The 286,146-nt window shown below is 44.4% G+C and overlaps 5 protein-coding genes, 1 non-coding gene and 1 pseudogene across 8 annotated transcripts; 5 read left to right on the top strand and 2 right to left on the bottom strand.

Annotated features, from left to right (window-relative positions):
* The first annotated feature begins 5,028 nt into the window (after positions 1-5,028).
* Positions 5,029-14,624, top strand: Fcrla (Fc receptor like A). Of its 2 annotated transcripts, XM_032915164.1 has the most exons (6): positions 5,029-5,129; positions 9,449-9,622; positions 10,081-10,347; positions 10,844-11,128; positions 13,606-13,838; positions 14,429-14,624. In XM_032915164.1, exons 1-6 carry the CDS (start codon positions 5,051-5,053, stop codon positions 14,432-14,434), a joined length of 1,044 nt encoding a protein of 347 aa, XP_032771055.1. In that variant the 5' UTR covers positions 5,029-5,050; the 3' UTR covers positions 14,435-14,624. The 2 variants fall into 2 exon arrangements, with proteins under 2 accessions (XP_032771055.1, XP_032771054.1); XM_032915163.1 differs by lacking the exon at positions 14,429-14,624 and having other exon boundaries at positions 5,047-5,129; positions 13,606-13,853.
* Positions 14,625-19,675: 5,051 nt separating this feature from the next.
* Positions 19,676-26,317, top strand: Fcrlb (Fc receptor like B). The gene is made up of 6 exons (XM_032915695.1): positions 19,676-19,706; positions 19,973-19,993; positions 20,338-20,592; positions 24,551-24,817; positions 25,330-25,608; positions 25,761-26,317. Exons 1-6 carry the CDS (start codon positions 19,676-19,678, stop codon positions 26,186-26,188), a joined length of 1,281 nt encoding a protein of 426 aa, XP_032771586.1. The 3' UTR covers positions 26,189-26,317.
* An 18,688-nt stretch (positions 26,318-45,005) lies between these two features.
* On the top strand, positions 45,006-55,039 carry Dusp12 (dual specificity phosphatase 12). 2 transcript variants are annotated; one of them, XM_032915264.1, is made up of 6 exons: positions 45,006-45,809; positions 48,915-49,028; positions 49,364-49,482; positions 49,822-49,918; positions 50,181-50,367; positions 54,614-55,039. In XM_032915264.1, the coding sequence occupies exons 1-6, from the start codon at positions 45,469-45,471 to the stop codon at positions 54,773-54,775; spliced, it is 1,020 nt and encodes a 339-aa protein (XP_032771155.1). In that variant the 5' UTR covers positions 45,006-45,468; the 3' UTR covers positions 54,776-55,039. The 2 variants fall into 2 exon arrangements, with proteins under 2 accessions (XP_032771155.1, XP_032771156.1); XM_032915265.1 differs by lacking the exon at positions 50,181-50,367 and having other exon boundaries at positions 54,614-54,692.
* A 9,516-nt stretch (positions 55,040-64,555) lies between these two features.
* On the top strand, positions 64,556-218,990 carry Atf6 (activating transcription factor 6). Its single transcript, XM_032914594.1, is given in 17 exon segments — positions 64,556-64,730; positions 76,675-76,751; positions 77,988-78,075; positions 81,169-81,269; positions 87,441-87,567; positions 88,305-88,420; positions 88,422-88,509; positions 95,677-95,897; positions 108,205-108,390; positions 111,011-111,102; positions 128,840-128,971; positions 134,214-134,327; positions 134,902-135,001; positions 140,004-140,071; positions 141,164-141,278; positions 175,867-175,951; positions 218,753-218,990. Coding segments are annotated over 17 exon segments (1,971 nt in total). The 5' UTR covers positions 64,556-64,678; the 3' UTR covers positions 218,962-218,990.
* On the bottom strand, positions 88,875-89,124 carry LOC116910845 (annotated as a pseudogene).
* LOC116911894 lies at positions 97,777-97,882 on the top strand. Its single transcript, XR_004389403.1, has one exon. It is a non-coding gene; the product is annotated as a U6 spliceosomal RNA (small nuclear RNA).
* A 25,788-nt stretch (positions 218,991-244,778) lies between the features above and the next one.
* Olfml2b (olfactomedin like 2B) lies at positions 244,779-281,953 on the bottom strand. The gene is made up of 8 exons (XM_032915480.1): positions 281,432-281,953; positions 278,612-278,875; positions 276,846-276,953; positions 263,898-264,074; positions 259,715-259,940; positions 257,628-258,140; positions 246,366-246,542; positions 244,779-245,852 (listed from the first exon to the last, which is right to left on the bottom strand). Exons 1-8 carry the CDS (start codon positions 281,603-281,605, stop codon positions 245,251-245,253), a joined length of 2,241 nt encoding a protein of 746 aa, XP_032771371.1. The 5' UTR covers positions 281,606-281,953; the 3' UTR covers positions 244,779-245,250.
* Between the last annotated feature and the right edge of the window lie 4,193 nt (positions 281,954-286,146).

Here is a 286,146-nt window from a genome sequence, read left to right as displayed (position 1 = left end):
GGTTAACACATGCCAACATGACTGGGCTAAGGGATGCCCAGGGTGGGGTAAGACATTATTTCAGGCTGTGTTCGTGAGGGAATCATGGAAGAAATTACCATTTGGGTCAGTAGTTCAAGGAAAGAGGATCTGCCTCATCCACTGAAGAGGGCCCACACCCATTCCTTTCAGGATCTGAAGAGAATCAGAGGCAGAGCGAGGGGAACCTGATTTCTCCTTTTGAGCTGGGCCATCCTTTATCATCACTCTTGCTTCTCACTTCTCCTTCAGATTCAGCTTGAGAAACCACAGACTTCCCTGATAGCCAGGCACTTGGACTTGAAGTCTACAGTCGGTCTTCCTGGTTCTCCTGCTTGCACAGAGCAGGTGGGACTTGCTTGTCTCCATAAGCTCATGGGCAAAAAAATCTGGAATAAGTTAGTTTTATTTTTATGGGGAGCCCTGACTAATGCAATCTGGAAAGCTGTGTAGCATTTTCCCTAAGTTTAAAAGCAAAGCCAGATGTGGTGGTTCCTGCCTGTAGAGCACTCAAGAGGCTGAGGCAGGAGGATTGTTGTGAATTCAAAGTCAGCCTGGGCTAGCTAGGAGTCCTAGGCAAGTGTGATCTACAGTTAAGTGTTATGAAATATAATGGGGTGAGGGGTACCTATTGGGTACCACGACAAGGTGTGCCCCTGAGTAACTACAGTATGTGATAGATCTGGTATAAAGGGGACTTATTGGGGAATGGAGAGGAGTGGGGACCTGGAAATGGAATAGAGAGAGAGAGAGAGAGAGAGAGAGAGAGAGAGAGCGCTGGGCTGGCAGATAGTTCTTTTTTATTTTAAAGATTTATTCATTTATTATATATAAGTACACTGTAGCTGTCTTCAGACAACATCAGAAGAGGGCATTGGATCTCTTTACAGATTGTTGTGAGCCACCATGTGGTTGCTGGAATTGAACTCAGGACCTCTGGAGGAGCAGTCGGGGCTCTTAACCGCTGAGCCATCTCTCCAGCCCCCAAGATAGTCCTTTAATGTGCAGCCCCCACCTGGGGCACCTGGCAGCAGATAATGGTCCCTGAGATGCTAAGTCCCTGAGAGGAGCCTAGTAGACTCTCCCATAAGCTAACAATAAGACCCTGTATCAAACTATTAAAAGAAAAAAGGAAAGGGGGCTGGAGAGATGGCTCAGCAGTTAAGAGCACAGGCTGCTCTTCCAAAGGACATGGATTCAATTCCCAGCAGCCACATGATGGCTCGCAACCATCTGTAGCTCCAGTTTCAGGGGACCTGATGCCCTCTTTCTGACACAGCCAGACACGCAGTGAAAACACCATACTCATAAAATATTTAAAACCAGCACTTGGGAAGCAGAAGCAGACTGGTTTCTGTGAATTTGAGGCCACCTTGCTCTACACAGTGAATTCAGTGACAGCCCGGGGTACGGTAGAGAGATCCTGTCTCAAAAAAGCAAAAGCAAATGTCTGAACTAAAAATAAAAATATGAAAAGGTAATATCCATACCTAAAAACATTCTGTATGGGCCCAGCCAGTCCACTCTTGGCTACCCAAGAGCACACAAAATAGCTTTGTTTGTCAAAGCCGTACATAGAAACAATCCAGTGGTGAGCCAGCATTCCCGTGGATAAGTGGTGTGTGGTATAGCCACATGTCAAATGAAACGAGCTACTGACAGATGCAATGAAAGTGTGCCTGGAAGCCGGTATACGCGTGAGAGAAGCCAAGCAAAAAGGATTCACTGTGCAACCTAATGTGTACAGACTTAGAGATGTGCTGCAAGTCATAGCGATAGTAAAGAAATCGGTGGTGGCTTGGAGAAGGTAAGCGTGAAGAATCCACGGAGGGACATGTACTGGCTGGTTTTGTGTGTCAATTTGACACAAGCTGGAGTTATCACAGAAAAAGGAGCCTCAGTTGTGGAAATGCCTTCATGAGACCCAGCTGTAAGGCATTTTCTCAATTAGTGATCAAGCGGGGAGGGCCCAGCCCATTATGGGTGGGTAGTCTTGGGCTGGTAGTCTTGGGTTCTGTAAGAGAGCAAGCTGAGCAAGCCAGGGGAAGCAAGCCAGTAAGTAACATCCCTCCGTGGCCTCTGCATCAGCTCCTGCTTCCGGACCTGCTTGAGTTCCAGTCCTGACTTCCTTTGGTGATGAACAGCAATGTGGAAGTGTAAGCTGAATAAACCCTTTCCTCCCCAACGTGCTTCTTGGTCATGATGGTTGTGCAGGAATAGGATCCCTGACTAAGACAGGGTGTAAGAAACGTTTCAGGAACTGCTCATTTGTTTACCTAATAGAGGCAACAGTTTCACGTGTACATACTTTGTCCAAATCCATCAAAGCCTGCTCTTTAAACATGTGCGCTGTGTACATGCCTTTCTGTCTCAATAAAATGGCCTTGAAACAGACAAAGCCAGACTGGGGACCTTGGGGGGAGATTGTCTGTATGTCCTGCAAGCACAAAGACCTGAGTTTGACCTCCAGCACCCACACTAAAAATCCAGGCAGTGCCACTGCTAGGGAAATGAAGACAGGCAGTTGCTGACCAGTCAGAGCAGTTTAACTGGTTAAGGCCCAGGTCCCAGGGAGAGACCCTGTCTTAAAAAGCTAAGTTAACGCCTCCTGAAGAATGACAGCCAAAGTTGACATCTGGTATGTGTGAGTACCTGCTAATACATCAGCACACATGCCCCTCCATGTGCCCCCAAAATAAAAAATAATATATAAAGTGAAGGGGCAAGTCACAAACTGAAAAGCGTTCATAGCAATACAATTTATAAATAAGCCATATTTAAAACATCTATAGATTCCTGGGCTGATGAGATGGCTCAGAGGGGAAGGGAGCCTGATGCCAGGCATGGGAACCTGAGTTCAATCCACAGTACGTGGTAGAAGGAGAGAAGCAACTCCCTACAGGTTGTCCACACGTGCCATGGTCTTATGCGCACACACACACACACACACACACACACACACTCACACACACACACACACGGGTTAAAGATATGTTGGAGCAGTGAGAACCTCTTAATCTTGCAGAAGACAGGATGTAATTTTCAGCACTCAGCCTGCCCACAAACACATTTAACTTCAGTTCTAGAAGATCCGGTGTTCATTTCTTCAAGGGCACCTGCATGTACTTGGCACACACACAGACAAACAGGTACACACGCATATACATAAATAAAAGTAGATAAAAGAATCTTGTTAAAGTGGGTACATTGGCCCACTAGTGACAAGCCAAGCATAACCGAGGATGGCCTCAAAGGACTAACTGGCCTTGGGATGATAGATGAGGGCCGGATTTGTCCCATTTGTGAGTAGTCTGAGGTAATCTGGATCTACCTCCATGACTAGCAGATCTAACTCCATGACTGATTTTTTTTTTCCCAGCACTTGGTCATCCTAACACTGCTCCTTTGAGTTTCTTTGGTGTTGGGATTTCACACGTATTCAGTGGAGTTCATCGATCAAGCCTCAGATGTATGAATTTTCCACAAGGCTAAGTGGATAATCTACTGTGAAGAACAGATCTGCAAGTAACGCCTTCAGAGACCTTCCTGCTTTCTGCACTGAGGTTGGGTTCTGTAAAGACCGGTGCACAGAGGACGGGGAGAGTATTTATCCAAGGATTGTAAGGAAGGGGAAAATTGTTAGTTTCTCAAAAGCCTTTTTGTCCTGTCTAATGAGAAGGTCTGTTGTGCCATTTGAGGGGCGAAAGTCTTATCTAAACACAATTCGTTTATTTAACTTGTCTTACAGGTGGCTCAATTACTCTTCCTCTTCTGAAGCTGTCGGGTCTTTCTCCCAGATCAGCTGCAAGACTTACTGCCTCACTTCACTGCCTTCCTTCCCCCACACCCACATTCAACCAGCTCTGGACTCCCTGGGGCCGTCTGCGCAAAAACATACACTTCTTACATAATGGAAAAGTTATTCTAACTGCTTCTACTAGGTGCAGAAAACGGTACTCTCCCACGCCCACATGGCCGACCTGCCGGTCCCGATCTGTTTTGTCATAACTGACTGACCATGCAGTCCCACCCTCTCTCTGCCTTCCTTTGAGACCCACATTTCTGATGACACTCCTCTCCTTCAAATATACCTGGGACCTGGGTGTGTGTGGTGTGACAAGGGGAAGGAGAAGAATGGGATCTCCATGCAAAGAGGCACAGGGCCTGCGACTGAGGAAACAGCTGGAGTTAGGGGCAGTGGTTCCCATAGGGCCACACAGAGGTGAAGAGAGATGACATGGCTTCCACACTGCCCATGTTCCCTAGTCCCTTCCAGCTGTTCGAGGACTGGATACTTCTGTCTCCACGTCCCGGAACCTGAATCTTGGGCTTCTTGCCAACGATCTCTGGGAATGGATTTTATTTTATTTTATTTTATTTTTTTACTTTTTGCTCTTTCCCATGGCTCTACCTCTGCCTTGTATGTAGATTTCCACCGAGGCTGAACAGCCTGTATCGTGCTGCGGAAACAAAGCTAAGACACAGGTCAGGAGAAACTTGAATACAAGTTCAAGTGGACTTTGCGTGGGCAGAGTCAGTAGAGACCAATTTGACAGCTGCCCTTATCAATCTGTCCTGCCCTCTCTCCTGCTGTATTTTAATCACTGGACACAGGTAAAGCTCGGAGCAGGAGGAGCAGGACGCTTCCACAACCCATCGCTCACACCCCAGTGGTTTTCCTCCATTAACTTCCTGCCTCCTGCCTCCTGCTTCCAGTGAGCTGGATTGTGGTCAGGTTGACCTCTCCCAGAGGTAGTCTGAAGACCAATTGATCACTAATCATAACGTTTTGAAAAGTCCCTGAGCGCAAATGAACGATCGAGAGCCCTAGCATTTCATCTACAACCTGAAGGATGAAGGCCGGCGTCAGAAGCAACCTGGCCAAAAATGAATGCCAAGAGCCAATCACAGACTCGGCCACAGGTGTGGGGAGACAAGACAGTTAGATTTATTTCCTCTTTTCTAATTTGAGAGGTTTCATGTTGAAGAAAGTCAGTATGTTGGGGTTGCAGGAGGTATAAACACAGTCACTATGAAGCTGAGCTGTATGCTCATAGAATGGGCTCTTTATGTCTGTCCCGCTGTGCTCCTGGCAACCCAGATGTCCCTGGGTAAGTAAGACGTGTGAATGTTGGTGTGGAAATGAGATGCGCCTAATCCCCAGAAAAACCTCAAAGGTAAGAAACATGGACTGACTTTGCCTTGAAGAGAATTACTGTTCAGACAGGACAAGGACAGATAGAAGACAAGTCTGGTGTGAGGGACTGAATGGCTCTTTCTAAATATAAAAATTCAGATATTTTCCATCCTAAAAGTCCCTTCTGACTATGAAGCCTTTGCCAACTGCAAATCTTAGCTCTTACTTTTCGGATCCAACTTTCTTGGAAGAGCAGTGCTGGCTCCACCTCCCGCCTTCTCGCCCTTCCGCTTCCCCTGGAGGCTGGTTTCAGTCTAGGATACAGTGACCTCTGCACTCACCAGGTCACTGTACACTTTTCCCGTCTTATGATGGGTTTCTTTGTTTCCTGTAGCTCTGTTGGCTGCTGCTTCTCTCTTGCAGCCTCTGTTTTCCTGACTGCCACTTACTCTGTGTATTGCTTGGATGTCTTTTGGTCCTTCGGTCGCTTTTCTTTGCCTTCCGTACACTCTAGTGTCCTCTATTAAATCCCCCCCTCTCTTCCTCTCCCTCTTCCTCTCCCTCCCTACCTCTCCCTGTCTGTCTCTCCCCCCCTCCTGTCTGTCTCTTTTCTCTCCCCCACTCCCTTGTCTTTGTTTCTGTCTCTCCCAGTCTCTCTCCCTCTCTCTCTCCCTCTCTCTGTCTTTCCCTCTCCTTCCCCTTCCCCTCAGTCTCTTAGTAAGCCAGTATAAGTGTATGTGTATGTTTTCTCTTTAGCAGTTGTACAGTTTAGAGCCTCGAGCACTTTTCCAGCTCTACTCATGCTTTGACTTTCACATTGAATAGTAACCTTTATACAGACATTTTGACCTGTGTGTGTCCCCCAGTACCAACACAATATGACCAGAGATGAGTTCACACATCCTCTGGATCCTCCCTTCTTTAAATTTACTTTTTATCTGATCTCAGGTCATTAGACTAGCCCTTGGCTGGAAACCTGAGAGGCATTCTGAACTCTTCCTTTGTCATTCTCTGAATCATCAACGGTGGCAAATTTCACCTCTTAAATTGCTTTCCCAACCAGTGTCTTCCCTGAACCACTACAAATGCTTCCTTAGGACGAGTCTTCATCACGTGTGACTGCACTATGCAATGGCTTCCTGGCCCACCCTGTCTCAGCCTCATCTTGCAGAATGAATTCTTTCTATATCCAGAGTGACTTCTAAAACTCAAGTTCTTGTCTTGGTACATGAAACCCCAAACCTGGTACCTACTAAACCTTCTCAGCCTCTTCTTCAGCACCCCAAAGCCTTCCCACTCCCACTCTAACAAAATCTCCACCAGCCCACATTTCCATTCACAGCCCAGATTCCTGTCTGCCTCCGAGGTTTGCTCTGAGATTGTTAGCTCCATCTGAAGTGAACTCTGCTTCGAAGCCACAGTCCTCTCCCCCACTACAGGCATCTAAGTATCCTTAAAGACTCCATCTTGGTCTTCCAAAAGAAGTCTTGTTGAATCCCCAGCAGCTGCTGCTGACACTTTGCTGCTATTGCTTCTATCCAAACACTACAATAATCCTTTCATGTTCGTGGTCTTCCACCAAACCCACAGCTATTTTTGGTTTTGTAGCAAGAACTGTGGTCTTGGTATCACATACTCTGACTTCAAGCCCCTCTCCCAGTTACTATTTCTGTATCACTTTGAAAAATTCCCTTTCAGTTGAGCTTAAGACTCAGGACTAAGAAGCTTGAGGCAGGAGGATTGCCTCAAGTTCAAAGTCAGCTTAAGTTTCATTGCAAGTACCAGACCATCCAGGGATGCATCACAAAATCCTATTTTTTTTAAATCACTTTTAATACATCTGAATTCACTTTTCTCTGTTGTAAAAATGAGAAATAATACCTTCCATAGAACCATGTAAGATTTATCAAATAGAAATGCCAGCTAAGCCAACAAGGCTTTAACTTTAATTAATTAACTCATTATCTGATTTACTAACTTTACATGTGACTGCTTTGGCTGAGGGTTTGTCTGGCAGCACGTGCATGCCTGATGCCTTCAGAGGTCAGAAGAGAATATCACATCCCTGCAACTAGGGTTCTATCTAGATGGTTGGGAGCCACCATGTGGATGCCAGGAACCAAACTTAGATACTCTGCAAGACCAAGAAGTATTTTTTTTTCTTTTTTTTCGGAACTGGGGACCGAACCCAGGGCCTTGCGCTTGCTAGGCAAACGCTCTACCACTGAGCTAAATCCCCAACCTCCCAAGAAGTATTTTTAACAGCTAACCCTACGCCCCAGCCCCGAGGCTTTACTTTATTATTATTATTATTTTTTTTTTTTAAGAAACAAAACAAAAGGACACTGAGTGCAGTCGTCTGATGGTGAAGGAACTGAAAAGAGGTAGAGAGAAGAGGGCAGAACTAAAGAAAACACTGGTACCAAGACAGTGCGAACCAGGAAGTAGACTTAATAAGGAAGTTAAAAAGTCTGAGAGTCCGGGGCACTGACGGTGGATGAGAACAAAGGTTCCCAGGACCGGAGGGAGTGGAGTGGACAAGTAAACATATATGAATATGAGGAGAGGAACTAAGCAGGGCAAGGAGCATCCAGAGCTGAGAGAAATGTCGTTTACCTATCCTGGGTCAGCCATGGACCTAAGAGAGAGATTGTAGAGATGTGGGGAGAGCTCACTAAGTTTCAACCCGGAGGCAGACTTGTTCCCCGGTTACCAGTGCAGTAAAGGATCGCAGTGGGGGAAGGATGGAGACAGAGCTTTGCCATTGCTACAGGGAAGTTCAAGGGCAGAGGTCATCAAAGTAAGGGATAATTGAAAAGTGAAGGATTGACTGGCTGGTGGCTGCATGCATGTGTCTTTAATGCCAGCTCTCAGGAGGCAGAGGCAGGCAGATCCCAGAGTTCAAGGACAGCCTGCTCTACACAGCAAGTTCCAGGACAGTAAGAGCTACACACAGAAATGCTGTCTCTAAAACGCAAGAAAAAGAGAAAAGAGAAAAATGAACACTTGAAAGGGGGAAAGGAGGGGGAAGAGGGGCAAAGCTACCTCTTTTGTAGACAACATATTCTTTTTTAAAAAATTGATTATTTTATTTATTTACATTTCAAATGTTGTCCGCCTTCCTGGTCTCCCCTCTGCAACCCCCCATCCCATCCCCCTCCTCTTTGCCTCTAAGAGGGTGATCCCTCAAACACACACCTACTCCCGTCTCACCCCTCTAGCATCCTCCTTCTCTGGGGCATCAAGCCTCCACAGAACCAAGGGCCTCCCCTCCCATTGATGCCAGACAAGGCCATCCTCTGCTACATATGTAGCAGGAGCCATGGACTCACCCATGGTGTGCTCTTTGTTGGTCTCTGTGGAGCTCTGAGGGGTCCGGTTAGTTGACACTGTTGTCCTTCCTGTGGGGTTGCAATCCTCTTCAGCTCCTTCAGTCCTTCCCTAACTTATCCATTGGGATCCCCGGGCTCAGCCCAATGGTTAGACAACATATTCTATCCTAAAGAGCCAAGTAGTTTTGGGAAAATGAAAGTCGGGACAGGATGTCACCAAGGAGGATCAGAGGAGTGAATTAAAACTCCGTTTGGGCAGTGAAGTAAAACGATCACTGCATTTGAACTTACACCTGACATTCTTGCTCAGCGAATCCCCAAGTCTTTCTTTCTTGACGTTTACATTTGATTTCGTAGAACTGCTTCTTTAAAACTTATAGGAGGGACAACCTGGCATTGTAGCTTACACCTGTGGCTGAGGCAGGAGGATGGTTGCAAGTTCAAGGTCAGCCTGGGTTACATAGTAAGTTCCAGCCTGACTTGGACTGCAGAGCCTGACCTTGCTCATAAAACGTCCTCAACAACAAAGCTTACCAAATGCTGGTGGACACACATATCTGAAAGGCTTGTGGAGATTAAACAGCGCACGGATGTGCCAGCAGTGTGTGGCACTAGTGGATCCTCCTCCTGCTGTGGTGTCATGGCTGTCACCATCCTTTGGTTTCCTGACCCAACAGCTGGATGTCATGCTGGTGAATTTACTGTTCCTTCATTCCCCCACCCCACCCCCACTCTAAATCATAGTCTTTTCACTGAGAGGCCTGAATGCCAGTGAGCCAAGGTCAAAGCCATCCCGCTGAAGACCCACAGGAGTCTCTTAGAGAGGTTTGGCGTTTTCCTCTTCTCTCCTGAGAAGATATTCCCTAGGGCATTAGAGGAGCCCGTGTGGAGGGCCATTCTTATCCCCTTTCCCTAAGTTGCTGTATCAGTTTCTGTTTCTCCCCCGGCCATCCCTCCTCAGCTGCCAGTTTGGAGACTCTGAAGTGTGAAGGACCGGTCAGCACTGAGCACAGCAGCTGCCTTGCTGCTACTGAGGAGGATGAGGGTGATGACGACATGGCCCGCTCCGGTGAAGCTGACTTCGAGTTCAAGGGCTACACATTCAGTAAACCCTTCCACCTCATCGTTTCCTATGGTGAGGTTCCAATGTCTCAAACCACTCCTGAGAGCCCCAGGTCACTCAGGAAACCCGCATAGGTAGAAGTTCTTAGTTCCCCCATCCTCAGCTCCCAGGAGACAACATGGCCTTAGTCCTGGGCCCTAGAGTTGTTCTCTCGACACTGGGTCAATCATGAAGGCACAAGACAGGGTGAGGAAATGTGGTAAGCAATCCATAACACTAATTCAGTCTCTAAGTAAAAACTGTTCCCCAGTTACCAGTATACTTTGGAACTAGAGGGCAGGAGTAGAGTGGGGGGGCAGAGGGGAAAAAAGGTCTTTGCCATTGTTATGTGAGTTCTAAGGGGCAGAGAGCGGTAAGATGGGATAGTAAGAGTTGAAAGTGACCTGGAAAGTTTAGGGCACCTGCTATGGGCATTGCTTGGGACCCCCTAAGGGATGTGAACGCTACTGAGCTCTTACTCTGGGCCACAGACTGGCTGATCCTCCAAGGTCCAGCTACATCGATATTTGAAGGAGACGCACTGGTTCTGCACTGCCGTGCCTGGCAAGACTGGCCACTGACTCAGGTCATTTTCTACCGAGAGGGCTCAGCTCTGGGTCCTCCTGGATCTAAAAGTGAATTCTCTATCGCCGTGGCGCAAAAGTCAGACAGCGGGCACTACCACTGCAGCGGCATCTTCAGAAGCCCTGGTCCTGGGAGCCGAGAGACTGCATCCCCTGTGGCCATCACTGTCCAAGGTGAGAGTCTGAGGGAGTGTTGCTGAGGTAGATTTGGGTGAGAAGAACAGAGAGGCCAGGACCATCCAGGCCTATGCTTTCTGATGTTCACAGATCTGGAGCCTGGATTATTGTCAGATTTGCTCATCTGTGGATCTTTTCTAGTCCCTGCCTAGAAGGGAAAGAAGCAAGAAGAGAAGGGAGGAGGGAGGGAAAGAGGAAGAAAGGGAAGAAATAAAAGGGGAAGGAAAAAAAAGGAAGACAGGAAGGAAGGGAGAAGGGGAAGGAGGAAGGAGGAGAAGGAAAGAGGAAGAGGGAAAAGAAGAGGAAGAGGGGAAGGGGGATGAGGAGAAAGAGGAAGAGGGGAGGAGGAGAAAGAAGTTGAAAGTTTCAGATGGGACCTTCCTAAACAGAACCCAAACCTAATAGAACCAGAGGAGAGGACGGGCAGGGGAAGCTATGGGTCTGTTGAGTACAGAATGGTTGAACTCTTCTTCACTGCTTGTTTTTTTCCTAGAGTTGTTCGCAGCCCCAGTTCTCAAAGCCTTACCTTCTAGTGGACCCCAAGAGGGAGGCTCAGTGACCCTGAGCTGTGAGACAAAGCTGTCCCCGCAGAGGTCAGCTTCCCGCCTCCTCTTCTCATTCTACAAGGATGGAAGGTCACTGAGTAGCAGAGGAATCTCTTCAGAACTCCGGATCCCCAAAGCCTCAGAAGAACACTCTGGCTCCTACTGGTGTGAGGTAGCAACTGAGGATAGACAAATTTCGAAGCAGAGCCCACAGCTGGAGATCCGGGTACAGGGTGAGTTAATGTGTACGTGTGCCTGTAGGGTGTGCATGAGACAAGACTGAGTTTGTCAAGCAAACTCTGGAGGAAGGAGATGAAGAGTGGATGCAGGAGAGACAGGGCAATAATCCAAAGTCCTTGAAGGTGGAAGAGAGTTCAGAACGAGACTGTCTTCCTTGGACTGTGGAATCTACCACACCAAGACCTAAGCTGACCCCTCTTGTATCTCCCTATAAAATAGAGGATTCCTATGTGATCTGAACATTTATGGAAGCGTCATACCTAGAATGCATATAATATCTAGAAAAGGCCAGCCAGGACTGCACAGTGAAACCTCATCTCAAACAAACAAACGGCCTCTAGAAAGAGTAAAATGTATGTCAGATTCTAGAAGTTACCACCAGTAAGGCTGCATTGCTACTTGACACACACCTACGAGTCTCCTAGGCTGACGAGAAAGCTTGAAGGCATGTTGTATGGAAAACAGTGGAAGAGAATCGTGATAGTCACCCTGAGGAAAGGATGCCTCGAGTGACCCATGCAGAGGGTCACTCGACTGAAGCAAAGACGAACAACTAGACTAGTGTAACATACAGGAAAAGGTTGAGCCCAGAGTATACCTCCGAAATTAAATTCTGCCTCGAAAGAGAACAAATTGGGTTGACTAAACGATAAGGTGTCCATACAAAAGATTCTCAAGCACAGAGAGTCAAGCTTCAGACTAAGATTTGCTTTCGGAAGGACGTAAGAGTCAGTGGCAGAACCTTCCCCCAATGAATAAAGATTTTAAGGGACCAATCACTGGGCGAGTAGGCAGGACTTCCGGGCAGGAAGAGGAAGAGGGGAGGCAGGAGAAAGTAACTTCCTTTTGGACGAGCGCGAACATGGAGGAGAAATGTAAGTAGCAGAGGTCCTCTGGTTCAGGTGGTGGATCCATCGGAATCTGCTACCGGAGGATTTATAACTTAGAATAGCTTACAAAATTAGGGTATTAGTTTCTGCGCCCAGCGATTGTGTTACCTGTTGATTCTAAACTAAGTTTGTGGGGTGTTTTCCTTCACACGGTGACTCAGCTGGGTTCCAGAGAGAAAGGTATGGCAGCAGAGCGTGGGTTTGTGAGAAGTGGAAATTTGGGAGTGTTGGTCGGGCTTCGCGGCAGCCAGCTGCTAGGAGGAGAGAGCGTTTTCAGAGCTCTGAATCGGAGTCTGCCGAACTGTGAACAGGCCGGCCTGTCCGCCCGCGCCAGCAGTAGCGTGGATTACTAATTATTCTTTCACACAACAAGAGCCCTCATGCCCTGGCTGTCATTGAGTGCCACAGCCACTTTCAGAAAAGAGGAAAGATTGATTCTGTAACCAAACACAGTGTGGGTTCACATGTTGAGTTCAATACCAAAATAAGCAGAGCCAAGGAAGGGTCAGGTGGCTGTGAAGAGACACCATGACTAAGGCAACTCTTACAAAGGCACATATTGTATTGGGACTGGCTTACAGTTCAGAGCCCATAACCGTCACGCGGGAAACATGGCAGTGTGCATAGCAGACATAACACTGAGAAGAACCTGAACGTTCTACATCTGGATCGGCAGGCACCGGGAAGAAAACAGGCTTGAGCTTCTGTGAGACCGCAGAACCTGTCCCTACAGAGACATACTTCCCCTAGGAAGGTCACATCTCCTAGCAGGGCCACTTCCTATGGGTCTAAGGGAGCTATTAATACTTAAACCACACCCCACAAAGGTATACAAGAGTGAAGAAAGATTTATTTTTTTATGTCAGGCAAGAAGAGGACAGGTGTTATTTACAAAGCAAGACCCTCAGAGCTTGGGAAGTTTATATATTCATGTAAGGGTTGGTCCATTCTTAAACCTCAGTTAAGCAGTGCATTCCGAGCATGCTCTGTTTAAACTCCTGAGTTAAGATGGTTGACATGGGGGTTGGGGATTTAGCTCAGCGGTAGAGCACTTGCCTAGCAAGCGCAAGGCCCTGGGTTCGGTCCCCAGCTCCGAAAAAACAAAAACTGAAAAAAAAAGATGGTTGACATGTTTTGGGGTGTGCTTAGATGAAATGGAGGATGTGCTTGAAACATTAAACTGGTAGGCGGGAATACCTCTGGGTGTACTGAGTTGGCATTCTAGAGTTTTAGCTGAAATAAAAGAAGGAAGACTTTGAAGAAACATTCATAGAGGAGCTTGCTCTGAAGTTGCCTGCCTCACTTTGTAGCTAACAGTATGAGGGCAGGGCCAGAGTCAAGCATCATTTTTTTTCTTTCAGTTTTTAAGATAAGGTCTTACTTCGTGTCTTTGGCTGACCTTCGGTTTACTCTGTAGACCAAGCTGGGCTTGAACTTGCAATGCTCCTTCTGCCTGCGCTTCCCGAGCACAGGGATTGCAGGTGTACACCACCGTGACCAGACAGGTTTGACTTGCCTGTGCTTCCTGCCCGTAGTTAAAGGTCCCTTAAATTCTGCTTTTTCCTCCATCTTGAATACAGCTCTTCAGAAACCAGCTACTCCAGAAACCCCTCCTCCTGCAAAAACTCCTGGTCCTCTGCCTTTACTACCCACTCCTTCTGATGAGCAGCCAGTATTCTCCTTCTCAGACCCCTACCTTACTTACCGGATAAACCGCCTTCTCAGACAAATGCAAGATGTAAGAATTCTCCTTGGTCATCTGGTCATGGAACTGAGGAACTTGTCTGCCCACCGGAAGCCTGCCACCACAAAGGTTGCTGACAAATGAAAGCTTTTCATTCATCCGTGATATTTAACCACCAGAATCATTCCAGCTCTTTCTGTACCACACATATTCAGTTATCGTTTTGCAAGCTGGTTTGATACTTTGTTAGAATAATGAAACTGGGGGTTGGGGATTTAACTCAGTGGTAGAGCGCTTGCCTAGGAAGCACAAGGCCCTGGGTTCGGTCCCCAGCTCCGAAAAAAAGAACCAAAAAAAAAGCACGTAGAATAATGAAACTGAGTGTGAATAAATGTGTACAGGGTTACACCCAGAATTTGCCTATTTTCTTTAGCCCTGACAAGGTCATTGTGCATCCTAGACCAGGAATTTCTTTCTGTTGCCCAGAACAGAATTTAAAGAGAAGCAAAAAAAAAAAAAAAAAGGTTTTGTACTGCAATATCAACTTGGGGTGGGGGAACAATTTCTCTTACCTATATTCCCACAGGGAACATTTAACAATGTTTCCCAGAATTTGGGGTTTCACACAGGGTGGGAAGAATGTATATACTACTAGAATTTAATAAGTTAAGGCATTTATAAGCCAAAGAGGCTGATGACCATCTTTTTTTTTTTTCCAGAGTTGAGGACCAAACCCAGGACCTTGCGCTTGCTAGGCAAGTGCTCTACCACTGAACTAAATCCCCAGCCCGGCTGATGACCATCTTATAGTGCATAAGACAACCCTTTTCCCCAATAAAAAATTTTTCTCGTCCCCAAATTTTCTAGTGTTAAAGTTATGAAATGTGATGCTAATAAATGCTAGGGGTTAATTTAGGACTTCATTTCTTTTAATTATTCTCCCTCAACAACTATTACTTGCATGGTAGTGCTTAGTCCTCTGGTTTAAGTTTCTATAGGCCTCCTTTTACCTATGTTGAAATTAGTTTGTGTATGTGTATGTGTGTACGTCCTGTGGAGGTCAGAAGAGGGCATCAGATCCCCTGGAGCTGGAGTTCTGAGCTGCACAGTATGGGTATTGGGAATTGACCTATTCTCTGGAAGAATAGCGAGCACTCCTAGTCCCTGAGCTATCTCTCAGCAGCACCACCTCGAGGGTTGAAATATTAATCCCTAAGATGATGGCGTGAGCAGCAGGAGCCTTGGGGGGGTGTTTTGGTAATAAGAACAGAGTTCTCAGGATTAGGGTTGATACCTGTATTTAAAAAGCCCCAAAGCTAGTGAGGCCATTGCTTTCACACATTCTGACTAAAATGAATGGCAGAAACAACTTAGAGAGGAATGGAAGCTATCTCGGTTTCAGAGGGTTTCTGTCCGTGTGGGGGAGCACAGCAGCATGACTTAGCCCCAGTGATAAGAGTGTGTTCACATTGTGGTAGGCTAGAAAGAGCCGTGGCCAGCACCAGGGGCAGGTATAGCCTCGAAGGCCTGCTTTCAGTAATTTAATTTGCCTGCTGGGCTCTTCCTAAAGGCTCCACAGCCATCAAAATTGTGTTGAATCTAAGCACCAAATATTCAAAACATAAATCCTGACATTCCATCCCTTAGCCCAAAGGTCATCTCCTAGGGTAAGGAGCATTCATCCCAACTCAAAAGCCACTGCAATTTTAACAGACCCAACATTATTAAGAACTTCTCATATCTCTTTCCTTCTGCTGTGATACTATACCGTGACCAAGGCAACTTCAGAAGTGTGGTGGTTTGAATAGAAATGGCCCTTGCAGACTCATGTGCTTGACTCATGCTTGGCTTATAAATGGTACTATTAGGTATGGCCTTGTTGGAGGAGTATGTCACTATGGGAGCGGGCTTTGAGGGCTCATATATGCTCAAGCTATGCCCAGTGTGGGACACGATCTCCTGCTTCCTGGAAATCAAGCTGTAGAACTTCCAGCTCCTTCTCCAGCACCGTGCCAGCCAGACACTGCCATGTCTCCTACCCTGATGATAATGGACTAAACCTTTGAAACCATAAGCCCGCCCCAATTAAATGTTGCTCTGGTCATGTCTCTTCCCAGCAATAAAACTCTAAAACAAGAAGGAAGAGTTGGTTTGGGCTTATGGTTCTAGGGGAGTTCGTGCTTGCCATTACCGCGGCAGGGAAACATGGCAACATGCGCCAAGCATCATTGTAGGAAGAGCTGAGAGCTCACACAGGAAACAGAGACCATGAGCTCAAACTGTCAGGATTCTTTTGAGCCGCAAACCTGCCCCTGTGACGTACTTCCTCTATCAAGGCCACACTTCTTAAGCCTCCCCCAAACAATCACTAACTGGGGACCCATTGTTAAGATGCCCAGACTGAGCGGGGAACATCTCATTTAAACCACCACACTCTGGGTCCAGCATCCAGGGCACAGAGTTGTGATGTGAGCCTCAGATGGCTTGGGCAGCCCTGCCCCTATGTCCCCAGCGTGCGTGTCTCACTCCACTTGGTGTTTGCAGCTTTTCTTGCCTGATTTATCTCCAACTACGAAGTCTCCATTACAATACTCTGCTCGGGGCTGTGTGCGGAGTCTGACCGTGCGTGGTACGCATGAATTGCCTTGCTTCACAGACCTCTATCTGGAAACTCAGTGCAAGCCGTCATGATCCCTGTAACTGCATGCCTGCAAAACCAGCACCATGTAGACAACAACAAGACTCTGCTGACAGCTGGAAGGTAGCCAGGCTTCCTTTTAAGACGTTTGCAGTGGGCAACTCAACCCTGTGTGATCCTTTTCCAGCAGGGTCCTGAAGAACTCTCTTTTGGGTCCCTTTTCTTCAGGCACTGGGAGAAATTTCTCCCTACAGCATCTTCTGTTACCTCAGTGCATTTTGTTTGGCTTCCCTTTAGTGATGCTAATATCTGTAGGACCTAGAGCTGCTCCCCCACTTACTTTCCTACAGCTTTAATCATATTCACTCCCCCACTTACTTTCCTACAGCTTTAATCATATTCACTCCTTTGCTCTGTACTTGGATTGCTATTGTCCGTTCTCAACTGACGAGAGCTCGCTAGCTGAAAAATTAAGACTTAATGTAACCGCTGGCTGGTGACTTAGCACACCGTGTTGTTCTGTCCTTCCTGACTGAAGAATACTCACGTCATCCTGAATTACGTAGAGCTGAGTTCCCACCGTGGCCTCTCATTGTGTTATTTATTCTGAATGCTGTAGCCTGAAGTAATTTGCAAATGTATACATGATTTTAGATATACCAAGAAGAAACAAAGGAGTAAGATCACACTGATGGTAGTAAAGCTTAGCATCTTCAAGGATGTGATGATTGGTCTTAACTGTCAATTTGATTGGATCTCGAATCAACTACCCTGCTTCTGGGTGGATCTGTGAGGAGATTTCCAGGAAGGATCTGAGGGTAGAAGACATAAGAACTATGTGCCAGTTTATTTTCAAAGGTCGAACCCGTAGGAGATGGAGAAATGGTTCAGTGGTTAAGAGCACTGGCTGCTCTTCCAGGGGACCTAGGTTCAATTCCCAGCACCCACATGGTGGCTCACAACCACCTGTAACTCGAGTTCCAAGGGATCTGATACCCTCTTTTAGCCTCTGCAAGTGCTAGGCATGAGCATGGTACACAGCCATACATGTGGACAATACACACATACACACAGAAAAATAGAATAAATACACACATGCACGTATAGAGGAACATACATTAAACATTATATGATGGGTGCTAATGTCTCCGGGAGAAGAGCGATGGTGTGGATAATAGGAAAATAAGGAAATAATAGAGGAGACTTACGAAGAGTCTTCCTGAGCAGCAGCGTCATGAAGCCCTAATGAGCAATGGGCTTGACAGACTTGTGACAATGAGAACAGACTTGGAGTGAGGTTCCTCCTCAAGCATCCCTGGTGTTTCTGTGACCTCGGTTTCCTCACATGTAAAACACAACTAGTGATAATCCCTTCCCAGAGGCCCCCTGTGAGGAATGATGTAATTGTCCCTGTCTGTGCCGCATTGACAGGGACCTGCCACACGCTGGTGCGCTCGCTGTAAGTGGACTCGTCTCATTATCCCACGCTGTCCCTGAGAACACCCCTCTTACCACAGTCTTTATCAGATGCCCTCACATCTTGCCAGGGCGTACTGTTGGCACAGATTTCAAAGAATGACTCAAACCCACTGTGGTGATGCGTGCCTGTTGTCCCAGCATGTAGAGGGCTAAGGAGAAGAGAAACACCTTAGCCCACTCTAGAGTTTGAGACTAGGCTGCGCAGGACAGCACACCCTTAAGAAGGAAAAACAAAACCTTAAGTTACCTAGATAATCTCCAGACTTTGCACACTAAAGGTGTCGGCAATGTGTAAAGGAGCGAAGAATTAAAGTCCTAGGGAAGGGTCCTGTGTAGAGAAAAAGGCCACTTGGGAAAAGTTCAGAGGAAAGTGTGGAATGAGCAGGTGTGGGGTAGGATGCTTTTCAGGCCTAATTCCAAGTGTGGCTAATGAGCTCCGAGGCCGATTCCTATACGTTCAAGAAAGACTACACAGCTCGTGAATTTTTAATGCGGTCAGGTCTCTTCTGGAATCCAGTAAAGGGACTGAGATCTTTCTCCTGACTTATGAGAAGCCAAATTAGTCTGCTTGTGTAGACTCTGCGAACTTTGACTGTAGAGGAAGCGGGCTGTGCAGACATCAGATCATGGGGACAGGTTATGGTTGTTGTGAGGAATCCCACACTGGTCCCAAGATGAGGAGGCAGGCAGGGCTGGAGGGAAGCATAGGAGTGTCGCCTAAATGGGGCATTCATCTCTGCTCTATCCGGTCCCCTCCCTCCCCCACTCTTGCTCACCTTATCGGATACTTTCCTACTTTTCAGACCTACCTAATAACTCACTCTCTCTCCGTCCCCCTCCCCCTCCCTTCACTCCATCAAGCCATGCTCCCAAAGCAAGATCCAAAAAGGTCAGCATAATTTAAAAGGCTGGTCATATTTTCCTCAGAGGCATTTGTATTTTAACAGGGAAAATGAAATGTGAGGGAATTCTCAGAGGAAAACGTGGTGCATCAGCAAAGCTTGGAGGATTGCGATCTCGGAGAACTGACCGTATCTGGTCACTGATCTCCTTCCTGCTAGAGTTCCAAGGAAAGCAGGCGTCCTGGTTCTAAAGAGCCACCAGCGCAGACAGGGTAGAGCTCAGGGAGACATCCTATCGGGTTGGAAACTTCATGAAACATTTACCTGAAATTCAGGCTCTCCATTGCTCAGGTGTGGTCACATGGCTCCGAGTGCAGGAGGGGCGGAGCAGAGAGGTCGGATTTGAGAAGCCTCGGAGGGGCTCATGCAGTCAGCGACCTCTCTCCCAGGCCACGAGCCCTGGGGACAAGGACGTGGCTGGGGGAGGGTAGTAGGGTCTGGAGGAAGGAAAGAAGAAAAAGCAAGCGAGTGGAGGTACCACAGCGTGAGATCACTGTGGGCAGGGGGTGGGGGGGGGAAGTGTTTCAGATTCAAGGAAGGGAGTAGAGGAAAATACTTGACATTTCTGTTTGTGACTTGAGGAACAACAAGTCAACAGGAGCATGGTAGGATGGATGAACCACACCTTTCTGTCCACCAATTTGTGGGAGGATGTGAGGTCTGCTTCAAGAACACACAATGACCTCTCTAGGCCTTGCACCAAGAATACCTGTCGTCAGGGATTAAGCAGAAAGAAGATGGGCTAGAACATCAGTGGGACTGGCTGGTGGGGCGGGATGGAGTTGGGATGGGATGTCAATGGCACCTACTGGGGATCTATGTGGCTCTTGTGAGCTGTAGAAGGCACAGCTCTATAGGGTCTCTCCTAGTTCTCACCCTCAGCTACTGCCTTTCTTCATTCTGCCTCCATGCCTCCAGCGTCTACAAAGCCTGCAGGCAGATTCATCATGTGGACACTTACGGCCCTCCTGCTTCTGGGTGAGTTAGTAATGAGGGAGCATTGGCAGGATTTGGGGACCGGGAGCATAAGACAAGGCAGGGTATGTGGGATAAGAGAGCGTCAGGTTTCACACGGTTCTCTGCCTGCCTTGGAATGACGAAATGGGCTAACTTTCTCAAAGCTGGGTTAACTTAGTATGGGCATAGGAAAACGGGCTCTGAGACTCTCAGGCTTTCCTGGGACCGAGAGTCTTTCCCGGCACAGAGGACCTCCCTCACCTTCTTCCTTCCTTTTTGCTTTGCAGTTCCAGGCAGTGGGAAAGCTGGTAAGCTTTAACATCTCTCATCCAAGCTTTGATGAGTTCCGGGAGCATAGACGCCCCAGTTCCTGGCTGTTCTGAGATGGTATTCTCCCCCTCCCCCGGTCTTGCTCAATCTTGATGACTAAGTGTTCTTGAGCTTAGACACGGTCATAAACGGCGTATGATTAATAGACTCCTTGTTTGGAGGCCCGTGTCTGTGGTCTCCCTCATTGCCAGGGTCTGTTCCTCTGTGGGCTGGGACCCAGACACTGGTGTTTTCCAACAGTCGCAATCCTGGGCCTTTACTTTTGGGTGGGCATGTCATCTTACCTTACTTCCTCACACGGTCCCATCCCCCACGTCCCCAGCTACTCTGGAGAAGCCCGTACTGTCTCTACACCCACCTTGGACCACTATCTTCAAGGGGGAGCGAGTAACCCTGAGATGTGATGGGTACCACCCTCTGCTGTTGGAACTCCGGGCCATTAGCACTCTCTGGTACTTGGGCCATGTCCTTCTGCCTTCCCACAAGAAGAGCATTGAGGTGCAAGCACCAGGGGTGTACCGATGTCAGACACGAGGAGCACCAGTCAGTGATCCCATCCACCTCTCTGTGTCTAATGGTGAGTGCTGGCCCTGCTGGCAGGGTAGACACCAGGCTATTCCCAAGGGACAATTAAAAAAAAAAAAAAAAAGGCCACACAGTACCACCTTGCATCTTTGGAGTAGGTAGAAGTCTGAAGTAAAGATTTCCTAAAAAAGAGAAAAAAAGAAAAAAAAAAGATTTCCTACAAAAGCCCCCCCCCGTCTTCCTGATGGAGCATGAAGCAAATTAATATTATGACCCAGTTTCAGAAAGTCAAAATATTGCATTCTTTCCACACTACTGGAATCTAGAATCCTAAGTTTTCTTTTCTCCCTCTCTCTTTCTCTGTCTCTTTCTGTCTATCTGCCTCTGTCTCTCTCTCTGTCTCTCTGTCTCTGTCTCTCTGTCTCTGTCTCTCTCTGTCTCTCTCTCTCCAGGATCCCTGGCTGGCCTGGAACTCATATGTTGGCCTTGAACTACAAAGATGTCTTTGTATCTACCTCTTAAATTCTGAGGTAAAGGCACGCACCATAACATCCAAACAGCGTCCTTTTTGTTTGTTTGTTTGTTTGTTTTGGTTGTTTTTTATTGTTTCTCTTAATTTTTTTTTTTTGAGACAGAGTCTCACTTCACAGCCTAGGCTGGCTGGCCTCGAACTCACAGAGATCTACCTGCCTCTCCCTTCCAAGGGCTAAGATTGAAGTTGTGCTCCATCAGGTCCAGCCAGGATTCTAATTTTTAATGTCTATGTGAATGTAAAAAAGGGATTGAGAATGGGGTATGTTTCATGCCGCTAGGTAGGAGCCCAAGGGAGGAGAACAAGAAATGGAGAGATGGTGTGTCAAAATGTCAGTGCAAGTCTCCATGGCAAGAGGGCCTGCCAGAGGCAGCAGCCCACGAGGAAGAGAGGAAGATGGCTGTACCCTCTCTCAAAAGTCTTTTTATGGGGTTGGGGATTTAGCTCAGTGGTAGAGCGCTTGCCTAGGAAGCGCAAGGCCCTGGGTTCGGTCCCCAGCTCCGAAAAAAAAAAAAAAAAAAAAAAAAACTTTTTATAAGAATGAAATAAGAGAGAGATGGGGCAGGGGAAGAGGAGGAGGGAGGGAGGAAGGAAGGAAGAAAGGAAGGCAGGGTGATTGAATGAAGACCTTAATAAGGCTTACTGTTGGCACATAGGGGTCCTAGAGCACCTAGGGGTTGATCAAGAAACAACTCTCTCAAATATTTGAAGGGTTTCAAAATAAGGATGAGAACACTGGGTGCGATGGTGCGTGCCTGCCATCCCCACACCCAGGAAGCAGAGGCAGGAGGATGAGTGCAAATCTGCAGCCCAGGAAGGGATACACAGTGAATAACAGCCTGTGTTAAATAAACAAACAAAACCACCACCAAATCAAAATAAATAAATAAATAAAGGGGGGCTAGGAAACATAGTAATGACGTACCCATTAAAGCACAGGATTAGCTGATTCCTATGGAGGATTAATGATCCTATCTGGGCAGATGGTCATTTTTATTAAGCATTTAGAGAACTCCAGGCAATGTTTCAATTATCATTTTATACTTCTAGAGGTTTCCTGTTGGAGGTCATTAAAGCGGGAGCAGGGATGGCCATGGCCGACAGACGGTGGCACAGAAACTGCGACTATGCTTTGCAAAGGTTCTTGGAGACCGGGTCTCCTCCTATGCAGCCCAGGCACGCCTTGATCTTCAACCCTCCTGCTCCAGCTTTCCAAGAGCTGGGGTTGCAGGCACGCACCAGCATTCCTGGCCAGAGGAATCCTTTTTTATTTTTAGGATATAAGATCCAAAATGGGGGCTGGAGAGATAGCTCAGTGGTTAAGAATGAACCATGCTCTTGGAGAGGACTGGAGTTGAGTTCCCAGCACCCACATCAGGCCGTGACTCCAGGTTTGGAGGATGCGGCACCCTCTTCTGGCCTCCTCTGATGCACCAGCACTCACGAGGACACGCCCACCTAGACATGCATACACACCTAATTCCAAATGAATGAATGAGTAAATAAATAAACAATTTAAGGTTTTATGACACCAAAAATGGTGTCTAGGATGTACTAAGACTAGTGTCGGCTGCAGTGACGATGGCGATGATGATGATGGAGGTGGTGGTAGTGATGATGATGGTGGTTGTACATTCAGGCTGCTCTCAAAGAACTTTCCTTCGGGAGATAAGGCCTAAACCCAAGCATGCAGGGCAAGTAGGCCTGAATTTAAGCTGAGAAGAAGGGTCTTTTGGGTTGAGAAAATGGCTTTCACGAGGGCCCTGGACTCTAGACAGAACCTTTTTTTTTTTTTCCTGAGCAGTTCAGTGTGGTTGGGCACATACTTGTGTTGAGTGAAAAGTTCGGGCAAGTTAAAAAGAATTGGTCAGGGAAGAGGTGATCAGGGACTGTCAGGAAGACCTTGGAGTCATACTGTGTGGGGAGGGTGTCTATGGGTGGAATCTTTGGGGCAGGATCCAAGTCTGAGGCTTCTTTGCCTCAAGGGTACCATTTTTTTCCTCCTGTTCAGTCAGGATCCCAGGTGCTAGTCACCAGACCAGAAGATAGGAAAAGTTTCGGTGGCCAGGGGAGTGAAAACAGCAACAGGGATTGCAGGAGGTGGACAGGGGAGGGAGGGAAACCTGAAGAGATGGCATTTCTTGGGTTGGGTTGGGCTTTTTTTTTTTTTTTAATTAACTTGAGTATTTCTTATTTACATTTCCAGTGTTATTCCCTTTCCCGGTTTCCGGCAAACATCCCCCCCTCCCCCCTTCTTTATGGGTGTTCCCCTCCCCATCCTCCCCCCATTGCCGCCCTCCCCCCAACAATCACGTTCACTGGGGGTTCAGTCTTAGCAGGACCCAGGGCTTCCCCTTCCACTGGTGCTCTTACTAGGATATTCAATGCTACCTATGAGGTCAGAGTCCAGGGTCAGTCCATGTATAGTCTTTAGGTAGTGGCTTAGTCCCTGGAAGCTCTGGTTGCTTGGCATTGTTGTACACATGGGGTCTCGAGCCCCTTCAAGCTCTTCCAGTTCTTTCTCTGATTCCTTCAACGGGGGTCCTATTCTCAGTTCAGTGGTTTGCTGCTGGCATTCGCCTCTGTATTTGCTGTATTCTGGCTGTGTCTCTCAGGAGCGATCTACATCCGGCTCCTGTCGGCCTGCACTTCTTTGCTTCATCCATCTTGTCTAATTGGATGGCTGTATATGTATGGGCCACATGTGGGGCAGGCTCTGAATGGGTGTTCCTTCTGTGTCTGTTTTAATCTTTTGCCTCTCTATTCCCTGCCAAGGGTATTCTTGTTCCCCTTTTAAAGAAGGAGTGAAGTATTCACATTTTGATCATCCATCTTGAGTTTCATTTGTTCTAGGCATCTAGGGTAATTCAAGCATTTGGGCTAATAGCCACTTATCAATGAGTGCATACCATGTGTGTTTTTCTGTGATTGGGTTACCTCACTCAGGATGATATTTTCCAGTTCCGACCATTTGCCTATGAATTTCATAAAAAGTCATTGTTTTTGATAGCTGAGTAATATTCCATTGTGTAGATGTACCACATTTTCTGTATCCATTCCTCTGTTGAAGGGCATCTGGGTTCTTTCCAGCTTCTGGCTATTATAAATAAGGCTGCTATGAACATAGTGGAGCACGTGTCTTTTTTTATATGTTGGGGCATCTTTTGGGTATATACCCAAGAGAGGTATAGCTGAATCCTCAGGCAGTTCAATGTCCAATTTTCTGAGGAACCTCCAGACTGATTTCCAGAATGGTTGTACCAGTCTGCAATCGGGTTGGGTTAGTTTTATTGAGACAATTCCTCTGTTTTACCGCTCTGACTGCCTTTGAACTTGCTTTGTAGACCAGCCTGGCCTCGAACTCACAAGGATCCTCCTGCCTCTGCTTCCCAACTGCTGGGATTAAAAGCATGCGCCATCATGCCCGGCAGAGATGGATTTTCTGAAGAGTAAATACTGTCTGTGGGGTCCATTGCAGACTGGCTAATTCTGCAAGTGCCGTATGCTGCGGTGTTCGAGGGAGAACCCCTGGTGATGCGATGCCGTGGCTGGTACGACAAAGTCGTCTACAAGCTTCACTACTACCACGATGGCCAGGCTGTGAGATACTTCCATTCCAGCACCAACTACACGGTGTTGCAGGCGCGAGCCAGTGACAGCGGTCACTACCAGTGCTCAGGCACCATGCGCATCCCAGTGGAGAGTGCGCCCATGTTCTCCTCCAAGGTGGCCGTGACCGTGCAAGGTGGGGGGAGACGATCACGGGGAAATTCTAGGGCTGGAATCGGAAAGGGGAAAGGGGAGATTGAGCTCTGAGGCTGCTCTGTAGGTGTCCCTTCCCTATGACGCGCATCCAAGTTTCTTGTTCTAGCTAGGGATCCCACTTAGGAGCGATGAGTTCTTGCCCCGTCTGAAGGGCGTGCTACGTCACCATGAAGGGGAACCGTAGCTGTCCCCTTCAAATCTAGAGAATGCCAACTTATTGACAGCTAAGATGTAACTTGTAGCACCTGTCAGGACTCCGCCTTCCTTCATTCCCAACCTCCCCCGCATCCCCAGCCTCCACGAGGCCTCAGTCTCCCCGACCCACTTCTTCTCTTACTCCTTCTATCCCTTCTTGTTCACCGGGGCAGGGAGGAGCCGTCTCCGGATAAGGGAAAGAGGGATCCGGGGCGGTGGACAGGTTGGTCCTGGTGGGGTACCGTTCCTCGTGCGGACCCTACGAGCACCATGGCCTCGGGGCCACCCTCCCCGCAGAGCTGTTCCAGACGCCGGTGCTGAGAACGCTGAGCCCGCAGGAGGCGCGGGGCCGCGTGGTGCTGCGCTGCGAGACGCGCCTGCACCCGCAGAAGCGCGACACGCCGCTGCAGTTCGCCTTCTACAAGTACAGCCGGCCTGTGCGCCGCTTCGACTGGGGCGCCGAGTACACAGTCCCCGAGCCCGAGGTCGAGGAGCTCGAATCCTATTGGTGTGAGGCTGCCACCACCACCCGGAGTGTCCGGAAACGCAGCCCCTGGCTGCAGCTCCCGGGAAGGGGTGAGTGACAGTTCAGCATAGCGAGTACCCTGGCCGCTGCATCCCGTGGGTCCTCCCGCAGTCTTCCCGCCTCCCCATCTCCGTCCTCCACCTCCTGTTAGCTCCCACCCCGCGTGGCTCAGTCACGGGTGACCAGGCTTGTTGCCTTGCAGGATCTGTCCTGGATCTGGCGTCCACCACCGCACCAGCCCCACAGGCTGCAGCCTTGGCGCCCGGGGACAAGCCACTTTCCTTCCGGAAGACCCCAGTGTCGAGATCCGTCCCATCAGTCACTTCCGTCCCAAACAGCACGTTTACAGGGCTGCAGTTCCCCGAGGGCCACGCCCCCACCGCCGGGCCACATGCCTGCGTGCCTCTGCCCACGTCCGCGGATCTGTCGCGCGAAGCTCTGCAGCCCAAAGTGGACCTTCTGCTTCGCGAGATGCAGCTGCTCAAAGGCCTTCTCAGCCGCGTGGTCCTGGGATTAAAGGACCCACAGGCCCTCCGCGAGCTTACAGAGACCCCTGAGACACCCAATTCTCTTACTGTGAACCCCGCAACCCCAGAGACCACAGTCGTGGAGAGCCAAGAGGACAGCTAGGCTAGTGTCTTCTCTTCAGGATGGTTCCTCCCGATCCTTCCCTGCGCTATCTAGCTTGTTTGCAAATCTGAGCCGAGGCCGTTAGTGTTTCCTTGCGTTGCTGTGTTTTTGGTTGGTTTGCTGTTTTTTGTTTTTTTGTTTTGTTTTGTTTTGTTTTTAAGAAACAACCCTGAAGTGTGTTGCTGTGGATTTCCACTTTACTAGAGTGGCGAGTCTGACCTTGTACAATAGTTTGTAAGTACGAGCATACTTTGCGTGTGTGCTCCTTCTATAGTCCAGAAGTAGGCAGCTGTTGTTTACTAGTCTAGTGTAGGTGACTTTTTTTTTTTTTTTGTAATTGAATTCATTGAGGTTATTGAGCACTTTAGAACATTTTTGGATCACGTTGTCATTATTCGCAATGAATTTACTATCATATTAAAACGACTCTCAAAATCCTATTAACTAGTGAGTTTATATCTTCAAATATCCCGAGTATGATTCCAATTGTAGGGAAGATTCTAGCGTGGGCTTCTCCCTTCCGACTTTAAGGGTCAGATCCTGTGCCAGACTCACCCCAAAGGCACCCTTTATCCTTATGTGACCAGAGAGAGCCACTCCGGAGCAGCTGAGAAGCTGCCATACGGACCTGAGAGAGGAACTAACCTGACTCTGTCTCAACCTCCTCACAGTAAAGGTTGAGAACCAGTAGCAGCTTTGTCCTTCCATTCTTCAATCTGCTTGGTAGTTAGATATTCAGCAACGTGTGAGTTCCCGTTTCCCTCTGAGCAATTAACCACAACTGACATGCTCTTACAGTTTCATTGATCATTATTTAGTGTATGTGTGTGGGGGTGTGTGCTTGCCCAAGAGTACCCACTTCCCTTGTGGAGGTCAGAGAACACTTAGCTAATTCTGAGGAGGGACATCCAGATCACCGGGTTAGTTACCTGATCTACGGTGTCCTTGAGGTTCCAATTCCCAACTCTAATGCAGGCTCTTCCGGGGCAGACTTCCCAGTGTCCAGGCTCTTTTTTCCTTCTGACTTTGTTCCCCTAAGTTGTTTGCCATCCCTGATCTAGATAGGAAGCAGCTACCATCAGTGCCAAGATACTTAATAATCAAAATATCCATGCAATTCCATTTAATAATAATAATAATAATAATAATAATAATAATAATAATAATAATAACAACGACGGATGACAATGATGATGTTGAAGACAATGATATATAATTTGTAATGTTCTGGGCATGGGGGTACATGCCTTACATCCCAGGGAGGCAGAGGCAGGCAGATCTCTGAGTTCAAGCCCAGCCTAGTCAACACAGTGAGACTGTGTCTCAAACCAAACCAAACCAAACCAAACAAGAAAGAAGGAGAGAGAGAGAGAGAGAGAGAGAGAGAGAGAGAGAGAGAGAGAGAGAGAGAAGAAGAAGAAGAAGAAGAAGAAGAAGAAGAAGAAGAAGAAGAAGAAGAAGAAGAAGAAGAAGAGGAAGAAGAAGAGGAAGAAGAAGAAGAAGAAGAAGAAGAAGAAGAAGAGGAAGAAGAAGAAGAAGAAGAAGAAGAAGAGGAAGAAGAAGAAGAAGAAGAAGAAGAAGAAAGAAAGAAAGAAAGAAAGAAGGAAAGAAAGAAAGAAAAAAATCACCACCACAACAGATTAAATGAGTAGCTCAGAGGCCAGTATACCAGCCTTCCCTTCAGTACACTATGTTGGCATCCTCAACACTCATTTTCCCCTCTTACCATCCGCCTCCATTCAGAGTCAGTGATAGAGGCAGGCAGTAAAGAGGATGGAGAACTATTTTGGCAAAATTTAATCACAGCCCAACTTACCCTGTGTGGAAGAGGGAAACTGTATGCCATGTTCAAGACGTGGCCTCTGAGTCTCTCCCCGAAGTCTCACATGGGAGGGAAGGACAAAGATCACCCTTCTAGTGTCTGTTAGGATCTCTCAGAAGATCCTGCACCAAGGAAATCCAACTTCTGTTTCCACTCTAGCACACGTTCCAAGAAAAGGCCAGCTACCCCGGGGCATCTTGGAGCCCATTCCCAAAATGTAGCGATGATAGATTGCTGCTGATACCTAGGGAGGAAGCTGCTTTCTCTCTGGTCCTCTGATCAGTTCTGCATCTTAAATTCAGGCCTCATACTCTAAATCTACCACTTTACAAATCAGACAGTAGTAGGCATGGGCCTAAATGTGTCCAGTTAGATGACAAAAAGGATTCTGTCACAGCATCTCAGCCTTACTTGTTTCTGTCTTTGCTGAATGTTTCCCACCTTTACGGAGATCCATTATTCCACACCACACTCTACATTTCTGTTGTCGTGAGAATTTAAACAATCCTCTAGGTTAAAGTACACACTTGAAGCATTGACCTACCCTCAGCTGCGCTCACCTCTGCTCTTTTCCCAGCACATTGTTATACAGGACGGTATTCCAGAAATCACTTTCTAGAGAGACAACTTCTGTCAGTTCTTATAGGTGGACTGGTAAGACTGTTTCTAAACTTTTGCTATTTTAAATTGTGCTGAAGTGAATGTCTTAATGCCCCTAAGGGACACACACACACACACACACACACACACACACACACACACACACACACACACTCACGTACACTTTGTTTCTGTTTGGTTTGAGAGAGTATTTCTCTTTGGAACCCAATGGGCCAGGTACTCAGTATGATGTTCAGAAATTCCCTCCAATCCCTGGTCCTCTTGTCCCTGCCTCCTCAGTGCTGAGATTACAAGCATACACCACCAAGCCTGCTTATTACCTATGTCAGTTCTTATCATAAAGAATTGTCTACAGGCCTTCTATGTTTCTGGAATTTGAAACAAGCTTGGGAGGGGGATGACCCAAAGAGAGAGAATAGGCTAAGACAACGGAATAGTCCGTTAAGACAATGACTGGTTCTCCATCCTTCCGAAGGGCTCAGAGGAACAGGGAAACCACAAGGACAGTTTCAAAGAAAAACCCCAGATATAGCAGCACTTAGGCTCATGACTGGGTTCCCTTAAAGAAAGGTTTTCCTTTTCTTTTCTTTCTTATTTTTCCCCCTTATTAGGAGTTGTGAATCTCTTCTCCACCCAGTCTTTCCTGAACACCCCAGTTGGTCTACGTTATACAGAGGATATGACAGCCACAACTGGCCACAGTTTATCAGATGAGGTGAGTCTGAGGCAAAAAGAGCCTGAGACCAAAGATCTATTTTTAGTTTTTACAATTAAGCAACTCGACTTGTGACGGGATGTAAACAGCGATATTGCACTGAAGCTAACTCATCGTTTGCAGAATCTCCAAAGGAAATGGTTGAAATCACAAGGATACAGAGCAGGGGTGGGGGTGGGGATGTGGAAGGAGAGAAGATTTGTGAAGAGATTTTTGTTTTGTTTTGGCCACAACTCTTCCTCACGTACAGGAAGTAGAGGAGATGGGCTGCTTCCTCTTGGGAGCCTGATGAAAAAGGAACTATGGAGTCAGCAGACAGGTCTGAAATGTGAAGTCGGGAGTTGCAACAGAGACTGAATCTGATTTAGGCTCAAGGAGGCTAAAGTAAGTGACTTTAGGATCGAAAGACCTCTTTGGGGTTCAGCCACACCACAGAATGTTGAAGTTGGGTGGTCTTTTCTCCCCAGCCCCATGCTCCCAGACTCAAAATATATTTACAAATACCTTGACCTTATAGCTAGGTTCTTCTCTGACTAGACCATAACTTAAAATAACCCATGTATTCTAATATACATTCTGCCATGTGGCTGTGCTCAGGGACAGTGTCTGTCTTCTCACATCTTCCCAGGAGAATCTCTCTCACCTAGCACTCTCCCAGAATCCTTTCTGACTACTGGATGTACCACCTCCCATTTCCTGTTTAAGCCATAGGCCATCAAATTCATTACTGACAGGTGCCAAATCCATACAGACACATGATATTTTCTCTACAACATCCTGGAACTCTGTGATGACTGCAGAGAGAAAATATGTCTTGATTCTATGTGCAGTGAGTCCTCAGGGCAGGCAGAAAGGGCACTAAAACCTTGGACTTACATCTTGATTCTTAGAGGCTGAGGGAAGATGTGCGAACGAACATCTGGAAGAGAGATGCATCCTCCTTAGGTCCTTAAGAATATTTACCAGAAGTAAAAGTTGACAAAACGCCCACAGATGTGTCCGTAGGAACTGTTGTGGTAAATCTCCAACCCCTACAAGCCCGTGCAAAGAACACACAAGCCAGTTACAATATTTAGAAGCTGCACCCCTAGGTTGGGCGGATTCACCACTGCACTGCTCTGTTCCCCAGCTGTGAGATCCCTTGGTACTTTCAGCTCCTCTGGCCACGTGGTTCTGCTCCATCTTCCTCCCACCTCCTCTTCCTCTCTCTCCCCCTCTAAAATCTCCAGTCCCACCTCTCCCTTCCACTGCTCAGTCAACAGGCTCTAGTCTTTATTTGACCAGTTAAAATGGGGAGAAGGTTCATAGGAAATCACCTGAGTGGGTGATCCACTCCTCTTAGGGGCAGCCTCTCTTGAGGAAGCGGAATTCCCACCCATCCAAACAGAATCCCAGAATCCTGCTATTTACCAACTCTGTCCTTTACCTCCCTCCCTCCTTGGGGGGAGGGGAGAAGCAAAGGAAATAGAAACAGATGCAAACAGGAGGAAAGTTGGCGAAGTGTGGGGGTGGGGTGAATAAGGGTGAGATGTCTGTTAACACCTAAGACCGGGATTCTAATTTATGACTGAAACTGTGACTGTGGCCTAAGCACATTGCAGGGCTGTCCCTTACTGACAGAAGCAGAGACACCATTGATCTTCTCAGGCCTTATGCATGTGTCACTCTGGACTCTTCTATAAAGAGAGGTTGGGATTCAGTGGGTCTGGGTGGAGGCTGAGTCTGCTTCTGTCTGTGATGCCCAGTCCTGGAGCCATGCTTTGAGAAAGGCTACATGAAAAGGGAAATAAACTGAATGAATATGAGATGAGTTATAAAAAGCCTTAATCATACCATGAATTGTTCTTTCAACATACAAGTCATTCACTGCACTTCGGCTGGCCTAGAATCCACCATGAATTGTTCTTTCAACATACACTATACAGACCAGGCTGGTCTCAGGCTCTGCCTCCTGAGTCCTGGGATTACTCAAGGCATGTGCCATCATGTCTGGCTGTGATTACAGTTTTTATTTTTATTTTTTTTTTTAAAGATTTATCTCTTCATTATATATAAGTACACTGTCGCTGTCTTCAGACACACCAGAAGAGGGCATCGGATCCCATTACAGATGGTTGTGAGCCACCATGTGGTGGTTGCTGGGAATTGAGCTGACTGAAAGAGCAGTCAGTGCTCTTCAGTGCTAAGGCATCTCTCCAGTCCCCCAGCATTTTTAAAAAATGACTTATTACCTAGTAGAATCTTTATTTTAAAAACTCATGTCATGTAGGAAAAAAGTTTAATTCTACTTTTCATTACCACTTTCCCACCGACTGCCTGGGTAATTATGGACATAAGTGCATTTAACAATTTGGTGTGCACTTTTAGCCTTTTTAAAAAAAGAGATTCCTTTTTCTCCCTCCCTCCCTCCCTTCCTCTTCCTCCTCCTCCTTTTCTTCCAAGGCAAGGTATATTAGTGACTTTTCTGTTGCAATGAGAAAGCACCACAGCCAAGGCAGCTTAAGAAAGAGTTCTGATGGAAGAATTTACTGTTGCCCAGGACTAGAGTCCAAGATGGCTGGGCCAACATGGCAGCAGGCAGCGGACATGGCAACTGCAGCAGCAAGCTGAGCTCTCAAATTTTGAACCTCAAACACCAAGTAGAAAGTGAAATAGAGATGGCGGGAATCTATGGAGGTCAAAACCTGCTTCCAGCGAGGCCTTTCCTCCAACGAGGATAAACTCGGTAACAGCGTCACCTGCTGGGCATCTGGGGGATATTCTCATTCAAACCGTTGCATAAGGTCCCGCTCCAGTCCTTGGTAGCCTAGAATTCACTATACAGAGCCAAAGCTATCCTGAGACACCTCTTCTCTCCAAAGAAAAGACATTTGAGTGGGACTCTGTTTCACAAGAAAGTCATTGGTTGATTACCACTGAGCCACATCTTGCCTTTCAGATACAATTGCTTAGTGAATTACCAACCTACCTCAGAGTTCTATTATGCAGTTCATAATTCTCTCTTGCCCTTGTCCACAGATCTGTTGAAAAGCACAGGGAGGGGCTGGAGAGATGGCTCAGCAGCTAAGAGGACTGGATCTTCCACAAGACCATCCCCTCCTGTTCAGCACCCACACAGCAGCTTACACCAGTCTGTAACTCCAGTTCCAGGGCTTCTGATGCCCTCACAGAGACATATAGCATAAAAACCAGATTAACATAAAACAATACCTGTGTATATATGGAAGTACCCAGTGTGTGAGCATTTCTCTATTTTGCCTATCAGGAAACTTAAAACAAAACAACAACAAAAACCCACCAAAACCAGGCAGTTAAGGTAAAAAAGCAATCTTAGTAAGCTGATAGGCGGATGCTGCCACCTAGTGGACACTGCTCTTTTCGTTACTTTGTTAACCAGACTACAAAACAATGGCTTGTTCCTTTTAGACAGGGTTTCTCTATGTAACAGCCCTGGCTGTCCTGAAACTCACTTTGTAGACCAGGTTGGCCTCCAACTCTCAGAGATCTACCTGCCTTTGCCTCCAGAATGCTGGGACTAATGGCATGTGCCACCATGCCTGGGCAAAATACTGGATTTTATTATAACATCTTCATATATGTTTATCATTGTACTTTGCTTAAATTCATAGCCCATCATTCTCTCTTGACATCTTTCCCCTCCCTGTGACTCTCTCCGAACAGTCCCTCTTCTGCTTCCATGATGGGTGTGTGTATACATATATGTATCTGTACACATAAGTGTACATATATGCACATATATGTATGCACATATGTATACTTTTTTTTCCATTGCTGAAACAAAATATCTGGCAGAAGTGACTTAAGAGAGGAAGAATTTTCATTTCCTGAGACAGGGTTTCACTATGTAGCCCTGGCTAGTCTAGAACTTGTTATGTAGCCCAGGCTGGCCTCAAATTTACACAGATGTATTCGCCTTTTTCTTCCAAAGCCATTACAGGCTTGCATCACCACAGCCCACAGGACCAGTGGTGCTGTCACTCAGGGTTCCTGAGAGTAGAGACCATTGTGCTGGTGCTGGGTGGCCGAAGCCACACAGGCAGCAGTGCGTGTCATAGGCTCTCACTTGGCAACTGCACCAGGAAGCAGAACTCAGGTCAGAACCAGAGATCCGTATAACCTTCAAGACTCACTCCCTACTGACCCACTGCCATCATCCAGAGTCTACGTCCTAAAGACTCCACAACCTTCAAAACGAGCACAGCAGCTGGGAGTCAAGTGCTCAAACACAGACACTTCATGTTTAAACTGTAACTATGCGTATGAGTGCATATACATTCCCATGCACATGAGAAAAAACATGGAACATTTCTTTCTTCTCACTGCCTTCTCTTGTTCCCCCCTCTGTCTCCCTTTGGACTTTTCATCCCCACACATAGACCTCTCTGTGCTCTCATGCCGTATATATGTGTGTGTGTGTGTGTGTGTGTGTGTGTGTGTGTGTGTGTGTGTGCATTTCTGTCTGTCTATATATATATATATGTATATGCAAATATATTACATATGTATATGTATGTATATATTCACATATGTAAATATGTATATATTTAATCTAAATTCTGTATATGAGGGAAATATGTGACATGTCTTTCAGTGACTAGCTTCTTTTCTTAACACAATGATCTGGTCTAGCTTAAATCCATTTCTATTTACTTTCCTGAAAATGACATAACTTTACTTTTCCTGTAACTGACTACGACTCCACTGTGTACACATCTTACCTTTGTTCACTCACTCACCTACCAATGGGCACTAGGCTGGTCCTATGTCTTGGCTTGGTCACACTCAGAGGACCAAGAGGAATATATTTAGTGCTGTGCTTGAAATTCTCTTAGCAGTTTATGAAGAATGAAATAGAAAAGGGTTTGGAACCAAGTAGAGGATGGACCCATAGTTGATAGGCTTCCTGGGTTTTATCATTTAAAATCCTCAGAGACTGGGAGTATAGGCGTAGATCGTCTTGGTTTTCTTGTTTGGTTGGTTTTGATAAGGACACTGAAGTGCACAAGGCTTACCTGGTCTCACTTAAATCACTCAAGCAATAGATGACAGAATCAAACGGAAGGGCACATGGCAGCGGGAAAGAAGGACCACAGCCAGTCCCCTGCCTTCTGTTTGTCTTGGGGAAGACTGGGGAAGAGTGGCTATGCAAACCACATTCGGCAAACCAAGACATGGAACAGAAAATATCTGTGGTGTCCCTTGTCCCGTTCATCTCGTGCTGTTTACCAGTTTCTTCTGGAGCTAAAACAGGAAGCGAGAGCATGACCTAAGGGTCACTGACAAATTTCTGCCTCAGTACTTCCCAGAAGGACGGCAACACCCTGTGCTATTTGCAAATGTTGGGTAGTGATGGAAAGAGTTGGAAGATTTGGTCAAACGTCTGAGTTGTTTCTATACAGTGGGGCGTTCGACTCCCGTCCGTCACTTTCAGCCCTCAGGTTCTGGGGAGCTCAAATTTTTCCTTAAAATACTGACAATGATTAGACCTCAAGGAAAAGATTGAAATGCCTTTCTGAAAAACCAAAAACCAAGAACCAAAAAACCCCTAAAGAAATTGCTTGAGACACATCTTGCTATGTGTGCGGTCAAGTCTTATCTTAAGATTGTGATGCGCCTGTTAGGCTGAGATTACAGGGACACGATACCATCAGAGTTTGAATTAATAGGTGGACTCCAGGTGTGGTTGCAGCAAGATAGGTGTAGATCCACGTACCCCTCTCGTGACCTCTGAATGTTTGGTTTGCTTGGCTATAGTGATTCTTCATTCAAGAGCCTCATTACTAAGTCTCTGGCTGTCCTTTCTCCCAGTCACTCCTGGTCTGGAGACCTGCTGTCTAGTGTAACCTGGAATTTCTTTCCTCACTAAAAAGACGTGGATGGGTGAGGTAAACCTTATTGCAATCCTGTGATCAAGACAGACTTACTCAGGAGGGACGGAGAGTTAGAAAAGCCTAGTGCCTTTTTAAGAGCATCCAATCACACATTGCTAGATAGCAGGGCAGACAGTCCAAGATCCAAGACTGAGGTTTCCACCAGCTTCAAACCACACTCATCCAAGGCAGCCCACCAGTTCCCAGGTGCCCGTCTTCCACCTTTAGACTATATCTCATGTGTATCTTTATGGCTGTTCTAGGTCTTTTTTCTTTTTTTATAATGGTTCATTTTTACTTATGTGTGTATGTGTTTATGTGTTTATGTGAGTGTGTGCTACATCTGTGTAGGTGCCTGGAGATGTTAGAAGAGGGGATTGGATGCCGTGGAGTTGAAGGACAGGCAATTACCGGCCACCCAGTGTGGATGCTGTACACTGAACTCCAGTCCTCCGGAAAAGCAGTAAACACTGAGAACTCTCGAGCCATCTCTCCAGCCCCTGTCCTGGATCAAAAGTCCCACTAGGGACATAATTACAGATATGGTGGCTCACACCTGAATTCTCAGCACTTGGGAAGTCTCAGGCAGGAGGACTACCACAAGTGAGAGGCCAGCATAGGCTACATAGTGGGTTTTGAAGTTACAGAATAAGCCATGTTGTCAAAACAAAAACAAAAACCAAACACACAAAAAACACAAAGCGAAAAGGAAAGAAAGAAAGAACAGAACAGAACAGAACAGAACAGAACAGAACAGCAGAACTTGACATTTACTGGTACCGAACTCGACACCAGAGCACCAACAATTTGCTGAAAATAGAAAGAGGAACTTCAGTCTGTGATGGAGAGGTGTAGGGACAAAAGAGGGGAAATTTCTTTGCTAATTGCTCAGCAGAGAGGCACATTTGCAGCAAGTTAGTACTTACTGTTAAAGATGAAAACGAAGCCTTTTTTATTATTTATTTAAAGAAACAACCAAAATGTGGGAGTGTTGGGCGATGCATGTTCGCGTGACTGGCCGCACTGGGTAAAATGGCACTTTCGAAATAGTCAAGCCACCTCACACTGGATGACTCGATCTCTTGGCAAGATTGTTGTTCAGTGCTCATCAACGGCTGGCTGCAGCGTCTCCATCCCTGTAACCCTAGCGTTTGGGAGGCTGAGGCAGAAGGATCATGACTTGGAGATCAGTTTGATCGCAGTTTAACACAGCCTGTTAGTTCCCAGACAGCTGGTGTAGACCTGAGCAAGCTCTGTCTCAAAACAAACGAAGGGAAGGAGACAGAGGGGAGGAAGGGAGAGAAAAATATCATCAACAATGGTGGTTTAACAATGATGCAATGAACAGATACATAGTGGCTTTGTTTTGTGCATGTGCGTGTGTGCGTGTGTGTGTGTGTGTGTGTGTGCATGTGTGTGTATGTGTGTGTGTGTAAGTTCCAAGAGTGTCTTCCCTTCCCTTAGCCCTTAGCTTCTTTTTGGGGGAGGTATCAGGTGGGGGTGGGGCAGGTGTTATTTAGCACTGTTTTCTTTTTTGGTTTTTCTGAGACAGAGTTTCTCTGTGTAGCCTTGGCTGTCCTGGGACTCACTTCTTAGACCAGGCTGGCCTTGAACTCAAGAGATCTGCCTGCCTCTGCCTCCTGAATGCTAGAGTTAACGCCCTACGCCACCACCACCACCTGACATTATCTAGCATTTTAACGGAAGAATATTGGACCAAAGTCATTGTTAAAGTTGGATAAAAGAGAAGCTGCGGTTCAGCTCTGCACCATTACTTAACATGAGTACCCATCGTATGTTGGAACATTATTATTAGGATGTCATTTTCAGATACACCTTTTAATTACCTATCTATGGTAGAGAATAAGAGTGATTCCTTTTTATAGTCTTTATTATTTAAAACAGCTTTGATATTATTATATTAAATTATTAAATTATTTTGATCATATTCTTCCCCTCCCCTAAGTCCTTCCAGATTCCGTCCCCCTCCCTACCCACCCAACTTTAAATTCTTTCTTAAAAAGAAAAAAACCAATACCACCCCCAACCAAGAAAACAAGATTACCCTCCCCAAGCAAAACAAAAGACCCCCCAATCAGTGACTAAGTAAAACGTACACAAGAAACCTGGAATCCATTATTGGTTGGTCAACATGAGACCAATCCTGGAGTGGTTGATATATCCAGTGTCACTCCATTAGAGAAAGCTGATTTTTTTTCTCTTCAAGCAGTTCTGTTATTAACCTTTAACTAGTGGGTAGGTTTTCATTCATTTGAAAACTGTATAACAAAATTAAATACAGTAAGATAAAAAAAAATAGCTATCACATCCAACTTGCAGAAAAGTGGTCTTGTATAAAGGCTAATGGCGCCATCTAGTGTCCAAATGTACAAAGAGCGACACTATTAAAATCAGCTTCAAGAAGTCCATGCTCTGTGGGAATTCAACCTAAATTTGTATCCTATCTCCATTCTTGAAGGACCTTATGTTAGGTCGCACAAGCAGTCCAAATATCCAGAAATGAATCAAACTCTAGGAGGTTTCTGGTGGGCAGATAAAAGCCAGTATCCCTCAGGAACTTGGCAAGCTGGTTCCCGTCTGCCAAAAGGAGTCATTTCCCTTACCTCTGTCAGAGGGGACAGATGTGGTTGCATATGAAAGCCCATGCTGGACTCCAGGATCCCTCAGTTCCTACCCACAAGTACTTACTATTCATTTCAAGGTCCAGCTAGCATTCTGGCCTTTCTCTCATTTCTGCTCTTTGTACCTTGTCCCCTGCTAGACTCATAATTCTCTCTCTCTCTCTCTCTCTCTCTCTCTCTCTCTCTCTCTCTGTCCTTGACTCTGTCTGACTGACTGTCTGTCTGTCTGTCTGTCTCTGCACTCTTGTCCCCTGCTATCTTCTCTTCTCTTGCAGTTGCTGGATATTTTCTCTCTCTTGTGCACAACATGTCCTTCTCCTTCACTATATGACAGGGCAGTCACATCACCAGTGTCTTTACTGTGCCCCCTCACAAATGACTTACAGTTATTTAAGGAGTTGAGAAAAGAAATTATGCTTTCAGCTGGATATGGTGACAGACATCTGAATGCCATGTCATTGACTTCAACATAGTGAGTTGGAGACCAGAGAACAGCCTTATGAAACTGTCTTAAACAAATAGGGTGGGGGGAGACAGAGAGGCCCTGTAATCATGTCTGCACAAACTAGAAAATACTAAACATGCTCCCTAGCTAAAACAATTACCACTTTTTAAAAAAGTTATTTTAAAAACCTACACACGGTCTGGAAAGATGGCTCAGTGTTGATTGGTTTTTGCTCTTCTAGAATCCCCAAATTTGGTTCCTAGCACCCACATTAGGCAGCTCACCATGGCCTGCAACCCCAGCTGTAGGGAAGCTGACTCCCTTTTCTGTGAGAACACACTTGCGTGTGCGCGCGCGCGCGCGCGCACACACACACACACACACACACACACACACACACACACACGAACTTGCACATACACATGTACACATACATAAATATTTTTAAAACCCATATAATAGAAAACATTCTCTTTCGATGACGTTTAAGTGTAAAGCTCAGATTTTTAGAGCATTCTCGTTTTGTAAATCTGAAATTCTCTCTATAGCATTCAAATAACAACTCCCAATTTTCTCCTAGCCTCGACTCTCATGCTCTCTCTTACCCAGATTGGCTCAAATTCACTGTGATCCTGCTGCCTCAGCTTCCTGGGTTAAGGATTGCCGGCTTGCACCATCAGACTCATTGGCACTGGCTTGTTCCAATTGTCCTTTTCAGCAAAGTAATGATTTTAGTGCTCATTGCAGTCTAATATATGCCAGGGTTTCCCCTTTTCTATATCAGAGTAATTGTGTACATGTGACTGTCTGTCTGTCTGTCTGCCTGTTGAATTATCCATTCATTTGCTAGTGGCCATTGCTTCTATTTCTTGTCAATTGTGAATGATTTAAATAATGTGAGCATTCAAGTATTTCTTGTTTCAGACCCTCGCTGGCCCTCACCATTAGGCCACATGGCATCTCCGGGTATCTTCACCTCAATCAGTAGAGCATCTCACCCACTAAGCTCCATCCCATCTCATACTGCCGAAAGCTACTCTCGGAGCCCAGCAGCAATCTCTCCATGCATCTAGTTCCCAAGGTGGGTTTTTGCTGCCATGCCAGTTTCATATGGAGACTGCGTATCTCTCAGCTCTCTTACTGGAAACTACTCACACTCCCAGCAATCGTGTCACACACACCCCCCACACTCCCCACACCCCCCGTCCCAGCAGCAGCTACCCTCTTGCAGCTCTCTCAGGTCTCTGCTCTGTATATGTTCCCAACATCCGCTCCCTAATGGTTATAATATCAACTCCCAGCAAGCCGCTAAAATCAAAACTCTGGATGCTTGTAATTTTGCCATCAGATTTATATGTTAAATTCTTAACCCACAATACATCCATACAATAAACTCACAACCAACTGATAATGATATATTCTGCCCACCTAGATAAGATAAATTGACCTATAGAAATCCATCCCTTAAGAAATATTCATAACTACCTGTGGCCATTTATGGCCACACGGATCTGGGTCGTCCTTCTCTGCCTCCATCTTGATTCTCTCTTTTTTCCTCTCTCTCCCTTTTACCAAAACTCTGTCCCCGCCCCCTTTCTCACTGTCCAATCACAGGCCTCGCCTTAACTTGGGCCAGCCCTCACCTGCGTATGGACATCAGCCGTACATTTCTTTGAGGCTCTACCTTCAATTCTGGACTGGATTCCAATTTCATTTTTAATTTTGTTCCATTTCCCACAGAGGCTTCTCATTTTACACTTCCTGCAGCAATGCAGAATGCCCGACCTGCAGGGCAGTCGACCAGGGTCTGGGGTCCACCCAGGAGAGAATGGGGGACAAGAGATGCAAAGACGGCAAGTCAACAAGTCAACAAGATTTTCATTTTTCTCAGGCAGAAGATATACTGGTAGAAGCAAGATGTGGGGAGGGGTTAGGTAACCACCAAAGAATGGGCCTGGCTCAATGACCAGGATATTGGCTGGGTAAATTGGCAAGCAGGGGGAACATTAGGGTGGGTTGCTTAGTGACCTGACCACCAGTGCTAAGCGACCTGACAACCAGATTTATTCTATCTATTGAATTCAAGCAGAACTGCAGGTGCAGGCTTAGGTATGGCTGCTTTCCTCTGTCCCCACCCCCCACCCCCCACCCCCCACCCCCGGAGCTGGGGACCGAACCCAGGGCCTTGAGGTTGCTAGGCAAGCGCTCTACCATTGAGCTAAATTCCCCAACCCCGGTATGGCTGCTTTCATCTCACCTAAGGCTATTGCTTTTGATCTAACATAAGACTAAAATAACATGAAGGCTGCTTCCACCATCTTGAGGCTGCTCCCAACAGCAGAAGAGTCCAGTTTCTTCATGCCCTCATTATTTATGTCTTTTATGGTAGCTGATCTCATGCATGGAATCCTGTCTCGGCACGGTGGGTGGCTCTCCTAGTGACTAGCAGCGCTGAGCATCTTCCACAGCCTTTACGGCCTTCAGTGTATTTTCTTTGGAGGAATATCTATTCATGTCCTCCCTCGAATCTTGAACTTCTGATCCTCCTGCCTCCAAGTGCTAGGATTGCAGGTGTGGCACCACACGGAGCTGAAAGCATACATTTTCCCCTTCACTCCTTAAAGTAACTTAAGGCGCACGTGAGGGGGCACAGTAAAGACACTGGTGATGTGAGTTGTATGGAGGTGGGGTTGAAGGGATGGAGCGGAACGTGATAACACGGAACGTGATAACACGGAGGAGAGCAAAAAAAGGGAAGGAGTGGGACAGACGGAGGGAGGGAGAGAAGAAGGAAGGGGAGGGGAGAGGGAGAGGGGAGGGAGGGAGAGGAGAGGGAGAGGGAGAGGGAGGGAGGAGGGGAGAGGAGAGGGAGAGGGAGGGAGAGGGGGAGAGGGAGAGGGAGAGGGAGAGGAGGAGGGACCAAAAGAGCAAGGTTATAAGGAGAAAGAGCAGCTAGGGAAAGGCAAGCCCTTGAGTTTGGGATGTTTAGGGTTGGGGAGGAGGTGAGAAGGGTTAGGATGATTACACAGACTCTGGGATGTGTGACAGGTACCTGTGGGGAGCCTAGAGGCCAGCATGCCCTTTGGTATGCTAATAGGCACCACCGCTAGTCTTTTGTCCCTTCCTCCTTTTGGAATTTAGGGAAGTAGAGTTTCTTTTGGAGCTGACAGTTATCAGTTTGAGACCTCTTCTGGGTAAGGGATGGGCATGTTTCCACTTCTCTTTTCAGCTCTAGGATCCTATCTGGTGCAGACCTGTGCATGCCTGTGCACACTGCCTGGGTTCCTGTGAGTTCATATGTGCGTTGATCCTGCCATCTTTAGAAGGACTTTTTCTTGCTGTCCTAAATCCCCTTGAAAGGAAAATTATACAGATTTAAGGTTTAAAAATATGAAGTTAAAAGAGTAAGTTTCAAAATTCACAAACTCAGGGCTAAACACTGTGAAAAGCAAGTCCAGGCAGCCCCGCCCTGCCGCTAGAACTAACAGACCATAAAAGGAAAGGAATGCAGAACAGACCAGGAGTACCGGATCTGACTCACAGGCCACCTGGCAGGAAGAGATAAGCCCCCAGCCCCCAACATCCAGGACGCCCCAAACCTGCCAATGTGTGTAGCTATACCTTATTACCTCATCATGTGAAATAGCCAATCATATGTGAACAAGTCTATGTGCCTCGTTTGAATCCACCAATCCCCGTAACTATGCATCTGCTTCTGTACACCCGCTTCTGCTTCCCCAATCCCTATAAAAGCCCCATGCTGGAGCTGCTGGGCGCGCAAGTCCTCCGAAGAGACTGTGTGCCCGCAGGTACCTGTGTTTTCCAATAAACCCTCTTGCTGATTGCATCCGAGTGGACTCGGCTCGGTCATTGGGCGCTTGGGTCTCCTCCTGAGGGAAAGGTCCTCTCCGGAGGTCTTTCACCCTCTAGTTCTTACATTCTTCCTGCCTCCTCTTCTGCGGGGTCCTGGAGCCCTGAGGGAAGGGATTTGATGAAGACATCCTACTTAGGGCTGAGTGTTCTGAGGTCTCTCACTCTCTGCATAATGTCTAGCTTGTGGGTCTCTGTATTTGTTCCCATCTGCTGCAGGAGGAAGCTTCTCTGAGGATGACTGGACAAGGCACTGGTGTATGAGTATAGCAGAATGTCATTATGTCTCTCTCTCTCTCTCTCTCTCTCTCTCTCTCTCTCTCTCTCTCTCTCTCAAGTATTTTGTTTTACCTTAGGTCCCTGGGCTATTGTCTTAGTTAGGGTTTTATTGCTGTAAAGAGATACCGTGACTAAGGCAACTTATAATGAAGGACCCTAGTTCTTACTGAAGTATAAGAGCTATTAAGAGAATTGGCCTGGTAGAAAGTTATGGGGTTCATGTGAAGGAACCTAGGGGCTTTCGCCAGCCTTACACCCACTGCCTCAGGACAAGATTAGGCCAAGTACCAGCTTCCTGACTTGGGTAAGGCTAGGCCAAGTTCCATTCTCCACCTGAAGTTCTCAGGAGGAGCAGGGACATTCTTGAAAAGCCGCAGGATGTACTGACTGATAGTCACCTGACCCTCTGATCCCAGATAGAGTTTGAATGCATGTCATATGCTTGCTAGCCAATGGATTCAAAGGTCAATATGCTTAGCCAATAAATTTAAACTATAACCTTGCTGATGTAACCTGTGAAAGATCCCCGAAGCAGGGAGACCCTCACTCAAGTCTTGGTATGATGCGACCCCCCAAGAACTCACGTAAGACCGTCCTTGCTGTAAAAACACGAGATTTATTGATAGGAACCAGTGCACTGGGGTCGAGACTTGTATCCTACACAGAGACAGAGGAGTTTGACCCAGAGTGGCTGGGAGAAAAGGTATTTAAAGGAAGAAACCACAACCCAAGGGGGTAGGGAGGGTGTCATTGAAAAATGTTGAGAATGCAGTGAAAAATCACAAGGAGAAGCTTCCTGTTTCTCAAGATTTTTTAACTTTATGGTCCACCAGTTCCTGGGAGAAGCTTCCTGTTTCTCAAGATTGTTCCTTTTTTTTTTTTTTTTTTCTTTTCTTTTTTTTCGGGGCTGGGGGCTGAACCCAGGGCCTTATGCTTGCTAGGCAAGCGCTCTACCACTGAGCTAAATCCCCAACCCCAAGATTGTTCTTTAAGATTTTAATTTAACTTTATGGTCAGCTAGTTCCTGGGAGAGAGTTGCCGAACCGGCTGGTGTAATTGCAGTTTCAAGGCCCGACCAGTTTCTTTCTTCTGCTCTAAACTTTTGTCTAGGGGGGCAACCTTAAAACTTCTACTTTTCACTTGTACCCCTAAAAGTATGAAACTGCTTGTTATAGCCATTCGGGGTCACCTTCTAGTCACTGGCCATAAGGGGCTGATTGAAGGTCGACCCCAACACGCCAAAAAAATAAACCTCTTGTGTTTGCATCTAACTCTGTTCTCCTGTCTCACTTGAGGGGTCTCGCGGAAGTGAAGACTCACTTTGAGCCTTACAATATAAAGGCAAACATTTAATTGGGGGATGGCTTACAGTTTCAGAGGTTCAGTCTGTTATCATGTCTGGAAGCATGGCAGCTTCCAGGCAGACGTGCTGGAGGAACCTAGAGGAGCAGCAGCTATTTTTCACAGGCATCCTGAAGGAGCGTCTCTTCTGCATGGGCAGAGCTTGAACACTAGGGGCTCTCAAAGCCCACCTCCACAGTGACACACTTCCTCCAACAAGGCCACAGCTCCTAATAGTGTCACTTCCCATGGGCTAAGCATATTCAAACCAGTACAGCGATCTAGGATCATGGTTCTTGGTACCCAAGCAAAGTTCAGTATGGGTTCTATCTCGTGTAGTGGGTTTTAAATCAGATCAGATACTGGCTGGTTCCTGCCACCATTGCACTAGCATATCTTGCAGGCAGGACACCATTGTAGATCAAAGGGTTTGAGGCTGGGCTGGTGTTCAGATTTCTCCTTTGGTAGCGTGTGGAATACCGTCCTGCACCAAAGACACGCGTATATGTGGGTGAAGGCTCTCTGAAGGAAGAAGTTCAGCTTCTCCATGTCTAGTGAGTTATGTAGGTGTTGTCTTCAGGATTGGGGTCTTGCCATCAGTTGGTGGAGAGCAGCCTAAGGTCTTGGCAACAGTTTGAGTGGGTTTGGGGTGGGGTGGGGGTGGGTTCCATGAGACTCCATTGACCAACAACTCAATTAGATGTCGCCCAATCCTGACACTGGAAGCTTCATTTGGTGACAAGAGATGTCCAGTTGGGGAGTCTGTCTCCCCCATTATTTGGACATTTCATTTAGATTGCCTTCATATACGTTTATTTTAGGAAGCTCTACCATATTAGGTTTTCATGCCCCCCACCCACCCTTAATTTTAGCTGTCTGTCCCTGCTTTTCTCTTCCCTTTCCCATTGGATCCTTCTGTTCTAGCCGCCCCTCAATCCAGCATAACTATCTATTATTCTATTTACCTTTCCTAGGGAGATCTATCTTTCCTCCCTGGTCCTTTGCTCTGTACTTAAGCTCTGAGGTTCTATAGATTGCAGCTTGGTTATCATTGACCTAACAGCTAATATCCACATATAAACTTATACATACCAGATTTGTCTTTCTGGGTCTGGGTTGCCTCACTCAGAATGATTTTTCCCCCCTACCTTTATCCATTTACCTGTGAATTTCATTTAAAAAAAAAATGGTTGAGTAATACCTTATGGTGTAAAACGCACCACATTTTCTTTATCCAATCTTCTGTTGTGACACATCTAGGTTTCCGATTTCTGGCTATTAGGAAGCATCAATGGACAACATGGTTGGGCAAGTGTCTATCTTGAGGTAGATTCCCATCCTCCTGAGGAACTTCCGAGCTGATTTCCATAGTGACTGTACAAGTTTGCGAACCCACCAGTAATGGATGAATGGAGACTTCATTTTCTGCCTTGGACTTTAGAGGCTTGGGTGGAAAGGCTGCTCTAAAAGGAGCTTACTTAGCACACAGTCCCAGCAAGCCTCACATCACCTTCCCCAGAATCAGTCATTTTCCCTATTGCCGTGGTCCTCCCATGGCGCTACCGAGCGGCTGGAGTTAGTCCGACACCGGAGCTGGTTACTCTAGCCGGTGACTTGGTGGCGGGCAGAGGCTGCCTGGCTTCCTGGCGCCGCCATGTTGGAAGTACAGAGCTCTAACCATGGCTGCGGGCGTCAGGCTCCGACTACCAGCCCCGCCAGCTCGGCTGGGCACGCGGTGGAAGTGCGGCCCGGGCTGTATCTGGGTGGGGCGGCGGCAGTGGCTGGACCGGACTACCTGAGGGAGGCGGGCATCACCGCCGTGCTGACCGTGGACTCGGAACCGGCTTTCCCGGCCGGGGCTGGTTTCGAAGGTCTCCAGAGCCTCTTCGTGCCCGCGCTGGACAAACCCGAGACCGACCTGCTCAGTCACTTGGATCGGTGCGTGGCTTTCATCGGCCAGGCTCGCTCCGAAGGCCGTGCGGTGTTGGTGCACTGGTGAGTGCCCCAGGCTGGGGGGCGGTGCCTTACCCCGTGTCTAGCCTCTCTGCAGAGGCGCCCAGAAGTGGAGGGCGGTGCTGTCATAGCCCAAACCCCTCTTTCCTCATCTTCCCTTGGGGTTTGTGGCTCAAAGGAGAGTTCGTAATCCCGCCCTTGGTTAGGGTTTTGTTTGATTTCATTTTTCAGCAACTATTGTCTGTGCATCATCCATCCGTCCATCGGTCTATCTGCCTATCTGTGTTTTTGGAGTTGGGGTTCATCAGATTAGTTCATTAATCACTAACCATTACAATTATTTCATCAAGTTTAGCAGCTTTGTAAGAGAAGTCAGAATCATGCCGGTGAATGGAGTACAGGGGTGAAAGTACGTGATACTTTTCTTCCTCGTCCTAAAGCTCACTATGGTTAACAAGAGACAAACATGGGGCTTTTTGTTTTTTGAGGCAGGGTCTAACGGTACAGATCTGGCAGGCCCGGAACTCGCTATATCGAGCAGGTTGGCTTCAAAAAGCACAGATATCCGCCTGCCTCTGCATCCAGAGCGCTGCACACCTTTAGTGAGCCACCATGCTCGGGCAGTTTTAATCAAAGATTTACGTGACTCGCAGGTTTAGAGAAGCATGCACGGACCAAAGGAAAACCGTTCGTTCACATTCTGGGACTAATTAAGACTGGACAGTCGTATAGAAAAGGGATTGGACAAGAGGAGTGTGACATAATGCTAAGGAAATGAGCCAGGAAACTCAGCCTGTCCTGAATTGATCGTCCTCCTCGGGTGTATAGGCAAAGCCCTTTCTGGAATTGTGGTCTTAGGATGTATCGGACTAAATCGATCGGAGAATTAATTTGTCCTGCTTGTAGCACGTTAGGCAAACATACTGCTACTGTGATGACACAGCCCCGATCTTAAGAAGCAGCCTTTGGGGGCAGGCTCTTAGAAAGGTGGAGGAAAGGGGTTGGGGATTTAGCTCAGTGGTAGAGCGCTTGCCTAGGAAGCGCAAGGCCCTGGGTTCGATCCCCAGCTCCGAAAAAAAAACCAACAAAAAAAAAAAAAAAAAAAGGTGGAGGAAAGTTAGAGTGATGTTTCTCTCCATATTTGTGTTGTTTTGCTTTTGGGATGTAAGTTTTGCTGTGCGGTCTAGACAGTCCTTGAACTTGGGACCCTCCCGCAACCACTCCCAGTGCTGGTATTCTACGCACGTGCTACTTACTGCTTTGGCTTTAATTCTGGTTTTTGTGCTTAGGGTTGAAGAAGAGTGCTTCTAGCCTCTCCGTCCTGCCCTAGGGTGCGTGGGGAGAAAGAGAAGCAAAAGCAGTGATAAACGGGTCCGGAGAGACTCCAACGTTAAGAGCAAAGGGCCTTGGACCGTGGATTTGTTCTGTAGCCTTACAATTTTTTTTTTTTTTTTTTTTTTTTATGTACCCAGAGCGGTCACAAAGTGTGATTTGCTACTAAGCCCAAACTGTTAGATCACAGTCTCTGATTCTTTCTCCCAGAAATTAAGTCATCCCCCAGCGCCTTGTGGCTCTCTGGGACAGGAAGTTGACAGAGTGTCCATTGGGATCTTATTCTCTCCCACTAGCACCTGTGAGCATGTCTAGGTCCTCACCAACCCAATCTCCAGATAACTTCAGATTATAATGTCTAGGTCCTCACCACCCCCACTCCCCCAATCTCCAGATTACCTCAGATTAGAACTTTGCTTTTACATAGTGTGCTTCTGCCCTATGACTCTTGACTTGGAGGTCAGCCCAGATAGGTCACACATGGAGCTTGCCTCCCTCCACAAAAATTATTAAATATATTAATGTATATTATATATTAGTTATGTTATATTCATACAAATGTTTATATAACATACCTATATTATATAATTATATATTAACTATAAATGTATAAAATCTAATTATAATTATAATGTATAATATAACATATATGACTATAATATATATGTATATATACATACACGCACGCCACACCTCACCAGAATGCAAGAGGGCGTCCCTGAGCTAGAATACATTCCCAGAAAGAGGGGCAAGAACCCCATGAAAGCTGTGGGACTAGCCTGGGCCATCGGCTTCCCCTGTGGTATCCTCTTCTTCATCCTCACCAAGCAGGAAGTGGACAAGGACTGTTTGAAGCAGTGAAGGTTCGTCAGAACATCAGGTGTCCAATACGGTCGAGTATGAGAGTTAGAGGTGCAGGGCTTCGCCCCAAGAAGCCCAGGTACCCAGCCCAAGTTGGGTCTGGGGTACAGACCTGAGTGAGGATCACTACAACCCTGTGTTCGACTATTAATTGACGCCCTGTGTGGCCAACTGTGTTCATTGCCCCTGAGGGCCACCAGAGGGCGCACGATGGCCAAACTGCTGCCTGCACCCATCTCTTCCACAAGGTGGAAGGAGCCAATGCAAATAGTTATTAAGTACTGGCGTGGGGGAAAAAAAGAAGGAAAATCTTAGTTGGTGTTTGGGGATCCCAGGGCAGTCCTGTTGGAGTCCGTCTGAACTGCTTCGTTGGACACTTCCTGTGTACCAGTAGTTGTAAAGATTTACACAAGGACAGAAGGTAGTGATGAGAAGTATGGAATCAGATCTGGAACAACTTGAAGTCAAGAGCCGAGGAGCCATGGCAACAGTTAAAACATTGAAGGCAGGCATTGTAGAATAGTTAATGCATCCAACTGTTCGGAATGTTGTGTGTTGACAGTATTTAAGGGGCAGTGGGTTAATTTGAATGGAAATAGAAATGAGCTGGGTACAGGGCGCCGCACCTGGAATTCCAGCACCGAGGAGGCTGAGGTGGGAGATCGTCGTGACTCAGAAAGGAGTGAGGTGGACCTAAACGTTACCACTAACAGTCGCTGGGCTTTGTCTTTTAGTTTATTTGTTGGTTGGTTGATTGATTGAGACAGGGTTTCTCTGTGTATCCCTGGCCATCCTGGACTCAACTCTGTAAACCAGGCTGGCCTTGAACTCACAGAGATCTGCCTGCCTTTGCCTCCCGAGTGCTGGGATTAGAGGCGTGTGCCACCGTGCCCAGCCTGGCTTGCTTTTTAACTGCTGCTATCTGCTATTTTATTTCGAAGGTCTCTTTTTCAGTCATGCAGGAGTCAGCCGCAGTGTTGCTGTAGTGACGGCTTTCATAATGAAGACCGAACAGCTTACCTTTGAAAAAGCCTATGAAAACCTCCAGACCATCAAGCCAGAGGCTAAGTGAGTCCTCTGGAGTCCCACTCCCGCGGGTGCGTGCGTGCGTGCGTGCGTGCGTGCGTGTGTTATTTTGTGTGTGTATGGTGTGTGTCTATGTGCATGTATGTATACTGTGTGTGTGTTTGTGTATGGTATGTGTGTATGGTGTGTGCGCACATACACGTATGTGCACGCTCGTGTATGTGTGTGGTGTATGTGCATGTGTGTGGTAGGTGCGTCTCTCTGCACTTCCATAGGCCAGAGGCAAACAGGGTCTTCCTTCTTGGCTGCAAGCAGTTCTCTTGTTTTCATGTCTCCTTAATCAGAGACTCTGAACGTCATACTCGTTACCACTGCAGGATGAATGAGGGGTTCGAGTGGCAACTGAGGCTCTATGAGGCCATGGGACAGGAAGTCCAGACCTCCAGTGCCGTTTACAAGCAGTACCGTTTGCAAAAGGTGACTGAGAAGTATCCAGGTGAGCAAACACGGGTACTGGGTTGACTGGATTCTTCTGGGCTGTCTTTTTCTTGGACACTGAATGCATTCTGTCACTTTCCAGGAAATCCTAGGAGGCAGAGACTGTCGGTTCCTTTAGTTTAGCAGAAAGTCACGTGGTTTAAAAATGGCGGGATTGAAGTCAGGCTCCCCATTCACAGCGAGGGCTTGCTCGATTTGCTTTCCTACCTCGCTTCTCAACATGGAGATCTTTGCCTTTAGTTTCTGAGTTTAGCATGGATCACCTCAGTTCGGCATTGGGATTTTATCTGAAAATCTAGAAGGTTCGTCTTGACAGTTGGATGCATTTATCTTGTAGAACTTCGGAATTTGCCTCGAGAACTCTTTGCTGTCGACCCAACTACCGTTTCACAAGGATTAAAAGATGACATCCTCTACAAATGTAGAAAGTGCAGGTAAAATATCTTGTGTCCCCTGGAAATTTTAATCATCGTGGTAATTGGAAAAGCACTTGAAGCTTTTATTTCTGCAAGAAGAATTTGTTTACTTGAATATTACGAAAATTTCAAGTCCAAACCTGCCTCACAATTTAGTAATCGGATTGTAGGGCAACTGAAGTGTCGAGTAGCGTACTCAATGGCGTATATTGACCTGTAAGACGTATTATACGTCTCATCTGGGCTTTCGTTAATGCTTTTGTCTTTGGTGGTTTCACAGGCGATCTTTATTTAGACGTTCCAGCATTTTGGATCATAGTGAAGGAAGTGGGCCAATAGCCTTTGCTCACAAGAGAACGGCACTGTCTTCCGTACTTACCACAGGGAATCAGGCTCAGTGTACATCCTACTTCATCGAACCTGTGCAGTGGATGGAGTCTGCTTTGTTGGGGGTTATGGATGGACAGGTGAGAACAGGGCTTTCTACGGTTTCGTCGTATCATCTAAATTCTGTTCCTTTTTATGCCTTAAACTCAGTGTTAGAGCCGGGGACGTAGCTCGGTTGACAGAGTACTTGCCTAGGGTTGTGCACGGGGCTCTGGATTCCATCTCCGGCATCATGTAAGCTGGGCATCCCCAGCACTCGGGAGGTTGAGGCAGGAGGTCAGTCGTTAACGTCACATTCATGAGACGCTATCCCAAGACAGTACAGCAAACACATTTTTATTTACTTTTGTTTTGTTTTGTTTGTATTACATTTTCTTCACTTTCTATTTGGTGTATGTACCTGTGGGGAGTGGGAGGTTTGAGTAACACACACTCACCTACGTGGAAGCCAGAGGAACTTGTGGAAGTTGATTCTGTCTGTTCACCATGAGTTTCAGAATCAAGCTCAGGTCATCAGACTTGGCCAGAGGACCTTGGCCTCCGGTGCCAGCTTACTGTCTGGACAAAAGCCAAAACAAATCAACACCATGTTTAACATTTCCTTCCCGAAGAGTCTGAGGATTATACCATTTTAGTATATGGGTAAGGCTATCAAAAATAAATGACTTCTTTTTAAATTAAATTCAAGGTCTTATCCATGTAAGCACGCACTCTACCATGAAACCATGCCTCCAGTATTCAAGTCAAATGTTTTTAAAAATTAGCTGATTCAAATTCATTAGCCACATTTGATGGAGAACCACATCCAAGTTAGGTTTATTTCAAACTCTTATTTTATGTTTTCAAATGTAAGACTAACATTTTAAGGATAATTCGATAGATCACAAAATTAAATAGGGGGATAAATCAAGGCAAAATTAGGTTTAAAATTTATTTTTCTCATTTGGCTTTATGACGCATATTTTCTATTTTTCTGGTCTTTGAACTTAATTCATTTGCTATGGGATGCTTTTCATTCTCTGTTAAAGATTGGAGCTCAGAATCATATTCCTGAGGCCCTCACAATTTCCCTTCTGCATACTTGCTATTCATCTGAGGTATTCTATAACAATTTTTTTTTTTTTTTTCGGGGCTAGGGACCGAACCCAGGGCCTTGTGCTTGCTAGGCAAGTGCTCTACCACTGAACTAAATCCCCAACCCTTTTTTTTTTTTTTTTTTAATGCTGGGGATTTGATCCAGGGCACTCACATGCCCTGTGTATTCTCCATGAGCTACAACTCAACCGTGTGTAGTAACAATCTTAATGAGTTGGAAAGGACGTATGGGCGTATGAAGGTCTATACAATAGATTCTTTATGAAACCTTTTATATATTATCTCACTTGCGAATATACTCAGCTATGATTTAGAATCTTTTATGAGCGCTCATTCCGTAGGCTAAATTAAGGCGGCAGTCTGTCCATGTACTTGCAATCTAGTGTTGAGGAAACAATTTGTATTAGTTACTCTGTTGTCTGGAGAGGGTTATCCACATGTTCAGATTGAACTGCTCTCAGTTATTTATGTGTGATTCACCATTTTATAGTGTTTTATTATAGCTGCAGGGGTTGGTTGGTTTGTTTTTGTGTTTGGTGATCACCCCACTCAGTACACTCGTCGGGAGTCACTCCGAGTTTTTGCTGCTGTTACTTTCACTGTGGTTTTGCTCTGTGGCCTAGGTTGGGCTTGAACTCCTCCTTCGTCCTCAGCCTTCTGAGCGGTGGCATTAGATATGCATTACGAAGCCTGGCCCCTGCCCAGTGTTGATTTTTGAGACAGGATCTCATGGAGCCCAGGCTTGCTCCACTCCTGGTCCTCCTGCGTCTACCTCGCAGGTGCTGGAATTGTAAGACTGCACAGCTGGACCTGGCTCTCTTCCCATCCCTAGGATTAGGGTTTGTCAGAGAGCTTTCGACCTCAGAGAAATCCAGTTTTGGCTGTTGTGCTTTTGGCTTGCTGCCTTAATTTAGCCTGTAATATGAGTGCATACAGACACAGTAAAGCCATTTTTTGTAAAAAGACTCTAAATCACGGGTGGGTGTAGTGGATGGTACATACCTTTTATCCCAGCCTTCAGGAGGCAGAGTCAGATGGATCTCTGTGAGTTTAAGGTGAGTGGTGAGTCTTGTGTACATAGAGATCCAGGCTAGCCAGAGCTGCCTAGCAAGATATTTTAATCAGTCAATCAATCAACCAACCAACCAATCAATCAGTATCTAAGTCACATCTGTGTTTGTTTCTTTGTACATGTATTTACGATTTCCGCAGAAGAGCTACTTAGAAATGGAACTCGTGGCTCAACAACTCCATTAAGGCTAACATTCATAAATCCCTTATAGAATTTCTTCTCACTAAGAGAATGTGTGTACATGTTTCTTTGTCTTCCTCATCATACTAAATGTTTGTGGAATAAAATCATTGTTAATTCTAAAATGCCCCTGACTTTTCATGTTTCCTACTTCAGATTAGTGTATTTCCCTATTTACCAGCTGATAGGTTTCTGTTGCTGTGGAAAACACCATGACCAACACCAACCTGGGACGGAAAGGGTTAGTTCATGTTGTAGCTTTCAGTTCATCTTCTAGGAAGCCAGAGGAGGGACCTGGAGGCAGGAACTGAAGCAGAGACCATGGACAAACTCTGCCTTCTTACTGGCTTGGTCTTTATGGCCCACTCAGCCTGCTTTCTTATATAGACCAGACCTAATCCAGGGGTGGCACCATCCATTAGTGGGCTAGCTTCCCCCTTCTCCCCAGCAATCATTAATCAAGAGAATGCCCTGTAACCCTTTGGGCTTTTTAAAATCTGCCCCAGTTCCTGAATAATGACACGAAGACTTACTTATGTATTATGCCTTGGCCGTAAGCTAGGCTTGTTTCCTGATTAGTTTGCAACTTACATGAACTCATTTATACTATTCTATGTCTGCCATGTGGCTGGTTACCTCTCCTCAGATTCATAAGTCTGACTTCTCTGAGACCAGGTGGGAATCTCCTCACACCTGACTCTTTCTCAGAACTTTTGCCTTCTACTTCCTGCCTTTGCTAATGGGCCGTAGGCTTTTTATCTAATCCAGTCAGAGGATGCCTTAGATGGGCAAGGAAGGACAGACACGTATGTCTTCACACAGTGCTTATAAACATTATGCCTAAATCGCCCCCAGAGGCCAGTCTGATGGAGACCATTCCCCAGTCAAGACTTCTTCCCAGGTGACTAGCTTGTGTCAAGGTGACAAAACTGGCTCATCAGCATTGGCCATTTATAGTTTCTTTTTCTGTAAAGTGTTTTATAGCTTTGTTTTTTCTTGATATGAATATTATAGATATTTGAATATTATAGATAAGCTTCATCAAATAGTTTTTTCCTATCTCAAACTTATAGTATATTTTGTCACATTAAAGTTTAAGAAAGTAGAGAAATATGTGTGTGTGAGAAGAGACAGAGAGAGAGAGAGAGAGAGAGAGAGAGAGAGAGAGAGAGAGAGAGAGAGACTGACTGACTGACTGACTGACTGACTAGGCTGTCTTTATATGTCCTATGTAGCTGAGGTTATCCTCAAACTCTTCATGGTCCCACTCCCTGGTTTTTGTTTTTCCACTCGTGTTTCTGAGTTTTATGTACAGACGTAAATAAAACTCATGTGTGCCATGGTGCATGTGTGGAGATCATGACGGTTTTGTGCTTTCTACCTTTGCTTGAGTTCCAGGAATCAAACCCAGGTTTTACACACTCATCCATCTTGCTGGCCCTATGTCCAGACTTTTTGTAGCTCAATATTTAAAAGAAAAAGCCCTACTCAGACCATGTATACTAAACACAAATGGTAATGCTATCATTAACATTAGAGAACTTGGTGAATACTTTGGATTTCTCTCGTGCTGGAACGTCAGCGTCTCTGACCTACACGCCACTGACAGCGGGCAGTAATAGAGGATGAAGTCTGAGCGTGCATTTCTGCCCTTTACCCTGATGTTCCAGCTTGGAGTCCTGGAATAGAAACCAAGTGTTGGTTACCCTGATAAAAACATTCCTAGTGGCTGTGAGCTTTGCTTTTCCCCTTCAGCCTGGATTCCTGTTCCCCCTCTTCAGTATAAAGTACGACATCTTCTGTAGTATTTGTAGTTAACGATCAGATAAGTAAGTGTATCTTATGTATGTGGGAACATTATAATTTCCTTGATGACAGAAACTGCGCCTTAGCTGTTTTATATTCTGTTTTGTCAAAGACGGTTGCCGAGTGTGTATAAAAGTGGACATAGTAACATGTTTTTTGTTTTTTTTTTTCAGCTTCTTTGCCCAAAATGCAGTGCCAAGTTGGGTTCCTTTAACTGGTATGGTGAACAGTGCTCGTGTGGCCGATGGATAACCCCTGCTTTCCAAATCCACAAGAACAGAGTGGATGAAGTGAAAACGTTGCCAGCGCTGGGATCACAGACAAAGAAACCATGAACTTAGGACTCAGCTTGGGATGGACCCTGGGAAAGGTGCTTCTCCATTGGCATCTTTCATGGCGGATGTCAAGTTTCAGTTGGACGTCCCAGGATAATTACTGACTGTAACAGCTGTGGGGTGGTGGCTTGTTATGTCACACACACACACACACACACACACACACACACACACACACACACACACGGTACTCTGCTTGGCCATCCAGACAGTTAGTCATGTAAACTGGATTTGGATTTGATATTAAAATCTTTTGGGGCTGGAGAGATGGCTCAGTGGTTAAGAGCACTGACTGCTCTTCCAGAGGTCCTGAGTTCAAATCCCAGCAACCACATGGTGGCTCACAACAACTGTAATGGGGTCTGATGCCCTCTTCTGGTGTGTCTGAAGACAGCTACAGTGTACTTATATATAATAAATAAATCCTTAAAAAAAATCTTTTATAATCCAGATACTGTGTTACATGTTTTAAAGCTTTTGTGCTGTTTGATCGAGCCCGTGCTATAAACATGCCAGGCAAGTGGGCTACCTCTCAGCTACCTCTGGGGCTGCTGCTGCTGCTGCTTCTTTTTTTTTTTTTTTTTGTAGAGAAATACAATTTTACATTTTTTTTTTCTTCCGGAGCTGGGGACCGAACCCAGGGCCTTGCACTTGCTAGACAAGCACTCTACCACTGAGCTAAATCCCCAACCGAGAAATACAATTTTAATCAACCAGACAGGTAAACTCTGGGCATTTGTCATCTTTGCACCTAAAAATGAGAAACTGGAGGGGACAAACTGTTGAAACAAGGTAGTCTCCCCACACTCATGACACCACTCCAGTTACAAAACATGTTAAACATGAAAATAGAAATTTGAGAGTCACAGAAAGTGTAAAAAGCCCAAATGCCGTCCACCTATAAAATAGCACCTGTGATTAGAGCAAAAGGTGTTTAAAAACCATTATGATGGCATTTCTGAAATGTAGCTTTTCCCATCTCTGGTGATGCCCCTAAAAAAGAATATCCCTTAAAAATGCAATGTATCTATCAGGGTAAAAAGGATTTAAAAACCTCCAGAAGATCCAAGTTTCTCTTTGTAGTTTCCCCAACCATCACTTATAAAGGAAAACAATATGCTTCTGGTCCTGGCTTCTCAGGAGGAGGAATTAGGGGGTCTTACTCATCTGGTGACCTGAGCTGTTGGGGTCAGGGCCCATCATTTGGCGAGAGGGAGTGGGGAAAGTTTTCCCTAAGCTCCCTCCTTTGTGTCCCTCACACCTGGAAGAGGGCCACTCCACCCACCCTTCCTGAGCTCAAAACATTCTACTCCAGTCTTCTAGAGGACTAGCTGCTGACATCATCATACTGGAAAATGCTACAGGACTGCAGCCCTTTTACCAAAGCAAGGGGAAGGTGCCAGGAAGGCCTAACCCATAGACACCGTCTTCAACTATTCCTAGGGAAAAAAACAAAACCAAAAAACGTTTGGTCCCTTGAGCTTGTTCATCTGAGGCCACATTCACAATAGCATCCTCCTGCAAACGCGGAGTCGGATTACTTAAAAGCAAATTCTCAAGTGATTTGCAGCACGAACCTGAGTACTTAGAGAGAGCTGTTGTTTTGGTATCTTAGCCATCACTTCTGAGTGATAAACTGAGGAGGGAAAAAGAGAGTCATTTTACTATACCTACTTCAAGTTTCGGGATGAGAAGTCATGGGCACCGTGCCAGGCTGCTCTAAGCAGCCAGGTCTGAGCTGTGCACAGAGGGAGCACCTGGGGCTCCCCTGCAGGGGCCAGGAGGCTCTGCTCCCACTGAGCAGGAGAAAGCTGAGGTACAGTGATGTGAGGCCCCACACAGGTGAGCTAAGGAAGGGGACAGATGATATGCCTTCAGGGAGGGGTGACTGGCTCTGACTAAGAGCACCCCAGTTCTGGGTAGAACTATTCCCATGCAAAGTAGTCCTTCAAGGGGGCAAACAGGTGTCTGATGACTGGCACACTCCAGGACTTTCCCATTAGCTTTTGGCGGGCGCCCCGGCCCCTGTTGGCCGCGTCTGTGGAATGCGTAGGAAAGCCGAAGATCCTTTCGAGCTCAGGGCACCACAAAACAGCATCTTTGCCATTCATGACTACAGGGAAAAGCTGGTTTTCCCGTCTGATGGGAGGGGAACTGAGTTCAACTTGGTGGTTATTGTCTGCATTTTCTTTACCTTGGCTGTCCTACTGAACTCCAAGCAGTCCTGCAGCTCGAGGTTATCACTGTTTGAAGCTATCACGGGCCTGTTCATCCCAGGTAGGTTACCCCAGAAGTACCGGGCCCTGTGAGCAGCAGAAACCTTGATGGCATTGATCGTCTCTGAGTTACATGCCAGGAATCGGGAGGTGTCTTTCTTGTCATTCACTTTCATGGCCACAACATTCTCAAACGCCCAGAAGAATGGACGGTTGTCTCCATCCTTGGAGCGCGTGTTATTCAGCAAATGGTAAACCTCGAAGAAGAGCCTTCCTGTGCCCTCATATAGGCCTTTCCTGGCAGGATTGACATTAGAGAGATCATTGCATGGGCTTCCTTCCGCCAATCACCAAGTCAAATGGGCACCCCCCCCTTCAATATTTTTCTTGGTGATTTTCCAGACATCATTGACATACTTGATTTGGCCTTCATGTTTAACGGTTCCTACAGCAATGGCCCCTGCACTGACTTCAGAAGCAATGTACCTCTCCACTTTAATACCCCACTCCTTGAGCACCAAGTACCCTGTTGCAATTCCATCAGAGACAGGGCTCTAATGGGCCTCCTTTTGGCTGCAGGAACTGCTGGGTACAACCTGGGCTGCTCAAATTCTTCTAGGTCAGGATCAGGAGTCATCTGCAGCTTCTTATGTTCGTAAAAGTTATGCCTTGTATGTTGGTTATGTGATACTAAAGCCTAGATGGCTAAAATTATATGTAGAAACTCGGAACTGTCAGTATCTGAGATACTTTTAGATTTTCAAAAATAAAAGGAAGTTTTGGTTGTATTTTGAAAAGTTATTTCTGTGTTTCATTTAAGGGCCATTAGTAAACCTACATATGCCGTTTGGTGACTCCTCCTAGGGAGACGTGAATAAATCTATTCATCCTACATAGGGCACTGATGACAGACCAGAGATGGTTCCACTGAAGTCCCACCTGGTGAAATGAGTTTAGCCGTTCACCTACAGGAGCCTGGGCAACTCCATGCAGTTGCATTAGCAGAAAGGCAGCATGGGTAACCACTCAGGAAACCTGCAATCCTAGAGCTTCCTGCTCAGTTTGCAGGCAGCTCACTGCAGGGGAACATCTCTCAGTGATCACCACAGCGTCTATTGTCTTTGGGGAGGGCCTTGTGAATCTTTAACCATCTTGAGCCTTGTGAATCTCTCTCTTCCCTCCTGGGTGGGAGGGTGCGGTCGGGGTACAGGTGAATGAATATAAATGAGAGTGTGTGTGTGTGTGTGTGTATGTGAGTGTGTGTGTGTGTGTGTTTGTGAGAGAGACAGGGTTTCTCAATGTAGCGTAGCGCTAGCTGTCCTGTAACTCACTCTGTAGACCAAGCTGTCCTGATAAAGAGATCCAACTGCCTCTGCCAGGATTAAAGGCGTGTGTCACTACGCGTCGCCAGATCAGCTTTTTAGTCTTATCTATGGTCACTAGAACTTATTTTACTTGTTTACTGTTAGAATTAGACTTAGATATTTGAACATTTACATGAAATCAGAATTAGCTAAAGGAGGGACAGTCTATGACCTTAAGACATTTTTACTTCTTTGTGTCTACAGGACACTGACATTGAGCTGGGTTGTGGTGGAGCACGCCTTTAATCCTATCACTGGGGAGACAGAGACAGGCAGATCTCTGGAGTTCGAGGCCAGCCTGATCTACAGAGCAAGTTCTAGGGCAGCCAGGGCTGCACAGAGAAACCCTGTCTCAAAAACAAACAAACAAGGTAGTGACACAGAAATAGTTTTTACATAATGTGAACAATAATTCTCTTTAAATATGTCTATGGGGCTGGGACGGTTAAGACCACTGACTGCTCTTCCAGAGCTCCTGAGTTCAATTCCAAGGATCCACATGGTGGCTCACAACCATCTGTAATGGGATCCGATGCCCTCTTCTAGTGTGTCTGAAGATAGCGACAGTGTACTCAAATGAAAAACAAATTTAAAAAAACCTGGTGAGTTTGGGAGGGGTGTTACTACTGACGATTCTTAAGACCTCAGTGTATGCCCTGAAGCGTCTGAATACTTGCATATAATAGTATTTCTTAAGGGCTGGAGAGATGGCTCAGGGGTTAAGAGCACTGACTGCTCTTCCAGAGCTCCTGAGTTCAATTCCCAGCAACCACATGGTGGCTCACAACCATCTGTAATGGGATCTGATGCCCTCTTCTGGTGCGTCTGAAGACAGCTACAGTTACTTATATGCATAAAATAAATAAATAAATCTTTAGAAAAAATAGTATTTCTTAAACAAGGAATTCTTTCATTTGGGTCTTTGATAAAATCTGTTATCCTTTTTCTCCTTCATTATCTTCTCAAAGCTTTTCAAAACCTGGTTGACCCATAAGAGTGCCTCCTGGTAGGTGCAATTTCATATGACTTGGCTTACCATTTATTAATCCTACACCGTAGGACGTAGCACTTGCATCTGCAACTTCCAGTCTAACGTGTGATGCACGCCGAGGAATGTGTGCATTGCTGTAGGCCATCCTGTGAACAAACCAGACACACGCCTGCTTTCTGGCTCTGTACATTCCAGCGGCAAGGGACAATACCTTTTAGAAAGCTAATTGTATTTGCCAAGGGGAGGGGTGGGAAGCCTAACTCTTTCAGTAAAGCCCCACCTGGGTGGTGGTGCATGCCTGCCATTCCAGGACTCTGGAGGCGGGACAGGAGGATCAGGAGGATCAGGAGGATCTGGAGGGAAAGATCATCCTGAGGTTTGTAGGGAGTTGAGTAGCGGCTATCCTGGCTACCAGAATCCCAGTGAAAGCAACAGAAAAACAAACCAAGGTGTGTTTACACTGCTTCCCGGCCATTGGACAGCATGACCTGAGTGTGTCTGCCTGAGTGTGTCAGGTTGGTGCTACCAGGAACCAGACAAGATTTTGGTTCTCCTGGGCACCATGTTAGGCTTGGTCAGGTTGGTGTAGGCAGCTAACTGGTGTGTGGTCCTGGACTAAGTGCCCTACAACAAATGGCATCCAACCTCTGGGCCTCTCCAGTCTTTTAAAAAAATATTCTTGGCCAATTTCACTCATGTATATAATGCATTCTGACCCCACATCTTCTTATTCCCTTCCCACCCTCAAAGCCCCTCCAGCTTTCATGGCGTTTTGTTTGTTTTGTGACCTGCTGAGGTTAACTAGCACTATCTCTCTATGAGCATAGATGTGGTTGAATCCAAATTAGATCCAAGACTGACAGCAAAATCTTAACTTTAATCTCCATATCCCAATGTTTGGTTTCACTATTCAGGGTATATACCATTTATATCACAATGCTGATCTGATTATTAAATCTAATAGTCTCATCAGACGCAATAAAACTAAGATGTAATTTCATTAGTCAGTTTTTTTTCCAAGCCAGTAGTGATTGGTAGGTTACTACTAGAGTATAAACTAAGGTCCACAAATATCTCTAGGTTACATATCCATGACCAATAAATGGTCTTATTCTTTATTTTTTTCTTTTTTTCGGAGCTGGGGACCGAACCCAGGGCCTTGCACTTGCTAGGCAAGCGCTCTACCGCTGAGCTAAATCCCCAACCCCAGTCTTATTCTTTTAATGAACATACTTTCATAGTAAACTTGGAGGTCAGTAAATCTCCCCAGTGTAGCCTCTATGTAAAACTGGTAGCTTTAGGAGCAAATTAAAAAACATTATGAAGATAGCAGACTCACAAAGTATGCAGTTCTACAGACAAGACTTGAATCTCTTCAACATCCGGTACCAAGGGAAGTGGGGAAAAGGAATTGCCGTATGAATTAAACACAGTGTTGATCTAACTTGAATCTTCATGTTCACAAGCCAATTCTAGATGGACATTATAATTTATTTTTAATTTTTTATGTGTATGTGTGTGGCGGCGCCTGCACCGACACGGTACCAAGAATCGGGCGAAAGCCTGTGGGATTAAAGAAACACACACACACACACACACACACACACACACACACACACACACATAGGTTATCGTGTCAAGCCAGGAGAAGAAGAAGAAGAAGAAAGAAGAAGAAAAGAAGAAGAAGAAGAAGAAGAGGAGGAGGAGGAGGAGGAGGAGGAGGAGGAGAAGAAGAAGAAGAAGAAGAAGAACAAGAACAAGAACAAGAAGAACAAGAACAAGAAGAAGAAGAAGAAGAAGAAGAAGAAGAAGAAGAAGAAGAAGAAGAAGAAGAAGAAGAAGAGAGGAGGAGAGGAGGAGTCTCCTGTAGCTTAATTCACCACTTATATACCCAAGTTCTCCAGGTAGAAAATACCTGGGAAGCACAGTGGGAAACCCTGGCTCGTGACTACCTGGCTTGGAACTTCGGTAACAAAAGACCGACTACTTTGAGACCTGAATAAATTAGAGAGAAATCCGAGAAGACCAGTCTAAATCTCAAGGATAAAAGCTGAGAAAGCAAAAGGGAGAAGTAAATTTATCACCGCCCAGGTGTGGCCCAGGTGTGTCGGTTCCACATGCAGCAGCCGGGCTCAGCAGGGGTCTTGCAGTGGAGACACCGGGTGTTTACTCAGGAGATACTTGGTATTTTCTTCCTGTGCCGTAAATTCACTGGAGAGGCTTTTGTCCAACAATCTCAAGAGTTTACGGCAGTAATCTTAACTGTGGCCATACAATCACAAGGCGGCCAGGCCCAAATCCAATACGGCTCCCTACATGTGTGTACACTTGTTTGAGTTTATGTGCCCGCCCCCCCCACCCCCATGTGTGCAGGATACCTTGGAGCAGAAGAGAGCATCCCGTCCCCTGGAACTAGAGTTCCAGATGGTTGTGAGCTGTCATGTGGGTGCTGGGAACTGAATCCAGGTCCTCTGCAAGGAGCAAGTGCTCTTAATCGCTGGGCCAGCTCTCATTCCGAGGTTGGCATTTTTAAGACTAAAAATTGAATGTGGAATAGACATGTATTCAGGAACTCTGTTAAGTATACATGGTATTTTCAAAATAAAGGCCCTTGTTTAGAGATTTTTTAATGAAATATCATTCATGTTGGAGATTTACTGCAAGATATTCCTGGGAAAACGTAAAAGGTTCTGGGAGGGAGGGTAGGTGGAACAGGAATGACAGTGAAACTGGGATGACAGTAACATGGGAATCCACCACATTTGACTCTTATATTTGTAAAAATAAGGGTTAAAGTATTATTGTCTGCACAATGTAAAGCTTTTAAGTGGGAAATCCTAAGAAGTGCATGGACCAAGCCCAGTAACGGAATTCAGCAAGGGTTTTGAGCACAAGACTGGTACAAAAGTCAAGAGTATCGCTATATCCAAGACACCACACAGCAGAGAAAGAATGGTAACCAAAGTGTAAACTATGAAGAGGAAATCCTTAATGGCCTCAGGACAGGCAAGGATTTCTTAAAATACAAGTGGCAGACGCGTAACAAAAAGTTGACAAATTCACCACACTCGACAGCTAGAGAGCAAGACCCCGATAAATTAAGACAAATGCTAATCTAGGAGAAGATATTTGCAACCTATACATCACTGAAATGAGTAAAGCAGGCTATCTGAAGATGTGCCCATCGCTAAGAGAAAGGGAACCGAGTAGTGCACTTTATAAAAGAGTGGATGGTTCACAACAGGGTACAGTCTAGTGAAGAGGAAGGAATACAGCATCCCTGAACCGCCAGAGAAATGTGAACTAGAGTCCCAACAATTCATAGTGACACACATTGTAAAAGTCTGATCATATCTAGTGCTGGCGAATGTGTTGATATTTTATGTACTGATCAACAATTCAAAGACCCAAATGTCCATCTCAGTTAAAGAACTATGATTATATGTATTCAAGGAAACCAGGGGCAGTTAAAACCGGGAGAGAGGGGGTTGGGGATTTAGCTCAGTGATAGAGCGCAAGGCCCTGGGTTCCGTCCCCAGCTCTGGAAAAAAAGAACCAAAAAAAAAAAAAAAAAAAAAAAAAGCCCGGGAGAGAGCCTCAACGAATAATGCCTAATGACAATAATTTGGAGACCATTACCATGTTATACATTTATGTGAATTGAAAAGAAAAATCTCCCAATACTCAATACCATATTTACAAACGGGTTTAAATACGGTAAGAGTAAATATTAAAATGGACTAAAATTTTCCCATAAAATTAATGGTAGGAATTGTCTATTTCGGAAATTAAGTTGGCTGTGTAGTGATATAGTAAGGAGACAGTAACTTACCAGTAACTGAAACTTTCTTATACTTTGAGAAAAGTTTATACTTTAAGTGAAAAATGTTAACATTTGTTTACGTTTGATGATACATATTCAAACGGTGTTTGAATCGTAATTACCTAAATTTTTTGAATAAAAAGAACTTGATAAAAATTAAATTTTATAAAAATATAAAACCGAGAGGTTGAAGCTCCAGAATGAAAATGTTATACATTTCACCCTTAATAAAAATGTATCATTACAACGATGGAAGGAACGTCATTTGTCGTAGGGGGACTTCAGAATAGTGTGTGTGTGTGTGTGTGTGTGTGTGTGTGACTTCAGAATAGTGTGTGTGTGTGTGTGTGTGTGTGTGTGTGTGTGTGTGTGTGTGTGTGTGTGTGCGTGCGCGCGCGTGTGGCGCATTGCACGTGTATATGCGGATGCGGTCCCAGCCCGACTTCGTGAATTCTGACGCGGCTTTCCTCCCAGCCTGGCTGCATTCCGCAATCCGTAGTAACATCAGCCACGAGGAGCTCGGAGGATTCTGGGAAGCATTTCTGTTTGTTTGTAACCATGGGAAAAGTTTCACTCGGTCCTAAAGGGATCCGCGTTCACTCACCGTTTCGTTATGGATGTAGTCCCTGGCCACTGACTGAGTAAAAGCGGAAAGTAAACAACACTAAGTACATTCTCGAAACTGTCCTTTCAATTTGTCTACATTTTTGAGTTGGAATCCGTGATGGATATGATTTTTTTCTCTAAAAATATTTAGAATCTTGAATTTTAGTAATAAAAAGATTAACAACTTATTGCGAGTTTTAAAAACTCTTTTTTAGGGCTAAGTGTGGACGTGGAGAATTTATCTCATATATTTTCTTTGTTTAAATTTGTTTGAGTGGGGGTTTTCTACAAGTATGATTTGTGAGAAAAATTTCCTCGGAATCTGTGCCAGTAAGGAAGCAGTTCTAACACACGCGGGAAATTCCTTGTGTTTTTTTCTTTATTTACTGTGTTCGTGGGAAATTTTTACAGTGATTGAAAAGTATTAATAAATACCGAATCAGGTTTACTGTAAATTTCTAATTTCATTCTGAGATGTCTATATCGTAATATTAAGCACAAAGAACAAACCACTATGATCAAGAGATTTTTTTTCAATTTTAGTATTAGCAAATTTTAACGAAGCGGTTAAATCTTTGTGCTCTCCGCCCAACTTAAAAAAAAAAGAGAGAGAAAGAGAAACAAATAAGAACAACCACAAAAACCCACAAAGGGACAGAAAGTGCTGAAATCCTCCTAGGGAAATATTTACTCATAAGTCTATTTGGCTTATCTGCTGACGTCTCCTTAGCTTTTTGCTCCAAGTTCCCGTGCGCGATGAGATAGTTTGCCTCCGCTCGGCCACCGTCCGTCAGCGTTCAGCATATTTTGTCCTCCGGCCGCTGCCGTTTCGGATTACTCACCGATCCGAGTTGCGAGGGAGAGGTGTCTGTTTCGGGGAAGCCGGCTTCTGTTGCCGGCGCCATGGAGTCGCCTTTTAGTCCGGTTCTTCCTCATGGACCAGGTGAAGACTGGGGTGAGTGGATCTGCGATTGTACTCGAGCTAGATCGCGCGCGTCTGTGGGGGTTTTCCCCTCCTGATTACCGCCCGGTGGCGGTGACAGGTGTGGACGAACCGTGTCACGGGAGCGAGGCCACGGGTTGCGGGTCGTGAAAGAGACTGGAAGAACCGCTGGGCTTCTGTCCTGGCCGCAGCGACAGTAAAATGATGTTCTAATTGAAATTGCTATAGTTTTCCAGCGTGTGTTCCTTGTGGAAATACCAGGTGATCTTGAGGGACCAGAACTCAGTAGGATGACTGTAGCTGCCCCAAAGGCTCCAAGCTATTTTTTCAGACTGTGGGCGTGTGGGTGGGGAGTGGTGTGTGTGTGTGTGTGTGTGTGTGTGTGTGTGTGTGTGTGTGTGTACGCTCACACGCGCGCACTACACGTGTACAAGGTATGTTGAGAAAACCTGTATTGGTTGAAATACAGAAGAAAGTCCTTGCCTCCCAGCTCTAACTATTGGTCTAAGACATATATCCAAATTGGCAAAGAAGAAACTCTCCCAAGCACCTGACCTCGTGTCCCTGATTACTAGATCTAACACAAACTGATGTAATCCTGACTGCTGTCCCGACACAGCTCTGAAATCTCTCGTTAAGTCTATTTTCTTTGATTTTGGTGTTCAGGAGGGTTGGAATAGAGAATGACAAGGGACAAGCTTTGGCAGCTAAATCCTTAGAGAAAGCTAATATTCCCTTCTTGATTAAAAAGACAGAAAGTTAGCAGGATTATGTATGTTAATATTTGAGTTTGAAGTTCTGTAGTTGCCTCAGTGGATCTTGTAGTGAGACTACACTGCCCTTCAGCTTTGGGGACACTTTTCTTCCTCGGACCAACATTCCACTATAAACATGAGTGGACTCTCAGCTAGGAAGTATTGAGCATCCTAGTTTAATTTAACAGTGGCAGGTGTTCTCTACAATTAGAATCTATGAAAGGTTTATTTTAATCCCTGGGCAGACAACTTTCTGGAAGAAAAAAAAAAAACCAACAAACTTTAAATGTCCATTCTCCAGTGCATTTTCCCAGCTAAATACTTTTTACAGTGGCAGCAGTCACTTGCTTAGGACTTTATTTTTGTCAGCCATTCTGCTAAGCGCACTATATGCGTTGTTTATGCTATGTTCATAACAGTCTGATGAGGTCCTGCCGTCCTATAGATGTTGAGACCCAGGCTGACAGAACCTGTTCTCTGAGTCTTAGACTAGTATGTGGTAAAGTAGGATCGGAAACAGGCTTATCTTTGTGCCTCTGGCTTTTCTACCCTGTAACACTTTCCTAATTCTTGTCTAGCGCTTCTGTTCTTAGCACGTCTACTTCAGTGTGTTGGGTGATTGTTTTCTCTACCATTTGACCGTTATGTCTGTGGCATTTCTTAAACTATAACGAGGCACTTCCTGACAGTATTATTTTGTCCTAGATTCTGATTCTCAGCTGCGTTTCACTAACTCCTAATCTTGATTCTAGAACAACATTGAGTTCTTTGTAGTCAGCGGACTGACTCCTTTCTCTGGTATCCTGCCCGGTTCCCTCTTGAGTATGTCCTTTTCTCACTGGTTTTCTCTTTTCAGAACCGTCAACAATTGTCTCTTGGCTCAATACTTTTATCCCTCAGGTGTTCAGTAGGTAGGGTAGATTTTGCAGGTGTTGGAGTTGAACACACTAGGGTTCCTCAATAAAATAATGGGTTCTTTGGTAGTTGCCGTTTGGCATGTTTGGTTATTTTACTGATGTATTTAAAAGGATTTTCAACAGATGTCCTTTAAATCTTAAAACTTGGATTTTATAATTGGTATTTCTTAGGAAGAACAACTTGTACAGTTTGAAGGAAGTTATCTCAGCACAGGGTATGGTGGGACATGCTTCTGGGTATTTATTTTCTAAATGTGATTAATGACATGTAGAGCTGACATCTGCAGTTTGTTTTGGAAAAGGTTCAGATAGTGGATATTTTAGGCATCGCTATCCTGTGGTCTCTGTCGATGCTGCTCTGCCACAGGGAGAAAGCAGCCATAGCACAAGGTACAGAGGAACGAGAATGGCTGTGTTCCCTCCCATAAAGCCTTATGGAGACTGACGTTTGGGTTTCACACAGGTGCATTTGGTTATTTCTTTTACTTTTTATTTTACTTAGGATCTTTTAAAGACAGTTGTGTGCCCAGGCTGGCCTCGAACTTCTGCTATCTCTGCCTTAAGCCTTCTGAATGCTGGGATTACAGGCATACTTATTGTTACTGGTGTTAGGTCTTCTGAGACAAGGCCTCACTATGTAGCGTAGGCTGGCCTACAACTTTCATAAGTTTCCTGCCTCTGGCTCCCCAATCATATTTAATGCATCATTTGATGATCCCTTTAAAAGTACAGCTTTAGAATTTTAGAGTAGTTTTACAGATAGTACATGCAGTTCCATGTACTTCCTCTCTGCTCTCTACTGTTCCTTCTTCTGGTGACTACTATGCTGATTAGGTTTTTTGTTTTAATTTGACACAAGCTAGAAACATCAGGAAAGAGGGAACCTCTATTGAGAAAATTCCTCTATCAGATTGTCATGTAGGCAAGTCTACAGGTCATTCTTTTTTTTTTTTTTTTTTAAATTAATGATTGATGTGGGAGGGCCCAGCCCACTGTGGGTGGTGCCAACCCTGGGCAGGTGGTTCTGGGTGTATAAGAAAGCAGACTGAGCAAGCCATGAGGAGTAGCATTCTGACATGGCTTCTGCTTCAGTTCCTGTTTCTAGGTTCCTGTCCAGATTCTCCTTCATGTAGACACTGAGTAATACATGTAAGCCAAGTAATCCCTTTCCTCCCCAAGTTACTTTTGGTCATGGTGTTTTATTACAGCAACGAAAGGCAAACTAAAGCAATTAGTATTGTACTGTTAAGACGGATGAACTAATGTTGATCGACTTTTTCTTTTCTAATTTTTTTTTTTTTGACGGAGGGTCGTTTTATGTAGTCCAACTTGTCCTGGAATATTTGATGTCACCAGGCTTGCCCTGGATTCTTAATGCTCTTGCCTCAGCTTCCCAAATACTAGAATTAAAGGCATGAGCCACCACGCCTGGCTCGATACATTAGTATTAAGTAAAGGGTGAGCCTTAATATAGGGGTTTTGACAAATATAATACAACAAACAGGTCCATCATTACAGTGTAGTGTAGAGTAGTCAGAGCGTCTCTCTTAAGCATTCCCCAAGCTCCACCTGCTCATCCCGTACCCAGATCAGATCTTTTCACTGTCTCCGCCATTTTGCTTTTGTTGTGTGGTTAGAACCGAGTAGTATGTAACTTTTTCCAAACTGGCTTCTTTACTTAGTAGGATGCATTTGAAGTTCCTGTGTGTGTCTGTGGCTTGATTTCTTTATGATGACAAATGTATACTGAGAGGGATCTGTCCTTACAGTCATCTACAAGGTATGGAGGATGCTAGCTAGCATGCCCGGGTTTTGATGTTAGCCCTCTTCTTCACTTGAGATGACTGCCCTCTTGCTTGTCCTCCATGGTATTGACGGGAGCTACTCTTCCCACAGCACCACTTAGCCTTAGTAATCCCCTCAAGATTCTATGTCAGATAGAGCCATATTGGGGATTAGGGTTTCAATATGAGTTTTCGGGGGACATAATTCAGTTTATGTATATATATTTGTTTGTTTATATATCTGTTTGCATATATATATATGTATATCTGTAGTTTGTGCATCAGTTTACATGTTGATATCTTGGTGCTTCCAGTTTTTAGCAGTTATACATGTAGCTGCTCTAAACATCTGTGTGCAGGTTTTTGTGTTGATGTGATGTAAAATTTCAAGTCAGTTGGTTTGGTACCACAGTTACTGGATCGTATTCTAAGACTATGTTTGGTTTATAGTAAACTGCCAGACTTGCACTGTTCCGCGTCTCCAGCAGCCGTGAGTGGATGTTTCTGTTTGCTGGTATTTGCTGTTGCCAGTACTTCGGAGTTTAGCTGTTTTTAGCGGGCATGCGGTGGTGCCTTGTTTTAACTTGCAGTTTTCTAACATCACATGGTGTTGGTCATCTTTCTTTGGCTTGTTTGCAATCTTGCCTTTCCCTCTTCTTTCTTCTCCTCTTCCTTTCACTCAAATTCTTCAAAAGCCACTTTTTCTTTTTTTTCTTTTTAAAGCCACGTAAGAGCTCTGTGCCAAGATGAGAAGCTTCCTGCCCCTGTGGTTCCTCTCTTGTCTTTAGCATCTCCTTTGAAGCTTCTCTTCCTTTTCTTGCACTAACCAAACACTAACCTGACTCTCCCCTGATGACACAGCTTTCCCCGAAGTCCTGGTGAAAGCCCTCTCTGTACACAGCAACCTAGAACGTAGTAGGTGTTTTCTTACCCTTCTCTGCCGTCTGCGGAACATACTCCTCTCCTCCACACTAAGCATTTAGGTGCAAATCTTACTTGGTCACAGTATGCAGTCTTCCACCTCGGTTCTATCGCTGATTCTTCAGTCACTTTCAGTCCCTTCTCAGAAAATGTAGCTGCTGGCTTCCTGTTCCCTCTCTTCAACATGCTGCTGTTAGGAGTCCTGGATATTTCAGTAGGCGTGGCCAGTCTATTCTTGGGTCTTGTTACTCTCTCACTGATGATTGTTCCCTACAGCTTTCCTTCTCAGCCTCCTATCACCCCCTCTTTCATGCTCTGAGTTAGAACTTGCAGGCTCTCTCTGTCTCATCTCACCAGCATGCTTGCCTCCCCCCAGTAATGCTGAGGATGGCCTCTTGTTACTAGATAGGCCAGTTTTTCTGTGTTTCAGCTCCCTCATGCTTTATTAAAAATGCCACCTGAGCCCTTTTTCCTATAGTATTTCTCCCATCTCTGTCAGAGAACAAACACATAGTTAACGTCCCCTATTTGGAGGGGAAAATGCCAACCTTCCCTTAATGCCACTTCCTCTCTTGCTGTGACCACATTTCTCCTCCTCCTCTCCCCTTGCCTTTTTTCTTACAAGTCCATGTTTAATGGTGACGCCAATGTTTCTTCTTTTAGCTTTCCTTTTTGTTATATTGATTTCTGTATTTGTGCATGGAGGGTGGTGGTGGGGTGTGCCTGCCAAGGCACATAGGCGATTGTCTCCAGGACTGATTTTTTTTTTTTTCCTTTCATCACGTGGGTCCTGGAGAGCAAACGTGGAACATCAGACTCAGCAGAGAACACTTTCCTTACTGAGCTGCCTTGTGGCTCCCATTTGTCATCTTGCTGAGAATACTAGGACTCGATCATGCTGAGATAGAGAGAAAGCCAGGTCACTGTGGAGGCGTGAACAAATAAGCGGTCAGGGCAGAGGGGGCGAGGTGAGGTGGAAAGGCTAAGAAAGCTGAGACTCACAACTGCTGTCATTGAGGGACAGCTCAGTGGTGGAGGTGTGGACTTGGTGGAGCGGACGCAGGGATAGGCAGTAGAAATAATACCTCAGAACGATACTTTGTGCTATTAGCTTCTCGTGGGTTCTTCTGAAATACTCTATACATACAGTGAATTTACCCACCTTCAAGTTTTTTAAAACCACAGAAAATGAGAGATCAGTACACGGCATCTGTATTTCCCGGATGCACCGACTGAAAGTCCTGCCCCACTTACTTTGTGTTTCTTTCTTAATACTCACAGTTCCCCTCTTCCACCACCGGAAGCACAAGCATGCAGAATGAAACACCTAAATATTTTACTAGGTATTTCTTAAGAACAAGCGGTGTTTATTTAAAAACAATAACATGACTGCGTGACAATATTTATAGTTCTAAGCCACACCACAGGGTTCCTTCTTATCTCGGCATCAACTATGGTCATCCATCACTCACGACAGGAACAAGTTTTGAGAAGTATGCTTGCTGTGTGGCATCCGCTTACAAAACCTAAAGTGTAAGGTCTGCTGTACACTTAAATTATATCACACACACACACGCACACACACACACACGCACACACACACACACACAAAATATACACATAATACGCTATTGCTTATGACTCCTATGCACAACGAACAAAACAATCTGAGGCTAGCTAAACACAGAGGCAATGATGCAGTCCAGACACAGCAGATGTAAGATGTATGACCCATCTGCCCGTGCAACATGGCTCACTATTTTACTGCAAAACGTTTTTATAAGAAGAGGGGACACCCTATTATTATTTTTTTTGTTCTTTTTTTTTTTTTTTTAGAGCTGGGGACCGAACCCAGGGCCTTGCGCTTCCTGGAGGTAAGCGCTCTACCACTGAGCTAAATCCCCAGCCCCCTGGACACCCTATTATTAAATGGAGTAGTGCACTGTGGCAAGTCCTGAACTACTAACATAGTTGTCGGTTGTCATCATCAAGAATTGTGTGTATCCTACACATATTGTATACTTTATGAGCTTCTCACTGGTTGTTTACACATCTTTACCACAAGTTCCTGAGTATCCATCCTCATAAGAGACCATGACCGCCCTGATGTCGCTAGGTTTTTCAGCTCTGTTACAGTTTTTTGGGACCTTTATATTGCTGACCATTTTGTTTTCAACATGTCTTTTAAAAAACGTTTTTGTTATGTTTTGTTTTGACAGAGTCCTATAGCCTAGGCTAGTTTCCAGCTTGCTTTGTAGCTGGAGGATGAGCTCTCTCTCCCTGCTGGCATTACAGGACTTGTGCACACCTCACTCTCCTGATGGAGCTGGTCTCTAACCCTTTAATACGTTTAACAGGATCTTGTTATGTAGCCATATTGGCTTCAAACTTTTGATTCTCCTGTGTCTGCCTCCTGACTGCTAAACTTATAAGCACGCGCCACCATGTCTGCCTGCCTTTTATTTGTTTTCATTTTTTGGAGAGGATCTCATGTAGCCCTGTCTGGTTTCCAGTTCACCGTATAGCTAAGGATGACCTTGAGATTATTTTATTTTATGTGTATGGGTGTTTTGCCCATGTATGTATGTGCAACCACGTGCTTGTGGAGGTCAGAAAAGGGTGTCAGATCCCTTGGAACTGTAGTTGTGGATAGCTGTGAGCCAACCTGTGGATGCTGGGACTTGAACTCAGGTCTTCCAGAAGAGCAGCCAGGGTCCTTAACTGCTAAGCCATCTCTCTAGCTCCAATTTATCTTAATTTAATATAAGTAAGTTATTTATTTTTGAGTTACTGTTGTGTTTATATTTATAACACATGTGTAAAGGTAAGAGGACAACTTTGTGGAGTTGGTTTTCTCCATCCCCTTTATGTGGGTGCCGAGAGTGGAACTCAGGTCATCAAGCTTGCTTGGCAGGTTGGCCAGTGAGCCTCCCCCCTTGGATTTCTTTATTATCACTCCGCTTCTCCCTTCTGAGTAGGACTGCAGGCATGTGCCATGCTTGGTTTGTGTGGACCGGGGACTGACTGCATGTTGTTTCATGGATGCTGCATTATACCAACTGAACTACATTCCCATCCCAATCTATAGCTTTGTCTTAGCTGCTGTATTGAACAGAGCCTGCCTGTGGGCTATGGCAGAAGTCGGAAGACTATTTGGAGCCTTCTATAGGGGATCCTCAGAGTTAACTGATAACAGTGAATGTGTGTACATACACATGCATGGTTTTGGATCAATAGTTGCCTATGTTGCTCTGGCTGGTCTTGATCCGGTGGACTTCAGCTATCCTGTTTCTTCAGCTTCACAAGTAGTTGAGACTAGCGGTCTGTGCCATACTGTCCATCTAGACACATATTTTAAAATTCTGAAGTGATTTTAAATCTATAAGAACACTGCTGTAAGAACACCATAAAGAACACTGTAAAGAACTCTGGCATACTCTTCTGCAGTTTTAAAATTAGGTCACAATTGCCCTGTTTTCTCCTTCCACCTTTCATCCTTAAATACAGTATCTGTCATCCCCCACCAGCAGATAACAAGCCACAGCCTGCTCCAGGCTTTCCTATGTTACCACTGTGTGTTTCTTCCATTCGGAAAATAAACGGGGACACAACACTGGTGTTCATTTTACAGAGACAGTTTACATTTTGCTATCTGTCTTAGTGGTCAGGAATTCTTCCTGCAAACACACATTGGTTTGTTTGTTGTTGTTGTTTGTTTTTTTGCATTTCTCTTTGATGTCCTTCATTCTGGAATAGCACTTTAGAGTCTTTTCTTTTCCTGTCTATCATGCCCTTAACAGTCCTTATGCAAGAACTTCATCATAATCTGGGTCTATACACTGTGTCCTTGTGACCAGTCTCAGGTCATCAGTGGCAGGGAGGCCTGAGGCCTGATGCTGTGCCTGATTCTCCGACTCACGTGGTGCTGGGGAGCTAAGGTGCTTGGTCACATGATTACAGATGAGTTGCTGTCTGTCAGGTTTCTCCACTGTCAAGTCAGTTATATCTTTTGTGTTTTTATTTATATTTGGGAGAGATAATGTCCTGTTATTATGGACGTCCTCACATCCCTGTCCTCCCTGAGTCTGCCAGCCTAAACCAACCACTTCTCAAATGGTTGCCACATGCAAATTATCTGTATCCTGTCTTACATTTATTGAAGCAATGCTTACACTATTAGAAACTGTAATTCTCTTCCCTTCCTTCCCTTTCCCTTTTCCATATGAATTCACTGAAAAAAAATTTTTTTTATGTTAGTGTCTTGTAAACTTTTGCTGTGTTTTAATGTTTCGATTTCTCAGATTTGATCAGTGGAGTTCATTCATGTTAGCGCCTTTGATCTTTCAGCATCGTCCTGTCATTTTCGTTTGTGTGTACAGGAAGTGGCAAGGACTCTATTAGGGCTTGCACATACTGGGCATGGCGTGGCTCTTCCCATCGTTCATGACTTTTACTGAGAATTTCCTTGTTTTCTTTTCTTTTCTTAAACAAATAAAGATTTCTTAGGCTTAATTTGTACGTCCTCTGCTCTGAATCAGCCATTTCTCCAAAGAGCCCCTTCATGATTTCCATTTAGTGGAGGATGGTCCTCAGGGTCTACTATCTGAGCACAGTAGGTCTACTGGTGTGTCACTGTGCACAAACCTCTCAACAGGCAGAACCAGGAAACGAGTGTATGTCTCTGTGTGCGCACACAAACATCTTTAATGATCTCTTTCTCTCTGTTTCATATTTGTTTTGAATCAGCTGTCATTCTATAGCCCAGGCTTGCTTGGAACTAGTAATATAGCACAGGATATCCTGGAACTTGCATATTCTTTCACCACTGCCTTACCAATGCTGGTATGATAGGCATGTGCACCATTCATGGGTCTATATGAATGCATTCAAAAATTAGTTCCTTTACTAATTATTTCAGTCTAACGCCTTATAGTTCTTTTCGCCTTACCCTCTCCATATGTCAGAATCCTCCCTCTGACAGGCACTTCACTCCAGTTCCTTTAGATACAATTTATTGTTTTGCTTCATTCATTAACAGATTGCTAACTGGGACCACTGCTAGCTATTCGGGCTTCTCTCCCATCTGTCATGCTCTTCTCCCTCCCACCAGCTCCATGTCATTGCCACCGACACCAGGCAGCCTGCTCTTCCCCACCATTTCTGCGGGTAGCAGACACTTTGCTGCAGACGACTAGGCACAAACCCAGCCTCATTGCTCTGCTGTCTTAGATGCTGCCATCTTTGCGTTGGGGAGGCTAGGGAAGAAAAAGACAGGTAGGAAGAGGAGGAAAAGTGGGGTGAAAGGTAGGAAGCAGCCAGGTTATGATCTATAAATATATGTTTAGAGTAGAAAGCTGATAGGATTTGGAAGTAAATCTAATATAGAGAGAGCATGGGGAGGGAGTAAACATTGGTTCTAAGGTTTTAGGGTTGAGCCACCAGGAGAATTGAATGTCATTAAGTGACAATTAGAAGCAGTAGAAGGTGAGATAGAAGGACCAAGAGCTCCAGTGCAGGGTGCCAAGTTAGAGGTGCCTTTTAAACAATGACAAGATGTAAACGCAGTGTGTTTGTTATCTGTGCTTCTTGTCATTACAGCTGGAGATACTTATGTGGGAGTGCTTGACATAGAGATGCTGTTAAACGCCACGAGTTCAGTGGAGCTTCAGAGAGAAAACATTTGATAGAGAGCTTTATGCTGAGCCCAGGGGCAGTTTCATGTTAAAGGGACAGGGAACCATTAAGGTAGGGTCAACCAGTGAGGTGGGAGGGAAATCAGGGGAGTGAATGCAGTGTTTGGAAGCAAAGGGAAGAAAATGTTTTAGTTAACAGGAAAGGATCAGGCTGTCAGATGCTCTAGATTGGTCGGTAGAGGCAAGGACCGTGCGCTCAGTAGTGTGGAGGTTGCTGGTGACACTAATGACTGTTGTGTACAGAGTCGGGTCCTTGACTGGAGTAGGTTCAAGAAGGACAGGAAGAAACAAGAAACAGCAAATGCAGAAAACGTGGACGAGGGCTAGCCTGTTCTCAAGGCACATCGTCACAGTCATCTTCATGACTTTTGGCTCTGGAGCTGAGTTGAAAGTAGGCCTTTCTGACAAGTGCGTGTGGCCTGGCATTCTTACTATCTATCCAGTGTTGCTGTGCTTTATTTTAGTTGGGGGAAGGTTCTTGTTGCTGCTCTGTGTCCTCCTTACTGTTCTGTTGTTGTTTTATGACACCATGACCAAGGCAACTTATGAAAGTTGGGGGCTTGCTTACAGTTTCAGAGACGTAGTCCATGGCCATCATGGTCGGAGTATAGCATAGCAGCAGGCAGGGATAGTGCTGGGGCAGTAGTTAAGAGCTTATGTCCTGATCACCAGAGCCTTGAGACTGCCTCTGGTGTGGACTTTTAAAATCTCAAGCCCACCACCCATGACACACCTCCTTTAACAAGGCCATACCTCTTTCTTTTTTTTTCCGGACCAGGGCCTTGCGCTTGCTAGGCAAGCGCTCTACCACTGAGCTAAATCCCCAACCCCAAGGCCATACCTCTTAATCCTTCATAAACAGTTCACTAGCTGGCGTCTAAGCTTTCAGATGAATGAGCGTTTTGGGGATTATTCTCACTCAAACCACCACAGCCAGAGAAGTGAACCGGCAGTGCCGCTGAGGAAGCTGAGGAACGCGTGCGTCAGAAATCACTGCGGGAGTTTAGTACAGAGGAGGATCTGGAGGGTCTGGGGCTGGGGACTTTGAAGAGTTCTGGTCGTGTTGGGGAAGGGAAGCTTTACAGAGTGGATGGAAGTATTGGGCCGTGTCCGCACCTTGACCTTCTAAAAAGTTTTTAAATGTAGCTTATGGAAGAATCTTTTTCTGGCCCATATTTTTCTTGTTTGATAAGGAAACTTCACTAGAAATTAGAATATGCTTCAAATTGCTGAAATTTAGGCAAGTCTTTTATTATTTATGTAAACATTTTTGTGTGTACATGTATGTGAGTGCCTGTACATATGTGTGTGCATGTAGAGGCCAGAGGTCGATGCTACGTGTCTTCCTCAATCAATTTTACCTTTTTTTTAAACTGAATTTTATCGTATCTGTGTTGGGGTGAGGGTGGGCCTGCCACAGTGTGTGCAGAGGTCAGAGGACAACTCTGTGTGTGTGTGTGTGTGTGTGTGTGTGTGTGTGTCTCCTTCTACCCTCATATGGCTTCTGGGGTCAGAACTCAGGTTAGCAGGCTTGTGCAGCAAATGCCTTTCCCCGCTATCTTGCCAAGCTTCCACTTTTTGTTTTTGTTTCTAAGGCAGAGTCTGTTACTGGAACTGAAGTTCACTGATTGGGCTAGCGAGCCCTAGGGAACCCATCTTTCTCTGCCTCCCCAGTGCCGAGGTTCCAGGTATATGTAGCTGTACCCAGTTTTTTGCACGTGATATGGGGAGCCAAGCCCATGTACTCAGGATGTTCACATTGCGTGAGCTTGTCAGCAGCAGCAGTGCCTAAAGGAAAACTAATAGATCCACCGAGGGGCACGGAGCTTGTTCCACTCTCGGACTCCTGAGTGACGGAAGCGTTGCTCTTTCCTTCTTTATTCTAGAGTCCACGTTGTTTGCTGAGCTTGGCTATTTCACAGACACGGATGATGTCCAGTTCGATGCAGCACATGAGACTTACGTAAGTACTTCCTGGCGGAGAAATAGTGAATAGCTTGGTGTTTCATCTGTACTATGATTAATGCATGAGGGTTTCAGAATAGTAGGCTTAGGCTAGTAGCTAAGTGACACCGTGAACTACAAATGTTAGTAGCTCCTTTGTAGTCAGTAAGTACAGAACTATAACATTGTCTAGGTCCTGGTTTGAGAAGCCTTGTTTACTTTGCATATGTTTGTCTTAGGGGTGAGTGACCTTGGAAAAGTCATTTGACATCCTATTAGTTTGTTTTGGACTCAAGGCTTCACTCTGTAGTCTTGGATGGTCTCGAACTTACTACATAGCTCAGGCTGGCCTGCAGTTGCTAGTGGTCCTCTTGCCTCAGCCTTCTGAGTGCTGAAAGTACAGGTATGAGCCATTAGCTGAGTCCTAGTCTTGACTTTTACAGATCCTTTGCTGCTTGTGGGAATAGTGGGATTAAGAGGCATGCGTGAGTCATTCATCTAGTCAAGAGGAACTTACCAACTTCCTCTTCAAGAGCTCTGAAAATTAGTCACATCCTTATTTTTATCTTTGATTGGTTAGAGAACTATGTAAAAACTGTTATTGTAATACTTTGAGCCATCAAAACGGCTTAGATTTTTTTGATTAGTGTATGTGTAGGTGGTTAGCTTATGGAATTCTGAACTTGGCTTCATTCTTCAATGCCTTTTCTTTACCTGCTGAGTTTTCTTATTGTCTCTAAAATTGTGGTTTTTGTTTTGTTTGTTGAATTTATAAACATTTTAAAAGTTTGGAAACCACAGAATGGTAAAGGGAAAAGCACGTCCTTCTGCAGCACTCACCCTCTTTATGACTCCTGCGTGCGTTGTTTCTGGCTGTGACTGCGTTCTTTCTTCTATAGAGAGATGACATGAATAGCTTGTTTTTCTCAATAGCAAAGGGAAAATCTGTCTTGTTGGATCTGGATCTCTCTGATGGCAGAAGACTTATTTTGTGAATTTTTATTGGTTTGTTTCCACATAAAAAAGAATAAATCTCGCAAATTTTTAGTTATTGAACCTATTTCCTTTTCTGGTTGTTCTTATCCTTTGTTGAACCAGACTTACTGTATCCCTGGGTTCTCTAAGATGTGTCTGCAGTGTGGAGCAGGTGGCTTGGGTAGCTGCCGTTATGTTATCCATGGCTAACGGTGCCTGATGGTTTTGTTTCACAGTATGTGTATTTCATTTTAATCATTTGCTGATTTGACACCTACAGGAAAATAATTTTGATCATCTTAATTTTGATTTGGATTTGATGCCTTGGGAGTCAGACATATGGAGCCCCAGCAGCCACTTCTGCTCAGGTAATGATGTGCTTTACCCATAAACGCTCTAGCCAGACTCACGCTACAGTTTGGCTAATACTCGGGATCAAGTGGGTCAGAAAATCCTGGCCAACAGGATGAGACTAGAGTTACCGGCAATTAGGAGCCTCATAGCTGGGGCCCTGACCTTGACGTACATCCTTTTGAGGAGTGGCACAGCTTGCCTAATGCTATTTTTTTTTTAAAGTGATCAGAGTTTTATAATGACAATAAAGAGAACAGGAAATTGGATAAAAATGTCATTTGTCCTGTGTTGGTTTCTTAAGGTATAATCATGAACCTTTCACAGGCTGTTACTCAGGGCAGATCAATACACCATAAAAATCCTTGTTATTTGGACAGAGAGTTTATCTACAGTTTACAACAGTTTACTTTGGATTTTAATGTTCAATTTAAAAATGTAAATTTAAAATTTATGTGTGTGTTTTGCCTGCATGTATGTCTGTGCACTGCTTGTGTGCTTGGTGCCCAGGGAGACCAGAAGAGGGTGTCTGGTCCCTGGAACTGGAGATACATAATTGTGAACTTTGTGGGTTCTGGGAATTGAACCTTGGTCGCTTGGAATATTAGTCAGCTCTTAACTGCTGAGCCATCTCTCTAGCCTTAATGCTCATGTTTTTTGAATAAAACTTATAATTCTCTTTAAGCCTTGGCTAATGTGACTTCGTGAGAATCAATTCAGATTTCCATAACTTTATGCAGCTTCTCAGCCACTCTGGCTTTGTTCTACGGTTTTGTTGTTTAAAACCAATGAGCCATCCTACTGTAGGATAAAAATTAGACTTTTTTTTTCTTCGAAAGAAAATAATGTTATCATAACTTATACCTTTTTCTTACCAATACATCTTACTTTCTTTGTTAACTAGATATAAAAGTTAATATTCTCTTTAATTTTTATTAATTTTTTTTCTGGTATGTGTATGGGTGGAGTGTGTGTGTGTGTGTGTGTGTGTGTGTGTGTGTGTGTGTGTGTGTATAGAGGCTAGAGGACTTTTTCTAGAAACATTTATTTTTAGATTTATTTTTTATATTCATGTTTGAATGCTTTGCTCACATGTATGTTTGTGTGCCATGCGTGTGCCTAGTGCTTTCAGAGGTCAGAAGAGGCCCCTGAGTAGTTGGTTTCTTTAAAAACAGAAATATTGTAAGAATGTGGTTTTGTTTTAATACGAGGTGTGAGACATGGGGCTGCTTCAGCTTGCCCACAGCAGCAGACTATGATTTGCCGAGTGCTCTAGCAGGGGCGTGATTTTTCCAGCTGCAGCTAGTTTCTGCAAGTGTCTGACATTTGGAATCCTGGGGATTCTTCAGAGGGAATGTAAATGCTAGGGTGCCAAGAGTTGGGGTGGATTGTTGGTTGGTGGTTAGTTGTTGTTGGTTGTGGTTTGTAAGTAGTCATGTGCAAAGAAAAATATCCTGACAGTGAAAGTCAAACCGGCCTCAAGGAACTTGACACCCCTAACTAGCAGGAAGTAGTCTAATGATTGTCACCCCTTTCCCCTCTATCCTTTTTCCTCTCCTATCTAGTGTTACGGGGTTGAAAGAGGGGAAAAAGGGGGTAGAAGAAAAGAGAACCCACAAAGTAGCCAAAGTCTGGCTACACCCTAGAACTGGAGTTATGGACCGTTGTGATCTGCCATGTGGGTGCTGGGAATCAAACTCATGTCCTCTGTAAGAGCAGGTGCTCATCACCGCTGTCTCAGAACTCTGGTCCCCTCTGTCCCTTCCTGAGTTATTTCTTTGTGGCAGGGGCTCTTTCTGAACCCTGAGTCTATGTTCTTTGACTAGGCTGGCAGCTAGTAGTGCTGATATTTTTTAGGGAGCTTGAGGAGGTTGGGCTTGAGTGTGCTGAAGACCCTGGAGCAGGCAGAGCTGACAGGGCAGAGCTGACAGGAGACACTGAGGGAGAATTGTCTTCTCCTGTCTTCTAGTGTGCTTCCTTCTCCAGCCCTGCCTGCACTGCCTAAAAGGAAGTGGGCGTAGAGATCATTAGTGTCACAGTTATAGGAGTTGAGAGGAAGTGGACATAGAACCAGCACACTTCCCAGTAAATCCCTTTTTATCTCTACCCCTTTTTTTTTTTTTAAAGATTTTTAAAGATTTTTTATTTATTCATTTTATATATGACGAGTATACTGTCACTGTTTTCAGACACACCAGAAGAGTGCATCAGATCTTGTTACAGATGATCATGAGCCACCATGTGGTTGCTGGGAATTGAACTCAGAACCTCTGGAAGAGCAGCCAGTGCTCTTAACCGCTGAGCCATCTCTCCAACCCTATCTCTACCCTTCTATGCTCCTTCATTTTATGTTCTTATTTTGCTCAATTCCTGTCTTCCCTCATAGAATGTGAGTTACATGAGTGTTCTCCAGTCCAAATTCCTGACCCGTAGATTCTGGGAAGTTAATAAAATGGTTGTTTCAGCAAAGATTTAGTTACACAGTAGTAATAGAAAACTGGGGGGTGGGGTGGGGGCGCTATGTGTGTCTCAGCAATAGTGTTTACCCAGCATGCACAAAGCCTGGGGTTTGATGTTCAGCTCCTCAAACAACAACAACAACAACAACAACAACAACAACAATCAACCAAAGAGCCAAAAATAAAACAAAAAGCCAGAAATCTAGAGAGAACATTGACCTTGTGTTTTTGTGTTCTGTGATGGGAGGCGGGAATTGGTGAAGGTGAATAGGTAGATACGATTTAAATGGGAGAGTGCTGCTTACCATGTTTCCGTTCTGGCTGTGGGCAGTTGGCTTTAGTATGTGGCATAATACTGAGAACACAGAAGAGTTGATAGAGTAGAATCTTTCACCTGCTCTTGTTCCTCAACCAAGAAAGCCAGTGCAACGAGTTTCTTCTTCTTCTCCAGAGAATTAGTGCAGATGCCACTTCCTGCAGTAGAAGTGTAAGCGGCTTCTCATCCAGAGTTTTTCATTGAAATGATACATTTTTGTAACCTTCCCCTCACTACTAATTGAGTTTTCAAAGGCCATTTTACCTTTTTACCCATCTTATTCTGGCTTTGTATGTGCTGTGCTGTAAACCATTCTCTGGGTCTCTCCGTGACAGACATTAAGGCAGAGCCCCAGCCTCTTTCTCCGGCTTCCTCCAGCTGTTCCGTCTCTTCTCCTCGGTCCACAGACTCCTGTTCTTCAACTCAGCACGTTCCTGTAAGTGGCAGTCTTCTGTGATGAACTGGTTATAATGCCTCTGGAAAATGGGGGTGAGGTGGGGAAGGCAGTTGACATTAGTGTTTTGAGTAACCATATTCTTCTGAGGAAAATGAGACTTGATAGGGCCTTGTGGGAGTGAGAAATCTGTTAGTCTCTTGGGTTTGGCTTCCTCCCCTTTGTTCTTGCTTCCTTAAAGGCTAGTAGTCTTTTCGTACATTTTTTTTCTTACTGGACCTCTCTTTCCTCTCTCTTAGAATATACATTCTTTTAGGACTTGGAAAAATGTAAGATTTATAATTCCTGGGTCATAGAGTTCATGAGTTCAGGAACTCTACCATTAGCTTTTGAATGAGCTAAGATCTTTACAGAAGTCTGATAGCTCCTTTGGAGTGCATCTCTCTCTCACAACAAAAGCTTTGAGGTCAAGAAAATGGTCCTTCTGGTCTAAACCTGTGCCCTGAGCAGATCTTGGGCCCTGGCTCCACACCCAGTCCTATAAAACCTAGAGGAAGCTTAACTCCCAGGTGCTCTAACACGCCAGGTGAGGAGGCCACAACATCTGTCCCAACACCCGGAGTAACTGGGTGCTCCAGGATCCAAGTACACAGGAATGCCCGCCCAGCAAGTGGCACTGGTTCCTTCTGGTCTGAACCTGTGCTCTGGGCAGACCTTGGGCGCTGGCTCCGCACCCAGTCCCACAACACCCAGAGGAAGCCAGACTCCCAGGTGCTCTCTAACACGCCCAGGATCACAGGATCACAGAGGAAGCTCTACTCCCAGGAAATTGGCCACACCCAGGAGCACTGGAGCTCAGACACGCTTAAGATCACAGTTGAGGTCACAACTTCTTTCCCAACGCCTAGCATAACTGGACTGGGACCCCCACAGGAACCAGGGAAACCCAACCCACGCCCAGCGAGAGGCACAGTTTCCTTCCAGCTTGCACCTGTGTCCAGAGAAAATCCAGGGCTCTGGCTCCCCACCCACTCCTGCAACACCCAGAGAAAACTTGACTCCTAGGGGCTCTGACACACCTAGGGCCTCAGGATCACAGGATTCCAGAATCACAGGATCAAAGAGACATGTGAACTCTGAGGAGTTCTGACAACCAGAATCACAAGAGGGACAGGCTCCAGTCAGAGACGGCAAGGGCAGGTAGCACTAAAGATAACCAGATAGCCAGAGGCAAGCACAAGAACATAAGCAGCAGAAACCAAGGCTACTTGGCATCATCAGAGCCCAGTTCTCCCACCAAAGCAAATGCTGGATATCCCATCATACCAGAAAAGCAAGATTTAGATTTAAAATCATATCTCATGATGATGATAGAGGACTTTAGGAAGGACATAAATAACTCCCTTAAAGAAATACAGGAGAACACAAGTAAACAGGTAGAAGCCCTTAAAGAGGAAACACAAAAATCCCTTAAAGAATTATAGGAAAACACAACCAAACAGGTAAAGGAGTCGAGCAAAACCATCCAGGATCTAAAAATGGAAATAGAAACAATAAAGAAATCACAAAGGGAGACAACCCTGGAGATAGAAAACCTAGGAAAGAGATCAGGAGTCATAGACACAAGCATTATCAACAGAATATGAGAGAGAAGAGAGAATCTCAGGGGCAGAAGATATCATAGAAAACATTGACACAACAGTCATAGAAAATGCAAAACGCAAAAAGCTCCTAACCCAAAACATCCAGTAATTCAGGACACAATGAGAAGATCAAACCTAAGGATAATAGGTATAGAAGAGAGTGAAGACTCCCAACTTAAAGGACCAGTAAATATATTCAACAAAATTATGTTAGAAAACTTTCCTAACCTAAAGAAGGAAATGCCAATGAACATATAAGAAGCCTACCAAACTTCAAATAGACTGGACCAGAAAATAAATTCCCGTCACATAATACTCAAAACATCAAATGCACAAAACAAAGAAAGAATATTAAAAGCAGTAAGGGAAAAAGGTCAAGTAACATATAAAGGCAGACCTATCAGAATTATATCAGACTTCTTACCAGAGACTCTAAAAGCCAGAAGATCATGGGCAGATGTCATACAGACCCTAAGAGAACACAAATGCCAGCCCAGGTTACTGTATCCAGCAAAACTCTCATTTAACATAGATGGAGAAACCAAGATATTCCATCACAAAACCAAATTTACACAATATCTTTCCACAAATCCAGTCCTATAAAGGATAATAGATGGAAAACTCAAACACAAGGAGAGAAACTACACCCTAGAAAAAGCAAGAAAGTAATCTTTCTTCAACAAACCCAAAAGAAGAGAGCCACACAAAAATAAATAATTTCACCTCTAACAACAAAACTAACAGGAAGCAACAATCACTTTTCTTTAATATCTCTTAACATCAATGGACTCGATTCCCCAATAAAAAGACATAGACTAACTGGATATGGGAAGAGGACCCAGCATTTTGTTGCATACAGGAAATGCAGCTCAGTAACAAAGACAGACACTACCTCAGAGTAAAAGGCTGGAAAAGAGTTTTCCAGCAAATGGTCCCAAGAAACAAACTGGAGTAACCACTCTATTATTGAATGAAATCAACTTTCAACCAAAAGTCATCCAAAAAGGTAAGGAAGGACACTTCATATTCATCAAAGGTAAAATTCACCAAGATGAACTCTTCAATTCTGAACAAAGAAAGAGAACTTCAGACCAATTTGCCTTCTGAATATCGATGAAAAATACTCAATTAAAATTCTCGAAAACCGAATCCAAGAACACATCAAAACGATAATCCATCATGATCAAGTAGACTTCATCCCAGGGATGCAGGGATGGTTTAATATACGGAAAACCATCAACGTAATCCACTACATAAACAAATTGAAAGATAAAAACCACATGATCATCTCATTAGATGCTGAGAAAGCATTTGACAAAATTCAACACCCCTTCATATTAAAAGTCTTGGAAAGATCAGGAATTCAAGGCCCATACCTAATCATAGTAAAAGCAATACACATTAAACCAGTAGCCAATATCAAACTAAATGGAGAGAAACTTGAAGCAATCCCACTAAAATCAGGGACTAGACAAGGCTGCCCACTCTCTCCCTACTTATTCAATATAGTACTCAAAGTCCTTGCCAGAACAATTAGACAACAAAAAGAGGTCAAAGGGATACAAGTTGGAAAGGAAGAAGTCAAATTTGCAGATGATATGATAGTATACTTAAGTGACCCCAAAAGTTCCACCAAAGAACTGCTAAGCCTGATAAACAACTTCACCAAACTGGCTGAGGATAAAATTAACTCAAATAAATCAGTAGTCTTCCTCTACTCAAAGGATAAACATGCTGAGAAAGAAATTAGGGAAAGGACACCCTTCACAGTAGTCACAAATAACATAAAATACCTTGGTGTGACTTAAACCAAGCAAGTGAAAGATCTGTGTGACAAGAACTTCAAGTCTCTGTAGAAAGAAATTGAAGAAGATCTCAGAAGGTGGAAAGATCTCCCATGCTCATGGATTGGTAGGATTAATATAGTAAAAATGGCCATTTTGCCAAAAGCATTCTACAGATTCAATGCAATCCCCATCAAAATTCTAACTCAATTCTTCACAGAGTTAGAAAGAGCAATTTGCAAATTCATTTGGAATAACAAAAAACCAGGATAGCAAAAACTGTTCTCAGCTGTAAAAGAACTTCTGGAGGAAATCACCATCCCTGACCTCAAGCTGTATTACAGAGCAATCGTGATAAAAATTGCATGGTATTGGTACAGAGACAGGCAGGTAGATCAGTGGAACAGAATTGAAGACCCAGAAATGAACCCACATACCTTTGATCTTTGACAAAGGAACTAAAACCATCCAGTAGAAATGGTGCTGGTTCAACTGGAGGTCAGCATATAGAAGAATGCAAATTGATCCATTCTTATCTCCTTGTACAAAGTTCAAGTCCAAGTGGATCAAGGACCTTCATATAAAACCAGATATGCTGAAACTAATAGAAGAAAAAGTGGGGAAGAGCTTCTGACATATAGGTACGGGGGAAATTTCCTGAACAGAACTCCAGTGGCTTATGCTCTAAGATCAAGAATTGACAAATGGGTCTTCATAAAATCACAAAGCTTCTGTAAGGCAAAGGACACTGTAAATAGGAGAAAATGGCAGCCAACAGATTGGAAAAAGATCTTTACCAATTCTATATCCAATAGAGGGCTAATATCTCCTTTTTTTTTTTTTTTTTTCGGAGCTGGGGACCGAACCCAGGGCCTTGTGCTTCCTAGGCAAGCGCTCAACCACTGAGCTAAATCCCCAACCCCGCTAATATCTCATATATACAAAAAACTCAGGAAGTTAGACTCCAGAGAACCAAATAATCCTATTAAAAAAATGGGGAACAGAGCTAAACAAAGAATTCTCAACTGAGGAATATCAAGTGGCTGAGAAACACTACAGAAATGTTAACATCCTTAGTCACCAGGAAAATGCAAATTAAAACAACCCTGAGATTCCACCTCACACCAGTCAGAATGGCTAAGATAAAAAACTCAGGTGACAACAGATGCTGTCGAGGATGTGGAGAAAGAGAAACACTCCTCCAATGTTGGTGGAATTGCAAGCTGTTATAACCACTCTGGAAATCAGTCTGGAGGTTCCTCAGAAAATTGTACTACCTGAGGACCCAGCTATATCACTCCTGGGCATATACCCAAAAGATGCCCCAACATATAACAAGGACACATGCTCCACTATGTTCATAGCAGCCTTATTTATAATAGCCAGAAACTGGAAAGAACCCAGATGCCCTTCAACAGAGGAATGGATACAGTAAATGTGGTACATCTACACAATGGAGTACTACTCAGGTATCAAAAACAATGACTTCATGAAATTCTTAGGCAAATGGATAGAACTGGAAAATATCATCCTGAGTGAGATAACCCAGTCACAAAAGAACACACATGGTATATATACTCACTGATAAGTGGATATTAGCCCAAATCTCAGAATACCTAAGAAAAAAAATTCCCAGATCATATGAAGCTCAAGAAGAAGGAAGACCAAAATGTGGATGCTTCATTCCTTCTTAGAAAGGAGAATAAAATACTCATGGGAGGAAATACAAAGTATGGAGCAGAGACTGGAGGAAAGGCCATCCAGAGACTGCCCCACCTGGGGTTCCATCCCATATGCAGCCACCAAACCCAGTCACTGTTTCTAGTGCCAGAAGTGCTTGCCGATATGAGTCTGATATGGATGTCTTCTGAGAGGCTCTGCCAGAGTCTTACTGATGAGGATGCTTGCAGCTAAGCATCAGACTGAACATGGGGACCCCAATGGAGGAGTTAGAGAAAGGCCTGAGGAGCTGAAGGGGTTTGCAACCTCATAGGAAGAACAACAATATCAACCAACCAGATACTCCAGAGCTCCCAGGGACTAAACCACCAACCAAAAAGTATACATGGAGGGACCCATGGCTTCAGCTGCATATGTAGCAGAGGATGGCATTGTCTGGCATCAATAGGAGGGGAAGCCCTTGGTTCTGTGAAGGCTCGTTTCCTCAGTGTAGGGGAATGCCAGGGTGTTGAGGTGGAAGTGGATAGGTGGGAGTGGTAGCATCTTCATAGAAGCAAGGAGAGGGTGTAAAGGAGAGGGGGGAAAGGGGATAACATTTGAAATGTAAATATATAAAATATCCAATATAAAAAGAAAAAACTGGGTCTTTTTCCATATGACAGGAGAAAAAAGCATAAAAGATTATTTTTGTTTATTTGTGATAATGTTTCTGTAAGACATTGGCATTTGGAACAACAAACAGGAAGCAAGATTTACCCTCAGTATGGATAGAGTAAACAGAGATAGAAAAGAAAAAAATATTACCTCTTCTAGAGCTACGACATCCATATTCTCTAACCTCTGGACACCAGAACCCCAGGCTTTCAGACCTTTGACCTTGACTGAAAGTCATTGTTGGCTCCAATGGTTCCCAAGGCTTTGGATTTAGACTGAGTCAAAGTGCAGGTGGGCTAGCATGGGACTGCTCAGCTTCTGTCACATGAATTTATTCCCCCACATAGCCTATTGCTTCACTTTTCTGTTTATGTAAGATCTTGTTCTCTTTGTAAGTAATTTGTTCTCAAAGATTGCACCCTTGCTCATGAGTTGTTTGTGTTTTCCTGCAGGAGGAGTTGGACTTGTTGTCTAGTTCTCAGTCTCCCCTTTCCTTGTATGGCGACAGCTGTCACAGCCCCTCCTCAGCAGAGCCACTGAAGGAAGAGAAGCCCGTCACTGGTCCTGGACACAAAACGGGTGGGTATCTGTCGCTCGCCCGACGTCTATTATTTCTATTTTAGACAGCTTAGGTTCCATATTTAAAAGGCAAATCTTGGATTAAGCTTATATGTATTAAACTGACCTGTGTTTATTATGTGTATGGGTGTTTTATGGGGATACATATATATATGTATGTATCTGTGATCCAAGTGGGTGCCTCTTGTCCCCAGAGGCCAAAAGAGGGCTTCGAATCCCCTGGAACTGGGATTGCAGATAGTCAGATAGTTGTGACCTGTTCCAGAATCCAGGTCCACTTGTGTAACAACCAGTACTCTTAAAACCCTAAATTACATCTTTTTTTTGTTGTTGTTGTTTTGAATGACAACTGCGAAGAGGACAAGGGGAGAAATTTTCCTGTGATGGTCTTTGTCATCATAGGTGAGAAATATTAAAGTAGACTTGGGTTCCGTTGTCTGCAGGAGAGGCTGTAAAGGTCCAGTTACAGACACTGAGTGTGAGCGTCTCAGCTCATTAAGCGCAGGCTTCATTCAGTACTGTTAGCCTTTACCAGTTCATGTTCCCCCTTCTAGAACTGCACAGAGGATGATCTCAGGGTGGGGAGTTCTTTTCAGTCCACTCTGTTACAGAGAAGCTGTGCGTATGCCCCTTGGTGACTGTTACTTGAAGTCAGGCTAATACATAGAGGAGCGCATGTAACGTGATGTTTTCTTAACTTTCTTCAGATTGATTTGAATTTTGTTTTTTTACTCCAGAACATGGACTGACTCCAAAGAAAAAAATCCAGATGAGTTCAAAACCTTCAGTTCAGCCCAAGCCTTTGTTACTTCCAGCAGCACCCAAGACTCCAGCAAATGCCAGTGTCCCAGCAAAAGACCATCATCATTCAGACACTGCCAACCCTGATGCCACTGGCAAAGCAGCAGTCGATTATCAGTATACAGCCTGCACCCACCAAAGGTACCCGTGAGACTGATGCTCTGCCTTTATCGGAAGAAACGAGGCTTATATTGCACAGTTTAATATGTGTTCAGTTTTTTGAGCGTGTGCCATCACATCAGAAAATGTCCTTGTCTAAAGATTTTTGCAGAGAAAACTAAAGTGATGTGGTTCATGTCCTTCGAGAGACAGTACATTACAGATCATAACTCTTTCTTTCTTTCTTTCTTTCTTTCTTTCTTTCTTTCTTTCTTTCTTTCTTTCTTTCTTTCTTTCTCTTTCTTCCTTCCTTCCTTCCTTCCTTCCTTCCTTCCTTCTTTTTTTTAAAAATATATATCCAAAATGTATTTATTGGGAAGGTTCCACTCATTTTGAATCAGGGGCTTTCAGTGCTGCTTCTTCCTGAAGGAGCATCCTTCTGTCAGCCTTGCTTTCCCACCTGTGGGCTGACAGAGGACCGTGGAGCAGCCAACACACAAGATGACCGTTTGTGCATGGCTAAAGCCCGTGGTGATTTTATAGCATCCTGGGCATGTCACATCCATAAAGTAGCAATAGGGGCTCGCACCAGGCGCTTTTTCTTGTGCTTCCTCTTCTCTTCTGGAGAGGGTGAAGGAGATCCTTTGTGAGAGGCATGTTCTCGTGGGGAGGTCATCACCCCGGGAAAGCTGCTGCTTTTTTCTTATAGCTTTTATTGTGATAATATCTGGATTCAAGGTGCTGCTGCTGTTCTTGTGGTGGTGGTGGTGGTGGTTTTCCTCCTCTTTCTCCTCCTCTTCTCCCTCCTCTTCCTCTTCTTTCTCCTCTTCTTCCTCCTCCTCCTCCTCCTGATTTCTCTTTTTCTTGCTTTTTTTTGAGGCAGAGTCTCATGTATCCTTAACTGGCCTGGAACTCTGTAAGTAGACCCAGCTGGCTTCAAAGCAGCAGAGATCTGCTTGCTCCTGCCTCCTGAGTGCTGGCACTAAAGGTGTGGGCCACAACTGCCTGAGGCTTTTGATAGGAAACCACTTAGAATGAGGAAGAAACTTTGGAAGATGTTTTATTGCTATTTTATTCTGAAATTATTCTGGCTGTGGCCTTTTGTTTTGATTTTTTTAAGGGGTGATTAGGATTTAAAATAATGACAATTTCAAATCAGGGATGTGTTGAGCAATAAACATGGCTCTTAATTTCTGAGGAGACTGTAGCAGGGCATTGAACTAGATTTTAGAAGACCTCATTTGCCAATTAGCTCAGCATTGGTGTTTTTCTCTATTTTCTCCACCAGATGGCATCGTGTGCTTGCGATTCTACCAGAAAGGCAAATGGATGTTCATACACTAGTGACAGAAATTCAGGCTTGAGGAATGATAATCTTGAGATATGTGCATCTCTTAGGCAGCTTAGTCATCTCTGTACTTATATTGAGCCGGGTATACAGGGCTATGAGAAAATGCATGCAGCATTCATTTCTCAGGATTGCCTTTGTTGACACTAATTAGCACTAGGAGTTAATCGGGCATGTGTAAATAAACATCAGTGTCACATGTGCTTTAATGGCCATCTTTGCATTTAAGATTGGTTAGTGTATCTCCCTGGAGCATGCTTCCGATGGAGAAGGCTTCATAAATTTGATCTCAACCACAGGCAATAGAACGTTGATAAAAAGAACTAAACTAAGGGGGTTGGGGATTTAGCTCAGTTAGCAAGCGCAAGGCCCTGGTTCGGTCCCCAGCTCCGGAAAAAAAAAAAAAAGAACTAAACTAAGACTGGATGTATGGGTAAAAACCTATTCCTAATAAAAATGACAAAAGAAAGAGAAACAATTTGCAATGCCTGCCTTCATTCAGGAGCAACATTCCTATTTGTTTTGTTAAGTAGGGAAAATAGCAGCCTAGGAATAAGTGTCCTTGTGATTTGCAAATGGATGTTAAGGATTTGTAAACTCTTTGAAATGAAGTATAAGATTTAGTGTATATTCATAAATGGAGTTTTAGGACTAGTACCTAAATAAAGTATTACCAAGACCTCAAAATGATTTGTGTTTTTCCAAAGGCTCAGAGTTTAAGTTCATGAAGAACCTCATTATAGTTTCACAGCTATTCAAACACACATATAAAAAGTCATAGGAGGACACTAACATGGCAGTGTATTAACAAGGAAGTATACTCAAGGGTTGCTCTCAGCTCTTGGCTATGTGGAGTGATAGGAGATCTTTTTTGGTTTTGCTTTTTTTCTTTTCTTTTCTTTCTTTTTTTTTTTTTCAAACAGGGTTTCTCTGTGTAGCTCTGGCTGTCCTGAACTCGCTCTGTAGACCAGGCTGGCCTGAAGATAGATCTATATGCATCTGCCTCCTGAGTGCTGGGATAAAAGGTGTGCACCACCACTGCCAGCCCGAGAGGTATAGCGAGACACAGATTGATCTATCTCTGAGCAGTTCCAGAGATTAAAAATCATACCTTTTGAATTTCAAATGATCTGAAAACTATGATGAGCATGTGCCAATAAAATTGTTTTTATAGTATAATCCTTGGTATTTCTATTATAAGCTGAATATTAAATATGTGCCTTTCATACTTCTTTTTTAAATTTGAAAGTGGAATGAGGGGAGTTGGCTCAGTCAATAAAGTGCTTGCCACATAAGCCTGAGGATCTGAGTTCAGATCCCAGTGCCCACACAGGAAGCTGGGTGCTCTAGGGCTTTCTGGAAGTAGGCAGGTCCCTGACCAGCCTGTCTAGCTAGTTGATAAGCTCCAATCTCAGGGAGAGACCTGTCTCAGAAAAGAAGGTGGAGGGCCACTGAAGAAGTACCCAACAGCAGCCTCCGGCCTCCACACACATGTGCATGCACGTGAGAATATATACATACATGTACCACGTGGACAAAAAGGAAACGTGGAACAGATGTGACTCCTACAGGTTTAAGTTCTGATTCACCTTCAGACTTCTTTGATGATATACAAATTACTAGAATTAGGGGATACTTAGAGAGTAACATTTAGTAACAAGGGACGCCAGAGTGAAGCCAAGTGGTCTAGCTGGCCAAATCTTGGTAATTATAATATTTCTTCTAAAAAGTGATGAAGTGTAGTCGGTTTTATTCTCAGAATTTTACCTTTTAATTTGAGGTTTAAATTTGTATAGTTACATAACAATTATGAGAACTAATGAGTTAATAATACATGAAAGCTTCTTATTAAGCAGAACAAGTGTTAATAATGCCACACTGTTATTGTGTGCCGTTCTTCTCAGTGCTTAAATACATTATCTTACTTAATAGTTATGCGTCTCTTGGGATAGGTATAAATATTTTCATTTTATAGATGAGAAAAACTGATGCAAAGAGATATTTGAACACATTGACACAAGTGTGCTATTTTAGAGAAAGTAGCTATTCCAGAAATGTTGGATATATAGTTTGAAATTTTTGAAGAACATTAAAAAGAAAAATCTGACCATCAAAATTAGTGGTCATACATAGAAGTATTTAGTATTGAATCCAGCTGTCTTCCATTGAGGGGATTTGCATATAAAGTTACAGAGGAATTTTGAGCATGTTCTGGTTTATGTGTTTCCACACCAGGAGCAGTAGTCACTATGTTCAGCCTGCTAACTACTGAAGGCCCAAACAGTCCTGTGCATATAATCTGTGGTGTGGTCAGCGCTTAGCAAGTAACTGTGAGAATCTTCTCTCTTTGAACACATTGTAATCAAGTTCTGTAGATCCTGCCATTCTCTCTTGAACTTGAACATGCCTAAAATATTTAAAAGGTCCTTGACTTAAATAAAGTGAAGACGGTGGGGAACTGTAGGGTGCAAAAGCTTGAAATACAGTGTGGAATAAAGGAGGGAGCAGTGGCCTGGTGGGTAAAGGCTGCCTTGGTAAGCCTCTGTTTCCCCAAGATGCAGTTCTGTTGGCTGGGAAGTAGGGATGGTGAGACCGAGGACAGCAAAGTTCAGATTGTTATTCTTTCTCTTTTCTTTTTTCTTTTCTTCTCCCTCCTTCCCTCCCTCCCTCCCTTCTATCCTTCCTTCCTTTTTTCTAGTAATGGGAATTGAACTTAAGGCCTTGGTCATACTTGGCAAGTGCTCTATCACCAGAGTGTACATGGGCACCCTTCTTGTAACTTTTGATTTTGAGACAGAGTCTCATTATGTTGCTTAGACTAGGCTTTGTGACCCTAGCTGGCCTTGAACTTGTGATCTGTTTTCCCTAGCCTTCTTAGTAACTAGGATTATAGGCCGGTACCATCAGGCCCAGTTTTGGATTATTTTTTGAAGCTAATTTAAAGGCATAGTACAGCTGTTCACGAGTGTTAGTCACCAGTACTGTAACTCTAGCAGGCCTGATTGTTTAAAAAGTAATTCTTTGTGTTTATCATAGCCTTCCTTCCTTGGAATAGACCTAGAGTTTTGAACAATGCTTAGAGAGGGAGGGAGATTTTTGTTTTGTTTTTAAATCATAATTTTAAACATAGATTGCGTGGAACACTGTTTCTCAGAATGTTGTTCTGTTCTCTAGGTATTGGTTTATGTCAGCGTTTCTGTAGACCATGGACCCTGGACTGATGTGGTCGATGATGGGGTTAGAACAGAACAGAGAGCCTAGGCCTTTTGGCACCTTGCAAGCCCTCCTCTCAGATCTCTGTTGTGAACTGTTACTGCAGATCAAATTGTCACTTTTACTTATCTTTGTACAGTTATTTTAAAAAAGAACTGTGGCTATATTTTTGGTTAATAAACTACAAATTTATTTTATTTTTTTGATTGTCTTGGTTTTGAGGTGCTGTCTTAATACATAACCCAAGGCTAGCCTTGAACTTAAAAATCCTATCTTAGTCTCTCCAGTGCTTGGATTTATAGCCATATACTATTTTCTGTCCAATACAAATTCATTTGAAACCATAGCTAAATTCTTAATAGCCTTTTCTCATTATGTATTTTCTCAGTCCATAGAAACTGACAACACAACCATGATTACCTTGCATGGCTGAGCTGTTGTTGTTTTTTTTTCTGTTAAAAGAAGAGTACTTTGGGGGATGGTGGTGTACCTGTAATCCCAACACTTGAGAAGCTGAAGTTAGAAGATTGTGAGTTGAGGCTAGCCTGGGGTCCATAGCAGATTCCAGGCCAGCTTTGAGCTACATAGTGAGATCTGTCTCAACACCCCCTCCCCACACTGCCACCCAGGGGTTAGTGGTAGAAGGTCTGCCTAGCATGTGCAGGACCCTGGGTTCAGGCTCCAGTGCCCTGAGAAGTAAGGATACTCAGAGTTAGGAATCCCTGGCTTCAATTTTACATTACAGTGAGCATGTCTTTTTAATGCCAGCTTAACTTAATGTCTCATTCAGTGTTGTTAAAAACCCAATATTCATATATTAAATATATATATTAAATATATGAATATTTAACCTATTTCTCCATTTTATATGAATTTATTTTATAACAGAAGGTCAGTTTAGGGGAAAACAAGAGGATTAAACATGTTTGGCAATGTTGTGTTCCAGTTAATTATATCTATTTCAAATTTAAGAAATTAATTTTATATTTTCTTACAAACTTACTACTTATAAGTACTAATAAATAAATTGGGAAACATTGGTAACATTTGAGTTCTATTTCTGGTCTACTTTTTGAGGTTACCAAAACAAAGAATTTTATTTTATGAATGTGATCTTTTTTTAGCCAAGACAGATGTTCTTAACAAACAGGTGTTCTGAAAGTATTATTTTGATTTTCAGTGTTTCCTGATCCTTTGAAATATGAAACTGAACTTCACAAGTCATCTTAAACTGTCTAAATGCAAAATGCCCGATTTTCCTTGAAGAAAAATAAATTTTTATTCAAGTTTATTTCTGGTTATAATAGTACCTTTATTTAGCTAGATAAAACCAAACTACTACAGATATTAGGCAAAGCTTTTAATTCCTTATAAAATTGACAAAGGAAAGGAGACAAGCAGGTACAGTTTTAATAGGCTAGTGTTATGAGCTGTGCTTTTCTGAGGTAGTGACGTGAGTTCTTGGATAAGCACAAGTTTTAAGATAATGGCAACTGCGAAGACTAGGAAACAATGGGGAGATCATTGGTTAGGCGGGGATCAGAAAGGCACTTACTGTGCCTCTCAACTAAACGTTTATCTCATATTGTCTTATAATTTTTGGCATTTGTAGTCACTTGACTCTTTCCTATTTGTATATGTATATATTTGTAAATCTTAATTTAAAGGATTTGTTTAAAATAAGGAAAATTCATATAGTACTAATAAAATCCAGAGGCTAGTAACTGAAGAATGGAGATAAGACAACAGCCTGGTTATGTCTTGTTATTGAAAAAGATAAAGGGGTTGGGGATTTAGCTCAGTGGTAGAGCGCCTGCTCAGCAAGCGCAAGGCCTGGGTTCGGGTCCCCAGCCCGAAAAAAAAAAAAAAAAAAAAAAAAAGCCTGCTTCTGCTAGGAAAAAGATAAAAATGAACGGCCTGGTTTGTTCATGCCTCTAGCAAGTATTTTTGCCTGACCTCCCCCACCCCTTCAGTACTGAGGATTAAACTCAGGGCCCTGTGCATCCTAGGCGAGCCTCTGCACCGGGCTGCATCCCTAGTCCACTTTTTATGTACTTTGTGAGATGAGAGTCAGGCCTGGTTGTAAAAAGTGTTTAAAGTGTGTGTGTGTGTGTGTGTGTTCCCATGCACACACACTTTCTCGAGGAGGCTGGCAGATGGTACCCACAACCCTGGAGTTGGAGTTATATGCAGTATCTGAGCGGCTCAGTGTAGGCACTGGAAATCAAATTCAGTCTCTTGAAGACCACCAAGCACTTTTAATCACTGAGCCATCTCTCCTGCCATTTGTTTGGTTTTGTTGTTGTTGGTTTTTTATTTTATTTTATTTTTTAAATTTTTTATTCTTTTCAATTGGGTCTTGCTGTGTTCAGTGCTCAGGTTTCTGGGCTTGAGTGGTTCCTCTGCCTCAGTCTCTCTGCTACTTGGACTTGTACCACCATAGTTGCCTGGAAAATAGATTGTTAATGATAGCCCAAAGAGGATGAGCTTAATTGGTCCTATTAAAAATGCAACATCAGAGTCCCCCTGGATGTTGTCTCTGGTGTCTTATCTATTGGTGTGAAGCTCTCTGTCAAACAGAGCTGCATGTTTGGCTGCTCCGTTACAGAGCTACGGACTCACGGATCCCTTCTCTCTTTCTAACCCAGGTCAGACTGTTTTGCTCTCTCAGCCTACTGTGGTTCAACTTCAGACCCCTGGAGTTCTGCCCTCTGCTCAGCCAGTACTTGCTGTCACTGGAGGAGCCACACAGCTACCTAACCATGTGGTGAATGTGGTGCCAGCCCCGGTGGTGAACAGCCCGGTGAACGGAAAACTGTGTGTGACTAAACCTGTTCTACAAAGCAGCACCAGAAGCACAGGTTCAGATGTACGTACGTACTTTTAAAATCCCGATTCTAAAAAGGAACAAACAAACTCTTCTTGCTTTTGCTGTTTGCTGTTTTGAAGTTTGTTTTATTGAATGTTTTATTTATTGCACATTTGGTGTTTGGTGGAGAAGGTTTTAATGGAGCATGGAGTAGGCACATCTTTGTATTCTTACTTGTTATTAGGACACTTCATCCTGGTCTTCAAGTCCCAACCGAGCCATTCACTGATCTTTCATAGGTTCTTTCATAATTCCTGACTGCAATTGTTTTTAGCAATTTCCTAGATGAGAGTCTGTAGACTTCTTTTTAGGCAGGATTTATACTTATCTCTCTCTTGTTCTTTTACATTTATTTATTTTCATTTTGTGTGTGTGTGTGTGTGTGTGTGTGTGTGTGTGTGTGTGTGTGTGTGTGTGTGTATGTACATGTGAAACTCAGAGAACAACTTGGCGAAGCGAGTTTCCTCCTTCTACCTTGTGGTTCCCAGGAATTAACCTCAGGTCTCTAGGCTTGGTGGGAAGTGCCTTTACCTGCTGAGCCACACTGCCCTTCCTGTTCAGTATTCTGAGGCACTTCTTGACTCCTATGAATTCTCCTTGTGGTTATTTGGACCGTCTTTATAAACTTTAAAAGTTTCTTATAAGCAACACTTTGCTAAGATTTGTCACTTGTTAAAGCCAGCTAAAGCACTTGCTGGCCAAGTCTTGTTATCTTTTAATGTTGCAAAAATATCTCTTCAGTGAAGTCAGAGGAATTGAGCACCAAAGTCTTATATTTTTGTCTTGTCTTGTTTTTTTGAGAGGGTCTTACAGTGTAGCCCTGGCTGTCCTCGAGCTCACAGAGATCTGTGAGTCTCTGCCTCCCTCCTGGGTGCTTTATGATTTGTCTACTAGCTTTTATTTAAGCATCATAGCAGTGACGGGCCATGAACTTGCAAATGTGCTTTTCCCCTCCATAAATATCACTGTAATCTCAGCTGACAATATTGTGAAAACTTGTAGCAAAGCATATCTAGTGAGTAGATTATCCTTGTTTAGAACAAGAGTCCCCTGGTTTGTACTGATATGGAGAACAGTGCATATCAACATATGGAGAAGGAAAAGTAGTTTTGTATGGAGAGAGAGAGAATGGCTCTTTTTTGTGGCATCTCCTTGGCGGTTGGCTGTGTCAAGGTGAAGTTGAATATTTCCTTCCTAGCTTCTGGCTGTCAGAACTCATTGAAATGGATGAGGAAAACAAGTTTGTGCTTTCTGTGAGAAGAACGTGGGCACAGAAGTAGCTGCAGATAGTCTGGATAAAGAGTGGAAGGGCTCTGTGGTCCAAATCAGTGGTGAGAAGGACAAGGTTTTACCGTGAAGCAAGGTGTCTTGGCACAGCCAGAGCACATGGTGAGAAAGGAGTGTTCTCATTATAGACCAAGGAGAAGTAGAGAAGTGTGAGTCTGTTCGTAGATGCACTGTGGATGTCAGTCTGAGTGTTCTCACCTTGATCACTGTGAAAAAAGGGGAGAAGGCTGTTCTGGGTGGACCCAACTGTGCTGTGGTGTTTGGGGCCCAGGAGAGTTAGCAGGATCTGCAGGCTTTTAAATCTCTCTAAAGAAGGTGATGTCTGCCAGTAAGCTCTCAGAAAGGTAAGAGCCCCTGGAGGGGAGCACTCAGGACTCAGCGTCTCGTTACTCCACCTGCCCTGCAACAGACACTGATGTGCTGCCCTGAAAAGGCAACACCCTAGGAAAGATGGAGGTGCAGAAAATATGGAAGTTTTGGCCAAAAGAATGCAGGACACCCAAGAAAAGCACAGGGTCAGAGATGCAGCTCTTGCTGAGAAATTCTACTACATCTGAGTCCAACGATAATTAGTCTTTAAGAGTAACAAATGGTGCTTGCTTCAGCAGCACAGGTGCTGACTTGGAACGGCACTGGGAACATTAGCATGGCCCCTGTGCAATGATGACACGCAGATCCATAAAGCGATCTACAGAGCGAGTTCCAGGACAGTCAGGGCTGCACAGAAGAGAAACCCTGTCTCGAAATACTAAAAGAGCCTGCTCTTCACAGAACCAGAAGGTTTTAAAGTGGTGGAGACTTTTCCCTTTTTTTTTTTAAAGACATGGATATATTTTATTATCATGGAGACTAACAAGAACAGGGAGATGCAACCCCCAGTGCATATCTGAATATTCCCCAAACTGCCTAGGGCTTCCCACCTTGGGGAATGAGATCAAGTTTATCCCAGGCCAGTCTTGCTCCATGGCAGGGGACAGACCTCTTTCTAATGCCAGAGCTTTTCAGTTTCCTCCCTTTTGGGGGGCCCCTTAGCAGATTCAGAGGAACCATTTTGTCGAGAACTGAAGGGGTGTGAGACTGGGGCTGGCAGGGACAAGGGCTCAGGGATCCGACCCCTTATTTGCAGGGTAAAAGTGGGGTTTTAACTTCCTGACTGGCTTTCTGGAGTCCCTGAAGTGGGTAAGGAAGCGGATTGGGTGGCTGCTGTGTACAGGGGGCTTGGGTTTCATAAGAAAGGGAAGGCATCGAAGAGGGCACACAGGATTTAACCTAAGACCAAGATCAGGAAGCAGAGCTTTCTCCTCCAGTAGGGTTCCCTGTCCCAGCCTCCAGCTGTGGGCCTTGCTTCCCTAGGGTCAATGGGGACTTTTTCACCAATTCAAAGATCCCTTCGAAAATCTGAGTATTTTTGAAATTAGGAGCTTGGGATTTTCTTGTGTAATATTTCCAAATGAAACTAACACTAGAAAACATTTGACATTACCTTAGAACTTTAAGTAGAGCGATAGTATGATGTAGTTGTTAAATATTAACATAGTTTCATATTTTTTTTTTTTTTTGCTTCTTTTTTTTCGGAGCTGGGGACCAAACCCAGGGCCTTGTGCTTCCTAGGCAAGCGCTCTACCACTGAGCTAAATCCCCAACCCCAGTTTCATATTTTTTTAAACCATTTTAACATCTCAAGTGTTTAGAATTCTAGAGGAACAAAATATGTGAAAGGTTTCTAAACACTGAGGGCTGGAGGTGTGGTCTGTAGCAGTGCTCGCTTCCCATGCACAGGCCCGAGGTTCAGCCTTTAGTACCCACTGGACGGGCCAGCCTCATCCCCAAGAAACCGTGCCATAGAAGACTGCTTGAGGGTATAGTGATTGAGTGCACTAAAGGGGAAGTCTGCAGGTGATGTAGGAGCTGTCTTTTAGGAAAGGTATGGTGTCATGTGGGCAACAGAATTCTTCTGAGTTACTCCAGTGGGTTATCTGGAACAGGTGCAGGTAAGTGATAGAAAGATCTTTTCCAATCCTAAGCTTTTATAAACAGACATTGTGTTTAGAGACTGGAGGCCATTTTTTTTCTTTTTAGACTGTGATGAATGGGCAGCTGAACGTTGAGAATTATGGATTCACTGACCCATTTGTAATCTCCAAACAAACTCAGCTAATTATATGTTGGTCTGCTAGCCAGACATCTTTCATTGGTTGTTTGATGTGAAAGAACATATGTTCTGCTTTTGCAGTCTTTAGAGAACTCTGGGAAGTTTTGAGTAACTTGGGAAACACCTTAGGATGTTTGAGATGGGAATGTATTTGTACTGATGAGTGTTATCGTTTATTGTTAGCAGGATTGGCTCCGAGTCGTAAATTAGAACTGACAGAATTATAAAAGAGATAATAGGTGATTTTCTAGTTAAGCAGCATTGAGGTTTCTGAGCTGTTTGAGTTTACAGCACAGTAGGTATCTTAGTGACTGTTCTATTGCTGTGAAGAGACACCACGACAAGGCAGCGCCTATAAGAGAAAGCATTCAAGTGGGGGCTTGCTTACAGTTTCAGAGCTTTAGTCCAGTCTCTTCATGGCAAGGAACATGGTGGCCTGTTGGCGTGTGCTGAAGAAGAAGCTGAGAGCTACATCCTAAGAGAGAGAGAGATGGGTCTAGAATGGGCTTTTGAGACCCTGAGCCCACCAGCAGTGACACATGTCCTCTAATGAGGCCGCACCACTTAATCCTTCTCAGAGACGACTACGCATTCAAATACAGAAGCCTGTGAGGGGCGGGGGAGCTGTTATTCAAACTACCACACAGGAACTGAGCCAAGACTTTTCAGTGTGAGCTTTTCATATTTATTTGAGGTAGAGAAGCATTACTCTGTCCTATCAGCTGACTAATCTTCACAAGGAACCCAAAGTAGAACCTGTTTTTAGAAGGAGCTGTAGAGCAGACTGATGCACGGGGACAGCCTCTGTGGCAGGAACATGCATATATATACATATACATATGTCTCCTTAAATGTGAATTGGTGTAGATACAGTCTTAATTCAAAATGTACCCCTCAATTTTTCATATCCTGTCATTTTTGTGCTTTTAAACCTTATGGTGGAAAAGTTGTAATTCGGAAAAGTATAATATCAACCTTTTGTGCCTTTGTAATGCTGACATGGCTACTCCTTCCCTACCTGTTTTGAATTCTTTTGTTGGCAAGCTTCATCCTCCAGGGCCTGCTTCTGCCATAAGTAACGTTTCTAGCATACCATACTCTGCAGACTGTGTTAAGTGCCACATTTTCTGTTATGAAACAGTTTGCCTGCTTCAGATTATAATTTCAGGCTTCCTGCCTTTACTGGTAAATCGGTTATGTTTAACTCTTGGAAACCTTACCACGTTTTCATGAAGTACAATTTGGTTTTAGCTCTGATCCTGATGGAAAAGAATAGACATTTTATTTCAGTGTAGACGTTCTCTACGTAGTCTGTTAATAAATGAAATTATGGAATTATACAGTTGGCCTGGGAGAGAGTAGGCCTGTCTTTCTTTCTTTTTCAAGAGCTGTTGAATGTTGCCAGGTGTGGAGTTGGGAGCCTGCGCGTTCTGTTTAAATCTCTACACTGTTCGCATCTCTTCTCATCTTCTTTCAACAGTTCATGAGCCCTAACCGCCCTGGTTAAGGAGTTTAGAATTATGTTATTTGAGTTATTGGGATAAAGGACCAAGAGAAATGTGGTGAAATTATATTCTGTATATTTTATAGTGGACCAACAGAGCTGGGAGTTTTACTGAAATTCATAGGCTGGAACAATGGAAAGGAAAAAAATCATGAATTAGTACAGAGCTAGAAAGAACCTAAGAGGCGACGGTAATTGACACTGTGTTGCTAGGAGACCCCAGCCATTTCTCTTTGCCTACCCATTTACTCTATGGAACATCTATTAAACCTTTTCCACTTTGCACACTTCCCAATCTTTAATGATTGGAGACCTTGACACATAAATATGAGCATGCACATGCATGCATGTGTGTGTGTGCATGTACACACACACACACACACACACACACACACACACACACACACACACGGACCATTCCAAGAGGACCTCTTTTGGAACTCCTATGTCAGGCCCACAGAGTCATCAGGGAAAGAAGAGTTCTAAGATAGGGGAGGGTTCTTTCCCACATGCCTGCAGGCATTAGAGATACTGAAAAGGGCATTATCCGATTCCAAATTGGATGTTGCATTTTTTTCTTTTTAAAATTTTAAAAGAACTATTTATTTATTTTACGTATATGAGTACATTGTAGCTGTCTTCAGATTCACTGGGAGAGGGCATTGGATCCCATTAGAGATGGTTGTGAACCACCATATGGTTGCTGGGAATTGAACTCAGGACCTCTGGAAGAGCAGCCAGTGCTCTTAGTGCTGAGCTATCTCTCCAGCCTAGATTATGATTTGTTTTTTCTAGAAATGGTATTAAGAAGTTAGAGATTTCAGGTGTTGGGTTGAAGTGCTGTGGATGTGACCCCATATGGATGCTCTTGAATGTGCCATTCCTTTCATCCAGCGGACAAATAGGAACTTGGAAAATCTTCCATTCTTACAGTGAGTTGGAAGCAACCCTTCTCCTTCACCAGAGGGACTCTGTACCTTTTCTTTCAAAGTTGCATGCTGGGAACAGAATGCCAAGAAATGACTTTGATTAATCCCTACCATAGGTGGTTATAATTTTGCATTCTTAACTTGTCCAGTAAGGTATAAAACTCACGAGAGACCCCCTCACAGGATCTCTCTCTCGAAGGATATGATTCTACAGTCTATTTGCAATGTAACTGGCACTCTACTTGTGCTCTTTTTCAGAAAGCAAAACAAAAGAAAACTCTAAACACTAAACACCCGGGGTCCTTTTTTAGGACTAAATGTGAATTGGCTCTCCTTTTATCCTATGGCTGTCTTAAATCCATCAAGAGAGAGAATGAGTAGACAATTTTTAGTAACTGAATGATTTTTTAAAAAAGCATTTTGTTAAAGCTCTTGTTAAGAGCATCAAGACCATGATATTTCTTTGGGCTACAGAGTCAAGGAATCTGTCAGAACAATTTCAGTAGGAAAGATTTGGTGCTCTTAGAAGCTATCCAGATTTTAGGAGGAAAAAGTCACTTTTATGCTGACTAGCTTTTGGCTTTGCTACTACCAATGACTACAAATAAAAGAAAAATATGTTAAATATGCAGTTTCTTTTAAATGGAGTTTGGGGATGTCTAAAAATTTATCTTGAATAAAGATTTTATAAATTAAAATTAGTGGTTGCAGTGGCTCTGGGAAGGGAAGCCAACAGTTCCCCTCCCCCTCTTCATCTACTGAACTGTGATGGACTCATGTTGTGTCAACATCGGTGGCATTTTTGAGACAGGGTTTCTCTGTATGTCTCTTGTGGGCCCAGAACTTGCTATATAGACTGATTTGTCCTTGAATTCACACATCTGCCTGCTTCTTTTTCCCTAGTGTAAAGGTGTGCACCACTATGCCTGGCCAAGTTTAGGTGTTCATTGTGTCTTTCAGTTTGCTATCTTGATAAAGCTCTAGTAAGTAATTATTTGAAAGCATGTTGACTTATGTCCTCTCTTCTCTGCTAGTCTGTCCTACAGTCTCACCTTGGGGCTCACTCCAGGGAGAAAGTGCTCTGCTGATCAGTTCCCCTGCTGAGAAGCAGTCCCCTCCACTAGTTTTCTGTCCGTCTGTCCTGAGATGGTTCTTTATTAGAAGAAGAAAAAGTTCTTGCAACTTCTTTTCTTAATATATATTGGAGATTGTTCCACATCAGGACTTAAAGCTGAAGATGGAGATGGCTCAGTGATTAAGAGCTCCGGCTGCTCTTCGAGAAGACTTGGTTTGACTCATTACCAACATGGTGGCTCATAGCTTGCTGCCTGTAACTTGAGTTCCAGGGGGTGGAATGCCCTTTTCTGGCCTCCGTGGGCACTGCATGTATATGGCACATGGATAATCATAAAAACAAAATAGCCTCGCACATGAAATAGAAATAAGTAAATCTTAGAAGAAGAGAAGGAGGAGGAGGAGGAGGAGGAGGAGGAAGAGGAGGAGGAGGAGGTGGTAGTGGTAGAAGTAGTAGTAGACTTTAAGAAAAGCTAAATGGGAGGCTGAAGAGCACAGCTCTTCTAGAGGTCCTGAGTTCAATTCCTAGCAACTGCATAGTGGCTCACAACCATCTATAATGGGGTCAGATGCCCTCTTTTGGTGTGTCTGAAGAGAACGGCAGTGTACTCATACACATAAAATAAATTTAATAAAAAAGAAGAAAAGCTAAATGGGATTCTAGTTCATAGAGATTCCATAATTCGTATTTTGTGGTCTTTTTGTTTGTGAACATTTTCATTTTGAATACCTTTGTGCATACTTCATTTTGTTCCTATACAAGTGTACCTGAGGAATTCCTAAAATTGGAATTGTAGGTTCAGAAGATAGGCGATGTCTCAGCTCTAATAGACTTTACTGTTATGAAGAATAATGCGGTGAGGGGGCACCTAGTGGGCCCATGACAAGGTGTCCCCTGAGAAATCATGCTACACAGCAGACCTGGTACAAGGTGGTTTACTTGGGGGAAAGGGAGGGAGGACTGGAGAAGGGGTAGAGGCAGATGAGTAGGCTTGTAGACAGCTAGCAGTGTCACAAGGTTGGAGAAGGGCAGAGGAGGGGGCAGAGAAAGACAGAAAGGGGGAGGAGGGAGAAAGGGAGGGAGAGGGAGAGGGAGATCATGAGAAGAAAAGGTGAGGTAACAGGAATCAGAGACAACCTACTATAATGGCGTTTGTTCTACTAGGTTCCTCTCAAGGACCTAGCAACTGCTTATGTCATCACCTGCTACCATTAGGTGCTTTAGATAGGCTGTCTATGAAAGGATTGCCCACTACTCCAGCTCTCTCTCTGGTCCCACATGCTCCTGCCTGATCTCTGTCTCTGTCTGTCTCTCTTTCTCTCTTTTTTTGAGACAAGGTCTCATGTAGCCCAGGCTGTCTGAGAATATTGAACTGAGAACAGGGTCCCCAATGGAGAAGTTAGAGAAAGGACTGAAGTAACTGAAGGGGCTTGCAACCCCAGAAGAAGAACAACAATATCAACCAACCAGACCCTCTAGAGCTCCCAGGGACTAAACCACCATCCCAAGAATACATAGGGATGGACCTATGGCTCCAGCCGCATATGTAGCAGAGTATGGCCTTCTTAGGCATCAATGGGAGGAGAAGTCCTTGGTCCTGGTAAGGGAATGTTAGGGTGGGAAGGTAGGAGAGAATAGGTGGGTGGGAGATGGAACAAGGGGGAGGAAGGATGGGATAGGGTATTTCTGGAGGGGAAACTGGGAAAGGAGATAACACTTAAAATGTAAATTAAAAAATATCCAATGAAAGAAAAAAAAGAAAAGGTCAAATTGCAAAGTGATTACCATAAAAAGGAAGGAGAAATACTTTATCTAAGTCACTAAATATAAACAAACAAACAAACAAACAAACAAACAGTAAAAAGAGAACTTACTCTATAGCCAAGGTTGGCTCTGAATTCTTGAATCTGTCTCTACCTCCTGAGTGCCAGGATTTCCTCAGATAATTCTTTGTAGTTCCTTGTTGATGTGTCTATTAGTTTGAGGAATGATTTTATATTTTTAAACAACTCCATTGAGATAATTCATATACCATAGTTTTTTTTTTTCCTTCTGTATTGAACCCAGAGCTTTACACATGCTAGGGAAGTACTCTACCTTTGAGCTAATCTCTTGGTTGTTTTGTTTTGTTTTGAGGTGTACAGTTTAGTGGTTTCATATGTTTACTGAGTTATAAGAACAATGTTATCTAATTAAAAAAAAAGTACAGGGCTGGAGAGATGGCTCAGTGGTTAAGAGCACTGACTGTTCTTCCAAAGGTCCCAGCAACCACATGGTGGCTCACAACCATCTGTAATGATGTCCTCTTCTGAAGACAGCTACAGTGTATTTATATAATAAATAAATAAATAAATAAATAAATAAATAAATAAATAAATAAATAAATATTTAAAAAAAAAAAAGTACAGTCTGGGCCAGTGAGTTCACTCAGTGGGTAAAGCACTTGCACAAGCCTGGTGACCTGAGTCCTGAGAATGGTCCCTGGAACCCCTGAAGGTAGGAGGAGAAGCCACTCCACACGGTGTCCTCGGATCGCATGCTGTTCTCGCTCTGAACTGAGCTCACCCGATTGTTGGGATGTATGTGCAGACACAAAAGAACTGCACATGCTTTCGTACTGTCTTAGTTTCTAGTGTTTGTAGCTCATTTCCAGCAGCAGCTTAGATTCAAGGCTCTAAACATCATTTTGTTTGTAAAAGGGGTTTTTTAATAAAGTGTTTATCAGTTGGTAAAGCTTTTAAAATTAAAAAGAAAACATGGGCAATTTTGAAACTTTGCCTTTTAAACTGACTCAAGCCTCAAAAGGAACTTAGCCATTTGTGAAAGTTTTCCTTCTCCATAAGTCTCTCTTCTGTGCAAACAAATGTTTGTTTTATAAGGAAAACAGCACACTTTATAGTGCAGTGGCACTAAGGGACAAATCCTTTGCAGCTGTGGATGTTTTCCTTTGGTTCTTTTATTCTTTTTCCAAGGCATGGTGCTGGGTGGGAGAGATCTCTGAAAGCAGGATGATCTGAAGCAGGAGTGGGCCAGCCGTTGGCCCATTTCGGTCTGTTAAGCCCTCTGAAGTGCCTAGATGGGAGTGTGTCAGAGAACTAGTGGGCCAGCCTTTGATTTCATTCCGGTACATGGGGCTAGCAGTGGTGAGCTAGCTTCCAGATATAGGCAGGTCCATACATTTCCATTTCTAGACCACACATAATTAGAGTAGGCAAACGGCACACCCTCCATGCTGTGGTTCCAGCTCTGTGTGGTCTGTGAAAGCCTAGTGGGGCTACTGAGTAGGATCCAAGACGTTTGAGGTCAGCTGACCTCGATTTATGCCTTGACTTGTCTATTCCCTCAGTAGATTCAAATGAGGCTTATTTTATTTATTAATTGTTATTGTTTTGTTTTGTGTTTGAGAGAGTCTCACTGTGTAGCTCTGACTGGCTTGGAACCTACTCTGTAGATGAGGCTGGCCCTGAACTCACCACAGTTCTCTGGCTTCTGCCTCCCAAGTGCTGGAATTACAGATGTATGCCATGATGCCTGGCTTTAATCTTGAAAACTATAGTAATTTCAACAAATAGAGATTATATTATGCTGCCATTCTTACTGCCTGGGGAATGATTCTAATACATTGTATTTGCAAAAGTCAGTATACCCAACAGGGTTTAACCCTCCTCAAGAACACTGGACAACGTGTATGTATGCTTAGTCAAAAAAAAAAAATCATCTTTTTGGTCTAGGAAGTGTAATTTAATATTATATATTCAGGTAGCTAAAGACAGCTTGCTTTGATATAGTGGCAGCCCTGTCCTTTTGACTCCTAAGTATTTCATTTATTTATACAGTTTTTACCCTGCTTTTATTGGTGATGCTGAATATTTTCAGACCTATTACAATGGATCTTTTTCTATGAGAAAAGGAGACTATTTGGCCACAGGTGGTTTTCATTTTTTTTTCCCTTTTTGGTCTGAGGCATGTGGGTTGTCAGCCTTTGAAATCTTAATGCTGTGTATAATGTGCAGGTGATTTTTTTTTTTGTTTATAGAAATGCCTAATCCTTGTTTGAGATTTATTAAATGGTGTACCATCTGTAAGCCTCCTTAAACCCCATAGATTAATTAGCCTCTAAAGTTGCCTTTTATCTAACTTTTAGTATAAATTCTTCCATCTGGAAGCCTTCCCTTTTATGTGTCTGCTCGGTGTTCCATGTGCTTCAGCACTCTAGTGTTAAGTGTTAGTTGTGAGCCCCGACTTTCCCAGGAACAGTGATACTCACTGACTACAACCAACCATCAGCAGAACAAAGTAGCATTGTCCTGAGAATGTTTGGATACCACCCACAACAGGCTGAGCCCCATAGATCCCCACAGATGGGGTTGGGGATTTAGCTCAGTGGTAGGGCGCTTGCCTAGCACGCGCAAGGCTCTGGGTTCGGTCCTCAGCTCAAAAAAAAAAAAAAAAAAAAAAAAAAGAGTTACAGCTTTCCAAGGGGAAGCCAAAGCAAGGTGGCAGGTAGTGAGTTGCAGATGGCAGCTAGGGGCCAAGATCAGGGCCACCGAGCAGGAAGTGGCTGCTGTCAGGCTGTTGCAGCCGGCTTATTGGGCCAGGTCAAAGTCCAGGAACAAAAGCTTTGGGAGAGAAAACTTTTCCCGGAAGTGTTACAGCTCAGTAAGACAGGTGCTCTCAGGCGTCTTTGGCGAAATAACTCGGGCATTTTATTCCTTGTGGATAGGACCTTATAAAAATTTGGGGTGGGGCGGGGTCTAGAGGCAGAGGCTTTCTATTGGCTTGGTCTGAATGCTAGGGATGCCTCATCTGCATGTGGAAGGAAGTAAGGTCTTGTCCTATGGAGCTGCTTGTTACAGTCCTCTCATCACATACATACAGGAACCTGGTCAGGAGTAGATTTAAACACCCACTGTTGGCAATTATGAGAATTGCTGGGGTTCCTGAATCTGTTGAACCTTACCAGTTTTCTGTCTGGTGGCACGGTCCACTGCCCCACAGTGTGACTGACCTCACACTTGAGGCAGTCCTCCTGCTATAACCTCCCGGAGTCCTAGGATTTTCAGAGTGAGCTACCTCACATAGCTCCTTTGGGGTACTTTCTGAGGGACTTTATAAAGGACCAGTTAGATGCTTAACAGTGTACTTCAGAGAGCACCAGTGGTTAGGATTTTTTTTTTTTACTCAATCGACTTGAGCTTTCTTAATTTGAGTAGTGTATCTAAGACTTGTTTAAAAATAATCATCAACCTATATTTTGACCAAAGTTGTTCAGAAATCATTTGAGAAACCAGTAGGTGTTGATACTTGATGTGGTTACAAAGCCAGCACCATGATTCTGTGTGTCATATAACTTTCCCTAGATTGCCGTACTGAGGAGACAGCAGCGTATGATCAAGAACCGAGAATCTGCTTGTCAGTCACGCAAGAAGAAGAAAGAGTATATGCTAGGCCTGGAGGCCAGGTTGAAGGCCGCCCTCTCCGAGAATGAGCAGCTGAAGAAGGAGAATGGGTCCCTGAAGCGACAGCTGGACCAGGTGGTGTCAGAGGTGGGTGCTAACAGTCATCTGGTTGAGGTGGTGTAAACTGGTTTCCTTTTTGATAAGTAACTTGATAATCACTTCTTAAATCATATAATAGTAGTGCTAAGAAAATGGGGATGCAAGAGGAAGCACAAAATCATTTACAGTAGGGAAAAGTCTTTTTTTTTTTTTCCCAAGTATCAATTCTGTTTTGTTTGTCAACTGGAAAACTAGACAATCCTCCAGTGCAACAAGGTATTAATTAATTAATCCTCTTCCTCATCATCACCAGCTCCAGCACCACCCTGGCCTTTAGAAGCACATTGACTTCTCCCTCTGTTTTCCTTATGGTGGTGGCCGCCCAGGCAGAGTGAAGAGGAAGAATGCCAAGAAAGGCCAGAGTAGGGAAAAGTCTTAACAGCGACCTTTGGAGATGTTTTCCCCAGCATGTAGGCAAGCCTTCTGGTGCTGAGCCACACCCCCAGCCTGAACGGTCACCTTTTGAGCTGTGTGTCTCCACGTACCTGCAACATCATCTGCTTTTCTTGGGTTTCTTCTAACTTATTACGTTAGATATTTTTTCTTTCTTCATTTTTCTTCTTAATTTTTGGACTAGGCCTCTGTACTTGCCAAGATCCCCCTGCCTCTGCCTTCTCAGTGCTGGGATTAAAGGTGTGAGCTACAATGCCAGCTTTTTTTTTTTTTTTTTTCAGTGAATCATGGTGAGGCCCCTGAGCAGTCCTGTTATCTCTTCCATTTTATTATTATTCTTTCAATTAAATTTAAAATTTATTTTGTTAATTTTGAGACAGGGATTCAATGTGTCGCCCTGGTTGGTTTGGGAGTTACATGTGCACTGGACTGAACTCGAAGTTGTGTAGGAATTATGGGGATGCATCACCACACTGAGCCTGCCTTTCCCTTTTAAAAACTGTTTGATTTTATCTTTATTTTTTGAGAATGTCACATGGTGTGCTCTGATCATAATCAGCCCTCCCCACCTCCAGCTCTCCAGGTCGGCCTGCCTTCCCCACCTATCCAGTTTTGTGTCTTCTTTTTTCAACCTGTAAGAACCACTTTGTGCTACCTAGATATTCTTACTCAAGTGGCCTTCCACTGGGCATGGTAGAAGTACCAGGGGCTACGCACAACTTACTTACCCACAACTCACTCTCCTCTCACAGCAACTCACAATTACTATTAGCTCCTGAGCAGAGAGTAGGGCTTCCTGCCTGGCTTCCCTGACCACGCAGGGATTTCATTTGTCTTGGGTCTGCACAGGTCTTGCACATGCTGTCGCAGTCACTGTGAGTGCGCATGTGCAGTGCCCTCTGGTTTCCTTGTAGACATCTACCATATTTATATTCTGTCTGCCCCATATTCCACAATGATGCCGAACCCTGGGAAGGGGTAGTAGGGTGGTCTATATGTCCCGTTTAGGGCTATACATTCTGAAGTCTCATATTGTCTCCACTGGCTAGTCGTGGGTCTGTGTTAATCACCATCTGCCACAATTAGAAGCTTCTCTCATGAGGGTTGAGAGCCGTATCAATCTATGTATAATGATAAGTCATTAGGGGTTGGGTTAATACTATGTCCATTTAGCAGAATAATAGGTGTAGGTTTTCCATTAGGGCTATGACCTGTGTAGTCACAGGTTTTTGGACCAATAGCGGTGCCAGGTATGGGTTTCTCTTGTGGAGCAGTACTAAATCCAACTGGAAAGTAGTTGGTTACCCTGTTGATCTCTGTGCCACTGTGGCCGCACTGGGCATGTGTGGTGCACAAGGTTTGCAACTAGGTAAGGTTGCCTGCTTTTCTCCTCCAGTGGTCTGCATAGCACCTTACAAAAGCTAGCAGGTCAGGATGAAACTTCCAGGTCAGCACCAGCTTGCATGTTGTATGACTCAAGTATGTGGTTTTTTCAGCATCTTCAGGGTCTCACTGTAACATTCTGGAGAGAAACCTGAAAGATCGATAATAGCCTGTAGTGTTCTGGGCTCTCTGGGACCAAACTGGTCAGTAATTCCAAAAGTAACCCACTCCTGGCACTGGGCTTTTTGGTGCCTTGTGGTGTCCATTAAGGACATTGTTGCCTCATTATGGGGTAACACCATTTAACTCTTTGTTTTCCCCTTTAAAAAAGGAAATGATATAAAATGAAATGGGTTTCAGATCTTTGTCTGCTTGACCCGTTACACTCCTCTGCTTTCTGTTGCTGTGCTGGCCTCTTCTGCTTTGTTCATGAAGCCCACAGCAGTGTGTCCTGAACCAGTGGATGGCTGTCCAGTGTTGCTTCTTCTTGTTTTTTTGTCTTGCCCTTGAGTATATGAGCGTGCTCTAGGTGCTCTAGTGTGTTGCTGAAGACAGCATCTTAAAAGACAGGGAGACGGGCAACAGAAGTGTCTCAGAATTCTTGAGGATCCACAGAAATACAAAACTAAAACTTTGTTTTTAATTTTTTCTTTTACTTATTCACTTTACATCTTGCTCACTGCCCCTCTCCCAGTCACCCCCTCCCACAATCCTTTTCCCCTCCTCTTATGAGAAGAAGGTATTCATTCATACAGTTTGTACAAAGGAGGGTTCTTAGTTCCTGCTCTTTGCGGTGTTGACCTGTAATTTCATCCTATTTCATTTCCTGTAGAACCAGAGGCTCAAAGTCCCAAGTCCAAAGCGCAGAGCTGTCTGTGTGATGATAGTATTAGCATTTATCATGCTAAACTATGGGCCCATGAGGTAAGTACAGACACTAACATTTAAATGTCAGCCGTTGGTTATTGCTTTGCTCTACTCAAAGGGAGAGGAACACTCATTTGTTTTGAAAAAGAAAATCAGCATTGCAGATGTGTAAAGATAATTGGAGAGGTGATAAGTGCTTTCACAGATCTCAGAGAGCATCTGGGAAGAGAACTTCGTTGAGGGATGGACATGATGGGTGTGACAGACATAGTGATCAGACTGGCCGGGCATGTGACTTCCTTGCCACAGGGACGCAGATTATTTTCTACGATGACTGGGATACTGGAGAATCCCAGGGAGGAAGCTGAACCTTGAATTGTGGTACTAGTTTGCCAAGTGGAATTATGGGAAAAGCACACTAAGCCAGGGATACAGCATGGTAAAAAACATGCTTACAAAATAACATGGCATTCTTTTAAAAAGTGAAAAGTTCAGTTTGCATATATATGTATATACACACACATGATTTTGTCTTTGTGTTTATGTATATATAATTTATTAAATTATGTTTGCATATGGACAATATATGCATTATTCAAAGTGATGTCTTATTTTTAATTATGTTAGCACATCATTCTCTTTTAGTAACTTCATTTCATTTTGAAGTATAGATATATACTATTACTTGACATATTTCAGACATTTTATGCCTTAGGAACCAGATTATACTATTAAAGATAAAAGTTACTCAGAATTATAAAGAACTTACATCTATTAATATTTACCGTGTAATAGATTAAATAAATAGATTTTAAATGTTTATTTACAAATCATTACATGTTAAATAATAAACTGTCTCCAAATATTTAATGACACAAAAGAGAGGACCATTGTTTGTTTGTTTCTAAACAAATATTTGGTATCTGACTTACTACTACGACCTTATTTATGTCTCTGTCTATGCAGTGTGTTGTGTTGTGTTGTGTTGTGTTGTGTTGCTAGGCACCAGGATCCCATGTCTCTGTGTCTATGTAGTCTATTATGGTGTATTGCTAGGCTTGAATGGACAGAAATCGATCAGATTTTCATGTGAGAGAAGTTTACTGAGGTGCCGCCGAGTCTGGGAGTCCTTAGGGATCCCCAGACTTCTTAGACTGCACTTTTAAAGCATGTGCTGTGCTTCACCCTTCTCCTGTTCATATCATTCCAGGTCTTTATAGGTGTCCACATGTGTGTCTGCATGTCTAGTGTGTGTATAAAGTCATCTCATATAGAAGAGAGTACACCAGTTTCCTCTCCTACTAGCGGGTGGAAAGGGTCATTTGTCGTGTAGTTCCTAATGCTGGATATTAGGAACGCTTTTGTTTGCTTTTATTATTTTTCCATCTTCTGGGTCAAAAGTGTTATCTTTATTTACTTCTGTCACACTGCCTTCCTTGCCCAGTCTGAGAAACACTAGGTGGGCTCTGTGTCAGGTCTTCACATGAGCTGTCCATGGCTTCAGTGCTCTTTCTTCAGAGGGTCTTTGTTAAGTGTTGCTCAGCCGCTACCTGCCGAGGATTTCCTGGAATCCTCTCCTGGGTTTGCTCCACCGTCCTCTTCACTCTCCCTTCAGTCTTCTCATCAGCTCCCTCTGCCCCTTGGCCCTGTGCCTTTTGTAAGTTATACTTCGCTTCTTTCCCCAAAGGGATTGGCTCTCTTGTTCTCTGTGCCTTGAGTGATGCCTGGCGTGTAGTCGTCCCTCACTAGATACTGCAGAATGAATAAATGAGTACCCTCCTCTCAACCAGATAGAACTGCTGGTGGGGCAGTCCAGCCACACAGTGCTTGACTGCTGTGCGGGTCTCAGGCACAATTCCTGACAGTGGGGAAATTTCTTTACCTCCTTGTTAGCTGTATTCCCCTTTAAAGATTACTTGCAGCCTTGATTAAAATTTCTGTCTTCTTGTATGAGTTGTGTAAACCACTTGCATGTATGAAGACAGTATTGATTCACAGCCTGCTTGTCATGTTCTCCACATGTTTACTTACTACTGTTTTTGTGCCTGTGTACACACCAGTCTTAAGCTGAAGATCCCCCTTTTGTCTTTCAGCTTACTCTGTTAATTTAGCTGTGATTCTGAGAAGCTGACATTGGTATCCTTGGTGGTGTTTGTATTCAGCCCTTTTCACTAGTTACATAATTCATGTAGACAGTTTTTCCACCTGCTGACATCTTGCTTTGTGCTGTTATTACATTTCTTTATGTTAAGGTCTCAAGTCCTATCTAACTCTTCTTTTGTAGAGACAATTCAATGTTCATCCCAGAGCACAGACACGTTTAAATGTGTTCATTCACTGTTTCTGAGAAAACGTGTGTGCTTTCAGCCCCTCACGTCTTACAGGTCTGTTCAGTAGATGCTCATCTGCTAGGCTGGACATACATATTATAGGGCACTTACTGTTTGCAGGTGCTGAGCAGGGAATAAGGGGTGCAGGCAGAATAGAAGGACAGTCAAGTAGGAGAAGCAGAAATGTAAACACTGTAGCATGAGGAGGAATGATAATGGGCATTTAAAAAAGAAATAAACCCTCACTTTTCTTTACACTCCTTTCTCTCATCAAGCGTATGGATTTTCTTAACTCTCTGGCCACCAGCTGGCATGCCGGTAGTTGAGCTCAGTTCAGACGACTAAGCATTTGCACAGGCTCCACAGGCTAAGGGCAGTGTCTTGGACAGCCATTTCAGTCATCAACCACAGTTTAGGTTTGTGACTTATTTATGCAGACCAACTGTACATTGTGCATTCTCTTAGTAATTTGTTAGAGCGACTTAGAAAACTCATACTGTTATTTAAAAGCGAATCTCATGAGTTTTGTGGGGTAAACCAAATATAAGGGCTGCATAAGCTAAGCCCTAGTGGAGGCACGAGAACTTCCAGGCCTCCAGATGTTGGTTCTCCTCCTCCCAGCATCTTGTGCCTGCCAACCAAGAGACCTATTGTTTGGAATTTTATGGAGGCTTCAATAGATTTGTATGATGATTAGACATCCAACCTTTGGTGATCTAAATCAGTGTCAGCCTCTTTCCAGTCCTTGGAGGTAGGGGATGACACTGGGAATTCCAACTCACTACTCAGGGATTAGGTTTCCTTCCTTACAGTTGGCTTCCTTCCTTCATAATTTACCTTATTTCCGTATGCTCAGGCATGGCTTGCTAGAAGGGATATGTTTTTTATAAAGGTATTTGCTCATCTTCATCACTCAGAAGATGAGTTTTAAGATTTCTATGCTGACAACTCAGGAAGACACCAAATATATTTCTTATAAAATCACATTCATATTCTTGAATGAACAAACAACGAATCAATTCTGGGAGGCCTTATGCGTAACATTCAGTGCACAAGTGAAGGTTAGGCTGTGTGGTAAGAAGTAAGGATGGGGTTGGAGGAAGCATTCTGAGTGTCCGTGTGAGACAACAGAAATGTGGGACAAAGGTTTCAAGTGAGTCAGGGATCTTCAGAGCCCTCAGGTGAGCCTCATTTCCACTGCAGAGGGATCCATGACAAAGGGAAGACAGTGACCCCATCTTACCAAGAGTAGATTTGTGTTCGGAAAAGAATTAAATGGCCAAGATGAAAAGGGGAATGTAAGAATGGGAGAGAGTTAAGATGTTGAGAATCCTGAAGGGCAACCAGTTAAGATCTGTCTTTCTCTGTGAGCTTAAGGAACAGAACACCAGGTTGTGGGAATATTAAGAACTTTTAAAGTTTTGAAATAGGTTTAAAAGCTTAAATTGAAGAGCGGTAAAAGAAAGAAAAGCTGGAAGATTTGAGGAAACAGAAGATTCTTAACAACTTGGGATGTTACCAAGAAGGAGAGAAGACAAAACTGGCTGCAAAACTCATAAAAGCAGAGAACTGTTTCTTCTGACAAGGTTGGCATCCGCAGTACACATCAAAGCCCAGAGAACAACAGGGATTCCAAGTCTGAAAGCTGTCGCATAGCCAGATGTTGAGAATCAGGATTTGTATTATTCCAGAGAGTCTTTTGATTGGCCCCATGGTTTGTATATCTTCACCTGCCGGATGGAGTCTGCCGGAGGAGAGGAAAGTTCCCAGATGTCTCTTATCAGTTCTACATGCAGGATAGATATTGAACAACCCAGTAAAACAGGCTCATATTCATATTCTCTCTCTCTCTCTCTATCTCTGTCTGTCTGTCTCTCTCTCTGTCTGTCTCTCTGTCTCTGTCTGTCTGTCTCTCTCTCTTTCTCTCTCTCTCTGTCTGTCTCTGTCTCTGTCTCTCTCTCTCATGGCTCAGTGATTAAGAGGACCTGTTCCTGTAGAGGACCTGGGCTTGACTCCCAGTGTTCTTGCCAGCTCACCTCTGTCCATAACTGCAGTTCCAGGGGATCCTCCATAGGTGTGAGGCACACACATGGTGCACAGTCATACTTGGCAGCAAGACATTCATACACATAAAATAAAATACATCTGTAAAGAGTAGATAAGAATTCCCCATTAAAACAATAATGAGAAGCCTTAAATAATTGCTATTACGTTTTAATTGGTGCAGATTGTGAGCTCTATCTGAATTTTCTTTAATACCACTGAATTAAAATTGACCAAACAAATGGATAGTTTAATCAGAGTTTTCTAAAGGATTTTAAATATAGGAACTTAAACTACTTTTGACGAGTTAATTATAATGTTTCAGATGTGCAGTGTAGAAATTATTTTGTGACTTACTGTTATGGGCCCATGTGGAGACAAGAACAGTTTGCCACACAGACCTTAAGAAATAGTCCCTGAGAGCTTTGGTGATAAAATATAAATATACTTTACATCTAAAGTAAGAGAATGTGTGAAAGGTGATGCGTAACAAAACAGACTTTGTTGAAGAGTTTTAGGTTACTATAGGGTCATCACACAGAAAAAAAATAAACAAATTAAACTGAATTAATTTTTCTAACCTTACTGATATTTTATGGATGGTGAAGAAGAGATCTAGCTATTTCTGGCATGACATTCAAGGAGTTGGCCCACTCTTGGTGGTCTAGAAAAAGACCCTAGGCTGCAGGAAATGGCTAGCCTGTTTGAGCCAGGCCTGGTGGTGTAAGACTGTATCTTATACTCAGGAAGGTGAGGCAGGAAGATTATAAATCCCAGCCTGTTTGTGCTCTACAGAGTGAATTCAAGGGCAGCCCTGACATCTTAGCAAAACTGTGAATGAAAATAAGAACGATCAGACTAGGCAGACAGCTCAGTTGGTCAGGGTTTACCTGGCATACCCACAGCCTTCCTGCTTAAACCACACTCCTATAGTCCTGCATTTGGGAGATAGAGACAGGAGGATTAGAAGTCCAAAGTCGTCCTTACCTGTACAACAAGTTTGAGAGTAGCATGGGCTACGTGAAACCCTGTCTCAAAAAACAACTTACAGAATCAGACTTTGGTATTGTGGCTATTTGGACTGTCAATTACAAAAGATAAAATGTGTTAGATAAAAGAAGAAATTCAAATACTCAAAAGTAATGAAAGATAAAGTTGTTTAGAACATTTTGGAGCAAACTAGACATATGCTAAAATAAACAAAACATCAATTAACTTAAACCAACTACATCAGCTGGAAAGATGGCTCAGTGGCTAGATTTCACAGTAACTACTTTTGGACCTGAGTTTGGGTCCTCAGCACTATTTAATAGCCAGTTTAGGCAGTAGGCAGAGATAAGCAGATCTAGTGGATTCCAGGGGTTTGCTGGCTAGCCAGTCTAGATTCACTGAGAGACCCTGTCTCAAAAAATAAGGTAGAGATTTAGTAGAGGAAGACTCTTGGTGTTGACCTCTAGCCTTCATACACCCAGGCAAGGATGAGTCTAAGTATAGATGCACGCACACATATGTACACACACACACACCACAAATACAAAGAAAAATAAGCCAAATATAACAGATTAAGAGGTGACATGAGAGGTGTTAAAAGACATGAGTTTATACCACCGTAACCACATAATCAGAACAACATTACCAGGTTATACCATCATAACCACATTACATCTGGCATCTGATAACTGTACCAAAAAGAACACAATGACCACTTCTGTGAAATAGTTGCCTTTAAATGCATTTCTCTGAAGCTAATCATAAACAAAAAAGATCAAGCCCAAATAAGGGACACTGTATAAAAATAACCTGAATCTTTAAAAATATCAAGGTCATGAAAGCCAAGGAAAGGCAGGATCGTTCTGAGAATGAGAGAGAGAAAGCAGAGTGGGCAAGCGCAGAAGGTGGAGCTGGAGCAGAAAATGGAATTAGCAGGACAGTGTGGGGACAGGGACTGCAGGGCAGGCACAAGGGTAACATCTGTGACTTCAAGCTAGTGAGTTATGTCTGCTGTGCATACTCCCATTGCTTAAGCAATGGCATTGAGGAAACACTGGAGAAATATAAGAAACTCTTTATAAGTCTGAAATTACTTCCAAAGAGAAGTTTCCATTTTGAAGTATATCATGTGCTTCGATCATGTACTCCCCCTTCTCACCCCCACTAGTCGTCTTCCGTCCCCTGGTGTCCTTTCCAGCATGTGTATAACTGAGATTTTAATTTGAACAAAGTGAGTGATATTCAAGGAGCGAAGGCAACAGAGCAAAGGATAGCATAAAAAGAGAAGCTCCCGGGTTGTGGATTTGGCTCAGTGGTAGAGCGCTTGCCTAGGAAGCGCAAGGTCCTGGGTTCGGTCCCCAGCCCCGAAATAATGCTCTCCTTCAGGCTTGTCTGCTATTAATAAGGCAACAGGAGGTTTCTTTAGGCTGCTGTCTGCTTTTTCCCTCTGTGGCTGTGAATTTGTCTGTAGCCATCACAGTGGAACCCAAAAGGACTAAGGAAAAATGGGGAAAGGCAACATTTGAAGACAATAAACTAGAAACATCCCAGACTTGATGGACGACAACAATACTCGGGCTTAACAGGCGTAGGATAATAAGTTCAGGGGAAAGAAATGAACCAGATAAAAAGATACTCATGCATAGAACTTCCCAGCAGACTGTAGAGCATCGAGGCAAACAAGCAGAAGATTTTTTTACAACAGCCAAGACACAAGCAAGATAGCTTACTCACAAGATCATGTTAATCATCCTAATAGCTGACTTAACAGTATCAAGGCACTATCAGTATCAGTAGAACGCTATCCTGAAAGTGTAAGAGAAAGAATTCAACCCAGTGCCTCTCCTGACAAAAACACTGTTTAAATATGGCAGTAGTACAGGGCTATCTGAAGACACACAGCTGATGATGGCTTCCTATTGGCAGACCCTCATTAAAATCACCAAAGATGTATTTCCAGAAGAAAGAAAATGGCCTCAGTAAGGTTTAGACTCAGAAATGGTTAGCGAACAACCAAAGATACAAGTTGAGTGAAGTTTTTTTTTTTTTTTTAAATCTGGCAAAATGAACTTGTAAGAATGCCTAGTTTGTTAGATTAAAGCAAATCAAGATGGAAATAATTACTGATACATTGGAAGTGATAGGATGAAACTAAAAGTTCTCTGTTTATTTTGGTTTGGGGAGATAGGTGGAGACACCATATCTAGATTTGTTAAGTTAAACTTTTAAAGTTTTGGGATAAGAAGCCAGAAATTACAATATGACTATTTCATTTCAAAAGGTATTAAAGGGAAAGAAACTAGACAATAAAAATCACATTCTCTGATGGAGATGGACTTGTAAAATGGCAAGACTGTGTGTGTGTGTGTGTGTGTGTGTGTGTGTGTGTGTGTGTGTGTGTGTGTGTGTGTGTGTGTGTGGCGCCACAGCTCATGTATCGTAGTCAGAGGACAACGTCAGGTGTGGGCCTCAACTTCTGCCTTGTTTGAGGCAGAGTCGCTTTGCTCTCTTGGCTGCTGTGTGCACCAGGCAAGGCGACTCAGGAGCTCTGAGATTGGCCTGTCTCTGCTGCTCATTTTGCCTTACAAGCACAGACACTACAGATATGTGCTACCATAGTTGGCTTTACGTGGCTTCTGGGGACTTGAACTCATGTCCTCACAATTGCACTTTAGCCACTAAGCCATCTTCCTTGCTCCTGGACTGGAGTTTTGTCTTCAAGAGGCAAATTTTGTTAAACTAGAGTAAAGAAAACACAAATTCAACCTTACGATGTTAAAAGGAACTGTGAGGCTATAGACAAATTCACAGCTACAGAGGGAAAAAGCAGACAGCGGCCTAAAGAAACCTCCTGTTGCCTTATTAATAGCAGACAAGCCTGAAGGAGAGCATTATTACATGTAGTAAATCTTTAGACATCTCCCTATTTATAAGCTTGCCTTATACACTCAGGAAATTCATAAGCCCCTGCTCTGAGCAAGAGAGTCAGGTCATATCCCTGGGGAAGCAGCTTCTTCCTGGCAGGCTGGGCTGCAGTTTATCAATTTCTGTATGGTGTTTCCCCTTTGATTTTAAAAGCCAATAAGTCACTGTTCTGCAAGTGGTAAATTCCTATCTCAAGGACATTGTAAACGCTACATTGTTTAAAAGAATCAACAAGTGTTGGGGGGAGAGGGTTCTTTTTCCTCTCTTGTTCTGGATTTGGTGATAGGCCCTTGCTAGATCTGAAATCTGGAGTTTGAGACATCAGGCATGAAGGAGGGAGACGAGCATGCATGAAAGGCCCAGCTGGCTACTCTGTGCTTTTGCATGAGACAGCATTTTAAGGGAGAGGCGACCATAGCATGTGCGTCAAGTGTGAGTCAGGAATTGGTTACAGGCAAAGGTCTTTACTCCAGCATTCTGAGATTGTTAGCTTTTCTTTGTTTTGCAGAAAGAATTCTAGCTTCCCATCCTGAGATGAGCTTGTCCCCAAATCTGGTTCTAATTGTGCCCCCCTGTTTGATTGTTAAGCACATTTTGCTGTATGATATCACCATTTGGCCGAATGTTAAAAGACACTGTGAACTTAGATGTCAGAATTCAAACCACCAAGTATAGATGGGTTTGTTCAGCCAGATTCTTAAATGTAATCTAATTCAAGCTCTTGGCTAAAACTGTGTTCCACATTTATCAAAATGACACATAAGCATCTCAAGTACATATAAAAATATATCTAAGGACCAGGTGTTACTGAGTCCGGAGTACAGAGCCAGCAGCACTAGACTCTCTTCTAGATAGTTTAATTTATTCATGATTGTCAAAATGTCTGTGCAAGGTAATGGGTTGGTTCTGTTTTCTTACAGCCTGTGTAGATGTCAGTCCTTGTTTTAGATGGCTCCACGTCTGCCTTGTGCGGTGCTGGATTTTGGAGGCATGGACAATCCTGCTGATGGTTGTGTCGGGTCTGTGCTTTCTCAGGAACTGTGTAGACAGTGCTTCCAAGGAGCTCGCCGGTGGCTTTATCACACATCACTTGGACACCTTCTTCCTTAGAGTTATAGTGAAACAAAGGCTAATTCTGTATCCCCACCTAACTTTCTTCTTCACCTGGAGTAGATAGATCTCTGGGAGGGAGTCACTTTTCAAGCTGAAAGTTGGTAACTTGTGTCATATCAGTGGGAAGCTAGGCCACGTGAGAAAACTGTCCGTGTGTAAGCTCGGTTCATTGCTATTTTCTCCAAATTCCAATGTTCTTAATAAATGTAAAGTAAGGAGCAGTGAATGGTTTGTCCAAAGGAGCTATAATTAATGTTGCGTTACTTAGCATGTGCAGATAGTATCATGCTTTGTCGACTGCAGACCAGAATAGTAAAGGCTCACCTTTGTACTGAGTACAGAACTAGGAATCATGGGAAAGTTGGTCTGTGAGCATACAAATGTAATTACATTACCTATCACTTAGGCTTCTAGGAAGTTTATCACCAATGCCAGTTTTTGTCTTCAGATTTGAATTATTTTGTCATTTCAGTCAATATTTCAGGGGTCATCCTGCAGATTATTCTTAATTGCTAAAGCCTACATGAATTATGGACGTGTGTTACACACTCAGACTTTGATAGCCAGTTTTCCAAGTATCAGCAGCATTTATGTTCTTTCCACAGTCCCTTTATCACAGTGTGACCGAGTGAGCTACACTGACCGAATATCCATTCATATGTATTCCACAGAGTCATGTGGCTTTCTGTTTCAGCCCCTTTACCAGAACTCTCATTATGCAGTCTCCTCCTCTCCCTTCCCTCTATCCCTACCTCTTTTCTCCTTTTAAATAAGAAATAGAAATAGGGCAATAGGAAGAAAAGAAAATACATGAGGGTGCAGACAAAGGTCTTGGAAGAGGCTAGGTGGGCTGTATGTTGATATTATTGATGCTTTGTTTGTAAAAGTAGCTAGTTTTGTTTTTTTGTGTGCTATCAGTTCTCAAACCCAGTGCACCAAACAGAAATCTGATTTCCTTATGAGTTAGTTTTTCCTCCTCTTGCCATAGGCAGATGTTATTGCGATTGATTTACAGATGAGGAGACTGAAATCACAGTTGTTGGCAAGCTGGAACTTTGTCTTCACCACTAACAAAGCAAAGGCCTACAGGCAGGCGAGCCCTTACGGTGGGGCAGTGCGTACTCCATTCAGCAGCTCTGCCCATTCTCCGGAAGCTTAGACTCGCTCTGCTGTGCAACAAGAAAGTGTCCGTCTCATGAATCGATTGGTGTGATGTGAGCGTGACAGCAAAGTGAAGACGTGAAATATCCATGAAGTTCACTTAGTTCTTATTTCACATAAGAACAAAATCCAGAAGTGCCCCCTATATGCCAGCCACTGATCCACAACAGCACAGAGGTTTTTGTGCCTTTCAGTTTGTGCTACATTAAGAGATAATACATTTAACAAGTAAAACGGCCAAGTTGTAAAGTCTTTGAACAGAGTAAAGTACAGCGTAAGTGGGTTTCCCAGTGTCTGGGCTGTTGGCTGTCGCTCTGAGTAGGGATTGCTCTTTAACAGAGGCTCAGCTAAGGTTTGCAGGAGATGGGTGAGCTGACTGGATGTCTGGGGAAGAGCATGGCAAAGGCCTGGGCCATTGCAGGAGCCCTTGTGTGGGAAGTGTGCCGTTCATTTTATTTTCAAGGCTAAGTAAGGAGTGGCTAAACTTAAGTGAACAAGACAGGAGAACTAAGAGAAGATATCATGGCAGCAAAATGCAAGGGAAGGTCAGGTAAATATTTGGGCTTTTTCTCATGCTAGAAAAGGGGAGCCCTCTAAAGGATTTGAGTCATGGAGAGGCACAGTAGTCTGACCTAGATTTTTACAAACTGCAGCTGTTATATTATGAACACTTGAACTGGGCAAGCAGGAAGACACTGTCATTAAGTGCTCCGTGGCATCCTCAGGCTTTATAAAAAGTATGTCCACATCTGCTGTCTCATGTGACTCTCGGAAGAGCTCTGTGACAAATTTGCTATTTTTTCATAAATGTACTGTGAGGAATTCAGGCTTAAGGAACTTAAGTAAGGCAGGCGCTTGAGTCACATCTTGAATCCAGATCATCTGCCCTCAGTTTCTGTGCTCTTCCCACTTTCCTACGTTAGACCCCAGAGGTCTCCACGATCTTCCTCAGCTGAAAGTAATTCAGCTTTTCATGCATGGGTCTCAGAGCAGCAGCAGCTGGTTCTGGTGATGAGAAACAGTGCTATTCTTACCTGTGGAGATGGTTTCAATTCCAAAGTGGTCTGCTTGTACCTTAAGCAGGCGTGCCCAGGGCACACTTGGGTCTGTGCCATTTTATGTTCAGCCACTTGCTGAGAAGATTTTATATCTGAAGTATGGAGGATTAAGTGGCCTCACGAATAATCTAAAACAGTTGTTGGCGTTTACAACTTTACAGAGGAAAGAGGAAAGTAACAAAAGTAATGTGTCTTTCAAACTTTGGGGGAAATTGAAACCATGCATGGTCTATTAATCTATGCTTTTCAGGATCATTGACCCATAACATGAACAAGACTTTGTGTGTAATGATTATCCTGTGGATTAGAGCTATTGTGACTCTCCTGGATACTATGTTGATTGTAGAGTCATAGATCACAGAGACGGACTATGGACAGAACCTGTCCTAACTGAATTATAAAAAGTTTAGTTAGGGGCCTGGAGAATTGGTCAGGGGTTAAGAGCACCTTCTGCTCTTGCAGAGAACCCAGATTTGCTTCCTGGCACCCACATGGCAGCTAACAACTATCTGTAAGTCCAGTTCCATAGTATTCCTCCTCCTCTTCTGGCTTCTGAGGTCCCTGTATGCACATGGTATGTGCAAAGACATACATGTAAGCGAGACATAAAAACAGATAAAACAAAAGTAGATTTTTAAAGTTTAGTTAACTATTTTATCAATATTCAGAGATAGAAAGTCGGCAGATGTCCATTCACTCACCTAAGTTAGGAAGTCAGCACTCACTCACTCACCTAAGTTAGGAAGTCAGCAGACACTCACTCACCTAAGTTAGGAAGTCAGCACTCACTCACTCACCTAAGTTAGGAAGTCAGCGGACACTCACTCACCTAAGTTAGGAAGTCAGCGGACACTCACTCACCTAAGTTAGGAAGTCAGCGGACACTCACTCACCTAAGTTAGGAAGTCAGCACACTCACTCACCTAAGGTAGGAAGTCAGCACTCACTCACCTAAGGTAGGAAGTCACTCACCTAAGTTAGGAAGTCAGCGGACACTCACTCACCTAAGTTAGGTAGTCAGCGGACACACACTCACCTAAGTTAGGAAGTCAGCGGACACTCACTCACCTAAGTTAGGAAGTCAGCGGACACTCACTCACTCCCACCTAAGGTAGGAAGTCAGCGGACACTCACTCACCCTAAGTTAGGAAGTCAGCACTCACTCACCTAAGTTAGGAAGTCAGCGGACTCACTCACTCACCTAAGTTAGGAAGTCAGCGACACTCACTCACCTAAGTTAGGAAGTCAGAGGACACTCACTCACTCACCTAAGTTAGGAAGTAGGGGACACTCACTCACTCACCTAAGTTAGGGAGTCAGCGGACACTCACTCACCTAAGGTAGGAAGTCAGCACTCACTCACTCACCTAAGTTAGGAAGTCAGCACACTCACTCACCTAAGGTAGGAAGTCAGCACTCACTCACTCACCTAAGTTAGGAAGTCAGCGGACACTCACTCACCTAAGTTAGGAAGTCAGCGGACACTCACTCACCTAAGTTAGGAAGTCAGCGGACACTCACTCACCTAAGTTAGGAAGTCAGCGGACACTCACTCACCTAAGTTAGGAAGTCAGCGGACACTCACTCACCTAAGTTAGGAAGTCAGCGGACACTCACTCACCTAAGTAGGAAGTCAGCGGACACTCACTCACCTAAGTTAGGGAGTCAGCACTCACTCACTCACCTAAGGTAGGAAGTCAGCGGACACTCACTCACCTAAGTTAGGAAGTCAGCGGACACTCACTCACCTAAGGTAGGAAGTCAGCGGACACTCACTCACCTACTGTGTGTCCTTGCTTGTGCCTGACTCGTCCTTTTGTGTTCTTGGAAATTTAATTTTTTTCCAATATTACAAAAATACTCAGGCCAAGAATCTAAAAGTTCATATCAACAGTAATTTTCTCACAGCCTTTTGTATGCTTGGTCACTTCATGAGCTGCCAAATTCCTCTTGATATTTGTAATATGACAATTATTCTTAGACAATCCTGAAATCTGGCAGGGGAATGAAATTCTTTGAAATACTAATAGATACAAGGAAACTATAAATATGAATTTATTCTTGTAGCTAAATTTAATTTTTCCCAGTTATTTCAGAGTTCAAGTTTTTTTTCTTTTTAGAAATTGTACTTTAAGCATTAAAATATGCATGAATTTCAACCCCTTGCCCCACAAAAGAAAGGAAGATGGTGATTTTACTTATTTTATTATTTTTTGTTGTTGTTTTTTCAAGACAAGATTTCCCTGTGTAGTCCTTGCTGTCCTGTCACGAGCTCTGTAGACCAGGCTAACCTTGAACTCAGAGATCCACCTGCCTCTGCCTTCCAAGTGCTGGGACTAAAGGCATATAGTGTACCAGCACTGCAGCCCGGCTAACAGTGACTGTCTTAATACACTTATTGTCCAGACTGGTAGGGGGACAGTGAACTCTCAGCTTAGTGTATTGAAATCCCCATACTGAGCCCCGTGCTCAGAGTATTCTGTTGCCTCTGTGTAATGAAGTGTAGTGATATGCATTAAGTGAGATTTAAACTCTGGTTAAAAGAAAGGCATAAGTCCCGGGAGTGGCTGTGGTGACAGCTGTGGGTACACTGCTATTACAACATCGAAATCATCACCAGCAGAGGTGAGGAAACTGCCACAGTCGTGTCAATAGCACACTTATTTTCTAGTAAATGTAGCTAAGTTGGTGTCATACAGCTTTGTTAGAGGTGAAAGACAAAACGTCTTCAGTCAGCTCAGTGTATTTGCTGTGGTCGCCGTCAATATCCATCAATGGTGGCCTAGAGTGCCAGGTCCTGTAATGGTGGTCAGGTGATCAAAGGACAGTGATCAGCAGAGTCCTTAAATCTTCAACAGATGAACAATACTGAACCAATTTACAAAAATAAGTCAGTAAGCCACAACTTCGCCACATTGGGCCATGTCCTATGTCCTCAGGCTCCTCAAGCTTAACTGCCCAGGCCTCTGAATTGTCTACTTCAGCTGGGTCCACCATGAAGAAGTAACTCTTCTGGGGAAGAGGCTGTGAAAAGCACGAACGGAGGTTCTCAATCATTGGCAGTTGTCTGGACAGCCTGTTGAAACACCGACTTTTAGACAAGCACCCCAGAGTTTCTTCATACAAGAATTTGCATTTCTAGCCAGTTATCAGGGTGTAGCAACACTGTTGGGCCGCAGTGTCTCAACTGGAGAGTCCTTGCTCTAGAGGATTTCGATATAGAGGAGAACACGGACGATTCTAAGTCATTTTAGAAGGCAGAGCCATGTTGACATCTCGTTGAGAGCCTGGGAGTTCCATTAGGAGACCCCTTATGGGGTTAAAACCCGCTGAGAGCTGGTAAAGGATAATCTGGTCTGCTGGCCGTGGTAAGGAATAGTACACAAGTACCTGAAGCTTGAAGCGAAGCTGACTGATTATGCCACCAGACCAGGAAATTCCCTCAGCTGTGGCAAACATCACGGTTGACGTGCAGAAGAGTATAAGTTAACACAAGGACAAAGTGACTTGTTTCTGTTGTATTAATTGTTAGACGTACTAAGTGTGGCAGGCAAGGCCACGTGTAGGCCAGCCTGGCGTTATTGCTGCTGTCTCTTCCCACTGGGCTTTCGGCCTGTGTCCACTAACACGCTCGCCCCTCCTTAAATTCATGCTCTCTGCAGCCGGTGTGCTTCGTTCTGATAACTATTGCATCTGCACGAGATGCCTTTCCTCACCCTCACCCTCCATGTTCTGTGTCTGCTGCTTGCCCTGTAAGATTACAGTGCTCTCCTCGATTGTATTTCAGAGCATTTGTTTAGCTGTATGACCCGGATCACTCTTCTATTTGCTACTCAGTCAACCAGTCACATCCAATCTCACGATCTATACAAAGAAACAGAGTTTTGTTTCCTTTTTTAAGGTTTATTTATTTATTTTGGGTATAGGAGTGCTCTATTTGCATGTATGCCTGCATGCCAGAAATGAACATCAGATCCCAGTATAGATGGTTGTGAGCCACCATGTGGTTGCTGAGAATTGAACTCAGGACCTCTGGAAGAGCTGACAGTGTTCTTAGCACTGAGCCATCTCTCCAGCCTCTAACTTTTTATAAATTTTTTATCCACTTCCCCCCTTTGGATCTTTACCACTGAATAGCTCTCTGGAACATAAAAGATATTTAGTACATGTTTATTGGGTAAAGTAGTCAGACATTTGGGGAGTTATGATCAACAGTGTAGTGCACCCATGCAAACCCAGTTTTGAATCTAAGTGCTGACTCCTTGTGGTGGGAGGTCTCCTCAGGTCACTGGAAGAATCAGAGCATGCCTCTAGTAGGCAGGAGTGATAGTGTACTGGGTGTTCCCCAACATATGGGAGGGGCTGGACAAACAAGTTTTGTTAACTTAAGGGAAAGTTCTTCCCTTTTCTTTCTTTGCATATTTTTATATAAAGAATTTTTGGATACCACATCAGAACAAATTGAAAAGCAAAGTTCCTTTTTTTAAGTCTTAAAAAGAAAACACAAAATTTCAGTCTTTATTTGGTCTCCTCCTCTTATTGTTTAATCCTTCTTCCCTGCTCTCTCACTGGTCTGTTCCCCAGGTTCAGTTGTTCACTCTGACTCTATACCAGGCCTCTTCAGTCAGACAGCCTCAAGGCCTCGCCCTCAGGCTCAGTGGGTATTGTACGAGGCATCTTCTCCAGGTTCAGTTATATTTCCTACTAGGTCTGTTCCCCAGGTTCAGTGCAGTGAACCTCCAGGTTCAGTTAGATATCCTAGTAGGCCTCTTCATGTGCAGTAAGGCTTGCAGTGTTGCATAGCTGCTCAAGTAAGCATTCAGCCTGAAATATACAACTGTAAGGACCACTTGGTATTAGTTTTAGCAACATTAAGTGGTCATAATTTGGCAGTATACCTTTAAAGTACACAGTATGTCAAAATGACGCATGCCATGTGAGAGTCACAGGTGGCGGTGGTTTCTAGTGGGAAAGAATTGGGAACTGAAAAAATAAGATATCAGGAAAGGATTCCTGTTTTTGTCTACCCTGTTCACCCATATTTGGAGATAAGCCGCTGTACCCCCAAAGGCTTCACTTGTAGACCATGGGGCCTCAGGCGGCCCTTTTCATCTTACTTCCTGCTTCCACTTCATTGTCCAAAGAGTCTTTACAGGGAATTCCCTTTGTGTTGAGTCAGGAACACAACTAGTATAAAATATGGCTGTAGCGTTATAAAATAATGCATATATTCAAAATGATAACCGTAAGCCAGATTTTGAAGCACATGATTAATGAGTTTAAACTATCATACTTATCACAACATTGGCTGTGTGCTTGGCTGCTTGTGTTGTAGCAAGGCTAATAATGTATGTGACTACTGGGAGAACAACTCCTATTTCATTTGAAGTGTTTGCCTATTGGAAACATCGGTTTGACACATTGGGGTGGATTTTCTACCTCAACTATCTGAGTTTAAATTTTATTTATATGAACTTATGTGAGTGTCTATTCATATGTGTTAGTTTTCTGTTATGGTAACAAATACCCGAGATAAATCAAGTTAACAAGCAGAAAGGTTTATTTGTCTCTTGACTTCAGAGGTTTTAGTTTATGGTCCCTACGCTCAGTCTCTTTGGACTTGGAGTGGCACAGTGCGTTATCAGGAACTGACATGAGGAAGTCCCCTTATCTCACAGTTACTGGGACGTGAAAGAGAGGCAGAGACTAGAAACCCAGTATCCCCTTCAAAACAAGGCGCAATGTTCTGACTTTGTCTACTAGGCCCTACCTCATAAGGTTCCACCACCTCCCAAGGGACCCACACCTTCAGTGTATAAGCCTTTGGGAAGCATTTGAATATAAGCCACAGCAATTTATATAATTATAAATTATATTTATAGGATACTTACAGGGTTTTTAAAAGAAAATGAAACACTGCTTTTGTTTAGTCAGTTTATAAATATGAGCTTTTATACTTACCAACGTTATTTTAAAATTGTTTGCTATGTACAGGCCTAAAGTACTTAAGGACATCAATGTTTGACGTGTTCCTAGGCCTTAGTTTTTCGCTCTGTGTGTGAATCTATAAGGCCAGTCTTGCTTGCTTTCTAGCTACATGTAGCATAGACGCGTGCCATTTTAATTTCAACCGCTTCATTTTGTCGTTGGTGTTGGTTTGGTTTTGTTTTTCAGCATGCTGGAGCAAGATTCCAGGAGAGTGAAACCTAGTGTGAGCCCTGCCAATCAAAGGAGGCATCTTTTAGAGTTTTCAGCAAAAGAAGTTAAAGACACGTCAGATGGTGACAACCAGAAAAACAGTTACAGGTAGGACAGCCTGCTGGCCTTCTCAATTTCATGAACAGGAGAAGTCTTACCTGACTGCAGCATTACAAGGAAAGGGCGTAGAGGACTCATCCTTCCTGGGCTTTTACTCTTGAGGTTGAGTAAGGAGCCAAGGATCTTACGCAATGCAGCACAGCAGAGCTGGAGGCCATGATGTCGGAGAGCAGTGATAGAGGTCATGATGGCAGAGAGCACTACACGCTATTTTTTGCTTATCTGTTTTTTACATGTTGGATTGTCACATTTCTGAAATGTTGACATGCTAAAAACAGTATCTCTAAAATTGATAGTGTTTAAGTTTCTTGTTTTTCCAAACTGTGCACAAGTTTTTCTCTCCATATTCTATAATTTTGAGTTCTATGTTTGTCCACAGGTGATCTTTCAAAAATTTCATTCTTAGTTTGATAGTCTTTGGATTTACAGGGTTTGATTAAATATAGTTAATTGCTAAAAAGAAGAAAAATTGTTTATTTGGTACTTGAAGACTCTCTCTTTTTGGATAACCTTTATAGGAATATTAGTTATTCCGAAATGATCACAATAGCCAGATGCCTGCATGTGTTTGCTCACACTAGCATGAAATAAAAGGCTGACTCCTGTGTAGTGGTTGGCGCCCATGTGCTTCCTCACTGTAGAGGTCCGGGCAACTCTCAGGCTGAAACTCAGCACCTTGAAAGGAGTACCGGAAAGATGTAAGCCATCTCTGTGTCCCCACCCGGTGTCACTACTGGAAAAGAGATTATAGATTCTTAGGTCTCTTGAAGTAGTGCAGAGGGTTATTGTAGAAGAATTTAGGAGATTAGGCAAATACTAGTTCATTAGTTTGAATTCTTGCCATCATCTTCATCTTCATTGGTATTAGTGGTAGTATTTTTAATACAAAATACTAAAAAAAAATTGTGTAATATTGAAAACATCAAGTATGGATTTGTTCTGAACTGAATTTTAGATGTTTATATGTGTTATCAGGACACCTATATATTTTTCTTTGAAAAAAATAAATATTTAAACTGCTATTTTACTAGTTTATTATCTTTTAAAAGTATTTAAATTTTTTAGCTGACACAGTGCCCGTGCATATTTACTGTCATTCGGTGTTAATAATATATAATGATTAGACAGAGTAATTAGTGTATCCATCATCTGAGACAGATACTCGTTCATTCTCTGTGGTGAGACATTCAGATTCTTTTTACTAGATATATTGAAGTACTTGATGCATTGTGGTCAACCATGGTTTGCAGTGCTTCAGAATACTTAATCACTCTTACCCAGTTGCTCTGACCCCTATTCAGGACTCGCCTCCCACATCCCTCCCTCTCTCCCCCATACCTTTTAGACTCTGATATGCATGATTGCATAAAAAACAGACCTCCCCCCCAAAACAAAACCCTGTCATGGCAGGTTTTTAGCTTGCTCATCTAACAGAGAAAATATGGTACTTTGTGTGTGTGTGCTTTGTTTCCTGTAAATGTGTCCACTGTCAGTGAAAACAGCAGAATTTCAGTATCTGTTTTCTTTACTTATCATCAGTGGGCAGGTAGGTTAATTCCCATGCCTTGGCTGTTGTGACATGGGCCTGCAGATAGATGCCTTTCTGACATGCATTTTGCTTCCTTTGAAATGAACTGTTGTTTCTAGCTCTCTGAGAAACTTGTAGTACTGCAGGTAAAAATCTGTGCCTTGCTCTGGGCTTAAAGGAACTGAGCTGTTTTCATTCAGCGTGATGTTGGCTGTGAGCTGTCGTGTGAGTTTTATAATGTTGAGACAATTTTCTTTTATATCTAATTTTCTTTTCTTTTTTTTCTTCAAGATAGGATGTTGAGTTTTTTAATGCCTTTTCTTCATCTCTTGAGACAATCATTAAGTGTTTGTTTTCCATTCTGTGGACACAGTGTGTTACACTTACTGATTTGTGTATGTTGAGCCATCCTTGCATTTCTGTTCTATGTGTGCTTGATCATGATGGATCACCTTTTAATATATTGGCTTTGAGTTGCTAGGACTTTGATAGCATTTCGATAGCTGTGATCGTCAGAGACTTGGGTCTGTGGAGTCTTTTGGCTGTGTTCCTGTGTAGTCTTGGTATCAGAACAACTTTGGAAGGGTTTCCTTTCTTTCACTTCTTTGGACTAGTTGTAGACAAGTTTGTGTCAGTGTCGTTTTGATAGTTTGTGTTCTGGAAGAGTCTCATTAAGGTGCCAGGCTAGCCCCAACCTAACGGTCTTCAGCTCGGCTTTTGGGACAGCAGGCAGGCTAACGAGCCACGATACCTGGCTCACATTGGCTCTTCTTTTGCAGTTTGGTAAAATTCAGCAGTGAAACTGTCTAGCCCTGGGCTTGTGTTCTTTTGGGGTGGAGATGGGGACTTTTTTTTTTCTTTAAAACAAATTCAGTTTTCTTACTTGCTGTGGGCCCATTCAAGTTTTCTATCACCTGCATTTTTAAATGCCTCATTTTGTTTCAGTTTATGGTTCAAATAATGGAAGGATAGATCATAATCCTACTGTTTAATTGTTATATTTGTTTGTGATTAGCATATTACCACTAGCAAATTGCAGTTGCATGGATTTTTTCAGTGTTAGAAGTGTGTGTGTGTATACAGATCGTATTTGTAATAGTATAACTTACCAGCCAAACTGGGACACTTTTATGAAAGTGTAGTAGTAGTCTAGCGAGAGCTAGTATTCATTTTTACTTCAGGACATAGGGCATAAATCACAGTTGTCTTCTAGTAACCAGCAAAGAGTGGTTTCTGCTTGAGGCATGAGCCGCAGAGTGTCGCTAGTCTAGGAATTCTCATCAACTCCAGCTCCCAGCATTGCACTTTGCTTTAGTGATTTGTTTGCTGACATTTCTCTTCTCTGTGTAGATGGTTTGCAAAGAGCCAAATCTCTGACCGGCTGTGGGTCGGTAGGGTCTGATTGTCTCCAGACTGAGTGCTCACTTAGACTCTTCCTTTCTCCCTTTTACCCTGTCCAGTCTACCCTTGTATTTCTCCTCTTTTCTTCTCTATAATTTGGCTGTTAGAAGGAAGTTAGCCAGCACAGGTGTGCAGAAAGCATTGCTGGAGTTTAATCCTATGGAAAGAAAATTACAGGTCAAAAATATACTTTTGAAAGCAATTTTTGGTTTTCCTCATGGAATTCCTGTCTTTGTTAATTATGTAGATGTGATTTTCAAGTGATGTGTGTGTGTGTGTTTCATATAACTTTAGCTTTCACTTCTTTTCTCTTATGTGTGCCATACTTAGAAATCATTATTTTTATTCTGAAGTTAGTTGTCCATTCTGGTAGGTGTGTGTTTTTGGGAGCATTGGGGGGCATGTTTTCATTGTGGCAAATCTAATGACAACCCATGTGCTCACCTAGAACTCTTTTTCAGGATTTGGCTAAATGAGTCACTCCCTAATCCTTATAATTTTTAGTCTTTCTTTCTGTTTTTGTTTGTTTGTTTGTTTTGTTGTTGTTGTTGTTGTTGTTGTTTTGGACTGGCTGCTGCTTGTGGTGTTAGGGATTCAGTGCAGGCCCTTCCTTGTATAGGCAAGTACTCTATCACTGTGGTATTTCCTTGGCCCTGGTTAATTGAGACAAACTTGCTCTGTAGCACAGGGTGCTTTGACCTGTGAGCCTCCTGCCTTCACCTCCCTTGTGCAAGCTTATCGTGCTCACTCTGTCTTCCCTCCTTCCCTCCTGATTTCCCTGGTAAGCTTCTCCTTTGTGCAGATCCCAAGCTGTGGCGCTGGGAACTCCGTCTACCTCCTGCTGCAATGACTCATCTGTACTCCGGCCTCCGGAGTGTGCACATGCGTGAATCTCAAACTCCCATCCACAGGTCGCACTTCTCACACACGTGCTCACGCATCCAGTCGTCTCTGACGTTTTCCCTTTCCGTATTTAACTAATATTTGGCTTTGATACAATTATAAGGCTTAGGGATAAATTGGGGTATCTCACTTCTTTACTTAGTAACTTCTCTTTTATTTAGCAAGTCGTAACTATGACCCTGTCTCTGTCTTTCTGACTTCCTCTCTGTCTGTCCCACATGCCCACAGCTCTTCAGCAGTCTTCTGTGTTTCTGGAGTCTGTTTTTCTCTCACCTGCTTTTTTCTCGTATACTCTTCCCCTACTTTCCTCGCAACTGGTTTCCTCTTGTCCTTTAGCCTTGACTTATATCATCCTTTCCTTAGTTTTACCTGCAGGAGATCCTGCCTTCCTTTGTTGTTTGAGTCCTTTGTTTATTTTACAATAGTTAGCACTGCTTGGCTGTATTTTATGTATTTGTTTTCTTGTGTTTGATCTGCCATTCCTGCTGCTTTGAGAATGGACTTTTGTTCTCTCTTGGATTACCCAGCACATAGGTGGTGTTCCCCAAATATTGAATGGATAAGTGAAAAGCATGAAGCTTACCATGTTCAATTTTGTATATTTTTTGTACTTTAGCATATCTATAAATTCAGAGCATCTTATACAAAAAATTCAGAACAGATCTAAGATGGATTAAAATACAGACTGAAGGATGTAACTAGTCATAACAGGCCCAGTTCCCATTCTGATTTTCAGCTCAGTGATAATTTCTCAGCTCAGGTTTTGTTTCTTATCATATTCTAGATGTGAATCCTGTGCTATAAAGCAGTAGGATAGGGACAAATGTGTATTTTTTAAAGTAACTAGTCATTGTCCTTTAGTGTTTTGTTACGGACTCAGGGCCATCCATGGCAAGCATTCTACCACTGAGCTAAATCCCCAACCTGGTTCTAAAATATTTATTCAGTTTTTCAACTTTGTCACTTTTCTCCTGCCAAATATTTTAGGGCCTACTCTACTCCCACTTCACACAAACTCGTATTAGGGAGACTGTTGAGTTTTGTTGTCACAAATGACCACAGACCTGTAGGCCTTGTCATTTAATACTGTTTTTTCCCTGCCAACTGCTAACTCTTTCCCTTAATTTCTCCTCTACTCCAGCGACACCGAAGTTCACTGACTTCACACACAGCATGTGCTGCACAGTAAAGAGTAGCTAAGCAAATGTGAACTGCCATGTCTTAGAGACTTAGAGAATGACAGGCCACCATATGGTCTATACTTGATTCTTTCCGTTACGTTCATTTCCATCTTGCAACATAAATTTGGTATACTTTTTTTTTAAATGAAAATCGACACCACTAAGCTTTATAAAATTTATGATACAAGGAAATGATTTTTGTGTATGTTTATTTCAGATATGATCATTCTGTGTCCAATGACAAAGCCTTAATGGTGCTAAGTGAAGAACCATTACTTTATATCCCTCCACCTCCATGTCAGCCCCTCATTAACACGACAGAGTCTCTCAGGTAAGGGGTGTGGATTGGTACAGAAACTACTGTGTGGCACCCCCCCCTCCCCCCCAGCAAGCTTCAGAACATAGAACAGCATTTCTTCAGCTTTACTAAGAGGCCAAGAGAATCTGACTTATTGTTGGATACCTGTAACCTGCAGTTGTCCAGGTAGAGATGGGGATGGGTCATCCCATGTGATGGTTGCTTGCTTCTGTGTGTCTTGTTTGAGTGAAGGGATGAAGTGGATGTTAGAGTTCAGGGCCAGGCTAGACTTGTGGACATAAGATTCTCAGCAGACAGCATCCCCCTTTTGAGATTGGGAAGGTGATATCTGACTGTGTTGTCTGGACATATATTCCATTATTTCTTTGAATTTTGAACTTGTGATTAGGAGCTTGTCTTGTAACAATCCATGTCTTATTAAAATAAACAGCATTGAATGTCCTAGGTTTTTTCAAATTAAATCAAAAAGTATTGTTAAGTAGTCAGATATGTTGGGCTGCTCTTTGGGTCCTAAAGAACAATTAAGTTAATTTCCAACAAAAGAATAAGCCTACTATGAAATATATTTGATCGCTCTGTTTTTTAGGTTGAACCATGAACTTCGAGGCTGGGTTCATAGACATGAAGTGGAAAGGACCAAATCGAGAAGAATGACAAATAGCCAGCAGAAAACCCGCATTCTCCAGGTCTGCTCTGCCTGTGTCTGAAGGAACCACTTGCTTTCTTCCCTGGGAGATTTGGGGACTTAAGCCTTTGTATTTCTCACTGTGGCTGCTTCCGATGCTGCAGCCATTGCCACCTACTCAGGCATGGTGCTGCTTCCCGTGCCCCTATTCTCACTCACTCTCTCCTCTCTCTAGCAGGGCACTGTATCACAGTAATTAACTCTGGCTGCTAGAGCGCTGCAGAGCCTTTATAGCTGGGTGGGATAGAAACTCATCTCTTACACGGATTCTTCATAGCTCTAGGATTTAGGAGGAAATCCAGTGAAATAACTTCCAGACTGGGAACTGCATATGTAAAAAGCCCCAGGACGGAGCAGTGTGATATTTACAGAACCTCAAGGAGTGAGTAGAGCTGGAAGGAATGCTGTGACTGAGGGGAGAGTGGTAGGAGTTCAGATCTGAGAGGCTGTGGAGGAGAGAGCGTAGTGAATACCACAGGCTCTGGTCTGAACTTCGGATTTCATTCTGGGCATGAAGGACACCACTAGTGGGTTTGGTGAGGGGGTGGCTTGATGTGAGTTGTACGTGTGAAAGGTCAGTTTGGCTAGGACTGGTAGCGCTCATTGTGAATTTAGGACTCAGAACTCAGAAGCAGGATGCTGAGTTCAAGGCTAGCTTGAAATATATAGTGAGACCTTGTCTCAAAACAACAAAGAAACAAAAACGATCATTCCAGAAGCCACACGAAACAGACTGATGGGGAGTAGGCAGCTCAGGTAGACTGCATTCCAGTGGTCTAGATGGAAGGTCTTTGGTCTATTCTACTGTGGTAGATGTGAAGGGGTAGGAAGGAATGGGGACCTAGGTATATTTTGAAAGTAAAACTGTTAAGGAATTGCTGCTACAAAAATAAAGAGGTATTGGCGATAATTTCTGTGTCTTGGGTGCTGGATTAATGCTGATGCTATATATAGAGACAGAAACTGAGGAAGGAGTTAGGGACAGGAGTCAAGAGCTTTAGACACAGACTTTAGACAATCAACTGAAGATGTCCAGTAGACAACCATGTGTCTACATCTGGACTGCAGGAGAGAAGTTGAGGCTAAATGTTTGATTTTTGGGTGCTACTCCCCAGTGTGAAACCAAAGTCCCAGTGTGAAACCAGATAGAAGAGAGAGTGATAAACTAGTGCTGCGCATTGCCCATGTGTGGGCTACAAAGCATCCCTTGAAGGTGGCTGGACAGCAGGATGGAGGGCAGGAAGGGGCAGTGCGGCTCCAGCCAAGCCAACAGGCTGTGACAGTGAAGGCGGTGGCGGCGGGCACTACTAAAACTTGCCATTCGAACTCTCTGGAGACCCTGGAGGCTCTTTTACTGTGGTTAAATGTCAGAAGCCCAGGGAAGGGGATGTTGGAGAGGAACATGGAAAAGTGGCAGTAGTTGTTGCAGAGAAACTTCCAGAAATGGTGATAGAGAACAAGAACCAACAAGGAGGTTTTGTTTTGGGATGGAAACATTTTTACCTGCTTTGCACGTTTGGTTTAGGTGCTAACAGGAACATCTTGCTGAGCATGGTGGTGGCACTGGCCTACATCCTGGCTCTTGAAGGGCAGGAGAGACAGGGGCAGGCAGTATCCTTGAGTTCGAGGCCAGCCTCGTCTACATGAGTTCTAAGCCAGCCAGGGCAACAGAGTGAGACCCTGTCATCAAAAGAAATTGAAGGGAGTTGAGGGAGGGATAGAAAAAGAGGCATCTCAGCCAGGCATAGCGGCAGTGAATATCTGTAATCACAGAACCCAGGAAGCTGAGGCTGAATTTTAGGCCATCCTGGGCTGGAGGGCTAGAGTGAGACCCTGTCTCGAGTTGGGGTAAGGGGTGGAGGGAGGGAGGGAGAGAGAGAGAGAGAGAGAGAGAGAGAGAGAGAGAGAGAGAGAGAGAATAAGAATGAATGCGCATGGGAGAGCAGGCTTAACTATTTATTTGGAAACAGGACATAAAATGTTAAGTGTAGTTGAGCTCGTGTTCTGACTTCTGAGGGTCTGTGTCTGTGACTACCGAGAATGTGCTTTCCATGGCCTCTCCAACCCCTTCTTGCCTACTGTGGCAGCTTCATTGGTTGTTAGTACTCCTTGAGGCTATAGGCAGTCACAGCCAATGCCGTGAGGACCTGACAGCCCCAAAGCTCTTCCTGGTATTGGAACACGGGCCAGCACTTCAGAACATATTGGTCTGCTGAACTGTGCACATGTATCAGCTACCTCCTCAGCCAGTGGGGAAGGAGACTGGTTCTGCTTCCATATTTGGAGCAAGTTTATCTTTCTGGCAGAGTCTAAATGATCGCAACCCCAGTGACAGAGGTTTCAAATAATGTGGTTTTTCAGGCTTCCCTCCTTTGCCGTATAGAGGAAGAGCACAAGATTCAGGTATAGGCCGCTGTCAGCAGATAATCTCACAAAGCTCATTTATGAAAATTAGATGGTAATTCTTGTCCTAAGTGGAGGTTTTTGCCTTGTCTTTATAATTTTTCACACTACTCCTTCCTGTTTTTCATAACTATGAAAGGGTTTTTCTCTAATCCTGAAAGAATTCTAATGTAAGAGAAGTCATGTTGTCCTAAGTTTAGCCCATTATTTATAGATTTGCAGTTTAGACTACAGCCCCCTTCTCTGCTATTTTGGGCGCATGTCTCTCTATTGGGTGCTTAGATAATAGTTCAGAAGTCTAGGAATCTTAGCTATTACTGAAAAAGGGACGGCATGGGAGAATCTGATTTGAGTAAAGGAAGTTCTGGGCTAGCTAGAACAGTCATCTTGGTTGTGCTGATGTTAGTGGAAAAGCATGTAGGAACTTGTTTGGTCTCTTTCTTTGTGTTGCCTGTTCTGTTCTGTTCTGCACCTGTTCTGCCATTCCCCCACCCCCATTTCAACATTTATCCCTCTTGATTATTTATTTTAGATATAAAAATAAGTCAGTTTTAAAAAAGTATCCTGTAAGTTTGGCAAACCGACATTTTTTTGAAATTTCTATTGCTTTATTCCAGTATCATGTCTTTGACTTGACTTGTTCTCTTGCATACTCTTACTTTCCTTAGACTGAGACGATTAGGAAAGATCAAGGGTGAGTGAAAGCTGCCGTCTATGATGAAGGCAAAGAGAAGGCACTTTGGTAGACCACAGTTGAAAGGACTGATATCAGGAGGCCAAACAATAAGGCATTCTAGATAGGCATGGGATGTACATCTACAGGTCTCGTGCTCAGGAGGCCAGAATAAGAGAATCATTTGAATCATTTGTTTGAGACCATCCTGGGCCATAAAACAAGACCCACTTATAAGGTGGAAAATTCCAAAGCTTTTTAGACTATGAAAACAATGCCAGATACAAACCGATGTTGGCAGGGAGGAAAAACAGCAGCATAGGTAAATATCCCAAATATCCCAGTTAAACTAACAGACAATAAAAAATAAACTCTCTCTCTCTCTCTCTCTCTCTCTCTCTCTCTCTCTCTCTCTCTCACACACACACACACACACACACACACACACACACACACACACACACACACAGAGAGAGAGAGAGAGAGAGAGAGAGAGAGAGAGAGAGCGCTCCCAGCAACTTGTATTTTAAAAGCAGGATTAAAAACAGCCATGGAATTTATAGCTTATAAGAATGCAAAGGATGGGTCAAGTAGAATTATAAGTTGTTTGTTTGAGGCAGGTTCTTACTAGACTGACCTAGAACTCACTAATTAGACCAGGCTGGCCTTGAGCTCAACAGAAATTCATTTGCTTCTGCCTTCTGAATGCTAGACTTGAAATTAAGTTTTTATACTGTGCAAATATTATCCTACAGTAGGCTGTGATGATGTGACATGGATAGTAGTGGACCCTATGTATATTATTTTCCCTTACATATATAGCAAGGGTCATTTGTAAGTTAAGCACAGGAAGAGACTAGCAACAGTAATTCATAGCATTTACAACAATGTACTATAATAAACCCCCCAGTGTCATTATTCTTGGCTTGAGGCCATTATTCAGTTAAATACGGTCACTTTTATGCAAGCACCGCCATAGCATGGCAGTTGATGTGAGGACCGAGATGCTTACTAAGTGGCTAGCGTGGCAGGTATATGTATGCATGGATGTATGTGCTAATTGTCAAATAAGGCCCTTGTAGGACCAGAACTTGCAAACCTTATGCTCATCTTCCCACACTGGTTCTATTTACCAAATCTATTCTTCTCTTTTTTCCTTTAAGCATTTTGTATTGGCTTCTGTCTTAGTATTTATTACACTTTATTGTTGTATAGAACCCCCCAGTCAGACCCCGAGCTTCTTACAGGAAATCAGGTATCTAATTTTGAAGTCTTTATCTATGTAAAGATAGATATATGAACACGGTAATAAATTCCAGGAGATCTACTAGACTAGTATTTATATATAAAAATACAACAAGGTCACTTTTAACATAATAGTAGTAATATACCCTTGAATTCTGATTCCCTTACAAAATTCTCCTAAAGATTAACTTACTAAACTCTCAGGAAACTAAGAAAACAGAGTAGAGAGCAAGTGCCTTGTGAAATAGAGGATTCTAGTGAGGCATACATGGCCACTGATGGTTCCATACTCAACTGTTGTCTGGACAAAAAAGTCATGGGTTAGATGCCTTTCGTGAGATTCAAATGGGAGTGTTAGGTGTGAGGAATGTGTGTGTGTGCAACTCAGTGAATAGTGGAAATTTTGTTTCAGAGTCTTTCCTATTTAAGAATTTGTCTGGAACACAATACTTTTTACAACTATAAGTTGTTACATGTCCTTTATTGTTCAGCTTGGTCATAAAAGTTGCAGCGGGTAGATTGAACTTGGCCAGTCAGTCTGTAAACTTTGTGGGAAGTACCTGAACTGTCTTTATAAGACAGCGTAAAATATAGTCCTAGCCTACAGCATGGCCTAAAGTATTCTAAATAACCAACCCAGACGGTTTTTCTGTTATTTCTTAAACTTCTTTCTCTCTTCCAGGGTGCCCTGGAACAGGGCTCGAATTCTCAGCTGATGGCTGTCCAGTACACAGAAACCACTAGCATCAGGTAAGAAGATGCAGAGGCTTTTGGCCAAAGAGCTTGACCTGTCTTTTAGTGGAGTAGGAACGCACACCTCCTTCTCATGCTCCTCTGATGACTTTTATTTCAGTTCAAATGAACATACAAGACCAGTTAGCAGTCCCAGCAAAGGAATACCTCTCTCAGATCTCTAAGTACAGATTTAGTCAGAAGATTTTGTATCATAATTTTGCTGTAATCAAAGTGCCCATTGCTTTCTCGTTCCTGATTTTAATGTTAGTTTTTTCTCTCCACCTTGTTGGTGCAGGGTCACTGTGGTTTCTGTTGTACCATGAACTCCTCAGGTTTCCAGTTGACTCTTCTGTCCCCGCCTCTCACATCACTGTGCCTGTGCTGGGTCACAGTTGTGCCCTTCGATGCAGCTTTTCTGAATGTGGATTCTGGGATTGAATGGGACTTTCAGTGTTTTGGCTCTTGTAGCAGGTATTTTACCTGCTGAACTGTCTCATTCACCCTGGCCGGGTGCTTTACATACACCTTACCTTTACATTTATATAATAGTTCAAAGTATATTTTATGTAGGAAAAGGCTGGGGAGTCAAATTTTTTTTTTGTTTTTAATAATTTCCAAAGTCATGAACTAAGTGGTAGAACTCGACGTCAGACCTGATCTGTGTGACTTAGTACTGCATAGCGTGACTGGAGATATTGAGGGATTCCAGAAAGAGCAGTACCCAGCAGTTCAAATGCTTTCTATCATCAAGGCAGTGGAACGTGAGGAGAGCAGAATGGGAGGTAATCCAGTCATGTAAGAGGCTAGCTGTAGTGGGGTGGATTGGTAGTCACAGCCTTTCTAACTTGCTCTGTGAACCAAGCAGATTAATGTAGCAGATCTAGTGCCCAAAGTAATATTCTCATAAGTCACATGTTGCAGAGCATCACATGACCCCCGATAAATATGTGCTAATTAAAAAATATTAAAAAGTCAGAAGAGTTGTTAAAATGCTACTGTTTTGGCTGGAAGAGGTCCTTAAGATTCAAATGTGACTTTAGAATGGACGGAATAGGGAAGACCCTTCATGTTGGAATATTGATGGTATTTTCTATTTTCTCACATCAGTAGGAATTCTGGGAGTGAGCTGCAGGTGTATTACGCTTCGCCTGGAAGTTACCAAGGCTTCTTTGACGCCATCCGCAGGAGGGGAGATACATTTTACGTCGTATCATTTCGAAGGGTAAGTCATTTTGAAAGAATAAAGCAAACGTCTTTGAGAAGCTGCTGAATACAAGGCCTCAGACGGAGTTTTGGAGGAGGAACACGGGTAGACAGGAGGCAGCATCTGAGGAACCTGAGCGTGGCACTGAGGTCAGGTGCACACTGTGCACTGAGGGAACACAAACCACATTGATTTTTATTCCTCGTCACCCCTATAGCTATGCCCCTTGTTTCTAACCAGCGGGAAAGTGAAACAGGAAGTGACGATTACCTATTGGTGTATTTTAAGCCAAGGCCTGTTTGGTAATTAAGAAACAAACTTCTGAAGTGTAGGCTTAAGATTAATCATGGGCTGATTAATTGGTCAGTTGTGGAGTGTTTAGATCTCTATTTCCAAGTTTCTTTGTTCAGTTTTTATTTCGTTTTAAAACGTTTATACTTCTTGGTGAAGAATGTATTAATCAGTCAGGTTATATAAGCAAAAGTGTTTATACCAGCATTTTTGAATGTTAGACTACATGAAAAAAAAGCACAACCATTTATAGCCCATCTGCTTTTCCTATAAATGACAATATATTCTTCTTAGAGTTTCCATCTGATGGTCCCTTAGAGAGTTCTTCTGTATTAACCAGGAAAACAGAAGTGACTGGAATTCCTCAGTGATTTGCATCCTAAGCCATTTCTTAAAAAAACTTTATTATGTTTTTAATTACATGTAAATATTGGTATTTTTTTCTCCCATTAAGCTTACTTTGCTGCGATTTGGGGCAGGGGTGAAGAGTAGCTTTTCTCACACCTCCATGGTACTTTGAATGAACTGTGCCTATAAATAAATAAGGAAAAAGTAATTAGCATTCCTGTTTCTTAGTGTGCTTGTATAATAGTTTATTTAGGGAGGGCGTGTGGATTAAACAATGTAAGCACACGAAGTCAAGAGTGGGGGCCAGAAGCAGATGCTCAGAAGAGGAAAAGAAAACTGGAGAAGGGTGAGGAACGCTGTGACCTTAGCTGTCATTCCAGTGACCTTTAGAATGCTGTCCATACATTCTTCTTTCAGAGTCACTTTATCTGGAGAAAAGTTTTAAACTCTTGGGGCAGTTTCTGTTTAAGAACAGGTTTTCTAGAGAGATGATCAGTTAGCAAACTGTTTGCTGGGTCCATTTCAAAGCTAAACATGGTGGCATGCAGGTAGCAGTGTGTGCTTGTTAATTACTACCCTGATACTCAGCACAGGGGCCAACACTCACAGCAGGTACTCAGCACTCAGTACCTGTTGAACATAGATGCTGTCTACGGCCGTGCTTCTTCATGCACTGCAGTTACAAGGTATTTTTCCATGCTTGGCATAAAGAAATGTGACTGTTCTATGCGCTGCATGACATAAGCGGTGTGAATGCAGCAGACTTTAGGTAGCACTGGCTTCTCCCTTTCTGGATGCTGCAGGCTGAGTTCAGCAGCTTTCTGTCTTGGCTCCAGGCTAAGAGGTGAAGGAACTACCTGATGGATTGCTTCATGCTTCTCAGGGTCATCAGGTAGACCCTTACGTTACTGGTAGTCTCAAAAATTTATGATAGCTTTTTGGAGCAGATGAGCTGTAGTAGACCTCTCTCTGGTCTTTGGCTTATTGTGAACTCTGGAGAAAGGCTATTGTCCTATACCAGATTTAAGCAACATGAGTCAGAAACTTAAAGCTTGAGACAAACCGTAGGAAATGCTCTGATGATTACAAACTTTGCTTGGCGGTGTTATTTATGTAAAATGCTTGCCAAAGGTGTATTCCCATGGGTGACCACAAAGGCAATTTATTGCTTAAGTCAATACATATATTAATTTCCTAATACATAAAGAATTGCATATTTTCTTAATGTGTATAATTTATACCTTCAAAGTTTAAATTTCATATACAAAGCATAGTAAGTGATTGGAAGTGCATGGTTTATGCACATACATATATTAGTGTGTGCATGTTTAGAGGCAGAGGAATTTCCTGACTGATAAAGATAAATTAGTCTATAACCTTTGCTTTACAAAGTCAGTGCTCTTTTGTTTGTAAGAGTCGACAGCTTGAGTGTGCACATGGAGGTCAGCCATTACTGCCTTCACTTATGTGACCTTCAAGCCGAGTTCTAGCTGAACTATGAGTAGCTGACCTTGGAGTGGTAACTGCACTTTAGAAAACGCCTTATCTCAGAAAATGGAATTCTTTTTAAAAGTCCCCTGTTCAGAATATTTTTTCTCAGTTTTGTCTTTCCTTAAGATGTACTTGCATTCAGGTCTTGACGTATATTATAAAATAATAGAGCAGAGTTATTGAAGTGTCCACTTCACTTAGGTGTACTTAATGTATATCGGCAATGCTCTTTTTATAATCCTTTTCTATTTCATTATACATAAATTGACGTCTTTATGCAAACTTTGTAATTCACAAAGTTGTTTTCAATATATCCATGAATTCCTTATATTTAATCATATAAGTATTTCTAATCCTATTATTGATGACAAAACTGAGGTAGAACGAGGTTAAAATAACCAAGTATCTAATACAAAAAGCGTTAGAACAGTGGCTGAAGATAGCGACACATGTCTGTAATCACAATCCTTGGGAAGCTTTGCCAGGGGTCATGAGTTCAAGGCTAACCTGGGCTTCTTCATGAGTTTGGTCTTATAGCCTAAGACCAACCTGGGCTATAGAGTAAAACTCTGCCTCAAAACAATATCAGGGTATGGTGGCACACGCCTTCAATCCAGCACCCGGGAGGTAGGGGGCATCTTGGTATACATAGAGAGACCTTGTGTCATAAAACAAAACAAGACCCCTAAAACAATCAACAGTAAGTGAGTAGGTAAATCAATAAGTAAATGTGACGGAGAAGCTCACATGTGGGATCCCAGCACTCTGGAGGATGAGGCAGTGAGCTTGAGGTTAACTTAGCAGCATAGCGAGGCCCTATCTTAAAGATGAACAAATACATTAGTTAGTTTGCACTGATTAATGGCAGAGTTTAATAGTTGATAGATCAATTTTTGATATTTTCTCTCACATTAATTTCAGGGTTTTTATAAAGATGGAATTTTCCCCCAAAACAGAGATATATCCTAAGAATGAATATATAAAGAAAAATGTAAGGGCCTCTTACTGATATCTACTGTGACGTAGAGCAAACCACACAACCCTGGATCTTTAGCTTCCTTATCCAAGGTGAGAACCTTAGAGAGCACTGGCACTTCCAGTTTAGCTTTAGAAAGGGGTTTTTATTTTTTTAATTTCGTGTGTGTGTGTGTGTGTGTGTGTGTGTGTGTGTGTGTGTGTGTGTGTGTGTGAACTGTCTCTCTAGAAGGCTGTGTAGCATTGCTTTAAACTCTTAAATTTTACTAAATAGTTCAGTCTTAGAGTTTTGAAAAACAACAAAATATCAAGTTAAAAGATACACTTATCTATTAAAAGTTTGACTTTGTGGGGTTGGGGATTTAGCTCAGTGGTAGGGCGCTTGCCTAGCAAGCGCAAGGCCCTGGGTTCGGTCCCCAGCTCCGAAAAAAAGAAAAGAAAAAAAAAAGTTTGATTTTGTGATGGCTGCCAGTTTTGTGATTTACTTAATGCCCTTATAGTGCACAGTATTATCAACCTTTAGTTCTTGTTTCTGTAATGAAGTTATCATCCCATTTTACAAGTAAGGAAGTGAAGTACAGAAGGGTAAGGGTTATTGTAATATGGTTCAAAAGTGGCAGCACTAGAATTAAACCGAGGTAGAATTTAACTTCAACAGAGTCTGTGTGTGTTTGTGTGTTTATTTCCATGTGGGAGTGCTCTGTCTGCATGTACACCTGCATGCCAGAAGAGGGCATCAGATTCACCATGTGGTTGCTGGGAACTGAACTCAGAACTTCTGAAAGTTCCTAACCACTGAGCCATCTCACAAGCCCAGAGAATGTGTTCTTAATCACTTTCCTACATTGCTGTTTTAAAACCTTTGTTTCCATATCTCTCAGAACAATCAATTTGGAGTTTCATTCTGTCACTCTCTTTGCCCCAACACAGAGTTGCTTTGGTTTAGTTCCAAAGAGAAGAAGACCAAGGCAAGCCCTTGTGGAAAACCAAGCCACTTGCTACTGTGCATAATTGTGTAGGAAGAACAAAACAAGCAGGAAACCACAGGGGAGTATTGTAAGCACAGGAGGAGAAATGGAAGAGTGTACTACAGAGAAGGGAAAAAGCATCAACTGGTTTATTTTGTTTAAAACTTAGAGGTCAAGGAGGAAGAGTTCCAGAAAGAGGCCGTCAGCAGCACCAGATGTCATAGGGTCCCTGAGAGTGAGAAATGAAAACCCTATTTACCTCTGTCAACTGAAAGCACTCGTGACTGTGGGTCCATTTGTGGTGGAGGAATCCAAAAGGATCCACACGACCAATAAGAGAGAGTATGAGGGAAATCAGATGGAGCTCTTGGTAATACAGCATTGAGTAGTAGTCAAGGAGAGCTTGACTTGCTAGGCAAGCACCTTCTCCCTGTAGATAGAGACCACATGTGTGGTTAATCTACACATAAATGCAGGAATAGTGATGTTCTGTACTTGACAGGTGTTCTGAGGGAAGTGAAGCGAGTTAGTCCAATGCTTGCTCATGTGTAGGGATGGTTTTCTGTTTAAAGCAAAGCACAGAGAAAGGTGAAGAGTGTTTTTGTTTACTTGCAGTCGGACCACAAAGAAAAAGAGTATATGGAATTTAAACCAGATTTAAAAAATAAAATAATGTTTAAAGTCTTCCCAATATATTAAAAGTCTTCCAGGTCATGAAGAGATTGTTATTCATAAGTGGGGAAAAAGTTGTAAAATATAAAGGTTTCTTGGTGGTGATGGTGCGTGCCTTTAATCCCAGCACTTGGGAGACAGAGGCGAGTGAACCTCTGAGTTCATGGTCTACAGAGCAAGTTTCAGGACAGCCAGGGCTGCACAGCGTCTTGAAAAACTATATATGTTTGTTCTTTTCAGTAGAACTGTTTCTAATTAAATTTATACATAATTTTCAAGGTTCTCCTCTTATAAAAGCTAGAAAACTAGCAAAGTAGCTTATGAAAGCATTTTATGTCTTAGCAGAGTTTGGTACAAGCTTCTTCGTGATGTCACAAAACTTAATTATAGAGGAAGCAATTATTATATTATAGGGACCAGCTATGACTAAGTGTGAAACACTCATGTCATTTCCATCTCCTCCCTCCGCATGCAGTGACTTGCTCAGTTTGGACTTGTTTAACTTTCGACACCTTCAGCCGCGTTAACCTTGACGTTTTATCATTTCTTCATGAAAAATCGTAAGTCTAGTAATTGTGTGATTTATTTTCACACATGACTGCTGGCCTACTGTGAAGATAACTGTTTGAAGACATGTGGCATCTATCGCATGGAAAACCCACCAGATGCCAACAGGATGGATAATTAGCTCTAATTGGAGCCTAACATCTGACTAATTAATGGCTTGACTGTTGGCTTCATGTCTCTTGTCTCTGCTATGGTGTAAGTAGATTGAGCTCAAGAAACCCCTCTGCCTTAGGCGTCCTTCTATCCCCACCACATAGCACAGTGCCAGGTGTGCAGCACATAGTCAGTGAAGAATAAATGAATGAAAAATTAATGACCTGGATACTTTGATACTATCAATTTGATAGTATCAATTTGATACTATCTTCAGGTTATTTTTGTGATAGAAAACATGTGTCACAGCAGCAGCCGGAGCTCTTAAGCAGGGGTTGTATGTATAGGTGTAGGTGCGCCTACATACATTTATTACTCTACAAGTGGGGGTCAGAGGTCAGCTGTGGGTGTTGTCCCTCAAGTATTCTCCACTGTATCTTTTAAAACAGGCTTTCTCCTTTGGCCTGGAACTCATGAGAGTCTGAACTGATTGACCAGTGAACCCCAGAGATCTTCCTGTCTGCCCCACCCACCTACCCCCCAACCTCCCACCCCCATCACACCCCCCAGCCCACCCCACCCCACCCCTGTGCAGGAATTACAAGCACACACCACTCTGCCTGACTTTCTTTTTCGTACAATATATTCTGATCATGCTTTTTGCCTTCTCACGTCTTCCCAGATCCTCCCAATGTTCTAGGATCAAACACTGGCCTTTATGCTTACGTAGCAGAACTATCACTGACTGAGTTATTTGCCCAGTCCCCTCTTGAGCATCCTTATCAGGGCCATCTATGTCACATTGACTGCAGAAACCAGTCTTTCAGAATAAGTGAACGCAAATGCACCTTTGCAAGTCTGAGGATAGTTTTGTTCTAGGGAGGGTCTAATAAGATCTTTGTGTTTCATGTTTGAGAAACTAACCTTGGTAATATATTTGTAAGTGGAGGTGATTATTTTTCATAGATTTTTGTATCATTTGACCCTCCAGAATGACAAAGCCTCAGACTGATTAGTTCCCGATGCCTTTCCGTTACATGTATCTGTGATGTCCTAAAGGATAGGACTGTGTTAACATTATATTCCCCATGTAATGTGTATTTAAAAAACATTAAGACACATTTGTCAACGCAAATGTAGACCATGTTTGGATATACAGTGCTTTGAAATAAATCTCGGTAGACCGACTTTGTCATTGCATGAAAAATACCTTTGAGAGAAAGAAGGCACCAACAGAGCAGAGAGAGCAGGTAGAGGCTCTTCAGGTGAGCTGAGGACAGTTTTAGCTAAGCCTGCTTTGCACACAGGCTCTTAGCAGCGTGTTCATGCAGCTCTGTAAGTCTGAATTACTCAGAACAGTGGGACATCTTTCTTCTTTCTATCCCTTTTCTAAGTATGCTTTCCACAACAGTGTGGGCTTTATCCTTTCTCTGACAGCCCCCTCCTCATCACGTGCTTGCTTGTCTGCATTGCTGGTGACTGCTGTGGCCAGTGAATGACATGGCCTTTTTCCTCTATCTGCTCTACCTTCCTCTTCCAGGCAGCTGCCAAGATTTACAGTTTGCTTGTTCTGGGATTTTTCTTCGAATTTTAATAAAAATGTCATTGAGGTTCAAAGAGTCAGGTTGCAATAGGGACTACCATGTGCCAAAGATTTGGGGTGGGTAGAAATATGTTTTGTAGAAACAGTGACTTAAGTAAGGGAATGTGTCCAGTACAAAGAGCCTTGGCTCTGACTCCAGGCCTTTAAGAGTGGATAACTGAGGTGGTGTTTTTTTAAAGTGCTTTTAAGAATTATCAATTTATCTCATTAAAATCAATGGGAATTATCCAGACATGGTGGAACATACCTTTAATCCCAACACTTGGGAAGCAGAGGCAGAGGCAGGCAGAGTTCAAGGCCAGTCTGGTCTACAAAGTATGTTCTAGGACAGCCAGGACTACACAGAGAAAACCTGTCTCAAAAAACAAACAAGCAAGCAAGCAAACAAACCAGCCAGCCAACCATAGCCATGGGAATGCGGAATCTCTAGGAAGAGGATCTAGAAAGCGTTGGGGGTGGGGTAGAATTGGATTTGGTACTGTTGGAGGAGGAGGAGCCAGCAAGGAGACTGAAAAGGAGCAGGCTGAATGGAAGGCCAAGAGAGGAGACTTTATAAGGGAAGGAGTAGTTGACTGTCAGCCAGGGCTGTGGTGTCACGTAAGATGAGAGTAAGTGTGCCCTGGGGATGTTAGTGGGAGCCATTGGTATCTGTGATAAGAGCCTTTGGTAGTGGCGGTTTCAGTTGAAGACTAAGGATTAAGTAGTGAGAAGAGCATAATTGGTAAGAACTCACTTGTCAAAGGGGGAAGGGAACAGAAAAGTGGGAGGTTGGATTTTGGTTTTCAGCTATAAAGACCACAGTGTTAAAGAAGTAATCCTATGTCTGAGAAAGGGAAGATCTCAGACAGGTAGAATTATCCTTTCTAGAAGGCTGTCGTGGTCTGCTCTCTACTCCCCACTCCCAGCCCAAGCGTTCGCATATCCCAGATACTGAGCTACACTTTAGTGAACTACACTTTAGTCCCGCCTTTCTTCTCAGGTCATAGAAACTGGGTGAGTTCACCAATGGGAGGCTACATTCCAGGAAGACAAGAGAGGCATCTCTGAGGGTTTCTGTTTTCCCAATAAAGTACAGTGACATTGTCAACTGACTGTGAGGATGTTGAGATAAATGAGCTCTGAGGAGAGACAGCTATTCTGAAGTGGTTGTTTAAGCCAGCAGGATGGTAAGTCCACACGAGTAATGGATTCCTGAGCCTCGATATGGAATATCGGGGTCAAACCCGAACCTTGACAGCAGAATGGCAGATGCTGGGTTGCATAGTTCTGCATTCAAGGTGTTTGCAATCTCGACAGTGAAAGACATGTCATCAAGTGTGATAGGGCTGGGACGCACAGGAAGTATGGCGTGCTATGACAGCACATACTGACTAGTCTTAGCAAGGGCCTGCCCTGTCCAAGGGCATCTGTCTGGAGCCTTAGCAGCTGGGCCAATTCCTGACTGCTCTGACCCACTTACCTACAGCGGTGACAGCACAGTTCATGGAGGACAGGACGACCCTACGAGGCGTGATGGTGTGCCGGATTACCTCACCTCTGTACGGCAGCTCGTTTGCCTTCTGTTGGTCATCAGTAGTGCCTGCTGCTACTTCCTTTCTCCCTCGGCTTTGTCGTGTTTCCCAAGTTCCACTTGTTAGAAACTTCCTGCCCTTTTTTTTTTTTTTTTTTTGTTTTTTTTTTTTTCGGAGCTGGGGACCAACCCAGGGCCTTGCGCTGAAACTTCCTGTCCTTATAGATTAAATTATTATTTGTAAATGGTATCTTAAAATTCCATTTGACATGGCTTTTATCTATTTCAACGTAAGTAAACTTTTAATTTCTTGCTATTGAAACGGGGAATATTTAAGTTCCCATATCCATCTTTAATTTTTGTTCTATCACCTTCTGGTGTATTAACCCTTGTAGCATTCCTGGGAACTATACCACTTGGAAAATTCTAATTTTCTTTAAGAATAAAGTCTGTGGCTGATTCAAATGTATTCATCTGTCAAACATAAAGCAAAGATGTATTATTTAACACCGTTTATAATTAGAATGGAAGCAGTTTTATACCTGTACAGTGCTCTGCATTTATGAGGGTGGTTTGGTATTACAGAGCCTTTTGGAGAGATGAGCGGTAAATGACAAATTAAATTTATTTGTACATTTTGTGCTTTCACACACCGTGTACCATACACACATGCATGCACACTTCCGTACACCTCTATAATCTTTTCGATATTTTTGAGGAGGAATTCCCAATTTCGATGACATCTAGTTTGTTGTTATGAAGTACTGCTAATCCCAGCTCACAAAGATGGCGCCCTACGGCTTTTCTTCTGAAGCACTTGTAGTTTCCTGGGTTACTTAGGTCCATCTTGAGTTAATCTCTATATTGTATTTTACATTGTGTGTGTGTGTGTGTGTGTGTGTACGTGTCCATGCGTGCACACACATACATACTGTGGTGCCTGTATGAAGATCAGAGGATGACTTGCAGGAGCTGCTGCTTCTTTTTCATCACCTGGGTCCTGGGGATCAAACTCGACCGTGGATGGGGCTTGGGCAGCCAGCGCCTTTTTGCCGAAACATGCTGGCCCGTGAGTGAATTTTTACACATGGTACGACGTGTGGCTCAGAGTCTACCTTTTGCTTGTAGAAATCCAGTAATTTATGATCTTCAGTGCTGCGTTTTTATCCAGTATATTTTTTTAAAAGGAGAATTCCAGCAAAGCCAAGTTTAAAAGGTTACACCAGACTGCCAGTTGTCTTTGGCTTGGTGAGTTTGTACCGTTTCCTGGAGCTTCATAAAAGGATGTCTTGTGGTTAAACTCCCTCAACCCCAAGTGTCCCGTCTTCAGACTCAGCCAGCGGAGTGTTATTTACATATTCTGTGGAAACGTAACTACACTATAGGTAATTGCAGCAGTCGTGTCATGGGCAGAAGAAACTGCCAAACTGAATTCTAGAAACCAGACTAGACAAACATATGTGGGCTAAGAAATGGTCATAAAGTAAGAGGAACTAAAAAAATAAGGTTCTTGTAGGAGCTGTCTGCTACTCTCTGCTCTATTGGGGCTTTGTTTTCCTTATCTGTATTAAAAAATTCATAATCAAACCTTCGGATGAATGTTTTAAAATATATATTAATATATATTCTTCCTGAATATATTGTGTCTTAAAGAATAGGGAAATAGCAGAGTATAGTTTAATGTATATCATTGTGCAGTCTTGTGGAGAAATAAGAAGAATATTTTCATTCAGCTGTGAATTGGTACTTTTCAGATAGTGGAAAAAGGAATTATTGGCAGGGGCTGATGTAGCATTTTTTGGTAGGTTAATGTGTAATATGAGGTCAGAAAGATCTGGGTGTTAACAGGCATTGTTGTGCTTACAAACTGCAGGACTCTAGGAAGATGCTGTCCAAAACCCCAGTGCCCTTATCTCTGATACAGTAATAATAACAGTTACCTCTCACTGGGTCATTAAGAAGTCTAAACAAAATGCTACATCCAGTCCTGTACCAGTACAGTTCTGAACACAGTATGTTCAATACATGCATGATTTTCTGTCATCTGGGGCGGGGGTAACTGTACGAAGAGCCTGTAAGTGGATAAACAAGACAGAAAAATGTATGTTTGCATTAGATTTAGCAAGACTCATCTCCGAACCCTTCCACCTCACAACTCCTCAGAAAGATTCATTTTCTTTATATTATCCATGAACAGACTGAAAATTGGCATGGAATTAAAAATGCAAGCTATTCGACAGTAGCTGTGTTCAGGGTATACTCTGTTACAGGACTAGATTAATAAACAGTTGATTGAACTAATTTAGATGTATCCTTTTTAGGATTTGGAGGAATAGGATGCAGAAATTTGAAAGGAACACCTCTTTCCAAGTAGACTGTGGGAGTTGGTAACTCTTTCTACCATGTGGGCCCTGGAGACTGAACTCAGATTTTTCGTGTGGATCTTTGGGTTAAAGGATAGAACTAGATTACAGAAAACCAAGTGACAGTGGACATGTGTTCTAGTTGTTTCTAGGACTTTTCAGATTGACTACATCATATTCATTTGAATGCATTTTATGACATCAGCTGATAATTAGAAACTATATTGTCTTTCCTCTGACCATTTTATGCTGCTATTAGATGGAAGCCATATGACTAATGTGTCAAGAGCTCATCCAGATAGCACAGGTTATTAAGATTAAAATAGCTAATAAGGTAACCTGAATCATATTATCAAGTAGCTCATCTGTTCTGAAGAGTCATCTTCACTTGTGCCTGGTGCTTTAGGGCATGATTGTTAGTGATAAGGTTTATTTTAGCTAAGTATAGGGATGGGGAGATAGTTCAGTGGGTAACATGCTTGCTGTTCAAGCATAGGCAGTGTGGAGATGCCGAACGTGATAATCCCAGCACCATGGCGGCAGAGACAGTGAGGTCCAAGGGCTCACTGGCCAGTCAGGCTGGCCCACCTGGTAAGCTCCCTGCCAGCGAGAGGTTCTCTTAAAAAACAACGTGCATGACACCCAAGGATTGACACCTGAGAGTGACTCTGGCCTCCACATACATATGCATACACATGCATACAAGAAGTATGTGAGACTAATAACTAGCCTTTCATGGTCACCCAGGTCCCTGTGTGCTTACAGTTCCTTGTCATATGAAAGCCCCTATCATTTTACAGCAGTTTTACCCAGTTTGTATTCATCATAGACTAAAGAGAATATGGTATTATCTATTAATATTTATCTCAACCAAAGAGGTCCAAAATAACATTTAAAATTTACTTCAGTCTTATGTGCAGTGTGCCTAGTTTTAAATAACATTTAAATTTTTTTACTTCAGTTTTGTGCGCCATATGCCTAGTTTTAAGATGTAAAACAAGGAAAATATCACTTAGAATGATTTATTTATTTAGAATGATATATTATTCAGACCACAGCATATAATTCATTGGCTTGTCTTTTAAAATTTACGTTTTTTCTTTTTGCTAGTGGTATTTTAAAAGAGAAATTAAGAATTGTATTGCAGAGAAATCTGAAAATGTAGCCCCAACTAGTAAATGGAGGTATCTAAGGGAACGCGGTTCTCTGGCTAATCACCGTTTTACTTGTAGAAATAAAGTCTACAGCGAGGGGAGTTAGCAGTTCTGGGGCGGCCTCAGTGTGCCGCGGTCCCAGGGAGCCTGCTGATGTAGCACCCAGTTACAGGTTGTTCAGCTCCAGAGCTTCTGGCTTGGGCATTCTCTTACATCTTCCTCGCTTAGTCATTCAGAATCCTGTGGTGTTGCCAAGTAAAACAAATCTCACACTAATAAGCTGTAAGTAAACAGAGGGCATGAGTCAGAGCCAGCATCGGCCTTCTTCCCCGCGTGCCTGCCCGCTGCTCCCAGGCCTTCCCCGCGTGCCTGCCCGCTGCTCCCAGGCCTTCTTCCCCGCGTGCCTGCCCGCTGCTCCCAGGCCTTCTTCCCCGCTCCCCGGCCTTCTTCCCCGCGTGCCCGCCCGCTGCTCCCCGGCCTTCTTCCCCGCGTGCCTGCCCGCTGCTCCCCGGCACGTGCAGTTCGCACAAATGAACTCCCGTTCTGCGGACCAACTCTGGTTTAGTGAAGGCTGTATTTTAGAACTAGGTAATTAGTAGTGCAATGTCATGTCCCCAGAGTCAGAGGAGAATGTGAACCTCTGTGTCCTTTCAGTGGGAGGAGACAAAAGGAAAATGCATTCCTACTTTTTCTATAGAAAGCCCTAAAAGTTCATCTGGAAGGTGTCTGCCAGATTTCTAAAAGAAACGCTATGTGGTGGAGCATAGCTCAGCAGGTTTTCAGGGGCAAATGAAAGATAAATTGCTTAGATGTCCTCCATCCTTCCTGATAAAATTTTAGCCTATTTTGCATCATTATTTAGCCATTCAGTACCTTTTAACCAAATTTGGTGTTTCATACATTAAAAACAAGTATGTGGAATGTTTGCTTCCAAGTATTTGTAATAATGGAAGAAAGTGACTCATCCAAAATTCCAACAGGGTGGTAGGAGCTATAAGAAAGAAATGTAACATAGAATGCCCGAGATTCCGCATAAGCACAGTGGTTTTGGGGGACTCACTGCCCTCACTGGTGTAAGACGTCCATCCAGGGCCTCCACAAGCCTGGTGTATTCTTACACTCCAGTTTGCACCAGCTACACTGACTTCCTTAAGGAAAAGGGTATCTGAAGAGCTTAGATAGGTGATTCAAGGAGGATGAGGCCTGTGAGTGGGACTGGGAAGCAGTGTGAGAGGTGCTTCACATGAGAGGCGCCTGTGTAGGACTCTCAAGCAAAGTGGTTGGAATGTAAAGTGGGTTCCGGGAAATAAAACATGGCAGAGTCATGAGGGCACTGTGGACTATGCTTAAAGAATTTGGTCCTTACATAGAAGACAGGATCAAACTTGCCTTTCATGAATAAACTATGATTGTTTGCACAGGCATTTAGAAGAAAATTTACTTCTAAAGGAAGGAAATTCTTCTCCAGCTTAAATATATTAAATACATATACAGTAAACAAAATTAAAATCTGGAAGGGCCATATTTTAGTTTTTCAGGAGTAGGCTAAAATAGTTATGTACGTTAAATATAAATAACATTGTGAAGATAGAAACTAAACCCATGTGAATTTCTGTGGGAGACCATGTTTGGGGAGTAGTCATACAAGCGAGACTGACGCTATCTCACTGAGGTCCTTGGCGTTTCCAGACTGTTGACTGCTCTGTGCCAAACACATACCATCTAATGCTTGATCCCCTCTCTACCTTCCCCCTGGGGATAAAAAAAGATTTTCCTGTCTGTTTGATAGTTTTTTAAAGGTAGTGGAAAAGGCTTATCATATCTAAAAGCCAGTTCTCTAAGTCACTTTTTCTTGATGGAACTTTTTCTTCAGGAGTTTCTGGAACAGTATGAAACAGGATGAAACCACGTTGGTGAACTAAGCCTCGACTGATTACACACCCTTGACTCAGAGAAGGGGAGGCTCCCCCATGGTACCCACCTACCCTGGCACATCAAGCCACTGCAGGACTAAGTGCATCCCCTCCCACTGAGGCCAGACAGGGCAGCCCAGCTAGGGGACAAGTGATCTGAAGGCCCCACAACAGCGTCAGAGACAGCCTCCAGTGCCAATTGTTAGGGCTCACATGAAGAAAAAGCTGCACATCTGCTACATATATGTAAGGGGCTGGGTCTAGGCTCCTTTATGGTCTTTGGTTGGTGGTTCAGTCTCTGTAAGTCCCCATGGGCCAGGTTAGTTGACTCTGTAGGTCTTCTTGGGGTGTCCTTGACCCCTGAGTCTCACTCAATCCTATCCCTCATTCTTCCTCAGGACTCTCCAAGACTGTTCTCCTTGGCTGTGGGTCTCTGCATCTGTTTCCATCAGCGTCTGATAAAGCCTCTCAGGAGACAGTCATGCTAGTCTCCTGTCTTCAAGCACAGCAGAGTATCATTAATAGTGTCAGGAGTCCACTCTCTCCTGTGGGATCTCAAGTTAGACTAGTCAGTAGTTGGCCCTCAATCTCTTCTCCATCTGGGCCCCTGCACTTCTTATAGGCAGGACAGATTTTGGGTGGAAGGTTTTGTAGATGGATTGGTGTCCCCTCCTACCACTGGAAGTCCTGCCTGGCTACAGGAGGTGGCTTCTTTCAGGCTCCATATCCCCTGCTGCTAGGAGTCTCAGCTAGAGTCACCCCCAAAGTATCCCAGTCCCAGAGTTGCCCCCTCCACCAGTTTGTTTTCTGTCTCCTAGCCCTCCTTCCCTCCCCTCCTCTCCCACCCAGTTCCCTCCCTCTATCTACTTCAGATGTTTATTTTATTTCCCCTTCTGAGAAAGATTCAAGCATCCTCCCTTGGATCCTCCTTGTTACTCAGCTTCTTTGGGTCTGGATTGTAGCATGGCTATCCTGTACTTTAGGGATAATATCTACCTATAAGTGAGTACACACCACGCATGCCTTCGTGGGTCTGAGTTACCCCACTCAGGAGGGTATGTTCTGGTTGCAATCATTTGCCTGCAAACTTCATAATGTCCTTGTTTTTAATAACTGAGTAGTATTCTGAGTAGTATTCATGTAAATGTACCATGTTTTCTATATCCATTCTTCAGTTGAGGGACATCTAGGTTGTTTCCAGTTTCTGGTTACTGCCAATTATGCCACTATGAACAGAGTTGAGCAAGTGTCTTTGTGGGACGCTGGGGCATCTTTTGGGAATGTGCTCAGGGGTGGTATAGCTGGGTCTTGAGGTAGGACTATTCCCAGTTCTCTGATAAACAGCCAGATTGAGTTCCAAAATGGTTGTACAAGTTTGCACTCCCACCAGCAATGGAGGAGTATTCCCCTCGCTCCACATCCTGGCCAGCACGTGCTGTCACGCGAGTCACCTTAGCCATTCTGGCGGGCACAAAATGGAATCTCAAGCTGAGACGTTTTTAACCAGTATTTGTCTTTAAATTTTTTTAAATTATATTTTTTATTTTTATATTTTATTCTTGGGAGGGGGGCACATGAGCAAATGGATCGGGAAAATGGAGTTGAGGTTGTCAGGCTTAGTGAGAAGCAACCCTGTCTGCTGAGCCATCCCACTGATCCTGCCCAGCATTTTCCCAGTCAACAGCCCTCTGAGGTTTAGAGCACCTGCTCTTAGATATGGCCACCAATTCTATTTGTTCCTTTTAGTGTAACCATTAGACCGTGTGCATTCTAAAGCAAGCTCTTCTGACGTTGAACTCATTCGTTTTTCGGACTGTATCAGTGTTTGTTTAGAAAGTGCCTAACTTCTGGCATTTTTGTTTGGTTTTCCTTCGCTGTGTGTTTGACTTGAACAAGTGAAGAGGATAGATTTCCCTGTGAAGAAGGTGAAGTCATCTGATCCATAAAATTGCTTTAATCGCTATTTAAAATTTCTTCCCTGAGCTTGTATCTGGAAAGATACATTTTAGACAGTGGATGTATCCTTAACATGGTATGAACATCGGCTCTTCTAACCCATTTATAAGCTGTTTCAGGGGAGACCTCGTTTTCACAGTAAAATCTTGAACTCTAGCAAGGGAAAGCAAGTTTACTTTCTTCTATTCAGCTATGTTATTAAAAAGCAGTGACAGGGAAGCCTGACAGGGAGACATCTGTCACTCCCCGTCTCCAGAGACTCAGGTCTCTTATTTCCCCGTAAGGTGCTGCATCTGCTTCAGAAAAGCACAGGGGACTGCGTCCATCCGAATGTTAGGGCATTTGCATGTAGTGACACCCAGTTGTACACAAGTGGGTAATAGACAGTGTAGGGAAGGCTGAATACTGGTTAATTTTTCATCAATCATCTAAGCTTTAAAACATCTGCTCTTTATATAATATAGCCATCATCTTTCACGTGTTCCATTTACTCTTAAACTGTCAAACTGGTCGCCAGACTGAAGTAAATTGTTCCTAATCCCAGCATGTCTGCTACTAAGAAAATATGTAAGGCCTTTGTAGCTAAAGACTTCTGCTGTTTGCATTTTGCTCCCTGTCCTAACACTATGTCATATTGAATTGGTGGTGGAATGCTTTTATACAGCCGTACTAGAGCAGTTAATCTCTGTGATTTTCCTTTTCTTACAAGTGGTTGGAAAAGCTTCTACAGTAAATAAGCCTGCTCCAGAAACTAATGTTAAAGCATGATGCCCAAGTCTGAACCATTTCCCTATTATTAGTACTGAGTCATAAAGTGTCCCCTTTGAAACAGGAGCTCATTGCGTAGCCTTGGCTGGCCTTGAACTTATGATATAGATGAGACTAGCTTCTCACTCTTGGAGATCCATCTGTTGCTGTGTCCTGAGTGTTGGCATTAAAGGCTGCACCACCACATCCCAGCTTTTAAAAAAGACAGCTGCCAGATGGGGATGGGGTTAAGATTGCTCTAGGGTGTGTGTGTGTGTGTGTGTGTGTGTGTGTGTGTGTGTGTGTGTGTGTGTGTGTGTGTGTGTGTGTAAATGGCTCAGTGGTTAAGAGCACTGACTGCTCTTCCGGAGGTCTGAGTTCAATTCCCAGCAACCACATGGTGGCTCACAACCATCTGTAATGGGATCTGATGCCTTCTTCTGGTGTGTCTGAAGACAGCTACAGTGTACTTATATATTACAACTAAATCTTAAAAAAAAAAAAAAAAAAAAAGAGTTCTTTTTCCCCTTCCTCCCAGGCTGGTGAACAAGTTCCTTCACCCTGCAAGCCGCATCACTGGCCTTTTTGTAGCACAGAGCTCTAGATTGTGATTGGAAGATCTGCTTCAGAACAGGATGGAATTCCTTCCTATTTTTTTTTTTTTTTAGCCAAAAGACCAAGAAAGGATGAAATAACTTTTCAAAACCATGTAAGTAGGATAGAAGAGCCATGATTTTAAGGTTCTTAAACTTATGAGTGTAAAGTTATTTCTAGGTTTTTTTTTTTTCTCGGTTGATTACAAAGTTTGCATTTGTCATCAAAGACTTTTTCTAGAAGTCTTAAGAGATTTTCATATAAATTCTCACAAATCGTCTGAATCAGCAGGTAACTAAGTTTAATAGAATTTATTGTGTTTTCAAGTTTCAAAGGACTCTCACTGTTTAGAAATGGAAATTACATGATAACCCAAAGTTCAACAGTCATAACAAAATAAATGTTTCGTTTATTTTAAAGGCCTTCACTTATCGTGAAGGGTGAATAGGGTTTTGTGTCCTAGCAACATAACATGCATAGTAGAGGATGAGTGATTATATTTGTACCTGTTTTAATACTGAAACTTTGTTTGATTCGAGATGCACACAAAAATAGATATGTCCTATTCATCCTATTTTCCAGAGATCCTTAAGGTTGTCTTCCTAGCTAAGGAAGTTTTTCTATTGGAGGAAAGTGGAGATCAGACAGCTAGAGGACGTATACTAGATGACTGGGGCAGCACCCTGCTTCTGCATCTGGACTCCATAATAGCTTTGTCATCTCTCTGCAATCATTTTGTTACTTACTGTTTGTCTTTCTCTCTCCCAAAAGCCCTTAATTCTGTCTGTAAGATACTTACAAAAAAAGTTTCTCCTTTTTTTGGTCTTCTGGTGACCAGATGAGCTGTTCCTGGCTGTGTGAGTTGATGTGAGGAAGGGATCTCACTCCTGTTGATGTGTAAATATTTCCAGAAGTGCTAGTATGCATTTACATTTGGCATCTTAAGAACTGTACTAATCTCTTTGGGAAAAAAAAAGACTTGGTCCAGCTATAGGAATAGCTCACCCCTGTTCTCTGCATTACAGAACCATTCCTATAACCTGCACAGATACCTACCTGTCCTGGTGGAATTACTGATGGGAATTACTAGTGGCACTGTTAAGAGGTGTGGCCTTATCAGAGGAGATGTGGTCTTGTAAGAGGAAGTGTGTCACCGTGGATGTGGGGCTTTCACGTCTCATATATGTATATATAAATTGTGTGTGTGTGTGTGTGTGTGTGTGTGTATGCTCAAGTCTGACCATTGGAATCAGCCTCCTCCTGGCTGCCTGCAAAAGACAGTCTTCTGGCTGCTTTCTGATCAAGACATAGAAGCCTTGGCTCTTTTAGCACAATGTCTGCCTGGAGGCTGCCATTCTTCCCACCATGATGATAATGGATCGAACCTCTGAAAGTCAGCCTCATTAAATGTTTTCCTTTATAAGAGTTACGTTATAAGAAGCCCTTGGTCCTGCCAAGGAGTTACCTTATAAAGGTGTCTCTTCATAGCAGTGACACCCTAACTAAGGCAGTCTTCTATATTGGATGATTGTGTATTTGTTGGTTTACCCCCCTTTTTGATGAATCTTCCAGTCAGTAGCTGAATTTTATCATTTAAACATACAATGTTTCATGAGTAAGCTCATAAAGTGTCTTGTGTGGAGAATGTCCAGTGTTATTGTTTCTTATCAGTGAAAAACTTGCGTGAGTTCATGAATAGGAAATAAATCTGTAATCAGGAGAACTAGACTCCTTTCACAATTTGGCCATATTAGCTTTATTATTTAATCTCACTTATCATAAAATTTTACAACAATGACATGTTGAAAGTACTATTTGTCTCTTTACTGCTTGTAAAATTTATTTTGCACTTTCTTGATATAGTTTCCACTTTATATTTCTTAGACATAGAAAGGTGGTTTTTGCCCTTATTATTTACAGGAAGAAATGTCACCTCTGAAAGTTCTACAGCACCCCACCACTCATTCATCACAAAGCCAAGTCCCAAAATGGAATATCTTCCATATCAGGCTGACAGAGACATCCCATTTAGAACTGTATATCCAAGGACTGACACACATATTCATATTCATTCTCTCTCTCTCTCTCTCTCCCCCTCCCCCTCCCTCTCCCTCCCTCCCTCTCTGAGGGTCTCTGCATCTTTTCCCATCTGCAGCAGAAAGCCTCTCTGATCTGATGGTGCCTGGATTAGGTACTGATCTGCGTATAGAAGAATGTTATTAAAGTCCTTTTATTGGTGATTTTTTAGACCTGCTGACCTTTGGGTTACCTCGTCTCACCTAAGCTGTGTTGGGTTCTGTCTCATGGAAGTGCCTTAAGTCAAATCAATTTGTTTTTAAACTTCATGGCTCTAGAATGAAGATTTCTAAAGTAACTGAAGTGATCTTTTAAGTTGAGTTCAAATCTCCTATAAGCAGGCTATCATGGGTATAAGATACTGTTAAGTGTAAATTTTTCTTTAGGAAATATTTTTATTAATTTGTTATCTAGGTCATAATGTATACTTCAATGAAAGCCATTAAAGAGAGACTAAACTTGGTGACCAGGCCATCTCAAAGGCCAGCTTAGTTTTGGGACTAAGAATGCCTAAAGCAATGGTGGCCAGAATGCCCCTGAAGCATTTCTAAGGAAATACTGTATCTCTTCTGGGCTTTGGGCAAGAACCTGAAGTTGTAGTCCTCTGTACCATTAGTTCAGGGATGTTCCATACACTTTAGAAATAAGGTAGGAGGTAGATTGGACTTCATGTTTTGAAATTTCAATTACCGTGTTTTTAGCTGGACAAAAGATGTGCACCTCTGTTGATGAGGGTGCCTGAAGGCAAGTCAGGTTGTTCTAAGTGCTCCTGGAATATTCAGTGCAGTGTCATTGAATCCCTGTAGCATTGTCAGGAGGTACTCGTGCTTTTTTTATTTTATATACTATATTTCTATTATTTTATATACTTTGGTAGAAAAGAGGGATTTTAAAAACTTATTCATTCATTCATTCATTCATTTACTCATTTATTTATTTGATGTATATGAGTGAGTACCCTGTAGCTGTCTTCAGACACACCAGAGGAGTGCATTGGGTTTCATTACAGATGGTTGTGAGTCACCATGTGGTTGCTGGGAATTGAACCCAGGACCTCTGGAAGAGCAGCTGGTGTTCTTAACCGCTGAGCCATCTCTCCAGCCCCAAAGGGAGGGTTTTTAACTCACCTTTTTATTCATTCTAAAGTTATCCATATATCATACTTGATCTTAGAAAGCTGAGAAGCACTGAAAGTGTTTTGAATTAAGTTGAACTAAAGGAAAAGTGATTCAAAGCCAAGACAGTTGATTCTCTCCTTGTCTGTAATACTTATGGCAACTGTTACAGCTGAGCACATCCTTGTATGGATGAGTGTACTTAAGAAATCTGCAACAACGTTGAGAGATTAAAAATGAAAGATCAATTAAGTTCTGTCATATTTTCTGTCTTCCAATTTTCTGTCTTCCATATCTCATATCTCTGTACTGTAAATGCTTTAAAGTGCCCAACCACTTCTCCTTCCTTGTTCCCATGATTTCAGTAAGTGGCTCACTCTGCAACAGCTGCAAGTTATTCCCAACATCTGCACTGTGAGTGCTAATGTCCTCCAAGTCCATTGAAAACAATGCTCTCACCCCATTAACAGCCACCGTCATGGCCCACTGTTTTTCTAGCTGAGAGTTAGGGAAGAATGAGTGTAACTTATCAGAGTAGGGAGCTCTGGCCGCTTATCTATGGTCAGGTATATACTGCTTCATTTGTCCTTCCAGTTTTCTGTATGTAAAAAGCTAAATAGTTTCTTAACTATGAAAAGGCATTTGTTAAATAGTAGTCTTTAAAATAGTCTCATTTGCTAATAAATGTAAAGATTAAGCATTCAGGTTGGGAAATAATTTCATAAACTTTAAATGGCTAGATGGAGTGACATGAACTTTGGATCCACTATCTCGTTTCTCTACTGCATAGTGGGGAGCTTAGTCTCTGCTGTTTACCTAGAAGTTCCACTTGGGGTGAGCACAGAGTTATGGATGCGTCTTCCACAGCCTCCTCCAGTACATCTTTTAGGGGCACCATCTGGAAATGAAGAAACTCAATGGACTGTAAGATTGCTCTCTGGGAGTAATGTTAACTTCTGACAAATCCTGAGTAGTTACATGGGAAGAGGCCCCTTAGCCGTTCTTGCCAGCATGTTGAGCTGGCAGTTAATATTTTTAATAAGCAAGTAAATGAGACATCTTTTACATTTAAATAAATGATCATCTCCTAAGTTTACATTAGTTTATGTATTAGGAAGAATAAAGTTCTTACTTATGAATGTAATTTCTGCTTATAATTATAGATCAAAAATTAAGAGTACTGGAGAGAAATGAAGCCAGATATTTTGACTAGCACAACAAATTACTATAGCTTATTAAAAAAATGTCTCTTTGGCTGGGCATGGCCTGAACTCCCAGTCCTGGGTCAGCCAAGGCAGAAAGATTGAGAGGCTGAAGTCTGCCTGACGACAGCAAGCCAGTCCCGAGGGTCATAGAGAAAAATGCTTTAAGAGAAAAAGTCCCTAACATTACAGTACTCTAGACGGAACTCTATGCTGTGTGTGTGTGTGTGTGTGTGTGTGTGTGTGTGTGTGTGTGTGTGTGTGTGTGTGTGTGTGTGTAGAAGGCTTTGTCAAGGAGGGACTGAGCCATCCTTGTGTGTGTTTGTTGTTTTCCCATTCCATTTAGCATCTGAGTAGTACATTTCGTGGAGTTCTGTGAAGAATGATGTATCTTCAGCTTATTTGAAGACAATTATTGTTCTGTTAACTTAATACCACTCTGTAATTGCAAAAAAATGTGTCTGTTTTGGTGACATTCTGAATGCTTCTAAGTAAATATTTTTATTAATACAAAATAAATAAATAAATGAAACTCTCCCAACTGGGGAAAAAAAAAGAATGATGTATCTTACTGACACAAAAAAGGAAACAGACATTTTGTGTTAAATACAAGTAAAATGTAATAGATAGAATAGTAAAGAAAAGATGCTTCCTTGTTTTTGTTGGATGTGATTTTCTTTTACCGAGAGACATCCCAGAATCCACCCGAGTAGTGGCAGAGTAGTGGTAGTGAGCCAGTGCTAGTAGTTAGATCAGATGCCTCACACGAGGGAAGAGTACTTTCTTTCTTTCTTTCTTTCTTTCTTTCTTTCTTTCTTTCTTTCTTTCTTTTCTTTTCTTTTCTTTTCTTTTCTTTTTTTTCGGAGCTGGGGACCGAACCCAGGGCCTTGTGCTTGCTAGGCAAGTGCTCTACCACTGAGCTAAATCCCCAACCCCGGAAGAGTACTTTCTACTTGTAGGGTCTTAATGCCATTTTCCGTAGTTGGTGTAAAGCCTTGCTTTTGGTCTAGAGGATGTCGGTGTAATGGAGTAAAACTATGGTTAGCACAGTTGGATCTAAATCCCAGCTGGGTCTTTTTTACCTCCTGGGTGTGGGGCCTACCTGATCTCTTAGGTCTCTTCATGCTCTGTTCCTCTGTGCATAGAATCATCATGTAATTTCTATCATACTTATTGATTTTTAAAATGTAATAGCACATCTTTAAGAAAATTCTCTGTGCGTCGTCAAGATCTAAGAATTTGGGTGTGGAGGAAGATTCTTGCTGTAGAGTGGCTTACAGGGAAACACTGTATTTATCTACTTACCTGAAGGCTACAGATACACATCGAGATGCTACATCTCAGGAAATCACAGAGGCAGAGGGCAAACACATGGCATTTATATGGGTTCTGGAAGCCTGAACTCAGGTCCTCATGGTGCTGTAACCAATGAGTCATCTTCCTAATCCCAAACTGGAAGATTTAAGGAATTAAGAACTAAGAATGATTATAAGTAAAGGTGAAGATATAACTACATACAAAATTAATAATTTCAATATTATCAACAGAGCCATAATAAGAATTTGCCTGAACAACTCTAACATGTTAATCAAAATAGGTATAGTTAATAAATACATATTCTTATGTATTAGTAATTATTCTTTTTGGTTTCAAGTCAGGAATAGTGGAAATTCTTGTGAATGAATCTTTATTCTACTGTAGTTAGCATATATATATATATAGTATATAGTATATAACATATAATATAATACACATATAATATGTAATATATAGTGCATACATATTTTTATATATGAGCTTTACAGCAGCTGATCTATATGAATGACATGGACAGTGCCTTTTCTTCTCATTAAGGCAGGGTCTCTCAACTAAACCAGGGCTCATCAGTATCCCCCTCGCCAGCTCCTATGCAGATCCTGTCTTTGCCTTCAAAGTCTGGAAGCTTGGAACCTTAGAAGCTTCATGCCATGGACTGTGTGTGTGGACTGTGTGTGTGTGTGTGTGTGTGTGTGTGTGTGTGTGTGTGTGTGTGTAGAGAGTGAGAGAGAGAGAGAGAGAGAGAGAGTATAAGTGTAATGGTTTGTAAGTTCTGAGAAACTCAAGTTATTTTCTTCCCGAGCGTCACATATTTTCATATTTATTTAACTTCGCAGTAAGTTCCTGTCCCTGGAATGCTGGTTTGCTTTCTTTTTTCCCTGTGCTGGGAAGCTCTTTCTCATGCTTATTATTCCACGTCATTTATATATTTTTTCAGTTCGTTGTTGGTGGGTGAAGTCTTTCAGTGACTTCTATGAATGCCAGAGAACACAAGCATTTCATCAGTCTAAAGAATGAACTAATGGTCATATTCCCACTAAAAGATTTAACTTGTTTTAAAGGTGATGATTCAAAACTTGGAGCACAGTTAGCCACCCCACCCCCCGCCCCCAAATCCCCGTAGGACAATACTATCTTTGTATGACACTTTCCAAGAGGCTCCCATCCGTTCAGTCTTTGTTGATGAGGGGCATTGTGTGTGTGACTTGCACTCCAGTGCAGGATTCAGAGCACATGTTTTCTAGTGCTTCAGCATTAATCGATGGGTCATAGCAGCTGTGTGGAGGGCTAGCAGAAGAGAGTCGACCCTGCCGTAGATTTTCCACACACTGTCTTGAAAGTTCTCCTGCATGGGACACTACGTTAGAATATTTGTACCTATTCTTCAGAGGCATCTGGGAAACATCTGAGCTCTGATGAGGGAGGCAAGTGATTTCTAATTAGTCTGATTGTCATTAGTTGTCCTTTGTATGTTAACTGTTTCTGATGAAGAACATATTTCCTAATTGGACACTTGGAACATTCTCCTTTAGCCTATCTGATGTGTGTTTTGGTTTTACCATAATGTCAGATAAAATCTGAAATAAATTTGCCATAATTTGAGAATAAGCGTCTTGAAATGTGTCTACTTCATGTTCTTTTGACTTAAGACTTCAGTTAACAAGGAAAAAGAAGGTCCATTCACTCGCTTTTAAAAGCTGTGGCTGGACATTGGTGGTGCACATCTTCTCCATCCCAGCACTGGAGAGGCAGAGGCAGGTGGATCTCTGTGAGTATGGTTATGGACAGCCAGGTCTACATAGTGAGACTCAGGCCATCCAAGGCTACGTAGTAAGTCCTTGCCTCTAAATAGATAGATAGATAGATAGATATAGATAGATAGATAGATAGATAGATAGATAGATAGATAGATAGAGACAAGTTTTGATTACCTATAGGTCAGGGCTCTTGGATTAAAAAACATTCCAAGATCTTTTTTTAACCTAGAAGCCTTCTTTGTATATCTGCCCTAAATTTCTTTAATTCCTAGTAAGACAGACTATAAATTTTGATCAACAATACTTGTTTTTGTTGGGAATACAATTAAATCCTCATTTAATTGTAAACAAGATTGTGAAGGTTTCAAAAGCTTCCCTAAGGTTGTGAGTCATGACCATGGTGACTGGGGAGCCACAAGCTGACCAGAGCAATTATCAGTCTCTTTTTCATTAAGTCATGTCTAGGATGTAAGAAAATAATATGAAATGAAATTGGGGGGAAGTCAGCTGATTCTCGTATAGTTCTTGGCCAAAACATTCTCACTGTTTAATCACTCACATTCTATCTGCAAATGAATCTTGAAAGTAAATAAATTAGAAATAGACATATAAACACCAAGTATAATGTGTTAATTGATTTAACAGTGACAGAAATTGGAGATTGTGGGGAACATAAAAACAGACCAGTTCATTTTAGAAGCTAGGCCTAGGTGGTAGAAGGCGGAAATGGCCAGAGAAATAGATAGGTTTGAATCAGTCCTAGAAGATTGAAAATAGACACTTCAACAACATCTTATTGATTAATTAATAAAACTAATGGCAAATCAGAATGTCAGATGGAGAGAAACTATCACTCCTGAGTTGCGGATGGGAAGACATAATAATCAGTTCACTCTCAGAAAGCTAACCGGAGCAAAGATGCCTTAGAGCGCCAAGGCACAAGCGAGGGCGGAAACATGAGTTAGCACTCTGTCCACAGAAGAACCGTTGTGAGAAAAGGATGCCATCAGTAAAGATGTAGAACAGCTTACTCGGGGTAAGAGCCACTTGCAAACCAAATACGTCCTAAGCGGCTTGCACCCAGAGTGAACAAAGATCTTATAATTCAATAATAAAAGGGCAACCCAATTAAAATGGACAGGGAAAAGAAAAGACCAGTGTAGGTTCCTGTCAACAGATGAAAGGATGAAGACAATATGGTGTACACACACACACACACACACACACACACACACACACACACACACACACACACACACACACACACACACACACACACAAAGAGAAACAAAGGTCCTCACTGCATAGTAAGAGCACTGTAGACTCCGGTGAAAATGAAGCTTTTATTTTATGGTTTTGCACAGTCAGGCGTCAGCCCCAAATGGCATGTGAGCTAACTGGGGCAAGAACAGTCTTTATAACCCCGAGTGCACGATCCTTCCTGCCTTTCTCATTACCTGAGTGGCCGGAGAGGGGGTGTAGAGGCTTAGATATCATCTAGGTACCATGTTTCCCTGCTCGAGTGTTTCTTTCTCAACAGCACCGTGCGTGGGCTCATCTGCGCACTTTACAGCCTATTTACCGTAAAACCTATCATGCTGGTACCTTGCAGGCAAGCGTGGCTGCTAGTAATTTTCTCCTCTGAGTTTTTAGTTTGCTTTAGCAGAGTTTGGTTGCTGGGCAACAGTGAGATCTCCAGCAGGGGTCAAGTGTTTTCTGTTCTACTGTACTTGGATCTACACATCTGAAAATGAACCATCAGATTTGCTTACATAAAGTGTGTGTGTGTGTGTGTGTGTGTGTGTGTGTGTGTGTGTACACCTTTGCAGTTGCACTTGTAAAGGTCAGAAGTTAACTCTGAGGAGTCAATTCTTGCCCTCCACCTTGTTGAGACAGGGTCTGATTTCTGCTGCCAGACTGGCTGACCAGTGAGTTTCCAGGGCTTCCCGTTCACCACAGATGGTTGCTACTTCATACTTTTGAGTTTCTTAATTTTTATTAGTATGTATTAATTGTACACAACAATGGGTTTATTATAACTCTCATACCTATACATATTTCCATTGTATTTCACCCCTCAGAATCCTTCTTGTCTCCGTCCCACTCTGGCTAATCTTCTTCTTCCCAGCCAACCTCGCTTCTACTTCTAAGAGGGGAGGGGAGGGAGTGACCCAGTGAATTTCATTAGAGTTTCAATAGGATATTCTTTTTTTTTTTTAAAGATTTATTTAATGTATATGAGTACACTGTAGCTATCTTCAGACACACCAGAAGAGGGCATCAGATCTCACTACAGATGGTTGTGAGCCACCATGTGGTTGCTGGGAATTGAACTCAGGACCTCTGGAAGAGCAATCAGTGCTCGTAACCGCTGAGCCATCTCTTCAGCCCCAACAAGGATATTCTTAATTGCTGTTGACTGAATGTTTTAGTGTTGATGGATGCATTAGTTCATCTGATCTGTGAGCATGTGGCAGTGGTGACTACAGTACCTGCTGGTCTGTTGGTGCCTCTTCCTAGGTCCTGGCAAGTCTCACTTTAGTCATCTTACTATCACTCACAGTTTAGAAATAGTTTGACACTCACTGAAAGGCCTGAGGGAAAGACTTCAGTAGATTCTATTACTATTTCTATGGAGATTATTAAAAGGCTAGAAATAGACAGTCAGGGTTAGAGAAAGGACAGCAGGGAAATCCATGGCAGCGTGTTTGATAGGGATGTGTGCTTAGCTACCTTGGCCAAGAAAGAGTCTAAGACAAATTGACATTTGTGTGCTGAAGAGGGTGAGGGCACATACAGTGCAGATATTTTAAGAAAGAATATTCTAGGTTGTGTTGAAAATCGGGTGACTGAAAGGAAGAATATGCACAGAGAAGGACAGAAAAGGCTCTGCTGCTGCCAAAGCGCAGAGAACCAGAGAGGAATATGCCAGAAAAGTAGGTCCAACCTCATGGCCACTGAGATTGAAGTCATTTTGATTTCTACTGTAGTAGAATTGTTGTAGATGTGGAAAGGAAGATCAAAGCTGAGCAGACTTTGAGACTTTTTGGGTGGTGGTTACTTTTTAATTGTCAATTTGACACTGCCTAGAGTCACTGAGAAGTTGACTAGATATTTTTCATACATGAGCACTTCAGTCAACATCAGTCACACCCTTCCCCTAACTCCTCCCGTGTCCCCACTACTTCTTTCAAATCCATGGTTTCTTTGTCTTACCATTACCGCACACGCGCATGTGCATGCATATACAGTCTTCTGAGTTCACTCCTCAGTGCTGGCCTGTACATGTGTTCAGGGCTTGGGATTGAATAACCCATGCAAAAGTTTGTCCCTAGAAAAAACTGATTCTTCCGCTCTCAGTGGCCACTAAGCACCTGTAACTTTTCATCTAAGGGTGAGAGTCCTTATCTGTGTAATTCAAGTGGAGTTTCTTCTCGGCAGTAGTATTCGGTTTCTAGGGTGAGTGGAGCTTCGTCTCGGCAGTAGTATTCGGTTTCTAGGGTGAGCAGATGTTTAGCTTCGTTATTTTGGTAACCAAAGATCCTGAGAGAAAACGAGCTCACCAAAATAGATAAACAGAATTATTGGGACTTGTGGTTTAAAATTTAAGGGCATAAGAAAATTTAAAAGGCGTACTTTTCTCCCTTGTTTTGTAGTTTGATTTGTGAGGACAAATAAAATGTACTCTAGGGACATTGTATAATCCTCCCATTTGTGTGAAACCAAGATCAAAATCGCCTTGGAAATAGCATGGCTAGGGTGGTGCTGGGCTAGTGGAGGTGATGGTGTTGGTAGCAATGCGGGGATGGTGGTGATTATCTTAGAAAGGAAATGCTTAACTTCTATAGACACAGTTAGGGAATACCCAGACCCTAAGGATCATGCAAGGAGAAATTACTGTAGGCATATAAATCAAGTGGGATTGTCTTGTTTCTTTTTTGTTACTGTGATAAACAACTTCAGGAAGAAAGGATTCATTTTACCTCACTGATCCAGGTGATAGTTCATCATGGCATGAAAGTCATAGCAGTAGGAACTTGAAACAGTTGATATGTTCACAATCAGAAGAGAGGAATGAATGCATGTATGTTAGTGCTTAGCGTGCTCTCTGTACTCTTATATGGATCAGGATCCTCTGCCTAGGGAATAGTGCCACCCACAATAGGCGGTGTTCTCTTTTCAATTAATGTAGTCAGGTAACCTCCACAGATATGTTTAAAGTCTCCATTTCCTAGGTGATTTTAGTTTTTGTCAAGCTGACAGTTAATATTAATTATCATCACACTGTCTCTTTCTCTCTCCCTTCTAGGAAGCCAGAGTCTCTGGTATGAAAGAGTCAGGTAGAACAGGGATGTCACACAGTGGTAGGCCACCCTCTTAACATTCATAAGCCTTGGGTTTGATTCCCGGAATCGACAAGGATGGGAATAAGAGAGGGAGGGTGGGAAGGCCAGCTGGGTAGACTGTTGTTTCCTTGTGCTCCATTTCCATCCTCCATGTTGCCTACACAGCCGCTTGGCACCTGGGCAGCCTTCTGCAGAATCTGATCTAAAAATCATATCCCAAGGCAAACTCATTTGACCTTATTAGAATTTCAAACTCATTTTTCATGGTGACCTTGCCAGAACTGTCAAGATTGCATTACATGTCAAATTTTCCTCTTGTCAGAATAGAAATGTTGGCTCCTCCTTGGGCCATCTGTTGTACACTAGTGGTTTTAATTTATTCTTTGTCTCCCTGATAAATATTGGTGGTGCAGATTTATTCTTTATATTTCCTGCTGTTTGGTCTGTAATTTTATTGCATACACTAGTGGCACAAATACCACATTCATTTTCGCTGTTTCTACTAACTGCTTCTATTTGGGGATGAGTAATGTTTTTGCTTATGTTTTTAATATGGTGAGAAGATCGGCATCATTTAATAGACTTCATATGATGACATTCTGCTTCATTTTACTACTCTAATTTTTGTCTTGCAATTTTTGTTTTCCTGGTATTTTATTATGTGTGTCTGTATATTTTGATGAATTCAAATTTCCTAATTATTTCTTTAGTGAGTAGACACTTTGGGTTTCTAATCAACGATTTGTGTAACTACAGGAAAACAGTGTCAGTTCCGAATGTCGTGGGTTTAAGAAGGCCACTCCCGACTGCTGCTCTGGCTCTTTTAGTTCTGAGGTTTGGCAGCTTGAAGGATGATAGTTGGGAAGAGGAGGAGATACAGTGGCAGTAGAAAGCTAACGCTTCCGGAGATGGAAGGTAGAGAACACTCAAAGCTGTTTGTAGAGTAAGGATGGATGTTGTTGTTTTTTTTAATCTGGTTTCCATATTTGAAAAACAAGCCGTCTCCAGAATTCAGTGCATCTAGGCCAAATACGAAGTGTTAAGAGTTCGTTTTTGTCCGTGTTGGCCTACACAGACCTCTGACTCGCAGTGGGCCATCTCAGTGCAAGAGGGCTGCTTGGAGTTTACTCGAAGCCTTTGCAGACTGAGGCTCCTCTCTCACTGGGAGTAGCTGTTGTAGGTGTTCCTTCTGTCAGAGACAGACACACACACTGAGTCAGAGCTTCATGTAAGAGAAGCTAGTCTGACATTTAGTCTGACATGAACGGGCCAAAGTGGAGACTTAAACACTGCATTTCATTCAATTATTAATATGGATTTCACTTGTCAGCTTTTGATGTAAGTAGACATCGGTGCTTTGTTTCTAAGACTGAGTCTGCCATTCAGAATCCCATATTTTCTTTCTTCCATAAATCATCCTTACAATCCATATGCCATAATTTCCAGTTACCATTTATAATCACTTTCAATTATAAAAACTTACAGATTGTTAAACAGTGTGGTGCAAACTTACTGTTTTCTGTGCCATTAATAGTTTTGCAATAAGAAAAATAAAGCTAATCTACTTACGTCTATCAAGCTATGTCTTTTCACTTAGTTTATCAGTTTTATATAATATCGAGTACACAGTCGCACTCACAAGTCTGCAACTAGAAAACCTAATTAGCAATTGGTTTAGTAAGTCACTGTGTACTCTGTGGATATGTAGAACCAACATAGCTGGGCCTTAATTTTACTGTGAGACATTATCTGAACTCCAGCTAAGGAACATGCCTTCTATTTTTGCTTAGTCTGTCTCTGATGTTTCCACTTCTTTAAAAAGGTGAAATGCCATTTAATGCCGTATTGCGTCTTCACACTTAGACTGTCTCTTACAAGGTGCATGGGAGAGGGAATTAGGAGGACCGTATACACAATTGGTGTCTTGAAGAGTGTTACGGCCAGTGTTGGGAAAAGCCAGTGCTGTGTTCTTACGGTGCAGTGCTTTGATGCTTCTCTAAGTACTCTCTGGGAGTAGGGGTAACAGAGCGTTAGCTTAATTTTTGTCCACATAGTTTTATCCCTGAAGACATGCTGCAGCTTATCAGCCCTATATGGGACTTTCAGAAGCCCATTTGAAAATGTCTTAAAATAAGCAATGAGATTTTGAATAGCAATGTTGAGATGTATTTATTTTTAGAGCAATATCCTTTTCGCATTTCCCTTTTATTTCTAAATAGCTCAACTTTTGTTGTAGTTGATTATTTTAACTGATGTAATAGGAATGAAATAACTTTGTTAAAATCCATCAAAGTATACCTTGGCTTTTCCAAGTCTGAAATTCCTCCATTAGTTCATTAATATGGATTTAGATAAAACGACGGAGGGGTCCCTCTAACGAAGTTTGAATAATAAATGTGACTTTTCTGTGCAGTTAAACATTAACAAAGACATAGTGGTGCACACCTTTAATCTGAGCACTTGAGAGGCACATGAGTCTCAGTGAGTTTAAGGCCATTCAGGTCTACATACCAAGTTCTAGGCCAGCCAGGGCTACTTAGTGATAGATACTCTTAATAAAGCTATCCCTGATGGTGCTAGCTTTACGGAATTTATGATTCACAAACTAATGATACTGATACTCATTATTATACCTAGCTTTAGATCTTGACAGAAAACCTAATGCAGTAGTGACCTAGGGAAATCAAAATATTATCTCTGTCTCATACCTTTTAAAGGTCTTACTATGGCTCTGTGGTCACCAGGCTCCCTATTCTGTTTGGTCGCTCTGTAATCCTCTGGTGCAGCCTCCATCGCACAGCCCACTGGGGCTACTCCAGCTGTACTGCCATGAAGAAGTGCTTTCACCAAGGCCACAATGCCTCACCTGACTGCAGATGAGTCTGCTTTCTGCCCGATCAGATATCACAGGTTCTATTTCTAGTCCAAAATTATAGTAACAGAAGAGCACACATTGGACACAAATCACCATCTATCTCTCCGTGCATTGTTCCCCCAAGAAAACAAAAACCTGACTCTCTAGCCTTTAAAACACCCGTGTAGCACAGAGCTGAATACACGGTAGGTGAGCATGCTCAGTAGATGTTTTCTGCAATGAGTGGTAGGTGTCTATAAAAACTTGCTGACTGACTGAAGTTCCTGGTTTCTACTCTTATAACTAATAGGATTAATGATCTAAATGAGAGTGATATGAACTCAGGAAAATAATTGAAAGTTCATTGTTGGTTTAAGGAACTTTTTTCCTCCAAAGGAAGTAAGATACCTGTTTAACAAAGCAACTATAGTGTCTTAACTATATGTGTAATGTTTGTATATAAAATACTGTTAGAATTAGTAACACACTAGCTTTGGCTCACTTCAGTTTTGATCAGTAAAATAAGCATTTTAAGTTATAGCCTTCATCATGTGTGACTCCCTAAATTCTGTCCCTAGCAATGGGAAAAACAAAAAGTCCAGGCACACACCTATAAGCCCAGCTCTCAGGAGGCAGAGGCAGGAGGGTTAGATCAGCCGCACTGCATAGCAAGCTCTAGGCCAACTTATTTACATAGTGGACCCTTAAACAGAGAATGGCTATCGCACAGTTTGTGTGTCTTTAATGAGAGACAAAGCAGGTTAACTTCAATTATGTGTATCAATATGATATGATTCTTTTTCATAAACAATAGCATAATTTTTTACTTCCTGCTACAAAATGTAGGAGACATTACATTTGAAAAACATCCAGATCTCCAAAGGAAACTCATAATTAAATCTGAGCCTGACTCTAACCCTTCACCAATATGATCTAAGTGTGTTTGTTTTTACAGTAACCTTAATTTGGGGCTTGCAGTTTGAGGGTTGCTTTGTTATTCAATTTAGAGCCCATGAAACAATATTTTAATTATAGGAACTAAGCTATTTATAAATTTCACAACAGGAAGATGAGCAAATTGTGTTTCTTCTAGGATATAATTTATTATCTTGCTCTCAGAAATGTGTGATCTTTGTGTCTAACAATGCAGTTAAAAGAAACAAAACAGGAAAAGAAAAACAACCTCTTTCTTCAGGGCTGGGATTCTCTCAGACCCTCACTCTTCTCTCCACACTTGAAAAGTGTGTTCTCGTGGAACTGTGGCTTTGAGTCCCACAAAGCACAGCAGTTACCAGAAGTGTCTCCACAGTTTTGCTCATGTCATTCGTGTCTAGGTTTTTCCTTGGCTTTGCTGATAACTTCATTTATCAGCTACATTGGATCTGACACGTTTGAGGAGTGAGTTTGTTGAATGACAGTGACTATAGGGGCAACAACGAAAGCAGCACCAAGTGTGTTCAACTTGGGTTCTGTCTAGCTCAGCCTAACATGCTCCCGTAAGGAGAAATACTATTAGAGCCCTTACCTCTGTGATAATTGTATGTGTTTGTTAGGAAGAGTTGTTAGCAATACTAGTTAAAATCAAAGTCTTAAGTCCTTTAGACTATTTACATCTGAATCTAAATTTTCCAAACTCTCCACCTCCCCATTCTTCTGCAGCCAACCTCCCCTTGGCGCATTCTTACTTTGAGTAGTTGTGTGGCTGGAGACCTGGCAGCCCAGATACTTTCAATCACTTGTAGGTAATCAAAAGTTATCTGTGTCATTTTGTAGAAATGTAGAAAACAGAGTTCTTTAAACTCCCTGCTTTAACGGTGTGCTTTTTGTGAGTGTGTATGTACAGATGTGCTTTTGGATGTGTGCACGTGTGCAAAGGTCAGAGGCTCATCTCAGGTATTGTTCCTGAGACAAGGTCTCTCACTGGCCTGGAGCCCTCCTGCTAGGCTAGGCTGGTGAGCCATTGAGTCCAGGACACCTCCTCTCTCACCTCCCTGGTGCTGGGATTACAGCATACCCCCATACCCGGCTCTGCATGTGCGCATTCTGATATCCAGCTTAGGTCCTCATATTTGCACAGCAATTTGAACTCCTCCCTCAGCCCACACACATTTTATTGTGCTTTTGTCACAGATAATTTCTAACAGTGTAGCATTTTACCTTAAAAGAGGCAGGGCCCTAGGCTCTGGACCTGCCTTAGCCTTTTACATTTTGGAGGATAAAAGGTTTCTTTTTCAAACAGTTTGAAAATGAGTGTTCAGTTGGAAGCCACTTTGGTGTTAATAATCTACCACAGCCCCCATGATTCTACAGGGCTTGCAACCAAGAGATGGGCAGAGGATGCGGTCTCGTCTAGATCATACATACCCCTGTTTAATGGTGGAACTAGAATTAAGAACTGTTGTCTTGGCAACTTGACCAATATTCTTTATGGTGCCCTGGTCATATATTGTTATCAAAATCCAGAAGTATTAAAAAGCTGCCACAGTGTGCCTGATAGAGGCAGTCCCCACCTCTGGAAAATGTGTATTGCATTAAGATAATTTGTAGTTCATTTTTTCTAAGCCAAGTTTATTTAAAAAATTAATTTTCATGATCTGAGTGAAATGTTGGCTCCCTAAAAAGTATAAATCTAGAGTATTCCTAGAGTAAACCAGTCATCATGATGTATAAAACACTGTTCCTTTTTAATTTTAGGATCACCTGCTATTACCAGCTACCACCCATAACAAGACCACAAGACCGAAGATGTCCATTGTGTTACCAGCAATAAACATAAATGGTAAGGTGAGATTTTGATTTGTCAACACAAGAGTCCTTTGTTTAACCAATGTTCTCTTGGTTAATGAGAGGCCATTCAAGATAGCTACTCAGGCAAATTTATACATATATTATTTTGGAAATGTTTCTCACTGTTTTATAAAAAATATTAATTTAATTTTTCTTATTTTTAAAATACTATAGTTCTTAAGAATTTTTTTCTTAATTTATATGTATTAGGGAATGTAATACAGGTACCCACTCAAGCCTGGATCCTCTGGAGCTGGAGTCAAAGGTAGTTGTAAGTGAGGGCACAGTGACACCACTAAACTAGACCATTCAAACTGCCAGGCTGTCTGTCAGAGGGCGGAGAACAGCAGGTGTGGGAAGGAGAGAACCTCCTTATCCAAGATGTCTTCTTGCCTCTCAAGCACACCTCTAAAGACACTCATGAGATAGCCGCACTGTTAGATGAAGGAGAATTTATTACACATGTATTACGTTGCACTCTGAAGACTATATTTGTGAAGTCTCGGGTTCCTATCCCATAGCTACTTGGGTTTCTTTGCTTAAACTCGGAAATGACTTTGGTCAGTTCATTTTCCACGCAAAATTATTTTCTAAATATCTCCCAGGCAGAACCAACTTGAGTTTGTTCTTCAGACTGGGCTCTTATGCAATGCAGTGCCTGCATTGTTTTATAGCAGTGGGCTGTCCGTTTAAATAACGCCATAAACAGTAAGATGCTGTCTGACTGTTTATGTTGGCCAGGAAGCTCATTTCTAAAGATAAATCTTTCCTGGATTTGGGAAATAAAATTGTTAGCAGATCATTTTCTTTTTAATCTGTTCCAGATTTTTTGCAAACAAGCTCCGAGTAATTTTCCTTTTAAGATATCATAAATATAGGAAAATTAAGATTAAAATTCAAGAACTCCTGACAGAGAATGTGCTGTAGGTTAAGTCCAGTGCTCTACTGTGCCTCTCCTCTAATCAGTGCCCTCACCCTCTTGCTATGAGGTTTTCCTCAGACTAGAGCTTGATTTTATTCATTAGCCTCTGAGCTTGCAGGAAAGTGCATGACATCCTCGTTTACAATCACAGTTAATAGACGATGTCTCCTTTCTGCTGCACTCCACCACATTGTTTAAATACAGTAGAGTGTGTTCCTCTTACCTTGCTGTGGTACAGTCATCAGCACCAATGGCGCCACTCATCTTTCTGCACAGCTTTGGGCCGCAGAGCCAGTTCAACAAGGGAAGTAGCCTTTCTTGATGGCATGTATCTCTTTTATGCCACCTCAGCCCCTGCCATCCACATGACTGTAGTCAGATCTTGTCCTCACTAGTCAGTAACTTTGAAACCTCCTCTCCAAACACCCCACTCTCGGATCATTATTTAATCTCTTCCTTCAGTGTTTAAACTCTAGCCATTCTTCTCCCTCACAGATCTGTAATCCCTTGACCCTGTCATCTTTACTAAATCCATCTCATCCTTACTGGATGTACTTCTTCCTGACCTAACCTAAATACCATGGTTCCTTTGTAGGCATAAATTTTTTGCAAACTACTTTTAATAAGGGTTCAACCTCTCCTCTAGCCCACCACCCACTAGAGGCAGTAGAGAAGTTATTAGAATATGGGGGAAGTAGACCTGTTCAGCATTAACTCTTCTTTGGCAGCAGTCCTGTAGCAAACACCAAATATGACTCTAGGCAGGCAGACACCACAAACAAACTAGCAGACACCGGGCATGAGCGGGCAGCTGCAGTTCAGTCCTTTCAGCAGGCAGACACCAGGCACGAACACCAACTGGCCTGAGGTGAGTCTGTAGAAGCAGCAAGCTGCCACCGGAGCCTCAGGAGTAGTAGCCTTGGGAGAGTTTCTCTTAATGGCGGCGTTATCAAAAGTCGCGCTCACCAATACGGTGAACCAGTGCATGCGTGTCCTTAGAGAAGAAGAGTGAAGGGGAGCGAACCAAACCAATGCTTATTTATACTCCTTCATCACAGGCCCTTCCGCGTGTCTGCTCCATCCTTTCACCTGTTCTGTGAAACAGCCTTTCCTGTGTCGACTTTAGCAGGACATCCCCTCACCTGTGTGCCCAGCAAACCAGCATTTGATATAACTGACTTTCCAAAGAAGCCACAAGTTGGCACTTCGTTCCTTACTGTCACCACCCTTGCGTATTCCTCTTGATGCCCAGCTTCCTTTCTCTCTTCATACCCCTACTTGTCCCAAAGCCCACCCCATTAAACCCAACTACTCTTTTAATGCCTGCTGTCAGGCTAGAAAGTATCAACCAATCAAATCAAATTGACTGACTTCAAGTCTATGACCATTGATTTCAGTGGGGCATTCACACAGCCAATCCTTGCTAATGAATTCACCTTCTTCCCTCTGAATCAAGAATTCTTCTGATCTTCATTTTTCAAATCTTCATTACATCCTTTCCCCGACCACCCTCAGCTATAAACTCATCACGGGCTACACTGAAAAAAAATCATGCAAAAACTGTGTCACATGTCCACCACCACTGGTCCTGCTACAGCTCCACCCACGTCTACCCTTCTTGACGTGCTGAAAGGAAAAATGTCTTCCCTGGGGCTCCAGATCCGCTTTACCACTTACCAGCTATGCATTGTTGGGGGAGTAAATGAACTCTGTCCTTCAGCTTTCTCAGAATGCTGAATAAAATGTATGTCCTGTCAGTTCTGAGTACAGAAGTTTCATGTGCCTTAGGAATAAACAGGAGCTGTGGTTAGTTCCTCTCTGACTTAATGGTGCCTAGAGAATTTTGGAGGTGGTGGTAAAGGATTGAAATTTGTTGAGTACTGGTTTCTATGGTATACTAGCCGCTGATATTTAGGAAGAGGAATTTGATTTTCCAACTTGAGCAGAATAAATACATTTCCAGGTCAGCATTTGATCTTAAATTATTATGAATGATGATTACACTTTGTCAGCTTAAGCTGTGGAAAAAGTCTAAGAAACAGAAAGAAAGCAGGCTATGAACATAAAACTTGTCATTTAGAAATTACTGGTCACAGGCCAATGAGGTGATTCAGTGGTTGAAGGAACTTTCTACCACGTCTGACAAACTAAGTTCGGTTCTCAGACCCCTCAGGAAGGAAGGCAGTCCTGCTGGTGGTTCTCTAACCTCCACATGTGTGTCATGGTTTGAACTTTTACACACATACACACACACACACACACACACACACACACACACACTCACAAATGTGCTTAAAAAATTTAAGAAATTCCTGGCAATATCATCCTTTGTCATTTTTTATTCTGATTTAAATTTCTTCGCTTCTTAAGAGGGTTGAAAGCAGGTTAGTAAAGCTGTAAGAAAGACTTTCCTTGCCTCAGGTGGCAGTCTTCATGTTGAAAGCAAATTGAAATAAAACAATTTTACCTCTCTGTTCCAAAGGATTTTCAGAACTGATTGCATAGTTGGTAGAGAAATGGACAGAAAATGAAAGACTATTGTAACTTTCAAGGAAAGGGATTGTGGAAGTCCTGCTTTTAACACTGTAAGCCAACAGTTGCTGCTTTTAAATTATTTTTGTATGTTCTGGTAAAAGTACAGGTTTCCTTTGCTCTTGATGAATAATTCAACAGAGCCGAGTGTGGAGGAGGTCTTGTGGGAGCTACTTTACAATGTCTTTCCTAGAGGAATGAAGCCGATATCAGCAGAGGCATCGGCCGCTGCGGTCACTGACATGTTCTCACTGTCTTCGTCCCTGTGCACACACAGTAATGAAAACAAGCAGCAAACGGCTGCCAGGCTAAAGGGTGATTATGTTTAGTCTCCGAGTGGTCTCCATGCAGTGGAAATCCAGAGCTGACCAGCAGTGGTATGCAGATGCCAGTGCCAGCTCCCGAGACAGTTTTAGTGGGAGAGAGCAAAGCAGAAGGCTTTGTGTTGTTTCTTACTGTAGGAGAATAGTGACACGCTGCTCTTGGTGATCATAGTTGTGTGGAAGTGACTCTCCCAAAGCAAATTACTTTGAAACTGTCCTATTGGTGCTGCTCGAGGAGTCTGGTTAGCTAGTAAAACAATCTGTGCCTTTTACTCTTACAAATTTATTTGTAGAGGCCCTCAGGTTGTGTGTGTGCGTACACGTGTGTGCATGCATTCCTGTATGTGTGCATGTGTGTTTACAACCCTATATTCCCATCACTGTAATTCATCCTGTTTCATCTAGGAAGTCAAGTGATGGAGCTGTTAAAACAATGTGTAAACTTAGTTCTTGATTTTTTGGCTTCCGCCTAATACTTGTTTGCACACTGAGAATTTCTACTAAGAACAGAGAGAAAAATCACACTGAGCATCTGAAGAAAAACTAGTTCTTCTCTTCAAGTGCAGGCACGGGTCACTAATTATGTGTAGCTAGAGGGTGAGGTGACAGAGTGTCCTTGTCGTCAGCACTGTCTCTTTGAAGACCAAAGGTCGGCTTCCACCCTTGAACAGACTCTGCTGTTCTGTGCTGAGGTGACTTTAGCTAAGGGAGCCAGAGTCAAACTCAAGATCTGAGGACAATTGCCTCAGTTCATTTGATCCCACCCCAATAAAGCTAAGATACCCTGTAATTCCAGACTAGTAGCGACAGCTGAGGCGAGCCCCACATCACAGCGTGGGGACTCACTTTTTAAAGAGAGATCAATCTAGTACAAGTTGTGTACTCCCGGCCTTTGGTACAGAATAAAAACTTGAGAATATTCTAGCAGATGGTAGACTTTTGATGACTGACCTCACTGGTACTTCGAGAGGTGGAACTTGAGCTGGACTATAAAGGATGTGGCAAATATAAGGGATTTGCTTGTGTGGGGCTAGCATCCAGCTACAACTGGATGGTGTAGCTCAGTTAAAACCCAAGTAAGCTTGAACTCGAGCTGGCTCTGCAGATGTGAGAAATGCACACCAGGGGCTACAGTGAACCAGTCTGCTTGCTAATACTGATTCAACAACTCGAGGTACCAAGACCAGGAAGTCTGCATTTACTTGGCTCTTTTCAAATAAGCAAATCATCAGCTCTGAATTCCAGGCAGAAAGGAGAGGGAACAGTGTCTCTGAAAACGAACATCTTCAGAGACTTCTAGTAAATTCTTTGCCTGTGCCTCATTGCACATGAATTGTAACCAATACTCAGATCTAGTTTCGTGTTAGGCTCAGAAATATAATACTTTAACGAGGTGCACTGCAATCTGAAAAGAGAAACAACCAGTTCTCTGAGTCCTTTAGGGGACAAGGGGTTGGGATAGGTAGTCAAATAGGCAGCGACTCCCTGCCGCAGTACTCCGTCAGGTGCTGAGTTGGGCTGAGCAAGTTGCCTGGTAGAAGACACAGTTTTAGAAAGGAAAGAGAAGCAGTAAATGTTTAGTGGAAGGGATGCAGCCAGCTGACCGGGATCATTAGTGAGTGAAGGAAGTTACTTTAAACTATCAGACAGCATGGTGAAGACTGTCAAAGAGACCGTTGGGGAGTGGGGACTGGGTATGGATAACACCAGTATGGACCTAGCATGTTGGGGGAGGGCCTGGGCTCCATCTCAAGCACTGCAAAAATAAGAAACTCTTAATTCTTCTGAGGCATATAACAGAGCAAAGAGAGAGGACGAGCCTGGGGGAAGACTAAGGTGAATTGAATTTACAGAGAAAGTAAGCTTGGAGACATGGCAGCAGTTGAGATGATTAAAGACTTGGAATGGAAAAAAGGAAAAATTTCAAAAGTAATTCCAAAGGAAAAAAATCTATAAGGCTTGGCAGCTGTGCTTTGTGAAGGATAAAGATTGTACTCCACGTTAACCGCTCGTTCATCATCCTGATGTCGGTGGTTTAAGAGTATTGCCAGGGCCAGTGAGGTGGCTCCATGAGTAAAGGGACTTGCTGACAATCCTGTGGCCTGAGTTCGAATCCCAGAACCCACGTGGGAGAAAGAGAACTGACTCCTGCAAGCTGTCCTCTCGTCTCTACCTGTGTAGACCTGTACTGAGAGAGGGATGGAGGGACAGAGACAGAGAGACAGAAGACAGACAGACAGACAGAGGGAGAGCACTGTTAAAGTGGATTCGTTGGAATTATAAAATAAACTTTGAGATAGGTCTGTTTTACACCTACTCAGCGAATTGTCTTTTGAGATTCCATCACATTGCCAGGTTATCCTGAGTGTAGCTTTAGGGGATTGTGTGAATGTACCGTAGCTTGCTTTCCCATTCACCAATGGACATTTGCATTGTTTCCACTCTGTTTGCCTTTCTTATTTATGGATAGAATGATCGCTCTGCTGAGGGCATGAGTTTATCAGGCACAGCAAACTACAACTGAGTAAGCGACATACTCACCCCTTTGGTTTTGTCTTGTTTTGTTTGAGAGCCAAGCATGGTAGTGTATATCTGCAATCCCAGCACTTGGGAGGCAGGCAGGGAGATCTGGAGTTCAAGGCCATTGTCAGCTATCTAGTGAGTTAAAGGCCAGCCAAGAATAAAAGAGACCCCGTCTCAAAGAATAGAGAGAAGTTGTGATCTAGGCCAAACCAGATTAGATGGAACTACAGAGAAGGCAAGGAGGCTAGTTGATCAGTATAGTAAGAATATGCTGAGAGCTAAGAAGTTTCAGATAAAGAAGTTATTTCAGCTCCCTGTGCATCTGTGGCATTTGCTTCAGATTGGCCACCTCCTTTCCTTGCCAGCTATGCCATCCTCAAAGACACAACTGAAACCCTACCACTGCTAAACATCTCATCTCCATGGCCACCACAGTGTCTAGGCCTGCTGTGACTTTCCTTCTCCTACCACCATGCCTCTCACCAGACATGATCCTGCACTACTCACAGATGTGTGCTGTGTTGTTCATATTGATCGGTCTCCTCCCCTCCTCTTCCTGAAAAATACCACATTACTTAATTTTCAAATATGCTTCTTTTCAAGCTGTGGATTTTCCTGGGTTATGTTTACATAAAGTGGCTCCTGTAGCTCTACCCTGCCTCTCTCATTTCCTCTAGCTTCCTTACTTCCCGCTTTGTTCTTACGTCATCAGTGTACCCACTTTGAATTTTCACACCATGGCTTCACCATTTAGCACAGCCTTTCTGGAAAGTTCTTCTATAAAGTAACTCTAAAAATAAACCTGTGTTTCTAAGTGGATGAAGCAGTGTCGGATAGAGCACCTCTGTGCACTGGATGGAATATCCCTTGCCAAGAGGGACTATGGCTTTGATGACTTGTTGGCAGTTGCATAGGAAGAATGTCTTCTATGGCTAGCTTGTCTTGGTTACTGAGTATTTAGTCTGTAGGTGCCTTCGGAAGACTCCAGGGTTTAGATTAGAGCAGCTTGCATTGGGTCTTGTAGGATTTTGATCGTTCCTTGATACAGGGAGCTAATTGTAGAGCCCACTGTTCCTAACTGACCTTCAGAGTCTCTTCTTTCTTTCAGGAAGATTTCTTTCACTCTTCCTGCTGTGTGGCAAAAATCTGTTTTTACTCAAACAGATGGTTTAGCTTTCAACAAATAAAAACTAGAGGACAGCATCCACTTATGCCAACTATTTTATAAATCCTCCTAACTTTAAAAAATCTGAGTACTTCGTTTTACACACATCAGAGTGGACCTATCATGAGATGGGAAAATGACGATCCTGGTGCTTTGTGAGAATATTGCAGTATTTCATAGAACCTCAGACTCCTTTATTTCAGAACTGTTCAATAACATATCCCCAGCTCCTCTCTGGACTCTCTGATGTAGGACCAACTGGAAGCACTAGGGATCATAACTTTCTGTGGAGTATTACGTAGTTCTGTCGGCACTTGCATGTTAATTCTTTGTTATTTAGGACATCTGGATACTAAGATATGATAAGCCAGCCTCTTTTCAAAGATGTGCATATCACTGTCATTTTTGTCCACATTAGGATATATTTTTCCACTTTTATAGTAAGGATTACAGAGGCTTCAAAGTTCTATGTTTTTAGAATTCTTATATAAAATCTTAACTGAACATATACTTAGGTGTGTGTGTGTGTGTGTGTGTGTGTGTGTGTGTGTGTGTGGACTTTGGAGAGGGAACAGTAGCTTTTGGACTCTATTAAATACTCAAAGGCTTCTTGCCTCTACATTTATTACAGTTTTACAGAAACAAACACACTTTAAATACCGGAGTCAGACTAAATAATGAGACAAATGTAAACTGTAAAGTAGTTTGTTGCTAAGGAATGAATTGGTAGCAAGGCCATGGTACCAATCCCTTGAAAGATATCCAACACCTACCATTGGATATCTTCTTCCACTCTGCTTACTATATAGGCTAGAACTCTATGAGAAATCTGATCCACTTGTCATTATGGAAGTGTAGAGATTAGGGCAAAGAAAGACCAGTGTCCATGGATTCAAGCCGTAGACCATCAAGATTGACAAGGTCTTCATGCATAGTCAGTCATCTGTGCTAATTCCCTTTCAGGGCTTGGATCCCTTTTGAAACATTTTGTTCAGTGGCCAACCAGTTGAGATATATTTACTTCCAGGGACAATCTGCCTGCTTTAAATAGCTCTGACAATTGTAAGTTCTTCCTTTTCTGTCTCTTCCTTAATCCACGGTATTCTGGAGGAATATGATCTTTCTTCTGCATGATAATCTTCAGCTGTTTGCACATTGTATACCCTATGAATCTCTACATTCCAAGACCTAGTTTTAGAGCTCTGTTCTTTCTTTCTGTCACCTTACCAGGCCTGCTTCAGAAGCCATTTTCTTTCCTTTTTTTTTTTTTTTTTTTTTTTGAGACTGAGTCAGTCTCTTCTCTCTCTCTCTCTCTCTCTCTCTCTCTCTCTCTCTCTCTCTCCCCTCCCTCCCTCCTCCCTCCCTCCCTCCTCTCCCCCTCTCTCTCTCTCTCTCCTCCCCCCCCTCTCTCATATCCTGGCTGTCCTTGAATTTATTATGAAGACTAGATTGACCTTGAACTCAGATCTGCTTGCCTCTGCCTCCTAGGTGCTAGTACCAAAGGCATGAACCATTATACCTGGCTAGTAGCCATTTTTCTTTGGTCTTGTTACTTGTTTCTAGTTCTGGTCATTCTCTGTAGAATAGATTCAGTCTTGTCATATCTCTTGAGAAAGCTAATGAAAGCTGAGCATAATAGACACATCTTCAGATTCTATGTGGTATATTTCTCTTTTTCATCAATCTATCTATCTATCTATCTATCTATCTATCTATCTATCTATCTATCGATTTACTTTTTTAAGACACAGTTTCTCTATATAAACTTGGCTACATAGAGAATCCTGGAACTCAACTTGGTAGGCCAGGCTAGCCTTGAACTCACAAAGATCTATCCACTTGTACCACCCAAGTGCTGAGATTAAAGGTATGTGCTTCCACCGCCTAGCTTCTTTGTGGTTTATGTCTATTGGTGAAGCCAATGTGATTTTTCCATTTAATTATGATTGTGTTTTCTGTCAAATACAATCTATTAAGTATTCATGTTTGTCACTGCTAAGCCATCTCCATCCCTCTTCCCTTTTCTCTTTGTTGCTGGTTTTATTGATGATGATGACAATGATGATGATGACGATGACAGTCATGACAACAGCAACAACTTGGATCTGAAATTAAGAATGATTTTTTTTTTCTTAATCCCGATTCATTTTCTCCATTAAATCCCCTACTTAGCAACTATTCATGGTCCACAGTGTAACTTAGGTTTGATATGCCCAGAACACTGAACTCTTCCAATTTTGTGGCATTTATCTCACTTGTAATCAGTAGTTCATTTGTCTGATTTCTCTGCTAAATTGCATGTTAAGAGCCTTGGCTCCTCAGCTAAATTCTCAAAGCTCACTTCGAAGGAGAGAACCAGCTCCCACAAGTTGTCCTTTGACCTTACATATGTACTGTGGCACAGACCCACACTAAATAAATATAAGAATTATTTTAGGAAGCACCTTACTTATTTGTCGTTGTCATTCCTAGCAACCTTACAAAAATAAGTCAAATACATAATAGGGACTAGAAGTATTGTTGAAATGAATTAAGTAGATGTCATGTTAGTTATTATTCTTGTCTCTAACACCAGATACTTGACAGAAGCAGCTTAAAAGAAGAGATTTATTTTGACTCACAGACCAAAAAGCGCCACGCATCTTGGTGGGAAAGGCATAGTAGTTTGGTATGAGGACAGCATGGATAAAGATATCAGAGAGAGAAATACTTCAGTGTTTTTGGAAGACTGAAATAAGCCTAATGTAAACCAAGAAGGCGAGCAGAAGCCAGTTCATCACAGCCTTGTATGAGATGTCATGGAGTTTGATTAATCCCATGAATATGAGGAGCTCCTAAGACTTTGAACAGGGAAGAAGCAGAGCTAGTGTGTTGTAGAAGATGTCCCTAAGGCTCACGGATGCATGAGGTGTACAGGGGACATTAAAGAGGAAAGGCTGGAAAGGATACAGAGGCAGACAGGCAGGGAGAAGGGCGCAAAATGCATCTTTTGGGCAGGATGCAGTCAGCCTTGGCAGTCATGACCTTGCAGCTGTGGTGCCTGCACTGTGTCTATACAGAAATGGATTGGAGGAGGGGCTCAGAGGCGCCTACACCTTCCTACTCAACTGTTTGCCACTGATAGACTCAGGGAGAGGGCATTTCCTCAACTGTGTCCCAACTAATGACCCTATATGGTTCTAATGGATAATACCAATCCAGTGTTCACACAAATGTCCTTGATTAAACTAAATGGGTCAAAAGGCAAACTGAAAGTCTTGAATCTAGGGAAGGACCTGTTGGGGTGTTGATGGTTTGTTAGGGATGAAGTTGGGGAGGGAAGAAAATAATCAGATTGTATTATATTCCTCTTTGAAACTGTCAAAGTGCATACTCAATAATACTTAAAAAAAAGATGTCCCTAACAATAGTGTAAAAAGATTAGTAGGATGATGCTTTTACAGAGACCACAATTGAGAAGTATCCTCTAGGCAAAAGAGTGACAATTCATCTCAATAAAAACAATCTTTGTGCATATTTTCTCAAATAGCAAGTTGCCCCCCAAATCTAGTAGTTTAAAAGAAGAAATCTTATCCCACACTGTTTCAGGATCAGCAAGCTTAGAGTGGGTGTCTTTTGAGCTTGCAGTTCAGATGTTGTCTGGGCCTAGAGATGTCACTGGGTCTAAATGATGTACTTCCAAATTCACCTACGTGGCTGTTGGCCTCTCCCTGGGCCTGCTTATGACATCGCTTCCCTCAAAGCAACTGATCCATGAGAATGAGAGCATAGACAGACGGACAACTTATGGTTCGCTGAGGGGAAAGATAAATATATTGGAAGATATTTCTGTCATCTGTTGGAAGATCATCTCATTGTGATAGTGATTACTGTGTGACTCAGATAATTTAATTCATGAGTAAACACAAAAGAAAATCATAACACTGCTGAGTCTTTTATGTTTCTTTTTTTTAAATCAGGAACAACTTCTTTATTGTATGTGTATCAGTTTTCTCATTTTAAAGAATGTGCAAGGCTCCATGGAAAGGATTATGGAGCAAATCATCCGAAAAATATGAACCGCACTGTTGGAAAAGTGAGATGGTAGAAAGAGATAATGTTGAGCAGTTACAATATTCATGAGGCTTAAAGTATGTTTAAATAGAGCGCTGTTGAGTGTTTATTGATTATATATTACATAGTTCAGGGGGGCTGGAAGTAAAAATATTTGTTGATTCCAATCTTCTTACAAAATATTGTAAGTTTTTTAAAATTTTTGTTAAAAGTAGTCAAATACATTATGATACATAAACTGTAGGGTAATCCAGTAAATGAGCAGAAAATAATTTGAATACCTTAAGGTGCACAAGCGTTAGGAGTCATTGATATAAGTTTTCCATGCCTCTCTCCAAGGCCTGTCTGCCCCGCCCATGTGACAGTTTAAGCTCAAGTGACTCCCAGGCTAGACCTTCCACTGTCTACCCGCAGTCGCCTTCAGTTTCCTCTGTCTAGACTTCATCCACTGTCTACCCGCAGTCGCCTTCAGTTTTCTCTGTCTAGACTTCATCCACTGTCTACCCACAGTCGCCTTCAGTTTTCTCTGTCTAGACTTCATCCACTGTCTACCCGCAGTCGCCTTCAGTTTTCGCTGTCTAGACTTCATCACTGTCTACCCGCAGTCGCCTTCAGTTTCCTCTGTCTAGACTTCATCCACTGTCTACCCGCGGTCGCCTTCGTTTTCCTCTGTCTAGACTTCATCAGCCACGAGGGGCTGTTTTCCAACATCTGCAAACCTAGGGTTATTGCAGATGTGCTGGGCCTTAAGGTGGCAGGCAAAGTGGCAGGACACAGGGTACTACCACTGATGATGGCTCCTTCATTGATAGTAATTCTCCTGAAGGCCCAGACCCTTGGTGCAGCGTGAAGTATTAATAAAACAAATCCACGCTAACGCTGCCTAGCACAGGCCAGCGGTCTCCATCTGTTCTCAGCCCAGCACATAGGCTGAGTCTACATTTTTTCCTCTTTTGCCAAAGTCTGCCCCACCAAGGCTGGCTCTACCCCTCCAGAGTTCCGAAATTGCTCTCTCCTCCAGGTGGCGAGCTGCCAGCAAAACTGCTCAGCACTCCCAAATTCCTGCAGCGAGCTGGGGTTCACCACAGGGTGTTGGTGCCCAAACAGGGATCTGCCCTGGATCTCTCAGTTGAATTGCCTGTGAAAGAAAACACCACATAATCTTAGTTTAACACTAATAGATAGCAATCACTGGGCGCAGAACCTAGCATCCTAATTTCCCCAACTATTCTAAGTTAGAAATCATCCAGTGGATTCGCTACTGGAGCTAACAACCTCTATCCTCCTACATTGTGTCTGCCTTGCTCCCACAGTCCAAAAGACAAGTTCCTTTCTCTACATTCTCACTTCCTCCCCAGACCCGGAAGTCCCAGCTCCTCCTTGCCCAGTGTTTGGTTTCTTGTTGTCTTTATTATTCAATCAATTACGGGAATTTCCTCTATGCCTCCGTGTGTAAAGTACAGTGAGGATCAGTGTTGATGCTGCCATGAGGCATCAGTAGATTAGGGTTCTAAGTTCAGGTTCGAATCTCCCCCTTTAAGCACCCACTATGTGCATTAACTATCTCCCTGCATCTGTTAGTGTATAATTTACATTTTATCCTCACAGAAACTATAGGAGGTAGGCATTAGCCATACTTAAAGAGTAAGTTAACCAAGAAGGTTCAAATGATTATTCCTGGACTTCACGGCCCATTGCAACCGGTGTTCTGCAGACAGAGCACTTGTTAACATCTTTAGCCCTCCTCTTAAGGACAGTGTGTGAGGAGTGAAGACTGTACACTCAATGCCAGTCCGTTGTGATGATTGCAGAGTAGCAGGTACTGTTGATGGGAACAAAGAGGAAGCATTTCTGTTCCCACTGAGACTTGCTCGCACACTAGTTTCCTGCGTGTTTTATGATAAGCCAGAAGAGCTGTTTGCACTGCTGTATTAAACTATGAAGAACCACGAGGGCCATAAAATACGGCTTTCCTGGGATTTTAAGTTTGTCTAATTAAAGACCTTTGTATAAATTCATTCCATCCGAATTTAAAAGACATCAATTCCAGAGTTTGCTTACTGTTCCTTGGCATTTAAACATACAAAACCCCCTTTTAGAAAACACTTTCCAAAAGTAACCATCAGCCACTTCCATAAACCAGCCTATCCCAGAACAATAAACCAGCTCTGTATTCAAGTAAAATGTGACATTTATAGAGAAGGAAAGAGTCTGTCTCCTCACATTTTCGTCTACATTTCTTTGTGTGTTACCATCTATTTTCCCAGGAAAACTGACTCACACTAAGGCTGTGATAGCTGATAGGAGCCATTACAAGAATTGAGACCGATAAATCTCCTCCTATCCGCCCATCCCAAGGACGGTCACTTTTGCCTTCCCCCTCTTCTGACCCTTGGTTAGCCCCTGCATACAGTAAATCAGTAGGCGCCTTGTAGACAGTCCATTCAAGTCACATTACTAAGGTTCTCATCACTGTGTTAGCAGGTGAGAGATACCAGGATGAAAACCATATACAGCCATGATCTATATAAACTCATATGGTACAGAAGAATATTCTGTCCATACTTGAAGCTAAGGGGATACTGTTCATCTATCCACTTATCCATAGCTGTGGTCTTTGAGCTACCATAGTCTTTTAGTTCCCAGTGAGAGAAACTGTATGTGGACAGCTTTAACAGGGGTTTCTGATCAAAGAGTCTGACTTGGAAGATCCTTAAACAGAACAGAGTCACACAGATGACAGCGTACCCCGCTGATTTCACTGGTGCTGAACCCTGCTTACAGCAGTAAAATTAGAGCCTGCTACTTCCAGGGCTACCACAACTCCAAAGGGACTTTATCACCTCGGCTCCTTGGTGGTTTAGAGCTGGTGCATCTGATTGGTAGCGACTTTTTAACTATATGAAAGTAAAGTGGGGACTCTTCCCTGCATCCCATTACTCAGCAGGCTAAGACGAAATGTTTCAGGCTCAAGGCCAGCCTGGGCTGTGTGATGTGACTGCCAGAAAGGGGTGGGGAAAAGCACACACACAAGAGCATGTAGGACATATAGTATCTGTCCCACTAGTATCTGCACACACCTGTCGTGCAGCTATGTGTGTCCTACAGTATCTGTACCACACACTAAGATAGTGAGACCCAAACTCTGCTTCCCAAGGTGGTCCTAAACTCCTCTGTTAACAGCATATTGAATAATCAGAGAAGGTTAAAGATAGGAGATAAATAGGCAGATTGCTGAAGGGAGAAATGCAATGAGTTTAGTTTAAATCACCAAAAAAGAAAAGCTGTTTTCTGCACCATTGATGAAGCACAGTGAGAGCTGGGTGACGCTTACATTACCAGGTCTTAATGAGGTCCACAGTCATCTCTGTCCGGATTGGTCTAGTCTTTATAATGTCCAGGAAGATTACCCAACTCAAAGGCAAAGCTCACCTTGGTGAGCCCTTAACCAGCCAGGTGTGTGACGTATAAGCAAGTAGTTCAGTTAGTGAATGGATCTCTAAAGTGAGCAAGCTGAAGTCAGTAAATCTTGTTGCTGTTTTTGTTTTCTTTTGTGGGTTGAGGAAAGGTATTGTGATGTGGTGCAGGCAGACCTCAAACTTGTGGTCCCCCTGCCTCAGCATCCCAACTGCTAGAATAAGGTAAGTCATCTCTAAATTCCCCTATTGGTATCCAAATATTGTAACTCATATGTGATAGGCCACTGAAATTATTATTTTCAGTATATGTTGATTTTGTGTTTTAAAGGGCACATAAATAGAGCTGGAGACATAGCTCAGTTAGTAAATGCAAATAAAAGAATAAAAAGTTCAATGCTCAGGGCCCACATAATGCCAGCTGCAATGGCATATGCTTGTAATCCAAGTACTGGAGAGAGAACAGGCAGGTCCCTGGGATTTGCAGCCAGTTTAGTCTATTAGTGAGCTCTAGGTCAAGGAGACACAAGGAGGAAAACACCCAAGGATGACACATGAACACCCATGCACTTTTGTCCTCCGGTCCAAGAAGTCAAAGGATCGTCAGATCTCTACCTCCTGCTTAGTTTGTTGTTGCTGTTGTTGTTGTCTTGTTTGCTTACTTGTTGATTTTGTTTTTAGAGTTTTACTTCCCCAAACTCTGTGGTTTGATGATGCCCTTAGTGAGGGCTTTTCTCATTTCTGAGTCTCAGGAATTTGTTTCTCAGACTGTAAGCTGCACCATGCCCTACTTAATGTTCAAAGATTGCCTTTATGATAAAGAATTATAATGTTTCTTTCAAAAGTCATTTTGTTTCTACATGAAGTAGAAGACTCCTGTCCCGATTTCGCTCAGTCGTTTCAGTGACAGGTGGATGCAGACTGCTCGGGGAACATGTTTAATTATGTAGATCCTAGTTGTAAGATGCTTAACCACTTGCCTCAATGTGCTTAATTGTGTCATGCAAAGTAATGACTGTCTTATCCTGGAAATCTGTTTTATAAGCAGGTCTGGTGATAGCTTTTAAAGGAATCATAATTCTGAATATTCACTTACTACACAGTAGTCCAACCTATGAAGAGAGGTTGCATTAAAATTATACGATACCTCCAAGCACTGTGGCACACGCATTAGTCCCAGCACTCAGGAGGCAGAGTGGGGAGGTCTCTATGAATTTGTGGCCACCCTGGTCATATATATGTGATATCATTAGAAGGAAAGACTTTATGTGTAGTTTCTTTTCTTCTTAGCAAGACTGCTGGTTTTAGTGATGGAAAATTGTTACCAGAGTAGAAGGAGACAAGGGAGTTTACCTAGGGTGTCACACACACTAGTGCAACATGTAAAGGAGCTGCTCTCCTTAAATCATACTACAGCCTTTAAATACATACTACACACAAATTGAGTGACCCTGAATGAACTTCAGCAGTCCATTTCTTCAGTGGGGCTTATTGAATTAGTTTCTCAAGTCACGGTGTGTTCCTTTAAAAAATAAAAAAGTCCCGACTCCTACCCTTGGCCTCTCATAGTTCATCTTACTCCTCTCCCGCTCTCCAGTTGTGTTTCCTACCCACCCATCCTTCCATTGAGTGCATACCCCTTCATGCTGTTCCTCACCTCAGCTCCTAATTCATTCCTCATGCAGAGCTTCTTCAACTTCCTGGAGCCATTTTATCCACCACATGCCTCATTCCTTCACTTCTTTCATTTCCTCTCTACTGTCTCTACTATAAAGTGGCATTCTATTGCCACCTGTCACAGTAAAGCAAGGACCAGTAAATGCAAGAAATATAATGATGTTTGAAAAAGATTGATCTGCAGACCATGTAGAAGACACAGTCATCTTCCTCTTGCTATGACAAAATGCCTGAGATGATCAACACAAAAGGAGTAAATGTTTACTCTAGCTCATGATTACAGGCCTTGGCCTGTTCTAAAGCGTCGCATCATGGCGGGTGTGTGAAGGAAGATGCTCACTGCATGGCAGCCAGTTGGCAGAGGAAGATACCGAGTTCCAAGCATCCCTTTCTAGGACAAGGGCAAGTGACATCACTTCCTCCCATTAGCTTCCCCCTAAAGATTTCAAGGACCCCTAATAGTACCATTGGCTAAAAATGAAAGCTTCAACAAAAGGTCTTTGGAGACCTTTTAGATGCAAGCTATAACATGGCGTTTAGATGGTGAAAAGCTTTCACATTCATTAACATGTAAATTGATAATTATCAGATTCAAAGACAGGTCAGGATGGTGTACCCTACTTCCCCAGAACACAAGATACAACAGAAGGTGGGAAGTAATTTCTAAAACCACATTTTCTGATAACTATTGAATTTGCCTCACTTTAAAAGGATCTATTCAGCTATTTACATATTGTCTTATCCATTTTATTGTCTCTTCCTTGGAGACTTGCTCTTGAAAAATGTTTCTGTCATGAGTACATTTGACATTCCTTGGTTGTTAAGTATGGTTATTTCCTTGGTTACTTTGGGATTCCATCTGTTTAGCAGAGGGGAGGTGTGTGTGAGGACTAACTTGCAAACATCTGCCTATTAGTCTGTTTAACTTAACTGTTTTTCTTTGTATTTTCTGTGATATTTATAAACTCCCCCTTTTCCTGCCTCCACCTTTGGGTAGAGAAGTCCCATGGCTCTTTCAAAGCTCACGTCAGTACTCACTGCAGCTCTGATGTCAGTACTCACTGCAGCTCTGATGTCAGTACTCACTGCAGCTCTGATGTCAGTCAGTACTCACTGCAGCTCTGATGTCAGTACTCACTGCAGCTCTGATGTCAGTACTCACTGCAGCTCTGATGTCAGTCAGTGCTGCTCTGATGTCAGTACTCACTGCAGCTCTGATGTCAGTACTCACTGCTGCTCTGATGTCAGTACTCACTGCAGCTCTGATGTCAGTACTCACTGCTGCTCTGACATCGCCTTGCTCCCCCGCTTGTCTCTGTAGCTTACTCAGGGCCTAGGCATTCCTCTAGAACCATGTTTTTTTCTGGAATAGATTTTCTGGAGATTTTTCTTTCACACCTATGTTTTATTCACCTCTTTATGCTGGAATGTCTCAGGAACCATAGAGATGCTGTTGTGGATAAGCTAACCTGGAATATCCAGTCTACTAAATTAATGAATTTGTTTTCCTCAGGTTTGATTTAGTTGGTCCTTCTATGAAAGTAAATACTAGACAAAAAGAAAACATGCTTTACAAGGTTGTACAAAGAACAATTGTTTGGTGACAGCAGGTTTGGTGACAGTTGATACGTATCGGTCTTGGTGTTCTAAAGTGTGAGGTCATTCTGCCACTGGGACCACTAAAGCCTACTCCTACCCTAACCCACGTTTTCCTGAGCGAGAGTCGTGACCAGCTCCCATACACTCTCGTTTTTCCTGGAGCAGCACTCTGTACTGATCACTCCCAGGAAGATTCCTCCCCCAAATAATATTACTTTCCCCCTACTTTAAGATATTTTTAGAGTAGATAGGTTTTTTTTAACCCCCCACTTAATCTATATAGCCAAGGATGGCCTCCAACTGGCTCTATAGTCTCATACTGGCCTTCAACTTATAGTCTCCTTGCCTTACTCTCCTAAGTACTAGGAATTTTTTAAAAGTACTTTATCAAGGAAATCTTATAGATACTGCACTCAGTTGTCAAGAAAGACATACAGATGAAATTCTCACAAAGATAAATAGGTATCTAACTAAACAGAATCTTCTTTATTCCATATTAATCACAAGAGAATGTCTTAACATGACCTATGCTCATGTAAGAAACCATAATTAAGTTTGTTGGGTCACATTAAAGAAACCATCACGTTTGGGGTGGAGGATTTCTGGAGCTGCACCTATGCTCACACCAGCAGCTGTAATTATCATGTATGTAAGTGTGCACATACCTGCATTGTGCAAGGCTGGGTGGGAAAAGAAGGGTTCCTGGGAGGAAGATCAGAGAGTAAATGGTGAAATGACCTTTTATGGCTATGTGAAGCTGTCCAAAGAAAGTGAGAAAAAATGTTTAAATGATGCTGGATTTTGAAGAAGCACTGTTAAAATTATATTGACTAGCATGTACTATAGGCTAAAGGGCCGAATCATTAAAATGTGTACCAAAATAGTTTGAAAAGCTGTCCTAACAAATGAAAATATCCAGAGAGAAACATGCATGTTCAAGTGGACTCCAAGATAGATGCCATAAATGGCGCCGTGGCCTGAATATGCAGAGTTTGAGACTTTTCTCTCAGAGTAGGGCTTAATTATATCCCAGCCCTTCGCTCCCATTGCTCTCAGCCACCATTACCTCAGTGGAGAACTTGAGCACCCTCCTGTTCATCACCTAGCAAGAGAGAAGGAAGAACAGCTGCAAAGAGACTTCTTAAAATATGAGGAACGTTAGCATTTTCATTGCATGTGTATGAGTGTATTGTCTGCAGGCACCTGCATAGTCTTGTGGGTGCAGTGCCTGGTGAAGCCAGAGAAGAACAGTGGAACCCCTGGAACTGAAGTTATAGGTGGTTATGGGTGTGAACCTCCACATAGCTGTTAGGAACTGAACCCTGATCCTATGCAAGTGCAGCAAGTACTCTTAACTGATAAGCCACATCTCCAGCCCCAAATAAGGGAAATTCTAATCAATCTATAACGTCTTTCTGAACCCAAAGGAGATATTGCTATTTACCACGTTTCAATTGTTACCTCTTCCCCCTTCACCACAGACTTTTTTTTTTCTTATCTTTAGTTTATGTGTGGATGTTTTGCCTACATGTATGTCTGAGAACCATGTGTGTCTGTCATCTGAGGAGGCCAGAGAGGGTGTTTGTTGGATCTTCTTGTTACAGTCGATTGTGATCTGACATGTGGGTGCTGAGAATCAAACCTAGGTCCTCTGGGAAAATAGTCAGTGCCCTTAACAGCTGAGCCAAATCTCCGAACCCTGCTACCTCTTCTTCTTCTTCTTCTTCTTTTTTTATAAATTTATTTACTTATTATGTATACATCATACAGCTTTCTGCCTGCATGTATGCAACTACAGGCCAGAAGAGGGCACCAGACCTGATTATAGGTGGTTGTGAGCCACCATGTGGTTGCTGGGAATTGAACTCAGGACCTCTGGAAGAGCAGACAGTGCTCTTAACCTCTGAGCCATTTCTCCAGCCCTGCTACCTCTTCTTTAAAGGTCACAGAGCTTGCTGTTCTGGGGAAGCATTCAGAGACAGACCTAAGGTCAAATCCGATGCTTCGTCTTCATAGCTACATGAACACCTGACACTCAGATTTGTGATGTAGTAATAAGAGGCCTCTACTACGAACCTCATAAGGTTTTGGTTTGGTTTGGTTGTTTTGATAATGCCCAACTTTATTTTGTTGTTGTTGAGATAGGGTCTTGCTATGTAGCTGTGGCTGGCCTGGACTCACTATGTAGACCAGGATAGCCTTGAACTCACAGAACTCCATGTCCCTCTGCCTCCTGAGAGCTGGGATTAAAGGAATGTGCCACCATGCTCGACCATTATAAAGGCCGTTTTAAGGATTAAATTGACAGTGTGTGTTGGTCCTTCCTGTTTTTAGAAGCCTTCCCACTCATTACTATAAGCCGTTATGCTTCCTTCTCATACAGTAGTTTATGGCTTCTGTGTGTCTAGTTGCAGTGATTCCTGAGCGTACACGACCACAGCAGTGTGCATGGCTGTTCCTCGGTAGTGTGACCAAAGTTAGTTCCAGTAAAAATCAGTGTACAGATTGAAAGCAGTGTAGGAAATGTAGCAAATTCTTCAGTAATCCTTCCTAATCCTCTGCTTCTCCAGAACCTTTCCAAACAGCCCACTTCTGAACATTCTGTAGGCTGTACCATCGTGTTGACCTACAAGCCTGGCTTACAGATTCTACTTTTTACATTGGGCAGGCTTTTCTTAGACGAACTGAAACTATTAACAGCGTGTGCATCTCGTATCAACTGGGCTCTACTTTATACACTAGACTTCTGTGGGAATATTCTTCTGTGCTTTTATCTTAACTGTCAGATATGAGTCAACAGAACTCTTAGCTCCTGAGGAAATAAATTAGAACACGTAAAATGTGGGGCTGACTCATCTGTTTACCATTCCAACAAATTCTATTTCCTCCCATGTCTCACTTCTCTGGAGGCCTTCAGTGTCTCCCCACTGCCACCAGGACTCATCCTATGCCCTATGGACGTCTCTTCTCCCCTCCTTGCCTTATCGACCCCTTCCCACCTCATGCTTGGTTCTTTAGCAGCACCTCACACAGTGTACCACCCAGACGTGATGTGTTTCCTCTACTTAGCCACTTCAGAATTTCCCCAGCTCAAAAGAATCCTTCTAAGTCAGGCTTCAGTGAACTCCTTCAGAAAACCTTCTGCTCACCTTTCTACCACCCCCATCGTCAGGGTAGGCACCCGCCTCCTTGGTCTCCCTGCCCCACGCTCCTTCCCATCTACACTTAGGCCTGCTGTGTGTTTACATAGCTGCCTGTTTTACTAGATGGCAAATGCTTTGATTGGGGGCCAGGTCTTACTCATCTCTGTTTCTTCAACACCCAGCACACTCCCTAGCATGTAACAGCTGCTGTATAAATATTTATGTAATTGAATCATATTGATCATAGGAACACACTTTCTTTGGAAGAACATACCTGTTGCCTTAAAAATCTGGGGGGAATACTCATTTCTAAGACCCTATTAATTGAATAGGCTGAGTTATATCAAATTGGGAATTTTAATCACTGCTTTCAAAATAAAGATTAAATGAAACATATTTGTAGCTGTTTAGTGGTTGTGTAATATCTTAGTGCAAGACCCCACGTGGTGACTGTACTTTGCCTGTCTAGGCATTGGGATGCCCAGCTGCAGAGGAAGGTGCTTGTGTGTTTGTGTGTATTTTGAGTGGGTGAACTAATGGTATGAGAGGAACAAGTCACTGTTGGTCTGGGGACGCAGTGAGGTGCCCTTGGTTGCCTTCTCTACTTTGAAGTCTTTTATTCCCCCACCCCAAGGAAAGGAGACTCTTTGAAGAAATTTATGGTCTACACTTTCTTTCTTTCTTTTTTTTTTTTTTCTTTTTTTCGGAGCTGGGGACCGAACCCAGGGCCTTGTGTTTGCTAGGCAAGCGCTCTACCGCTGAGCTAAATCCCCAACCCCCGGTCTACACTTTCTAAGTCATAAACCAACCTAGTTTTCAGGCAGTAGTTTGACTTCTGTAGAGACTAACTACAACCCATATACACTATGCTGTTAACTACAACTCATATTCTCTATGCTGTTAACCACAACCCATATACGCTATGCTGTTAACTATAACTCATATTCTCTATGCTGTTAACCATAACCCATATACACTATGCTTTTAACTATAACCTATATACTCTATGCTGTTAACCATAACCCATATACACTATGCTTTTAACTATAACCCATATACTCTATGCTGTTAACCATAACCCATATACACTATGCTTTTAACTATAACCTATATACTCTATGCTGTTAACCATAACCCATATACACTATGCTTTTAACTATAACCTATATACTCTATGTAACCACTACCCATATACACTATACTTTTTTTTTTTTTTTTTTTCTGATCAAGGCTCAAAGTTTATTTCTGTAGGTCCAACTTATAAACACTTCCTTGAACAAAGCTCTTCTTGGAGAAAGTTCCTATATATAGACTAAACCTAGATAAAATTCTCTTTGCTGCACACACTGCTCTCATGGCCTTTGGCTACACAGACTGCCTCTCATGGCAGTACTAGGGCTCCCCAAATGTGTGCCACTGAAGGCCATGTCTGTGATCTGTGATGCTGCCTGAAGCCATATCTATGACCATGGGCTGTGCTGCTGCCAGGGAAGCATGCAAGAGCTGCATCTAGACCCCCTATAGTTTGGTCTTCATGTGGGTCTCCTAACAGAGGCTGTCTTGATCTCTGTTCCTGCCATTCTCTTTCCCCCTACCTGAACTGCCTGGTTGGGCCTCAATGGGAGAGGGTATACCTAGTCTTTCTTGAATTAGATGTCCCAGGGTGGGATGGCACCCAAGGGAGGCTCCCCTACTCTAAGGAGAAGCAGAGGAGGTAATGGGTGTAGGGATTTGTGCAGGTGGAACTAGGAAGAGAGGAGGAAGGGGGCTGTCTTTGGGGTATAATGTGAATAAAAAAGAAAGAAATTGGTTTGAATTTCAAATGTCAGGCAGAACTGGTGGAGAATCTTATCCTACTGCATTAGGCAGCCCCAGTTTGAGAAAAGGATGAAAACTGGCCTGAATGTTAGGGGATACTTGTAAGACTGGGGCAGGGTCTCAAAGTTAGTTAACTGTGGGAAGTTCCTAGAACCTCCAAGACTGTGTCCAGAGGAGGAATGGGAAGTTCCCAGAGTTTCTGGGGTCTGATCATACACTATGCTTTTAACTATAACCTATATACTCTATGCTGTTAACCATAACACATATACACTATGCTTTTAACTATAACCTATATACTCTATGCTGTTAACCATAACCCATATACACTATGCTTTTAACTATAACCTATATACTCTATGCTGTTAACCATAACCCATATACACTATGCTCTTAACTATAACCCATATACTCTATGCTGTTAACCATAACCCATATATATTATGCTCTTAACTATAACTTATATACACTGTGCTATGGATCCAGATGCTTAATACAGAGGAGCCCAGGGTTTTCACTGAAGAAACCCAAAAAAAAATGTCAAGGATTCAGGTTTTTAAAAGACTAAGATTCAAGAAGCTGATTGGGAAAATTTGCTTTAAAAATGAGAGATAGGAAACTTTCCAAGTTTTAGTGTTTTTGTAACACTAACTGAGGACTTAAGAAACTTAATGCTTTAATACACTGTTTTCTCTTTGAAAATGTTTCTACTGTGTGATAAGAGATCTGCTGCTGTTGCCACAAGTTAGTGTCCTCCTACCCCACCTCTCCTCTCCTCTCCTCCCCTGTTCTTTTTCCCCACCTCCCATTTCCCTCCACCTCCTCCTCCTTTATCTGTGACTGAATTAACAAAAAGTTTCTGGACACTGTTTTCAGGACAGACAGATAGATCTGTTGGCTTCCAGCGTAGCCGGTTCCCTGGATTGTTTCTGCTGTGTGTGAGCCGTAGGAGCCCTGCAGTCCGTTTGAGCACAGTGATGTTGCAGGTGTTCTCATCGCCCCAGGGAAGCAGCGGTCCTTGTCAGCTGTGAACAGTGGACACTGCCTTGATCCCCTCCACAGAGTGGGAGGCAGGGGAGGCAGGGGAAACAGGGCAGGTTAGATCCCAGCATCACTGCTGCTCAGAGCTGCTGCCTGGGCCCTGGGATGCACAGGCACGGTTCACTCCTTGCCGTGTTGAGAAGTATGTGTTGCTTGCTGCCGTAGGTGCTTGAAACAGCCATGTAGTTGGGGATTGCTCTGTCACAGTTACAGTTACAGACATTTGCTGGCTGGGAACAGAGAGAGCCTTTAGATCCACAACTGACTGTAAAGCCTGGCGTTCCCACGCTGCCACACCAACTCCACGTGCTACCAGTCCTCAGATTTTATGTCCTATAACATTCTGGAAACTTCCATAGATACCATCCCAGTTAATTCTTAAGAACTTCACAAATGTAACTTGCTAGCCTGTATCTTCAAATAAATAAGCTGTCAGTCAGAGTGTCATCATAGGTCCAAGCCTGAGCCCCTCTCAGACCCTCCCTTTGCCTCTCAGTAAAGGACTCTGTCTGCATGACCTCCTTATCACTCAGATCCCCAGCGTGCTCGGCCGCAGGGTCCTTGTGCTGGACTTTCCCAACATGCGTGGTTGTCTTTCTCAGTTCTGTAGACCCTAACCAAAAAATTCCTCCCAGTGACTTACTCTGCATGGCTTTCTGAGCTTCCAGTGTGGCCTGTGCCATCCCATGCCCTCCTTTTACCTCTAGTTGCCCATTGTTTTCAAACTATTAGCTTCTCTTATTACACAGGTAATAATATCTACTCTCACCATTAGAATGCGAAGTCTGTGAGAGGAAACTGGGGGCTTTTCCCCTTTCAGTTCAAACACCTAGACTTGGCTTGGCCCAATAGTGATTCAGTAAATATTTAATGAATGAAAGTAGACTAGAAAGTGGAAGATTAAAGAAGCCTTTCCTTAAAACTATGGAAGTGTATGAGTTTAGTAACCCTAGTCCTCTGGTCCACATTCCTTGCTTCTTCACTTTGGAGTCTCATAGGCTAACATCAAGAAAAAGATTTAAATGATAATATAAGGGGTAGGGGATTTAGCTCAGTGGTAGAGCGCTCGCCTAGCAAGCCCAAGGCCCTGGGTTCGGTCCTTAGCTCTGAAAAAAAAAAAAAAAAGATAATATAAATAAAACCCAGTTAATCGTGAATACTTTTTAGGTGATTTATATCTAAGCAGTTGTTCCTCACTTACTATACTATGGAGGACAGAGGCCAGCCCTTCTTTGGACTATCTCTAAGAAACAATAATAATGAGAATGAATTACAGAACTTAAAATAAACCTGAAGAATGTGTGGGCCTGGTTCCTAAGGTCTAAAATGAGAGCATGTGTCATTTCTAAAACTGGCACAATTTAACTTGAATCATCACAAGAATGTGGGAAGTGCTTAGTTTTCTTTATAACTCGGCTAATTCTGTGTATAAGGTGTTCAGCTTATTCTGGTGATAGACATGGGTATCCCGTAGCTTCCCTCAGTCACCATGTGCTTGAGTCTTCCTTCCCTTCTCATGTACAAAATACAGACTTTTTTGCATAGCTATTTTATACTGAGGATGTCTGAGCTCATGCAGCCTGCTTTGCCTCCAGGCATTGCTTCCTCTGGGTTACCCACAGGCCAGACAAGCCGGAAAGCAGGCCAGGAAAGTCATGCGGTAACAGGCCTGTCTGGATCAAGAACGGAAGCATGTCTACATCATGTCTCTGCATCCCTTGCCACTCTCAATTAAGAGCGTGCACCATAGCCAGACCATTGGCTTCCCGACTGTGCACAAATTTGGGCAAATATGGCTAAATGCAATGTTGACATCCCAGCCTGGTTAATTTCTTTGTCAGAAATTTCCTTGAGAGAGAATAAAATCCAGGTCCTTAAAGAGTTTCTATCCTTCAGAAATGCCACTCAATTCTTTGTCCACTCATTCTAGAAACACTTTTCACTACAAGACCTGTAATTATCCCCAAAACCAGCAATAAATAAAATCCTTAAAATAAGTTCAGTAATTTCTGTTAGATGGGATAATCTTCTGCAATATCCCATCCTGTGAAATGTTATTAGTCCTTCTCAACCCCCTATATATTTATCCTAAGAACCTGATAGCAAATTACTTGAAGATAGTAACTGTTATGTAAACATTTGAACCCGTTCCATGCTTGCGTGTGCATTGGTAAATGCCACACGGACTAGACATCCTGCTAACGTCACTTCACCCTGATTCTGCCTTGACATCTGAGTCCTCAGCCATCTGCTTTTATGAGTACGTTACTGGTGTCTCCTACCTATGTTTTTTTATTTAATTTTAGATTTATTTGTAAAGTGTTTTGTCTGTGTGTGTATATATATATACCACATGCGTATATCCAAGGAGGTCAGAGAGAGTGTTAGATCCTCTGTAACTGACATCCTTGATTTTATTTTTAAAAATCTTAATGTTGATGATTCCTAGTTACCACCAGGAACCTCTGAGAACTTGGCCTTGCAGCTCTTCTCGGACTGTGTGGAATACATTCCACAAGGACCTGGGGAATGGAGCAGACCCAGCTTCTTTTTTTCAGCTATGACCTGTTGTTTTCACAGCTGACTGGAACACTGGAACGTCACATTACTCAATGATGCCGGGTTTCAATTCCATATATAACTTACAATGTGACAGCACTTGTCCTAAAAACCCAACAAACCAACAAGTTTTTTTGACTTCTGTTATTGACATTTATAAAACAAAGGAGAGGCAGAGATTGGACTTTATTCCTGGACACTCTGTGCCTCTGCTTTCTCCCTGCTTCCTCAGAGGATCAGGCGGACATCTACCAATCAGAGCATTTAATAACAACGTGCTTCTAACTTTTTAAAATGCTGCATGGCTTCTTGCCAGCAGTGATATACACCAGGATTTGGTTTCAAATATTGCCGCTGCTGCTGCTCCTTCCTCCTCCTCCTCCTTCTCCTCCTCCTCTTCCCCCTCCCCATCCTCCTTCTCCTTCTCCTCCTCCTCCTCCTCCTTCTCCTTCTCCTCCTCCTCTTTCTTCTTCTCCTCCTCCTCCTTCTCCTCCTCTTCTTCTCCTCCTTCTCCTTCTTCTTCTCCCCCTCTTTTCTCCCTCCTCCTCCTTCTTCTCCTCTCTCCTCTCCTCCTCCTTCTCCTTCTTTCCCTCCCTCTTCTCCCTCTTCTTCTCCTTCTTCTCCTCCTCCTCCTCCTCCTTTTTCTGAGAGAAACAGAAGAAATAGCAGCAACTAACAATGTTAAAGAAAATGTTATTCCTGCCACTTGCTGAGGGAGACTATTCTGTGATGGCAGTGGCCAGGGATATAGGGATCTTCATAAATGGGGCCCTGCAGTTGGGGGAAGAGATTAGGAATTTCAGCCAAGGGGAAGGGGACTCAGGAAGCATCAGTGACTGTGATTACTGTGAGGAGACATGAGAGAGGAGGGACTCACTGTATAAGACTTACTGAAGGCCAGTCAAGGGAATTGGAATGCCAGTGGTCAAGTACCAAGCAGGCACTAAGTAAGATTCTTACTCAGAAGTTGAGTTTCGCTTCTAGAGAAGCAAACAGAAAAGGCTCAAAGTAACCCTAGAAACACTAAGATGAGAGTCTACCCAACCTGTGAACAAGAATTTGGGGGCTCAAAGGATGATATTATCTCCACAAATAGAAAGATGTCTATATGCCACTTTATATTAGCTAAAAAAACCATATTTTCTTAAGGAAGCAGCATTGTTATAAATCATGAATGAGGCTGTTTGTATTTTACACAGTATGTATCAAAATTCATATAAATAGGAACGTGTTTTCTGATTTGCTTTGTTTTTATAGAGATCAAAACCACTCCATAATCATAAATCATTTATCAGAGAGAAGGTTTTACGCAGGCACTCCTAACTCTCTGGTATGGGGTGTTGGCACTGTGCCTTAGTTTTCCTTAGTGCTTGCCTCTTCTAGCTTTGGTCAGTGGCCTCCTGGACTTACCTGAGCTCCATGGAGGCCGTCGCTGTTGTGCTCCACTATCCTGCTTTCTAGTTGTAGAAGAAGAGAATTCTCTCTCGTCTTTTCCAGAATGGGTTGTTTTCTGGTTATTTCATCTGCAGGAGTGAGCTCTGGAAATGCCATAGCGGGCTCCAGCCATCGAACAGACCAGACAATCACCAGTTGTCTCTGCCGGAAAGGGGAATCTACTTAGCTGATAACTTTTAAGAGTTAAAAACCCTGCCTGTTATACTGGATAAATACAGTGGTTTTTAATTAATCAATTAAAATGTAATTAAGTTTGCATTCTAATCACAGCTTCCCTTCCTCTCCTCCCAGTCCCCCTCTCTCTCACCTCCCCTCTCCAAAAGCTCCCTCCCTTTCTCTTCAGAGAAGCTGAGGCTCCCATGGGAATCAATCCTCCTTGACTTATCAGGTAGACCAGGAACATCTTCTGTTGTGGCTAGACAAGGCGGCCCAGTTAGGGGGAAGGGACCCAGCGGCAGGCAACAGAGTCAGAGCCAGCCAGTGCTGCTGCTGTTAGGGACCCCACATGAAGATCAGGCTGTACATCTGACGTATGTGTAGAGAGCCTAGGTCTGTCCCATGCATACTCTCTGGTTGGTGTTTTAGTCTCTGTGAGCCCCTGTGGATCCAGGTTAGTTGATTCTGTAGGTTTTCTTGTAGTGTCCTTGACCTCTTTATCTCCTTCAGTTCTTCTTCCCATCTTCCATGTGATTCCCCAAGCTCTGTCTAATGTTTGTCTGTGGGTCTCTGCATCTGTTTCCATCAGCTGCTGGGTGAAGCCTCTCAGATGGCAATTATGCTAGGCTTCTGTCAGCAAATACAGCAGAATATCATGAATAGTGTCAGAGGAAGGCTCTCTCTCATTGTGAATCTAAAATTGGCCAGAAACCTAGGACAATGGGAATGCTCAGCAATGGAGGGATGGGGACACCAACCCAGACACAAAACCTTAGACCCACAATTGTTCCTGCCTACTAGATGTGCAGGGAGAAAGAAGGCAGCAATTGCTGAGTGATCCCATTGTCCCAGGTTTCTAGCTCGTCCCAGAGAGGCTCCCCATCCCCATCTGCTTCCAGTCCTCTCTCTCTCTCTCTCCCCCTCTCTTTCTCCCCCTCTCTTTCTCCCCCTCCCTCCCCCTCCCTCCCTCCCTCCCTCCCCACCCCGTCTCCCACATCCACTACCAATGTCTAATTATTTCCCCTTCTCACTGAGATTCAAGCATCCTTCCTTGGGCCAACTTGAGATCACCAGCATGAGCTGTTGCTTGAGTGTTTGATCTTAGCCATTCTAACAGGTGGAAGACAGAATCTCTTCAACATCTTAGTCACCAGGGAAATGCAAATCAAATGAGTGCTCTTTAAATGTTAAAAGAAAAACCCTAAGTGACTCCGTACTTATCTGCATTTCAGTAAGAATGGGATTGGAGAATTGTATTAGTCATCTCAGAGCTCAGCATGCTATTTGGATTTACAGATTATTGTTGCTTTGTTTGTTTTTAAAGAGAGGGACTTAGTATTTAGTCCAGGTTGTCCTGGAAACCTTGACTCTTCTGCCTCAGCCTCTGAGGTTCTAGAATTACAACACACATATCCAGCTTGCCTTGCCACTTGTTAATAAGACTTGCCTGCACGAAGGGGTGTATGTTGCAGAACAGTAGGGGACATAGAAACACAGACATTTTCTGGAGACCCGTGTGCTTGGTTTGGCTTACATAAAGTTGTCCGTCAGTTGTAAGGAACCGAGGGAATTAAATACATGTGGGCATTCATGGTCTGGATTTTTAAAGCATGCTCAAATTTAATTCAGATTGGAGATTTCTGACATGCCAGTGGAATAAAAGATTCAGAATAGCAAATAATGTTACAGATGCTGACTTGTGAACCAGCCTCTACCCTGTTCTTAATTGTGCTTTTGCTCCAAAGAGGAAGGGATTGTCCAGTTAAAAACTGGGGTTGGGAAATCGCTCACTCAGTTCAATGCTTGCCATTCAACATGAAAAATGTGTGCATCTTCAGATATATTAAAAAAGCTGAGCATGACGGGGCGTGCATGTTAGCTTAGGTGCATACAGGCAGGACTCTGAGGCTCACTGGACAGCTAGCCATCTTGCTTGGGAAGCTCCAGGCCAGTGAGAGATCCTGTTTCAAAAGTAAAAGGAGATGATTCCTGAGAAACAAGACCTGAGTTTGTCCCTGATCTTCATATGTATGACACAGACATGTGCTCACACACATATCCAAACATAATATGCACATGTACAAAACTGAATCTCTAAGATATATACTTGAGGTGGCTTCTTTCATTTATGCTTAGCACAGTTCTCGAAGTACTCATTTCAACTTAGAGCTTACACTCTATGCCGGCTTCCTTTGGGGTTATTTCCACACATTTATGTATTCCAATAAGTGTTTATGTCCAATAATGTATTGTTTCTGTATAGTAAGGATTCAGCAGGGACAAAAATGCCTGTCCTCAGGAAGCTGACTTAGTCTGACTCCTCCTTAACTACTGTCTTTGTAGTTAAGCCCACCATATTTCTGAGAAACCTCAGGAGTTTGCCAGATGCCACCCTCCAGATCTGTCCATGTGCTCCGAGAGGCTGTATACCTAGCCAGCCATGAAAGGGAATGACACACCATTTATCTTAGAAATAAAAGAAAAGCATGAGGAACAGTAGTATTTGCTGTTTTATAAACTGCTTCCTGTATATTTCTGTTTGTAACAAAATTAATGAGGTTATCTAAATTTGTAATATCTCATTTTAACCTGTTCATGGGTGTTTCTATTTTTGAGTGAGTTTTTCTGAATCATTATGTAAATGTATGTATGTATGTATATATATATATGTGTGTGTGTGTGTGTGTGTGTGTGTTACACAGTAACAGCTTGTCACATGGATGATAGGTAGATAGATAGATAGATAGATAGATAGATAGATAGATAGATAAGATAGATAGATAGATAGATAGATAGATAGATAGATAGAAAGAAAGAAAGAAAGAAAGAAAGAAAGAAAGAAAGAAAGAAAGAAAGAAAGAAAGGAAGAAAGAGAGGAAGAAAGAAAGGGGCCCTAGTTTTACTCTTCTACCCCATCATCATGATCACAGAGGGTCTGGGTTTTACAGTGAAGGTCTTCTGAACATTATTAGTCTTAGTATCTGTTAATACATGAAAAGAAAATTTTTATAGTTTCTTAGTCCTCTCAGAATTTTGAACCTTCATGGCTGATCAAATCACTGTGTGATCTTTACCTCAGCTGTTACTCAATCTCCACATAACATTTTGCCAGGACAGTCTTGGAGACATCTCCCTGACTTTCTCACCTTTCTGTTCTCCGAGTTCCTCTCACCATGTTCTTCATGCTCTTCTCATTCAGGCTGTGTCGTGAAGGTCTATACTTGGGTTCATTTTTCTCTGTACATTACACCAACACTAGTTGTCTTGTCACTACTGAAATGGATTCTGGATCCAAATATAAAGGCGGTATCGGGCGTGGTTTCAACTTTTGGCAAGTTTTCCCTGAATTTCTGACCTGAGTACTGCTGCCTTCCCAAAGGGAAGGAACCATTGATGGTTGCCTCCCTCTGAGGTGGTTGGTCATGAACTCTCTAGTACAGATATTTTCTGTCATTTCCTGATAGTAGCAGATCCTCAGGAAGCCAAGGAGAAAAGGAGCCCAAACATGTTGCCATTCTATTTTATGAATTATAAAAAAAGCCAAGATGTTTGATAAGCTGAGAAGAACTAGGCCTTATTATCTTTTAAGACTTTACTGTGCTCTGGAATTCTTTATTAATGATCTTGTAGAGGTCATGCCTGCCCAACATAGTGGGCAGAAATATTATACAGGTCATTTCAACATTCTGGAAAGAATATAAAATTCCCATTCATTGATTTCTTTTATTAATGCAAGTAAACGAGGCTGGGCATTGTGGGGTCTGCCTTTTATGACAGCACCCAGGAGACCAAGGCAGGCAGAGCTCGATGATTTCAAGGTTAGCTTCATCTGCATAGTGATTTCCAGGCCAGCCAGGGTTACATAGTAACAGCTTGTCACATGGATGATAGATAGATAGATAGATAGATAGATAGATAGATAGATAGATAGATAGATTAGGTAGATAGATAGATAGATAGATAGATAGATAGACAGACAGACAGACAGACAGACAGACAGAAAGAAAGAAAGAAAGAAAGAAAGAAAGAAAGAAAGAAAGAAAGAAAGAAAGAAAGAAAGGCAGAAAGAAAGGGGCCCTAGTTTTACTCTTCTACCCCATCATCATGATCACAGAGGGTCTGGGTTTTACAGTGAAGGTCTTCTGAACATTATTAGTCTTAGTATCTGTTAATACATGAAAAGAAAAGGAATTGGCACATTATTCACCCATTAGACTCCAGCTTAAAAAAAATAACAGTTAAATTCATGCAGTATTCCTCAAGAGTGCAGGACAGGGTGTGATTAGAAGAGCCACCTGACAGGAGTGGCGTGGGCTCTTGGAGGTGGTGTTTTGGAACTGTCCTTTCTTGGTTCTGGGTCCCCACCGTTTACCCAGGATATCCTCTGATGGTGAGTGATTCTGATATTGAAAGTGATTTGATTCTTTTAAATGATAAGCAATTCTTGACTTTTCTAATTTTAAGGAAAAATATTCCTAGCCTGGCCTAACCTGATAGAATAGTTCTAAAAATGGCTTCTGTGGCTGCACTGCCTAAGATCTACTTTGCCTTTTGTAACTAAGGGGTGATGCACTTGGTGTCTGTGTTTTAGCTGTTATTGTCTCAGAAATGTAAACAGTAACTAATCGTAATATATCTTGTTTAAGAGTTTGTTCTAAGAACAAACAATTAGGTCATCATTGTTTACATATAGAAATATTTATTAAATAGATTGTCAACAACTATGTTCTTAGAAATGTATATTAAGCACATATGAAAATGCTATATATTAAAGTATAATAATGGGGCTTAGACTAATGTAGTAATAACAGGGTGTTTGTTTGTTTTGCCTGTGCCTAGTAATATATCATGACCACTAAAGATGTCCTATGAAGTCCAGTGGATCTTATACAGTCACTGTTTTATGTTTTATACATGTTTTGTGATGTTATTTCTAATCAAACAGGACAAAACCCTTTCCTATCCAAAATCCCTGTTGTCTAGTGGTCATAAAACCTATACTATTTAACAAATTTTAGTTTTGTTAAAATTGAATGTGTGATATCCTCCCACTCCCAATTTTTTCTCTGCCTTTGAACATCCTCAATTATAAAATCTTCCCATCAGAGAAACTTTCAAGTTTCTTTTGGCAAAGAGCATCTGTGACAGTTGCTGGGAACTCTTTGTCCCGTATGTATCCTTACATCTCCAGATACTCCATGTTGGAAGTACTGGCTGTGTGGCCGTCTGCAGGGACAGCTGCTCAATCAGTATTCCTGCCAACCAGTGGGGAGCCTCCAGTCCCACTCCCTAAATGCCCCACCTTTTTTCTTGTCTCAAGTTTATTTGTAAAAACAGCATAGGACACTGGTCATCTGCAATACTGTGTAGGTGGGTGTGTCACAGCCGTCCGTCTGTCTTCACACTGGCAGGAGCCTTTTCCATGGGGCCTTCACAGGGGCCTGGGCACCGTTGGGAGCCTGAGCTCGAGCTGCAGCCTGGGCCTTTGATGGAGACTTGGCCTCTGACTCGGTTTGAACCTTGGGCTTTGGTTGGCAGAGCCTACGACCCTTGGCCATGTAGCTTTGAATCGGCTTCCCAAGCTTGGGGTGAGTGAGTTTGCGGCTGGAGCCCTTTGGCATCTTGGGCTTGACGGCCTGAAGCTTCACAAGGGCCTTGATGGCCTCTGCGCGTGCACTCACGGCCTTGGCATGCTGGCCTGCATCTTCTTCAGGCCTTTCTTGTTGTGCTTCTTGGCAAAGCGCATGTTCCTCAGACACTTGGGGTCGACCCCCTTAAGAGATTCGTATCTTTATGACCAGGGTTTCTTGATGCCATTTCTGTGCCATTTGCGGGACTGGTTGTGTGTGGTGTGGTTCTTGGACTTGGCTATGTCTGCACGGTAACCCTTGGCTCCCGCAGTGCCCGGAACTGAAAGAGAAAGAGCCCCATATCCCCTTTAATTTTACCCCATTCCCAGTTTTCTTCAGCTATTTCTTAACCTAATCTTTTTTTTTCCTGTGATGACCTTAACACGGTTTAATAATATGGGTCATTTACACATTGCAAATAAGGGCAAATGTCAGCATTGGAGTTCTCATGGAAGCTGGTACTCAAAGTAGGCTGTACAGGATTATTAGAGTTGGACCAGAGAGAGAATCCGAGTGGGTCAAAATGGCAGAGAAGGGATTCCCCTATGGAGGGAGAAGTGAGAACACTAGCAATGGGCAGTACATTGAAGTTCCTGTGTTTGCTGCAGTCAGTGGGCACTGCAACACATAGTGCAGACATACAGGTCAACACTCACACACACAAACAACACCTAAGTCCTTTAGAACCCTTCCTTATCTACTCTTCCTAACCAAGTACTAGGTAAGCCTTGTCACTCTTAAAAATTAAACTTTATGTAAATTTTTGGATATTTAGCTCTATTTACAGCCAGGGCTCTGGTTTTTGTGTTAGTCATCTAGCATCCACTAGCCCCTTGGCATACTGTGCCTAATTCAGTTACTGTGTGTTTACAAGCTGTTCAGAATTCCACATTGCCTGGAATTTTTCCACCCTCAGTGTTCAGACACCTTTCCTGGCTTCCCGGTCCCTTCCTTCCGAGCGTTCAGAACACATTCCAGCACTCCGCCTGCTGCCTTTCATCTCTTTCCCTTTTGATTTGCCTGATGGATTTTAAACATAAAATACCCAGTTTGTGCATTTTCCAGACTTGGATCAGTGCCGTCTCATTCTCTGTTTCAAAAGGCCCAGCACACAGGATGGACATTTCCACGTCTCTGTTGGTAGAAGCATAAACCCAGAACCTTCACATTAGTGACGCTTCTTGTCTGTCCTGTTTTCCCGGATAAATGTGGTTTGTTCTCTCTCTCTCTCTCTCTCTCTCTCTCTCTGTCTCTCTCTCTCTCTCTCTCTCGCTCTCGCTCTCGCTCTCGCTCTCGCTCTCGCTCTCCCTCCCTCCCTCCCTCCTTTCCTTTCTTTCTCTTTCTTTTCTTTAGTTCATTTTTTTTTCTTTTTAAATTAAATATAAATTTGGAGTGGGGAAAAGCTTTTAGGTATTTTTACGTAAGTTGATTCTGAATTCCTTAACCTAAGGTTTACCATGCTCCCTGTCATCAGGAAACCCATGACTTTCTCTTAGCAGAGCCCTTCGCATTAACAGTGGAGACGTCGTCTTTAAAGCGTGTGCTGTGTCTCAGCTGCTCATGTCCTAACCCTGTTGTCTCTCACGCCAGTTTAAATCAGCCCCAGTCCCCAGAGCCTCCCCCAGGGCCTGCTTTGATTGTTGGATTCTCACTGAGGGGCAAATTGTTGGCATCAGTTGGAGGTCTGTCCTTCCCAGAGGTGCTCACCTGGTGACAGAGCTCAAGCTCTTAAGGGAGTAGCAGGAACCTCATCTGCCATCATGGCAGAAAGTGCTAAAGCTCCCGCTGTCCTGGATGCCCGCTGTACACAGACGCCTACGGGCCAGTGCTGCTGAGACTTAAGCAGATGAAGTTACCCTGAAGCCTCCATGGTGGCTCACACCTGTAAGCTCAGCACTGGAAAGGTAAAGCAGGAGCAATGCCTTGAGTTCAAGGCTCGTCTGGGCTGCAGAGGGACACCTTACTTCCCAAGGCGTTACCAAGAGCCTGTTTCTTAATCTGTCCTCTTCAGTTGTAGCAATTCAGACTTCAGTAATGACTGGTTGAGGTAATATCCAACTGGGTAATATGAAACCTGCAAAAAATCCTTTCTAAGATCTTCTAGAACAGACCAATGTTATAGTCTCTAATCTTTAGAGATGTTGGCAATATTATGACTTTTTTAATTAATTAATTAATTTATTATATATAAGTACACTCATTGTAGCTGTCTTCAGACACACCAGAAGAGGGCATCAGATCTCATTACAGATGGTTGTGAGCCACCATGTGGTTGCTGGGATTTGAACTCGGGACCTCTGGAAGAGCAGTCAGCGCTCTTAACCACTAAGCCATCTCTCCAGCCCAATTATGACTCTTAATTGCCATTAAGTATGAATACTAAAAAATGTATACAGATTGTTTTGGAAAAGGGCTTCTTCAATTCTACTGCCTTCACTTACTATCTAGATCTGATATGGCCTTCTAGCATTGCTCCCAATTACCATGGCCTACCTAGTACTTGTCACCACCAGAAGGGAGTAATGGACAGAATATACTGTAAAGTCACCTAGGCCAGAGCCATCCCGAGCCTCCTGGTTGCGCTTCACATAACAATACCATTTCAGGCATAGCTAGGAGCTGCTAGCTTTGGAGTCCAATTTGCTGCTTTAGTTTTCCTTCAAAGCATCTAAGCTTATATTTCTAAGCTTTTCATCTCTCCTTGATATTTAAGGTGTCCAGGAACTCTAGTTATCAATTTAAACTGCAGCAGGTATGCAGACCTAATGTCTTCTACAGGTGGCTTAAACTATATTAGAGAGCCCAGTCCTGTTCTTAAACTGTCATCTGGATTCTGAGTTAACCCCCCAAAATATTTAGTAATATATATTTCAGGTCTCTGACATGTGTTTTCCATTATTTGGTCTTCTGTGCTGCAGCGCATGCGTGTGTGTGCACTCATACACAGGAGGATGCACACAGGGACTGTGGTTCCAAAAGGAAATGACTGGTGTGGTGCCTTGAAATCTGAACGTGGTCACATGTTCTAAGTGAAATGATTCCAAATACATTAGCAGAATGCCTTCCATCTTGTACTTTCTGGAAAACAGTTCAGTGAGAAACACTGGCTAACTTCTAGACATTCAAGTGGACCTGTATAAAGATAAATCACTTGAAAGCCGTTGCGTGAAGGCGTGTCTTGGAAAGGTGATGTTAAGCTGCTATAGCAATGGCCTTAAAGACGGGGTTAGAGCACAGCAGCGGCCAGCTGTGCTTCCTCTCTGCTGCGGCTGCAAAGAAGACTAACTTCATTTGTAATCAAAGACACGTACAGGAGTGAAAGGCAACCTTAATCATCAGTGCAAATGTTTGACGCCCTGGGACAGATGACTGAGGTCAAACCAGGGATATTTTTTCTTGGACGTAAAATAGAAGAAATGTACCATACACTGCAAAATTAGCAGGTCATTAGATTTTTCTCATGTTTTCTTTTTTTACCCCATTAAGAATCTGATAGGCTTTGTTTTCCAAAACATAGAACAAACCTTTTTGTGTGGTTTCAGAGAACATATAGAAGCATGTGTATTATCCCCCTTTGCAGACATCCAGACTAGATGTCTCCAGCTCTCCCACCTTCTGTGACAAGCTCTGTGCTCACTTTCCCCACACAAATCATGGACTCTGAAGATCAAATGTCAAACTTCGGGTTTTCTTCCCAAGTGCTTGACTTGTATAGTGTAAAAAAAGTTCAAAGACAGGGTAATAGGACAGGAAAAATTACTTTTAATCTGAGCTCTTTGTCACTGAAAAGTATTCAAATGTAAAAATTGCTGTTTGGCCTGGCACGATCTTAATAAACAGAAAGGCAGGATGAAACCAGGCTCTCCCCGAGACGCAGCTCCAGACTCACGGATGAAAATGCACAAGCAGATGCCACGTCGACTGCAGCCTTCCAAGTTCCTGAGCTTCTGGGGTAGTGCCGTGATTATTCAGCTGGGCTTGAGAAATATTATCTGTTTATAATTCTCTCATCATTTCATTTACTACAAGTTGGAAAATGACCACCCACATTACAAATAAGGGAGTAATTTGGCTCTGTCCTAAAATAAAAGTCTCCCATCCTCTTAGAAGCACGGAGGGAGTAGCTGTGTATCCGGTGTCTTAGATTCAGGATAATGGAGGCTGCAGCGGTGACTCGATGGCGGAGAGCACTTGCTGCCTTTCCAGAGGACTGGAGTTTGGTTTCCAGCACCCACGTCAGGTGGCTCACAGTCTCCAGGGAATCCAGTCCTCTTTGGGCACCTGCTGCACACCTGCGTATACGCGTGCGTCATATCGTGTGTGCTCAGACACACATCATTAAAGTGATGCAGATATTTAAGTCCATGGCAGTTACCCTGGGTATACACTTAGCGGGAGCCTGTGTTCCTTCCAGCAGATACCACCATCTGTAAGATCTAAGCACATAGATCTGCCCTTGTCTCGTTGACATGGGACAGGCACTCTGGAGATGTATGTTGCCCTGCTGTAGTAGTGATCTAGTGATCCCTAAGGAAGTGCATAAGTATCGGATGCTGTGGTTTCTTCCTTCTCCACTGTTAAGTTCACAGTTTGGAGAATCTAATGGGATTAGAAACTTCACTGACGGGGCTGGCAGAATGGTTCAGTGGTTAGAGCACTGGCACTGGCTGCTCTTTCAGAGGTCCTGAGTTTAATTCCTAGCAACCACATTGGTAGCTCACACTGTCTGTAACTGTTAGTCCCATGGGACCTGATGCTCTCTCTCTCTCTCTCTTCTGGCATGTAGATGTACATGCAGATAAAACACCCATCCATATTAAATACATAAATACATTCTTAGATGACACAGGTGAAGAGGGCTAACCCTCCTGACCATTCACTTAGATGGTCCCTTTCACAGTTCCTTCTGTCGTTGAAAGGCAAAATAAGGGTTAAACATTCTTCCCTGTGCTCTTCTCTCCTCTGTACTGCTCTAAACCCTCTGATCCAGTAGCTTTAAAAATGCAGTTCACTGTGTGAAAAGTATACAGGACACGGTGTCTGCACACGATCTGATGTGGCACTAGCTTTGAAAGGAATCCAGCTGTTACTTAAAAACCATAACTAGTACTTTCAGTATTTTACAGAAAGTGTATGCAGTATTGGTTTTTTTTAATAGTGTTTTATACATTCTTTGTTTCTGTCATTCCTGTTCCTTTACCTCACATCTCCTGTCCCTGCTACCTGTCTTCTTCCTCTTCCTCTTCCTCTTCCTTTTCTCAGCCCTACAACTCTCAAGTTATATGTATTCTGTTACTCTTTCCCTCTCTCCTTAAGACCCGTTTCTACTTTCATGGCTCTTCTAGTTTCATGACATGTACACACACACAGACACACAGACACACACACACACACACACACCACATATAGTTAAAATCTTATATATATGAAAGAAAGCATGCAGCACTTGTCTTTCTGAGTGTGGGTTACTTTAACTCACATAACAATTTGTAATTGCATCCGTTTTCCTGAAAATGCCCTGATCTCACTTTCCTTCATGGCTAAGTAAACTTCCATTGTGTACATCACTGTGATTTATCCAATGGTTGCCATGTTAGTGACTGAGCAGTTCAACAGCGAGCGCCTCTGTGTGGGACTCAGAAACCCTTTGGAGGCATAGTGCCATTTGTCAACTCCCCATGATGGACCACTTTCAGGAAGTTCGTACTACGTCTGTGTCCCGAAGTGGTTTTCCTCTAGCAGGTTCAGCTTCTCGTCTGTTTGTTTTGTTTTTTGAGACAGGGTTTCTCTGTGTGACAACCCTAACTATCCTGGAACTCACTTTATAGACCAGGCTGACCTTGAACTCCTACCTTGCCTCCAAGTGCTGGGACTAAAGGCATGTGCCACCACACCTGGCTTGTCATATTTTATATTAAGTAAGGTCTTTGATATATTTTAAACTGATCTGTTGTTATTATTTGCTGTTTAAGGTAAGAGATAGGGATCAAATTTTATCCTTCTGCATGTAGAAAACAGGTTTCGAAGAGTATCTTGTTTCCAATGTATTTTTTTTTAAATACTCTTGCCAAAAACGGTGTCCCAAGCTCCATGGGCTGATTTCTGGGTCCTTTATTTGCCCCATTGGTCTGTGTGTCTGTTTCTGTCCCAGGACATGCTGTGGCCACTGTGGCTCTGTGGCATAATATGAAGTCAGATACTATGATACCTGACATTGTTCTTCCTGCTTAGGAGTGTTTTAACTAGTCAGGCTCTTTTGTGGTTTTCCTATGAATTTTAGGTTATTTTTTCTAGTCCTGTAAAAAAATGCTATTTAGATTTTGGAATCATAGTGAATCTGTAGCCCACATTTGGTGATTGGGCCATTTCCATAATGTTCTGTTCATCTGTGAACATGGGAGCCTTTCTGTTGTCTAGCATCTTTAGTTTCTTTCTTTGGTGTCTTGAAATTTTCACTGTAGAGTTCTTTTACCTCCTTGGTTAGACATAATCCTAGAGATTGTCTTGTTACCGAGGCTGGTTTTGAATGGAATAATTGATTCTAATTTCTTTCTTGGCAAATTAATTGTTGGTATGTAGGAAAACTACTGATTTTTTTTTAACATAATGGTTTTGTGTTCTGCCACTTTGCTGAAAATACAGATTCAGGAGTGTTTCCAGGCTTCAGTGTACCTTAAGAAGTGAAACCTTGGGTTCTTTATGTATAGAATGGTGTTATCTGAAAATAGGGTCAGTTGACTTCATACTTTGCTCTTTATATCCCTTTTATTTCTTCTCTTCTTGCTCTAGCTAACTTTGAGGATTCTCTTGAATGTCCTTCGAGATTTTAGGAAACACTCCCTAATGTTTATGTTGGCTATAGGTTTGCTGTATGTTGCCTTTATATGTTTGGTCTGCTCCTGGTTCCTTTAAGCTACCTTGAAGACATATAGAACTTTGCCAGATGCCTCTTCAGTGTGTATGGCGGCGATTATTTTTTTCTCTCTTTAAGTCTACTTACGTGCAGTGTTACACTTACTGATCTGCGTATGCTGAACCGGCCTTGCATCCCTGAAATGAAATCATCTTTGTTCTGATGTCTGATCGCCAATGTGTCCCCTCTGTCCTGCATCCTGGGATTATTCTTCTGAGTAGGTTTTGTTTGGAGCCCTGCCAGCCTGTTGCTGTTTGCTGAGAAGGTTGCTTCTACCTTTGACTCTTTAGTTTATGGATAACTTTGCCAGTAAGCTATTTCTTGGAGACAGGAAATAAATAAGTTTGTTTTTTAATCTAGTCAGCCAATGGTCAGTTGAGGTTATTGCTTTTAAGCTTATAATTTAGAGAGGCTGGCTATTTCCAGTGGTGGCTTTAGCAGTTGGTCTGGCCTTTAGAATTGTTGGTAGTTACTATTCCCTCCCGTTAGTATCAGGGGTTTACTAGCATCCTATGATGCATAATGGATGGCTTCTCAGCTCTCCTTTGGTCCATGGCTAAACCTGTCCTTCTCCTTCCACTGTGAATAGTGTTTGTGTGATTTCCGCAGTGCCAGCTTCTTTATCATGTTTACTCTGGTGTGTGCTTATCTTGAAATGTCAAGAGATAACTTACTGGGCACAGTGATTTTGCTTGGCAGTTAGCTATGGTTAGGGCTTGAAGTATACCTTTCTGTGCTTTCTTGGCTTCTAAGTTTGCTAACAAATCTAATGTTATTCTAAATGTCGCCATTGTACATGCATCAACATTTTCTAATATTGTTTCTTAGCTTTACACTTTTGACATTTGGAACAGTTAGTGCTAATTGATAACTGGACAGGATCTAGAATGACCTGGGAGATAAGCCTTCGGGCAAGCGTGTGGGGGGTTTCTTGATTGCTTTACTAGAGGCAGGATGGCACAGTGGGTGATGGAGTTATCCTTGGCTGACTCCTCAGCCATGGGAATGGAGAGCAGGGGCTGGGCGGCAGCATGTATCCACCTCCGTCCGGTTCCTGTCAGTGGATGTGAGGTGAGCAGCTGCTTCAAGCTTCTGCCATCTTGGCTTCTTCTCCATGATGGAGAGGCCAAAATAAGCTCATCCTTTCCTCGGTTTCCTTTGTCAGGGTCTTTCATCCCAGCAACAGAAAAAGCCCAAGATAGCATCTTAGTTTAGCCATGATATGTCGTTGAAAGGTTCTCTGGTCATAGCTCTCTGGGACTTGAAATGGCTCCCTGATTTAATGTTCATTTCCTTCTCTGCCCTTAAGCTTTAAGTCACCTCCTTCTGCCCACGTTTTGGTGTTCAGAAGACATCCCAGCATTCTTGGATGCTGGTCGTGTTCACTGTATACGTCCCTTGTCCCCAGAAGATTGGGTGACAATGGTACTAGGGTACCTGTTGGGGAACCTGAGGGTGCGAGTAGATAAGTAGTGAAATGAGGGGGGATGGGAAGAGAGGAGGAGGGAAGTAAGAGTAAGAAAGAAATGATCGGGTTTGAGACTGAGTCATAGAGGAAATCTGTGAAGTCCAGCGTTCTCAGATGAGGCAGCTAATGTACAAAGTGCGGGCAATTTCAGTGGAATCCAGTGTTGGGACGATGGGGTTTCTCCCTGCTCTCCCGTGTCTTGTGTATCAGTCTCCACAGGTGGGGGGAAGGGCACAGCCCTACTGAACCAATGAAGACCTTCGGGGAATTAAACTGAGGAAAGCGCAGGACGTGTTGGCACACAGGGGTAGAGATGATAAGGCTCCTGTGTAGCCGTGGAAGTGCATTGATAGCTTCCACCCGGAATGCTCTCCTGACGCCTGTGTCTACTCCTCTGCAGATAACGTGATCAATGGGCAGGATTATGAAGTAATGATGCAGATTGACTGTCAGGTCATGGACACCAGGATCCTCCACATCAAAAGCTCCTCGGTTCCCCCGTATCTCCGAGATCATCAGAGAAACCAAACCAGCACCTTCTTCGGTTCCCCTCCCACAGCCACAGAGACGACCCACGTGGTCAGCACCCTCCCTGAGTCGGTACAGTAGTGCCCTGAGCTGCACTGGGAAGCAGAGAGTGGGCCGAAGAGGACGCCACTCTCTGCCTCTCGGCAAGCGGAGAACCACCCCGTACTGCAACTCCAGGGAAAGAGAGAAAACAAGAGGCCGATCTGCTTTTCACCGTCTTCCCACAGCGTGCAGCTGCTGGGGCACAGTTCTCTGGTGGCCGTGCAGCCCTGTGGGCAGTGTCGCCTGGTGTTGGTCCTGTGGGTCATCTTCAGAACTTCTCCCGTCGTGTGTTTTGTTCTCAGTCACCTTCCTTCAGGTCAGACCCACTTCCTCTTCTGTCCCCTGCACTTCCTGGCACAGTCAAGAGTTTTTATTTAAAGCTTAGAACACATGCTCATGTGGTTACCACCAGTTGGCGTTCTCTCTCCTTTGATTCAAATCCATTCTGATTATTATACTTGAGAAAACACATTTCAAAAAACCGAGCAGCCAAAAACATCCCACAAAGAGTCAAAACAGTTCGGAGTTTGGGTAAAGGGATTATCTCCAGTTGGTAGAGTTTATTTTTACTTGTGATTTGTGGTTCAGCCCTGGACAAACAACTGTTGTGGGGTCCCAGAATGAGCCACACACTGGAGACCAGGGAAGGGAAGGCCAGTGGTGGGATGTAAGAGGAGGGGACTCCGTTTGCATATGTGTTTAACCGTATATATGGCCTCAGTGGAGTTCAGAGCCACAGCCACCTTTCACTCTTGGAAGTCTGCCAATCAGCAAAGATCTTTAAAGGCCTCAGGGCAAATGCTTTCCTCTCATTGGGAATCCTCAGCCCAGGACACACTCCTGTGAAACCAGGCTCAGCCAAGGAACTCAAGGTGACTAGATTTAAGCAAGACTCAGTTTCCCTTAAGGACAGACAGTACACAGAACAAGCATGGCTTCCCAGAGAGGCTGCAGCCCAGTGTGGTGAAAGTCTCAGTTTCTCCAGAGAGAAGATGATAAGAACTAAGCTCTCTTTGTTGTTGCTTAGTGGAATATTTTTTAAAAAGCTATGACTGTGAACATGCCTTTAATCCTAGCTCCATTTGAAAGGGAAGGCAGACTTTTTAATATCAGCCTGGTCTACATATCAAATTCCAGGACAGGACAGCTAAAGCCGTCTAGAGAACCCACCTCAAAACAAACAAACAAATAAATAAATACAAAAGGCAAAAGTTATGTTCACATCTATTTTATTGTATTTTCCCTGATTCCTTCACCATAGCAAGCACTGTCCATTGTACATTACAAATCCACAGGAATGGATGTCAGGACTCATGTCCTTCCCGGTGAGCTGCCTCCCTTCGTATGATTTCAGGTTTTGACAACTCTTCCTAGCCGGCTGCCATTGTCAGATGATCCCATTCCAGTGCACACAATGGCGGCTAAGTCCTCTTCCTACAAGGGAAAAGAAGGGCAGCCCTCGGGGGTCGCACGCAGTCAGGTCACCTTCTGACTGTGGCCCCATTCGTTATGCCTGGCACTGTTGGACCAACAGCCGTTCCCTGGACATTACTGCTGCCTTCTACGCTAGTTAGACACTTCGGGGCAGGGCCATTCTTGCTGAATTCAGTGCCACACACAGTCCATCCTGGTTGGCTTTCTGGTGATTTTCAGACTATACCTGTTTGCCCTGGGGACCAGTCCTCTACTGGGTGCCATGGAGAAATTAGCAAATGCATGGGAAATCTTTAGGAGTAGCCACTTGTGGGAGCGGTGGGCTGCCCTGTGGCTGTAGGCAGAGGCAGTGTGCTCATTCCTGATGCTCATCTGCTGAGAGCCACAGTGTCTGCAGCCCCTCGGGTACACCAACGCCTCAGACCAAAGACCTCAACGGTGTCACAGTTGCTAAGGCTGATGCCTCTCCTACAGGTAACAGTGGTGGGGATGGCTGGAGGACACAGCCAAAGAGCAGACAGAAGTTAAGGTGGTCACAGCACAGGTCAGGGAGCCAAGGAGCTGTGGGAAGGACTGTTCAAAGCGTCCTTCCTCCTCTTCCCTGCCTTCACTGGCCCGTCCGGTTCCCTCACTACCACTCCTGAGTCCATTTTCGGTGATGAGGAATGGGGCCCTCCTCAGGGTAGAGCTTAGGAAATGAGGGGAAAGCAATTGTCAGATACCAAGAGGATCCTGCTGTTTAAATTGCTGAGAAAGCTCTAATCCCTGGGCATAGTGGGTTTAGCTTAATGTTTTTGTGCTGCCGCAGGCCCATCAGGAAGGAAATGCCACTGCTCTGGGAGCAAACTAAGCAGCCATTCAGGTCTCATTTTTTTATTTTGGTGGGATTGCTTTTTGGGGTTTATAGCCTGGAAATGTAGACGCTATGTGTGTATAAAATATATATACATATTTTTTAATTTATTAAAATGTGGGTTTTTTCAAGATTATGAAAAAAATTAAATAAATTTGAGCTATAGCAATGCTTTAGTGGTTAACAACACTTACTGCTCGTTCAGAATTCCCAGGTTCAGTTCCCAGCTCACAACCATCTATAACTCCAACTCCCAGGGGCTGGAGGACCCTTCTCCAGGCCTCTGTAGGCACAGGCACAAATGGAGTGCATATATATGTGTCCCGGTAAAACACTAGTACACATAAAAATAAAAACAAATAAATCTGATTTTTTGATTAAATAAATTCCCAGAAGTCACTCTCCCTGTTATTAGATGGTTTTGTGCCCTGGGCTGATGGTTCTGTAATGTTGGGAGTGTTGATAGAGACTGGTGGCTTGGTCTTTCATGTGCCCTGCTTTAAAATTCAGCAGGAAGGGTTGGGGATTTAGCTCAGTGGTAGAGCGCTTGCCTAGCAAGCACAAGGCCCTGGGTTCGGTCCCCAGCTCCGAAAAAAAAAAAAAAAACCTGCTAAAATTCAGCGGGAGTAACTACTGAGTCAGAACGGCTTCTCTCTGCAGTCAGCTCATAAAACAGCCTCCTTAGAACACAGTGTAAATCCGCTTCCAGGTTAGGAGGTGATGTGAAAGGATGCCTGAGAGATAAATGTCAGCAGCGCAAAGCTGGCCCTTCTGCTTTTCTCATTAGCAAGAAGTAGACGCTGGGCTGGTGACATGGCTCGGCCATGAGAGTGCTGCTGCATTTCCACAGGACCCAAGTTCCATTCCCACCTTAACACAGCTCACACGCCAGTTCCAGGAGATGCAGTGCCCTCTTCTGGCCTCCCTGGGCATCTGCACACACATGGCATTCACTAACACAGACACATATAAACAATAATAATAAAAAATATTGATAACGAAGCAGACAAGGAGGTACTCGAAAGTTATATTATGTGACTCATTCCTGAATTTTTCCAATAACTGTCACTTAAAAACAGAGGGAACTGACCTTTCCCTCATGTGCTGTGGTTCAGTCTTGTTGGGTGATGCTCCATCCTGGGCGGGCGAGCATTCCCCAGTAGTAACAGCTGCCTGGTGCTGTCAGGCATGGCTGCGGTGACTAGAACGTTTGACCCAGGAAAACTCCCACAGCTCCACAGCTGTAAGGCTGTGTTTCAGTCTTGCTGCTCTAGTATGAAACATGACAGAAACGTGCCACAGTAACAAAACCAGGAAGCATGTTTGACTTCCTCCCACATCAAAATCGTCCAGTGGAGCTTCTGCTTTAATAGCGTATTAGAAGCAGCTCTTGCACTCCTTAACCTAGAGAGCCAGCATCCTATCCAGTGACTCCCCGTTCTGAACTCATGGAAGTGCCCCCCTCACCGCACCTCCCCCCACACCCATAGCCCTCTTCCCGCCTCAGCCTGGGGGCACTGACCTCATGGTACATAGACCCCAACTTCCGCGTGAGACCTGTAGCTCCATCATAAGAATCAACCTCCCAAGCTCTCCACATAGTCCCAGCCTGGAGGGTAGCTTATTGCCACGTACAAACCCATGTTCCTTACCACCTATTCTCACCTCAGTTGTAGGCCATTGAAATTTACATAAGTAATGATTTTTTATGCTAATATGAATACCAGTCATATTTTTAACCAGAAGAAGAAAAGTAAGGCCCAGAAGGAAGATGGATTGAAGGCATTGTCATTCCCACCCTGATAGCACTTGGAAGGAAACATTTCCTCCCCAGTCCCCACTACAGGAATTGTGGGTGATTTTTAAGTAACTACTGGACTGCCTAGGAAGATATTCCCAGAGTCCAAAAGGAACTATGCACATAGAGAAAATACAGTTTTCTCCTGCCTAAGCAAACTCTATTAGTATTCTATTAGCTTATATTTTTAATAACTAAGCTTAAAACATAGTTTATTTTGGATATTACTAGAACTTTCAGCAATTCTAATACTTGTCAGGTACTCATAGAATCTATGAAAAAATAAAAAAACCGTGTGATTAGGAAACCTACTGAGTCATGGCATGGCCAACAACCCTGTGTTTGGCTAGCTCTAAGCATTACAGATTTAGTGCATGAAAAGACTTAATTATATTGGGTTCAAGAACTAAAGAGTCAATAGGTCATCTGTGAAGGTCAATAAATACCGAACTGGTGTGTTTTTTGTCCTTGGTCAAGCTGGTGGCTATAGTTAAATGAACCAGGAAGTGTGTCATATTCCCCAGGATGCTAATCCCAGACTGACTCAGCAGATTGAATGCACAGCACGAGTATGTCAGTTGAACTACCCTAGTTCATTATCACCTCTACTTCCTGGGCCGTGGCCAGGAGATGATGACAGCTACAAAGCACTGCTAGTCTTTGAGATTCTAGGTTTTTTTTTTTTCCTCATCATGGTAATGAGGTTCAGCGAAGCCAGTGGCTTAAATGGGCATAAATTCATGCTCTTCTAAGAGTGGGTGGGAGATAGACTGGGTATGTAGCTCAGATGGACGAATGCTTGCTTAGAATGCCTGAAGCCATGGCTTCCGTCACCACATAAACCAGGATGGTGGAGTGTGTTTAGAATCCTAGCATTTGGGAGGTGGAGGTGGGAAGATCAGGAGTTCAGGGTCAACCTGGGCTACGTGGGACCCTGTCTTACCATGTGTGGAAGAAATGCAGGAAAAATGTATTGTTCTCTCCCTGAGTAATCATGTCTGTTTACAATAAATAATGGCGACAGACTATTTCAAATAAGTCTTTATAATGCAATACCTGTTCTTCCTCTGAAATCCAAATAAAGAGTTTTAAAACTTTGTTGTCTGTCTGTACAAAGACAAAACCAATGAATCTTCAATGGTAAATGGTTAGTAATGAAAACAGACCAGAGACCTAAAGAGGGCCTGTGGCTTGTGGGTGTTTAGATGAAACACTCAACTTGTTTCTCTGTCCTCTGGGATGGACCAAGTGAAAATGTCCTTTATGGTGTCCAGACATCTGAACTACAATCACACCAAGGAATACAATCATCTAAAACCCACACTTTAACCTTCTGCATCATCAAGAAACCGGGTTACTCAATTACAGATCCAGTCTTTCCCAAAAGCCCTTTCCCAGCTTGGGGTGGCAATGCTTCCACATCACTGCAGCAGTGTGACGCAGGCGTGGACTGGGCCTCAGACCATGGCAACTTCATTATCTCGTTTAGGTCCTCCAGCGTGATTCCTAGGAGAGTTACATATTGGGAGGCAGTGGAGCCAGTGTTTCCTAGGCCAGTAAGCTCCAATGCAGATATTAAACCACCACATTCTCTCACCTTCTGAGGCCTAGAGGAGGCATTGGTTCTTGCCCAGAAAGAACACTTGTAATGACAATCTGGAGCTGGATATGCAAATAGATACAATTAGGATAGCATCAGGATTCTCTGAATGGCTAGATTAGTCAATGCTATCTTTCTGTGAGAAAATGCCTGCGGTAAGTGAACAGGAAAGATGTATTTCTGTCTCATGATTCAGGCCATACTTGGCCCTTTGGCTGTTGGGTCTGTGGTAGAAGCCCATGTGGAAGAAGCTGCTTATCTCATGGCAGCCAGGAAACCATGAAGAACTGAGCCTCAAGGCTCATGTCCCCAGTGACCTAACTTCCTCCCACTAAGGTCCACTTCCTTGAAGATGACGTCTTCATGCAGGAAGGCAGGTACAGGATAGAGTGAGGCCTGTCATTGGACGAGAAGGAAGGATGGGTGGGAACAAAGTTTTAGAGGAGAAGGAGCTGGGAAAACATGGCAGCAGGTGTTAAGATTCTTCTCTGCACATAGATACAGGTTCTTATGAATATTTTTAAGGGATGGGTGTGTACAGGATTTTGTGCTGTCCAGATGGGCAAATTATATCTTATCAATTGAGTCAGAGGTAATTGTGTGGTATGTCCTTTCATGTGGCGACTTGAGTTCAAGAGAAGGTATGGTGGTGGGATACATCAAGCCTTCCACAGAATTAGGATGTGTGAGCCTGGCTTGGTAACCAAGAGAACTGTGAGTGAAAGCAGCAAGGCAAGGTGCCACTCTGGAATGACTTGCGGACTGCCCAAGTTACCTTGGGGGCCAGCATGGAGCTACTGAGATAAGGATACCCCACAGTGCTATGTGGCCCATGGGTGCCGGTGGCATTAGACCAGGTCAAAAGGGAACTAAGTGCCACATGGCCCCACAGGTGAGGACACTAGAGAGGGTACAAGATACCCCACAGTGCCATGTGTCCCTACGGGTGCCGGCGCCAGTGCTAGTATGGGATAAAAGGTTTTCAGAGAGTACTTGGGGGCAGAGTGGAGCTGCTAAGATAAAAGTACTCTGCAGTGCCATGTGGCCAGCACTAGAGTGGGTTTAAAAGGTTCAGCCTTTTTTAACATTTACCACAACACTTCCTAACGATTCTGTCAACTCCCAGGTGCACCACAGGCTGGTAACTATACTTTCAACACATGGCCCTTGAAGGATATTCAAGATTCAAACTATATATAGCAAAGGCAAAATAGCATCCATTTCAGAATATACTTTAATAGACTTTAGGAAGGTACACCTCACCCAGAATGACATCTCAGATCCCTTCTGTGGGGAAGTTCAACAAAGAGAAAAGAAATGAACAGTAGAAAAGAATCAAGACCAGGCAACATGGCTAAAGTTGGGTCCTCCAGAAAGGAGGCTCACAGGGAGGACCTCTAGTGACAGAAAAGTCATGGGACTTTGATAAGCTGTGATGATGAAAACTGCTCCTCTTCCTTTGCCAAACCCTTCCATCAAAGCAGGTATGCAGTGTTCTACCACTGTTGTTCTGGGAAAGGAGAGAGTGAGGATGGCTTCAGTGTGGCACAACTAACAAAGCATGGCAACAGTTCAGCAAGACAAAGCCATGTGGTGAAGAGTCGGTAGGAACAGGAAAACAATTCCCTCCACCCACTCCCACTATCAAATCCATATAGGACTGACCCGTGGGACCTCCTGCTCTATGTAGATGTAGGTCAAGCCAGTTTTTTTAATCCCAAGGGGCAACCACAAATGATGCTTGTGTAATACATGATGTCTTAAGTAGAAGCCTCTGCTGGTACAACCCGGCAATTTCTCCAACTGCTGATTCAGATCCCAGGAAATCTACAGCAAATTTCTGTGCGTCACACTCATGTGATATGGTCTATACAATCTCTGGGAGAGAATCCTTCCTTAGTTCAGATGATGGTGATAGCTGGTGCTGACTGAAGGTGTAAGTGTCTGACAGACATTGCTCTAAGGCTTTATAAGCATAAATCACTCAAGCTTCGTAGAAAGGGTGGAGAGGGCTCAGCAATTAAGAATGCTTCCTCTTCTTCCAGAAGATATGGTTCTATTCCCAGCATCCACATGGAGAGTCACAACTGTCTCTAATTCCAGTACCAGGGGATCTGACACACACACACACACACACACACACACACACACACACACACACACACACAGGCAAAACATATATACTAAAAAGCTTTTTTAGAAGATATCAGCCTAACCATAGATATCATTATCGATATACATCACGGATGAAGAAATAGAAGGGATTGGTTTACCCAGTATCTCATGACTAGTACATGGTGAAGCCTGCAGTTGACATTAAGTCTGATGATTGGGAAGCCACAGCCTTCTTTTTCTGTTGGCCTTCGCCCTTTGAGGCCATCCATAAAGGATGACGACAGGTGACAAAGCAGAAAGAAACCAAACCACACAACATGTGCGGCCAGGGTGTTCAGAAAAGGGGAACTTCACCAAAAGGCAAGTGCTGAGGAGGCTGTCATGAGTCACTGCCTCCCTCAGAAGCCCCTTGGTGCTGGCTGCATGGAGAACAGCTGTTGTACTGGGCAACAGCCTTTGTGGTCTGAGTTCCACAGTGGGACATGACATGCAACCCTGTTCCCAGGACGCATCCACTGCCCGCTCTTCAGTATGTACTTCTACACAGTCCCCCCACTCCACCCCGCCCCACCACCCGCCTTAAGAATTTCCCTCACAGAATAAACTGCTAGTGAAAGCGTTGGACTACAAGATGGTAAAAGATTACTGATACATTGGTTCAGCAGCGAAGGATGTATCTTACAATAAACGATCATTTTTATGACATGAACCGCTTTGCAAGACTTCCTGAAGTCTATGTGCCTTTAAATGGAGAATCTTTTGAGACTAATCTTAAAAAGTGCCATCTCCAGTTGTTTACAAGCATAGCTCATAATTTTATCAATAGTGAATCAGGTACCCAGGAAGAACTCAGAGTCTTGGGAATATTCTCGGACTTTCATTTCCTAGGAGTCCCGCCTGACTTCTCAAGTCTCTGGGGTCATCACCATTGTCTGAGCACCAGTGGGATTCCTGGGCTGCTCCCTCATAGACAGTGGGCTAGAGGAACTGGCCCAGGAATGTGAACTCCTAACCACAGTCTAAGTGATGCACCAGGCCCAAGCATCTCGTGGTAGGTCGTGGGAAACTGCAGAGACTGGACAATACTTTTTCTCTTGGCGATGCTTGAACAGAGTCTGCTCCTGGTTCCATGTGGTCACCCTCTGTCCACATAGAAGAAAAGGCAACTTCTAGAGGTTGCTGGTCAGTCTAAAAGAATAAAGTTAAGACACAAGTTGATCCCAGGAGAGAGGTGGGGTGGAAGGCTCACTGGCCAGGGTCTTACCATAGCTACAGCGTTCACCCCTCATTTGACTACTGGTCCCAGGATATAAATGGTATGTCTACCACATTGCCGCTGGTTTCGAATTGCTGGAATTCCCCACTGCTAAGCAACATTTTTCACATCAGACCAGCACATTGCCCTCTTTGAGTCTGGCAGTCTCTTAGAAGACAAAACCCAACAGCCCTTATACAACCAGCCAGGTCCTTTCCATCAAACCACCAGCTGGGAGGAACTGGAAATTCGTCTTAATTTAAACAGCCTGGGCAGGAAGAAGGCTGTAGCGTTGAGGCCTTTGTTGTAAAGGGCTCTGTGGACGACCCTCCTGGTGAGTACCTCTAGAGACACATTGCAACAGGCAGGCTAATTCCTCTCCCTGGGAGTTGTAATCTGTTCAGGAGAACAGGACAGGAGCCACCTAGAAAGAGGCTTAAACTCACAGAAATTGGGTATTTTTTTTTCCCTTCTTACCATCTCTAAAAAGCAGATGTTTGTTAACTACTTGCCATTCCTGCGAGACAGTGATGTTCAGACAGGCAAGAACCCCCTCAGGGGCTCAACCACTATGTTAGGCCCAGAAATGCTATGGGCAATGTGCTCTGGACATAGGGTTGGGGCATGTTAAACTAGAAAGTATTTTGAGTTGCTTTGTTGAGTCTTTACGAAGCCAGAGGCATAGATTGTCTTTCCAGAAGAACAGGCAATAAACTGGCATTCAGCACATGTGTTGGCATGTCCCCACATGCTAACAGTCACAGAGCACTCACAGTGCAGAACTCATGACCCACCCTCACTCTCTACTCACTGATGTATGAGGGCCAGAGAAAGAGCCCAGCCTTCCCTCAACAAGTGGGCAGATTCCTGGGCCTAGCTTCCCCCTCCTCCTCTCAATTCTTCTTTTTGCCTTTTCCCTCTGCCTTTTGTCTGACAAGTTAGGTCTCCAACTATAGCCCCTAGATTGCTGCAGCCCCTAGGAACTTGCTAGAAAGGCAACTTCCATGACTCCCAAGCCAAAACTAATGAGTTAGACCCCTGTGGTAGTTTGAATGAGATTGGTTTCCATAGGCTCATATATTTGAATACTTAGTCCCTTTTGGTGGAACTCTTTGGGAAGGATTAGGAGGTGTGGCCTTGGTGGAGGAGGTGTGTCAGTGGGGGTGGGTTTTGAAGTTTTAAAAGCCAATGCTATTCCCAGTTATTTCTCTCTGCCTCATGGTTGTGTCTCAAGATGTGGTCTCTCAGCTAATGCTCTAGCACCAGGCCTGCCTGCCTACCTGCCTGCCTGCCTGCTGTCATGCTCCCCTCCATGATGGCCATGGATTCTAGCCCTCTGAAACTGTAAGCCCCAAATTAAACACTGCTTTTGTCTTTGTCATAGTATTCTTATCAAAGCAATAGAAAAGTAACAAAGACAGACCCTGAGGCTGGCTAGGGCCAGTAATCTGTTTAAATAGGTATAGAAGAATCCACACAGGTGTCTGAGAGACTTGTATGAAGATGTCTGCCCCAAGCAGTTGGAGCTAAGGACATCGAGACTCTGCCACAGGTAAATCTTCTGCAGCTTCCTTTTGTGTGTGTGTGTGTGTGACTGCCATGCTGAAAATCCACATGGGTTAGCATTCACAGTCTCCCATCCTTGGTTGGATCACATGGCTTCCTGCTGTCCCAGGTAAGTGGTTGCATCCCCAGTCAAAGAGACAGGAGTCAGGACTAGGTCTTTAAAAGACACACATGCTCAGCAAAGTGAGCAAGCATCCAGGGCTTGGGGTCTGAATCCAGGAAGGAGACACAGTGACTACTTGCTCTCCTAACCTAGACATTGGGCTTCTGTGATGTCCAGTTTGAAATCGCACCCTCTGATGAAGCAGGAAGTCTCCTGGGCTGGTGATCAGCCCTCCCTAAGAGTCAGGCTGGGAGAGCTCAGGTGTGCCTGGAAGGGATTTTGGACCTTCCTCTCTGTCCTCAGTTCCCCAAGCCCTGTGGACTGCGGGTTCTCATTCCCTTCAGCACAACTCTCTTCATACTTGTAGCTCCCAATCTTTGAGATCTATTGAAATTGTTGGGAGTCTTTAAAACTTACTGGTGGCTGGTTCCCACCCCTAGACATTCTGACTTAATTGCCGTAGTGTGTGATCTGAACACAGGAGTGTTACATTTCCTAAGATGACTCTAATGTGTAGACAAATTCAGGACCAATGAGTTAGGTCTTTTGAGACTTACATCTGATGTTTATGAAGCAACACAATTCAAGACAATCAGGGTTGAGCAGGGTTCCAGCAACACACAGAGAAAGGTGAGTTTAAATACTCAAGAGTCAAGACTGAGCAAACATCTAGCAAAGAAAGGAAAGGAGAGAGTAACTGGGGCGGGTGGCTATTGGATTCTCTTGTGGAGATGACGTCAGACATTCCTCTGCGATGTTAGAACGGGAAACACATGAAAATAACCATGACTGCAAGTGGAACTTTCTGGGAAATGGCATGTTCTTGGAAGGAGAGGAAACAGGACTGGGAGAAGAAGAAAAGAGGGGGGAGCAGGGAGTCCTGAGAGAGAGAGAGAGAGAGAGAGAGAGAGAGAGAGAGAGAGAGAGAGAGAGAAAGAGAGAGAGAGAGAAAGAGAGAGGGAGAGAAGGAAGGTGAGAGTTGGCTTTCAGGCCTCTGACCTTAGAGGAGCTGACTAGAAATGATAGACACAAAGGGGAAGAGAGAAGACTTGGGTTGATGTGAGGAATTGGTGGGAAGGATAGTGGCTGACCCAGAAGAAGCCTGAAGCAACACAAAGATGGAGAAAGAAGAGGGATCCACTCCTGAGAAGATGGAAGAATTCAAGCATGGGCAGTGACCAATCCATCCCAGCCTTAGGCTCCTGCAGTTGGAGGGTTTCCTCGGAAGAGGCTTAGCTTCTGGTCACATAGGTGCTCAAGGGAAAGAAGTAAGATTCCCACAGTGCCTTCAGTCCCTTCCCTCCTCCTCATGTCCCTGAGAGAGGACTCCATGCCTGGAGGTTGGAGGCCAAACCCTCCCTCTTGGAAATCTCCTGGGGAGAGAGGGCCCATGCTTCAAGAGTAGCCTTGGAACAGTGCCCAAGGGGCAGACAGGCAAGCTTCAGTGTCAGCTCCCAGGTTTGTTTATGGGGGTGCAGGAAAGCAGCTCAACCCCAAACCTGGCACCGGTCTCATTCTTAGATCACACCCTAGTGCCTTTGGGAAAACCATCCAGATACTGAGTCAGAGAAAAAAGAAAGAAAACAAAAACAAAAAACCCTTAAAAACAAAACCAAGGAAAAGTACACAAGCTCTTAAACTCTTGGAGGAAACATTTTATAGTGACCATGTGTAACATCAAGAGACTCCTCATAGTGGGATGATGACCTTGTAACCCACCTACTGTGACAAGCCCCTATAGAATGGAAATGCCAACCGTGTCACATGGAAGAGGGGTCTAACTTCCACTGTGCCTTGGCACAGATAGGGAGGTCCCAGCTTCACTAGTGAAACTCTCTGGGAAGATGCTGGCATATGACACACACATACCCCATCCCATTCTGCTCCCTACCATTTGAAGTTGTTCTTGGGGGGTTCAGGAGAGATGCTCAGGGAAACACATGGCCTTGTGAGAAGCCCATCATCAAATGTGTCAAGATACTGGCAGTATCTACTAGCCAGGACCACTCCTCTTGGGCATGGTGGACCTTCAACATTATCGCTCAGGCCGCACCCTCCCTTTGGCCTGACCTGCGAGCTATGTTTGAATGCTCTGGGGATTCATACTATAACTCTTTGAGCCTTGCAGTCAGGAGCTGCCTTGGTGGCCTCGGTATTTCTAGTCAGCAGTTTCCTGTGGGAAAAAGGTTCAGTTCCTGGCAGAGCTCCCAACTCAACTTTCTGTACAGCCCCCAATTTATCATGGCCACTGACCTGGGTGTCACAGAGAAACAAAAGGTAGACTGACTTCCCCGGGTTCAAAAGGCAGCAAGGCCTTGGGGCCATAAGCAGTCACTTGCTCTGAGATTTTAAGAGACAGGAGAGAAATAAAGGCCCTGGCCCCTTGGAGTCAAGAGCTTGTCTCCGGCAGAGCCACAGAGAGCAGGATGGTTTGTCCTGCAGGAATGCTGTGACCAAAGAGGGCATCCCTGTGAAGGCCCTTTCTGTTCCGCAAGTGCATCATGGAAGAAAACGGCCTCTCCATTACAGAAGTGGCCATTGTGAGGCGAAGGAATCAGCATGGGCCTATGGAGGCTGATAGGAATTCCTCTGCCAGTGAGAAGGGATAGAAGGGCAGAGTAACCCAGAGGCCACTGGAGCCTGGTGGGTATCAGGGGCTATTGAGAGGGTGAGATGACTCAAATGGTGTGGCCACCAACCTGAAAATCTGAAATCAGTCCCTGGGATCCTTATGGTCGTTCTCTCCTCCCACAAAGTTGTCCTCTGAACTCCATGTCTGTGTACTATAGCACATGTGTCCACAGATAAATGAATAATTATATTTTTTTACAATGTAAAGGTCCTATCATGTGAGCAGAACCAGAGCCAGAACATCGGTCCAAAACTGTCCTTGTTGAGTTCTGACAGGGACAAGAAATGTTCTCCAGAGACAACCAAGTCAAGAAGGGAAGCATGCAGGAATGAGAGGCCTTGACATGGCCTGAGAGGGCATTTGCTAAGACACAGGTGAACAGGTTTGGGGGCCACAGGGGAAGAGGAAGGTCTTGTGGGAGGGAGGTTTGAATGAGGCCTTGTGGAAAGGGGAGAATTCAGCCCATGTTGACTGGGAAGGACAGTTGAGCAAAGGCCAACAAGCTCCCACAGGGGCCAGGGTGGCCTCATGGCCAAAGGTCTGTTGTGCTCAGAGAAGAGTCAAACTGGCTAATAGATAAAGTCTTACACCGACAGTGTGACCTCAGCACTAAAACTGCCCTGGAGCAGTCATGAAGGGTTTAGGTGGCTCCTTGCACTTAGCAAGAGTTGTGTTTGAAGAGCCCAAGGAGGAAGTACACAGGAGTCAGCTGGCAAAAACCATGAGTTCTCTGAAAGGCTCAGAGCACTGACCTGATGGCTGTTTTTGGTTGTCTCTTTGACTACATCTGAAATTAGCTAAAACCCACATGACTGGGCACGCCTGTAAGGGATTTTTAAAAAATAAAAATTAATTAAGTCATTTGAAGAGGAAAGACCCACTTCTAAAATAGATCTTTGAGATGGCAAGATACATCTTTAATCCAGGTCTTTTGATGAGAGAAGATCCATCTTTAATCTGGGCCGCACCTTCTGCTGGTGGCCTATATAAAGGGCACGGAAGGACGTTGTCTCTCTCTTGCCGATAACATGAGTTATCTCATTCTCAACGACAAGACTCCATTCCTTCACTGGCATTGGAGCCTATTCTTCAGGATTCCGCTGTGTACTGAAGCCCATCGGAGACAGCCCAGCCTCATAGACTGAACCTTCTGCTGATAAACAGCCATGTTGGACTGGCTGGACTATGGCCTGTAAGCTATTCTAGTAAATCCCAATTCTGTAAGTTATGTTCCTCTAGGGGACCCTGACTAATATAATTGCTTTTCACAATGGTCCAAACACACCTCTTTTTCTCAGAATAGTGAGTCTATGGCCCTGGGGCAAGGAATTCCTTCTCATCTGGAGCCAAGAAAGCTTTGAGGGTTCTTTCAGTGACCGTTCAACTAAAGGAAAAGGCCAGTGCTGACGCCTCAATAGAATTAATATTTAATGAGCCCCTCTATGATCCTAGAGGAATACACAAAGGCTTTCTCCTAGCCATGGCTAATGAGAAGAAGGTTGGACATGGTCAGTCCATGTGCTCAACATGGACAGAGAGAGGCATTTGGCCAATCATGTAGTTTGAACTAAAAATGGGGGCAAAATTGTGGACACTCAAGCTTAGAGAGCTGGAAAAGTTTCCTTGTTCAGCCATGTGGGACCTCATGCAAGAGGAGTGAGCAGAGAGAAGTGAAAGGGGAGCCTCTGAGGGACCCTACAGGGTGCAGAAGGTCAACTCAGATCTCGCATCTCCTGCCCCGGTAACTAAGAGCACAGCCACTCCTCCCTGGAAACTGGTGGGTTGCCTGTTGTATCCTGGCTGCTGCCCTCTGTTGGAGTCAGGCAGAGTGGGTGGGGGGCTGACCTCTGCAACCAGCACCAGTGTGGGGAGCATACCACTCCCAGGTCTCTCCCAGCCGCAGGCTCGCAGGCGAAATGCCAGCTTATCAGAGGTTGGAGGGTGGAGCTGGGATTCCTTTAGAGCAGCAGGCAAACCTCGCATCTTTCTCTCTCAACCTCAGCCTTGCTTCTCCACTCAAGAGCTGGTTGCTATGGGGCTCTGGGAAGTTCACCAGAGTTCTCTGGCCCATTCTTGGCTCTTGGGGCAGTTGGCTGTGTTTTAGCTCTCCCAGGCACTGCCAGATTTTCCTTGGTGCTTCTAGGCCAGGCCATCTCCTCCAGAAAGAGAGCTCAGCTGAGGTCACTTGGAAAGTAACCCGGACTGGGGCCCTGCCCCGGATTGTCTCTGCCAACTAGCCTTTGTTCAGTGCTCTTTACCGCTTGCTCTCTTATTGCCCTGGCCTGTGGTCCCCAAACGTAGGAATACTATGCAGCAAAAGTTTGATACAATTTGTTTACATCTAGTGACTCTGGGAAAGCACTAAAAATGGAGCACCCCAGGGACTCTGGGCCATGACATCTTCATAACCATTGGACTTCTGACAGACTTCCAACCCTCAGTATATAGGGAAGTTCATCCTACAGCATCACACATTCCACAAGAGTCATAGATAATTTGCTCACTTATGCTTTGACTTACTCCAAAAAAAATGCACATGCACGCACGCACGCATGCACACATGCACACTCCAGTATGGCTAACTAGAAAGAAAAGGAAACACTGGAAACATAAACTAAACCTGGTAGAGAGGCAAGGCCAATATGGACACCATAAAAATCCCACACATTTCCGATGAGCCTTAAGCTTTCCGGCCCATATAAAAAGAGAACTTTGTATGAAATGAATGTTGGAAAACTGAAGCCGATTTTGAATGTATTAATGAAGGTTGCCATAGAGTATGTTTATAGTGGACATCTGGTTTTGCTTCATTTTGTTTGTTTGTTTTTCTGCTCTGCAGTTCTTCTTAAAGGAACCACCCCTTCCTAACTTGGTATGATGAAGGTGGGCTGTCGGTCAAAACCCACCCTGGGTATGAGGTAGGGCTGACACCAAACTCAGAGTCAGACACTCTCAGGGAAATCCGAATCTTTAGAGACATGGGAGCTCTAGGTGTCTAGATTGGAGGCTCCTGGGAAAGCACCACGTTCAGGGGACAAGTCACAGAGTTAAGCTGTCCAGAGCTGGCCTGCCCTGTCCTTCCCAGGGTCTGACTTTCCACATTTGCCTGGGAGACCGTGAACTGCTCAGTGTCTTTCCAATAAATTCCTTTTGGCTTAAGATAGCACAAAACTATTTTTGTGGCTTACAACCAAGGGCTTCTAAAAGCTATGAGGCTAATAAAACTCTGTGTAGAATGTGAGGATGCCCTCGGACAGCAAATAATTCATCCTGTGTTGGTGTCTTAGAAAGTCACAATCCCAGACCTTTCACTCATGCCCGTTTGTGACTTCATGAGAGTTGGGGAGCAGCTAATGAAGCCTGCGGGAAAGAGGATTAGGGTGTTGGGTTGCTCATGGGAAGCCAAAGAGAAGTCTGTGGTCAAGAGAGCTAAGTTCATCTTTAAGTAACCAAGGCAGAAGCTTCAGAAAATAATATTGACTAATTCTGCTTTCTTGTGCTCAGTGAAAACCCCAAATGACCCCATTTCCTGCACGTTTATTTCACTAGTCAAACTAAGTGTGTTATAGTGCTGTTTCCCTGGATTTCCAGAAGAGGCAGCTGGTTATCCTCACCCAGGCCTTGGCAACGTGGGATGAATGCTATAAGTCGTCTCTCAGCGTGTCCAGAGTCTGCCCTCCTTGAGCCTCAATTTCCCTAAGTCTCATGACCACATGTGTGGTCTGTGGAATGTTTATGAAAGGCCCATGGGCAGGAAGGCCGTGAGGAGAACAGGATTAGAGAACACTTAATGCTGCAGGAAACCGGTGACTTTGGTCAGGGTGCACTTTGTGAAGTCCCTTGTTTGTGTGGTCAAGTCAACTCCTCATTCATGGAACGAATCCCTAACGTACAGGCATTAGAAGTTAGACACAGTGTTGAGAGGAGTCCCGGATGAAAGAACGAGCCTCTCCTCAGGCTCGGGGGAGAGATTCGTCCCTGCAGAGACCACCTGTTCACAAACATGACTGAATGCAAGCACAGTCATCGCTGGGCTCATATTTAGGGCTACCTTTGCTGTGTCCAGGGGGAATGGGTATGGTGGCTAGGCTTACGGTCAATTTGACACACAACCAGATACATCTATCTGAAAGGAAGGAACCACAATGGAGAAAATGCCGCCATAAGATCTGGTGAGAAGGCACTTTCTTAATTAATTATTAATGGAGAAGGGCCCAACCCACTGCAGGTGGTTCCCACCCTGGGCTGGTGGTCCTGGGTTCTAAATGAAAGTGGGCTGAATGAGCCGTGGGAAGCAAGCCAGTAAGCAGCACTCCTCCATGGCCTCTGCATCAGCTCCTGCCTCCGGGATCCTGCCCTGCTTGAGTTCCTGTCCTGACTTCCTTTGGTGATGAACAGCAGTGTGGAAGTGTAAGCTGAATAAACCCTTTCTTCTCCAACGTGCTTCTTGGTCATGGGATTTCATTGCAGCAATAGAAACCCTAACTAAGGGCATCACATCACTTGGATAAGACCTTGCAGGCAGCCCAAGTGTCAAGGAAAACAGGACACAGGGCCAGGGAAAGTGTCATGTCTGCAGGGAACTAGGGAAGTATCCTAAGATGTGAAGGTAGGGGTTTCAACCAAGCTCATCTCACACTCCAGAGGACGGATCTCCAAACTTGAGCGGATCCACAGCCACAACTCAGCAGGGAGGGGTTTGGAAACTTTTAAACTCAATACTGATGTGAAGACTGTAAAAGTATTCAGAGCTGGGGGGACTTTTCAAGAGAACGTTTGAAGGATTCCTTTGGAAACATCTCTGCTGGGTCCTGCTGTCTCTCTGGGTAGGGTATGCCTCCTCTTCATGCAAGGCTGTGGGAGGATGGTTTTAAACACACATCTGGGGATACTTAACCCATGTTCTTGTTGTTTAGGGCCACAGTGGACCTGCGATTGACACCCATTTGGGCAACCTTAGATGGGAAGATGGGCTGACAGACTACTTCTCAGTACATATACATACACATTCATGTATACACCACATATACATATATACCATATACATATATCATATACATATATAATACGCAAATATCCCATTCATATTTTCCATATACATATATCATACACATATATCATATACATATGTCATACACATGTATCATACACACATATCATATACATATACATCATATACATATATTTATCATATACATATACAATTATTTAACTGAGATGAGCCTGTACTCCTAGACTTTGTGGGGATAAATAACATGTGAGAGTTTTCTGTAGGCCAGATGCGACCAAGTATGACGTCATCGTAGGTCCTGTCCAAGTGGACCATTCAGAAGGGCAGAGGAAACAGCACTAGATTTCTCCCGGTTCAGGAAAGAAAGATGGCCAGCAGGAACAGAGATGAGTCATATAAAGACAACATGGCAGAAAGTCCATAGTAAAGTACAGGGAACTCTTGAAGAACCACTGAGATGCTCAGGAAAGTTTCTGAACCCCTCAGAGACCTGGACCTCTGGGACCTGAAGAAGAGGCCATGCCTTCCCATGCTTGCACTTGGCCTCCCTACCTGTTCCTCCTCCCTCCCTCCCTCCCTCCCTCCCCTCCCTCCCTTTTCCTCATCTCCCCCACCTCCTTCTCTCCACTCTCTCCTGTAACAATGACCTTCTAAGATTCCAGTGCTCCTGCCTACAGCAGGCTCAAGTAGCTGGGGCAGCAAACTGAAATTAAATCCAGTGTTTTTTCTTCCAACTTTTTTCTTTTTAAATGTTTTTCAAATTTTATTTTTTATTTTCTCTATGTGTATGGGTGCTTTGCCTACACGCACCTTTATGTATCCCATGCATGCCTGTTGTCTGCAGAGTCTAGAAGAGGACATCAGAGTCTCGGGAACTGGAGTTACAGATATGGTAAGCTACCCTGGGGGGCCTAAGAATTGAACCTGAGTCTGGGAATCGCACTTGGGTCCTTGGGAGAGCTGCCAGTGCTCTTAACTGCTGAGCCATCTCTTCAGCTGTTGGTGTTTTGATCACAAAGATTAATTGAACAGTTAGGCATGATGGTATACATCAAGTAATTCCAGCACTTGGGAGGCTGAGGTAGGAAGATTACAAGTTCTAGGCCAGCCTGAGCTACACAGTGAGACTACATGTGTGTGTGTACATATATACATATAGTGTGTATACATATACACACTATATATTATATATAAATGATACATATATATGCAAATGCAGTATGCATGTCCCAAATTCATCACTCAAGTGAATCTGCATTGCTGCTGTTGTTGTTTGAGTGGCCATAGGACTTGTTATGACTTAAAAGTTTTTAAAGAGGTCTCTGGGCTCATCTAAGCTCTCCTACAGGAGAAAAAACAAAAACAAAAACTGAAGTCACCAAGTAAACGATGGGATATTGCAAGGAAAAACAGAGTTTCCTGGTGACCGTCCACACTCTCAAAGCCAGGTCCATCTATCAACAGCAGTCAGGGAAGGTCCCCAGGAGGGTGTGTCTGCATTCGCCATCCCAGCATGGCAGGGTGAGCAAGGGGGCTGGAAATCTATGGCTGGGCAGAGTTCATAGTACCACTGTGAAGTGTTCTTCCCAAAGCAGCTAACTGAATCCTTAGAACTAATTTTATCTTTCAAGGAAAGATAGGACTGAGAGAATCAAGCGACACGATGGGAGGGAGTGAGCAGAAAGAGACCTTTCCATAGAAAACAGAGGTCTCTTCAGCAAGACGATGGCGTGACAGAAGGTGGGAGTGTGGGAGCTGTCTCCGTGAAAGAGACTTGATCAAGATGAACCCAAGGAGCTTGCAGTCTGCTTCTTAATTGTCAGAGGCCAGGACTGTGTAAGGTGTTAACATTGTGGAAAATTGGGAAAACGGTACACAGGAAATCTCTTCTGATTTCGCAACTTTTCTGGGAATCTAAAATTAGCCCCAAATAAAAAAAAATTGTAAGAGAGGAGAGACTTAAGCTGTGAAACCCTAAGTTCAATGTGTGGACACAGATTGTCCGCACCTCCCAACTGTACGAGATGTCTCAGGCCGCTGGGAAATTAAATGTGGGTCAGTGGTAATGATCTCAAAGTACTGCCCTACACTTAGTAAGTGGGAGTCATGAAGAAAAAGACCCTTTTTGTCAGAGAGGCTTTACAGAATGCTGGCATAAAATGTCAGGCTGACTTCAGTTTAGAATATTATCAGCAGAAAAGGAAAGTCAAAGCAAATAGAACAAAATGCTAATGACTGTGATAACATGGACATGATGAATACGGGAATTCTTATACTTTCCACTTTGTGGCAGTTGATGTGTGTGTGGAGGGGTATGTATGTGTGTCTCTGTGTGTGGGGGTATGTATATGTGCCTGTGTGTGTTTGCATGTCAGTTGGGTGGTGTGTATGCATGTCGGTTGGGTGGTGAATGGGTGTATGCATGTGTATGCATGCATGCGTGTGCATGTGTCTGTGCTTGTGTGTGTGTGTGTGTGTGTGTGTGTGTTTCTGTCCTCTGTCTGTCTGTCTGTCTGCATGTGGGGAGACCAGAGACTGATATCAGGTGTCCTCTTCGGTCACTCTCTACCTTACTTTTGGAGTCAGGGTCTCTCACTGAACCTGGAGCCAGCCCCTTCAGCTAGATCGTGTGGCCATCAGATCCCTGGGGTACTTGTCTCCTCTCCCCAGCAATAGGAATATAGTCATATTCCACTTTTTATGTGAAGTCAGGGAGCCCAAATCCAGGCCCTCTTGCTTGTACAAGTACTTTACGCACCAAGCCATCTCGGCACCCTGGTTAGTGCTTTTTTGCTATTATTTTCATAATAAAAATTAAAACCAGTAAATGCTTGCTCTTTCTTAGGCTTCAGCCGTTTTACCGTGTCTCCAAACAACACTCTAAGGCAGGTCCATTACTGACATTTTGAAAAGGAGGAAAGTAAGGCTCACAGAATCTCAGTGACTTGTTTAAGGGCACGTCGCCAGTTCACACTGGGGCTGGGAGCTGTCTGCTGGAGCCTTCTGTCCCCCGGGGTGCTGTTGTAGAGACTCAGGGAGATAGGAGGAGAAAGAGGGCCTTTGGCTCGCTACCCAGGGGACCAGGAGACTATCAAGGAAATTCAAAGGAGAAGCTGGCTTGGGAAGTCAAGATAAGGAATCGATCTTCAGATGGTAATAATGACTAGTGTTGCTGCTGCTTTTAAGGCAGGGTCTCATATATCCCGGACGGCCTTTGAACTAGTTTTGGGGTTGAGGATAGATGAACTTGATCCTTCTGCCTTCCCTTCCCTCAGGCTGGGATTACAAGGGTGCACTGCCATGTGTAGCTCTCTTTTATGTTATGCTGGGGAGGAAACCCAGGACTTCATAACTGCTTGGCAAGCATGCTCCCTACTGAGCCCCACCCCCACCCTGACAGCTAATGCTCCTCACACACTTGCTTTACCTTCCTTGGACATTTCAGTCTGCCCTCCTTGTAGACAAAGGCAGGGCCGTGTTTCAGAGACAACTAGACTCAGAGTGGTTGGGAGACTTACCCAAGATCACACAAGTGCTAAGCAGGGAGCCAGGACTCAGACCCAGACCCAGAAGAAAGTTTCCTGTACCCAACATCCCTCCCTGCAGGTTGGGAGCATGGGAAGGAAGCATATGCAGTCAACTGATGATAGTCCCATGCGTTGGCCAAGCAGTGGCAGCAGAATGCCACCAGCCTCACCAAGTGACACAGGCCTCATGTAGTCTGTGCTTCTGCTCCTTGATGCTCTGCCTGCTGCTGGCCTCTGCATCTGCATATTCAGACCTTCATACTTGCGCGCTGCCCCTTCCCCGATGCCCACTGAATGCAGACTTGCACTGGCCTGTGCCAGCAACCCCTCCCTTCCCTCATATCTCTGTCTCTTCTCTGCTTTACTCATTGGCACTCATCACAAAACATGCCACAAACTGTTCTCTCTCCCCTAAAGGATGGTTTCTTACACTTTCCGTTTGAAACACCTCTGTATCTGAGAAACTTGAACACATCCCGGGCACATAGGTATATAAAATAAGAATACAGATTAAAAAGTGCTGATAATAAGGCATACGTTTGTCTTAAAATATTTGCTGTACCATTTGAGATGGTTAATGTTCATTCTCCACTTGACAAAATCTAAAATCGTCTGAGAAGTAGAACTTTAGGTCCAGCAGGGATAATGTTAAAGGATGGGAAGACCTGTCCATTGTGGGCAGCACCATTCCTTATGTAGAGGGTCCTGGACTGTTTCAGAGTGAAGGAACTCGACTGAACAGTAGCCTGCACACATTAATTCTGTCTCTGCTTCTTGTCTATGGATGCAATGTGACCAGCTATCTTGGACTCCTGCTGCTGTGGCTTCCCTGAAATGACAACTGGAACTGGAACTATGAACTAAAATAAACCCTTCCTCCCCTAAGTTGCTTTTTTTTCCAGGTTATTTTATCACAGCAATAGGGAATGAAACATTTTTTAAAGATGAAAGCAATTTTCATACTAATGAGATGGATTGCTAGTTTATTGCTAGAATATTGGATACTTCAGAATATAGAGCATCTCCAGTGTGGTGGTTTGGCCCATAGAGAGTGGCACTATTAGTAGGTGTACTCTTGTTGGAGTGGGTGTGGCCATGTTGGAGGGGGTGTGTCACTGTGGGGGTGGGCTTTGGGTTCTCATATGCATATGCTCAAGCATAGCCAGAGTGAGTCTCTTCTGGTCACCTTTGAATCAAGATGCAGAACTCTCAGTTCCTTCTCTAGCACCATGTCTGTATGCTGCTGTGCTTCCTGCCCACGATGATAATGGACGGAACCTCTGAACTGTAAGCCAGCCCCAGTTAAATGCTTGCCTTTGTAAGAGTTGCCTTGGTCATGGTGTCTCTTCACAGCAATGGAAACCCTAACTGAGACATTCTGTGTTTTCAAAGTCGATTCACACTTTAATATTATAGTCATTAATGCCGAGAACACTGCTTAGTGGAAATACACAGTCCAAAATGGGAGAATAGTACTGAGGGTAATTTTAGAAATAGTTGGAAGTTCTAACCTCATCTCAAGCCAACATTCATTTGTTGTTTATGACATTCAAGTCAGTAACTCAAAGCTGCAATTTTTGAACTCAAACATTCTGATACGATTTAATCCAAAACTATACTAACCTGACACTTATGTACTGGGGAATGGAGGCAGGAAAATAGCAAAAGCTTTTGTTTTCTATAAATGACCATATTTCTCATTTAAAAAATTGGTTGTTTTATTTATTTACATTTCAAATGTTATCCTCCTTCCTGTTTTCCCCTCCACAAACCCCATCCCACTCCCCCTCCCTCCATGACCATAGTTCACAGCCCATAACACACAGATCTCAAATCTGAGCCTCGGTGTCTCAGGGGCAGCCGTGGCTCAACAGTGCACACAATGCAAAGCTATTCTGTGCACTGTCGCTCTCCCCCACTCCCACCCCACAGTGCTCTCTGAGTGCGTGGGTGCAGAGAAGAACGGGAGGGTGAGTTGCTGGTTTCCGGTTTTTGAAATGATACTGTTAGGAATATTTTAATAGGGAAATAGGAAGTATATATTTCTCATCAATTCAAGTGCCCTAGGTTATATACAGGGTGACAAAGTGAATCAATATTCAGTCTGTATGTACGGGAAGCTGACAGCTGAGCCCATGGCCCAGGGACAAGGGATGTACCTTATGCCTGGGGCTAGCAGTAGCAAGGAAGGGGTAGTGTGTCATGCATGTGAAGGCAGGTACAAGATAGAACGAGGCCTGTCATTGGATGAGAAGGAAGGATGGGTGGGAGAAAAAGTTTAGAGAGAGGAGGAGATTGGAGGAGGCAGGAGAAGCAGCGGAGAGAACATGGAGGCCACTGTTAAGATTCTACTCTGTACCTTTATAGGTTGTTATGAATATTCTTAAGGGATGGATGTGTACAGGGCTTTGTACGTCTAGGTGGGCAATTATATCTTATCAATGGGACCAGAGGTTATCGTGTTGTGTGTTCTTTCGTGTGGCGATTTAAGTTTAAGAGAATATGTGGCGGCTGGAGACGCTAAGCTGCCAAGGAATTGGGATGTATATTCTGGCATGGTGGTAACCTGCCTTGGGAACTGGATGGGTAGAGAGATTGTTTCCAGGCTCAGAGAGAAGCCATGGCAGTGTGATATGGAATGGAGCAGAGGGAGTGAGAGGCTTTGCTGACTGAGATGAAGATTATCCACCAGATATCTTTGGGCACTATGGTGCCAGACCTAGTGCGGGATAAAAAAAAAAAAGCCTTTCTAATAATTTTACAGCAACACTTCTGGTTTTTGAGACTCTCAATCTCTCAGTCTTGATGTTTCCAAAGTTTTATCCCAACGGGATATATAGTCAAGCAGGACGTTTCCTACCATCCACCTCAGGCTGCAGTTGTTCCCTCTGAGGTCATCAGCTCCTTCGTCTGCTTCCTCTTCCCAGCTTGTGGGAGGCACTGTCTGTTTGGTCCCAAGGCAATTCATTCACTCAGATGCAATGGACTGGGTTCCCTAGAGGCTGTTCTTCAAGGCCTTCCCCTGGTCTGCAGGCAGTGGGAACTCCCCAATGGGTTACCTGACAAGAGGGGGCAAGAAGACAGCCCTCTCTCAAGCCCCTCTACTGCTACCAAGCCAAAGAGTTCTTGCATCTGCCGTGAAAGACTTGGCTACCTGTTATTTGGAAAAGTGCTGAGTGTAGGAAGCTAGCAGGTCTGGGAGTGGAGGTGTGGGCTGGGAAGCCACACAGGATGAACACGCTGAGAAGCCATGACAGGTGGGCATGGGTAGGAGGCTGAGGTGCACAGCTGTGGCTCTCCAAAGAGAGTGGGATAAACATGACGTCATCATCTCCCCGCCTCCTAACCAGGCTCTGCCTCCTCTCACACCATCACCCACGTTTCTCTGGGTGTTCCAGCTTCTTCCCGAGCACTGGGATGAAAGTTACACTGGGCACTGCAGGGGCCACACAGGGCTCAGTCTGAACTAGGAGGGGATGCAAGTCTTCCCTGCCCCTTAGGGAACCTTGTTTCTGAAAGAAAAGACCTAATAACATTGTGCACGGTGGCTTGTGCTTGGAGCTCAGAGGATGAGACAAGAGGCTTGTGAGTATGGGTGCTATCAAATGGTGGAAAGGGGGAGTAGGGACGGAGAAGGAGAGGGCAGGGGAGGAGAGGAAAGAGCACACACCATCACCACCACCCCAAGGAGAGGGGCTGTCTTGTACCTCAGTTTAGATATGGGCAGTTTGGCAAGAGAACAATCTTTTCTTTTTCTTCTTCTTCTTTAGATAGAGCCTTGCTAAGTTGCCTGGGCTGGTCTGGAATTCTCACTGTTGTAGCTCACATGGCCTTGAGCTTTCAGTGTTTCTAAGATCTCAGCTGCACACCACCTCTGAACGAACGCTTCTGAAGAACACCCAGTCTCCTTCAGGAGCAGAAAGCTAACACCTAGTTAAATGCATCAAAAATGACCTGAGAAAGGATTTTAAAATATCTCCTTTATTTTAAAAAACAGTCTCCTTTTTTTTTTTAAGTTTTAAGAACTTCTCTAATACATAAAAACTTTGCCGCCACTTAGCACTTCTTTCCTGAGCCCCGCACTCCTGCTTCTGGCTGCAAGCCCCGGAGGAGTAAACCCTCCAACCCTTGAACTCACGAACCAGAGGTTCAGAGCATGAAAGAAGGGAGTTACTGGTCAGAAGGAGAAGTTCATTTGCACAAAAATATAAATTGTGAAGGATGAGACCAGCACATACACGTATGGATTGATCTACAATCCGCATTTAAAAAAAAATAGACCCAAACTGTCATTTTACATTTGTAATATTATACAAAATAATATATTTTAAAACAACACACACCCGCCTGCACAATCTCACACACGGACATGCACACAGACACAAACAAGGTGCTAGTGGCCCCTCTGCGCTTCTTTTTGTGGGGTCAAGTGTGTCAGTAGGCAAAGATGACATGGTAGGTGACCTGGTGGCCATTGTCCCAGGCATAGAGGAGGCGGTCCTTGGGGTTGTAGTCTATCTGGGTGGTGTAGGAATACTCATTCTCAAACAGCAGCCTAGGGACAATCTGTGTGTTGGTGTGCGTGTCAAAGGCATACGAGATGTTGGCATTCCTCTGGTTATAGCTGTCCACAGCATACAGTACCCCGCAGATGACAAAGCAGTTGCCATAGAAATTCCGCCGGAGCCCAGTGCGCCACGTGGTCTCCTTCTGCGTGCTCAGGTCCACGGCATTGAGCTTGCTCAGGACAATGACTTCCTGGCTGAAGCCCTCATCATCCAGAGCTGGGTAGATAAGCCACAGGCCGTTCTCATCCACAGCAAAGTCCACATCCGAGTGGCCCTGCCACCGCCAGGGTGTGGTCTCCTCGTAGGCCACATCGTGGAGCATGGCCCAGGCAGCCACATAGCGCTGCTTCAGGTCATACTTGATGATGTTACGGGTGAAGGCCCGGTTATAGTAGAAGGCGCCATTGTACACCACATGTCCCGTTCCGATCCAGCTGTATGGAAGCTTGTAGGAATTGCTCCAGCGACCTGTGGTGGCAAGAAGGTGGGAAGCTTCAGGGGAACATGGCCTGTGATGGAACCGGCTACTGACTAGGGTCTGCATGGCTGGGATAGAACCTTGGCTCTACTACTTCCTAATGTTCTATAAGCATATCACTTGCTGTTCTCACCCAGCATCCTTGGCTGTAAAAAAGCAGGAACAACATCACTTGTTTGACTTGGACCTTGAGTGCTCCAAGAGCCTCACGCTCGTCTATCTGACCGTGATTTATAAACCTGTTGAGGGCCGAGGGGAAAGAGGATGCTTAGCTGTATTTCTATTTCTAGATTGGTTCAAGGTCATCCATATCCCAGGCGTTGGAACCGAGTCAAGAGAGCACAGAGTGGGAGAGAGAATGATAGAGGTGACCACCCTTCTGGGAAATGCCCTTCTGCTATCCATAAAGGATGTCCTGCTTCTCGTGTAGCACCCCTGTGCCATGATCAGCAGAGGGCGACGAGTCTGGGAAGGCACTGCCACATCAGAGCTGACTTACAAACCTTGTTTGAAGTTCTCCAGATTTCGGAACTCTACCAGTGTGTTGCCATAGTAATAGTTGGTTACATAAATCCGGTCATCCTTGGCTAGGGGGTCCTTCATCCAGGCCCCTTCATTCCGTCCGTATGTGTTCTGGGTGGTCGGCCCCGTGATTGTAGACAGGGTGTCCTTGCACCTTCCTAATGGAGAAGAGAGGTGTGAAAGGGTTGGAGTGATCGAATGGTGCCCTCTTTGCTCCTTAAGTTTCTCCTGGCCCCTCCAGTTGAAGTCTTGGCAACATTTAGCAGCCCTGTGTAACCTGACATCCCAGCATCATCCAATGCTATGTCCATTGTGCAGTCTGCATTCTACTCCCACAGAGCTGTCCAGAGTCACCATGGTAGGCCACCGTGATGCCACCCTACCTCCATTTCTTTGATCCTACCCTTTATTAGGCAAAAATCCAAAGTAATTTTGGGGTACTGTACCATCTCCCAGAATGTTATTCTGTCCTGTTCTGTTGAGTTCTGCCACCACGAACATATCTCTATTACAGAACATGCCCCCTCTCCTCACTCTCTCACTCTCTCTCTCTCTGTCTCTGTCTGTCTTTCTCTGTCTGTCTTTCTCTGTCTCTCTCTGTCTCTCCTCTCTGTGTCTCTCTCCCACATCTATCCTAACAAGAACATAAGCACCAAGGAAGCAAGGACTGTGGCTTTTCCTGTGTTCTCAGAACCCAGGACACAGAGTATCTGGTGTACCATAGGCACCAGCAGATGGTCTGACACTTGGGTGTGAGGATTGAGAACAGAGAGAAGAGTGTGCAGAAAGAACTCTGACAAGGACAGCCAGGAGCACACAGTTGTACCCTACCAGCCTGGAGCAGCTCTGAGTGGCATTCATGTCCCTAGTGAACTGTTACAAGTCCGTGCTTTATCTATTCCTACCAGGGACAGGCTGTCTGTCAACCCTGCTGGGGACATTGGAGGGGAGGGTTCCCATTAGCTTACTCTAGTTGTAGGGCCCCCTTTAAAGCTCCAGTTTTCCTTAGTGGAGCAGGAATCCAGCCATTCTCCTCCAAGTACCTCTTTGGAATGGCCTGGTACCCAGGAAGACCCTGCCAGACCACTAAAAGTATTTAGGATTGTAATCTAGACTAAACTGAAATGCTTGACGTGTGGCATTACTGAACACGGGCTTGGATGACACTGAAGTCACATGCAAGTACTCGAGCATGCATGCTTCTATTCCTGTATCAGTGGGCCTGGTGAAAGAGAATGACCGGAGAACCAGATACCCCTGATCTCCAGAGATTCCTCAGGGCCTTCTGACCACAGGCACCAGTAAATACCGTCCCCCCTGCCACCAAGACCTGCGGGCCCTGGAGAACAATAGTGTTGAGACAGATTAGTTCTTGACACTCGGGGTAAAAATCACATAGGTCTATGGCTTGGATTCAGTTTTCTAATTTCCAAGTGACTCTATGTCCAAAAGCTTCCAGCCTGCTGCATGAAATCTGTGTTCCAGTGATCTGAGGCAGGAGGAACCCAAGAGCTACAGCTGGCAGTGTGGGGAAGGTCAGTTGTGCCTTAGCCCTGGCTCTGGGGTAGACATGGGGTAGAACTGGGCTGATCAGTGTTTTCCAGAGAGGCTTCACAGTCAGGTGCACATGGCTGGCTTTAGGTAGCTCTGTGTGGGGTTGATGGGGTTCTATTCTGACAGAGTGGGGAGAGACCCTGTCTCCATTTGACAAACAACAGAAACCACCCACCAGTGCCTCATTCCCTCATATCTGAGCTCATTTGTTCAAGACAATAAAACAGAAGTCTCCAGCTGAGCCTGGCAGCAGGGAGATGGAAAATAATCTCATTTTCTGGCACTAAGTGGGAGCTTGAGTGCCAGCGGAGAAGCCACACTCCCGTGCCCCACCCCTACCCCCCTACCCCTGCACACTGAGATGAACCCTCTCGTGCCATCCCCAGGCAGCCTTGTTTTATGTACCTCTTTCCTTGGCAAAGTCCCACAAGGACACTGACTCTCTACCAGCCATGCCTTGAAGCCCAGTTGCCCTAGCCACACCCATCTCTCATTACACATTAAGGTGTTAATGGCTCTGGAAGCTAAAATCAATTCTTTATTTCCTGGACAGCTCCAGGGATAACCAAACCCCCAAAGGGTTCAATCTCAGCCCTAAGGTGCTCAGCGGCAGGACCTTGATGTAGGACTATCACTAGATGTGGGCTTGGAGTCAATGGCCTGGCCTCCATTTTGGTCTCACTACTAACTCAATTTGGTCTGTTGCCCCTATGATGGCGTCGGACCATAACTTCTCCACAATGCACCCAGAGAATTTGTCCTGACCACAGAGAGTGATCGGAGTGGCTGCTCTGTGATCAGCAGTGTTAACTGTCAACTTGACAGACTACGGGATTGTATGGGAGACAGACCTCTGGGAGCTCCTATGGGGGATTATCATGGCTGTGTTGCAGTGGGATGACCTGTGCACAGTTGGCAATGCAGTACCACATAGTTATTACCCAAGCTTTCTGATTGGGGATGTGTTATGATCAGCCACGTTGAGCTCTTGCTGCCTCAATTTCCCCTCCATAAAAGGTACCTAGCACCATACGCTGAAATAAACCTTTCCAGTGAGTTTTTTTTGTTAGAGTATTTTATTCCAGTAACAGGAAAATATGCTAAGACAGGCCCCTCAGAGATATCCAGGCCTTAGCTCTCCAGACTCACCAAAGTGACCTTCTATGGCCAAAAGGATGTTGTGTGATGGAGTCGAGAACTTTGAGACTAGCCTGGATTATCTGAGTTCTAAATGTCATCCACATACCAGCGAGGAAGGGAAAATGGCCTTCAAAGAGGAAGAGGCGTTGTAATAATGGAAGTAAAGCCTGATATGGCCACTGGCCACGGAATGCTGGCAGTGAGGGGACTCTGGAAAAACACGGCCTGGGTTCTCCTCCCCTGGAGCCTCTGGAAGGAACTGGACTTCTGACACCAAAGATTCAGCCCTATAAAACTAATTTGAGACTTCTAGCCTATAGGACTGCTAGAGAATAAATGTCTATTGTTTTTAGACAGCAGGCCTATGGCAGTTGGTCCGAGTGGGGATGAATACAGATGAGGTCAGTTTCTGCAACAAGGGGAGGTGTCCCTGCTTCTGCAGCAAGAGGAGAGTCCAAGCTTACAACTGAGCAAGACTGATACCCAGATCTTCAGGCAAATTTCCACATGCCGCCAAGGTACAGAAAAGCCTACAGAATGCTTAAGTCCATGCAGGAAGGCAGCACTGATGTGTGGGGCTTCAGAACATTTGAAGACACCTAGGGGTGTTAACAGACTGTGGGGCCCAATTACATCCCCATGCTCAGATGAACCTTTGAGGGAGATCTAGAATCATGAAGGAGACAAGCTTTGGGTAACTCTGTGAGAGATTATGGGAAGGACCTTAGCTGTGGGCAGCATTGTCCATGGGCAAGAATCCTGGGCCAAATGAAAAGAAGAACGTGACTTAGACATCAGTGTGCCTCACTCTGCTTTCTGACTGTAGATAGGATGTGACCGGCTGCTTCAAGACCCTGCCATCACTGTTCCCTGACACTCCATGATGGACTACATCCTCAAATGCTAGCCAGAATAAACCTTTCTTTCTTTAAGTTTGCTTCTGGCCAGGTATTTTGTAACAGCAATGAAGCAACTGATATAGTTTCAAAGCTCCCACCCATGGGGCACAGACCCTTAGAAAGAAAGCAAGAGATAGTGGAAGGGTCACAGAAGCTTGGGAAGGAGAGCTCTGTCTGTGCCCCTCTTGGTCTCCCCACAGCAGGGCTGCCATAGATGATGTCAGCAGACACTAACATCCACCAAGTGCTTCCTGTTCTAAACTTGCTCATCAGCAACGCTTCAAGGCAGACAGCCCTTGTTGTAAAGCTTAGCAGGATCCCTCCCACTCTCTGTTTGCACGTCATGTCTTAGACAAACATAGAAGCAAATGAATGCCCCCTGACCCACTGTCAGTTTGCCAACTGGCCCCTCTGTGAGGTACTCCTTCATCCCACAGGGTGTGCCCTTCCCTGTGCCTACATGTTCTTGGCCTCTCGCCACCAGCTGCTTTGCATGCTTACCCTCTCAGAGACGTCAGCATCCTCCTGTTCTCTCCAAGCCTCTGTCTAGGTCAGCCACTGAGGGCCATCTGCATGGCTCCCACCCACCTCCGGAGGCAGAACCTTCCTCCCTGGCCTCCACTGTCTCAGAGTTCCCACCCCATCCCCATGCATACCTTCTTAGCACCCACTCCCCTCCCAGTTGCTTCCTCTGCTCCCAGCGCTTCCTAAAGAGTCACAGCCCAGTCTGGTGCATCCAGTGGCCTGCTTGACATCTCTCCCTGAGTGTCCTTCTGCTTCCTCAAACCTGGTTACTACCAAGCGTATTCACTTGCTTCCATTCACATCCTACTGCACCTGTATCTCCTGACATAGCATGAAGTCCACTAACCAAGCCAGAGGCTTGGGTTATCCTGACAGCTCCTTCTCCTCCCATCTTCTTCAAGCGGTCTCTGAGTGAGTACACACATTCTCCATCCTTCTCACCCCTCAGCCCTTCCCCTCCACAGACTTAGTTTAGATGTCACTGCTGCTCGTCTGGATCATCAGTTCACTGTATTACTGAGTCACCTCTGCCTCCTTCTGGCCTGCCCACCGAGGACCGAAAGAAGTGCCTTCCCCAAACTAACATCTAAAGTCCTTAGGAACTTGTCATCTCTAAGTACCATATGAAGCCACAAGGCCCCATCCTAGCATCTCCAGCCCCCCAGCATTCAGAAGTCTTCACCTAACATGAGCCTTCGGGCTGAGCATGTGACAACAGGCTGCCACAGAGATGGGGACAACTGAAGAGCAACAGACACAAAGGCACTCAAATGTAGGAGCACACACACAGAAACACACCTCAGAGTGACCTCAGCCCTAAGAGTGCCAGCTGCAGGCCTCTCACCCATTTCTAGTCACCGTGCCAGACACCATCATGGGGGCCATGTCCAGGGATGGCTTGATGAACCTACGACCTGTGCAATAACAGGGCCCTTATTCAAGTCTGTTCCATGTTAATGCCCTGAAGCCGCCCTTCTGAAAATTTTAAGATATGGTGGTTTGAGTGAAAAATGTCCCCCCATGGGCACATGTATCACTTGCAAAGGTTATGGAACCTTTACGAGGTTCACATTTGCTGGAAGAAGCACGTCACTGGCTTTGAGAATCACCCTGCTTCCTGTTAAGTCTCTCTCCTTCCAGGGTATGGATAGAAAATGTGACCAGCCAGCTCCCTGCTCCTGCCGCCTGCTACAGTGTCTTCTGAGCCATTGTGGACCCTAGCCCTCTGGAACGGCAAGCCAAAATAAACTCTTAAGTGGCTTTGGTGGTGGTGTCTTATCACAGCAACAGAAAGAGGACTAATATGGATGTGCCACAATTTTTCCTATGCCAGTCCGTGTCGTAACACCCACGCTGCTTTCCCTCCTCTGCCAAGCCTGGTTCTTTCTGTTCCCTCTGTGGTGGATGGGGTTCCTCTCTGTCCTGTGAACCTGCGATCCATGGCTGCCTTTGGATAGAGAGCCCCATAGCAGAAGTGTGCACATGCATCTGACGCTTGCCGTACCTCCAGACAAGTTTGCCACCTCCGCTGCTGGCCCCCTCCCATGGCCAGCCCCATTGTGGGAATGATCGTGCCTTGCTCAGCCTGGAACCTCATGGCCTGGCACCAAGGGGTGTGGCTTGATGTGCAAACGGACCTATCCTCCTTGAGGGCCTCAGACTTTGGTCTGTATATATTTAAGGAAGCAATTCCACTCTATAGACTCATTTCTGAGGCCCATTTCAGGAGACAGCCAGATTCCCTGTGAGCTGAAGGCTGGGTTACAGGAGTTATTAGATTTTATAGCCTGTGTCAGGGAGCTATCTGTCTTGTAGGAAAAGTCTTAGAAGCCACAGAGGCTCTGGAAAGCACAGCCCCAGCCCACGTCAGCATCCTTCTCCCTGGGTGTCCCTGGAGTAGCCTCCTTGACCTAAGGCAGGCAAGCCTAGCCCCTCACACCACTGCCAGAGTGGTTGGCCAAGCCCTGGGTTTTCTCAGGCTGTGTGCTCTGTGGGGGAGACATTCTTTACAGATCATGATAGATTCAAATTCGAGACAAACACTTGCTGCTATGGTCATAAGCTGACTGTCCTCTTTGTCCTTCCTCCCCCGCTGCTGCCCCTAACTGGCCCTTTCTAAAAATCACATCAGACTTGGCACTGATAAAGTCTAGGAATCTGCCGAGCTGTGGCCATTTAGCACAAGCATTCTAGTTTTCCATGGCAGCAGAGCAGAGGCACTGGGCTCCTGGGTCCTCAGTCTCTTCAGAGCCCAGGCTGCCACTCGACCCTGCCAAGCTCTCCCCTCTCCCTGTCTTACAGCTAGCTATACTTCAGTGTCCAATAAAAACCAATCCCTATTTACTTGTGTTAGAAATTTTCTTGAGGATTTAACACTTCCTCGAGGATAGCTCTGGGTCTCTTAGGCCATTACAAAATCAGGCCTGAAAACCTGGGTAAGATATTCCCCTTTGGAGACCATGGAATGTTGCTCATAGGCGTGAGGCCCCGTTTATCCCGAGCACTACATAAAACCTGAGTGTAGTGCTGCCCACCTATAATTTCAAAACTCAAAAGAGTCAGGAGGACCAGAAGATGAAGGCTGAGGCCAACATGGGCAACACTGCCTTTAAAACTACAGGGCTCGGTTAGCCATGGTGGCGTAAGCCTTTATTCCCAGCACTTGGGAGGCAGACGCAGGAAGATCCATGTAGATCCAAGTGAGCCCGAGGTTAACCAGGGCTATGTAGAGAGACTCCCGTCTCAAAAAAGAAAATAAAAACAAATAGAAATAAAAAGCACATGGTAATTCATCCATACCTATCATCCTAGCACTCAGGAAACGGAGTTAGTGAGATTGTGAATGGTAGGTCCAAATGATTTTTGTTTTGTTTTGTGATTTTAGAAAAAGAAAAGGGGGGAAAAACATCTTAAACTGAAAAAAAAAAAATCAAAACTGCCAACCCTCCCCCCAAACCCAAACAAACAAACAAACAACATAACAAAACAAACAAAACACCAGCAAACTACCTTTAAAGGCCAGTGCAACTCGGTGGCCTTTTCTGACTTTTACTCAGTTGATGACCGGGAGTATCAGCACACCATCCTTGCTTAGCCAGGCACAGGAAAGTCACGTGTTTGCAGAGAAGGTTCTAGTAACCAGACCGTATCCACCCTAACAGTGGCCAATGGGAGGCGCTTGACGGCAAGAGACGATTAGAAGTAATTAGCCAATGAGCTAAAGAATTTAAGAACCAAGAGGATAGGAAGGACAGCCACAAAACTCCGCCATCCAGACGTGACTCGGCCCTGAACACACATTGGCTGTTAGCCCATCACCATTTCATCATGGATAGAGGAGGTGACCATGAGGCCCCGCCTCTCCCTGAAGAGCTGTTGGGGGAGGGGAACTAGTCAGGAAGAAGGGGTTGAGGGGGGAAAAGGGGATAGCAGGACATTAGGGGAGTGGTAAATATAACCACAATCCATTGTATGTACGTGTGAAATTTCTTCCCTAGGTTACACTCTCGGCCTATTCTTGGCATCTGAACAGCATACTCCATCTCTGTCACTGTCTAAGACTATTTTTTCTGAGTAAATAGAAGAGGTGGGAGCCCTCTGCCAGGAACTATGAGCCTCAGTCCAGTCAAACAGAACACTGAGCAACAGGAGAACATGTATCCCCAGTCTCTAGCTCCTGTCACCAGGCTCATGGCTGTCAGGATACAGAGGTTTTCCACATGCATGGAACAGCTGAGCTACTAAGAGAACCAAGACTGGAGAACTCCAGATAGGTACCCATTGGCAATTACAGTGGCTTAAAGTCCACTGGTGACAAAAACTGGGGAGGCAGGTAGGAGAGGCTGGGGTAGGAGCCAGCATGGAGACAGTGGGCGACTCCCCCTTTTGCTAGCTTGTCTATGGAAGAAGAGGCTCCCAGATTCGAACCCCATGCATGGCCTTATGACCAAAGGTAAATGGGCCTCATCTGCAGATTCTCTTCACTGTGAGTTTTCCAGCTCCCTGCACAGGGCAGTAGGGACAGACAGTCAAACAGCTAAAGGAATTTCCCCTCCCACTCAAGGGTGCCAGGAAGCTGAAGGGTGGAGTGCGGGCCGATGGAGCTGGGAAGGTGCTGGGTCTGGAGCTGTAGGTTCAGGGCAGCCCTCAGCTAGGGTAAAAGAGAGCTCTCTACTTAAGAGTCTAGCACATTCTGCAGACATGAAGGGGGACCCAGGTCTTTGAGAGTGGAAAGGCGGAGTGGAAGAGAAAGGAAGGGAGGGGAGGGAGGGTGGGGACAGGGAAGGAGAGGAAAGGAAAGGAAAGACAGGAGAGATAGTGAAATGCAAGTGAGAAGACTGGGGTTCAGGTCTGCGGAGTCCACTTAAAAGTCAGGGCAGCATGTTAGTTACCTGAAGCCCAGCACTCAGGAGGCAGAGCTGGGGATTCCAGGGGCAGGCTGGCTAGCTAGCTAGACTTCGCAACCTCCCAGTTCAGTGAGAGACCCTGCCTCAACAAATAAAGCGGAGTGCTATTAAGGAAGGCTCATCATGTCAACTTTGGACTGCCATACGCATGTATGCGTACCTACATACACATGTGAACACACACACACACACACACACACACACACACCAGAGAGAGAGACAGAGACAGAGACAGAGACAGATAGATTGACTGACTGACTGACAGACGGACAGGCAGCCAGACCGCACACAAAACACTTTCTCCTTCTCCAGCCCAGTCTCTGCCATCCAAGAGCTGCCTTCTTGCTGGTTTTCCTGAGATCCTATCCTAGGGAGTCTTACTACCTATGGTTGTTTGAATGATAATGCCCTCCATAGGCCGAAATGTTTGAATACTTGGTCCCCACTTGGTGGAACTGCTTGGGAAGGACTAGGAGGTATGGTCTTGTTAGAGGAGGTGTGTCACTGGGGAAGGCTTTGAGATTTCAAAAAATGTTTGCCATTTCCCATGTTCCCTCTCTCCTTACCTCCTGTTTAAAGGTCAGGCTGTGAGTTCTCAGCTGTTCCTGCCGCCATGCCTTTGCTCCATGACCATGGACTCTAACCCTCTGAAACCACAAGCTCAACGAAATGCTCTCTTTTATACATTGCCCTGGTCTTAGTGTTTTGTCACAGCCACAGAAAAATAACAAAGGCACTACCTCTCTCTTACTTCCACTCTGGCGTGTTTCTGAGACTTTCTCCTGATAAGCACCCCTTACTATAGTACATCCTTGCAAACTTCCCCGCAGAAAACCACAGAACACGGTGGAAGAAAAGATACTTGGCCAATTGCTAACTTCATTTGAGGCTCAGAGAAAGGTGGAGCTTTGCCAAGGTCATAGAGCCAGTGGCAGGGACAGGGGAGAAGGTACAGAGGTCAGATATGTGGCCTTCAGCAGGCGCTCCCTGTGCCGCCTGGAGCTAGGGAGACATGCTGAAGAGGGCCTGGGAACAAGGCTACCCAAGGGATGGGAGCCGTGGCTTTCCTACATGTCTGACAGAGCCGCCACTCGGCAGCATTCCAGTCCAGTCTCTTAAAGAGTGGCGACTTAATGAACAGTTGTAGTTTTCTTAAACTTTAATTTACTTTAACTCTTAGCATAGAGTCTTGCTATATAGTCCAAGTTGGCTTCAAACTTGAGCTCTTCCTGCCTTGGCCTGCTGAATCCTGGGATTTCAAATTCATACCCCCAACACCCGGGTAGTCAGCTGTTTTCCATAACTATTTCTATGTTCTGCACCAACCCCTACTCTCCTGTCTCCTTTTTCTTTGTGGCCATGGAGCTCTCTGGAACAGAAGGCCTATCTTCTTCATGCTTCTAGAATATACCTTGTACCACCGGACCTGTCCATCAGAAGAAATCTCTCTTTTTCTGCCTTGAACATTCCGATTCAGCCTCTGAAATCAACTCCCATGGCAACCCCCTTCCCCAACACCTGCCATGCTTCCCAGCAGCTGGCACAGCAGCTGGCTCTGCTTCCAGCTCTTTCACCTCCGTCAGAGCATGGCTCAGCAATTCCCTAGCCTCCCCTGTGCTCCCCGGCTCTGGGTTCACTCAATTCTACACGATGGCCTATGCTACTACATATCCCCCAGTTTCTTAGTTAAGGTTTCTATTGTTATAATAAAACATCATGACCAAAAGCAACCCAAGGAGAAAGGGTTCATCTGGTTCATCATTAGAAAAGCCAAGACAGGAGCCTGGAGGCAGGGACTGAAGCAGTGGCTATGGATGGGTGCTGCTTACTGACTTGCTCAGCCTGCTGCTTTCTTGTACAGCTCAGGACGACCTGCCCAGGGATGGCCCCAGCCATCCACAGTAAGCTGGACCTTCCTATATCAGTCATGAATCAAGAAAATGCCCGAGAGACGTGCCTATAGGTCAATATTGTGGAGGCATTGTTCTCAGTTGAGAATCTCTCTTCCCAAAGACTCTAGCTTATGCCAAGTTGACATAAACTAACCAACATACCTCGTCCTACTTTGCTTTGACTCTGGGGCCACCCCAATAAGAATCCCCGTGGCCTGGTAACCTTACTGTGGTAAGCTTTATTCTGTTGCTGATGGACACTTCAGGACTCACCCCAAACTCCCTGGATAACCCCACATTTGGAAAAGTTACCCATGGCAATACGGCGTTCATTTTATCCATTCACACGTATTTCACAAAGGAGATTGCTACTCTCATCGTTGACACATTTACATATGAAATACTTCAGAAATGTTCCGACAGCACCTCATGGATAAATATGGTTATAACTGCAGTGCAATACAAAATCAATTAAAGTATAAGATTTCTTTCTTTTTTTTTTTTTTACAGGCTTTCCTTTCCTAACTCTATAGCATAGTTCTCCAATGTTAACTCTTCAGCGACAATGTCATGTTACAACTTCAAAAGCTTGGCCATCCTGCTAGATGTGAAAACCAACTCCTGGTCAGAGACAGGCACCCCTTGGCCTTTCCTGTGTTGTGTTGCTTTGGCAGAGCCAAGGGTAAGGTCCAGAGCGTTGCTCGTGCAAGGCCAGGGCTCTACCCCAGCTAGAGGCCTAGCTTCTGAGTTCCTGCTCCTCCACCAAGTCCGCTCTAACTTTTACCAATATGACTAGAGGAGCACCAGTGTAGGGAAGAAAGACTTACCTATGACATTCCGAATGTCATCTTCCTCTTCTGGGCTCAGTATGGGACTAGCAGAGGTTGCTTCCTGCCTGGCAGTCCCCTCTTCCTCTGCCATGTCTGTACCAACTGTGTCAGGTGACATGGGGACCAAGTGTAGAGCTTCCACAAATATGTCCCCAGGAATCATGGCTGGAGGTGGCTGGATGGCTGTGTGGGCCACGGTGGTGGGTGAGACTTGAGTAGAAGGCATCACCCCCATGGTCTCTGGAGACACTGTGGTAGTCTGCGGGCTTGCCAAGAGCTGTCTATCTGGGGCCTGGGAAGCAGGGTCAACAAGGCTGGGTGCTGAGGCAGAGGCCTGTGCCGGCTCCGAGGATAAGGCTGTGGCCTGAACACTCGCGTCAGTGGACACGGCAGCAGCGTGACGAGTGGTTGCTGGCCTGCGGGTGGCACTCATCAGTAGGTCCTCCTGTCTTAGGAGCTGATCTTCAATGAGCAAGTCCACTCCACTGTCGCCACTGAAAAGTTCCTCATCTGTGGGACAAACACAAGTTTTCATTTGTGGCACAGGACAAGGAACACTCTGGACAAGGACCTGCACGTGAATGAGGCTCCTTGCTCCAACATGGCAGGGAGCTTGGGGATCGAATCCAGCCCGGATTTTTAACCTGGTCACTTGTATTTTCATTTTGGAGGTGCAACCCATGGCTGTGAGCATTTTATGCAAGCCCTTTAACTGAGGTCCATCCCAAGACCTTCCGGCTGGGGACTCAGGCATTGGCCAGGAACATGGGGAGAACAGTGTCTTCCCTTGAGAGTCTCTGAAGAACTTGTTACTATCCTTACCCCAGCCTTGTGGGGCCTGGGGAGGAGCAATCATGAGCTATGAGCCTGGGCAGCTCACACCTGCAAGGTTAGCACTTGGGAAAGTGATCAGGAGGATTGTGAGTTCAAGGATAGACTGGAAAACAAAAGCTAAGAAACATTTTAGAGAAAGAAAATAAAGTCAGTAAAACTCCTCAGGAGTGAATAGAGTGGGTGGGCAGAGAAGCCTGAAAAGTTAACAGCAGAAGCAACATGGAGGGGAGGGAGGGGAGGATTTATGGGGTGGGGAGTAACAGTAATGTGAAGCCCTGGGGCCCAGAACAAGGCTGCTGAGGCTGAGGAGAGGAGGCCAGCGTGGATACAGCAGAAGGTATGAGTGGGATATAAGGTCAGAGGTCAGAGGGAGCCAGCACTCAGATCAAGAGCAGCCTGGGCTCTCGGCACAGAGTTCGGTTTTAATTCTGAGTGAATCGGGTGAGGCTGAAGGCTCCTGAGTAGACAAAACGTGGAAGGCGAAGATGTATTAGAGGGGACACCGAGTTCTAAGTGCAAAAGAAAGAGCTAGAAAGCTAGAATTCAGAGATTCACTGAGAACAGTGGGAGAGAGATGTAGGCAGTGGGGCAAGGAGAAAATACTCTAAGGGCTGGACTGAAGTGGGATGGAGAAAGAGAGGGAGGAGGGTGGGGAGGGAGGGAGGAGAGAGAGGGAGAGAGGAGGGGGAGAGAGAGAGAGAGAGAGAGAGAGAGGCACCTTGGAAGGCTGTTCCTGAGACCAGAGGAAAAGAATTGGCTGGGGCAGGGAGGGACAGGTAAGGGCTGAGCGGGTAACAGTGGCTTCCAGGAACATTGGGCAAGGAAAATAAAGATGGCAGGAGACATGGATGAATAGAAGGAAGCTCGTCTATTCTTTGTGGAAAGGCAGGAAGGTGAGGGCTGGGGAGAAAAGGTGTTGGAAATTCAGCAAACCTGAGGACCTTAGAGAGGAGCAGATGGCAGAGCCCACCTAGTATCTCCATGAAAGCCACTCTGCCCGAGCTTTGGTTTCCCTATCTGTAAACCGGAAGGACGGATCAAAGGGTGCGATGTCCCTCCAGCTCTCCCGTCCTTCGCCACAGCGCCTTCGAAACCCAGACAGGTTAAGTACCCTGACCAAGGCGTCTCAGCACACACGGGGATCACTGCAACCCTGCACTATGGATGGGGCATGGAATCCAATCTCGGTGCAATCAGATGGTTGCTTCCTCCCTCCTGCCTCTGGGACTGTCCCTCCGACCCAGACTCACGCTGATCTTCTATGTCATTTTCCTCCTCAGAGACCTTGGCTTTATAGTAAGTGATCCCCCTGATGACGGTGGGCTTGGAGGCCAGCCGACCTCTCAGGTGCACCTGTCTCTGCGAGGGCTGCTGCGGCTTCATCACTGTAGGCGGGGCCAGTGGCTGCGTCCGCAGGAGTTCGATGGAGTTGATCTGCTGCGACACAGTTTCCTCCTGCAGAAACCTCTCTTCATACTGTTCCTCAGAGGGGACAAAATGGGAGGTCAAGTCACTCCCTGATCAGAGAGATGGGACAGGATGAACAATGCTGGGGCAGAGGCCACAGTCAAATATAGCATCACTTCCCAAGACAGCCATGCCCTGTGCAAAACAGGACCACATTAGCTGTACAGATCTAGTCCGGTCACTGTGGGCAAACTGCCCTCTCTGCCACCTCAGTGTGCACCAGAGGGGACAAACGAGGCTTTCGTTCTGACCTTTAAGATCCAGCCTGAAGAGGACCCAGCTTGCTCACTTCCAACCACATCTCCTGTTGTCGATGCTTGCTTTCCTCATGAGGAGAGTTTAACCAAATGGTGCAACGGATCATGGCCCTCCCTAAATATGGGTGTTTCTTTGGCATGAGGTAGTGATGGGCAGCTGGAAAAAAATGTACACACATCTTTGCCAATCCCCCTTCCCTGGGGTAAAAGAACTTCTCAGGAGAACACGAAAGATACTAGTACGCCAGCTGTGTCCTTAACGGTGTCCAGCCTCCATACCATCCCTCAAGCCTCTTGTGAGGTAACTTCTACCAGAAGTATGGGGATGCCTACTCGTTGCTGGTGCCATTTTAGTGAGCACCTATCATGGCCAGCCCACGATATATTATTTTTATTTCTCATAACAATGGATCAAGGTGATGTTACCAGCATTTCATGGATAAGGACAAAGCCGTTTAGTAACTTAGTTGAAGCGCCACCTGGCAAAGTGGCCCAGAGGAACACAAATGAAGTCATGCAGACATCAAGTAGGCCCCACTGTTACTTCTTGGACCCGTGTTCCTCCTTACATTAAGCCACATTGTTGTGACCTCAGGTCTACTTCTTTGCCTTCCAAAAAGTGTCCATGTCTTCAGGGCTGTGGTCTGGCAACTGCCCAGTGGATGGATGTGGAAGATGTTTCATTTCCCAGTGGAAAGAGCTGCCCAGGAGGCTAACAAGAGGCTCTTGCCGCAGCCCCTACCTCAAATGCCCAGGGGCATCTAATTGCTGGCACTGGTTTTCCTCTGTGTCAGAGAAGCCAGCTGTCATTTCTTTGTGGCAAACCCCAGGAACTGACTTTATTTCCAGGCTCTCGGGAAAGGGCAGGGACTGCAGCTTTTTGTCCCAGCCAAGGATATGGAGCAAGACGGTGGACAGCCTTTGCCAGACAACATATAATTTCCTTGGATTCGCTGGCGACAAGTTGAACTGGGCGGCCACTACCCCTACCACGTTTTGATTGCCTCTCTGTTCATGCAAGAGTCTGCCAAATGATTTCACCTCCTGGCATCCAGTGTGTTCCCACACCCACTCTGCGTTTTCCACCACCAACCTAGTCTCCAGGCCTCCCTGCCAACCTTCTAGACAAGGACCGTGTTGGAAGACCACCTTACAAATAATCACTGGCCACTCCAAGAATTGTCTGACATCATCTGCAAGAACCAAAAATAACCAGCTAGAACCATCTCCCCCTGTTGCAGCTTGGTGCTCACCGAAGACACAGGGCTGCTGCATACACACGGAGGGAACGAGCCTACCCATACCTCTGGGCGTTCTGCATCTCCCTCTGTGCCTCTAGCCTGCCTGGGTGGACTGTGCTAACTTCAGCACTGAGTGCTGTGGGGGACTCAGGGAAAGACCGGGGAGGATTTTGCTGAGCAAGGAGAAAAAGAGTTTGATGTGTTCGATTTGGTTTGCAGTTTGCCCTCGGGAAATCTGAGCTGGGTTCTTGAACATACCACAGAATGTGTCATCAAGACACCAGACCACATTCTCCAGCCTGGCTGACTGGGAGGCTGGAAGCAGAAGGCAAGGAATTCTGGCTGCACTGGGCAGTGGGGGCTGAAATGAGAGGGGCGGGACCCAAGTGTGGGGGGCAAGTACTTTTATGTCCCTTTCTGGTTCCCAGATCTTCTGGCTTTGGGGTGATGACTTCAGGTTCCCTCGGGGGTGACCCACCAGACAGGCTAAACACATGTTTCAGTGGCCAATATGTAAGGGACACTCAAAAATGGGAAATATTATTTATGAAGGAATGTTTCAAAAGCATCAAAAGCCAGGTAATTGACTATTGTTCCTCAGGGATTGGCTTCTTGGGGAAGCCATACTTTTCCAGTGCTTGTTGTCTCCAAGTCCCCATCTGTCATCTTGCCTTCAGAACACATGTACTCAAACGTTCCCAGGCCCACCATGTATGCCCCCTTGGGACCACTACAAAGAGTTTCTTTACCCAAGAATTCTCAGCCTGTAAGATGGGAAAGCAATTCGGTTTGTAGAGTGCTTATCTTGCCCAAAGTCCTGGGTTTGGTCCCTAGCACCACATAGACCAGGCACGGTAGTGCACACTTGTAATCCTAGCACCTGGGAGTTGGAAGCAAGAGAATCAGGAGTTCAAGGTCGTCTTTGGCTATATAGCGAGTTCGAAGCTAGTGTAGGAGAGATGATGCCCATCAACCAACCTAACTAAGAGTTCGGAGCCTACACACAGAGCATTCAGCCCTCTCTATCCAAACTCACGATGACCCAGGCAACAGAGTCCCACAAAGCAATGTGGCCTGCTATAAATCGGATCTTAAGACCCCTAAAGGTCTATTTACTGGAGACTTGGTGTCTAGCTCATGGTGCTATGAGGTGGTGCAAGCTTTAAAACATGGGGTTTAGTGGGAGAAGTTAGGACATAGGGCCCTAGCCCCTTCTCCTCCTTTGCTTTGCCATGCCCTGGGGAGACTGGCAGAACTGTACCACATGCTCCCCACCCAAAGCAGTGACAATGAGCTAAAACTTCTGAAATCAAGTCTTTTGACCATTCCTCTTTTTTGGTTGATTATCTCAGGTAATTTGTCACAGTAACAGAAAGCAGAAGAAACATACTTCCCAACCTTTTATACATCACAGAATGCAGATCAGTCTCTAACTAACCCAGGCTCTGCCCAACACACACCCAGCACAATTACCCAGGACACCACTGCGTCTCAGTTCTGCCATCCACTACAGACCCAGAGGACAGTGAAAGTGAGGCTGGTCTCAGAAATGTTGCTGTCCCCCTATAGTGCATGGAAACATATTTAACCACATAGAAGATTTTTATCTTCATCTTCATCATCATCATCACCACCACCACCACCCCATCATCACATAGTCCTGTCTGTGCTGGAACTCACTATGTAAACCACACCAGCCTCAAACTCACACAGATCTAATTGCCTCTGCCTCCCAAGTGCTGGGCTTAAAGATGTGTACCACCAAGCCCAGCTAGTAATTTTTAGGAGAAGGTCACCAAATGAAGAGATATTTTTATGCAAGCAGGTCTGTGGCATTACCCAAAACTATATTAGCCATTACATACAGGGCTAGCATTGTGGTAGGGACACAAGTGGGTGGAAGGAACAGGGGTTGAAAAGCTCTGTGCTACTCTCCAGCTGATCCAGGATCTATACCCATCTATCGGTAAGATGGGTTACTGACCTGTGTCTGGCCTGCTTTCCAGAACTTCAGTGATAACCAGACAGTGATGAACATGTATAAATAAGTCCCTTATAAACAGGGGGACCATATCATTTATTGTCTGCAAGCTGAGGCATTTCCAAGAGAGAAAAAGTGTGGTGTTAATAATGATGCTAAGAGAGATGCAAATGTAGATGGTCCCAGGTAGGAGCATGTATGTCCTCCTGTAAGGGATGCTCAAGTGAGAAGCACGGGATATCATGAGAACAGTACCAAGGCTTAGAAGACCCAGATTTGAGTACCAGCTTCCGCCCTTACTGAATTTCTCTAGCAGTCCATGTTGAGTGAAACTGGGCCAAGTCCTACCCATCACACCTATGGAGCTGTTACACAGAGGTGAGACCCTGGATGAGGAAGGATTCAGTCATGAATCCTCTTCAGCTCTTCCTCAAGCTGATCTCCCACTTCCAGGCCAAGGAGATGCCCTGGCGAGTTGGGGCCGTACCTCTGGGTGGGCGTAGGCTGCGGCCGCATCCCTCTGCAGGGCTGAGCGGATGTCTGGCATGTTCCCTAGGATGTTGTCAGAGCAGTTCTCCTTGCCTCGCTTGTTCAGCTCCGTTCGGATTTCTTCCACATCCTCTTTGATTTGCTCATTCTCCTTGGTGAGGTTTTTAGAGACTTCCTGAGAAGGAAACAGTTTTTGAAGAAGGGTGAACATTAAAATGTTTTGAAGACAGACAGTAGGTAACTAGCAACTTTGAGCTATTCAGAGGTGGGATGGCTTGGAGCATGGAGATTTGCAGCCCCAGATGGAGATGGATCAGAGAATGGAGGTAAGACGTGGGAATGAGCTTAGAGTGGGTGATACACGGACCTGGGGATGTCTCAGAGGCTGGAGCCAATGAAAAATCGGGGCCCATACTTATGCCTAGCCCTGTACTGGCAACCAGTGACAGGCACTCAGGCAGTGTTTCCAGACCCAAGTGCTAGAAATACCCAGGCTACCATAGCTTCATTTCTAATACCACTGCCATGGCCAGGGTACCCAGCTCTTTTTGGTTATTTGTATATGGTGTTCCTGCCAAGTGATGAAGAACGATGCCCACGATTCCGTTCACTCACTCAAGTGAATCAGTCGTCCGGCGTAGAGAGGAAGGGTATGGGAGTGATTTTAAATACTGTACTTACTTTGCTTTTCTATGGGCACCAACGCTTCATCCCTGCCCCCTTGGATCACCCATAGAAAATGGATAGGCTGACCTCAAACTTTCCTGTCTGCACGTTTCACAGCTGCCTGAAGTGACCCCACGCTGGCAGCTGCCAGCCTCTACCCCTGATTCACACCAGGAAGAGTCAAAGCCACATCTTGGTCAGCTGGCACAGAGGGGGCAGGAAAGGCTCCGAGTGCCCCTGGAGTCCTCGTCTCAGGGGGCTGGCTGTTGTCATGGAGGAGAGACACTGTTGCTGAGACTCTGCATGCCTGAGAGGACGGTCAGAACATCCAGGCAAGGGGACTGTGGAAGGCAGGGGCAGAGCTGCGGACAGTGTAGGTGGGATCTGAGTTACAGAGAGTCCTGCTGAACTGTAGTTAGTTTCAGAGAAAGTGACTTCATAGAGTCCTACACTAGGGTTCCATGAATATCTACAATGTTCTACCGGGGCTGCTGCAGAGAACCTGAGTTCAGGTTCCAGCACCCACATGGGGCTACTTGTATTCCGTGTTATTCTGAGGCGCAGAACTCCCTGTAACTACAACTCCACGGGGATCTACCGCCGCCACCCTCTTTGGATTCCCACATTCGCGTGTACGCACCCACACACAGACACACTGACAGAAGTAATAGAAGTAAAACCCTTTAAAGCGTCATGTCGTGGAGTTAGCAGCATAGCTCGGCCAAAAATGGTGCTTGCTGGTGATCTGGGTTCAATTCCTGGACACGGTGGAGGCAGAAAAACAACCACTGTTAAGTTGTCCTCTGTCCTCCACACGCATGCTGAGACGTGCACGTGTGTGGGAGTGCGTGCGTGAGAGTTGCCTGTCTGTGTATGTCCTCATGCATAAATAATAAATAAATAAATAAATAAATAAATAAATAAATAAATAAATAAATAAAAAAAATCGTTAAGGCAATGTTGAGGATGTAGCCCAGAGGTTGTAGAAGCCTTGTCCATCTTTCACAAAGCCCCGGGCTCCATCTTCAGCTCTGAAAATAAATACAATCAAATGTTGTGTATAACCAGGGCTGGTGGCTCAGGCCTACAGCCCCAGCTCCACAGAATGCTGCAGCAACAGAGAGAACAGGAACTCCATGGGAAGACCAACAGAGTCAACTACCCTGGACCCTTGGGGCTCTCAGAGACAGTCACCAACCAAAGAGTGAGCACAGGCTGGACCTGGTTCCTTTGCACAGATGTAACAGGTGAGCAACTTGGTATTCAAGTGGGTCCCCGAAACAACTGGAGCAGGGACTGTCCCTAAGTCTGTTGCCTGCCTGCCTGTAGATCCCGAGCCCCTAAAGGGACAGCCTTGTCTGGCCTCAGTGGGAGAGGATGCGCTCAGTATCCCAGGCTAGCCTCAAGCTTGTAGTCTTTTGTTGCAGCCTTCTTTTTCATTATTATTAAATGTATTTATTTATTTATTTATTTATTTATTTATTTATTTATTTATGGACTTGATGTGCCATGGGAGGGGGAGGTGTTTGACACCCAGAGGGGGACTTTCCCTTCTCAAAAGAGAAGAGGAGAATGGAGGGGTGAGCTTGCGTGATGGGGTACTGGGAGAAGAGGAAGGGCTGATATTGGGTTGTAAAGAGAATAAATAAATAAATTTAATAATCATGAAAAAGAAGGCTGCAACAAAAAGACTACAGGCTTGAGGCTAGCCTGGGATACTGAGCAAGCTCAAGGCTAGCCTAGGATTCAGAGCAGACTAAAGGCCAGCCGTGGCAACTTACTGTCAAAATAAAAAGACATGAAAAGTTCTGAGGATGCAGCCTGTGTAGAACACTTGCCCACCGTGTGCGAGGTCCTTGGTTCAACACCCAGTTCCACAGCCACACGCATGCACGATCAATGAAACTTAGATGTCGGACGTGTTCACCTTTGGGCCCTGTTTTTGAAGTTGGTGAGGTTAGTAGAGAAAGAAACCAAGTAAAAGAGAAGTTGGATTTGCTCTCCACCTTTTACCAGATACAGAAGTGCCAAAGCTCAGACATTTCCAGGCACAGGCCTGAAGCCTGATAACAGTGCTACTAATGTCCTAGAAGGGGCCTGGGTGGCTCAGAGGCAAGGTGATGTTCCTCTATCCAAGAAGTTGGTGACATCCAGACACTGTGGCTCCAGGGCTCCTATGCGGGATGACCAGGAGAGCCCAGTTAAAATTTCCAGACTCCAAAATGGTCAGCACAGCACTCTAGGGCCATTTCATCTTGAGCCTTCAAATGGCTCACCGTGTTCTCCAGGGCTTAGCCCACGTCAGACTCTCTAAATTGCACAGAATCGGCGGTGGAAGCTACAGTCTGTGACAAAGGGTCTTGTTTGGGGACCTCCCCCTGAGTGAGTGTGTGTGGTCTTTCCTGACAAGCTTTCAGAGGCACAATGGTTAAACCATAGGTTAAGGAAGAGGGTGTCCAACTCGGGCCTCACTGCAGCTATACCGAGCTCTGTGATCTTAGGCAAATCATTAGGCAAATCCCTCCATATGCATTTCCCATTCATAAAAAGCTGACAGTGCTGGGACATTCCCTATGCCTGATTATGAGGACTGAATACATCTGAATGCCTAAGGAAAACACTAGGCCGTTGTTGGTAGCATCGTCCTTGGAGTGGACCCCACCATTCAGGCTTAACCTTTCACATTACAGTAAGGCTCCTGAGGCCTGCAGTAAGGATGAGACTTGGTAACTGTCATTTTAAAAAACACTGCCAGAGGGCTAGTAAGATGGCCTGAGTTGGGGTTGGGGATTTAGCTCAGTGGTAGAGCGCTTGCCTAGCAAGCACAAGGTCCTGGGTTCGGTCCCCAGCTCTGAAAAATAGAAAAAAAAAAAAAAAAAAGATGGCCTGAGTTGTTCCAAAAGCCTGGGGACATAAGTTCAATTCTCAGAACCCACACAAAGTCGGAAGGAGAGAACCAAGGCCACAAGGTTGCCTTCTACACATATGCTGCGGCATGCACACACTTATGACACACACTCACTTAATAATAAGTGAGAAGTGGCAGAGCTGACTTATCATCAGTCTGCTGGCCTTTGCTCCCAACGTTCACTTACTGGACCACTCCAGGTACCAGCCAGGGCAGCCAGCCCTCGGCAGTACCAAGCACTTAAGCCACAGCATCCATCCTTACAGTTAACTTTCGGATGCACAAGAGCTCTTACATTCATGCCTCTTCTGAGCAACTCAGGACAGTGGACTCCCCAGATCCCCGCTACTCAAAGTATGGACAAGAGACCGGCACCATCAGCAGCAGGCAGGAACTTGTCAAAAAATGCAAATCCCCGGGGCCTTCCCCAGACCTGCAGAATAAGAACCTGCATTTTCCCAAGATCTCCATGTGGGTTGAGTCTACCTGGGAGTTTGAGGAAAGTTGCCTTAAAAAGAAGCTCACAGTAGCTCGAGAATGAGTGAACGGAAGTGGAAAGGAAGCTGTTCGTATCAGCAGGGTCATCCTGGGTGAGAGTGGAAAAGTTCCTGGTCTCTGGAATCCATATGAGCCAGCATAGAGCAGCTGTCCCGTCCAGAGCTTCTTAGCCTAAGAGAGGCAGCAGTGCAGAGGCCAGCTGTGGAATGTCCTTGTCAGTGCATGGATGCTGAGGGCCGTGAGGCGGCTTACTGAGCAAGACCAGTGAGGAACCCACCCTGGGGAAGATCACCTTCAGTGAGAGGAAAGAAAGCAACAGATCAAACAATGAGAAAACATGACCAGAGAAAAGGATTGGGCAGACATAATGTAACATAACAGAGGCCAGTAGTGACCCTCACAGAGGGCAGGGACAACACTCCCGGGGTACTGAGTTGTGTTCTCGGCCCCAGAACTCCACCCAAAGCGCTAATATCTTGGATGGTGTGGCTGCGGGTTTGAGTATCTTTATTGTGTGAAAAGCAGACCCTCTGTCTTCTGAACACCCCTGAGCATGGGCTTCCAGCGCAATGCTCTTTGGGCGGTCCCAGAAGCCCACAGGTGCAACTCCTCCCTCCTGCCTACCGATGTCCTAGGGGTTTGCTGCCCACTGATTTATAGTCTCCAATCCCCTTTCTGACTTCAGCAGGGCCATTATTTGAGATTTCCACAGAGGAGGGTTTGAGGCAGGCTAGCTCCGAAAACCCAGAGGAGCTGTATAGTTAATGTCCCTCGTGGGAACAGCAAAGCCTCTTGGCCGCCTGAATAAACAGTAGACTGGAGGTGGCATCACCCTCCCCACCCCACCCCCATCAGTCTGTTGGGCTGAGCCAGCTGATGTCCTCAGGGCAGGAGCAGCAGCTGCCCCTTTGTGGCTACCTCCACTCAGTCACCTCCCAAACATGGCTGCTGGCCCTTCCTCAGGCTCTGCTCTCCTCACACTAAGGGCCCTTTGTGGGGCACTTCTTGGAGGTGGGCATGGCAATCACCCACTCAGAGTGCTTAGGATCCTACCCTGGCGAATAAGTGAACTGCATGATCTCATGCCTTGAGCTCTTTCCCTCTGGGACCGGCGGTGACCATGACATTTACGATGTATACAACTTTCTTCTCGGAAAGAGCACTGAAGACAGCAAGAAGGGTGCCTGTCTGGTCTGAGCCAGCACAGTACATGGTCCCTGCCAAGGATCCTGGCGTGGAGGGTGGGGAGGGAACTGGAAGAGCAGGCATCCCAGAGGGCTGGGATAAAGGGCTGATCACAATTAAAGAGCTGGACGCTTGACTATGAGTCCCTAGACGAGGCAGAGCTGGGGAACTGGGAGTGTGCACTCGAGACGCGCCATGTGCTAGTGCAGTTAGCCGTGGCGGACGATAGGCTAAGAGCGAGCCCATGTGATCAATTGGGTAAAGGTACCAGTGCTAGTTGTGGCTAGCGGTACAAAGAGCAGAGGGAGGGAGCATGTGCATTGGGCAGAGTCCCCGGGCAATGCAAAAACAACACAGAGGTGGAAGTGGGCTCAGCATGGGCGTTCATGAGCATACAGCTCAGCAGTCGGTCAGCAAACACTTTGGGGAGGTGTAGAAGCCAATGAAGCCAACTCTGCACAGCGATGGGCATGGGGGAAAGAGTGTCCTCGGGGTGCACACTCCACCCTGAACTTTCATAGCTATTGGTGGGTGAGTATGGTAGGTAGAGACAGAAGGTACCATCGATGCCTTGCTTGTGACAAGACTGTTAGGGTCAGGGAGAACGGCAGTAGAACGCTCTCTATGGTTTTGTTTTTCTTAACCAGAAGCAAGAAGAGGATGCCTGGAGAAAGGCTCTGGAGTTCCCAGCTGGGTTATATAACTAAGCCACCAGTGAAACCTCTCCAGGCCAATTGGAGAAAGAATGAAGGCATTCATCCCACCCAGGTTTGCTACAGGTTGTGTGGGGCTTAGTGCTTGGGGTGAATCAGGCCTGGAGATGCATAGGTGACGCTCAGTGGCCCTTACAGTCATAGAAGCAGATGTGAAAGGAAAGAAGAGCTATGGTTGGTATGGCCGAGGCAGGGAGGGACAAAAGAACCCTGGGCTACATAAGATGCTTGTAGGAGGCAGCGGGGCCAGACTGCATGGAGGCCGAACTTTGCTCCCAACTCATGCAGCAGGCTACCTGGAAGATATGGCTAGGTGCACACCGGGCTCGGGTACTGATGGCAAGCTTGAAGTAGCCTTGCAGCAGTGAAGGGGTCTACTGTCTCCTCCCCCTCTAAGGCTCGGATACAACTCAGAGCAGATGGCCAGGGACAGCCACCCCAGCTGACAGCTGTCTCCCAGCTCTTACTAAGAAAGCTGGGGTGAGTGGAAAGAGCAGCTGGGAGCAGCTGATGCTCCTGATGGCAGGACGGAGAGGCTGTGGCCCAAGCCCTCTGACCACAGCTGGTGGAGCAGGCAGACATGGGGTAAGGGAGCCACCGGCTGCTGCTCTAAATCCTCCCCCAACTAAACAGCTGCCGAGCATCTTGGGAGTATCAGGTGCCGCTGAGCCAGGAGTGGGGAACAAAGAACACGACTACCCAGCTGCCCTTAGGAGATCCCAAACTTGGAAAGGGAGTCAGATCGGATAAGTCCCAGATCCTGGGGATGAGTTTCTATGTTAGTCAGAAACCTCAGACACCCCCCAAAACCAAGCCATACACTCTCTGATAACCTGGCAGCCATGTGCTGTCCCTAAGCCAAGAGATGAAAGGCTGACTCCTATACCTTTAGCCAAAAAGCAAAGTTTGCATTCCACAGTAGCAAATTAGATTTGAAGCATATATAACCCCAGGGGAGGTGATACGTTGCCTTGAACTCGTTTTAAGATGTAAATTGGATTAAGGAAAGCTGAGAGGTATATTGGAAACATCGCTGACTCTCTGCCTTTTCAGAATGCACTCTGCTGAAGACCTTCTCCTCCAAGGCCACTTAAGGAAGCCACCAGGGAGAAAAGACTGGGTGAGCCTGTCTGAAGAGGCAGTTTTGATCAGGGGAGTGAGCACTTGGGATGTTTCAATGGGTGGGAGGCAAGGCGAGAGGGTCACTTGGAAAGCAACAGTTCCTCTAACTCACTGCCAGCTTTGCACAGGTGAGAATGACATTTTCCAATTGGTTAGTGCAAATATATATCCCCCGAGTAAGGAATGCTCCTCTGATGTTGCCTTCTGAGCCAGATACAGCGAAGCCAATGGACGTTCAGGTTTCGAGGAGAAGCTCAACAATGCCTGAGCCAGGGTATTCTAGGAAGGGGGCTAGCTCTGAGCCTGGAAAACCTATCAGAGACTTTTAATCTTCCTCGGGAGCACTAGTATCTTGAGAAGATGCTCCACTGACATACATTCCCCCCAACCCCCAAATGCTTGTCTGTGCACAAGGTCAAAGGAAAAGCCACCCACCAAGAGGATCAGAGGGCTCGGCAACAGAAACTGTGCTTCAAAAGCATGTAGGCGTGCATGTGTTTGGTTTTGCTTCTTTGCTGTTGTTTGAGATGGTGTCTTGGTTCAACTAGGCTGGCCTTGAGCTCCCTATAGCAAGGAATTACCCTGAATTCTTGGCCTTCCCACCAACAGCACCTAGAGGCTGGGATTACAAGTGAGCCCAGCTTTCATGGTGTGTTTTCACAAGCATGGGCTATGTAGTCACACATATAGAAATGTATATATACAGTCACAGACAGGCACATCTAAATACTCATACAAAAACATTGACAGGCGTTCTGCCCTTATGTGGTGGGGGCTCCACGGAGATTTGCATATTTTGTGGAAATCTTATCCTTAAGAGCCTCCACAATAGAGCTGGTTCTCTCAACCATCTTCCTTCCACTGTGTTCTCTGCCTGTGAGAAGGTCTGATGATCCTGGAAGCAGGATGCTGTACTAGGTGTTACAGCCTATGCTTTGAATCCTGAGCCTTGAGAACCCATTTTCAGGCTTAGACAGCCTGCAAGTCTCTGTGTCCTTGGTACACCTGTAGTTCAGGATGAAAATCTTTGCTTACATTTAATCAGTGCCGCCCAGGTCTGTATGAAATGAACGGGGTGCGTTGTTGTCTTTGGAAGCTATAGGTTTCCCTCCTGAACTTCCAATTCCCATCTCTCCTGGCATATATGCATTGTGTCTAGCTACCCTTCAAACCCAACTCCCCCATCACAGTCTCTGAATTCTCCTCCCCTCCCCAGCCATTGGCAGAAGCAGGACGGCACGAGTCTGCCATGTTGAAGATGTTTGGCTCTATCTTCTTTCTGGACTGGTTTTAAAAGCAGAGTACATGTTTTAGGCCTCCCCAAAGCGAATAGGAAACGTGTTTGTGGCTCAGATGGTTTTACTACAATGTATTTCCCCTTCCCCAAATTAGAAAGCCTAATATTCTCAAGTGCTGGTGAAGGTTCATATCTGCCTGAGGCAGTACAAACTTGTACTCACTTGAGAAAGCCAGTTTGACAATACTACCTTAAAGTCTGAGACAGCAGTTCTCAACCTGTGGGTCACAACCCCTTGGGTTGCACATCAGACATCCCACATCTTAGATATTTACATTATGATTCATAAGAGTGGCAAAATTACAGTTATGAAGTAGCAATGAAATATTTTATGATTGAGGAACTGTATTAAAGGGTTGCAGCATTAGAAAGGTTGAGAACCACTGGTCTAAGATAACTAATGAGCCACTCACTCCATTATTTGTCTTGTGCCATAAAAACTGCAAGCAAGGGCTGGAGAGATGATGGCTTAGCAGTTAAGAGCACTGACTGCTCTTCCAAAGGTCCTGAGTTCAATTCCCAGCAACCACATGGTGGCTCGCAACCATCTGTAATGGGATCCAATGCCCTCTTCTGGTGTGTCTGAAGACAGTGACAGTGTACTCATGTACATAAAATAAATAAATAAATCTTTTAAAAAAACATTAAAAATTCAAGCAAGCATGTGCCAGTTTATATGTGCAAGGCTGTTCATACACAGCAGTGTTCCTGGGCTATTCATACACAGTGGTGTTAGTGGGCTATTCTGAATATGAATCTGGAAATAAATCACGTTTATCATCGCCAAATGAATAGAAAAACTGGATTATATCCATCTAGTTAAGCAGGACACAGGAATAAATCATAAGACACAAAAACCACTAGTTACATATTAGAAATGTGAAGTTGAGTGACGGCAGCTCAACATGTATGAACATTCATGAAGACACACATGTTCTGTAGGATTCTATATAATCGAAATTTGAACACAGATGAAACTATCGTACTTGAGGACTCATCCACAGAGAAGAAACCTATGCAGAATCAAGGAGGGGGCTGGAGCGACGGCTCCATGGCTAAGATGCAGAGGACAGGGTTTCAGTTCCCAGCACCCACACTGTGGCTCACAACCATCTGTAACTCTAGTTCAAGGGGATCTGATGCCCTCTTCTGACCTCCCTGGGTACGGTGCAGGCATGTGGTATGTATACATTCATGGCGGCAAACACTCAAACTCGTAAAAATGGAATAAATAAATCTTTTAAAAATGTTTTTAAATGAGAAAGAAGACGAGGAAGATGATCAGGCTTCTCTGGGGGTGAGCCTGGGACAGCGTGGGGGGTCATGGGTGTGTCTTCAGTGGATGGTGCTTCCTCGGAAGTTCTCCTTACAGTAAGTTGTCAAGCTGTATGCTCACTAATGTGCTGTTTCCTAAGCACGTGTCTTTTCCATCACTTGAAATAAAAGGTTAAACTCAGCCCTCAGGCAGAGCTGCCAGGGAGGATTTCACAGAAAGCGAGGAGGCTCTGAACCAGGGCTCACTTCTCTCTTGGTCCTTCCTCTTTCATCTGCAAATGAAGTTTCCATGCCTGCCTTCTCCTCTATGCCCGAGACAGATGTGCACACCTAGTGCCCACTCGCACAGCCGAGCAGCCACCTTACTCTGAGAGGACAGCCCCTCCAACCTGACCTCCTTTAGTCTTTCTGACCTCCAGAGAGATCCCCTTGGGACTCAAGATTCTGCAAGGAGTGAGATCAGAGTTTTACTTCCATTCCTCCCACAGAGCCGGGCTGGAGAGAGGGAGTGTTTTTTCCATTTCCCCAGCATTCTGCCTTTTCAATTACTGCATACCCCAGACAGACAGGCTGCCTGATTCCACTTCAGTCTAAGATACAGTGCTTCCCTTCATGGGTCAAAAGACTCCTGTCAGCACAAGTGACCTGTCGCCTGAGATCATCTGGCTTAGGGAAAGTTCTATAGAGTAGGGCCGCCACGCACATGAGATACAGCCGCAGTTCTGCCTAGAAACTCCCTTGGAAGAACTATTGTTTTTCAACTCTGGTTAGGAAAAACTGATGCCTACAGGGCAGACAACAAGGATTCAAAAGAACTTCTGAGAGTGATTAGAAAGAGCCTTGGACCAGAACCAGAAGGGCCTGAACCAGAACCCAGCCCTGGGCTTCTTTTTTCTTGATTTCAGGCAAGCCATGGAATTTCCTGAGGTCTCACATCCTGCCCAGCTCCCAGAAACAAATCACTAAATGTATATGGAATGTTAAAAAAAAAACTGTAAAATGCTGTGTAAACACAAGGATGATTATTATAAAGATCCAATGCTGGCTACTACACACGGGAGCTTTGAAGAGATACTCTTGTCACTATGACGTTTGAGACAAAACCCCAGTGTGACTCAGTGTCACCCTGCTGGGCCACTGTACCACACCAGACTCCTCCCATTTCTAACCTTGGCCAGAGGAGAGTCGGCTGCAGTGGGAGCAGAGAATGGGCTTGATCGTCCTGCAGAGGCCGTTCCACTGGCCTCCTCTGAGGCTGGGTATCTGGCCTTGGCCTCTAGAATCCTCACACAAAGCTATCTTTCCCAAGCTGTGCTTGCTAGAAGGAATGGAAACTATGTGGCTGTCAAGGTCAAATAAAAGTAGAAGAGGTGGCCGTCAATCGTTTCCTTAAAGGGACATCCCACATTTGGGCAGTTCGAAAGGACTCTGGGGACAGAGTGCTTCCAAGCTCTGGACTCCGGTTGGCTCTCTTCAGAACCAACCCATCTGAAAGAATAAGGAGGCGATCACAATGAGGAGGGTGCCACTCCTGCATGGATTCTGTTTGGAGCATAATGAGCATTCTAGCTATCAACAAGCTTGCCTCTCCAGGAAGTCCCTCTAGTGAGAGTGGGCAGAGTACAGGGGGATGATGTAATCTGTGTGGCTGTGTCACCCAATCTTAGACTCTTCTCTTAGACCCTTCCCGGCATGGAAGAGTCTAAACCTGCCGGTGGTGGAAAGAGAACGGGGGTTAGCTTTTTGGGAAAGCGTTTTGAGGCAAGTCTCGCTATGGAGTTCAAGAGGGCTTTGAATGTATGATCCCCTGCCTCTGCTTTCCAAGTGATGGGATTAGAGGCATGGGCTACCATGACTGGCTTTTAGGGAATTAAAAATCTCTCTCTTGGGCTGGAGAGACGTGGCTCAGTGGTTAAGAGCACTGACTGCTCTTCCAGAGGTCCTGAGTTCAATTCCCTGCAACCACATGGTGGCTCACAACCATCTGTAATGTGCACCCTAAAGTAATGTGTAATGTGTGTCTAAAGAGAGCAATGGTATACTCATATACATAAAATAAATAAATAAATCTTCAAAAAAAGAACTCTTACTCTCTCTTTCCGCCCTGGCTCGTCTCGTGTGTGTGTGTGTGTGTGTGTGTGTGTGTGTGTGTGTGTGTGTTTGTGTGGTGTGTGTGTACACACGTGTGTGAGTGCGTGTGCATGCATGAGTGTGTGTGTGCATAAGTGAGTGTGGGTGTGCATGAGTGAGTGCGTGTGTGTGCGTGCATACACCCCAGTGTGAAGATCAGAGGCCCCCTTGAGGAAGGAAGTCTGTTTCACTGTGTGGGTCCCAGGGATTAGATAAAGAGGCCGGCATCAAGCACCTTTACGCACTAAGCTATCTCTCAGTCTCATGGGCCCCTCTGAGTATGTCTTTTCAGAATGAAGGGAATGTGAGCTACTAATCATAAATGCTGTGGCTGTCTTCTCTGGACCAGCATTCCCAGCAGTGCATTGTGGGAATGTTTATCTTCATCTCTCTTTGGTCATAATCCAGATGCGGCATTCAATTTAACAAGTTCTGAAGTCATTCCACCATGGCCACTTTGCCTTTTGTCCCCTGGACAATCATATAAAGGGGGCAGGATATCATGAACGGGGTGGAGTAGAGCCACTTGGTAGGGGTAAACAGACTCACTCACTCTGCCAACCCGAGTCTGCTGTTCTTTCTGCACAAGTTAGAGATCCTTTCTTCCTCACATTCTGTCAATCCTTCAGCAGAGAGCCTCAGACTCGCCATGATGGGACCCTCAAAACCTATGTATTCCATGGGGAATATCGCGATGTTTGCGGTCCTTGCATGATTACATCCATCACTTAAAGCAGTGGTTCTCAACCTGTGGTCTCAACCCCTTTGGGGGTGAGCGACAAACAACCCTTTCACGGGGGTCATACATCAGATATCCTAGATATCAGATACTTATATTATGATTCCTAACAGTAGCGAAATTACAGTTAGGAAGTAGCAACGAAAATAACTTTGTGGTTGGGCATCACCACACCGTGAGGAACTGTGGTAAAGGATCACAGTGTTAGGGACTGACTTAGAGTAGCACTGCAAAACTGATGTCACACAGATTTGTGCTTGAAGGAGCAACTGTTTGGCCACAAGAGCTAGATGCCAGTCAGTAGCATCATGGACTTCTCCCAGTAGGACTGAGTAAGGAATAGAACAGTATTATATCCTTTGGGGACTTGATTGGAAAAAAAAAAGAGAGAGGAAGACTGGAATCTTCCTTACCTCCTCGAGTTTATCCACGCGCCCCACGAGTTTAGTGGTAACGGAATGCAGCTTGAGGAGATCCAGGCCGTAGAAAGCACCTTCCAGCATGTCTATAATTGTAGAAAGCTGAGAAGCAAGAACAGAGGGTTAGTTAGTTCAGGGCTAGGCCCAACAGAGCCCCAGGGAGGAAGTTTCCTTTTAGATGTCCACGCCGGAGGCTCTACAGGGATCCACCAGCCAGGAATTGAGAGGTACCCTCAGAAGCACATCTGTGAAAGGAAGAACTTAGACAGGCCCCAGTTGTGATATTCTGCCTTCAAAATAAGAATTAGATGGCCTTCCATGAACAAGTGAACCCGAGGTCTAGCTACTTTCACGGGCTATTTGTGTCTGTAACAAAACAGGTCAGCCTTTCTTACCAGTCTCTGAGCTCCTTTGGGGCCTTTTCACCTCTGTTCTCTGAAGATCTGTATCAGACTTTCTGCTAACAGACCCATAACACTCAGCATAGTGGCTGCAGATGCTTGAGGGCATGCTTCTGAAACCCTTAACTTTATCCTGGACTAAAGGCCCTGAAAGGCTCCCACAGTCTTCTCAGTACAAAAACAACCTAAGCAGATCCTGGAACATAACCAGCCCAGTGGCCAGAGTTTGAGGTGGTAACCTGCCCCAGGGCACGCAGCCTTCTTGTCTCTTCCAAATGCTACTTCCCCCTGATAATCTAGGCTCTGGAAGCACCCAGAGTTGGCAGAGCTCAGACTAAAGTGCAGGCGAGACATGGAAGAGAGCCTTCCTACCAAAGAATGGTGCCTGGGAGACGCTGGGCCATGCCTTTGTCATTTCTGTTTTCCAGTCGTCTCCTTGCTTTGCTTCCGAGTGAGGAACTCCCCACGGAAACACTCAACATTCAGAAGGTCTCCTTTCACCCCAGGGATCCCACTGCTGGCTAATGTGGACTAATCACGATTTTTCTGATTCCTAAATTGACATTTTGCCTGGTGTGGTCCTAGGAATCTCCCAGATTCCAGCCCTGGAACTGAATTGACTGTAGCTCTGGGCTCAGAAAGTAGGTTCTACAGAAGTGCCACTTTGAGTTTACATGGCCAAACCTGGGACATTCCTCGTTCTTTTCAACACTCCTCTGCTTAAAGAGCAATCATCGACTGCCATTGTGGGTACCAGTGGAAGCCATATCTGTCTCTCCTGGGTACCATCCCTCAATGTCCTCAGACCGGGCTCAGAGAAACAAAGGAAGACCCTGGAGCCAGAACTGGAATACAAGTCAGTCTGAGCACACAAGTGGAAAGAGTTAGCCCAGGGGCAACTGAAGCCCTCGCCTGACCATGGGGCTGCCCACATAGTCCTAAACCCCCCACCCCCACTCTACAGAATGCAAGCCCAGGAGCAGTGTAAAGACCTGACCAGAGCCAGGACCAAAGGGCTCGTCCATTGCTCTTGAGTCTTACAGCTTCTATGTACACGGTAGACTGACAGTAAGTTGTGACAGTGATTTTCCTGGAGAACACTTAGTTCTTTTAGCCAGATGGTCCTGGCAGCTCCTCCTAGGCCTGGCCTCTCTGGTTCCTCTGGCATAGGGCATAATGTGCTCCCCCCCAACCCTTCTCTCACTGACTTTGTTAGCTCAGCCTCAGATCCACACCAAAGTCTCCAGGGGCCAGGCCTGACCCTCTTCAAAGGCTTTCTATGCCCAGCTATGGGTCTGTAGTTTCCTAGGTCCCCGAGGTACCCTCCCACCCCAGGAACCACCTCTTATTAGAACCTACCTTCAAATCCCGGCTATCAGCCTCCCGAAGCTTCTGGAGCCTGAAGTCTCCCTCACAGGGATTGACGGCAGAGGGAGGGGCAACACAAGCACATTTACAGGACGAGCCTGAGGTGATGGTTTCCACAGTGTAGAAGTCTTCCTTCCTGGAAGCCCCCTCGTTGATCCTCTGGCACGCATCTCGGCCCAGCGGTCTCACCACACACTTGCACTGACAGTCAGAGCCCTCAGACACAGCCTTGACCTTGTCATAGTCTCCCAGCAGCTAGACACAGAGAGAGAGACTGAGCTGGAGGTCTGCACACACATGCTCCTCAAGGAAGCGGGGCTTGTCATCTTGTCAGATGTGCTGCCCTAGCCAGAGTCTTCAGCCCTGAGCCGTGGAGAGAACAAGTCATAGCTCACAAGTCGCTGACACAGACATTTTCTCCAGTGTGCTCAGGGTTCTGCTAGCAGGAAGGCCTTGAAAAGATGTGTATTTCACAGCAGGGCCTTAACCTTTTAGCATTAAAATTAGAAAAAAACAAAGCAAAACAAAAGAAAGGACAACAAGAACCAAACCTCGTTCTTTCCATAGCTCTGTCCCTCGGCTCCAATCCAGGTTCACATTAGAAATAGAGACAGAGTTGAAGGAGGGATCAGAAAACTGGTCTTTGACTATGAGGACTAAAGGTTTCTCACTCATTCATTCATTCATTCATTCAGCACTTAGGGAGTACCTCTTCACATCAGTGCAAAATACACTAATTGGTAGCGGTGGCCAGGCAGAGAGCCTGTTCCCAAGGAGACCACTGTAAATAGGCCACCCAGACTAGACAATGCTACGTGCCCCTGAAGAGCTGGGATAGCACTTGTGTTGAGAGCTGAGGCTCCACCTAGGAACTAGGGAAGACTTCTCGGAGGAGGTGGAATTTGATGTGAGCCTTCGAGGATGGATTAGATTGACAGAAAGAGAGCGGGTAGAGACAGAAAGAAAACAGGTCCAGGAGTCTGTAACCTTTATGTAGTCTAAGAGTTCCTTTGGCTCCCGAATCAAAACCCCAGGCCAAAACCAGAACAAAACTAGCTGTGCTTGCTGCTCCTACAATGTTAAACATTTCCTTCTGGGTACATGCTCCTCCCAGGCTCCTCTGCGGGCTTTCTGCTGTTCCTACCCTGGGAGAAAAGTACCCCCCACCCCACCCCGTCCTGCCCCGTAAGCCCCATCAACTCATCTCTATTAGGTATTATATCCCCAAAGCCAAGCTCCCATCCTAACCAGTCAGAGGGGTTCCTTCGTTTGACTAATGATGGCAGTGGGTGGGTAGGCTTGGAGCCTGCAAATGTTCCTTAGGATGCTGTCTGCGGGAAGAAGGCATGTAATGTTTTCCTTGAAACGGTTGGGTTTCTTCTAAAGCTAATGTTTGCTTTAGGATTGTTTTGAAATATAGACTCCACCAGTGGAAGCAGGAGGTGTAGGTAGTTCAGGGTGACGTAAGCAGCCAGTCTCCCCACGTTGACAGTAAATCGTCCCCGGTCTCCTTTCTGAAACTGCCTAGATTCCCCTGCAATCCTGCTCAGAGATCCCTGGGTGGGTCCCTTCCCTTCAGGGGGTTCCGGTTTCAGGCAAGCTTTTGTTTATGGTTTTCCAGAGTCCCAGTGGGAGGAATTTTTAAGTCTTTTCGATTTAAGGGTCAGTGTGAGGTTATGGGTGGGCATAGGGCATATGTTAGCATAATTATTAAAAGAAGAAACAAGCGGTTTGATCAACCCCAAAGTAGGGCTGACAGTTCCCTCTCGGGAGAGAAAGGACTCAGACTGAGGGCCTAGAGGAGGCACAGGCAACTCGCTCAGCATCCTTTCTCTGACATTACTCATCCTGAGGACCAAGGAGTCACCCACTGTACATCAGCCCCCCAGCTCTGGAGAGTAGGAATGCCACATAGGCGTGAGAAGCGCCCCTTACAGTCCCAAGAAGCAGGCTGCAGAGTGATGGAAGCCAGGCACTCCCTTTCAGTTTTGGCTTCCGCTCCTCATCTCTGAGAGGACTATCAGAGTGTTCTGAGTTCTGAGTTCGATCATCAATGGACACGCTACAGCACTCATCGATGTCCTGGGTCACTTGGCCCCCAGAGAGAATCAGCCGCAACTGTGTGGATCTGCACTAACACCCCACTCCTGGTACACCAGGTCTTACACAAGTCCCTCTGTCCTGGGGTCCCCCTCCTAGGCATCACACATTCTGCCTTCACCCCATGCCTCTGTCCGAATGGCTCGTCTGGGGTTATAAAACATCTCCCACGGCGTATGCCATCTGCCTCCTGTTTACACATTCCAATTCTGACAGGCAGTCTCGTAGGCAAGAGGGACTTTTCACAACCATTACATCAACAAACACACATGCACACACACAGGCACACACATCTTTCTTCTCAACAAGTGTATGGAATCTTCCTTTCCTTTCTCTTGCCTTAGTAAGCCTGAAACACTCGGCTGTTGTGAGAGCAGGACCCATGTCCTTACTTTTAACACAATACCTTATCACAGCGCCACAAAACTAAAGTCAGTGCAGTAGAATCTCCACTTTTGAGAAGCGGAGGTAAGAGAGACCAGAAGTTCAAGGCTGGCCTCAACTACACAGTGAGCTTGGAAGCCAGCCTGGTCTACAAGAAAGCCCGTCCAACACCAAACAAGCAATATAATGTGATAAACTAAAAGTAAACATCCTTTTCACTAAAAATACAGAGAAAAACAGCTGCTCGCAAACACTTCATCAGGAGTAGCCTCAGGTCCTTGCGGTCCCCCAAGGTAAGCTGGGTGGGCATGAGATTCCTCATCCTACCTGAGATAAAACGTTCTCCTGGTTGTCCGCCTCGTTTTGCAGAACGTCATCCTCCGTGGGCGCCACTGTTTGCACATCGGGGGGCTCACTTGTCCCTGTGGGAGGTGTACTGGACCCCCAGACCCGTGCCACCACCAGAGCAAAGCAGAGAACCAATGGCAGAGGATAGGCCATGAGAGATGCAGCAATAGGGACCTTAGTCCCTACAGAGACCACCTTGGGTTGGGGGGGGGGATCTCAGCAAAGACAGGCTGGAAGGCGTCTTCACCCGAGTCCGGAAGAGTAGCCGCTCAGAGAACCGTCTAAGGCTGGGTGTGGCTGAGTGGAGCAGGACTGTGCTCCCCAGAGACCCTGAACATCTCCTCCCAGACCCCAGCAGCCTAGACTGTGCAGAGAGGTCACAAGAAAGAGGTGACTGGGGGAGCGGAGGAGGGCGCCGGCTTGCCGAGGGCGAGCCGTAGGGTGAGCTCAGGTGGAAGACTGGCGCCGGGAAGCCCGGGACACACGGGGACTGGACGCAAGACGGACAGTGGCCACAGAGCACAAGACGAGGGAGGGTTGCTGGCCCAGGGCGCCGCGGGGCTGGCGTGGAGGGAGGGCGGAGCCTCTATTGTGCCGGGGCAGAAAGATGCAGCCAGTGACGGCGCGGAGGAGGAGGACCGGGAAGCGCACAGAGTCGGGCTCCACGCCCGGGGACCCCGCCTCCTCCAGGGTTCGGCCGCTGCGCTCAGCAGGCGCCGGCTGGCGTGGGAAGGGCGCTGCTGGCCTTGTATCTGACTGTAGATGCTGACCTGAGAAGGACTTCGTGTGCCTTTTCTCGAGTTTTCTTCACACCCGAGCCCCGGCGGAGCCCTGACTGACCCCTGGAGTGCAACCGGGACAGCGGAGGAACGTGATCTCTCCTTTTGATATGTTTTTGGTTTGTTTGGTTTTTGTACTCCGGACCCCCGACTTCACTCCATCCGGAGTGAGAGTAGCTTCGAACTTAGGAATAACTGTAGTCCTCATGTCTGTCACAACCTTAGAAACTGATAATACCTCAACCCAGAGGATGCATCTTGAATCTCTGACAGAATGTGGTGGAGTTGGATACATTTTTAAAATGCGGAGAGTGGTTACAGGTTTCTGCCACTCTGCTTGTCCTGGTGATTTCCCAGAACTAAACGCCTGCCACAGGGAACACCTCTTACAATCTCCGTGGTTTGGGACAGAATGAACAGGCTAGATAATCTCTAAAGAGTATATATTTGTGGTCGTTATTGTGCTCTCTAATTGGTGTCCCTGAATATGCCTGCTATGAAGATTAACAGTGTCACTTTCGCAAAGAGCATTGCGCCTTCCAGGACAATTGCCACTCTGAGAATACTCAGCAGAGCTAGGTCAATCCTGAGGGGCTGTAGCTAACCTGAGCATGTGAAGCTCGGCTTGGGCGAGCCTTATCCTTCTCCTAGTCCATCGTCCTTGTTAAAAACCGTTAGATTACATTCCTAAAGCTAGCCACCAAGATCTAGAACCACTTCCTCCCCTGAGGCTAACTACAAAAGTGCAGCAATTAAAAGCCCTAATTAATCTGTGCAATCAAAATTAAACTCCTCATCCTAACACGGGGTTTTCCCCTTTACCTTACGAGCTGCCATTTGCCTATGGGCCTATGTGTCTTTCTCCTCTCCATCCAGAGGCGGACCTCCATCCAGAGGTGTTCCTTGTGGCAGGCGTTTAGTTCTGGGAAATCACCAGGACAAGCAGAGTGGCAGAAACCTGTAGCCACTCTCCTCATTTTAAAAATCCATCCAACACCAACACATTCTGTCAGAGATTCAAGATGCATCCTCTGGGTCCGAACAGAGATCTCTTCGCTTCTTCCTTGTTCCTTTCCCCTTCACCCTCATCCTCTCTCTCCTGTCTTTGACTCTTATTCCCTGCCATTTGTTCCTCTGGGGCAAATAAATCTCCTTCGGGCTGAGAACTTGGTCTTGGGATGTCAATATCAATCCCCTCAAAGTCAAAGACCTAAAAGGTATTCTACCTCCTTGAGAAATCCGAACTCAATCGGGAACTTTGTTCCCGATGCGGAGCAAAGAGATTGGAATCACTCAACTAGTAAATCAAGCAGAAGCAGACTCCAGCTTAGATATGCTAGATGACAGAAGTATAATGTTCTCATTTATTATTACTATAATTATTATTTCAGTGACAGGGATACAACTCAGGGTCTCCAGGACCCTAGACAAGCTTTCGGACACTGAGACACACCCTTGACCCTAATAATAAGAAGTATTACTATCTTCTTAAAAAGAAAAAAGTTTATGGAGAGAACACTATCAAATCTTCTACAAAAGTAGATGGGGGGTGGTTAGTGCTATAAATGTAGTTTTCAAGTCCATTTAAAAATGTTGAGGGCTGTCTAAACCCAAAGCGATGGTCAGGCAGCTAGGTGGAAAAACAGGATGGCCTTGCAATGGAAGAACATAAACAGGGACGTGCTACAAAGAAGCACGGGGACCCGAGGCAGCGTAGAACCAAATCCTGCATAGCTTAAAGAAGCAAGTCATGGGGCTGGGGAGATGGCTCAGTGGTTAAGAGCACTGACTGCTCTTCCACGGGTCCTGAGTTCAAATCCCAGCAACCATATGGTGGCTCACAACCATCTGTGTGGGATCCAATGCTCTCTTCTGGTGTGTCTGAAGACAGTTACAGTCTACTCATATACATAAAATAGATTAATTAATTTTTTTTTTGGTTCTTTTTTTCGGAGCTGGGGACAGAACCCAGGGCCTTGAGCTTCCTAGGCAAGCGCTCTACCACTGAGCTAAATCCCCAACCCCGATTAATTAATTTTTAAAAAAGAGAAGCAAGTCATGTCTAGCAGAAAGCCAGTAAGGATTTCATGGAGGGCAAGACTGAAGATGGCTACCACAGTGAGGAAATTTCAACACATAGATAGATCAAGATGACAGAAAGAGCTGGAGGCACTTCTGGGCAGAAGGAGCTTTAATTTTTACATTCCCATTTCGGAGTGTAATCACCTGTCAGGAAAGCATTCCCTGACTCCAGCTCCTGGGTAGTTCCTCTGTGGTGTATGTGCTCCTCCAGGACTGGTTGTTGGGGATTTATATTGTCATGCCTGTCTTGCCTGAGGTCACAGGGCAGGGACTGTGGCTGACCTTGCCCACTGTCACATCCTCAGAGTTCCATTAGGGCCTAGAGCTCTGCTTTAGTTACTTTCCCATGGCCATGACAAAACTCCATGATCAAGGCAACTCATAAAAGAAAGCATCTGACTGGGGCTCACGGTTCCAGAGGGTGGTAAAGTCCATGACCATTATGGAGGGGAGCATAGCAGGCATGGTGCTGGAGCAGCAGCTAAGAGCTTACACATCCTGGTTTGCAGGCAGAGAGAGAGAGAGAGAGAGAGAACCTGGCATAGGGATTTTGAACCTCCAAACCCACTCCCTAACGACATGCCACTTTCTCCAATAAGGCCACACCTTCTAATCCTTCCCAAACAGTTCCTCTAACTTTGGATCAAAATTCAAATACTGGAGCTCATGGTGATGGTGGTGGTGATGGAGGTGGTGGTGATGGAGGTGGTGGTGGTGAGCATTCTCATTCAAACCACTACAAGTACAGTAGCCACTCAACGAATATTGTTTGAATGAATGGGAGCTACAAGCAGTCCAACTAGATGTAGTCCCCATTACCTTCATCAACATCATCTTTGTATCCACTAGGGTGCATTGGACTGGAGCACCAGAGGCTCCTACTAGCAACAACCTAATCAAATATATGTTCCCCCCACCCCCACCCCCACCCCACCAGCCATAGAAGTCAGCCATTGAGCTGCTCAATCATGTAATCAAGGAACCAAACTCTTCTCCTTATCTATTATTGCTAAGGTATTGGTATGGTGGCCTAATCATAATTGATCTAGGCTTTATTTGGCTACTCATAGCCAGATAGGCAGTTTCCTTGTTTCCTCTTCAGCTATAAGTAACCAATAGAAAAACAAATCTGCAGTGAGTTTCTGGAACAAGTATTGAATTCCTGATGAGAGATCATTGGGAAAGTGAAGCTTTCTGATGTCACCCCTCCCTCTTCTCTTTGAATATGGTTATGGTCCTTTTAACTGTCCTTGAGACCAGGAGTCTTTTCTGTTTCTCGCTAAAGTATCTTTTAAATGTTCAGCCCTATGGCCCTAGATAGAATATGGCAAGGAGGGTTCCCACGGAGGAAAACTCATTTCCCTTAGTGATAGGAAGTAACACTTTCTAAAGCACCTCATTGTCAGACCAGGTCCCAGTTCTTCCTCCACTTTCCTATCTTCCTCAGACCGTGTGGTTTTCCAGATGCTCCATTGCTCTAAATTTTTATTTTATGTTTGGTTTTTAGTTTTTTTTTTTCCTAGAAAAGCCCCAGTTTGAAGATAGGGTAGAACATAGAGAAAAAAGTTTTCCTCTTTTTAAACTCAGCTCTTTTCTAAAAGGTTTAACTTGGTTTTATTTTGGTTTCCATTTTGAAACGCTGTAGCCCAGGCTAGCCCAGAACCATTCCGACCTGGAACTTATGGCAGTCTTTCTGCAGCAGCTTCTGCATGCAAGCGTGACGGGTGTGACTCACCACGCTTGCTGTTTGGTGCTGCCCTTTCATCCATGCAGCCTGCAGTCACCTCAGCTCTTTTGGCAAGCACATTTCACGTTGATTTTTTTTTTAGTGTA

Source organism: Rattus rattus, chromosome 10 (assembly GCF_011064425.1).
Source record: "Rattus rattus isolate New Zealand chromosome 10, Rrattus_CSIRO_v1, whole genome shotgun sequence".
Taxonomy (NCBI): domain Eukaryota; kingdom Metazoa; phylum Chordata; class Mammalia; order Rodentia; family Muridae; genus Rattus; species Rattus rattus.
This window is presented reverse-complemented; position numbering and strand designations above follow the sequence as displayed.

What these genes read in the sequence shown, in the direction of transcription:
- Olfml2b (XM_032915480.1), bottom strand. Translation starts at nt 281,605, where the DNA reads ATGGCCTATCCTCTGCCATTGGTTCTCTGCTTTGCTCTGGTGGTGGCA. An exon ending in CAGCCTACGCCCACCCAGAG is followed by an intron (nt 259,941 to 263,897) that starts GTACGGCCCCAA and finishes TCTGAGGAACAG; the next exon opens with TATGAAGAGAGGTTTCTGCA. An exon ending in TGACATTCGGAATGTCATAG is followed by an intron (nt 246,543 to 257,627) that starts GTAAGTCTTTCT and finishes CTTCTCCATTAG; the next exon opens with GAAGGTGCAAGGACACCCTG.
- Fcrlb (XM_032915695.1), top strand. Translation starts at nt 19,676, where the DNA reads ATGTGGACACTTACGGCCCTCCTGCTTCTGG. An exon ending in TCCAGGCAGTGGGAAAGCTG is followed by an intron (nt 19,994 to 20,337) that starts GTAAGCTTTAAC and finishes CCACGTCCCCAG; the next exon opens with CTACTCTGGAGAAGCCCGTA. An exon ending in GGTGGCCGTGACCGTGCAAG is followed by an intron (nt 24,818 to 25,329) that starts GTGGGGGGAGAC and finishes CCCTCCCCGCAG; the next exon opens with AGCTGTTCCAGACGCCGGTG.
- Dusp12 (XM_032915264.1), top strand. Translation starts at nt 45,469, where the DNA reads ATGTTGGAAGTACAGAGCTCTAACCATGGCTGCGGGCGTCAGGCTCCG. An exon ending in ACCATCAAGCCAGAGGCTAA is followed by an intron (nt 49,029 to 49,363) that starts GTGAGTCCTCTG and finishes TTACCACTGCAG; the next exon opens with GATGAATGAGGGGTTCGAGT. An exon ending in TACAAATGTAGAAAGTGCAG is followed by an intron (nt 49,919 to 50,180) that starts GTAAAATATCTT and finishes GTGGTTTCACAG; the next exon opens with GCGATCTTTATTTAGACGTT.
- Fcrla (XM_032915163.1), top strand. Translation starts at nt 5,051, where the DNA reads ATGAAGCTGAGCTGTATGCTCATAGAATGGGCTCTTTATGTCTGTCCC. An exon ending in GGCAACCCAGATGTCCCTGG is followed by an intron (nt 5,130 to 9,448) that starts GTAAGTAAGACG and finishes ATCCCTCCTCAG; the next exon opens with CTGCCAGTTTGGAGACTCTG. An exon ending in GCTGGAGATCCGGGTACAGG is followed by an intron (nt 11,129 to 13,605) that starts GTGAGTTAATGT and finishes TCTTGAATACAG; the next exon opens with CTCTTCAGAAACCAGCTACT.